General features: G+C 32.6%; 2 protein-coding genes across 2 annotated transcripts; one reads left to right on the top strand and one right to left on the bottom strand.

Moving 5' to 3' along the window:
* Positions 1-5,845: 5,845 nt before the first annotated feature.
* On the top strand, positions 5,846-6,712 carry LOC129957319 (general transcription factor II-I repeat domain-containing protein 2-like). Its single transcript, XM_056069590.1, has one exon. The coding sequence runs from the start codon at positions 5,846-5,848 to the stop codon at positions 6,710-6,712; it is 867 nt and encodes a 288-aa protein (XP_055925565.1).
* Positions 6,713-24,631: 17,919 nt separating this feature from the next.
* Positions 24,632-239,184, bottom strand: LOC129957321 (15-hydroxyprostaglandin dehydrogenase [NAD(+)]-like). The gene is made up of 8 exons (XM_056069592.1): positions 239,122-239,184; positions 39,193-39,336; positions 38,046-38,166; positions 37,146-37,252; positions 35,511-35,607; positions 32,179-32,258; positions 27,613-27,761; positions 24,632-24,728 (listed from the first exon to the last, which is right to left on the bottom strand). The coding sequence occupies exons 2-8, from the start codon at positions 39,283-39,285 to the stop codon at positions 24,632-24,634; spliced, it is 744 nt and encodes a 247-aa protein (XP_055925567.1). The 5' UTR covers positions 39,286-39,336; positions 239,122-239,184.
* Between the last annotated feature and the right edge of the window lie 6,334 nt (positions 239,185-245,518).

Raw genomic sequence — 245,518 nt, forward strand, 5'->3', positions numbered from 1 at the left:
CTCACGCCAAGAAAATCAGTGCTATGTTTACTTCATCTTATATATGTGAACAATTGCTTTCATCTATGAACCGTAGAAAGAATAATTTCAGAAATAGACTGACAACTGAGCATTTAGCTTCGTTCCTTGGAATAAGTACATCTCACTTCGAACCTCAATATAAGGAACTTTTAAAAATGAAATTGAAATTTCATTCATCTCATTAACATATTTAAATTGTAGTACTTGTATATTTTTTTTCTCATTTTCAAAAATTGATCTTGATTAGCCATTTTTTTTTCCTCGATTTTTGACCCGCGACCATAAAAGTTTGCCCATCCCTGTTCTACACCATACACTCGCTAACTTCACGGAAATAGTGGATGAAGTATTAACCTGACTAATTTCACGATGAACTGTTCGTTAGGGTGGAACGAAAATGAGTGCAGTAGTGAGTTGGCAGTAGGTCAAAGCTAAAGCGAGGACACAGTGTAGAAATGAAAGCGTTTGGAGTGACAGTAGAGAGTAGCTACGTAGATTCCCTTCTCCTGCTGAATTCTGTCTGGCCGCTTTGTGTGCTGTGGTTGTTGTTTTCTACCGATTACTACTAGTGGGCTACTGTTTGTTGCAGTGTGTGCTGCTGTGTATTGCGCGTGTATTTCTTTGCTGTGTATTTGTTGTTCTGTATATTCGTCTTTTCGTGTAAATAAAATTCGTTTCTTTATTACTGAGGCCTCTTGATTGTGCTACACCATACACCCGCTACAAGCGAACCCGCTGACTTCACGGAAATAGTGGAAGAAGTACCACAATAGTATTAAACTGACTAATTTCACGATGAACTGTTCATTAGGGTGAAACGCAAATGGCCTTCTAAAATTTTTTTACAGTTGTAAATATAAGCGTATTCTTTACACCACTTTAATTTTCCAGATAGGCAATTTTTATTTCTTGATGCAAATCAGTAACACCGCTTGTATCCGGGCTCTCTAACGAACATCAGGAATGGAGACTTGTTTGTCTCCTTATTTGGCAAATGTAGATTTTTATAACAACATACTTTTTTTTGAAGTTTAACATTCATTACTATTCTCAAAATTCATATAATTAAGTCCTAATTCTGTCTGTAATCTTTTGAATGTATCTAACGTAAAAATTCATTCATGACTCCCAAATGTGAGTAGTTGACAGCTCCTCCCTCTCCAGAAAACGCTTTTAATTATAATTTTCTTTACAACCTGCAATCCTTTTTCATAGTAGAAACCGGATTGAATCCGCCCGTTCTGAATAAAAGGTACGCGACTGGATTGAGCGGAGTTATTACTGAGAGAGTCAAAAGATGCTTTGAATGGATCTGTGTGCCAAATAATGGAGTTCATTATAGAAGCAGCATACATTGCAGATGTGATGTGTATTTGTTCTGTATATTCGTCTCTTCGTGTTAATAAAAGTCGTTTTTTATTACTGGGGCCTCTTGATTGTTCTACACAAGGGATGGGCAAACTACGGCCCGTGGATAGAATTTTAATTGGTATGTGGTCGTTTTAAAACCGTATTGGGAAAAAAAATTTGCCCAAAAAATGTGTAAGAAAAACGACACAGCAAAAAACAGTGCACAGACATAAATGGTTTATTTTTAGCAAATTAAATGACAAATTAAATCTTTTGTTTTTACTTATCCTAAATTCCCAAATAAATTGCGTTAAGTAGTCAAAATGCTGATCCTGATGTATTCCTTGTTTGTTACGCAGAAACCTTTTTGTTAAGGACCAAAAACCCTCGATATTCTGCGTATGAATATTTACATCGTTTGGGCTTACAAAATTTTTGGAATGGTTAATTTGTTGGTGACGAAAAACTTCGTTATTAGAGAGAGCGCTTCTATAACCACGCCACTCATCTGTTATTATTGTATTCCCAGTTCCAAGTAAACCCGTCAACAATTTTTGTTTGTTTCCCGAGAACCAAACGTAGATTACCAACGCATCGCTTGCACCTCATTTCATTTGCTATTAAACTAGCTCGGGCCAGGAAAATAATCTGATTATTTCCATTAAAAAATCATTTATATTTTTTTCATTGATTTTTAATTTATATATATCTTCTTCTGCGTATCTTTCGTCATCTTTTATAATTTGAACTTGAGAAACTTTTAACATTTTTTTTTGGGTAGAAAACTTTTGTAAAAGATTATCAGGCCAACAAAAGTTTTTCAAGAAGGTAAACACTATCCCAGAAGCAACTACACATACAAGTTACGTTCCAGCACACAATATTGCTAAAAATAATAAAGCTCTGAGGGATGGGGAGTTTGCTAAACAAAGAAACCAAGTACGTGTTTTTTTATGTCCAGACAAGAAAAATAATTTTGACACTGTAAGGTTATCTTGAAAAACGGTGACTTCTAGAAACAAAGCCATCGATTGGCCATCAATTGACCACGTTAAATTTTGCTCTATAGCTATGGAAGAAAGCACTGATATAAATGATACTGCTGAATTAGTATGCTTTATAAGAGGTGTTGATGAGAACTTTGAAATTACCGAGGAATGCATGCTTTCTTTAAAGGGAACTAGAACGGGACGTGATATTTTTCGTGAATTTCAGGAAGGGCTTTCAACTATGAAAGTACCTATAATAAATATATGTAATATTTCGATCGATGGAGCACCAAATATGACAGGGAAAAAAATCTGGATTTCTTGGACTCTTTAATGAAAACTATCCCGGGAACAATGTTGTTTTCCTACATTGTGTTATACATCAAGATGCTCTGTGTAAAACTGCATTGAATATGAAACCAGTGCGCGATGCAGTCGTGAAGCTTGTAAACAATATTCGATCTCACAGGCAATTTCGAGATTTTCTTTTGTCCGTGCTATCTGGATACTGTGATGCACTGTATTACACGAAAGTAAGGTGGCTTACTGCAGGACGTGTTTTCGAGCGAGTTTGGCAGCTGAAAGACGAAATTGATCTTCTTTGTCATATGAACAACTCGAATGTCAAGATGCAAGGGAAAAATCAATTTATCGACGATATCTGGGCCCATCTCAAAGCTTTTAAACTAAAACTTAATCTGTTTGTTGGGCGACTAGCTAAGAACGACTTTTCTCATTTCTTGAGGTTAATTTCTATACCCTCAGTAAATAAAGAGAAGCTTAAGAATTATGAAGATGGCTTAAAAAAAACTGTATTTTGAGTTCGAACGTAGATTTCAAGATTTCAGTGCCAGTCAAACAGAATTGGATATTTTCACCATGCCTTTTAACATAAATTGTGAAGCAGTGAGTTCAGCTTTGCAGCTTGAATTAATTGAGTTTGCAATCTAACAATCATCTCAAGCAGTTGTTTCTAAATATGCAAAAGTTAGAGTTTTACAAATCTTTATCGGAACTAAATTTTTCAAATTTAATATCTCACGCCAAGAAAATCAGTGCTATGTTTACTTCATCTTATATATGTGAACAATTGCTTTCATCTATGAACCGTAGAAAGAATAATTTCAGAAATAGACTGATAACTGAGCATTTAGCTTCGTTCCTTGGAATAAGTACATCTCACTTCGAACCTCAATATAAGGAACTTTTAAAAATGAAATTGAAATTTCATTCATCTCATTAACATATTTAAATTGTAGTACTTGTATATTTTTTTTCTCATTTTCAAAAATTGATCTTGATTAGCCATTTTTTTTTCCTCGATTTTTGACCCGCGACCATAAAAGTTTGCCCATCCCTGTTCTACACCATACACTCGCTAACTTCACGGAAATAGTGGATGAAGTATTAACCTGACTAATTTCACGATGAACTGTTCGTTAGGGTGGAACGAAAATGAGTGCAGTAGTGAGTTGGCAGTAGGTCAAAGCTAAAGCGAGGACACAGTGTAGAAATGAAAGCGTTTGGAGTGACAGTAGAGAGTAGCTACGTAGATTCCCTTCTCCTGCTGAATTCTGTCTGGCCGCTTTGTGTGCTGTGGTTGTTGTTTTCTACCGATTACTACTAGTGGGCTACTGTTTGTTGCAGTGTGTGCTGCTGTGTATTGCGCGTGTATTTCTTTGCTGTGTATTTGTTGTTCTGTATATTCGTCTTTTCGTGTAAATAAAATTCGTTTCTTTATTACTGAGGCCTCTTGATTGTGCTACACCATACACCCGCTACAAGCGAACCCGCTGACTTCACGGAAATAGTGGAAGAAGTACCACAATAGTATTAAACTGACTAATTTCACGATGAACTGTTCATTAGGGTGAAACGCAAATGGCCTTCTAAAATTTTTTTACAGTTGTAAATATAAGCGTATTCTTTACACCACTTTAATTGTCCAGATAGGCAATTTTTATTTCTTGATGCAAATCAGTAACACCGCTTGTATCCGGGCTCTCTAACGAACATCAGGAATGGAGACTTGTTTGTCTCCTTATTTGGCAAATGTAGATTTTTATAACAACATACTTTCTTTTGAAGTTTAACATTCATTACTATTCTCAAAATTCATATAATTAAGTCCTAATTCTGTCTGTAATCTTTTGAATGTATCTAACGTAAAAATTCATTCATGACTCCCAAATGTGAGTAGTTGACAGCTCCTCCCTCTCCAGAAAACGCTTTTAATTATAATTTTCTTTACAACCTGCAATCCTTTTTCATAGTAGAAACCGGATTGAATCCGCCCGTTCTGAATAAAAGGTACGCGACTGGATTGAGCGGAGTTATTACTGAGAGAGTCAAAAGATGCTTTGAATGGATCTGTGTGCCAAATAATGGAGTTCATTATAGAAGCAGCATACATTGCAGATGTGATGTGTATTTGTTCTGTATATTCGTCTCTTCGTGTTAATAAAAGTCGTTTTTTATTACTGGGGCCTCTTGATTGTTCTACACAAGGGATGGGCAAACTACGGCCCGTGGATAGAATTTTAATTGGTATGTGGTCGTTTTAAAACCGCATTGGGAAAAAAAATTTGCCCAAAAAATGTGTAAGAAAAACGACACAGCAAAAAACAGTGCACAGACATTAATGATTTATTTTTAGCAAATTAAATGACATATTAAAACTTTTATTTTGCTTATCCTAAATTCCCAAATAAATTGCATCAAGTAGTGAAAATGCTGATCCTGATGTATTCCTTGTTTGTTACGCAGAAACCTTTTTGTTAAGGCTCAAAACCCCTCGATATTCTGCGTATGAATATTTACATCGTTTGGGCTTACAAAAGTTTTGGAATGGTTAATTTGTTGGTGACGAAAAACTTCGTTATTAGAGAGAGCGCTTCTATAACCACGCCACTCATCTGTTATTATTGTAGTCCCAGTTCCAAGTAAACCCATCAACAATTTTTGTTTGTTTCCCGAGAACCAAACGTAGATTACCAACGCATCGCTTGCACCTCATTTCATTTGCTATTAAACTAGCACGGGCCAGAAAAATAATCTGACTATTTGCATTAAAAATCATTTATATAATTTTCATTGATTTTTAATTTATATATATCTTCTTCTGCGTATCTTTCGTCATCTTTTATAATTTGAACTTGTGAAACTTTTACCATCTTTTTTGGGGGGGGGGGGTAGAAAACCTTTGTAAAAGATTATCAGGCCAACAAAATTTTTTCAAGTAGGTAAACACTATCCAAGAAGCAACTACACATACAAGTTACGTTCCAGCACACAATATTGCTAAAAATAATAAAGCTCTGAGGTATGGGGAGTTTGCTAAACAATGAAACCAAGTACGTGTTTTTTTATGTCCAGACAAGAAAAATAATTTTGACACTGTAAGGTTATCTTTAAAAACGGTGACTTCTAGAAACAAAGCCATCGATTGGCCATCAATTGACCACGTTAAATTTTGCTCTATAGCTATGGAAGAAAGCACTGATATAAATGATACTGCTCAATTAGTATGGTTTATAAGAGGTGTTGATGAGAACTTTGAAATTACCGAGGAATGCATGTTTTTATTAAAGGGAAGTAGAACGGGACGTGATATTTTTCGTGAATTTCAGGAAGGGCTTTCAACTATGAAAGTGCCTATAATAAATATATGTAATATTACGATCGATGGAGCACCAAATATGACAGGGAAAAAATCTGGATTTCTTGGACTCTTTAATCAAAACTATCCCGGGAACAATGTTGTTTTCCTACATTGTGTTATACATCAAGATGCTCTGTGTAAATCTGCATTGAATATGAAACCAGTGCGCGATGTAGTCGTGAAGCTTGTAAACAATATTCGATCTCACAGGCAATTTCGCGATTTTCTTCTGTCCGTGCTATCTGGATACTATGGTGCACTGTATTACACGAAAGTAAGGTGGCTTAGTGCAGGACGTGTTTTCGAGGGAGTTTGGCAGCTGAAAGACGAAATTGATCTTCTTTGTCATATGAACAACTCGAATGTCAAGATGCAAGGGAAAAATCAATTTATCGACGATATCTGGGCCCATCTCAAAGCTTTTAAACTAAAACTTAATCTGTTTGTTGGGCAACTAGCTAAGAACGACTTTTCTCATTTCCCGAGGTTAAATTCAACACCCTCAGAAAATAAAGAGAAGCTTAAGAATTATGAAGATGGCTTAAAAAAACTGCATTTTGAGTTCGAACGTAGATTTCAAGATTTCAGTGCCAGTCAAACAGAATTGGATATTTTCACCATGCCTTTTAACGTAAATTGTGAAGCTGTGAGCTCAGCTTTGCAGCTTGAATCAATTGAGTTTGCAATCTAACAATCATCTCAAGCAGTTGTTTCTAAAGATGCAAAAGTTAGAGTTTTATAAATCTTTATCGGAACTAAATTTTCCAAATTTAATATCTCACGCCAAGAAAATCAGTGCTATGTTTGCTTCATCTTATATATGTGAACAAGAGCTTTCATCTATGAACCTTAGAAAGAATAATTTCAGAACTAGGCTGACAGATGAGCATTTAGCCTCGTTCGTTAGAATCAGTACATCTCACTTCGAACCTCAATATAAGGAACTTTTAAAAATGAAATCGCAATTTCATTCATCTCATTAACATATTTAAATTGTAGTACTTGTATATATATATATATTTTTTCTCATTTTCAAAAATTTATCTTGACCCGCCAATTTTTTTTCCTTTTTTTTTCGATTTTTGGCTCGCGACCAAAAAAGTTTGCCCATCCGTATTCTACACCATACACTCGTTGACTTCACGGAAATAGTGGATGAAGTACCATAATAGTATTAGCCTCACTAATTTCACGATGTACTGTTCATTAGGGTGGAACGAAAATGGCCTTAAAAATTTATTTTTACAGTTGTAAATATAAGCATATTCTTTTCACCACTTTAATTGTCCAGATAGGCAATTTTTATTTCTGGATGCAATGCCGTAAACTGCATTTAGGTCCGGACTTTCTAGCGAACATCAGGAATGGTGACTTGTTAGTCTCCTTATTTGATAAACGTAGGACATGTTTGATTCGCAGCATGTTTGTTTTCGGTTTTTCGGCAGAAAATTCATTTTTTTTTTTTCGCGAATTTGTGCATTTACTTCGTGATAGAGTTTCCAGTTACTTTTATGAAGTATGATTTGTGTTTTTCATATTTTGATGCTCTATATGACGCGGAGATATTATTACAGAATGATGTACAGATAGGTTATGAGTCTATTATTAAGTTTAAAATAATACTAAATCTAATGCTGAGAAAATATTGTTACATACCTGTAATTTTGCTTCCCAGCACGCATAGTGCCATCTTAAGAAAGACCGTTTTATCATCAGCCCTGTGACTGCTGATCTGGCGTCGCGTTAGTATTCTCAGAGGTAGGCGGCATATTTGGTGACTTCGGTGACAAAATAGATAATGCTGGAAACTTCGACAATTTTAAGGATGCTTTCATTATCAACCGAGAAACGTTTGGTTGCCTTAAAAAATTCTTGGCCCGCCTCCCGGGAGCTATAAAAGGACTGCAGTCTCAAGCTACAATGAAATGAATTGGAATCAGGAAGCAGAGTCAACCATCAACCAGCATCAAATCCTGGGAGAGGTAGTGAGTTTGCAGCTGGTTTTGCAGGTAAAACGAGGAGACAGTGGAGAAGTTAAGCCGGTCGGAGAGACCTATGTGAGCGTAGACTGAATCTACGAACTGTGTGCCGAATCCTGGAGATCATTACAGAAGCAGCATCCAGTCGTGTGAGGAGTATTCACTCGTACAATAGTGAGTCGGCAGTAGCATACAGCTAAAGCGAGGACACAGTGTAGAAACGAAAGAGTTTGGAGTGACATTAGAGAGTAGCTACGTAGATTCCCTTCTCCTGCTGAATTCTGTCTGGCCGCTTTGTGTGCTGTGGTTGTTGTTTTCTACCGATTACTACTTGTGGGCTACTGTTTGTTGCAGTGTGTTCTACTGTGTATTGCGCGTGTATTTCTCTGCTGTGTATTTGTTGTTCTGTATATTCGTCTCTTCGTGTAAATAAAAGTCGTTTCTTTATTACTGAGGCCTCTTGATTGTGCTACACTATACACCCGCTACAAGCGAGCCCGTTGACTTCACGGAAATAGTGGTTCCATAATAGAATGTGGAATAGAAGTTCCATAATAGAATTAATCTGACTAATTTTATGATGAACTGTTCATTAGGGTGGAACGAAAATGGCCTTATAAATTTTTTTTACAGTTGTAAATATAAGCATATTCTTTTCACCACTTTAATTTTCGAGATAGGCAATTTTTATTTCTGAATGCAAAACCGTGGACTATTCTTCCATTTTTCTGACCAACGAGAATCAGGAGTGGAGACTTGCTAGTCTCCATATTTGGTAAATGTAGATAATGCTTATTCGTATTACATTTGTTTTCAGTTTTTCTGGAGAAAATTCATTCGTTTGCGTATTTGTGCATTTGTTTCGTGATAGATTTTCTAGTTACTTTTATGAAGTATGGTTTGTTGATTCATACCTTTATGCTCTATATGACGCGGAGATATTTTTTCAGAATGATGCATAGATAGAGTTTGATTTTATTAACACTTTTATGGGGAGGTGCGGTTCTGTGAGACCACTAATGATGGACTTTCGGTCATCCCTATTCTATTTTTAGCTCAATTGAATGGATGGACTCTTACAGTATGTATACATGCATTTTTTCAACCGGTTTCTGCGGGTGTTTTTTGAGATGTTTCAGCTATTTCTTTGTACGACGTCTGTCCGTTTAGTGTTACAGCATTGTACAAGGCTTAGCAGATGGCTCTAAAACTTAGTCGTGAAAATATTATCCAATCTGTTGACCCTCTTATGAAGCAGAAATCCAAAGACTTTTAAATGAGACAGAAAGTGGTTTTATTGATGAGGATTATTTTGTTGAAAGTTCACATTCAACCGATTCTAATACGTGTGTTGAAACATAATTAATTTTTCTAATGCTAATGTATTTTGAAAAATGTATAAAATATAATAATATATAAAGATAAATCTCTACAGAATTTATAGGCTGATTTTTATACCAGTACTGAACCTGTATGTTTAAAATGGCCTCAAAATACTTGTTACGAAAGTCACATAAGCCGATAAAAAACGGTCAATTTTTTATTTTTTATATAATTGCTGAATTTTTCGTTATATTATTTTCTATATACCTTTGTATACTAGAAAAATTAATATGATTTAAATCTAAACAGTAATATATTTTTTCAAGAATATTATTTGTTGCAAAATGTAATTTGAGTAGAAAATGTATGTTCCAACGCAATTAATTTTTTCGGCGATGATATATTTTGAAAAATTTCAAAAACATATTTACATATCAAGAAAAATATTTGCAGAATATGGCCGATTTTTAGACTAATACATTAATTAGAAAATTTAATTTCAGTGTAAAGAAAATGCGGTCTCGTAGACCGCACCTCCAAAGTTAAGCCCTAAAATTTCACCTCTCCAATTAAGGGCTAATAAGTTTGAAATAATACTAATTCTAATGCTGATAAAATATTAAGAAGATTTGAACGGTTTATCGTGTATCAGGTTAAAACTTGTTAGTAAAGTTCAGTTATTAATTAGAATAATTTGGATATCGGGAGTCGGACATCATAATATATCCTTTAGAACATATACATATGAATAAAGTTAAGAAAGTAAATTAAAATACCATTCTAAAATACAATTTAACACATTAAAACTGTACTGTTATGTAAACAAAGTAGCTAAACTTCTTTGAGAAGGGCCTTCATAAAGCCCGGTGCTAAGGGCTGTAAGAACATAAACCCGGCTGAGTTCTCAACAAAATTTATTAAAAAGTTTTAAACACATATAATTTACATTTTCTGTGCTCCAATCAATTAATTTTTACTATTCTTTTGATTATAAAAGGAAAATAATCTGAAATAAATTCAGTTTACCGATGAACATCACGAAAGGGTATTTATATTTGAAACGACAAATCCTCTAAGCCTACAAATTATTCACCAGAAAAAAAAAAAAAAAAAAACTCTTTTTCTATTCACTTTTTAAATTTCCTTACCGACATCTTTAATTTGATGTGAAATCTTTTTCCCTCAATTTTTTTCATCTGTTCTTGAGTTACATCAACTCAGAAAAAAATATTTCATTCTTGTAACGAATCATTTGTTCTATTTAATTTCATAATGAGAAGATGACGGCATTTTGAAAATTCTGAAGGTGTCCGTTAATGCACCGTTTTAGAATATTTATATAATAAAAAAACTACTCATGGGAATGTGCTCAAATTTTGCATGCTTTCATAAAATGACCATGATCAAATTTCGGTATGTTGCTATTTCCAATTTTTAAAATTTAACTTTAAAAAATATATATGCGGATTAAAAACGACTTTTTTAATTGTAAAAAAGCGTGCGAAAGGCATAAAGTATTGTAACAAACCTATAATTTCGCTTCTCAGCACGAATAGTGTCATCGTAAGAAAGATCGTTTTACGATCAGAACTGTAGGTGCTGATCGGGTGCCTCGTCAGTAATCTTGGAGCTTGGCGACAAACTTGGCAATCATTTGGCGACTTGGAGATGAACTTTTGACTTTGGCGACAAAATAGATAATGCTAGAAACTTTGAGAATTTTAACGATCCGTCCATTAGAAATCGAGATACGCCTGATTGGTCTAGAAGATTCTAGGCTCGCTTCCCTGCAGCTATAAGAGGCCAGATGTCTCAAGCTATAGGGTAAATTCAGGGTTCGGAGTCGTAGACAAGTAACGAGCCCTTGAGAGGACAGCGAAGCAACGGTGGAATGCCAGCGTTGTGTAGAGCCCAAGCTATTGCTGAACTGGGCCGAGTCCTGTTGTCTTCTTTGGAAATAGTATCGTGTCGTGTGTGGAGTAGCCAGTTGTTAGAAGTAATGAGTGGGCAGCTAAAGGGAGGAGACAGTGAGAGCTGAAGCCGTTCGGTGAAACTGCAGAGCGAAGCTCCAAGGATCCCTTTCTCCTGCTGGATTCTATCTGGCCGCTTTGAGTGTTGTGGTCGATTACTACTTGTGGGTTACTGTCTGCTGTAGTGTACTGCTGTGTGCTGTCCTGTGTTCGTCTCGGTTGTAAATATTTGTCGTCTCTGTGCTCGTATTCTTTGTGTTAGTAAACGTCGTCGTTGTTTTCTACTGAAGTCTGCTGATTGTGTTTTCACACTTTACACCCACTACAAGCGAACCGGTTAAATCCGTAACAGTATATTTCCATAACAAAAAGTATTATGACAATATCTGTACTACTTTCCAAAATATGATTAAAAAGTCCAAAATATTATTTTTACATTAGTTTGTCAAAATTTTGTTGCTTCATAATTTGGAAACCAAATATGTCTAAACTAATAATATTTGGTTACCTAAAATAACCCTTTCAAAAGATTACAGACAGAATTAGGAGTTAAATTTATGAATTTTGAGAATGGGAATAAAAATTAAACATATATTTAAATTTTCGTGAAAATCAACTTCTAAAATTTATTTCATTTCTTTTATTGGTCTTTCAAGTCAAGGTCATGCATAGGAAACTGTTGTAACCTTTCTCTCACTCTCAGATGTCACAAGTTCCCTTCTAGGTGGCAAATAACTTGCATATTCTTTTCACCACTTTAATTTTCGAGATAAGTAATTTTTACAAAACCCCTTAACTGCTCCAACGGGAGTAAACCTTTTAAAAACCAAGAATGGAGATTTTGGTTTCTTTGTTTAGCAAACATAAAACCGTTATTTACGTTATGTTTATTTTCAGTGTTTTACGATGAATAATTTATTCGTTTGCGCTTTTGTGCATTTACTTCGTGTTTGTTTTTCTAATCACTTTTATGAAGTATGACTTTATTTCTTTCATGTCTCGATGCTCTATGTGACGCAGAGATTTTATTTTAGAAAAGCTCATATGTAGTGTTTCCGTTTATTATTCTTTTCCAGTGGTGTATCTTCAGCTTTACCTCTGTTCTGAGAGAACACTGCAAATAAGTCAATTAAAAATTTTTACTATCTTAGTTGTCAATTAAAAAATTTTAAATATTATTAATTCTTTTAATGATAAGATATTAAGATAACTTGAACAGTGCATCGTGTCATTAGGCAGGTTAATTTTTTGTGGCGAAATAGAACGCTTTCAAATTGTCGAGCTGCCATCTATTGGTACGATAAAGACTTAAAAAGCGTTAGGAAATTTATATAGCTATTTAAATACGATTTTTTAATTTTAAAAAAATTGTAAAAAAGTGACATATTCAAGCTGTCAACGCCCTCGAAAGTGTTAATACGGTTAGGAAATTTCCTCACTAAGTCCGTAAAGTCAAAGGGTTCGATAGTAGTGGGTGTATGGTTTAACGCAATCAATAAGCCTCTGAGGAAAACGATGATTTTTATTAGCACGGAGAGACGAATACATAGACAACAAATAGAGAGCCGAGACGAACACAGAACAGCAGCACATTACAGCAAACAGCAGCCCACAAGTAATAATCGTAAGCAGTAACAACCATAGCACACAAAGCGGCCCGAGAGAATTCAGGAGGAAGGAATCTACCTAGCTATTTTGTACGGTCTCTCCAAACGCTTTCATTTCTCCACTGTGTCCTCGCTTTAGCTGTGTCCTACATCCCACTCATTACTGTACGCCCGAATACTCCTCACATGACTGGATGCTGCTTCTGTAATGAACTCCAGGATTCGGCACACAGTTCGTAAATTCAGTCTTCGCTCACATAGGTCTCTCCGACCGGCTTAACTTCACCACTGTCTCCTCGCTTTACCTGCACAACCAGCTGCCGACATCACTACTTCTCACAGGACTCGATGCTGGTTGATGGTTGACTCTGCTTCCCGATTCCAATTCAGTTCATTGCAGCTTGAGACTACCGTCCTTTTATAGCTCTCGGGTGACGGGCCAAGAATTTTTTAGTGCAATCAGGCGTATCTCGACTCCTAATGGAAGGATCGTTAAAATTCTCGAAGTTTTCAGCATTATCTGTTTTGTCGCCAAATTCCTCGCCAAGTATGACGCCAAGCTCTGAGAACAATAATGCGACACTAGATCAGCACTCACAGGGCTGATCGTAACCCGATCTTTCTTACGATTACACTATGCACTCTGGGAAGCAAAATTACATGTTTGTAACAACATTTTTTCAGCATTAGAATTAGTAGTATTTCAAACTTAATAATAAACTCAAATCCTAACATTCTGTAATAATATCTCCGTGTCATATAGAGCATCAAGACATGAAAGACACAAATTATCTTCATAAAAGTAACTAGGAAAACAATCACGAAGCAAATACACAAAAGAAAGACTTTTCTCCCGAAAAACTGAAAACAAATGTAATGCGAATGAGCATTTCCTACATTTACTAAATAAGGAGACTAGCAAGTCTCCATTCCTGATGTTGAATGGAAAGGGAAATGAGAACACACTCTATGATTTTGCATCCAGAAATAAAAATTGCCTATTTCGAAACTTAAAGTGGTGAAAAGAATATTCATATATTAACAAGTCTAAAGAAATTTTATAAGGCCATTTTCGGTCCACCCTAATGAACAGTTCATCGTGAAATTAGTCAGGTTAACACTATTATGGTACTTCTTCCACTCATTTCGTGAAGTCAGCGGGTTCGCTTGTAGCGGGCGTATGCTGTAGCACAATCAAGAGGCCTCAGTAATAAAGAAATGACTTTTATTAACACGAAGAGACGAATATACAGAACAAGTAATACACAGCAGAGAAGTGCATGCACATTACTCAGGAGCACACACTGCAACAAACAGTAGCCCACAAGTAGTAATCGGTAGAAAACAATAACCACAGCACACAAAGTGGCCAGACAGATTTCGGCAGGAGGAGGGAATATACGTAGCTAGTCTCTACTGTCACTCCAGACGTTTTCAATTCTCCACTATCTCCTCGCTTTAGCTTTGACCTACTGCCAACTCAGTACTGTAGGACTAAATACTCCTCACACGACTCGATACTGCTTCTATAAAGAACTCCAGGATTCGGCACACAGTTCAATTCAGCAATCGCTTGAAAGCAACTCAACACCTGCGCTTCACTGGACTGACCCAACTAACCGGTCGTTGACTCACTATGCGACTCTAAACATCTCCGTGACTCCTTCCACGAATGTCTTCGGCATGGATTACCGGCCTTTTATATTTCACGGAACAGGCCAGAGAAGGTTCTGGAACAATCAATCATATCTCAGCTTCTATTGCTCTATCACCAACATTTTGAAGATTCTAGTATTATTTATTTTGTCGCCAAATTCATCGCCAACTCACTAAACGGTCGTCATCCCTTAGAATTACTCAATATTAATTTTTTTTTAACTGGATATCTGGAACCTGGGATCATAATATATCAGTGAAAACATATACATATCAACGAAATTAAGAAAGTAATATATAGTACCTATAATGAATTGAGGGGTTTTAATATCCTAAATACATTTTCAACACTTTAAAAATGTACTGATGTGTAAAACTAAATAGATCATTGATAAGGGTCTTTGTAATGTCAACTGCATGGGGACATCAAATATTTAAATCTGTTTCAGTTATTAGCAAAATTTAAGAAAACTTTATAAACACTTATATTTTACTGCTGCCGTGCTCCGTTTAATTCATTTTACCATCCTTTTTTCATGAAAAGGAAACAAAACAAAATAAATCCAGTTCTTCTATGAGCTTCTCGAACAGGTGTTTATCTCGGGAAAAACATGTCATATTATCTTTCCTCGTACAATACAACTCACTATCAAAGTTTTCAACAACAAAAATAAAAATTAAAGTGCGCTATTTCTAAATGGGTTTAATACATGAAATATTTCCTATAGTTGTCTCTGTTTCAAGTTGTTAAAAACTTTTTGAGATGTCTGGTTTCCTGTATAATATGTGGTTAGTCTACAAATAAAAGATATCTCATACTAATTTTTTTCTGAAATTGTCCACTGTATTTGAAATATTATAAACTATTCCCTTTAATTAAAAGTTCCAGTTTCTATTTTTATATCTATTTTTAATCTTATACTATTTATCGGCGTATGACTCTGCGTTTTAATGTGCAGATTGTAAACGCTCGATACATAAAATAAACATTTCTTATTTTAGGATATTACGACCAACGATTTAAAGTATTTTAAAGAAATTAAAATAAAAACACAAACTACGTCAAATCCAAGCAACGGCGAGCATCTCACTCGTTCTATTTATTTTTACAATATAAATCTCGTTGCCAGATGCAACAGCAGAAAAATAGTTTCATTTAACACAAAAATAATATATAAAATATTTTTGATGCAATTACTTCAAAAACAAACATGAACAATTATAACAATTAAACAAATACAAAACATTAATAATTATTTATAATATTTAGTTACGTGTGAACCACAATAACTTGCGATGATGAGTTGCGTTACTCACAACCTGTTCCTACATCACTCCCTTGCCAGTAACGAAGTTACGTTAATTAGAAAAAAAATTGAAAATGACATTTAAATTTAATATGAATAGAATGCACTAGAACAACATTTTATGCATCGTCTGTAAAACGCACAGGTCGTTTTATTTTCCTTCCACAACGTGTTTGTGTGGTTAAAGCAGGCAGTTTCTCGTCCTTTATTGAATCACTTAATGCATTCTTATGTTGCATCCTTTCAGTTGAGCCACTTCTTTTGGGTTCACAAGATGCAGGACTGTTAACAGTTGATGGCAATGGAGCATCAGACGTGTCAAAATGTGTTAACTTATAGGCTGGTTTAATTCGATCAATAGAAATATTTACATGTTCACCTTTGATTAATAACGTGAAAAATTTTTGCGTTCGTTGTAATACTAAAAATGGTCCTTCATATGGCGGTTCTAAGGGTTTTTTTACGCGATCAATCCTAAGAAATACGTGAGTAGTTGTATTTAAATCTTGTGGAACAAAAATGTGTTGTTTACATTTTTGCTTGGGTATTCTTGGTTTTATTAACTGCATCTGTTTTCGCAGATTATCAACAAAAGAATCTGTAATGGACACAGTTTTCGAATCTTCAAAAAATTCACCAGGTAATTTGATAGATTTACCAAATACCATTTCTGCTATTGTAAAACTACAGTCGTCTCGAAGAGAAGCTCGTAAACCCATGAGAACCGTAGGCAACGACTCAGTCCATCGAATACAGTTGTGGCATCTAATATCTGCTTTTAGCGTGCGATGTAGGCGTTCTATCTTTCCATTACTTTGGGGATGATATGACGTCGTATGCCGTAATTTTACACCACAAATGATTGCTAATTTTCTGAATAATTCTGAAGTAAACTGAGTTCCTCGATCCGTAACCACGAGAGAAGGTACTCCAAATCGTGTTATCCAGCATTCGTAAAAAGCTTGTGCAACAACTTCAGCAGTGATCTGTCGTAAAGGAACCACTTCCATCCAAGATGTGTGTCTATCGATGCATGTCAAACAATAGATGTATCCATCCGATGGAGAATACGGCCCAATCAAATCAATATGAATTACACTAAAACGATCATCTGGCGGTTTAAAAGTTCCAAATTCGGATTTTGTATGCCGCGAAATTTTATTTTTTTGGCAATGGAGACATGCTCGTGTCCAGTTACGAACTTCCTGTTTCAGTGAAGACCAAATGAATCGTGATGACATTTCTTTAACTGTTGTACGAATTCCAGGGTGAGATAAACAATGGATTTGTTGAAACATCCGCATACGGAAAGGCTTTGGAATAAAAGGTCTAACCTTTGATGTAGATGTGTCGCACCATAAAGATTTTCCGGATGGAAGTTGACACTGCTTAAATTTCAAGGATTTACTGTAAAGTCGCAGTTGTTTCAGTTCGTCATCATCAGTTTGGGCTTCAGCAATTTGATCATAGTCTATAGTTGGCAGGTTAACATTAGCAATTCTCGATAATGTATCTGCGACAATATTTTCCTGACCCTTTACATGACATATATTTGTGGTAAATTGAGAAATATACTGTAAATGTCTCAACTGTCTTGGCGACGCTTTGTCGTTCTTTTGCTTAAAAGCAAAAACTAAAGGTTTATGATCAGTGAAGATTTGGAAATCTCTACCTTCCAAATAATGCTTAAAATGTTTTACGGACAAATAAATAGCCAAAAGTTCACGATCGTACGTCGAATAATTGGTTTGTGCCTCATTTAACTTTTTTGAAAAAAATGCGATAGGTTTCAACCCATCAGGTTCGTGTTGTTGCAAAACTGCTCCTATAGCCAAATCCGATGCGTCTGTGTGAAGAGACAGAGGATAATCGGAATTTGGATATGTCAACATTGCAACTTCTGCTATATCCATTTTGCATTTTTCAAATAATTTTACAGTTGCCTCACTCCAAGGCACTTTTCTCTGATCTTTCTTTTTGGCACCTTTTAAAAATTCATGAAGAGGGGCTTGAGTTGCCGCAGCATTTTTTATGTATGGACGATAGAAGTTTAGCATACCTAAAAATGTACGCAATTTTTGAAGGGTGTTTGGCAATGGATACTCTAATATGGCCTTTACTTTTTCAGGCAGAGGCCTTGATCCTTTAGCCGAAATTTTATAGCCCAAAAATTCTAGTGAATCAACTCCGAAAACTGATTTGCTGACATTTATGCGAAGCCCGTAATCATTTAAGCGTTGAAAAACTATTTTGAGATGTGAACGATGTTCTTCTGGACTAGAAGAGGCAATCAATACATCATCTAAATAAGGAAACACAAAGTCTAAATTTCGAAATACTTCGTGAATAAATCTTTGGAATGTTGCCGGAGCATTCCGCAAACCAAAACTCATTCTGTTAAATTCGTAAAGTCCAAACGGAGTAATAATAGCTGTTTTTTTCTTGTCCTCCTCTGCAACAGGAATATGAAAATAGGCCTTAAAAAGATCAATTTTAGAAAATATGACTTTGTTTGGCAAAATGCGCTGAAAATCTTCGAGTCTAGGAATTGGATATCTATCTGGGAGTGTTTGGTCATTCAACCTTCTGTAGTCCCCGCATGGTCGGAAAGATCCATCTTTCTTCGAGACCATATGCAGTGGACTGGCCCACTCTGATTTAGATGGACGAATAATATTATTGTCCAGCATAAACTTAAATTCCTGTTGGGCAGTTTCTAATTTCTTCGGATCTAATCGTCTTGCCTTAGAGTACACTGGTGGTCCCCTAGTTTCTATGTGGTGTTTTATAGTATGCTTTACATCAGAAATAAAAAAATTAGGTTTTGTAATAGATGGGTACAAATACAATAAATCTGAATATTTACAGGCACTGTACATTGTATTTACACTGACGTTTAAGGCAGGTGCAACTTTACCTTCAGAAGAGAGGTTAGTTATTCCATCAATTAATGTTTTATTCTTAACGTCAACTAACAAATGGAAACGATTTAGGAAATCTGCTCCTAAAATTGGCTGTTTGATATTTGCTATGACAAAAGGCCATTGGAATTCACGACGTAATCCCAAATCAAGGGTTAATACTTTCGTTCCATATGTTTCAATTTCAGTTCCATTTGCAGCATATAATTTATAATCACTAGTTGAAATTTGTTTTGCGGTATTGGGAAAAATGCTAACATCAGCTCCACTGTCCACAAGAAAACGCAAACCCGTTGTTTTGTCAAAGACAAATGGACGGTATTTACGGCAATCTTGATTTACTTCCGCAGCAGAACTCGCCGTTAAGTCTGCTGCTGATGCTAGTTTTCCGAATTTGCATTTTTCCACTCGCAAGGTTTCTTGCATTTATCGAGATGACATTTTGCTCCAAATTTATAATGATAAAAACAGTACTTACCAGCAGGATTAAATCGTTTAAGAGACGCGCTGCGCCCCCGATTGTTTTGATTAGCAGCTCTGCTCCTTGAACGACTGCGTTCAAGTTGTAAGCGGTTGATTTTACGCTCTAAAGAAACAATCTGCGAACGTAAACTATTTATTTCACTATCCTGCTGTATATCATCTCTAGATGTAGCATATATTTCCCGATTCGTATGCATTTCTACAATACGGTCAGCCATTTCGGCAAGTTTCCGGATATCTTCATTGCTGACGATTAGGATATTTCGGATGGAATCCGGCATTTTTTGAAGAAATAGAGTTTTCAACACATTATCCGAAATCCCATCTGTCGCCAAACTACGCATTTTTTGAAGTAGTTGAGTTGGCCGTAAATCGCCTAACTCCATTTCTGACACGAGACGCTGAATACGTCTATTTTCGCTTTCTTTAAAGGTATTCAACAATCTCTCCTTCGCAGCGGTATATTTATTTTCATTAGCATCAGTGACTATATCCCATAAATTTTCAACAAATCTTGGTTCCATCTGCGCAATTAAATAATGAAATTTTGTTTCCTCCGATTTAATACCACTAATGGAAAATTGCGCCTCCACTTGGTAAAACCAAATTTCTGGCTTTTCTGTCCAAAATGGAGGTATTTTTATACTAACCTTGGCTACTTCACCATTAGCTGCAGTTTCCGTTGCACTTAGTTTCGGTTCGTGTTTTTCGCTGGTCGCCATTGCAGTTCTGTTTCCGGGTCACCACTTTATCGGCGTATGACTCTGCGTTTTAATGTGCAGATTGTAAACGCTCGATACATAAAATAAACATTTCTTATTTTAGGATATTACGACCAACGATTTAAAGTATTTTAAAGAAATTAAAATAAAAACACAAACTACGTCAAATCCAAGCAACGGCGAGCATCTCACTCGTTCTATTTATTTTTACAATATAAAATCTCGTTGCCAGATGCAACAGCAGAAAAATAGTTTCATTTAACACAAAAATAATATATAAAATATTTTTGATGCAATTACTTCAAAAACAAACATGAACAATTATAACAATTAAACAAATACAAAACATTAATAATTATTTATAATATTTAGTTACGTGTCAACCACAATAACTTGCGATGATGAGTTGCGTTACTCACAACCTGTTCCTACATATTTAATGTACACGACGTGATTATTTTGACTTTCAAAACTCCAAAGTTTGAGCTTTTTTTTTTTTTTATCATATTAGAACATTATCTTGTTTTGGTTTGAGGTTTATGAAGCCAGAAAATGCACGAGCAGAAATTTTCCGATTCTCCGCTTTTGAGGCATCAACTTTCGTTTTTAGGGTTATTTCAATATGATAAAGAAGGTTGCCACATTTGACGAGTTATCACTAACATAATGTTACAACTTGGCTCGAATGTCACCCATGTATCCGATTCTGCTGTCTGACCAATAACGGCAGGATCGTTAGAGATTGTCGCCCGAGGAAGCAAAGAGAAGAGAATGGAAATGCACATGAAACAACGAGGCGAGATATCGAAAGTTAAATAAAATTCTGGCATAGAGAAAAAGTTTTGGAGCTCAAACGATTTTGAGATGAAAAAATTAATCCATCGTTTTCTAAAAATCGACAAATGCGTAATCTAATAGTTATGTGATTGTTTCAAACCGGTTTAATCTGGTTGATGACTTAAATTAATTAAGACAAACAATGACTTAAAAAAATAAGTTGTTCTTACATTATAACGTGAAATGTAAGGTAGTAGATTTCAATTTTTTTATTATTTCTTCTTTACGTGATTTAAGTTTATTCTTGAGGTTAAATGCCCTTTTTTAAAACAAAACTCTGATGAAATGTATGCAAACGATTCTAACGTTTTAAAGAAGGATAAATTTGAGTTAAATAATCCATCTGCAAGAAACCAAAGATGGTCTGATTTCTTATTAGGGGAAAATTTCTTTCAGAAATTGTTAAGAACAAGATACTTACGAAAAAAAAAATATCATAGCATGGCTCTACAGATGGCGTTAGTTGTATACCTTACTCTCTAAGGAATTGTAGCATGTCATCTGTCAAGTAATCTGTCTGTCAATGCTTTAAATAATTCTTAAATAATTATTATTCAGTTTATTTTCAAAATATCTTTTAACTCTCTCATTACTAACTCCGCTCAATCCAGGCGGGTATTTTCTATTCTGAACGAACGGTTTCGATCCAATTTCTACTAGAAATGAGGGATGTAAGTTGAAAAGCAAATCATCACTAAAAGTTCCTTTCGAGAAGAGGGGGGGGGGGCTGTCAAATGAATGAGTTATTTTCTCTTGCTGGATTCTTTAAAAAGATAACAGGAGGAATTAAGAGTTAATTTTATGAATTTTGAAAATGTAAATAAATGTTAGCTTTCAAAATAAGGAAAATTGTTATAAAAAATGCTTTATCTTAAAAACATTTTCTATGAATTAGCTTCTCTATTGTTATGAATGAGAAAAAATATAAATATTAAGAATGCCGCACATTAATTTAAATTTTTGTGAAATTCGATTACTGAAATTTATTTTATTTATACATTTGTTTTAACGGTGTTTGAAGTCAAGGTCATAGATAGGAAAATGTTGCCTTCCATCTTTCTCTCTCTCTCTCTCTCAGAAAAGAAAAGGCCTTATTTCAACTGAATTGGAGTCAAAATAATACCACTGTACCATTGAAGGGAACAATGTTATATAATCACATTCCTTTTACCACTTTAGTTTTGGAATTAAATAATACAGCTTTAAAATTACGTTCAACATATATATTGTTTGTTACTTATCCATCAAATTACCGAATAGATGAAGAAAAGCCATGTCATTGGTTGGTGTAGGTGGTGCTACTGTTTGCTGGTTTTGCTGAATTGAACGTCAAGAGTGGAGGCTTTTGTATCCCTATTTAGCTGATATACTATTTGGCCGAAAGTATCCGTAAACCCAATGGCATGGACTTAGAGCGTATTGAGGCACATATTAATCCTATGTTTGTCCTCTTTGTGCTTCGATCACAACCTGCACATGCCTGGGGAGATTTTCCACCAGTGTTTGATAAGTGGCTATAGGAATTGACTCCCATGCTTCCATCAGAGCTGAAATGTGTGCTTGCAGTGAGGATGGTAGATTAGGCTGGCTAGGTAATCTGCGCTCTAATTCGTCCCAAAGGTGTTCTATGGGATTTATATCGGGGCTCTGAGAAGACCAGTCCAGTATTTGAATACCCATTTCGTCAAACCATGTCTGTGGGAGCCTCGATGGAGCAGTTATTCTACTGGAAGAGAAATGGGCTTTCCGCAAAATATTGCCATATTGGGAGTGAAGCATTGTCCAGAATGTTATTGTAATATTATGCTTTTATCCTGACACAATTTTACGATTTAGTTTAGTGCATTGTAGTCAATATAATGGCTCTGGCCTAAAAAATGTTAAATAAAGACCAGCTGTTTTATAATTAGTCAAGTAATTTGCTCATTTGATTTAAATTAAATTAATACTTGGCCAAAATAGTATTTAATTTTAATTAAATCATTAAATATTATATTTTAGAAAGTTATTCTATCAATCAACTTTTTAACAATTAAATAAGAGTCTATTAGCTGCAAAGCATTCAGTATCTTTTTATTTTTGTTTGGCATCAAAATTTAGTTAAAACTATAACACAATTTTATAAACTGTTGTTTTTTCTTTCTTATTTTTCGAATTATTTCTTGGAGTGGGTGGGAGTGTAGCAATTAATACTTTTAGCATAAACCCAAATAAAATAAGTTCAACAATTAAATTAATACTTATTGACATTAGGAAATTAATACCATTTACTTTTTGAGAGAACAAATCGTAATTTCGTGTTTATAAATATGTATGTAAATATTAAAAGTTACATATATTAACGTGCAATTAGCCTTAAGTTCATTTTTTATAGAATTACATGTTTATCATGTTTTGTTTCATAATCTGCCTGGATTTTGTTTCATTTTTAATGACATAATAAATGCTTTAAAGAAATTTCTTAACCTTACTTCAATGATTCATTGAAATATTAATAATGATTTATAAATCAAAATCCGAAGTCGGTCTTCACAAAATTTTAATGTGACATTATATATCTTCGAATTTTACAAATATAATGGTAGCAATTTAATGCCAGAAGCTGAAATGTAAATAAGAAGATATTTTTCAATAACCAGAATTTAGAAAAATGTTTTAATAAAATATAAGATAGCATTTTTGATTTTAATTTTAAAAATAGAAAGAAATATACGAGATTGAAAGATGCAGAATTCCAGTTAAAAGCATTTTTAAAATCAATCGCTACACATATGCTAAATTGCACGCGACGTATTGCTCCTCGTGCACAAGTCTGACTCTATACTACGTATTTTGGCTTCAATAATACATCACGAGTGTAGATCGCTGTTCTGCACAAATGCGAGAGAGATATTAAAATAAGGATTAATATTAAATTTTCTAAATAACAGAATTCATTAAGAACAGTTAAATAACAATAAGAACAGTTCTTTAATAAACAGAATTTGAAAAAACTAATAAATGAATAAATATTTTTTTTAAGGTGTACGTACACACTTGAAGATTTTTTTTTTAAATTTTAACTATAAAATTCCAGTTTTTTCACAGTAGGTTATTAATATATGTTTAAACTCATTTCAGTGAGAAAAAAAAGCATATTACACTCATTATTAATTAATTAAATAATATTTAATGAGCTAATGAGCCTATTTTTTGAAACATGATATCTTAAATTCTAATTTGTACAGACACACAATTCTAGTTGGAAATGAGGCCTAATATTAGTCTTCATGTTGTCTGCCTCAAACAAGTTATAAAAATGTATAGTTTTTTTTAAACAATTTTTTCATCAACGATGAATAGAAAAAGCGAGATTTTTTCTGTCATTTTAACTTTTAAACAGCTATTAAAAATTTATTTCTATAATATATTTTTGATTGAGGCACAAAACATCCGCTATTTCACACAGATTATTTTGATATATAAATAACTGTACTTGGTTCATTTCTTGTTGAGTTATGATTGTTTAAAAGAAGCAACATAGTGGAAAAATATCATTCTTCATAAAATGAGTTTTAAAACACCGTAACTAGAGTTTTTAATGAAAGCACCTCAAGAAAAATAATTATAACTCGAGAAATATTTGGAATATTGGCAACATCTTGGTATCGTTTGAAAGCTAAAGGATCAGAGAACATTATTAAGCAATAAAAAATGATTCTATATTTTGAACGATTTTCGAAGATTCAATGTACATACACCTTAATAATTCGAAAATTAAAGGAAAGAAGATTTCAAGATTTGACACTTATTTTGTTTTTATTTATTAAACGTATTTCACATTTTCTGTTTCGACTAAGAGCAGGGCTCCATTTTTGTTATCTTCAAGTAGTTGAATCAAAGCCTGAGCCACTTCTTCAATTCTGAAAAAAATGATAAGATTCATATCTTGGCAATCTCCTTCTTATTTCTAAAATATGTTAAACTAGAATTTTGTTTTCGTCTGTTATATAGTTAATACATTGTAACACTGCTGTATATACAAATTGAATATAACAGAAAGTAATGCTGAATGACCCAGCATTGACGTTTTGTCTGTACTTTCGAATGTGCTCTATCATTTACAGAACATCTAAGAGAACTTTTCTTTCAGATTCAATAAAAAGTTTTGTTTGCTTTCATAAGAAACCAAACTAAAAAAAAAAAGAAATTATTTTTAAATATCCTATTGTATTAAAGACAGAAAGCATTGTTTGAAAACGAACTTTAAAATTGAGTCATCATTATTTATTACTAACGTAATTTTTAACTGCAAATAAAATGAATTTCTTTTTAAACAATTCAAAAATTCGAATAAAACAATGCCTTTAAAGGAAACTGATTTAATATTGAAAACAAGAGGAATTTTCAATCTTGCTTATCAACAAACAAAGAAAATCTCAAAAGAAATATATGCTGCAGCGATGACAACGATTTCAGTTTCATTACAAGAATGAACAATATTGTTGTAAAATATATATAAAATATTTTTAAAAAATTTTTTTAATTAGGGAAAAAATGAAAGAATGATTGTATTACTATTAAAGTGTATTCTGGGGAAATTAAAGAATCAATTTGTCTAAATAAAGTAATATTGGAACCTCCAGTTCGAAACTTTGCGACATGACAAAGCTTGAAGTTTGATTAGAAGTCTTTATATTATTTTTAGGAGATTACTCTTCATTATAGCAAGAATAACACATGCAAAAAAGTATATTTAATATTGTTAAAACGTGCGTGTATAATTTCATTACAAAAACAAGGAAAGACTTCTTATAAAATATATTATAAAGATTTGGAATATTTATAAAATATTTTTAAATTCTTGTTATGTAAATTTTACCGCAATATTTTCAAGACATTGCAGAAAAATAAAATTAATATTAATGGAAAGGTAATTTTCTAAATCTTAAAATACTTGAAAGCAACACTAGGGATATCTTGAAACGGATTTCGTAATTTTGGATCCCTGTCAGATGACGAGGAAGGCAATGTTGCTGGCACAACCTCTCGAAATTTTCGCACTACATGAGTGCGAGGCCGTTTGGCTCACAACATCGAAGTTATCGTGCATTAGGCTCGTATATATGACGGACTTTTAACGGAATCAGATATCGAACCTGGAACTCTCCAGCCCCGATGCCGAGAACATCTCATCAGGCCGCAACGGCCTCATCTATGGGTCGGAAAAAGGCATTTAGAATACATGTTCGATTTTCAGATTTTTGCATATTAATTGCATGCTAGGGATAAATAGCCAAAGAACGCGCGCTAAATTCATAAAAAAAAAAAAATTAGATTTACGTCAAAAATCAATATTTCTTTACTACTGTTTATCAATGATCCATAGGATCTGTTTTCTAAGAACCATAGGAGATTTAGATGGGACCATTCCAATTGTGTTTTTTCAAAAGCATGAAAAAACGAATTTAATATATTTACTTGTGAACACGCTATTGTGTTTATCATTAAGAAACAATTTTTAAAAATACTAAAAACCGTGGGGAATAGAAGACCAATTAAATTAGCATTATTGTATAAAAAATAGTTTGAATTTTAAAATGACAAAGATTTTTTTTTTTTCTAATTTCAATAGTTTCAAATACTGCCACTGAAAACCCCCCATATCAGGAAATAACTAATGGAAGAAAATGAGACAAATCATCTGAGAGAAAAAGATAAATTTTGGACAATCGAAATATTTTAATTGCATAAAGCTAAGGCAAGATCCTACTTCACAAATGGCATAATAGAAAAAAAAAATAATGCAAAAAAAAAAAAAAAAAACCTTGTGAAAATTTTATAGATGTCAAAAAACAGATTTTAAAATACTTTTAGATGTCAAGATGTCATAGATATTAAAATATCTTTTCTGGAACATTTGAACAGATCTGTGATATGTAGATTCTTTCTATTTTAATTCTGCCACAAAATATTAAAAACTAGTCGCCTTTGACGATCAATTTATTCATTCAGATTATTAGGTGGTATAATATTAATATGGAATGCTAATTATTTTTTAAAGTCTCTTCTTGCTGTTCGATAAGACCAAAAAACATGGCTTTTAATGAATAAATCCAAACAAATTATAAAGCGTGCAAATTAAAAAATGCATATAGTATGAAATAAAAGCGCATGCGAAAAATATTAATTCGGAAATGAATGCACAAAAAAAGCATATTGTTTAAATCTTAATTTTAGCGTTAGCAAAAGCAGGTAATTGACTGTTTCGATGGATGAGTTTAAATTTTCTCATAACATAAAACTGTGCATTATGTTTACAGAATTTGTTACAAATAAAAAAAAACATTGTACAAAGATGAAACTGATATAATTAAAAAAGTAATTTTTTTAAGCAGTAAGAAAATTCAAGAACGATTTTTTATAAGGTGGTTTAGAAAATATTGTCGTCAATTTCCATAATAAATTATAGCAATTACGCATTTGGAGATGGTTAAGCCTATTTTTGCTCTCTGTTAAACTTTATTTTATGCCTATTAATTTCTTTTGCATGTCGTTTTCGTTTCTCTGAGTGCACTGAGGTTTTGATGAGCCCTATTCAGAATAAAATTTTGCAGTTTCGTTGCTTGGCGAACCGTCGAATTAAGTGCAGCTGTGAAGCAGTCTGAAAAGTTCGTATAGTGATTTGTTTACATTTGATTGTTGCCATTAGACAATGAGTAATAAGAGTGATTTTTGTACTACGTACGTTATATTGTATATATAAAGAAATAGATAAATAAATGTGAGCAATGAAATCCATATTACTTGAGAATCTTCTGTGCATCACTCGAAACAGCTCCTCTGCTGTTTTCATCAACTTCTGGTCTTGGGCCCGACCGAAATAGTTCCGTGCCCGTGTAAGCCGGGCAAATCGCGTTTACCGTGACGCCAGTCTTCTTGAAGTGATATTCGTTCTAATAAAACGCATTATACATCTCAATAATAATAATAATGTGTTACTCAATAATTGTTATTGTATTAACAATAGTCTATAATTTTTTTAAATGTGTTACTCATTGACTATTATTGTGTTAACAATACTCTAAAATTGTTAACAATGAGTTGCTCAATAATTGTTAACAATGCGTTACTCAATAATTGTTAACAATGCGTTACTCAATAATTGTTCACAGTAAGTAACAATTTGAGTAATCTGTTACTCAATGATTGTTACTGTATTAACAATAGTCTGTAATTGTTAACAATTTGTTACTCAATGATTATTATTGTGAATACTCTATAATTGTTAACAATGTGTTACTCAGAATTCAGTAATAATAGAAATACAGATATTTAATTCGGGAATGACATTTTTGGAATATTAGCATTTTGGTACACAAAAATGTGTAAAAATGTGTTGCTCAATGACTATTATTGGGTTAACAATACTATAAAATTGTTAACAATGAGTTACTCCATAATTGTTAACAATCTGTTACTCAATGATTGTTACTGTATTAACAATAGTCTATAATTGTTAACAATTTGTTACTCAATAATTATTATTGTGAATACTCTATAATTGTTAACAATGTGCTACTCAGAACTCAGTAATAATTGAAATACAGATATTTAAATTCAGGAATGACATTTTTGGAATATTAGCATTTTCGTAGACAAAAATGTGTAAAAATGTGTTGCTCAATGACTATTATTTGGTTAACAATACTCTAAAATTGTTAACAATGAGTTACTCCATAATTGTTAACAATCTGTTACTCAATGATTGTTACTGTATTAACAATAGTCTATAATTGTTAACAATTTGTTACTCAATGATTATTATTGTGAATACTCTATAATTGTTAACAATGTGTTACTCAGAACTCAGTAATAATAGAAATACAGATATTTAATTCGGGAATGACATTTTTGGAATATTAGCATTTTGGTAGACAAAAATGTGTAAAAATGTGTTGCTCAATGACTATTATTGGGTTAACAATACTCTAAAATTGTTAACAATGAGTTACTCCATAATTGTTAACAATCTGTTACTCAATGATTGTTACTGTATTAACAATAGTCTATAATTGTTAACAATTTGTTACTCAATGATTATTATTGTGAATACTCTATAATTGTTAACAATGTGTTACTCAGAACTCAGTAATAATAGAAATACAGATATTTAATTCGGGAATGACATTTTTGGAATATTAGCATTTTGGTAGACAAAAATGTGTAAAAATGTGTTGCTCAATGACTATTATTGGGTTAACAATACTCTAAAATTGTTAACAATGAGTTACTCCATAATTGTTAACAATCTGTTACTCAATGATTGTTACTGTATTAACAATAGTCTATAATTGTTAACAATTTGTTACTCAATAATTATTATTGTGAATACTCTATAATTGTTAACAATGTGTTACTCAGAACTCAGTAATAATAGAAATACAGATATTTAATTCGGGAATGACATTTTTGGAATATTAGCATTTTGGTAGACAAAAATGTGTAAAAATGTGTTGCTCAATGACTATTATTGGGTTAACAATACTCTAAAATTGTTAACAATGAGTTACTCCATAATTGTTAACAATCTGTTACTCAATGATTGTTACTGTATTAACAATAGTCTATAATTGTTAACAATTTGTTACTCAATAATTATTATTGTGAATACTCTATAATTGTTAACAATGTGTTACTCAGAACTCAGTAATAATAGAAATACAGATATTTAAATTCAGGAATGACATTTTTGGAATATTAGCATTTTCGTAGACAAAAATGTGTAAAAATGTGTTGCTCAATGACTATTATTGGGTTAACAATACTCTAAAATTGTTAACAATGAGTTACTCCATAATTGTTAACAATCTGTTACTCAATGATTGTTACTGTATTAACAATAGTCTATAATTGTTAACAATTTGTTACTCAATGATTATTATTGTGAATACTCTATAATTGTTAACAATGTGTTACTCAGAACTCAGTAATAATAGAAATACAGATATTTAATTCGGGAATAACATTTTTGGAATATTAGCATTTTGGTAGACAAAAATGTGTAAAAATGTGTTGCTCAATGACTATTATTGGGTTAACAATACTCTAAAATTGTTAACAATGAGTTACTCCATAATTGTTAACAATCTGTTACTCAATGATTGTTACTGTATTAACAATAGTCTATAATTGTTAACAATTTGTTACTCAATGATTATTATTGTGAATACTCTATAATTGTTAACAATGTGTTACTCAGAACTCAGTAATAATAGAAATACAGATATTTAAATTCAGGAATGACATTTTTGGAATATTAGCATTTTGGTAGACAAGAAACGAAAAATCATTTCTTGAATTCTCTTCTACAATTGCCATTTGTACCTAAATGCACTTATTTGGTACGCAAATAATTGCTCGAATGGAAATTGTACTTGCATACACTTACTAGAGTTTCAGTGCCAGTGTGTATAACATGCAACAAAAATATTTTACTTATAGACCATACTTTAACAAAATGCTCTGATTTTAACTCTTTTCGTTTATACATTTTAGATTTGAAGGACTAGGTGAGTAAGAGATCCCGCCCAAATTTGTTCCCTTTCCTTAGAAATACTGGGTTGTATTAAAATCCCGAATTTAAATTTTAACTTGTATTTTTGCTGATTTTTGAGGTATGATTGTCGTCTCAGCTTTCTCACAGCATTTGCTTTTCCTTTTGTTTCTTTCTCATATACGTGGTACAGAGAATGTATTGCAGTTTTTTAAAAAAATGGAGAGTTTGATGAATTTCCGCGGTTTAGACTTCCCTGATTTTGAAAATCCCATTTTTGGAAAATGCCTCTCTGCCAAACTATAACAAAGATAATTCAAAAATGTTTTGGCTGATAGATGAAATTTGGTACATGATCCTTACACAAAGTTTGTAGATTTTTGTCAAATTTTGAACGAATCTATTGAGAGAAAGTCTGTCTGTCCGGATGTTCGAATACAAACTCACACGATAATTATAAAACGAAGAGAGTTAAATTGATAAGATTCGATACACATATTTAACAAACATAGTGTACACAATTTTGAATCAAATCCAATAAGAGGATATGTACATCAAACGTCTGTCGGTATTTACTTTCAGAAGCGCGATAACTGAAAAACGCTGTGATTTAACCCTATGAGCCCTGACCACCCGATATCGTCCCGTTCGATAGGGACATGACTCAGGCGCTTTGGAGAGGTTAAATGAGTTTAAAGAAGCGAAGAAATACCTTTCACCCCTTAAACTCATTTAACCGTCCTGAAATGTCTTGATCTAGACATCAAATAATGAAGTAGAATTTCCAGACAATTCTTTATTTTACAGCCCTATATATACAAAAGAACAACTTGTTCTGATCCTGGTTAAATAAATAGTTATTTACACCTGTAGTAGGAGACACAACAGTCGAAGGTTTATCTTGAAACTCAGTTCTCCATCAATACGGAGAAACAACACCACAGGGAACTAACAGGTTGTTAGTCAACATGACCATTCCAGGGGTCGTTCTCGGACTCCGAACTCGTGGGCGTAGTCAAACAGTCTGCCTGCCATTCGTTTCTTCTCCTCTTCCTAAAAAAACTCTCCGCACTTTATTTCGGCGACAATCTCCGCCCCTTAATTTACATTGGTCATTTGAGCTCTCTTTCAGCCAATCGGGGTTCAGCAATATGCTCCCTCAGCGGCGCCAGTCGGTCGTGGGAAGGTCTAGTGATGCACCTTTCGTAACTGATTATTCTGGAACACGGAGTTATCATAGTCCTTTCACAATGAAAAACATTTAGCATTCAGATGTTTGGAAACCCCTTTTTCTTTGAAGGTACTATCAATATCTCTTGGACGAGAAATTCCCACATGTGATCTTTCACTGTAGTCGTTAATGAACAGATGCGAAACCACCCAGGTGAAAAGATCCACCATCTGGCTATCTCGAGGAGTTTAGTAATTAACAGCGACGACACAGCTGGCTGTAAATGTCTTATCAGTACTGAGAAACGGGGAATGTTACAGTCCCAAAGAGCCTGAGTAAGGCCCCTATCGAACGGGGTGATATCCAGTGGTCAGCGCTCATAGGGTTAAATATGTAAAGTTTGATATGTGATATTGAGATTACAAATGAATTCTGCATCAAATTTTTCTTTCAATCGGTTTGAAAAAATGCGCCTAAAGTACGCATTCACCTTTATTAGAGGGTATGCGAAAAAATTTTCAAAGACCACTCCCGTTGTTTGAATATTCGATCGTGCTGCTGCTGACTATGGAATAAGATCGGTTTAAGTGCAGGTATATGGAACGAATTATATAAAAAAATTAAAATTTTAAGCAAAAGTCCATACCCCATAACTCTTTGTTAATCCTACGATTGCATGCTTCGTTGCGCAGTAGATAGGAGCCCAGACAACGTTAGGGTTTATACCTATGGAAAAAAAAGAAAAGAAAGATTTTCTTCACTGGCAAACAATGAATACCAAATAAATGCCATTATTTTCTGAAAAGAAATATAATGAACACACTCATACCATTGAGCATTAGGTAACTTCTTTATGATAATCCGAACCATCTCGATTATCTTAAAATACTTTCCTTTAACCCTTTCTAGGGCCGTGGGAAGTATGCTTCCCACCAAATTTATCAATCTTTGTATGAAATGATGTAGGTTGGCATCAGTTCTGACACATTTTCTTAGAAAGACAGAAACTTAGATGCTTTAGTTCTTTATCTCACACAAAATAATGTGTCTTGATTTGTTACTTAATTATTAATTAACCAAATGAATTAATTAAGCAAATTAAATTTATCTAATAAGCTAAATGAATCCTTTTTCTTATTCAAATTTCAAGCCTAAAAATATTTTAACATAACTAGAAAAAAAATGGCCCTTTAAATGGTTAAAAGCCGTCTTTGGCGACAAGTTTGTTGCCCCATATTGCTTTTTAAACTGTAAAATGATTAATATTAAATGCATTTTTTTAAAAAGAACATTTTATTGTGTGATTTGATCCTTCTGGAAAATATCGATACAATTGAATAAGTTAACTGCATATTAAAAAGCGTATATAGTACAAAAAAAGTAGGAAATTCTACTATGGAGTTAATGAGAAATGCTATTAAATGTTTTAATGGATGTCTGAATTCCATCATAGCATCTTAAAACATTGTTACAGATAATGTAGCAAATTGTATTAGAAATATTATTAGAATGAAGAAAAAAATTATAGGAATGAAATTGGTAGGATTAAAAATACAATTTTTTTAATCTTAAGATAAAACAAAGACTTCTTTTGAATGGTTTGGGAAGATATGAACGACACTTTCAGTTGCCAAGTCATAACAATTATCCATTTGGCGATGATTAAGTCCATTTTTGTTTTCGATTAAACATTCTGTTTGAAATCTTTTTTTTTTCTTCTTTTTTTTCTATTTCGTTTACATTTGCTCTCCTCTGACTGAATGTACTTTTTGATGGTATAAGGAACCATCTTCGGAACATTTCTAATAAAATTTCACAATTACATTAATTAGCAAAGAGAAGCGTTAAATTCAGTGCAGCTGTGAAAACGCTCAATGAATATGTCTGAAATTCATATGATGGTTTGATTATATTTGACTCTAGCCATTGGATAATAAGAAATTTGATAGATTTCTGTGCCACGTACATTGGGTACATTAGCATTATATGTATATTCTCTAAGTCAAATAGCAGAACTGTTTAATCTGAAGCTACCAAACCTGGCAAATACATGTTGTGGAGACTAAAAATGTGTACTATGGAGCGATTTTTTTTAAAAAAAATTTAATCAGTTTTAACTAACCAAAAATTAACCAAAATTTGATATTTTCGAATATATTCGAAATATTAAATAATATTCAAATATATAACAGCAAAAAAAAAAAAAGAGAAAAAAGAGAGATTTACATCAAAATTTTTAAAAAATCTTTTTCATGAGATCAGTTTTTTTAATAAGAAATTGAGATTCGATTTTCTATCTATTTTAAAAATTGTTTTAATCATATTTTCCAACAATTTATTTCACACAAAATAAAAATGATATTTAACCTGCACAAGCACTTTGTGCGTGCATGAAAAAAATGAGCGTGTTGCCATCAAGTTGATAAAAAGTGAAATAAAAAGATTAAAGTTCTCATTGCAAACTTCACATAGAAAAGCGTCATTTTCAGAACGTATTTGTAAAGAATGAAATAAACATGGAACGTAATATTTTCTAGAAAGATAAGTGAAAGAAAAATATTTCTGTAGACCTTCAAAATGTCTATATTGTTAATTCTTTAGCATTAAAGGCCCTCCCGTATACGCACGCACGCGCGCACACACACACACACACACACACACACGCATTTATACAGAAAATTCTCACTAATCGAGTCTAAATAACTAATTTTCTTTAACATTTAATATTAGGCATATACGTCAAGTAGGAAAAAAGGCCTAAATAAAGTTAAAAAAAAATACTATTTTATGCAATTGGAGTCAATAAATATTGTAATGAATTAAGAATTTCATATTTTTATACAAGCTTTTGGTCCTATGAGTAGCATTTAATAAAATATGAATTTGATATTTACATTTTGAATAAAAAGAAAAACTGAATGAATTATGAAAACTCAAATATAACTAACTTATAGAATCCTGCCATTTTAGACTACTCTAGTGACCGTCTCAGAGAAGGCATGCCAATCAGCGCTCGGAGTTTCCCCAAGGCAGATTAGTCTAAAAGTATGAAATAATTGATTGTCCTAAAATAGTGATATTCAGAACTTCATAACTCGTTCAGATTTGTTAGCAAACGACAAAAATTTTTTAATTGAATTTTTTATTTGTTTAAATTTAAAACATTGAGAATATGCTACTAAATATGATTCTTCAGGATTAAGAAAATGTGTAAAATTTAGACTTCGCAATTTTTTGAAGTATATTTTATTGACCGAAACAAAATAAAATATTATTCTTTACGTCACTTAAAACCTTTTGAAAGTAAAATTAAAGACTGAATTTTATGATGAATCTGGGAAATTTTTGAAGAATAATCCTTTGAGATAATGTATAAAATATAAAAATATATTCTGTAGAGCACATAAGACTTTAATATTGAACATTTTGCTTTCTGCACTCATATTTTTAAAAAACATACTTGGTTTCAGAAAAAAACTATTTTTGTAAATATTAAAGTTCAATCATTTCTACTTTACTTTACAGTTCAAATTTTACTGGAACTGAAAAAGAATTAGTGAGATACATTGTTTAATGTACTTGACGGTTTAAGGCTTATATAATTATTCGAGTTATATGTTTATCGAAATTTAAAGCCTAAAAAGAAACTATTAAGAGACCAAGTTACATAAAATATTTAATAGAAAATTTTAGCCCGCATTAATTCTGGCGAATCAGCTGGTCGCTAAAGGCAGCTATTAATAATTAATCCATGCAGAAAAGAAAACATTAATAAAGTTTGCATTGTAAGCATTCATTAAAATTTGAAACAGATCCTCTTTATTATTTTACACGCAACACGGATAAGCTAAAGATAATTTCATTGAATGCAAAATTTTCATTTTAATTTACTATAACATCTCATGAGAGAGTTTAAAGATATTTTCATCCAAATTAATTTACAACTGAAAGAAGAAAGTTAACTAATATATACTGAACCTGATCGAGATGCTGTGTTTATAATCTGGCCACCGTGTCCACCTTTGTCCTTTCCCATGTATTCAAATCCGAGTTTTATTCCATGGACAACTCCAATCTACGAAAAAGAAATTCAAACAAAGTTGATCATTTTACAAGTGATGTATGCTATTTCTTAGAAGACATGCATTCATTTTACAAGTGATGCAACATTTCTATTCACTCTGTTACACAAACTGCACTAATAATAAACTGAACTTATGATTGATTTTTTTCTCGTTTAGTTCTTTTGTTTTTACAAAATAAAATGAAGTAATGGCGCAAATTGACTCGGATGGTGATATTCAATCAATTTTCACCGAATTTAGGAAATGTTTTAAATCTATATTAATGCTTATTTTAGCATTAATATAGATTCAGCTTATTTCAGGAATTGTCCCACTAAATAATAATTATTTGTAACATTGTAAAATGTTTATTTACTTGGAATAGTAGTTGTATTATTGAGAAAAAGAATGCCTCATTGCAATATGCCATTCCATAAAAGATAATGTTTTTGGTTCTACTGCTGTAAACAGAAATGAATTTGCCAATACACAACCCATTCCTTCCTAAACTGGTTGAATTCAACGTGAAGAAGAAACCAACATTAATATAGCATATATATTAATTTGGCGGATGTGGTCTCCCTAAAACTTTCTCGCATAAAGGAGAATCTTTTTCGTATAAACTTTCTAATAAAGGCGAATTTGTGTTTTGGACGCGTTGTTATCCAATCGATTGGAACTCAAATTTCACACAGGATTACAACTGCAACCACAAAATCACATACTAACTTTGGTATATTTAAATCATTGCCTTTTTGAGTGAGCATATTTACGTGCATCGGAGAGTGTTCAGTCTGGGCTGATTTTCTTACAGAAGCACACCGTTTCCTGAAACTGCTTCATTCACAGTTCGATGTGGCAACGAAGTTATGGTTCTTTATCAGATATTGTGGAAAATCTCTTTGAATGACGATTAACGAAGATGTTTTTGCATATTCCAAAATACACAATGTTTTCTGCTGCATGAATGATGCCATGGCGAAGAATGCTTTCTCCTAGCAGCATTTCTATTGATGGAAAATTTTCTCCAGAAAAAATTCGTATAATTGTAGATTCAGAATAAATTTGTTTCGGCTAAATGAATCAGTCCCAGAATTCATACCATGCTATTTTTTTAAATCCAATTCTATTTGAATCACCCTGTATTGTAATTGTCATAAAATTCGATTTCGAGATGCTGATGACTCCCTTCCTGAATCAGAGAAAGTCATTTTTGTAATTATGTCTCTCTGTCTGTGGACATAATAACTCAGAGAGGTATACAGATGAAATTTGGTATGCAGAGTTTACAATAACATTCCGGATTTCTCTCAAATGTGTGTACACATTAATCAATAGAAAGTCTGTCCATCTATTCATCTGTATATAGAACTCGAAAATACGAAGAGTCGTATATTATATAAAATTAGCTAATCATTCCAATTTTTTTTAATAAGACTTTTTATATTGCAAACCACCATTATAAAAGAATTAAGTTTCAAATTTTAAAAAATACAGCTGTTATTTAATTTAATTGCTACTTATTTAGTTTATCAATTTAATTACTTACGAAGTTTACATCAATAGTTCTTCTCCAGTTTTGCTCATCGGCGATTCCAGCGTTGTTTATTACGATATTAATTTCTCCAAATGTTGAAATCACTTTTTCGAAAGCATCTATTTTAAATATATAAAGATATAAGTATAATTTGGTAGACCATAAAAAAAATCTACAATATATCATACGAAGAACAGAAATTACACTTATTACTTATTATCGAATGGCAACAGGCAAATGTAAACAAATCACTATATGAACATTTCAGACTGCTTCATTGAATATGTTTACAGCAGCATTTTGTTTCATGCTTTATTTATTAATGAAGTTATGAAGTATTACTGGAAATACTGTGGACAGGTCTTATCAAAATGAGAAGCAAAAGAAATTTTTAAAAACAAACCTTAATTAAGTGCAGAACAGGCCTTAACAATTGTCAAAAGGGTAATCACTGCGACTTACTTATAGAAATTGATGGGTATATCTACCAGAACTATTATCCTACAAAAATAGTTTTTCTATTATCTTAAAACTAAAAAAAATTTTTTTTAATGATATCAGTTTCATTACTGTACAACGTTTATTTAATAAATTACATATAATAAATTTTTAATTGTAATACATAGTTTGTCAAAATTAATTTGTGAAATTCAAACTTATCCATAAAACATTCAATCGCGTGCTTTCGCCAATATATATATATATATATATATGATGGACGAGGCCAACTATTGCACGCAATGGAAGGCCAAGCCTATCTCAGGAGAATCACATGACCACAACTGGACAGTGGCAGATGATTGTCTCCTCGGGACAACTATTTGCCATTGTCCCATTACGGTCACATGATCTTCCTGAAGTAGGCGTAACTTAACAGTAGTTGGTCCTGTTTAAACCCTGCTTAAGACTTACTTCGGAATTCCTCCGGTGACGTGACGTCACACTTCTGAAAAATTACATTATTTCTTTCTGGAGAAGAAAGACTGTCCATAAATTCTTTAGCTTTCTCTTCCTTCACGTCACAAATGCACACCTGAAATTGATTAAAATTGGTTCTTTATTTATAAAAATCCACAAGAACTCAAGAATTGCGTTTAAAATGTAATCAGGGGGGGATTAACCAGATTATTATTAATAATAATAAAACGTGATCCAAAGTATATGAGCGCTAGATGTGATATTTAGAAATTCTAAGCAGGACTATTTGTACCTTTAGAATTTATAGAATGAGATATAATAACGTGCTATTGCATCAATAGCTGGAGAGGTCTTCACAAAACTTTCTCGCATACTCTCTAATAAAGGTGTTATCCCAGAATACATTTTGCACGACATTGGCATACAACAACTACGAAATATTTCTCTTGGATGAATTTAACATTTTTAATGAATCTGGAGCGTGATCCTTGATGATTCATACCTGACATGAGGTTAATAACAATACCATGCCTTGACAACATCCGAAAATCGAATATCTGATTTAAACACTTTTTTTCCCAACCGATTTGAACCAAAATGTGGCAAAGAACTGCAACTGTAGTCAGATTGTTGCACATCAAATTTTGATATGTTTAAGTCTTCGCGTTTTTGAGTTATCGCGTTTACATGTTTCTGAAAGTACAGACCGACAGATGGTCATCTTTTGTGGGATTTGGAACAAAATTTGATAAATGTTTACACTATTGATGATAAATCTGTGTACCGAATTTTATCCATCTAGCTCTCTTCGTTTTGTAGTTATCGTATTAAATTATATTTGAAAATGACAACAGACAGATTAATTTTGAATAGAATTGGCTCAAAATTTGATAAAGAATTACAAATTTGGTGTAAAGATTATATGTTAAATTTTAACAGTAAAGCTCAAAGCACTTTTTTAGTATCTTTGTTACAGACAGAGACATTTTCCAAAAATATGTTTTTGGAACTCTGGTTTAAAACGTGGAGATGCGTCAAAATCTCGAGGTGGAATTTTTTTACGATCACAATACTTTCTCTGTACTTAGTAAACTATAAAGTAAAAAAATGAAAGAGTTAAAGAGGAAATCAAATATTTTACCTTCATGCCGATGTTCAGAAGAGCAGAAACGTAACCTCTTCCGATGCCCTGTGATCCACCGGTCACCATGGCAACCTTGTCTTTAAAATTCATTATTGGAGATGGAAAAAAAGTTTGCAGATATCTTAAGCCCCTTCTCCTAATCTAAAGAAAGGGAATATGAAAGTTAACTTTGCTGTAATCTCTTCTTTATTATGATTTATATCTGTAACTGGTGGTAAGTGGTCCCCACGAAACTTTCTGGCATATTCCCTCCCTTCTCCCCTTCCTTACTGAAAATGCAGATTCTGCGCTGTACTTCTAAAGCCCCCTTCCCAGGGCACATTGCCTGAACGGATATGGTCCTAAATCTGCCATCTGACCCATTGTAGTCAGCCATCTAACTCTCCGACCCGCCACGAAGGCACACGGATTTAAACCATAAAAACTGAATGACAGGATAGCCGCAACAGCAACATTGGCGGGAACTGTGGTTGAGTCCTAAGGGCCGTCACCGGCCACGGTACAACCCTCCCCAAAATACGTCCCGTCATCGATGGGAGGAGTCAGATCTCCCACCTATTAGTGTACCCTCCAGGGTGGCGAGATCCAACCCCCATGCCGGCAGCATCACATCCTCAATTCGAGGTGCCCCCCCCGGGGGATTCTGACCCATTGTAGGACCACTATCGCCTGTGGACGTTTGTCCGGAGCTTCCCACAAAAGGTCGGTAAAATGAATAAATATCAAAGAGTCCTGATAGCCACAAATGAGGGGCAAGAGGACAAAATGAGCCAGACAAAGACAGCCACGGGTCATGGAAACGAAATTTAATAAGTATTCGTATTTATAGAGATCCACATATGAGCATTTTGTGTTCCGTAGTATTTGCAAAATCTTCGTAGTGCAAAATCAAATAGGAATTTTTGGCGGCTATTTATCGATCGATTGAAACCAAAATTACATGTGGCACATTTATACAAATATATTGTCAAGCAGACCTATGTCATCACTGGTCTGAGAAGCAAATATATTGTTATATCGGTTGTATATAATTGTATTGGTTCAAAATTTGATACCGGACTATACATTATGGGTTAAAACTGTGTGCAAAATTTTATCTATCTAGCTCTTAGCGTTTTGTAGTTATAGAGTTCACTTGCACTCCGACAGACAAACTTCATACGAATGGTATTTGTTTAAAATTTGATATTTACATATTTTGTGTAAAGATTACCGTCAAATTTCATTCTTCTGCTGTTTTTGAGTTATCTTGTTCAAAAACAGATATAATGGCAAAAGTACGTTTTTAACACGCATGGGGGGGGCTCCGAAACGTAAAGATTCATCAAAATCTCGAGTGCGAATTTTTCGACGATTATAATACTTTCATTATATTTCGTATACGAGAAAGCAAAAAAAAGAAATGATCTCTTTATCGAATGAGCATTGGAACGTGCCTTATTCGAACGTATTTCGGTAAATCGATTATTTTCTTTGGTCTCGAAATCCCTATCAGCAAACAAGGGTCTCTCTACAATCCGAACCTTTCCGTCTCTCTCCATTATCGTGGTTTTAGAAGGATGAGAGGGGAGTGGTTAATAAAAATCACCGCATTTTTTGTTCATTCTCGGAACTTTTCATGCTATTGCGCATGCGTCAGGAGGCAGTCATTTCATCAAAAGAGGAGTGAGAGAAAATTGAAAGAAGGAGATGTTTACATTTAGCAATAGGATGAATGCAGATTATTCACGGAATGATGAGGCATAGTGAACGCTTGTCTTTCTGCGTATCACACCTTAGCGAAACACAATCGTCGAAAAGTGTTAATTTAGGTATCTTAAAATGAACAGTTGCTGCCAGTGATCTTAAAGCAACAAAAGCTGCACCAATATTAAATAATTCAAATATTTATAAAATTATAAAAAAAGTTGCATATTATTTTGTACAATTTGCAATATTTTGTGCAATAAACATTCATGTTGTAATTAAAACGCGCATCATTCTTCACAAATTAGGTGCTTCATTTAATCGATCAAATATCTGGTGAGGTATTGTTTACAATTTGATTTTTTTTATTTCATTCGAAGCCAAAACTGAAAAAAAATAAGAAAACTGTTTTTATTCCTGGACTGCATACGTTGGTCATTCGCAAATATCTCAAGTTTGCAATGATCAAAGTGAATAATTTTTTAAGCTTTTAATACATTCAAGAAAAAGAAAATATTTCTCGATACTAAAAATTAAAAAATATACATATAAAATAATCAAAGTAAAACGAATGACGAGAGTACGGAAAGAACATACGGCCACTGGTTGGCAGGTTGACACTCGGACCAAAAGGCAAAATGCGATCCGTATTTTATTCTGTAACAGTGCAAATCCATGCATGAAAGCCATGTGTATAAGAGAAGGGATAAATCAGCTTATGCCCAGAATCTCTAACCGAACTGAGACTTTTATTTGTACAATTTCTTTATTTTGGAAGTATTTTTAAATATAATATTGAAATTTCTGAAATTTTCGGTCAAAATTTTACTATTTGAAAAGAAAAATAATAATTTTTTCTATACTTAAAATTTAAAAAAAATTAATAATATAAAGAAAAGTGAAAATGAAAATGATTCCCTTAGCGCGGATCGAACCTGCGTCAACTAGTTTGCAGGCCGACACTCGTACCACAAGGCAGCATACGACCTGCTGGAGACCGCGTTTAAAGCCACATGTTTATGTATTTATTTTTATTCTATAATGGTGCAAATCCATGCATGAAAGCCATGTGTATAAGAGAAGGGATAAGTCTGCGCATGCCCAGAACCTCTAACGAAACAGAGACCTTTATTTGCACAATTTCTTTATTTTGAAAGTTTTTTTAAATAATATATTCGAATCTTTGTAAATTCTGGTCAAAATTTTACTACTTGAAAGAAAAAATAATAATTTTCTCTACTCTGAAAATTAAAAATAAAATAATAATATGAAGAAAAGTCAAAATGAAAAGGATTCCGATGTCGCGGATCGAAACTGCGTTAGCTAGTTAGCATGATGACACTCGGACCACAAGGCAGCATTCGACCTGTTGGAGACCGAATTTAAAGCCACATGTTTATTTATTTATTTTTATTCTATAATGGTGCAAATCCATGCATGAAAGCCATGTGTATAAGAGAAGGGATAAGTCTGCGCATGCCCAGAACCTCTAACCAAACTGAGACCTTTATTTGCACAATTTCTTTATTTTGAAAGTTTTTTTAAAAAATATATTGGAATCTATGTAAATTCTGGTCAAAATTTTACTACTTGAAAGGAAAAATAATAATTTTCTCTATACTGAAAATTAAAAAAATAGATAAATAATATGAAGAAAAGTGAAAATAAAAAGTATTTCGATGGTGTGGATCGAACCTGCGTCAACTAGTTTGCAGGCCGACACACAGACCACAAGGCAGCATACGACCTGTCGGAGACCAAATTTAACGCCACACGTTTATTTATTTATTTTTATTCTATAATGGTGCACATCCATGCATGAAAGCCATGTGTATAAGAGAAGGCATAAGTCTGCGCATGCCCAGAATCTCTAACCAAACTGAGACCTTTATTTGCACAATTTCTTTATTTTGAAAGTTTTTTTAAATAATATATGGAAATCTATGTAAATTCTGGTCAAAATTTTACTACTTGAAAGGAATAATAATAATTTTCTCTACTCTGAAAATTAAAAATAAAATAATAATATGAAGAAAAGTCAAAATGAAAAGGATTCCGATGTCGCGGATAGAAACTGCGTCAGCTAGTTTGCAGGCCGACACTCGGACCACAAAGCAGCATACGACCTGTTGGAGACCGAATTTAAAGCCACATGTTTATTTATTTATTTTTATTCTATAATGGTGCAAATCCATGCATGAAAGCCATGTGTATAAGAGAAGGGATAAGTCTGCGCATGCCCAGAACCTCGAACCAAACTGAGACCTTTATTTGCACAATTTCTATATTTTGAAAGTTTTTTTAAATAATATATGGAAATCTATGTAAATTCTGGTCAAAATTTTACTACTTGAAAGGAAAAATAATAATTTTCTCTATACTGAAAATTAAAAAAATAAATAATTAATATGAAGAAAAGTGAAAATAAAAAGTATTCCGATGGTGTGGATCGAACCTGCGTCAACTAGTTTGCAGGCCGACACACGGACCACAAGGCAGCATACGACCTGTCGGAGACCAAATTTAACGCCACATGTTTATTTATTTATTTTCATTCTATAATGGTGCAAATCCATGCATGAAAGCCAAGTGTATAAGAGAAGGCATAAGTCTGCGCATGCCCAGAATCTCTAACCAAACTGAGACCTTTATTTGCACAATTTCTTTATTTTGAAAGTTTTTTTAAATAATATATGGAAATCTATGTAAATTCTGGTCAAAATTTTACTACTTGAAAGGAAAAATAATAATTTTCTCTATACTGAAAATTAAAAAAATAAATAATTAATATGAAGAAAAGTGAAAATAAAAAGTATTCCGATGGTGTGGATCGAACCTGCGTCAACTAGTTTGCAGGCCGACACACGGACCACAAGGCAGCATACGACCTGTCGGAGACCAAATTTAACGCCACATGTTTATTTATTTATTTTTTTCTATAATGGTGCAAATCCATGCATGAAAGCCAAGTGTATAAGAGAAGGCATAAGTCTGCGCATGCCCAGAATCTCTAACCAAACTGAGACCTTTATTTGCACAATTTCTTTATTTTGAAAGTTTTTTTAAATAATATATGGAAATCTATGTAAATTCTGGTCAAAATTTTACTACTTGAAAGGAATAATAATAATTTTCTCTACTCTGAAAATTAAAAATAAAATAATAATATGAAGAAAAGTCAAAATGAAAAGCATTCCGATGTTGCGGATCGAACCTGCGTCAACTAGTTTGCAGGCCGACACTCGGACAACAAGGCAGCAAACGACCTGCTGGAGACCGAATTTAAAGCCACATGTTTATTTATTTATTTTTATTCTATAAAGGAGCAAATCCATGCATGAAAGCCATGTGTATAAGAGAAGTGATAAGTCTGCGCATGCCCAGAACCTCTAACCAAACTGAGACCTTTATTTGCACAATTTCTTTATTTTGAAAGTATTTTTAAATAATATATGGAAATCTATGTAAATTCTGGTCAAAATTTTATTACTTGAAAGGAAAAATAATAATTTTCTCTACTCTGAAAATTAAGAAAAAAATAATAATATGAAGAAAAGTCAAAATGAAAAGGATTCCGATGTCGCGGATAGAAACTGCGTCAGCTAGTTTGCAGGAAGACACTCGGACCACAAGGCAGCATACGACCTGTTGGAGACCGAATTTAAAGCCACATGTTTATTTATGTATTTTTATTCTATAAAGGAGCAAATCCATGCATGAAAGCCAAGTGTATAAGAGAAGGAATAAGTCTGCGCATGCCCAGAATAACTAAGCGCCCCAGAATTTGTTTGCACAATTTCTTTTTTTTGGAATTTCTTCTAAATAATATATTGAAATCTTTGTAAATTCTGGTCAAAATTTTACTATTTGAAAGTAAAAATAATAATTTTTTCTATACTGAAAAATAAAAAAATAAATAAATAATATGAAGAAAAGTGAAAATAAAAAGTATTCCGATGGTGTGGATCGAACCTGCGTCAACTAGTTTGCAGGCCGACACACGGACCACAAGGCAGCATACGACCTGTCGGAGACCGAATTTAAAGCCACATGTTTATTTATTTATTTTTATTCTATAAAGGAGCAAATCCATGCATGAAAGCCAAGTGTATAAGAGAAGGGATAAGTCTGCGCATGCCCAGAATAACTAAGCGCCCCAGAATTTGTTTGCACAATTTCTTTTTTTTGGAATGTTTTTTAAATAATATATTGAAATCTTTGTAAATTCTGGTCAAAATTTTACTACTTGAAAGGAAAAATAATAATTTTCTCTACTCTGAAAATTAAAAAAAAAATAATAATATGAAGAAAAGTCAAAATGAACAGGATTCCGATGTCGCGGATAGAAACTCCGTCAGCTAGTTTGCAGGCCGACACTCGGACCACAAGGCAGCATACGACCTGTTGGAGACCGAATTTAAAGCCACATGTTTATTTATTTATTTTTATTCTATAAAGGAGCAAATCCATGCATGAAAGCCAAGTGTATAAGAGAAGGGATAAGTCTGCGCATGCCCAGAATAACTAAGCGCCCCAGAATTTGTTTGCACAATTTCTTTTTTTTGGAATTTTTTTTAAATAATATATTGAAATCTTTGTAAATTCTGGTCAAAATTTTACTACTTGAAAGGAAAAATAATAATTTTCTCTACTCTGAAAATTAAAAAAAAAATAATAATATGAAGAAAAGTCAAAATGAACAGGATTCCGATGTCGCGGATAGAAACTGCGTCAGCTAGTTTGCAGGCCGACACTCGGACCACAAGGCAGCATACGACCTGTTGGAGACCGAATTTAAAGCCACATGTTTATTTATTTATTTTTATTCTATAAAGGAGCAAATCCATGCATGAAAGCCAAGTGTATAAGAGAAGGAATAAGTCTGCGCATGCCCAGAATAACTAAGCGCCCCAGAATTTGTTTGCACAATTTCTTTTTTTTGGAATTTTTTTTAAATAATATATTGAAATCTTTGTAAATTCTGGTCAAAATTTTACTATTTGAAAGTAAAAATAATAATTTTCTCTATACTGAAAAATAAAAAAATAAATAAATAATATGAAGAAAAGTGAAAATAAAAAGTATTCCGATGGTGTGGATCGAACCTGCGTCAACTAGTTTGCAGGCCGACACACGGACCACAAGGCAGCATACGACCTGTCGGAGACCGAATTTAACGCCACATGTTTATTTATTTATTTTCATTCTATTATGGTGCATATCCATGCATGAAAGCTATGTGTATAACAGAATGGATAAGTCTGCGCATGAACAGAATCTCTAACCAAACTGAGACTTTTATTTGCACAATTTCTTTATTTTGGAAGTTTTTTTAAATAATATATTGAAATCTTTCTAAATTCTGTTCAAAATTTTACTACTTGAAAAGAAAAATAATAATTTTCTCTATACTGAAAATTAAAAAAATAAATAAATAATATGAAGAAAAGGGAAAATAAAAAGTAATCCGTTAGCGCGGATCGAACCTGCGCCAATCAGCTTGCAAGCCGACACTCGGACCACAAGGTAGCATACGACGTGTTGGAAACCGCATTTAAAGCCACATGTTTATTTATTTATGTTTATTCTATAATGGTGCAAATCCATGCATGAAAGCCATGTGTATAATAGAAGGGATAAGTCTGCGCATGCCCAGAAGTTCTAACGAAACTGCGACTTTTATTTGCACAATTTCTTTATTTTTGAAGATTTTATAAATAATATATTGAAATCTTTGAAATTCTGGTCAAAATTTTACTACGTGGAAAGAAAAATAATAATTTTCTCTATACTGAAAATTAAAAAAATAAATAAATAATATGTAGAAAAGTGAAAATAAAAAGGATTCCGATGGCGCGGATCGAACCTGAGTAAATTAGTTTGCAGGCCGACACTCGGACCACAAGGCAGCATACAACCTGTTGGAGACCAAATTTAAAGCCAAATGTTTATTTATTTATTCTTATTCTATAATGGTGCAAATCCATGCATGAAAGCCATGTGTATAAGAGAAGGGATAAGTCTGCGCATGTCCAGAACCTCTAACCAAACTGAGACCTTTATTTGCACAATTTCTTTATTTTGAAAGTTTTTTTAAATAATATATGGAAATCTATGTAAATTCTGGTCAAAATTTTACTACTTGAAAGGAAAAATAATAATTTTCTCTACTCTGAAAATTAAAAAAAAATAATAATAATATGAAGAAAAATCAAAATGAAAAGGATTCCGATGTCGCGGATAGAAACTGCGTCAGCTAGTTTGCAGGCCGACACTCGGACCATAAGGCAGCATACGACCTGCTGGGGACCGAATTTAAAGCCACATGTTTATTTATTTATTTTTATTCTATAAAGGAGCAAACCCATGCATGAAAGCCATGTGTGTAAGAGAAGGAATAAGTCTGCGCATGCCCAGAATCTCTAACCAAACTGAGACCTTTATTTACACAATTTCTTTATTTTGAAAGTTTTTTTAAATAATATATTGAAATCTTTGTAAATTCTGTTCAAAATTTTACTACTTGAAAAGAAAAATAATAATTTTCTCTATTATGAAAATTAAAAAAATAAATAAATAATATGAAGAAAAGTGAAAATAAAAAGTAATCCGTTAGCGCGGATCGAACCTGAGTCAATTAGTTTGCAGGCCGACACTCGGACCACAAGGCAGCATAAGACGTGTTGGAAACCGCATTTAAAGCCACATGTTTATTTATTTATTTTTATTCTATAATGGGGCATATCCTTGCATGAAAGCCATGTGTGTAAGAGAAGGGATTAGTCTGCGATGCCCAGAATCTCTAACCAAACTGAGACTTTTATTTGCACAATTTCTTTATTTTGGAAGTTTTTTTAAATAATATATTCAAATCTTTGTAAATTCTTGTCAAAATTTTACTACTTGAAAAGAAAAATAATAATTTTCTCTTTACTGAAAATTAAAAAAATTAATAAATAAAATGAAGAAAAGTGAAAATAAGAAGGAATCCGATGGCGTGGATCGAACCTGCGTCAACTAGTTTGCAGGCCGACACTCGTACCACAAGGCAGCATACGACTTATTGAAGATCGAATTTAAAGCCACAAGTTTATTTTTTTATTTTTATTCTATAATGGTGCATATCCATGCATGAAAGCCATGTGTATAAGAGAAGGGATTAGTCTGCGCATACCCAGAATCTCTAACCAAACTGAGACTTTTATTTGCACAATTTCTTTATTTTGGAAGTTTTTTTAAATAATATATTGAAATCTTTGTAAATTCTTGTCAAAATTTTACTACTTGAAAAGAAAAATAATAATTTTCTCTTTACTGAAAATTAAAAAAATTAATAAATAAAATGAAGAAAAGTGAAAATAAGAAGGAAACCGATGGCGTGGATCGAACCTGCATCAACTAGTTTGCAGGCCGACATTCGGAGCACAAGGCAGCATACGACGTGTTGGAAACCGCATTTAAAGCCACATGTTTATTTATTTATTTTTATTCTATAATGGTGCAAATCCATGCATGAACGCCATGTGTATAAGAGAAGGGATAAGTCTGCGCATGCAAAGAATCTCTAACCAAACTGAGACTTTTATTTGCACAATTTCTTTATTTTGGAAGTTTTTTTAAATAATATATTGAAATCTTTGTAAATTCTGGACAAAATTTTACTACTTGAAAAGAAAAATAATAATTTTCTCTATACTGAAAAATAAAAAAATAAATAAACAATATGTAGAAAAGTGAAAATAAAAAGTCTTCCGATGGCGTGGATCGAACCTGCGTCGATTAGTTTGCAGGCCGACACTCGGACAACAAGGCAGCATACGACCTGTTGGAGCCCGAATTTAAAGCCAAATGTTTATTTATTTATTCTTATTCTATAATGGTGCAAATCCATGCATGAAAGCCATGTGTATAAGACAAGGGATAAGTCTGCGCATGCCCAGAATCTCTAACCAAACTGCGACTTTTATTTGCACAATTTCTTTATTTTGGAAGATTTTATAAATAATATATTGAAATCTTTGTAAATTCTGGTCAAAATTTTACTACGTGGAAAGAAAAATAAGAATTTTCTCTATACTGAAAATTAAAAAAATAAATAAATAAAATGAAGAAAAGTGAAAATAAAAAGTAATCCGTTAGCGGGGATCGAACCTGCGTCAGTTAGTTTACAGGCCGACACTCGGACCACAAGGCAGCACACGACGTGTTGGAAACCGCATTTAAATCCACATGTTTATTTATTTATTTTTATTCTATAATGGATAATATCCTTGCATGAAATCCATGTGTATAAGAGAAGGGATTAGTCTGCGATGCCCAGAATCTCTAACCAAACTGAGACTTTTATTTGCACAATTTCTTTATTTTGGAAGTTTTTTTAAATAATATATTGAAATCTTTGTAAATTCTGGACAAAATTTTACTACTTGAAAAGAAAAATAATAATTTTCTCTTTACTGAAAATTAAAAAAAATAATAATATGAAGAAAAGTGAAAATAATAAGTCTTCCGATGGCGTGGATCGAACCTGCGTCAACTAGTTTGCAGGCCAACACTCGAACCACAAAGCAGCATGCGACCTGTCGCAGACCGAATTAAAAGCCACATGTTTATTTATTTATTTTTATTCTATAATGGTGCATATCCATGCATGAAAGCCATGTGTATAAGAGAAGGGATAAATATGCGCATGCCCAGAATCTCTTACCAAACTAAGACTTTTATTTGCACACTTTCTTTATTTTGGAAGTTTTTTTAAATAATATATTGAAATCTTTGTAAATTCTGTCCAAAATTTTACTACTTGAAAAGAAAAATAATAATTTTATCTATACTGAAAATTAAAAAAATAAATAAATAATATGAAGAAAAGTGAAAATAAAAAGTAATCCGATGGCGCTGATCGAACCTGCGTCAACTAATTTGCAGGCCGACACTCGAACCACAAGGCAGCATACGACCTGTCGCAGGCCGAATTTAAAGCCACATGTTTATTTATTTATTTTTATTCTATAATGGATAATATCCTTGCATGAAATCCATGTGTATAAGAGAAGGGATAAGTCTGCGCATGCCCAGAATCTCTAACCAAACTGAGACTTTTAGTTGCACAATTTCTTTATTTTGGAAGTTTTTTTAAATAATATATTGAAATCTTTGTAAATTCTGGTCAAAATTTTACTACTTGAAAAGAAAAATAATAATTTTCTCTATACTGAAAATTAAAAAAATAAATAAATAATATGAAGAAAAGTGAAAATAAAAAGCATTCCGATGGCGTGGATCGAACCTGCGTCAACTAGTTTGCAGGCCGACACACGGACCACAAGGCAGCATACGACCTGTCGGAGACCAAATTTAACGCCACATGTTTATTTATTTATTTTTATTCTATAATGGTGCATATCCATGCATGAAAGCAATGTGTATAAGAGAAGGGATAAGTCTGCGCATGCCCAGAATCTCTAACCAAACTGAGACTTTTATTTGCACAATTTCTTTATTTTGGAAGTTTTTTTAAATAATATATTGAAATCTTTGTAAATTCTGCTCAAAATTTTACTACTTGAAAAGAAAAATAATAATTTTCTCTATACTGAAAATTAAAAAAATAAATAAATAATATGAAGAAAAGTGAAAATAAAAAGCATTCCGATGGCGTGGATCGAACCTGCGTCAACTAGTTTGCAGGCCGACACTCGGACCACAAGGCAGCATACGACTTGTTGAAGATCGAATTTGAAGCCACAAGTTTATTTATTTATTTTTATTCTATAATGGTGCATATCCATGCATGAAAGCAATGTGTATAAGAGAAGGGATAAGTCTGCGCATGCCCAGAATCTCTAACCAAACTGAGACTTTTATTTGCACAATTTCTTTATTTTGGAAGTTTTTTTAAATAATATATTGAAATCTTTGTAAATTCTTGTCAAAATTTTACTACTTGAAAAGAAAAATAATAATTTTCTTTTAATGAAAATTAAAAAAAAAAATAATATGAAGAAAAGTGAAAATAAAAAGTCTTCCGATGGCGTGGATCGAACCTGCGTCAACTAATTTGCAGGCCGACACACGGACCACAAGGCAGCATACGACCTGTCGGAGACCAAATTTAACGTCACATGTTTATTTATTTATTTTTATTCTATAATGGTGCATATCCATGCATGAAAGCTATGTGTATAACAGAATGGATAAGTCTGCGCATGAACAGAATCTCTAACCAAACTGAGACTTTTATTTGCACAATTTCTTTATTTTGGAAGTTTTTTTAAATAATATATTGAAATCTTTCTAAATTCTGTTCAAAATTTTACTACTTGAAAAGAAAAATAATAATTTTCTCTATACTGAAAATTAAAAAAATAAATAAATAATATGAAGAAAAGTGAAAATAAAAAGTAATCCGTTAGCGCGGATCGAACCTGCGCCAATCAGTTTGCAAGCCGACACTCGGACCACAAGGTAGCATACGACGTGTTGGAAACCGCATTTAAAGCCACATGTTTATTTATTTATTTTTATTCTATAATGGTGCAAATCCATGCATGAAAGCCATGTGTATAATAGAAGGGATAAGTCTGCGCATGCCCAGAAGTTCTAACGCAACTGCGACTTTTATTTGCACAATTTCTTTATTTTTGAAGATTTTATAAATAATATATTGAAATCTTTGAAATTCTGGTCAAAATTTTACTACTTGAAAAGAAAAATAATAATTTTCTCTATACTGAAAATTAAAAAAATAAATAAATAATATGAAGAAAAGTGAAAATAAAAAGCATTCCGATGGTGTGGATCGAACCTGCGTCAACTAGTTTGCAGGCCGACACACGGACCACAAGGCAGCATACGACCTGTCGGAGACCGAATTTAACGCCACATGTTTATTTATTTATTTTCATTCTATTATGGTGCATATCCATGCATGAAAGCTATGTGTATAACAGAATGGATAAGTCTGCGCATGAACAGAATCTCTAACCAAACTGAGACTTTTATTTGCACAATTTCTTTATTTTGGAAGTTTTTTTAAATAATATATTGAAATCTTTCTAAATTCTGTTCAAAATTTTACTACTTGAAAAGAAAAATAATAATTTTCTCTATACTGAAAATTAAAAAAATAAATAAATAATATGAAGAAAAGTGAAAATAAAAAGTAATCCGTTAGCGCGGATCGAACCTGCGCCAATCAGTTTGCAAGCCGACACTCGGACCACAAGGTAGCATACGACGTGTTGGAAACCGCATTTAAAGCCACATGTTTATTTATTTATTTTTATTCTATAATGGTGCAAATCCATGCATGAAAGCAATGTGTATAAGAAAAGGGATAAGTCTGCGCATGCCCAGAATCTCTAACCAAACTGAGACTTTTAGTTGCACAATTTCTTTATTTTGGAAGTTTTTTTAAATAATATATTGAAATCTTTGTAAATTCTGGTCAAAATTTTACTACTTGAAAAGAAAAATAATAATTTTCTCTATACTGAAAATTAAAAAAATAAATAAATAATATGAAGAAAAGTGAAAATAAAAAGCATTCCGATGGTGTGGATCGAACCTGCGTCAACTAGTTTGCAGGCCGACACACGGACCACAAGGCAGCATACGACCTGTCGGAGACCGAATTTAACGCCACATGTTTATTTATTTATTTTCATTCTATTATGGTGCATATCCATGCATGAAAGCTATGTGTATAACAGAATGGATAAGTCTGCGCATGAACAGAATCTCTAACCAAACTGAGACTTTTATTTGCACAATTTCTTTATTTTGGAAGTTTTTTTAAATAATATATTGAAATCTTTCTAAATTCTGTTCAAAATTTTACTACTTGAAAAGAAAAATAATAATTTTCTCTATACTGAAAATTAAAAAAATAAATAAATAATATGAAGAAAAGTGAAAATAAAAAGTAATCCGTTAGCGCGGATCGAACCTGCGCCAATCAGTTTGCAAGCCGACACTCGGACCACAAGGTAGCATACGACGTGTTGGAAACCGCATTTAAAGCCACATGTTTATTTATTTATTTTTATTCTATAATGGTGCAAATCCATGCATGAAAGCCATGTGTATAATAGAAGGGATAAGTCTGCGCATGCCCAGAAGTTCTAACGCAACTGCGACTTTTATTTGCACAATTTCTTTATTTTTGAAGATTTTATAAATAATATATTGAAATCTTTGAAATTCTGGTCAAAATTTTACTACGTGGAAAGAAAAATAATAATTTTCTCTACTCTGAAAATTAAAAAAAAAAAATAATAATATGAAGAAAAGTCAAAATGAAAAGGATTCCGATGTCGCGGATAGAAACTGCGTCAGCTAGTTTGCAGGCCGACACTCGGACCATAAGGCAGCATACGACCTGCTGGGGACCGAATTTAAAGCCACATGTTTATTTATTTATTTTTATTCTATAAAGGAGCAAACCCATGCATGAAAGCCATGTGTGTAAGAGAAGGAATAAGTCTGCGCATGCCCAGAATCTCTAACCAAACTGAGACCTTTATTTGCACAATTTCTTTATTTTGAAAGTTTTTTTAAATAATATATTGAAATCTTTGTAAATTCTGTTCAAAATTTTACTACTTGAAAAGAAAAATAATAATTTTCTCTATTATGAAAATTAAAAAAATAAATAAATAATATGAAGAAAAGTGAAAATAAAAAGTAATCCGTTAGCGCGGATCGAACCTGAGTCAATTAGTTTGCAGGCCGACACTCGGACCACAAGGCAGCATAAGACGTGTTGGAAACCGCATTTAAAGCCACATGTTTATTTATTTATTTTTATTCTATAATGGGGCATATCCTTGCATGAAAGCCATGTGTGTAAGAGAAGGGATTAGTCTGCGATGCCCAGAATCTCTAACCAAACTGAGACTTTTATTTGCACAATTTCTTTCTTTTGGAAGTTTTTTTAAATAATATATTCAAATCTTTGTAAATTCTTGTCAAAATTTTACTACTTGAAAAGAAAAATAATAATTTTCTCTTTACTGAAAATTAAAAAAATTAATAAATAAAATGAAGAAAAGTGAAAATAAGAAGGAATCCGATGGCGTGGATCGAACCTGCGTCAACTAGTTTGCAGGCCGACACTCGTACCACAAGGCAGCATACGACTTATTGAAGATCGAATTTAAAGCCACAAGTTTATTTTTTTATTTTTATTCTATAATGGTGCATATCCATGCATGAAAGCCATGTGTATAAGAGAAGGGATTAGTCTGCGCATACCCAGAATCTCTAACCAAACTGAGACTTTTATTTGCACAATTTCTTTATTTTGGAAGTTTTTTTAAATAATATATTGAAATCTTTGTAAATTCTTGTCAAAATTTTACTACTTGAAAAGAAAAATAATAATTTTCTCTTTACTGAAAATTAAAAAAATTAATAAATAAAATGAAGAAAAGTGAAAATAAGAAGGAAACCGATGGCGTGGATCGAACCTGCATCAACTAGTTTGCAGGCCGACATTCGGAGCACAAGGCAGCATACGACGTGTTGGAAACCGCATTTAAAGCCACATGTTTATTTATTTATTTTTATTCTATAATGGTGCAAATCCATGCATGAACGCCATGTGTATAAGAGAAGGGATAAGTCTGCGCATGCAAAGAATCTCTAACCAAACTGAGACTTTTATTTGCACAATTTCTTTATTTTGGAAGTTTTTTTAAATAATATATTGAAATCTTTGTAAATTCTGGACAAAATTTTACTACTTGAAAAGAAAAATAATAATTTTCTTTTAATGAAAATTAAAAAAAATAATAATATGAAGAAAAGTGAAAATAAAAAGTCTTCCGATGGCGTGGATCGAACCTGCGTCAACTAGTTTGCAGGCCAACACTCGAACCACAAGGCAGCATACGACCAGTCGCAGGCCGAATTTAAAGCCACATGTTTGTTTATTTATTTTTATTCTATAATGGGGCATATCCTTGCATGAAAGCCATGTGTGTAAGAGAAGGGATTAGTCTGCGATGCCCAGAATCTCTAACCAAACTGAGACTTTTATTTGCACAATTTCTTTATTTTGGAAGTTTTTTTAAATAATATACTGAAATCTTTGTAAATTCTTGTCAAAATTTTACTACTTGAAAAGAAAAATAATAATTTTCTCTTTACTGAAAATTAAAAAAATTAATAAATAAAATGAAGAAAAGTGAAAATAAGAAGGAAACCGATGGCGTGGATCGAACCTGCATCAACTAGTTTGCATGCCGACACTCGGAGCACAAGGCAGCACACGACGTGTTGGAAACCGCATTTAAAGCCACATGTTTATTTATTTATTTTTATTCTATAATGGTGCAAATCCATGCATGAACGCCATGTGTATAAGAGAAGGGATAAGTCTGCGCATGCAAAGAATCTCTAACCAAACTGAGACTTTTATTTGCACAATTTCTTTATTTTGGAAGTTTTTTTAAATAATATATTGAAATCTTTCTAAATTCTGTTCAAAATTTTACTACTTGAAAAGAAAAATAATAATTTTCTCTATACTGAAAATTAAAAAAATAAATAAATAATATGAAGAAAAGTGAAAATAAAAAGTAATCCGTTAGCGCGGATCGAACCTGCGCCAATCAGTTTGCAAGCCGACACTCGGACCACAAGGTAGCATACGACGTGTTGGAAACCGCATTTAAAGCCACATGTTTATTTATTTATTTTTATTCTATAATGGTGCAAATCCATGCATGAAAGCCATGTGTATAATAGAAGGGATAAGTCTGCGCATGCCCAGAAGTTCTAACGCAACTGCGACTTTTATTTGCACAATTTCTTTATTTTTGAAGATTTTATAAATAATATATTGAAATCTTTGAAATTCTGGTCAAAATTTTACTACGTGGAAAGAAAAATAATAATTTTCTCTACTCTGAAAATTAAAAAAAAAAAATAATAATATGAAGAAAAGTCAAAATGAAAAGGATTCCGATGTCGCGGATAGAAACTGCGTCAGCTAGTTTGCAGGCCGACACTCGGACCATAAGGCAGCATACGACCTGCTGGGGACCGAATTTAAAGCCACATGTTTATTTATTTATTTTTATTCTATAAAGGAGCAAACCCATGCATGAAAGCCATGTGTGTAAGAGAAGGAATAAGTCTGCGCATGCCCAGAATCTCTAACCAAACTGAGACCTTTATTTGCACAATTTCTTTATTTTGAAAGTTTTTTTAAATAATATATTGAAATCTTTGTAAATTCTGTTCAAAATTTTACTACTTGAAAAGAAAAATAATAATTTTCTCTATTATGAAAATTAAAAAAATAAATAAATAATATGAAGAAAAGTGAAAATAAAAAGTAATCCGTTAGCGCGGATCGAACCTGAGTCAATTAGTTTGCAGGCCGACACTCGGACCACAAGGCAGCATAAGACGTGTTGGAAACCGCATTTAAAGCCACATGTTTATTTATTTATTTTTATTCTATAATGGGGCATATCCTTGCATGAAAGCCATGTGTGTAAGAGAAGGGATTAGTCTGCGATGCCCAGAATCTCTAACCAAACTGAGACTTTTATTTGCACAATTTCTTTCTTTTGGAAGTTTTTTTAAATAATATATTCAAATCTTTGTAAATTCTTGTCAAAATTTTACTACTTGAAAAGAAAAATAATAATTTTCTCTTTACTGAAAATTAAAAAAATTAATAAATAAAATGAAGAAAAGTGAAAATAAGAAGGAATCCGATGGCGTGGATCGAACCTGCGTCAACTAGTTTGCAGGCCGACACTCGTACCACAAGGCAGCATACGACTTATTGAAGATCGAATTTAAAGCCACAAGTTTATTTTTTTATTTTTATTCTATAATGGTGCATATCCATGCATGAAAGCCATGTGTATAAGAGAAGGGATTAGTCTGCGCATACCCAGAATCTCTAACCAAACTGAGACTTTTATTTGCACAATTTCTTTATTTTGGAAGTTTTTTTAAATAATATATTGAAATCTTTGTAAATTCTTGTCAAAATTTTACTACTTGAAAAGAAAAATAATAATTTTCTCTTTACTGAAAATTAAAAAAATTAATAAATAAAATGAAGAAAAGTGAAAATAAGAAGGAAACCGATGGCGTGGATCGAACCTGCATCAACTAGTTTGCAGGCCGACATTCGGAGCACAAGGCAGCATACGACGTGTTGGAAACCGCATTTAAAGCCACATGTTTATTTATTTATTTTTATTCTATAATGGTGCAAATCCATGCATGAACGCCATGTGTATAAGAGAAGGGATAAGTCTGCGCATGCAAAGAATCTCTAACCAAACTGAGACTTTTATTTGCACAATTTCTTTATTTTGGAAGTTTTTTTAAATAATATATTGAAATCTTTGTAAATTCTGGACAAAATTTTACTACTTGAAAAGAAAAATAATAATTTTCTTTTAATGAAAATTAAAAAAAATAATAATATGAAGAAAAGTGAAAATAAAAAGTCTTCCGATGGCGTGGATCGAACCTGCGTCAACTAGTTTGCAGGCCAACACTCGAACCACAAGGCAGCATACGACCAGTCGCAGGCCGAATTTAAAGCCACATGTTTGTTTATTTATTTTTATTCTATAATGGGGCATATCCTTGCATGAAAGCCATGTGTGTAAGAGAAGGGATTAGTCTGCGATGCCCAGAATCTCTAACCAAACTGAGACTTTTATTTGCACAATTTCTTTATTTTGGAAGTTTTTTTAAATAATATACTGAAATCTTTGTAAATTCTTGTCAAAATTTTACTACTTGAAAAGAAAAATAATAATTTTCTCTTTACTGAAAATTAAAAAAATTAATAAATAAAATGAAGAAAAGTGAAAATAAGAAGGAAACCGATGGCGTGGATCGAACCTGCATCAACTAGTTTGCATGCCGACACTCGGAGCACAAGGCAGCACACGACGTGTTGGAAACCGCATTTAAAGCCACATGTTTATTTATTTATTTTTATTCTATAATGGTGCAAATCCATGCATGAACGCCATGTGTATAAGAGAAGGGATAAGTCTGCGCATGCAAAGAATCTCTAACCAAACTGAGACTTTTATTTGCACAATTTCTTTATTTTGGAAGTTTTTTTAAATAATATATTGAAATCTTTGTAAATTCTGGACAAAATTTTACTACTTGAAAAGAAAAATAATAATTTTCTCTTTACTGAAAATTAAAAAAAATAATAATATGAAGAAAAGTGAAAATAAAAAGTCTTCCGATGGCGTGGATCGAACCTGCGTCAACTAGTTTGCAGGCCAACACTCGAACCACAAGGCAGCATGCGACCTGTCGCAGACCGAATTTAAAGCCGCATGTTTATTTATTTATTTTTATTCTATAATGGTGCATATCCATGCATGAAAGCCATGTGTATAAGAGAAGGGATAAGTCTGCGCATGCCCAGAATCTCTTACCAAACTAAGACTTTTATTTGCACAATTTCTTTATTTTGGAAGTTTTTTTAAATAATATATTGAAATCTTTGTAAATTCTGTCCAAAATTTTACTACTTGAAAAGAAAAATAATAATTTTCTCTATACAGAAAATTAAAAAAATAAATAAATAATATGAAGAAAAGTCAAAATAAAAAGTAAACCGATGGCGCTGATCGAACCTGCGTCAACTAATTTGCAGGCCGACACTCGAACCACAAGGCAGCATACGACCTGTCGCAGGCCGAATTTAAAGCCACATGTTTATTTATTTATTTTTATTCTATCATGGATAATATCCTTGCATGAAATCCATGTGTATAAGAGAAGGGATTAGTCTGCGCATGCCCAGAATCTCTAACCAAACTGAGACTTTTATTTGCACAATTTCTTTATTTTGGAAGTTTTTTTAAATAATATATTGAAATCTTTGTAAATTCTGTTAAAAATTTTACTACTTGAAAAGAAAAATAATAATTTTCTCTATACTGAAAATTAAAAAAATAAATAAATAATATGAAGAAAAGTGAAAATAGAAAGTAATCCGCTAGCGCGGATCGAACCTGCGTCAATTAGTTTGCAAGCCGACACTCGGACCACAAGGCAGCATACGACTTGTTGAGGACCGAATTTAAAGCCACATATTTATTTATTTATTTTTATTCTATAATGGGGCATATCCATGCATGAAAGCCATGTGTATAAGAGAAGGGATTAGTCTGCGCATGCCCAGAATCTCTAACGAAACTGAGACTTTTATTTGCACAATTTCTTTATTTTGGAAGTTTTTTTAAATAATATATTGAAATCTTTGTAAATTCTTGTCAAAATTTTACTACTTGAAAAGAAAAATAATAATTTTCTCTATACTGAAAATTAAAAAAATAAATAAATAATATGAAGAAAAGTGAAAATAAAAAGTAATCCGTTAGCGCGGATCGAACCTGCGTCAATTAGTTTGCAAGCCGACACTCGGACCACACGGCAGCATACGACTTGTTGAGGACCGAATTTAAAGCCACATATTTATTTATTTATTTTTATTCTATAATGGGGCATATCCATGCATGAAAGCCATGTGTATAAGAGAAGGGATTAGTCTGCGCATGCCCAGAATCTCTAACGAAACTGAGACTTTTATTTGCACAATTTCTTTATTTTGGAAGTTTTTTTAAATAATATATTGAAATCTTTGTAAATTCTTGTCAAAATTTTACTACTTGAAAAGAAAAATAATAATTTTCTTTTAATGAAAATTAAAAAAAAAATAATATGAAGAAAAGTGAAAATAAAAAGTCTTCCGTTAGCGCGGATCGAACCTGCGTCAATTAGTTTGCAAGCCGACACTCGGACCACACGGCAGCATACGACTTGTTGAGGACCGAATTTAAAGCCACATATTTATTTATTTATTTTTATTCTATAATGGTGCATATCCATGCATGAAAGCAATGTGTATAAGAGAAGGGATAAGTCTGCACATGCAAAGATCCTCTAACCAAACTGAGACTTTTATTTGCACAATTTCTTTATTTTGGAAGTTTTTTTAAATAATATATTGAAATCTTTGTAAATTCTGGTCAAAATTTTACTACTTGAAAAGAAAAATAATAATTTTCTCTATACTGAAAATTAAAAAAATAAATAAATAATATGAAGAAAAGTGAAAATAAAACGCATTCCGATGGCGTGGATCGAACCTGCGTCAACTAGTTTGCAGGCCGACACTCGGACCACAAGGCAGCATACGACTTGTTGAAGATCGAATTTGAAGCCACAAGTTTATTTATTTATTTTTATTCTATAATGGTGCATATCCATGCATGAAAGCAATGTGTATAAGAGAAGGGATAAGTCTGCGCATGCCCAGAATCTCTAACCAAACTGAGACTTTTAGTTGCACAATTTCTTTATTTTGGAAGTTTTTTTAAATAATATATTGAAATCTTTGTAAATTCTGGTCAAAATTTTACTACTTGAAAAGAAAAATAATAATTTTCTCTATACTGAAAATTAAAAAAATAAATAAATAATATGAAGAAAAGTGAAAATAAAAAGCATTCCGATGGCGTGGATCGAACCTGCGTCAACTAGTTTGCAGGCCGACACACGGACCACAAGGCAGCATACGACCTGTCGGAGACCAAATTTAACGCCACATGTTTATTTATTTATTTTTATTCTATAATGGTGCATATCCATGCATGAAAGCAATGTGTATAAGAGAAGGGATAAGTCTGCGCATGCCCAGAATCTCTAACCAAACTGAGACTTTTATTTGCACAATTTCTTTATTTTGGAAGTTTTTTTAAATAATATATTGAAATCTTTGTAAATTCTGCTCAAAATTTTACTACTTGAAATAAAAATAATAATTTTCTCTATACTGAAAATTAAAAAAATAAATAAATAATATGAAGAAAAGTGAAAATAAAAAGCATTCCGATGGCGTGGATCGAACCTGCGTCAACTAGTTTGCAGGCCGACACTCGGACCACAAGGCAGCATACGACTTGTTGAAGATCGAATTTGAAGCCACAAGTTTATTTATTTATTTTTATTCTATAATGGTGCATATCCATGCATGAAAGCAATGTGTATAAGAGAAGGGATAAGTCTGCGCATGCCCAGAATCTCTAACCAAACTGAGACTTTTATTTGCACAATTTCTTTATTTTGGAAAATTTTTTAAATAATATATTGAAATCTTTGTAAATTCTTGTCAAAATTTTACTACTTGAAAAGAAAAATAATAATTTTCTCTATACTGAAAATTAAAAAAATAAATAAATAATATGAAGAAAAGTGAAAATAAAAAGCATTCCGATGGCGTGGATCGAACCTGCGTCAACTAGTTTGCAGGCCGACACTCGGACCAAAAGGCAGCATACGACTTGTGAAGATCGAATTTGAAGCCACAAGTTTATTTATTTATTTTTATTCTATAATGGTGCATATCCATGCATGAAAGCAATGTGTATAAGAGAAGGGATAAGTCTGCGCATGCCCAGAATCTCTAACCAAACTGAGACTTTTATTTGCACAATTTCTTTATTTGGGAAGTTTTTTTAAATAATATGTTGAAATCTTTGTAAATTCTGTTCAAAATTTTACTACTTGAAAAGAAAAATTATAATTTTCTCTATACTGAAAATTAAAAAAATAAATAAATATTATGAAGAAAAGTGAAAATAAAAAGTATTCCGATGATGTGGATCGAACCTGCGTCAACTAGTTTGCAGGCCGACACACGGACCACAAGGCAGCATACGACTTGTTGAAGATCGAATTTGAAGCCATAAGTTTATTTATTTCTTTTTATTCTAGAATGGTGCATATCCATGCATGAAAGCAATGTGTATAAGAGAAGGGATAAGTCTGCGCATGCAAAGAATCTCTAACCAAACTCAGACTTTTATTTGCACAATTTCTTTATTTTGGAAGTTTTTTTAAATAATATATTGAAATCTTTGTAAATTCTTGTCAAAATTTTACTACTTGAAAAGAAAAATAATAATTTTCTCTTTACTGAAAATTAAAAAAATTAATAAATAAAATGAAGAAAAGTGAAAATAAGAAGGAAACCGATGGCGTGGATCGAACCTGCATCAACTAGTTTACAGGCCGACACTCGGACCACAAGGCAGCACACGACGTGTTGGAAACCGCATTTAAAGCCACATGTTTATTTATTTATTTTTATTCTATAATGGTGCAAATCCATGCATGAACGCCATGTGTATAAGAGAAGGGATAAGTCTGCGCATGCAAAGAATCTCTAACCAAACTGAGACTTTTATTTGCACAATTTCTTTATTTTGGAAGTTTTTTTAAATAATATATTGAAATCTTTGTAAATTCTGGACAAAATTTTACTACTTGAAAAGAAAAATAATAATTTTCTCTTTACTGAAAATTAAAAAAAATAATAATATGAAGAAAAGTGAAAATAAAAAGTCTTCCGATGGCGTGGATCGAACCTGCGTCAACTAGTTTGCAGGCCAACACTCGAACCACAAGGCAGCATACGACCTGTCGCAGGCCGAATTTAAAGCCACATGTTTATTTATTTATTTTTATTCTATAATGGTGCATATCCATGCATGAAAGCCATGTGTATAAGAGAAGGGATAAGTCTGCGCATGGACAGAATCTCTTACCAACTAAGACTTTTATTTGCACAATTTCTTTATTTTGGAAGTTTTTTTAAATAATATATTGAAATCTTTGTAAATTCTGTCCAAAATTTTACTACTTGAAAAGAAAAATAATAATTTTCTCTATACTGAAAATTAAAAAAATAAATAAATAATATGAAGAAAAGTCAAAATAAAAAGTAATCCGATGGCGCTGATCGAACCTGCGTCAACTAATTTGCAGGCCGACACTCGAACCACAAGGCAGCATACGACCTGTCGCAGGCCGAATTTAAAGCCACATGTTTATTTATTTATTTTTATTCTATAATGGATAATATCCTTGCATGAAATCCATGTGTATAAGAGAAGGGATTAGTCTGCGCATGCCCAGAATCTCTAACCAAACTGAGACTTTTATTTGCACAATTTCTTTATTTTGGAAGTTTTTTTAAATAATATATTGAAATCTTTGTAAATTCTGTTAAAAATTTTACTACTTGAAAAGAAAAATAATAATTTTCTCTATACTGAAAATTAAAAAAATAAATAAATAATATGAAGAAAAGTGAAAATAGAAAGTAATCCGCTAGCGCGGATCGAACCTGCGTCAATTAGTTTGCAAGCCGACACTCGGACCACAAGGCAGCATACGACTTGTTGAGGACCGAATTTAAAGCCACATATTTATTTATTTATTTTTATTCTATAATGGGGCATATCCATGCATGAAAGCCATGTGTATAAGAGAAGGGATTAGTCTGCGCATGCCCAGAATCTCTAACGAAACTGAGACTTTTATTTGCACAATTTCTTTATTTTGGAAGTTTTTTTAAATAATATATTGAAATCTTTGTAAATTCTTGTCAAAATTTTACTACTTGAAAAGAAAAATAATAATTTTCTCTATACTGAAAATTAAAAAAATAAATAAATAATATGAAGAAAAGTGAAAATAAAAAGTAATCCGTTAGCGCGGATCGAACCTGCGTCAATTAGTTTGCAAGCCGACACTCGGTCCACACGGCAGCATACGACTTGTTGAGGACCGAATTTAAAGCCACATATTTATTTATTTATTTTTATTCTATAATGGAGCATATCCATGCATGAAAGCCATGTGTATAAGAGAAGGGATTAGTCTGCGCATGCCCAGAATCTCTAACGAAACTGAGACTTTTATTTGCACAATTTCTTTATTTTGGAAGTTTTTTTAAATAATATATTGAAATCTTTCTAAATTCTTGTCAAAATTTTACTACTTGAAAAGAAAAATAATAATTTTCTTTTAATGAAAATTAAAAAAAAAAATAATATGAAGAAAAGTGAAAATAAAAAGTCTTCCGATGGCGTGGATCGAACCTGCGTCAACTAATTTGCAGGCCGACACACGGACCACAAGGCAGCATACGACCTGTCGGAGACCAAATTTAACGTCACATGTTTATTTATTTATTTTTATTCTATAATGGTGCATATCCATGCATGAAAGCAATGTGTATAAGAGAAGGGATAAGTCTGCGCATGCCCAGAATCTCTAACCAAACTGAGACTTTTAGTTGCACAATTTCTTTATTTTGGGAGTTTTTTTAAATAATATATTGAAATCTTTGTAAATTCTGGTCAAAATTTTACTACTTGAAAAGAAAAATAATAATTTTCTCTATACTGAAAATTAAAAAAATAAATAAATAATATGAAGAAAAGTGAAAATAAAAAGCATTCCGATGGCGTGGATCGAACCTGCGTCAACTAGTTTGCAGGCCGACACTCGGACCACAAGGCAGCATACGACTTGTTGAAGATCGAATTTGAAGCCACAAGTTTATTTATTTATTTTTATTCTATAATGGTGCATATCCATGCATGAAAGCAATGTGTATAAGAGAAGGGATAAGTCTGCGCATGCCCAGAATCTCTAACCAAACTGAGACTTTTATTTGCACAATTTCTTTATTTTGGAAAATTTTTTAAATAATATATTGAAATCTTTGTAAATTCTTGTCAAAATTTTACTACTTGAAAAGAAAAATAATAATTTTCTCTATACTGAAAATTAAAAAAATAAATAAATAATATGAAGAAAAGTGAAAATAAAAAGCATTCCGATGGCGTGGATCGAACCTGCGTCAACTAGTTTGCAGGCCGACACTCGGACCAAAAGGCAGCATACGACTTGTGAAGATCGAATTTGAAGCCACAAGTTTATTTATTTATTTTTATTCTATAATGGTGCATATCCATGCATGAAAGCAATGTGTATAAGAGAAGGGATAAGTCTGCGCATGCCCAGAATCTCTAACCAAACTGAGACTTTTATTTGCACAATTTCTTTATTTGGGAAGTTTTTTTAAATAATATGTTGAAATCTTTGTAAATTCTGTTCAAAATTTTACTACTTGAAAAGAAAAATTATAATTTTCTCTATACTGAAAATTAAAAAAATAAATAAATATTATGAAGAAAAGTGAAAATAAAAAGTATTCCGATGATGTGGATCGAACCTGCGTCAACTAGTATGCAGGCCGACACACGGACCACAAGGCAGCATACGACTTGTTGAAGATCGAATTTGAAGCCATAAGTTTATTTATTTCTTTTTATTCTATAATGGTGCATATCCATGCATGAAAGCAATGTGTATAAGAGAAGGGATAAGTCTGCGCATGCAAAGAATCTCTAACCAAACTGAGACTTTTATTTGCACAATTTCTCTATTTTGGAAGTTTTTTTAAATAATATATTGAAATCTTTGTAAATTCTGGTCAAAATTTTACTACTTGAAAAGAAAAATAATAATTTTCTCTATACTGAAAATTAAAAAAATAAATAAATAATATGAAGAAAAGTGAAAATAAAAAGCATTCCGATGGCGTGGATCGAACCTGCGTAACTAGTTTGCAGGCCGACACACGGACCACAAGGCAGCATACGACCTGTCGGAGACCAAATTTAACGCCACATGTTTATTTATTTATTTTTATTCTATAATGGTGCAAATCCATGCATGAAAGCCATGTGTATAAGAGAAGGGATAAGTCTGCGCATGCCCAGAATCTCTAACCAAAATGAGACTTTTATTTGCACAATTTCTTTATTTTGGAAGATTTTATAAATAATATATTGAAATCTTTGTAAATTCTGGTCAAACTTTTACTACGTGGAAAGAAAAATAATAATTTTCTGTATACTGAAAATTAAAAAAATAAATAAATAATATGTAGAAAAGTGAAAATAAAAAGGATTCCGATTGCGCGGATCGAACCTGCGTCAATTAGTTTGCAGGCCGACACTCGGACCACAAGGCAGCATATGACCTATTGGAGATCGAATTTAAAGCCACATGTTTATTTATTTATTTTTATTCTATAATGGTGCAAATCCATGCATGAAAGCCATGTGTATAAGAGAAGGGATAAGTCTGCGCATGCCCAGAATCTCTAACCAAACTGCGACTTTTATTTGCACAATTTCTTTATTTTGGAAGATTTTATAAATAATATATTGAAATCTTTGTAAATTCTGGTCAAACTTTTACTACGTGGAAAGAAAAATAATAATTTTCTGTATACTGAAAATTAAAAAAATAAATAAATAATATGTAGAAAAGTGAAAATAAAAAGGAATCCGATTGCGCGGATCGAACCTGCGTCAATTAGTTTGCAGGCCGACACTCGGACCACAAGGCAGCATACGACCTATTGGAGATCGAATTTAAAGCCACATGTTTATTTATTTATTTTTATTCTATAATGGTGCAAATCCATGCATGAAAGCCATGTGTATAAGAGAAGGGATAAGTCTGCGCATGCCCAGAATCTCTAACCAAAATGAGACTTTTATTTGCACAATTTCTTTATTTTGGAAGATTTTATAAATAATATATTGAAATCTTTGTAAATTCTGGTCAAACTTTTACTACGTGGAAAGAAAAATAATAATTTTCTGTATACTGAAAATTAAAAAAATAAATAAATAATATGTAGAAAAGTGAAAATAAAAAGGATTCCGATTGCGCGGATCGAACCTGCGTCAATTAGTTTGCAGGCCGACACTCGGACCACAAGGCAGCATATGACCTATTGGAGATCGAATTTAAAGCCACATGTTTATTTATTTATTTTTATTCTATAATGGTGCAAATCCATGCATGAAAGCCATGTGTATAAGAGAAGGGATAAGTCTGCGCATGCCCAGAATCTCTAACCAAAATGAGACTTTTATTTGCACAATTTCTTTATTTTGGAAGATTTTATAAATAATATATTGAAATCTTTGTAAATTCTGGTCAAACTTTTACTACGTGGAAAGAAAAATAATAATTTTCTGTATACTGAAAATTAAAAAAATAAATAAATAATATGTAGAAAAGTGAAAATAAAAAGGATTCCGATGGCGCGGATCGAACCTGCGGCAATTAGTTTGCAGGCCGACACTCGGACCACAAGGCAGCATACGACCTATTGGAGATCGAATTTAAAGCCACATGTTTATTTATTTATTTTTATTCTATAATGGTGCAAATCACTGCATGAAAGCCATGTGTATAAGAGAAGGGATAAGTCTGCGCATGCCCAGAATCTCTAACCAAACTGCGACTTTTATTTGCACAATTTCTTTATTTTGGAAGATTTTATAAATAATATATTGAAATCTTTGTAAATTCTGGTCAAACCTTTACTACGTGGAAAGAAAAATAATAATTTTCTGTATACTGAAAATTAAAAAAATAAATAAATAATATGTAGAAAAGTGAAAATAAAAAGGATTCCGATGGCGCGGATCGAACCTGCGTCAACTTGTCTGCCGGCCGGCAAACGGACCACAAGGCAGCATACGGCCTGTCGGGGGCCGAATTTAAAGCCACATGTTTTTTTATTTATTTTTATTCTATAATGGTGCAAATCCATGCATGAAAGCCATGTGTATAAGAGAAACGACAAATCTGCGCATGCCTAGAATCTCTAACCAAAATGAGACTTTTATTTACACAATTTCTTTATATTGGAAGTTTTTTTAAATAATATACTAAAATCTTTGTAAATTCTGGTCAAAATTTTACTACTTGACAAGAGAAATAATAATTCTCTCTATACTAAAAATTAAAAAAAAAAATAATAATATGAAAAAAAGTGAAAATGAAAATTGTGCCGAGAACGCGGATCGAACCTGCGTTAACTAGTTTGCAGGCCGGCACTCGGACCACAAGGCAGCATACGACCTGTCGGAGACTGAATTTAAAGCCACATGTTTATTTATTTATTTTTATTCTATAATGGTGCAAATCCATGCATGAAAGCCATGTGTATAAGAGAAGGGATAAGTCTGCGCATGCCCAGAATCTCTAACCAAAATGAGACTTTTATTTGCACAATTTCTTTATTTTGGAAGTTTTTTTAAATACTATACTAAAATCTTTGTAAATTCTGGTCAAAATTTTACTACTTGATAAGAGAAATAATAATTCTCTCTATACTAAAAATTAAAAAAAAAATAATAATAATATAAAAATAAGTGAAAATGAAAATTTTGCCGAGAACGCGGATCGAACCTGCGTCAACGCGTTTGCAGGCCGACACTCGGACCAAAAGGCAGCATACGACCTGTCGGAGACCGAATTTAAAGCCACATGTTTATTTATTTATTTTTATTCTATAATGGTGCAAATCCATGCATGAAAGCCATGTGTATAAGAGAAGGGATAAGTCTGCGCATGCCCAGAATCTCTAACCAAAATGAGACTTTTATTTGCACAATTTCTTTATTTTGGAAGTTTTTTTAAATAATATACTAAAATCTTTGTAAATTCTGGTCAAAATTTTACTACTTGACAAGAGAAATAATAATTCTCTCTATACTAAAAATTAAAAAAAAAAAATAATAATAATACGAAAAAAAGTGAAAATGAAAATTGTGCCGAGAACGCGGATCGAACCTGCGTCAACGAGTTTGCAGGCCGACACTTGGACCACAAGGCAGCATACGAGCTGTCGGAGACCGAATTTAAAGCCACATGTTTATTTATTTATTTTTATTCTATAATGGTGCAAATCCATGCATGAAAGCCATGTGTATAAGAGAAGGGATAAGTCTGCGCATGCCCAGAATCTCTAACCAAACTGAGACTTTTATTTGCACAATTTCTTTATTTTGGAAGTTATTTTAAATAATATATTGAAATCTTTGTAAATTCTGGTCAAAATGTTACTACTTGAAAAGAAAAATAATAATTTTCTCTATACTGAAAATTAAAAAAATAAATAAATAATATGAAGTAAAGTGAAAATAAAAAGTATTCCGATGGCGTGGATCGAACCTGCGTCAACTAGTTTGCAGGCCGACACACGGACCATAAGGCAGCATACGACCTGTCGGAGACCAAATTTAACGCCACATGTTTATTTATTTATTTTTATTCTATAATGGTGCAAATCCATGCATGAAAGCCATGTGTATAAGAGAAGGGATAAGTCTGCGCATGCCCAGAATCTCTAACCAAAATGAGACTTTTATTTGCACAATTTCTTTATTTTGGAAGATTTTATAAATAATATATTGAAATCTTTGTAAATTCTGGTCAAACTTTTACTACGTGGAAAGAAAAATAATAATTTTCTGTATACTGAAAATTAAAAAAATAAATAAATAATATGTAGAAAAGTGAAAATAAAAAGGATTCCGATTGCGCGGATCGAACCTGCGTCAATTAGTTTGCAGGCCGACACTCGGACCACAAGGCAGCATACGACCTATTGGAGATCGAATTTAAAGCCACATGTTTATTTATTTATTTTTATTCTATAATGGTGCAAATCCATGCATGAAAGCCATGTGTATAAGAGAATCGATAAGTCTGCGCATGCCCAGAATCTCTAACCAAAATGAGACTTTTATTTGCACAATTTCTTTATTTTGGAAGATTTTATAAATAATATATTGAAATCTTTGTAAATTCTGGTCAAACTTTTACTACGTGGAAAGAAAAATAATAATTTTCTGTATACTGAAAATTAAAAAAATAAATAAATAATATGTAGAAAAGTGAAAATAAAAAGGATTCCGATTGCGCGGATCGAACCTGCGTCAATTAGTTTGCAGGCCGACACTCGGACCACAAGGCAGCATATGACCTATTGGAGATCGAATTTAAAGCCACATGTTTATTTATTTATTTTTATTCTATAATGGTGCAAATCCATGCATGAAAGCCATGTGTATAAGAGAAGGGATAAGTCTGCGCATGCCCAGAATCTCTAACCAAAATGAGACTTTTATTTGCACAATTTCTTTATTTTGGAAGATTTTATAAATAATATATTGAAATCTTTGTAAATTCTGGTCAAACTTTTACTACGTGGAAAGAAAAATAATAATTTTCTGTATACTGAAAATTAAAAAAATAAATAAATAATATGTAGAAAAGTGAAAATAAAAAGGATTCCGATTGCGCGGATCGAACCTGCGTCAATTAGTTTGCAGGCCGACACTCGGACCACAAGGCAGCATACGACCTATTGGAGATCGAATTTAAAGCCACATGTTTATTTATTTATTTTTATTCTATAATGGTGCAAATCCATGCATGAAAGCCATGTGTATAAGAGAATCGATAAGTCTGCGCATGCCCAGAATCTCTAACCAAAATGAGACTTTTATTTGCACAATTTCTTTATTTTGGAAGATTTTATAAATAATATATTGAAATCTTTGTAAATTCTGGTCAAACTTTTACTACGTGGAAAGAAAAATAATAATTTTCTGTATACTGAAAATTAAAAAAATAAATAAATAATATGTAGAAAAGTGAAAATAAAAAGGATTCCGATTGCGCGGATCGAACCTGCGTCAATTAGTTTGCAGGCCGACACTCGGACCACAAGGCAGCATATGACCTATTGGAGATCGAATTTAAAGCCACATGTTTATTTATTTATTTTTATTCTATAATGGTGCAAATCCATGCATGAAAGCCATGTGTATAAGAGAAGGGATAAGTCTGCGCATGCCCAGAATCTCTAACCAAAATGAGACTTTTATTTGCACAATTTCTTTATTTTGGAAGATTTTATAAATGATATATTGAAATCTTTGTAAATTCTGGTCAAACTTTTACTACGTGGAAAGAAAAATAATAATTTTCTGTATACTGAAAATTAAAAAAATAAATAAATAATATGTAGAAAAGTGAAAATAAAAAAGATTCCGATGCCGCGGATCGAACTTGCGGCAATTAGTTTGCAGGCCGACACTCGGACCACAAGGCAGCATACGACCTATTGGAGATCGAATTTAAAGCCACATGTTTATTTATTTATTTTTATTCTATAATGGTGCAAATCACTGCATGAAAGCCATGTATATAAGAGAAGGGATAAGTCTGCGCATGCCCAGAATCTCTAACCAAACTGCGACTTTTATTTGCACAATTTCTTTATTTTGGAAGATTTTACAAATAATATATTGAAATCTTTGTAAATTCTGGTCAAACCTTTACTACGTGGAAAGAAAAATAATAATTTTCTGTATACTGAAAATTAAAAAAATAAATAAATAATATGTAGAAAAGTGAAAATAAAAAGGATTCCGATGGCGCGGATCGAACCTGCGTCAACTTGTCTGCCGGCCGGCAAACGGACCACAAGGCAGCATACGGCCTGTCGGAGGCCGAATTTAAAGCCACATGTTTTTTTATTTATTTTTATTCTATAATGGTGCAAATCCATGCATGAAAGCCATGTGTATAAGAGAAACGACAAATCTGCGCATGCCTAGAATCTCTAACCAAAATGAGACTTTTATTTGCACAATTTCTTTATATTGGAAGTTTTTTTAAATAATATACTAAAATCTTTGTAAATTCTGGTCAAAATTTTACTACTTGACAAGAGAAATAATAATTCTCTCTATACTAAAAATTAAAAAAAAAAATAATAATATGAAAAAAAGTGAAAATGAAAATTGTGCCGAGAACGCGGATCGAACCTGCGTTAACTAGTTTGCAGGCCGGCACTCGGACCACAAGGCAGCATACGACCTGTCGGAGACTGAATTTAAAGCCACATGTTTATTTATTTATTTTTATTCTATAATGGTGCAAATCCATGCATGAAAGCCATGTGTATAAGAGAAGGGATAAGTCTGCGCATGCCCAGAATCTCTAACCAAAATGAGACTTTTATTTGCACAATTTCTTTATTTTGGAAGTTTTTTTAAATACTATACTAAAATCTTTGTAAATTCTGGTCAAAATTTTACTACTTGATAAGAGAAATAATAATTCTCTCTATACTAAAAATTAAAAAAAAAATAATAATAATATAAAAAAAAGTGAAAATGAAAATTTTGCCGAGAACGCGGATCGAACCTGCGTCAACGCGTTTGCAGGCCGACACTCGGACCAAAAGGCAGCATACGACCTGTCGGAGACCGAATTTAAAGCCACATGTTTATTTATTTATTTTTATTCTATAATGGTGCAAATCCATGCATGAAAGCCATGTGTATAAGAGAAGGGATAAGTCTGCGCATGCCCAGAATGTCTGCGCATGCCCTCTAACCAAAATGAGACTTTTATTTGCACAATTTCTTTATTTTGGAAGTTTTTTTAAATAATATACTAAAATCTTTGTAAATTCTGGTCAAAATTTTACTACTTGACAAGAGAAATAATAATTCTCTCTATACTAAAAATTAAAAAAAAAAAATAATAATATGAAAAAAAGTGAAAATGAAAATTGTGCCGAGAACGCGGATCGAACCTGCGTCAACGAGTTTGCAGGCCGACACTTGGACCACAAGGCAGCATACGGCCTGTCGGAGGCCGAATTTAAAGCCACATGTTTTTTTATTTATTTTTATTCTATAATGGTGCAAATCCATGCATGAAAGCCATGTGTATAAGAGAAACGACAAATCTGCGCATGCCTAGAATCTCTAACCAAACTAAGACTTTTATTTGCACAATTTCTTTATTTTGGAAGTTATTTTAAATAATATATTGAAATCTTTGTAAATTCTGGTCAAAATGTTACTACTTGAAAAGAAAAATAATAATTTTCTCTATACTGAAAATTAAAAAAATAAATAATATGAAGTAAAGTGAAAATAAAAAGTATTCCCATGGCGTGGATCGAACCTGCGTCAACTAGTTTGCAGGCCGACACACGGACCATAAGGCAGCATACGACCTGTCGGAGACCAAATTTAACGCCACATGTTTATTTATTTATTTTTATTCTATAATGGTGCATATTCATGCATGAAAGCCATGTGTATAAGAGAAGGGATAGGTCTGCGCATGCCCAGAATCTCTAACCAAACTGAGACATTTATTTGCACAATTTCTTTATTTTGGAAGTTTTTTTAAATAATATATTGAAATCTTTGTAAATTCTGTTCAAAATTTTACTACTTGACAAGAGAAATAATAATTCTCTCTATACTAAAAATTAAAAAAAAAAAAAAATAATAATAATATGAAAAAAAGTGAAAATGAAAATTGTGCCGAGAACGCGGATCGAACCTGCGTTAACTAGTTTGCAGGCCGACACTCGGACCACAAGGCAGCATACGACCTGTCGGAGACCGAATTTAAAGCCACATGTTTATTTATTTATTTTTATTCTATAATGGTGCAAATCCATGCATGAAAGCCATGTGTATAAGAGAAGGGATAAGTCTGCGCATGCCCAGAATCTCTAACCAAAATGAGACATTTATTTGCACAATTTCTTTATTTTGGAAGTTTTTTTAAATAATATATTGAAATCTTTGTAAATTCTGTTCAAAATTTTACTACTTGAAAAGAAAAATAATAATTTTCTCTAAACTGAAAATTAAAAAAATAAATAAATAATATGAAGAAAAGTGAAAATAAAAAGTAATCCGTTAGCGCGGATCGAACATGCGTCGACTAGTTTGCAGGCCGGCACTCGGACCACAAGGCAGCAAACGACTTGTTTAAGACGGAATTTAAAGCCACATGTTTATTTATTCATTTTTATTCTATAATGGTGCAAATCCATGCATGAAAGAAATGTGTATAAGAGAAGGGATAAGTCTGCGCATGCCCAGAATCTCTAACCAAAATGAGATTTTTATTTGCACAATTTCTTTATTTTGGAAGATTTTATAAATAATATATTGAAATCTTTGCAAATTCTGGTCAAACTTTTACTACGTGGAAAGAAAAATAATAATTTTCTGTATACTGAAAATTAAAAAAATAAATAAATAATATGTAGAAAAGTGAAAATAAAAAGGATTCCGATTGCGAGGATCGAACCTGCGTCAATTAGCTTGCAGGCCGACACTCGGACCACAAGGCAGCATACGACCTATTGGAGATCGAATTTAAAGCCACATGTTTATTTATTTATTTTTATTCTATAATGGTGCAAATCCATGCATGAAAGCCATGTGTATAAGAGAAGGGATAAGTCTGCGCATGCCCAGAATCTAACCAAAATGAGACTTTTATTTGCACAATTTCTTTATTTTGGAAGATTTTATAAATAATATATTGAAATCTTTGTAAATTCTGGTCAAACTTTTACTACGTGGAAAGAAAAATAATAATTTTCTGTATACTGAAAATTAAAAAAATAAATAAATGATATGTAGAAAAGTGAAAATAAAAAGGATTCCGATGGCGCGGATCGAACCTGCGTCAACTTGTCTGCCGGCCGGCAAACGGACCACAAGGCAGCATACGACCTGTCGGAGGCCGAATTTAAAGCCACATGTTTTTTTATTTATTTTTATTCTATAATGGTGCAAATCCATGCATGAAAGCCATGTGTATAAGAGAAACGACAAATCTGCGCATGCCTAGAATCTCTAACCAAAATGAGACTTTTATTTGCACAATTTCTTTATATTGGAAGTTTTTTTAAATAATATACTAAAATCTTTGTAAATTCTGGTCAAAATTTTACTACTTGACAAGAGAAATAATAATTCCCTCTATACTAAAAATTAAAAAAAATAATAATAATATGAAAAAAAGTGAAAATGAAAATTGTGCCGAGAACGCGGATCGAACCTGCGTTAACTAGTTTGCAGGCCGGCACTCGGACCACAAGGCAGCATACGACCCGTCGGAGACCGAATTTAAAGCCACATGTTTATTTATTTATTTTTATTCTATAATGGGGCAAATCCATGCAGGAAAGCCATAGGTATAAGAGAAGGGATAAGTCTGCGCATGCCCAGAATCTCTAACCAAAATGAGACTTTTATTTGCACAATTTCTTTATTTTGGAAGTTTTTTTAAATAATATACTAAAATCTTTGTAAATTCTGGTCAAAATTTTACTACTTGAGAAGAGAAATAATAATTCTCTCTATACTAAAAATTAAAAAAAAATAATAATATGAAAAAAAGTGAAAATGAAAATTGTGCCGAGAACGCGGATCGAACCTGCGTCAACGAGTTTGCAGGCCGACACTCGGACCACAAGGCAGCATACGACCTGTCGGAGACCGAATTTAAAGCCACATGTTTATTTATTTATTTTTATTCTATAATGGTGCAAATCCATGCATGAAAGCCATGTGTATAAGAGAAGGGATAAGTCTGCGCATGCCCAGAATCTCTAACCAAACTGAGACTTTTATTTGCACAATTTCTTTATTTTGGAAGTTATTTTAAATAATATATTGAAATCTTAGTAAATTCTGGTCAAAATGTTACTACTTGAAAAGAAAAATAATAATTTTCTCTATACTGAAAATTAAAAAAATAAATAAATAATATGAAGTAAAGTGAAAATAAATAGTATTCCGATGGCGTGGATCGAACCTGCGTCAACTAGTATGCAGGCCGACACACGGACCATAAGGCAGCATACGACCTGTCGGAGACCAAATTTAACGCCACATGTTTATTTATTTATTTTTATTCTATAATGGTGCATATTCATGCATGAAAGCCATGTGTATAAGAGAAGGGATAGGTCTGCGCATGCCCAGAATCTCTAACCAATCTGAGACATTTATTTGCACAATTTCTTTATTTTGGAAGTTTTTTTAAATAATATATTGAAATCTTTGTAAATTCTGTTCAAAATTTTACTACTTGAAAAGAAAAATAATAATTTTCTCTAAACTGAAAATTAAAAAAATAAATAAATAATATGAAGAAAAGTGAAAATAAAAAGTAATCCGTTAGCGCGGATCGAACATGCGTCGACTAGTTTGCAGGCCGGCACTCGGACCACAAGGCAGCAAACGACTTGTTTAAGACGGAATTTAAAGCCACATGTTTATTTATTCATTTTTATTCTATAATGGTGCAAATCCATGCATGAAAGAAATGTGTATAAGAGAAGGGATAAGTCTGCGCATGCCCAGAATCTCTAACCAAAATGAGACTTTTATTTGCACAATTTCTTTATTTTGGAAGATTTTATAAATAATATATTGAAATCTTTGTAAATTCTGGTCAAACTTTTACTACGTGGAAAGAAAAATAATAATTTTCTGTATACTGAAAATTAAAAAAATAAATAAATAATATGTAGAAAAGTGAAAATAAAAAGGATTCCGATTGCGAGGATCGAACCTGCGTCAATTAGTTTGCAGGCCGACACTCGGACCACAAGGCAGCATACGACCTATTGGGAGGTCGAATTTAAAGCCACATGTTTATTTATTTATTTTTATTCTATAATGGTGCAAATCCATGCATGAAAGCCATGTGTATAAGAGAAGGGATAAGTCTGCGCATGCCCAGAATCTAACCAAAATGAGACTTTTATTTGCACAATTTCTTTATTTTGGAAGATTTTATAAATAATATATTGAAATCTTTGTAAATTCTGGTCAAACTTTTACTACGTGGAAAGAAAAATAATAATTTTCTGTATACTGAAAATTAAAAAAATAAATAAATGATATGTAGAAAAGTGAAAATAAAAAGGATTCCGATGGCGCGGATCGAACCTGCGTCAACTTGTCTGCCGGCCGGCAAACGGACCACAAGGCAGCATACGACCTGTCGGAGGCCGAATTTAAAGCCACATGTTTTTTTATTTATTTTTATTCTATAATGGTGCAAATCCATGCATGAAAGCCATGTGTATAAGAGAAACGACAAATCTGCGCATGCCTAGAATCTCTAACCAAAATGAGACTTTTATTTGCACAATTTCTTTATATTGGAAGTTTTTTTAAATAATATACTAAAATCTTTGTAAATTCTGGTCAAAATTTTACTACTTGACAAGAGAAATAATAATTCCCTCTATACTAAAAATTAAAAAAAATAATAATAATATGAAAAAAAGTGAAAATGAAAATTGTGCCGAGAACGCGGATCGAACCTGCGTTAACTAGTTTGCAGGCCGGCACTCGGACCACAAGGCAGCATACGACCCGTCGGAGACCGAATTTAAAGCCACATGTTTATTTATTTATTTTTATTCTATAATGGTGCAAATCCATGCATGAAAGCCATGTGTATAAGAGAAGGGATAAGTCTGCGCATGCCCAGAATCTCTAACCAAAATGAGACTTTTATTTGCACAATTTCTTTATTTTGGAAGATTTTATAAATAATATATTGAAATCTTTGTAAATTCTGGTCAAACTTTTACTACGTGGAAAGAAAAATAATAATTTTCTGTATACTGAAAATTAAAAAAATAAATAAATAATATGTAGAAAAGTGAAAATAAAAAGGATTCCGATTGCGCGGATCGAACCTGCGTCAATTAATTTCCAGGCCGACACTCGGACCACAAGGCAGCATACGACCTATTGGAGATCGAATTTAAAGCCACATGTTTATTTATTTATTTTTATTCTATAATGGTGCAAATCCATGCATGAAAGCCATGTGTATAAGAGAAGGGATAAGTCTGCGCATGCCCAGAATCTCTAACCAAACTGCGACTTTTATTTGCACAATTTCTTTATTTTGGAAGATTTTATAAATAATATATTGAAATCTTTGTAAATTCTGGTCAAAATTTTACTACTTGACAAGAGAAATAATAATTCTCTCTATACTAAAAATTAAAAAAAAAAATAATAATAATATGAAAAAAAGTGAAAATGAAAATTGTGCCGAGAACTCGGATCGAACCTGCGTTAACTAGTTTGCAGGCCGGCACTCGGACCACAAGGCAGCATACGACCTGCCGGAGACCGAATTTAAAGCCACATGTTTATTTATTTATTTTTATTCTATAATGGTGCAAATCCATGCATGAAAGCCATGTGTATAAGAGAAGGGATAAGTCTGCGCATGCCCAGAATCTCTAACCAAAATGAGACTTTTATTTGCACAATTTCTTTATTTTGGAAGTTTTTTTAAATAATATACTAAAATCTTTGTAAATTCTGGTCAAAATTTTACTACTTGAGAAGAGAAATAATAATTCTCTCTATACTAAAAATTAAAAAAAAAATAATAATATGAAAAAAAGTGAAAATGAAAATTGTGCCGAGAACGCGGATCGAACCTGCGTCAACGAGTTTGCAGGCCGACACTCGGACCACAAGGCAGCATACGACCTGTCGGAGACCGAATTTAAAGCCACATGTTTATTTATTTATTTTTATTCTATAATGGTGCAAATCCATGCATGAAAGCCATGTGTATAAGAGAAGGGATAAGTCTGCGCATGCCCAGAATCTCTAACCAAACTGAGAGTTTTATTTGCACAATTTCTTTATTTTGGAAGTTATTTTAAATAATATATTGAAATCTTAGTAAATTCTGGTCAAAATGTTACTACTTGAAAAGAAAAATAATAATTTTCTGTATACTGAAAATTAAAAAAATAAATAAATAATATGAAGTAAAGTGAAAATAAATAGTATTCCGATGGCGTGGATCGAACCTGCGTCAAATAGTATGCAGGCCGACACACGGACCATAAGGCAGCATACGACCTGTCGGAGACCAAATTTAACGCCACATGTTTATTTATTTATTTTTATTCTATAATGGTGCATATTCATGCATGAAAGCCATGTGTATAAGAGAAGGGATAGGTCTGCGCATGCCCAGAATCTCTAACCAATCTGAGACATTTATTTGCACAATTTCTTTATTTTGGAAGTTTTTTTAAATAATATATTGAAATCTTTGTAAATTCTGTTCAAAATTTTACTACTTGAAAAGAAAAATAATAATTTTCTCTAAACTGAAAATTAAAAAAATAAATAAATAATATGAAGAAAAGTGAAAATAAAAAGTAATCCGTTAGCGCGGATCGAACATGCGTCGACTAGTTTGCAGGCCGGCACTCGGACCACAAGGCAGCAAACGACTTGTTTAAGACGGAATTTAAAGCCACATGTTTATTTATTCATTTTTATTCTATAATGGTGCAAATCCATGCATGAAAGAAATGTGTATAAGAGAAGGGATAAGTCTGCGCATGCCCAGAATCTCTAACCAAAATGAGACTTTTATTTGCACAATTTCTTTATTTTGGAAGATTTTATAAATAATATATTGAAATCTTTGTAAATTCTGGTCAAACTTTTACTACGTGGAAAGAAAAATAATAATTTTGAGTATACTGAAAATTAAAAAAATAAATAAATAATATGTAGAAAAGTGAAAATAAAAAGGATTCCGATTGCGAGGATCGAACCTGCGTCAATTAGTTTGCAGGCCGACACTCGGACCACAAGGCAGCATACGACCTATTGGAGGTCGAATTTAAAGCCACATGTTTATTTATTTATTTTTATTCTATAATGGTGCAAATCCATGCATGAAAGCCATGTGTATAAGAGAAGGGATAAGTCTGCACTTGCCCAGAATCTAACCAAAATGAGACTTTTATTTGCACAATTTCTTTATTTTGGAAGATTTTATAAATAATATATTGAAATCTTTGTAAATTCTGGTCAAACTTTTACTACGTGGAAAGAAAAATAATAATTTTCTGTATACTGAAAATTAAAAAAATAAATAAATGATATGTAGAAAAGTGAAAATAAAAAGGATTCCGATGGCGCGGATCGAACCTGCGTCAACTTGTCTGCCGGCCGGCAAACGGACCACAAGGCAGCATACGACCTGTCGGAGGCCGAATTTAAAGCCACATGTTTTTTTATTTATTTTTATTCTATAATGGTGCAAATCCATGCATGAAAGCCATGTGTATAAGAGAAACGACAAATCTGCGCATGCCTAGAATCTCTAACCAAAATGAGACTTTTATTTGCACAATTTCTTTATATTGGAAGTTTTTTTAAATAATATACTAAAATCTTTGTAAATTCTGGTAAAAATTTTACTACTTGACAAGAGAAATAATAATTCCCTCTATACTAAAAATTAAAAAAAATAATAATAATATGAAAAAAAGTGAAAATGAAAATTGTGCCGAGAACGCGGATCGAACCTGCGTTAACTAGTTTGCAGGCCGGCACTCGGACCACAAGGCAGCATACGACCCGTCGGAGACCGAATTTAAAGCCACATGTTTATTTATTTATTTTTATTCTATAATGGGGCAAATCCATGCATGAAAGCCATAGGTATAAGAGAAGGGATAAGTCTGCGCATGCCCAGAATCTCTAACCAAAATGAGACTTTTATTTGCACAATTTCTTTATTTTGGAAGTTTTTTTAAATAATATACTAAAATCTTTGTAAATTCTGGTCAAAATTTTACTACTTGATAAGAGAAATAATAATTCTCTCTATACTAAAAATTAAAAAAAAAATAATAATAATATAAAAAAAAGTGAAAATGAAAATTTTGCCGAGAACGCGGATCGAACCTGCGTCAACGCGTTTGCAGGCCGACACTCGGACCACAAGGCAGCATACGACCTGTCGGAGACCGAATTTAAAGCCACATGTTTATTTATTTATTTTTATTCTATAATGGTGCAAATCCATGCATGAAAGCCATGTGTATAAGAGAAGGGATAAGTCTGCGCATGCCCAGAATCTCTAACCAAAATGAGACTTTTATTTGCACAATTTCTTTATTTTGGAAGTTTTTTTAAATAATATACTAAAATCTTTGTAAATTCTGGTCAAAATTTTACTACTTGACAAGAGAAATAATAATTCTCTCTATACTAAAAATTAAAAAAAATAAATAAATAATATGTAGAAAAGTGAAAATAAAAAGGATTCCGATTGCGCGGATCGAACCTGCGTCAATTAGTTTGCAGGCCGACACTCGGACCACAAGGCAGCATACGACCTATTGGAGATCGAATTTAAAGCCACATGTTTATTTATTTATTTTTATTCTATAATGGTGCAAATCCATGCATGAAAGCCATGTGTATAAGAGAAGGGATAAGTCTGCGCATGCCCAGAATCTCTAACCAAAATGAGACTTTTATTTGCACAATTTCTTTATTTTGGAAGTTTTTTTAAATAATATACTAAAATCTTTGTAAATTCTGGTCAAAATTTTACTACTTGACAAGAGAAATAATAATTCTCTCTATACTAAAAATTAAAAAAAAAAATAATAATATGAAAAAAAGTGAAAATGAAAATTGTGCCGAGAACGCGGATCGAACCTGCGTCAACGAGTTTGCAGGCCGACACTCGGACCACAAGGCAGCATACGACCTGTCGGAGACCGAATTTAAAGCCACATGTTTATTTATTTATTTTTATTCTATAATGGTGCAAATCCATGCATGAAAGCCATGTGTATAAGAGAAGGGATAAGTCTGCGCATGCCCAGAATCTCTAACCAAACTAAGACTTTTATTTGCACAATTTCTTTATTTTGGAAGTTATTTTAAATAATATATTGAAATCTTTGTAAATTCTGGTCAAAATGTTACTACTTGAAAAGAAAAATAATAATTTTCTCTATACTGAAAATTAAAAAAATAAATAATATGAAGTAAAGTGAAAATAAAAAGTATTCCGATGGCGTGGATCGAACCTGCGTCAACTAGTTTGCAGGCCGGCACTCGGACCACAAGGCAGCAAACGACTTGTTTAAGACGGAATTTAAAGCCACATGTTTATTTATTCATTTTTATTCTATAATGGTGCAAATCCATGCATGAAAGAAATGTGTATAAGAGAAGGGATAAGTCTGCGCATGCCCAGAATCTCTAACCAAAATGAGACTTTTATTTGCACAATTTCTTTATTTTGGAAGATTTTATAAATAATATATTGAAATCTTTGTAAATTCTGGTCAAACTTTTACTACGTGGAAAGAAAAATAATAATTTTCTGTATACTGAAAATTAAAAAAATAAATAAATAATATGTAGAAAAGTGAAAATAAAAAGGATTCCGATTGCGAGGATCGAACCTGCGTCAATTAGTTTGCAGGCCGACACTCGGACCACAAGGCAGCATACGACCTATTGGAGGTCGAATTTAAAGCCACATGTTTATTTATTTATTTTTATTCTATAATGGTGCAAATCCATGCATGAAAGCCATGTGTATAAGAGAAGGGATAAGTCTGCGCATGCCCAGAATCTAACCAAAATGAGACTTTTATTTGCACAATTTCTTTATTTTGGAAGATTTTATAAATAATATATTGAAATCTTTGTAAATTCTGGTCAAACTTTTACTACGTGGAAAGAAAAATAATAATTTTCTGTATACTGAAAATTAAAAAAATAAATAAATGATATGTAGAAAAGTGAAAATAAAAAGGATTCCGATGGCGCGGATCGAACCTGCGTCAACTTGTCTGCCGGCCGGCAAACGGACCACAAGGCAGCATACGACCTGTCGGAGGCCGAATTTAAAGCCACATGTTTTTTTATTTATTTTTATTCTATAATGGTGCAAATCCATGCATGAAAGCCATGTGTATAAGAGAAACGACAAATCTGCGCATGCCTAGAATCTCTAACCAAAATGAGACTTTTATTTGCACAATTTCTTTATATTGGAAGTTTTTTTAAATAATATACTAAAATCTTTGTAAATTCTGGTAAAAATTTTACTACTTGACAAGAGAAATAATAATTCCCTCTATACTAAAAATTAAAAAAAATAATAATAATATGAAAAAAAGTGAAAATGAAAATTGTGCCGAGAACGCGGATCGAACCTGCGTTAACTAGTTTGCAGGCCGGCACTCGGACCACAAGGCAGCATACGACCCGTCGGAGACCGAATTTAAAGCCACATGTTTATTTATTTATTTTTATTCTATAATGGGGCAAATCCATGCATGAAAGCCATAGGTATAAGAGAAGGGATAAGTCTGCGCATGCCCAGAATCTCTAACCAAAATGAGACTTTTATTTGCACAATTTCTTTATTTTGGAAGTTTTTTTAAATAATATACTAAAATCTTTGTAAATTCTGGTCAAAATTTTACTACTTGATAAGAGAAATAATAATTCTCTCTATACTAAAAATTAAAAAAAAAATAATAATAATATAAAAAAAAGTGAAAATGAAAATTTTGCCGAGAACGCGGATCGAACCTGCGTCAACGCGTTTGCAGGCCGACACTCGGACCACAAGGCAGCATACGACCTGTCGGAGACCGAATTTAAAGCCACATGTTTATTTATTTATTTTTATTCTATAATGGTGCAAATCCATGCATGAAAGCCATGTGTATAAGAGAAGGGATAAGTCTGCGCATGCCCAGAATCTCTAACCAAAATGAGACTTTTATTTGCACAATTTCTTTATTTTGGAAGTTTTTTTAAATAATATACTAAAATCTTTGTAAATTCTGGTCAAAATTTTACTACTTGACAAGAGAAATAATAATTCTCTCTATACTAAAAATTAAAAAAAATAAATAAATAATATGTAGAAAAGTGAAAATAAAAAGGATTCCGATTGCGCGGATCGAACCTGCGTCAATTAGTTTGCAGGCCGACACTCGGACCACAAGGCAGCATACGACCTATTGGAGATCGAATTTAAAGCCACATGTTTATTTATTTATTTTTATTCTATAATGGTGCAAATCCATGCATGAAAGCCATGTGTATAAGAGAAGGGATAAGTCTGCGCATGCCCAGAATCTCTAACCAAAATGAGACTTTTATTTGCACAATTTCTTTATTTTGGAAGTTTTTTTAAATAATATACTAAAATCTTTGTAAATTCTGGTCAAAATTTTACTACTTGACAAGAGAAATAATAATTCTCTCTATACTAAAAATTAAAAAAAAAAATAATAATATGAAAAAAAGTGAAAATGAAAATTGTGCCGAGAACGCGGATCGAACCTGCGTCAACGAGTTTGCAGGCCGACACTCGGACCACAAGGCAGCATACGACCTGTCGGAGACCGAATTTAAAGCCACATGTTTATTTATTTATTTTTATTCTATAATGGTGCAAATCCATGCATGAAAGCCATGTGTATAAGAGAAGGGATAAGTCTGCGCATGCCCAGAATCTCTAACCAAACTAAGACTTTTATTTGCACAATTTCTTTATTTTGGAAGTTATTTTAAATAATATATTGAAATCTTTGTAAATTCTGGTCAAAATGTTACTACTTGAAAAGAAAAATAATAATTTTCTCTATACTGAAAATTAAAAAAATAAATAATATGAAGTAAAGTGAAAATAAAAAGTATTCCGATGGCGTGGATCGAACCTGCGTCAACTAGTTTGCAGGCCGACACACGGACCATAAGGCAGCATACGACCTGTCGGAGACCAAATTTAACGCCACATGTTTATTTATTTATTTTTATTCTATAATGGTGTATATTCATGCATGAAAGCCATGTGTATAAGAGAAGGGATAGGTCTGCGCATGCCCAGAATCTCTAACCAAACTGAGACATTTATTTGCACAATTTCTTTATTTTGGAAGTTTTTTTAAATAATATATTGAAATCTTTGTAAATTCTGTTCAAAATTTTACTACTTGAAAAGAAAAATAATAATTTTCTCTAAACTGAAAATTAAAAAAATAAATAAATAATATGAAGAAAATTGAAAATAAAAAGTAATCCGTTAGCGCGGATCGAACATGCGTCGACTAGTTTGCAGGCCGGCACTCGGACCACAAGGCAGCAAACGACTTGTTAAAGACGGAATTTAAAGCCACATGTTTATTTATTCATTTTTATTCTATAATGGTGCAAATCCATGCATGAAAGCCATGTGTATAAGAGAAGGGATAAGTCTGCGCATGCCCAGAATCTCTAACCAAAATGAGACTTTTATTTGCACAATTTCTTTATTTTGGAAGATTTTATAAATAATATATTGAAATCTTTGTAAATTCTGGTCAAACTTTTACTACGTGGAAAGAAAAATAATAATTTTCTGTATACTGAAAATCAATAAATAAATAAATAATATGTAGAAAAGTGAAAATAAAAAGGATTCCGATTGCGCGGATCGAACCTGCGTCAATTAATTTGCAGGCCGACACTCGGACCACAAGGCAGCATACGACCTATTGGAGATCGAATTTAAAGCCACATGTTTATTTATTTATTTTTATTCTATAATGGTGCAAATCCATGCATGAAAGCCATGTGTATAAGAGAAGGGATAAGTCTGCGCATGCCCAGAATCTCTAACCAAACTGCGACTTTTATTTGCACAATTTCTTTATTTTGGAAGATTTTATAAATAATGTATTGAAATCTTTGTAAATTCTGGTCAAACTTTTACTACGTGGAAAGAAAAATAATAATTTTCTGTATACTGAAAATTAAAAAAATAAATAAATAATATGTAGAAAAGTGAAAATAAAAAGGATTCCGATGGCGCGGATCGAACCTGCGTCAACTTGTCTGCCGGCCGGCAAACGGACCACAAGGCAGCATACGGCCTGTCGGAGGCCGAATTTAAAGCCACATGTTTTTTTATTTATTTTTATTCTATAATGGTGCAAATCCATGCATGAAAGCCATGTGTATAAGAGAAACGACAAATCTGCGCATGCCTAGAATCTCTAACCAAAATGAGACTTTTATTTGCACAATTTCTTTATATTGGAAGTTTTTTTAAATAATATACTAAAATCTTTGTAAATTCTGGTCAAAATTTTACTACTTGACAAGAGAAATAATAATTCTCTCTATACTAAAAATTAAAAATAATAATAATAATATGAAAAAAAGTGAAAATGAAAATTGTGCCGAGAACGCGGATCGAACCTGCGTTAACTAGTTTGCACGCCGGCACTCGGACCACAAGGCAGCATACGACCTGTCGGAGACCGAATTTAAAGCCACATGTTTATTTATTTATTTTTATTCTATAATGGTGCAAATCCATGCATGAAAGCCATGTGTATAAGAGAAACGACAAATCTGCGCATGAATAGAATCTCTAACCAAACTGAGACTTTTATTTGCACAATTTCTTTATATTGGAAGTTTTTTTAAATAATATACTAAAGTCTTTGCAAATTCTGGTCAAAATTTTACTACTTGACAAGAGAAATAATAATTCTCTCTATACTAAAAATTAAAAAAAAAAATAATAATATGAAAAAAAGTGAAAATGAAAATTGTGCCGAGAACGCGGATCGAACCTGCGTTAACTAGTTTGCAGGCCGGCACTCGGACCACAAGGCAGCATACGACCTGTCGGAGACCGAATTTAAAGCCACATGTTTATTTATTTATTTTTATTCTATAATGGTGCAAATCCATGCATGAAAGCCATGTGTATAAGAGAAGGGATAAGTCTGCGCATGCCCAGAATCTCTAACCAAAATGAGACTTTTATTTGCACAATTTCTTTATTTTGGAAGTTTTTTTAAATAATATACTAAAGTCTTTGTAAATTCTGGTCAAAATTTTACTACTTGATAAGAGAAATAATAATTCTCTCTATACTAAAAATTAAAAAAAAAATAATAATAATATAAAAAAAAGTGAAAATGAAAATTTTGCCGAGAACGCGGATCGAACCTGCGTCAACGCGTTTGCAGGCCGACACTCGGACCACAAGGCAGCATACGACCTGTCGGAGACCGAATTTAAAGCCACATGTTTATTTATTTATTTTTATTCTATAATGGTGCAAATCCATGCATGAAAGCCATGTGTATAAGAGAAGGGATAAGTCTGCGCATGCCCAGAATCTCTAACCAAAATGAGACTTTTATTTGCACAATTTCTTTATTTTGGAAGTTTTTTTAAATAATATACTAAAATCTTTGTAAATTCTGGTCAAAATTTTACTACTTGACAAGAGAAATAATAATTCTCTCTATACTAAAAATTAAAAAAAAAATAATAATATGAAAAAAAGTGAAAATGAAAATTGTGCCGAGAACGCGGATCGAACCTGCGTCAACGAGTTTGCAGGCCGACACTCGGACCACAAGGCAGCATACGACCTGTCGGAGACCGAATTTAAAGCCACATGTTTATTTATTTATTTTTATTCTATAATGGTGCAAATCCATGCATGAAAGCCATGTGTATAAGAGAAGGGATAAGTCTGCGCATGCCCAGAATCTCTAACCAAACTAAGACTTTTATTTGCACAATTTCTTTATTTTGGAAGTTATTTTAAATAATATATTGAAATCTTTGTAAATTCTGGTCAAAATGTTACTACTTGAAAAGAAAAATAATAATTTTCTCTATACTGAAAATTAAAAAAATAAATAATATGAAGTAAAGTGAAAATAAAAAGTATTCCGATGGCGTGGATCGAACCTGCGTCAACTAGTTTGCAGGCCGGCACTCGGACCACAAGGCAGCAAACGACTTGTTTAAGACGGAATTTAAAGCCACATGTTTATTTATTCATTTTTATTCTATAATGGTGCAAATCCATGCATGAAAGAAATGTGTATAAGAGAAGGGATAAGTCTGCGCATGCCCAGAATCTCTAACCAAAATGAGACTTTTATTTGCACAATTTCTTTATTTTGGAAGATTTTATAAATAATATATTGAAATCTTTGTAAATTCTGGTCAAACTTTTACTACGTGGAAAGAAAAATAATAATTTTCTGTATACTGAAAATTAAAAAAATAAATAAATAATATGTAGAAAAGTGAAAATAAAAAGGATTCCGATTGCGAGGATCGAACCTGCGTCAATTAGTTTGCAGGCCGACACTCGGACCACAAGGCAGCATACGACCTATTGGAGGTCGAATTTAAAGCCACATGTTTATTTATTTATTTTTATTCTATAATGGTGCAAATCCATGCATGAAAGCCATGTGTATAAGAGAAGGGATAAGTCTGCGCATGCCCAGAATCTAACCAAAATGAGACTTTTATTTGCACAATTTCTTTATTTTGGAAGATTTTATAAATAATATATTGAAATCTTTGTAAATTCTGGTCAAACTTTTACTACGTGGAAAGAAAAATAATAATTTTCTGTATACTGAAAATTAAAAAAATAAATAAATGATATGTAGAAAAGTGAAAATAAAAAGGATTCCGATGGCGCGGATCGAACCTGCGTCAACTTGTCTGCCGGCCGGCAAACGGACCACAAGGCAGCATACGACCTGTCGGAGGCCGAATTTAAAGCCACATGTTTTTTTATTTATTTTTATTCTATAATGGTGCAAATCCATGCATGAAAGCCATGTGTATAAGAGAAACGACAAATCTGCGCATGCCTAGAATCTCTAACCAAAATGAGACTTTTATTTGCACAATTTCTTTATATTGGAAGTTTTTTTAAATAATATACTAAAATCTTTGTAAATTCTGGTAAAAATTTTACTACTTGACAAGAGAAATAATAATTCCCTCTATACTAAAAATTAAAAAAAATAATAATAATATGAAAAAAAGTGAAAATGAAAATTGTGCCGAGAACGCGGATCGAACCTGCGTTAACTAGTTTGCAGGCCGGCACTCGGACCACAAGGCAGCATACGACCCGTCGGAGACCGAATTTAAAGCCACATGTTTATTTATTTATTTTTATTCTATAATGGGGCAAATCCATGCATGAAAGCCATAGGTATAAGAGAAGGGATAAGTCTGCGCATGCCCAGAATCTCTAACCAAAATGAGACTTTTATTTGCACAATTTCTTTATTTTGGAAGTTTTTTTAAATAATATACTAAAATCTTTGTAAATTCTGGTCAAAATTTTACTACTTGATAAGAGAAATAATAATTCTCTCTATACTAAAAATTAAAAAAAAAATAATAATAATATAAAAAAAAGTGAAAATGAAAATTTTGCCGAGAACGCGGATCGAACCTGCGTCAACGCGTTTGCAGGCCGACACTCGGACCACAAGGCAGCATACGACCTGTCGGAGACCGAATTTAAAGCCACATGTTTATTTATTTATTTTTATTCTATAATGGTGCAAATCCATGCATGAAAGCCATGTGTATAAGAGAAGGGATAAGTCTGCGCATGCCCAGAATCTCTAACCAAAATGAGACTTTTATTTGCACAATTTCTTTATTTTGGAAGTTTTTTTAAATAATATACTAAAATCTTTGTAAATTCTGGTCAAAATTTTACTACTTGACAAGAGAAATAATAATTCTCTCTATACTAAAAATTAAAAAAAATAAATAAATAATATGTAGAAAAGTGAAAATAAAAAGGATTCCGATTGCGCGGATCGAACCTGCGTCAATTAGTTTGCAGGCCGACACTCGGACCACAAGGCAGCATACGACCTATTGGAGATCGAATTTAAAGCCACATGTTTATTTATTTATTTTTATTCTATAATGGTGCAAATCCATGCATGAAAGCCATGTGTATAAGAGAAGGGATAAGTCTGCGCATGCCCAGAATCTCTAACCAAAATGAGACTTTTATTTGCACAATTTCTTTATTTTGGAAGTTTTTTTAAATAATATACTAAAATCTTTGTAAATTCTGGTCAAAATTTTACTACTTGACAAGAGAAATAATAATTCTCTCTATACTAAAAATTAAAAAAAAAAATAATAATATGAAAAAAAGTGAAAATGAAAATTGTGCCGAGAACGCGGATCGAACCTGCGTCAACGAGTTTGCAGGCCGACACTCGGACCACAAGGCAGCATACGACCTGTCGGAGACCGAATTTAAAGCCACATGTTTATTTATTTATTTTTATTCTATAATGGTGCAAATCCATGCATGAAAGCCATGTGTATAAGAGAAGGGATAAGTCTGCGCATGCCCAGAATCTCTAACCAAACTAAGACTTTTATTTGCACAATTTCTTTATTTTGGAAGTTATTTTAAATAATATATTGAAATCTTTGTAAATTCTGGTCAAAATGTTACTACTTGAAAAGAAAAATAATAATTTTCTCTATACTGAAAATTAAAAAAATAAATAATATGAAGTAAAGTGAAAATAAAAAGTATTCCGATGGCGTGGATCGAACCTGCGTCAACTAGTTTGCAGGCCGACACACGGACCATAAGGCAGCATACGACCTGTCGGAGACCAAATTTAACGCCACATGTTTATTTATTTATTTTTATTCTATAATGGTGTATATTCATGCATGAAAGCCATGTGTATAAGAGAAGGGATAGGTCTGCGCATGCCCAGAATCTCTAACCAAACTGAGACATTTATTTGCACAATTTCTTTATTTTGGAAGTTTTTTTAAATAATATATTGAAATCTTTGTAAATTCTGTTCAAAATTTTACTACTTGAAAAGAAAAATAATAATTTTCTCTAAACTGAAAATTAAAAAAATAAATAAATAATATGAAGAAAATTGAAAATAAAAAGTAATCCGTTAGCGCGGATCGAACATGCGTCGACTAGTTTGCAGGCCGGCACTCGGACCACAAGGCAGCAAACGACTTGTTAAAGACGGAATTTAAAGCCACATGTTTATTTATTCATTTTTATTCTATAATGGTGCAAATCCATGCATGAAAGCCATGTGTATAAGAGAAGGGATAAGTCTGCGCATGCCCAGAATCTCTAACCAAAATGAGACTTTTATTTGCACAATTTCTTTATTTTGGAAGATTTTATAAATAATATATTGAAATCTTTGTAAATTCTGGTCAAACTTTTACTACGTGGAAAGAAAAATAATAATTTTCTGTATACTGAAAATCAATAAATAAATAAATAATATGTAGAAAAGTGAAAATAAAAAGGATTCCGATTGCGCGGATCGAACCTGCGTCAATTAATTTGCAGGCCGACACTCGGACCACAAGGCAGCATACGACCTATTGGAGATCGAATTTAAAGCCACATGTTTATTTATTTATTTTTATTCTATAATGGTGCAAATCCATGCATGAAAGCCATGTGTATAAGAGAAGGGATAAGTCTGCGCATGCCCAGAATCTCTAACCAAACTGCGACTTTTATTTGCACAATTTCTTTATTTTGGAAGATTTTATAAATAATGTATTGAAATCTTTGTAAATTCTGGTCAAACTTTTACTACGTGGAAAGAAAAATAATAATTTTCTGTATACTGAAAATTAAAAAAATAAATAAATAATATGTAGAAAAGTGAAAATAAAAAGGATTCCGATGGCGCGGATCGAACCTGCGTCAACTTGTCTGCCGGCCGGCAAACGGACCACAAGGCAGCATACGGCCTGTCGGAGGCCGAATTTAAAGCCACATGTTTTTTTATTTATTTTTATTCTATAATGGTGCAAATCCATGCATGAAAGCCATGTGTATAAGAGAAACGACAAATCTGCGCATGCCTAGAATCTCTAACCAAAATGAGACTTTTATTTGCACAATTTCTTTATATTGGAAGTTTTTTTAAATAATATACTAAAATCTTTGTAAATTCTGGTCAAAATTTTACTACTTGACAAGAGAAATAATAATTCTCTCTATACTAAAAATTAAAAATAATAATAATAATATGAAAAAAAGTGAAAATGAAAATTGTGCCGAGAACGCGGATCGAACCTGCGTTAACTAGTTTGCACGCCGGCACTCGGACCACAAGGCAGCATACGACCTGTCGGAGACCGAATTTAAAGCCACATGTTTATTTATTTATTTTTATTCTATAATGGTGCAAATCCATGCATGAAAGCCATGTGTATAAGAGAAACGACAAATCTGCGCATGAATAGAATCTCTAACCAAACTGAGACTTTTATTTGCACAATTTCTTTATATTGGAAGTTTTTTTAAATAATATACTAAAATCTTTGCAAATTCTGGTCAAAATTTTACTACTTGACAAGAGAAATAATAATTCTCTCTATACTAAAAATTAAAAAAAAAAAAATAATAATATGAAAAAAAGTGAAAATGAAAATTGTGCCGAGAACGCGGATCGAACCTGCGTTAACTAGTTTGCAGGCCGGCACTCGGACCACAAGAGAGCATACGACCTGTCGGAGACCGAATTTAAAGCCACATGTTTATTTATTTATTTTTATTCTATAATGGTGCAAATCCATGCATGAAAGCCATGTGTATAAGAGAAGGGATAAGTCTGCGCATGCCCAGAATCTCTAACCAAAATGAGACTTTTATTTGCACAATTTCTTTATTTTGGAAGTTTTTTTAAATAATATACTAAAGTCTTTGTAAATTCTGGTCAAAATTTTACTACTTGATAGGAGAAATAATAATTCTCTCTATACTAAAAATTAAAAAAAAAATAATAATAATATAAAAAAAAGTGAAAATGAAAATTTTGCCGAGAACGCGGATCGAACCTGCGTCAACGCGTTTGCAGGCCGACACTCGGACCACAAGGCAGCATACGACCTGTCGGAGACCGAATTTAAAGCCACATGTTTATTTATTTATTTTTATTCTATAATGGTGCAAATCCATGCATGAAAGCCATGTGTATAAGAGAAGGGATAAGTCTGCGCATGCCCAGAATCTCTAACCAAAATGAGACTTTTATTTGCACAATTTCTTTATTTTGGAAGTTTTTTTAAATAATATACTAAAATCTTTGTAAATTCTGGTCAAAATTTTACTACTTGACAAGAGAAATAATAATTCTCTCTATACTAAAAATTAAAAAAAAAATAATAATAGGAAAAAAAGTGAAAATGAAAATTGTGCCGAGAACGCGGATCGAACCTGCGTCAACGAGTTTGCAGGCCGACACTCGGACCACAAGGCAGCATACGACCTGTCGGAGACCGAATTTAAAGCCACATGTTTATTTATTTATTTTTATTCTATAATGGTGCAAATCCATGCATGAAAGCCATGTGTATAAGAGAAGGGATAAGTCTGCGCATGCCCAGAATCTCGAACCAAACTGAGACTTTTATTTGCACAATTTCTTTATTTTGGAAGTTATTTTAAATAATATATTGAAATCTTAGTAAATTCTGGTCAAAATGTTACTACTTGAAAAGAAAAATAATAATTTTCTCTATACTGAAAATTAAAAAAATAAATAAATAATATGAAGTAAAGTGAAAATAAAAAGTATTCCGATGGCGTGGATCGAACCTGCGTCAACTAGTTTGCAGGCCGACACACGGACCATAAGGCAGCATACGACCTGTCGGAGACCAAATTTAACGCCACATGTTTATTTATTTATTTTTATTCTATAATGGTGCATATTCATGCATGAAAGCCATGTGTATAAGAGAAGGGATAGGTCTGCGCATGCCCAGAATCTCTAACCAATCTGAGACATTTATTTGCACAATTTCTTTATTTTGGAAGTTTTTTTAAATAATATATTGAAATCTTTGTAAATTCTGTTCAAAATTTTACTACTTGAAAAGAAAAATAATAATTTTCTCTAAACTGAAAATTAAAAAAATAAATAAATAATATGAAGAAAAGTGAAAATAAAAAGTAATCCGTTAGCGCGGATCGAACATGCGTCGACTAGTTTGCAGGCCGGCACTCGGACCACAAGGCAGCAAACGACTTGTTTAAGACGGAATTTAAAGCCACATGTTTATTTATTCATTTTTATTCTATAATGGTGCAAATCCATGCATGAAAGAAATGTGTATAAGAGAAGGGATAAGTCTGCGCATGCCCAGAATCTCTAACCAAAATGAGACTTTTATTTGCACAATTTCTTTATTTTGGAAGATTTTATAAATAATATATTGAAATCTTTGTAAATTCTGGTCAAACTTTTACTACGTGGAAAGAAAAATAATAATTTTCTGTATACTGAAAATTAAAAAAATAAATAAATGATATGTAGAAAAGTGAAAATAAAAAGGATTCCGATGGCGCGGATCGAACCTGCGTCAACTTGTCTGCCGGCCGGCAAACGGACCACAAGGCAGCATACGACCTGTCGGAGGCCGAATTTAAAGCCACATGTTTTTTTATTTATTTTTATTCTATAATGGTGCAAATCCATGCATGAAAGCCATGTGTATAAGAGAAACGACAAATCTGCGCATGACTAGAATCTCTAACCAAAATGAGACTTTTATTTGCACAATTTCTTTATATTGGAAGTTTTTTTAAATAATATACTAAAATCTTTGTAAATTCTGGTCAAAATTTTACTACTTGACAAGAGAAATAATAATTCTCTCTATACTAAAAATTAAAAAAAATAATAATAATATGAAAAAAAGTGAAAATGAAAATTGTGCCGAGAACGCGTATCGAACCTGCGTTAACTAGTTTGCAGGCCGGCACTCGGACCACAAGGCAGCATACGACCCGTCGGAGACCGAATTTAAAGCCACATGTTTATTTATTTATTTTTATTCTATAATGGGGCAAATCCATGCATGAAAGCCATAGGTATAAGAGAAGGTATAAGTCTGCGCATGCCCAGAATCTCTAACCAAAATGAGACTTTTATTTGCACAATTTCTTTATTTTGGAAGATTCTATAAATAGTATATTGAAATCTTTGTAAATTCTGGTCAAACTTTTACTACGTGGAAAGAAAAATAATAATTTTCTGTATACTGAAAATTAAAAAAATAAATAAATAATATGTAGAAAAGTGAAAATAAAAAGGATTCCGATGGCGCGGATCGAACCTGCGTCAACTTGTCTGCCGGCCGGCAAACGGACCACAAGGTAGCATACGACCTGTCGGAGACCGAATTTAAAGCCACATGTTTATTTATTTATTTTTATTCTATAATGGTGCAAATCCATGCATGAAAGCCATGTGTATAAGAGAAGGGATAAGTCTGCGCATGCCCAGAATCTCTAACCAAAATAAGACTTTTATTTGCACAATTTCTTTACTTTGGAAGTTTTTTTAAATAATATACTAAAATCTTTGTAAATTCTGGTCAAAATTTTACTACTTGACAAGAGAAATAATAATTCTCTCTATACTAAAAATTAAAAAAAAAATAATAATAATATGAAAAAAAGTGAAAATGAAAATTTTGCCGAGAACGCGGATCGAACCTGCGTTAACTCGTTTGCAGGCCGGCACTCGAACCACAAGGCAGCATACGACCTGTCGGAGACCGAATTTAAAGCCACATGTTTATTTATTTATTTTTATTCTATAATGGTGCAAATCCATGCATGAAAGCCATGTGTATAAGAGAAGGGATAAGTCTGCGCATGCCCAGAATCTCGAACCAAACTGAGACTTTTATTTGCACAATTTCTTTACTTTGGAAGTTTTTTTAAATAATATACTAAAATCTTTGTAAATTCTGGTCAAAATTTTACTACTTGACAAGAGAAATAATAATTCTCTCTATACTAAAAATTTAAAAAAAAATAATAATAATATGAAAAAAAGTGAAAATGAAAATATTGCCGAGAACGCGGATCGAACCTGCGTTAACTCGTTTGCAGGCCGGCACTCGAACCACAAGGCAGCATACGACCTATTGGAGATCGAATTTAAAGCCACATGTTTATTTATTTATTTTTATTCTATAATGGGGCAAATCCATGCATGAAAGCCATGTGTATACGAGAAGGGATAAGTCTGCGCATGCCCAGAATCTCGAACCAAACTGAGACTTTTATTTGCACAATTTCTTTATTTTGGAAGATTTTATAAATAATATATTGAAATCTTTGTAAATTCTGGTCAAACTTTTACTACGTGGAAAGAAAAATTATAATTCTCTCTATACTAAAAATTAAAAAAAAAAATAATAATATGAAAAAAAGTGAAAATAAAAAGGATTCCGATTGCGCGGTTCGAACCTGCGTCAATTAGTTTGCAGGCCGACACTCGGACCACAAGGCAGCATACGACCTGTCGGAGACCGAATTTAAAGCCACATGTTTATTTATTTATTTTTATTCTATAATGGTGCAAATCCATGCATGAAAGCCATGTGTATACGAGAAGGGATAAATCTGCGCATGCCCAGAATCTCGAACCAAAATGAGACTTTTATTTGCACAATTTCTTTATTTTGGAAGTTTTTTTAAATAATATACTAAAATCTTTGTAAATTCTGGTCAAAATTTTACTACTTGACAAGAGAAATAATAATTCTCTCTATACTAAAAATTTAAAAAAAAATAATAATAATATGAAAAAAAGTGAAAATGAAAATATTGCCGAGAACGCGGATCGAACCTGCGTTAACTCGTTTGCAGGCCGGCACTCGAACCACAAGGCAGCATACGACCTATTGGAGATCGAATTTAAAGCCACATGTTTATTTATTTATTTTTATTCTATAATGGGGCAAATCCATGCATGAAAGCCATGTGTATAAGAGAAGGGATAAGTCTGCGCATGCCCAGAATCTCTAACCAAAATGAGACTTTTATTTGCACAATTTCTTTATTTTGGAAGTTTTTTTAAATAATATACTAAAATCTTTGTAAATTCTGGTCAACATTTTACTACTTGACAAGAGAAATAATAATTCTCTCTATACTAAAAATTAAAAAAAAAAATAATAATATGAAAAAAAGTGAAAATAAAAAGGATTCCGATTGCGCGGTTCGAACCTGCGTCAATTAGTTTGCAGGCCGACACTCGGACCACAAGGCAGCATACGACCTGTCGGAGACCGAATTTAAAGCCACATGTTTATTTATTTATTTTTATTCTATAATGGTGCAAATCCATGCATGAAAGCCATGTGTATACGAGAAGGGATAAATCTGCGCATGCCCAGAATCTCGAACCAAAATGAGACTTTTATTTGCACAATTTCTTTATTTTGGAAGTTTTTTTAAATAATATACTAAAATCTTTGTAAATTCTGGTCAAAATTTTACTACTTGACAAGAGAAATAATAATTCTCTCTATACTAAAAATTAAAAAAAAAATAATAATATGAAAAAAAGTGAAAATGAAAATTGTGCCGAGAACGCGGATCGAACCTGCGTCAACGAGTTTGCAGGCCGGCACTCGAACCACAAGGCAGCATACGACCTGTCGGAGACCGAATTTAAAGCCACATGTTTATTTATTTATTTTTATTCTATAATGGTGCAAATCCATGCATGAAAGCCATGTGTATAAGAGAAGGGATAAGTCTGCGCATGCCCAGAATCTCGAACCAAACTGAGACTTTTATTTGCACAATTTCTTTATTTTGGAAGATTTTATAAATAATATATTGAAATCTTTGTAAATTCTGGTCAAACTTTTACTACGTGGAAAGAAAAATAATAATTTTCTGTATACTGAAAATTAAAAAAATAAATAAATAATATGTAGAAAAGTGAAAATAAAAAGGATTCCGATTGCGCGGATCGAACCTGCGTCAATTAGTTTGCAGGCCGACACTCGGACCACAAGGCAGCATACGACCTATTGGAGATCGAATTTAAAGCCAGATGTTTATTTATTTATTTTTATTCTATAATGGTGCAAATCCATGCATGAAAGCCATGTGTATAAGAGAAGGGATAAGTCTGCGCATGCCCAGAATCTCTAACCAAACTGCGACTTTTATTTGCACAATTTCTTTATTTTGGAAGATTTTATAAATAATATATTGAAATCTTTGTAAATTCTGGTCAAACTTTTACTACGTGGAAAGAAAAATAATAATTTTCTGTATACTGAAAATTAAAAAAATAAATAAATAATATGTAGAAAAGTGAAAATAAAAAGGATTCCGATGGCGCGGATCGAACCTGCGTCAATTAGTTTGCAGGCCGACACTCGGACCACAATGCAGCATACGACCTGTCGGAGGCCGAATTTAAAGCCAAATGTTTATTTATTTATTCTTATTCTATAATGGAGCAAATCCATGCATGAAAGCCATGTGTATAAGAGAAGGGATAAGTCTGCGCATGCCCAGAATCTCTAACCAAACTGCGACTTTTATTTGCACAATTTCTTCATTTTGGAAGATTTTATAAATAATATATTGAAATCTTTTTAAATTCTGGTCAAACTTTTACTGAGTGGAAAGAAAAATAATAATTTTCTGTATACTGAAAATTAAAAAAATAAATAAATAATATGTAGAAAAGTGAAAATAAAAAGGATTCCGATTGCGCGGATCGAACCTGCGTCAATTAGTTTGCAGGCCGACACTCGGACCACAAGGCAGCATACGACCTATTGGAGATCGAATTTAAAGCCACATGTTTATTTATTTATTTTTATTCTATAATGGGGCAAATCCATGCATGAAAGCTATGTGTATAAGAGAAGGGATAAGTCTGCGCATGCCCAGAATCTCTAACCAAACTGCGACTTTTATTTGCACAATTTCTTTATTTTGGACGTTTTTTTAAATAATATATTGAAATCTTTGTAAATTCTGGTCAAACTTTTACTACTAGAAAAGAAAAATAATAATTTTCTCTATACTGAAAATTAAAAAAATAAATAAATAATATGTAGAAAAGTGAAAATAAAATGAATTCCGATGGCGCGGATCGAACCTGCGTCAATTAGTTTGCCGGCGGACACTCGGACCACAAGGCAGCATACGACCTGTCGGAGATCGAATTTAAAGCCACATGTTTATTTATTTATTTTTATTCTATAATGGTGCAAATCCATGCATGAAAGCGATGTGTATAAGAGAAGGGATAAGTCTGCGCATGCCCAGAATCTCTAACCAAAATGAGACTTTTATTTGCACAATTTCTTTATTTTGGAAGTTTTTTTAAATAATATACTAAAATCTTTGTAAATTCTGGTCAAAATTTTACTACGTGACAAGAGAAATAATAATTCTCTCTATACTAAAAATTAAAAAAAAATAATAATAATATGAAAAAAAGTGAAAATGAAAATTGTGCCGAGAACGCGGGTCGAACCTGCGTCAACGAGTTTGCAGGCCGACACTCGGACCACAAGGCAGCATACGACCTGTCGGAGACCGAATTTAAAGCCACATGTTTATTTATTTATTTTTATTCTATAATGGTGCAAATCCATGCATGAAAGCCATGTGTATACGAGAAGGGATAAGTCTGCGCATGCCCAGAATCTCTAACCAAAATGAGACTTTTATTTGCACAATTTCTTTATTTTGGAAGTTTTTTTTAAATAATATACTAAAATCTTTGTAAATTCTGGTCAAAATTTTACTACTTGACAAGAGAAATAATAATTCTCTCTATACTAAAAATTAAAAAAAAAATAATAATAATATGAAAAAAAGTGAAAATGAAAATTGTGCCGAGAACGCGGATCGAACCTGCGTCAACCAGTTTGCAGGCCGACATTCAGACCACAAGGCAGCATACGACCTTTCGGAAACCGAATTTAAAGCCACATGTTTATTTATTTATTTTTATTCTATAATGGTGCAAATCCATGCATGAAAGCCATGTGTATAAGAGAAGTCATAAGTCTGCGCATGCCCAGAATCTCTAACCAAACTGCGACTTTTATTTGCACAATTTCTTTATTTTGGAAGTTTTTTTAAATAATATATTGAAATCTTTGTAATTTCTGGTCAAACTTTTACTACTAGAAAAGAAAAATAATAATTTTCTCTATACTAAAAATTAAAAAAAATAAATAAATAATATGTAGAAAAGTGAAAATAAAATGAATTCCGATGGCGCGGATCGAACCTGCGTCAATTAGTTTGCCGGCGGACACACGGACCACAAGGCAGCATACGACCTGTCGGAGACCGAATTTAAAGCCACATGTTTATTTATTTATTTTTATTCTATAATGGTGCAAATCCATGCATGAAGGCCATGTGTATAAGAGAAGGGATAAGTCTGCGCATGCCCAGAATCTCTAACCAAACTGCGACTTTTATTTGCACAATTTCTTTATTTTGGAAGTTTTTTTAAATAATATATTGAAATCTTTGTAATTTCTGGTCAAACTTTTACTACTAGAAAAGAAAAATAATAATTTTCTCTATACTGAAAATTAAAATAAATAAATAAATAATATGTAGAAAAGTGAAAATAAAATGAATTCCGATGGCGCGGATCGAACCTGCGTCAATTAGTTTGCCGGCGGACACACGGACCACAAGGCAGCATACGACCTGTCGGAGACCGAATTTAAAGCCACATGTTTATTTATTTATTTTTATTCTATAATGGTGCAAATCCATGCATGAAAGCCATGTGTATAAGAGAAGGGATAAGTCTGCGCATGCCCAGAATCTCGAACCAAAATGAGACTTTTATTTGCACAATTTCTTTATTTTGGAAGTTTTTTTAAATAATATACTAAAATCTTTGTAAATTCTGGTCAAAATTTTACTACGTGGCAAGAGAAATAATAATTCTCTCTATACTAAAAATTAAAATAATAATAATAATAATATGAAAAAAAGTGAAAATGAAAATTGTGCCGAGAACGCGGATCGAACCTGCGTCAACGAGTTTGCAGGCCGACACTCGGACCACAAGGCAGCATACGACCTGTCGGAGACCGAATTTAAAGCCACATGTTTATTTATTTATTTTTATTCTATAATGGTGCAAATCCATGCATGAAAGCCATGTGTATACGAGAAGGGATAAGTCTGCGCATGCCCAGAATCTCGAACCAAAATGAGACTTTTATTTGCACAATTTCTTTATTTTGGAAGTTTTTTTAAATAATATACTAAAATCTTTGTAAATTCTGGTCAAAATTTTACTACTTGACAAGAGAAATAATAATTCTCTCTATACTAAAAATTAAAAAAAAAATAATAATATGAAAAAAAGTGAAAATGAAAATTGTGCCGAGAACGCGCCTCGAACCTGCGTCAACGAGTTTGTAGGCCGACACTCGGACCACAAGGCAGCATACAACCTGTCGGAGACCGAATTTAAAGCCACATGTTTATTTATTTATTTTTATTCTATAATGGTGCAAATCCATGCATGAAAGCCATGTGTATAAGAGAAGGGATAAGTCTGCGCATGCCCAGAATCTCTAAACAAACTGCGACTTTTATTTGCACAATTTCTTTATTTTGGAAGATTTTATAAATAATATACTAAAATCTTTGTAAATTCTGGTCAAACTTTTACTGAGTGGAAAGAAAAATAATAATTTTCTGTATACTGAAAATTAAAAAAATAAATAAATAATATGTAGAAAAGTGAAAATAAAAAGGATTCCGATGGCGCGGATCGAACCTGCGTCAATTAGTTTGCAGGCCGACACTCGGACCACAAGGCAGCATACGACCTATTGGAGATCGAATTTAAAGCCAAATGTTTATTTATTTATTCTTATTCTATAATGGGGCAAATCCATGCATGAACGCCATGTGTATAAGAGAAGGGATAAGTCTGCGCATGCCCAGAATCTCTAACCAAACTGCGACTTTTATTTGCACAATATCTGTATTTTGGAAGATTTTATAAATAATATATTGAAATCTTTGTAAATTCTGGTCAAACTTTTACTGAGTGGAAAGAAAAATAATAATTTTCTGTATACTGAAAATTAAAAAAATAAATAAATAATATGTAGAAAAGTGAAAAAAGAAAGGATTCCGATTGCGCGGATCGAACCTGCGTCAATTAGTTTGCAGGCCGACACTCGGACCACAAGGCAGCATACGACCTTTTGGAGATCGAATTTAAAGCCACATGTTTATTTATTTATTTTTATTCTATAATGGTGCAAATCCATGCATGAAAGCCATGTGTATAAGAGAAGTCATAAGTCTGCGCATGCCCAGAATCTCTAACCAAACTGCGACTTTTATTTGCACAATTTCTTTATTTTGGAAGTTTTTTTAAATAATATATTGAAATCTTTGTAATTTCTGGTCAAACTTTTACTACTAGAAAAGAAAAATAATAATTTTCTCTATACTAAAAATTAAAAAAAATAAATAAATAATATGTAGAAAAGTGAAAATAAAATGAATTCCGATGGCGCGGATCGAACCTGCGTCAATTAGTTTGCCGGCGGACACACGGACCACAAGGCAGCATACGACCTGTCGGAGACCGAATTTAAAGCCACATGTTTATTTATTTATTTTTATTCTATAATGGTGCAAATCCATGCATGAAGGCCATGTGTATAAGAGAAGGGATAAGTCTGCGCATGCCCAGAATCTCTAACCAAACTGCGACTTTTATTTGCACAATTTCTTTATTTTGGAAGTTTTTTTAAATAATATATTGAAATCTTTGTAATTTCTGGTCAAACTTTTACTACTAGAAAAGAAAAATAATAATTTTCTCTATACTGAAAATTAAAATAAATAAATAAATAATATGTAGAAAAGTGAAAATAAAATGAATTCCGATGGCGCGGATCGAACCTGCGTCAATTAGTTTGCCGGCGGACACACGGACCACAAGGCAGCATACGACCTGTCGGAGACCGAATTTAAAGCCACATGTTTATTTATTTATTTTTATTCTATAATGGTGCAAATCCATGCATGAAAGCCATGTGTATAAGAGAAGGGATAAGTCTGCGCATGCCCAGAATCTCGAACCAAAATGAGACTTTTATTTGCACAATTTCTTTATTTTGGAAGTTTTTTTAAATAATATACTAAAATCTTTGTAAATTCTGGTCAAAATTTTACTACGTGGCAAGAGAAATAATAATTCTCTCTATACTAAAAATTAAAATAATAATAATAATAATATGAAAAAAAGTGAAAATGAAAATTGTGCCGAGAACGCGGATCGAACCTGCGTCAACCAGTTTGCAGGCCGACATTCAGACCACAAGGCAGCATACGACCTTTCGGAAACCGAATTTAAAGCCACATGTTTATTTATTTATTTTTATTCTATAATGGTGCAAATCCATGCATGAAAGCCATGTGTATAAGAGAAGTCATAAGTCTGCGCATGCCCAGAATCTCTAACCAAACTGCGACTTTTATTTGCACAATTTCTTTATTTTGGAAGTTTTTTTAAATAATATATTGAAATCTTTGTAATTTCTGGTCAAACTTTTACTACTAGAAAAGAAAAATAATAATTTTCTCTATACTAAAAATTAAAAAAAATAAATAAATAATATGTAGAAAAGTGAAAATAAAATGAATTCCGATGGCGCGGATCGAACCTGCGTCAATTAGTTTGCCGGCGGACACACGGACCACAAGGCAGCATACGACCTGTCGGAGACCGAATTTAAAGCCACATGTTTATTTATTTATTTTTATTCTATAATGGTGCAAATCCATGCATGAAGGCCATGTGTATAAGAGAAGGGATAAGTCTGCGCATGCCCAGAATCTCTAACCAAACTGCGACTTTTATTTGCACAATTTCTTTATTTTGGAAGTTTTTTTAAATAATATATTGAAATCTTTGTAATTTCTGGTCAAACTTTTACTACTAGAAAAGAAAAATAATAATTTTCTCTATACTGAAAATTAAAATAAATAAATAAATAATATGTAGAAAAGTGAAAATAAAATGAATTCCGATGGCGCGGATCGAACCTGCGTCAATTAGTTTGCCGGCGGACACACGGACCACAAGGCAGCATACGACCTGTCGGAGACCGAATTTAAAGCCACATGTTTATTTATTTATTTTTATTCTATAATGGTGCAAATCCATGCATGAAAGCCATGTGTATAAGAGAAGGGATAAGTCTGCGCATGCCCAGAATCTCGAACCAAAATGAGACTTTTATTTGCACAATTTCTTTATTTTGGAAGTTTTTTTAAATAATATACTAAAATCTTTGTAAATTCTGGTCAAAATTTTACTACGTGGCAAGAGAAATAATAATTCTCTCTATACTAAAAATTAAAATAATAATAATAATAATATGAAAAAAAGTGAAAATGAAAATTGTGCCGAGAACGCGGATCGAACCTGCGTCAACGAGTTTGCAGGCCGACACTCGGACCACAAGGCAGCATACGACCTGTCGGAGACCGAATTTAAAGCCACATGTTTATTTATTTATTTTTATTCTATAATGGTGCAAATCCATGCATGAAAGCCATGTGTATACGAGAAGGGATAAGTCTGCGCATGCCCAGAATCTCGAACCAAAATGAGACTTTTATTTGCACAATTTCTTTATTTTGGAAGTTTTTTTAAATAATATACTAAAATCTTTGTAAATTCTGGTCAAAATTTTACTACTTGACAAGAGAAATAATAATTCTCTCTATACTAAAAATTAAAAAAAAAATAATAATATGAAAAAAAGTGAAAATGAAAATTGTGCCGAGAACGCGCCTCGAACCTGCGTCAACGAGTTTGTAGGCCGACACTCGGACCACAAGGCAGCATACAACCTGTCGGAGACCGAATTTAAAGCCACATGTTTATTTATTTATTTTTATTCTATAATGGTGCAAATCCATGCATGAAAGCCATGTGTATAAGAGAAGGGATAAGTCTGCGCATGCCCAGAATCTCTAAACAAACTGCGACTTTTATTTGCACAATTTCTTTATTTTGGAAGATTTTATAAATAATATACTAAAATCTTTGTAAATTCTGGTCAAACTTTTACTGAGTGGAAAGAAAAATAATAATTTTCTGTATACTGAAAATTAAAAAAATAAATAAATAATATGTAGAAAAGTGAAAATAAAAAGGATTCCGATGGCGCGGATCGAACCTGCGTCAATTAGTTTGCAGGCCGACACTCGGACCACAAGGCAGCATACGACCTATTGGAGATCGAATTTAAAGCCAAATGTTTATTTATTTATTCTTATTCTATAATGGGGCAAATCCATGCATGAACGCCATGTGTATAAGAGAAGGGATAAGTCTGCGCATGCCCAGAATCTCTAACCAAACTGCGACTTTTATTTGCACAATATCTGTATTTTGGAAGATTTTATAAATAATATATTGAAATCTTTGTAAATTCTGGTCAAACTTTTACTGAGTGGAAAGAAAAATAATAATTTTCTGTATACTGAAAATTAAAAAAATAAATAAATAATATGTAGAAAAGTGAAAAAAGAAAGGATTCCGATTGCGCGGATCGAACCTGCGTCAATTAGTTTGCAGGCCGACACTCGGACCACAAGGCAGCATACGACCTTTTGGAGATCGAATTTAAAGCCACATGTTTATTTATTTATTTTTATTCTATAATGGGGCAAATCCATGCATGAAAGCCATGTGTATAAGAGAAGGGATAAGTCTGCGCATGCCCAGAATCTCTAACCAAAATGAGACTTTTATTTGCACAATTTCTTTATTTTGGAAGTTTTTTTAAATAATATACTAAAATCTTTGTAAATTCTGGTCAAAATTTTACTACTTGACAAGAGAAATAATAATTCTCTCTATACTAAAAATTAAAAAAAAAAATAATAATATGAAAAAAAGTGAAAATGAAAATTGTGCCGAGAACGCGCCTCGAACCTGCGTCAACGAGTTTGTAGGCCGACACTCGGACCACAAGGCAGCATACAACCTGTCGGAGACCGAATTTAAAGCCAAATGTTTATTTATTTATTCTTATTCTATAATGGGGCAAATCCATGCATGAAAGCCATGTGTATAAGAGAAGGGATAAGTCTGCGCATGCCCAGAATCTCTAACCAAACTGAGACTTTTATTTGCACAATTTCTTTATTTTGGACGTTTTTTTAAATAATATATTGAAATCTTTGTAAATTCTGGTCAAACTTTTACTACGTGGAAAGAAAAAGAATAATTTTCTGTATACTGAAAATTAAAAAAATAAATAAATAATATGTAGAAAAGTGAAAATAAAAAGGATTCCGATGGCGCGGATCGAACCCGCGTCCACTAGTTTGCAGGCCGACACTCGGACCACATGGCAGCATAAGACCTTTTGGAGACCGAATTTAAAGCCACATGTTTATTTATTTATTTTTATTCTATAATGGTGCAAATCCATGCATGAAAGCCATGTGTATAAGAGAAGGGATAAGTCTGCGCATGCCCAGAATCTCTAACCAAACTGCGACTTTTATTTGCACAATTTCTTTATTTTGGAAGATTTTATAAATAATAAATTGAAATCTTTGTAAATTCTGGTCAAACTTTTACTGAGTGGAAAGAAAAATAATAATTTTCTGTATACTGAAAATTAAAAAAATAAATAAATAATATGTAGAAAAGTGAAAATAAAAAGGATTCCGATGGCGCGGATCGAACCTGCGTCAATTAGTTTGCAGGCCGACACTCGGACCACAAGGCAGCATACGACCTATTGGAGATCGAATTTAAAGCCAAATGTTTATTTATTTATTCTTATTCTATAATGGTGCAAATCCATGCATGAAAGCCATGTGTATAAGAGAAGGGATAAGTCTGCGCATGCCCAGAATCTCTAACCAAACTGCGACTTTTATTTGCACAATTTCTTTATTTTGGAAGATTTTATAAATAATATATTGAAATCTTTGTAAATTCTGGTCAAACTTTTACTACGTGGAAAGAAAAATAATAATTTTCTGTATACTGAAAATTAAAAAAATAAATAAATAATATGTAGAAAAGTGAAAATAAAAAGGATTCCGATGGCGCGGATCGAACCTGCGTCAATTAGTTTGCAGGCCGACACTCGGACCACAAGGCAGCATACGACCTATTGGAGATCGAATTTAAAGCCACATGTTTATTTATTTATTTTTATTCTATAATGGGACAAATCCATGCATGAAAGCCATGTGTATAAGAGAAGGGATAAGTCTGCGCATGCCCAGAATCTCTAACCAAACTGCGACTTTTATTTGCACAATTTCTTTATTTTGGACGTTTTTTTAAATAATATATTGAAATCTTTGTAAATTCTGGTCAAACTTTTACTACGTGGAAAGAAAAATAATAATTTTCTGTATACTGAAAATTAAAAAAATAAATAAATAATATGTAGAAAAGTGAAAATAAAAAGGATTCCGATGGCGCGGATCGAACCCGCGTCGACTAGTTTGCAGGCCGACACTCGGACCACATGGCAGCATAAGACCTTTTGCAGACCGAATTTAAAGCCACATGTTTATTTATTTATTTTTATTCTATAATGGTGCAAATCCATGCATGAAAGCCATGTGTATAAGAGAAGGGATAAGTCTGCGCATGCCCAGAATCTCTAACGAAGCTGCGACTTTTATTTGCACAATTTCTTTATTTTGGAAGATTTTATAAATAATATATTGAAATCTTTGTAAATTCTGGTCAAACTTTTACTACAAGAAAAGAAAAATAATAATTTTCTCTATACTGAAAATTAAAAAAATAAATAAATAATATGTAGAAAAGAGAAAATAAAATGAATTCCGATGGCGCGGATCGAACCTGCGTCAATTAGTTTGCCGGCGGACACTCGGACCACAAGGCAGCATACGACCTGTCGGAGACCGAATTTAAAGCCACATGTTTATTTATTTATTTTTATTCTATAATGGTGCAAATCCATGCATGAAAGCCATGTGTATAAGAGAAGGGATAAGTCTGCGCATGCCCAGAATCTCTAACCAAAATGAGACTTTTATTTGCACAATTTCTTTATTTTGGAAGTTTTTTTAAATAATATACTAAAATCTTTGTAAATTCTGGTCAAAATTTTACTACGTGACAAGAGAAATAATAATTCTCTCTATACTAAAAATTAAAAAAAAAAAAAATAATAATATGAAAAAAAGTGAAAATGAAATTGTGCCGAGAACGCGGATCGAACCTGCGTCAACCAGTTTGCAGGCCGACATTCAGACCACAAGGCAGCATACGACCTTTCGGAAACCGAATTTAAAGCCACATGTTTATTTATTTATTTTTATTCTATAATGGTGCAAATCCATGCATGAAAGCCATGTGTATAAGAGAAGGGATAAGTCTGCGCATGCCCAGAATCTCTAACCAAACTGCGACTTTTATTTGCACAATTTCTTTATTTTGGAAGTTTTTTTAAATAATATATTGAAATCTTTGTAATTTCTGGTCAAACTTTTACTACTAGAAAAGAAAAATAATAATTTTCTCTATACTGAAAATTAAAAAAAATAAATAAATAATATGTAGAAAAGTGAAAATAAAATGAATTCCGATGGCGCGGATCGAACCTGCGTCAATTAGTTTGCCGGCGGTCACTCGGACCACAAGGCAGCATACGACCTGTCGGAGACCGAATTTAAAGCCACATGTTTATTTATTTATTTTTATTCTATAATGGTGCAAATCCATGCATGAAAGCCATGTGTATACGAGAAGGGATAAGTCTGCGCTTGCCCAGAATCTCGAACCAAAATGAGACTTTTATTTGCGCAATTTCTTTATTTTGGAAGTTTTTTTAAATAATATACTAAAATCTTTGTAAATTCTGGTCAAAAATTTACTACTTGACAAGAGAAATAATAATTCTCTCTATACTAAAAATTAAAAAAATAATAATAATATTATGAAAAAAAGTGAAAATGAAAATTGTGCCGAGAACGCGGATCGAACCTGCGTCAACCAGTTTGCAGGCCGACATTCAGACCACAAGGCAGCATACGACCTGTCGGAGACCGAATTTAAAGCCACATGTTTATTTATTTATTTTTATTCTATAATGGTGCAAATCCATGCATGAAAGCCATGTGTATAAGAGAAGGGATAAGTCTGCGCATGCCCAGAATCTCTAACCAAAATGAGACTTTTATTTGCACAATTTCTTTATTTTGGAAGTTTTTTTAAATAATATATTAAAATCTTTGTAAATTTTGGTCAAAATTTTACTACTTGACAAGAAAAATAAATATTTTCTCTATACTAAAAATTAAAATAATAATAATAATAATATGAAAAAAAGTGAAAATGAAAATTGTGCTGAGAACGCGGATCGAACCTGCGTCAACTTGTCTGCCGGCCGGCAAACGGACCACAAGGATGCATACGACCTGTCGGAGACCGAATTTAAAGCCACATGTTTATTTATTTATTTTTATTCTATAATGGTGCAAATCCATGCATGAAAGCCAGGTGTATAAGAGAAGGGATAAGTCTGCGCATGCCCAGAATCTCTAACCAAACTGAGAATTTTATTTGCATAATTTCTTTATTTTGGAAGTTTTTTTAAATAATATACTAAAATCTTTGTAAATTCTGTTCAAAATTTTACTACTTGACAAGAGAAATAATAATTCTCTCTATACTAAAAATTAAAAAAAAAAATAATAATACTATGAAAAAAAGTGAAAATGAAAATTGTGCCGAGAACGCGGATCGAACCTGCGATAACTAGTTTGCAGGCCGGCCCTCGAACCACAAGGCAGCATACGACCTGTCGGACACCGAATTTAAAGCCACACGTTTATTTATTTATTTTTATTCTATAATGGTGCAAATCCATGCATGAAAGCCATGTGTATAAGAGAAGGGATAAGTCTGCGCATGCCCAGAATCCCTAACCAAAATGAGACTTTTATTTGCACAATTTCTTTATTTTGGAAGTTTTTTTAAATAATATATTAAAATTTTTGTAAATTTTGGTCAAAATTTTACTACTTGACAAGAAAAATAAATATTTTCTCTATACTAAAAATTAAAAAAAAAATAATAATAATATGAAAAAAAGTGAAAATGAAAATTGTGCCGAGAACGCGGATCGAACCTGCGTCAACTTGTCTGCCGGCCGGCAAACGGACCACAAGGCAGCATACGACCTGTCCGAGACCGAATTTAAAGCCACATGTTTATTTATTTATTTTTATTCTATAATGGTGCAAATCCATGCATGAAAGCCAGGTGTATAAGAGAAGGGATAAGTCTGCGCATGCCCAGAATCTCTAACCAAACTGAGAATTTTATTTGCACAATTTCTTTATTTTGGAAGTTTTTTTAAATAATATACTAAAATCTTTGTAAATTCTGTTCAAAATTTTACTACTTGACAAGAGAAATAATAATTCTCTCTATACTAAAAATTAAAAAAAAAATAATAATACTATGAAAAAAAGTGAAAATGAAAATTGTGCCGAGAACGCGGATCGAACCTGCGATAACTAGTTTGCAGGCCGGCCCTCGAACCACAAGGCAGCATACGACCTGTCGGAGACTGAATTTAAAGCCACACGTTTATTTATTTATTTTTATTCTATAATGGTGCAAATCCATGCATGAAAGCCAGGTGTATAAGACAAGGGATAAGTCTGCGCATGCCCAGAATCTCTAACCAAACTGAGACTTTTATTTGCACAATTTCTTTATTTTGGAAGTTTTTTTAAATAATATACTAAAATCTTTGTAAATTCTGGTCAAAATTTTACTACTTGACAAGAGAAATAATAATTCTCTCTATACTAAAAATTAAAAAAAAAATAATAATAATATGAAAAAAAGTGAAAATGAAAATTGTGCCGTGAACGCGGATCGAACATGCGTTAACTAGTTTGCAGGCCGGCACTCGGACCACAAGGCAGCATACGACTTGTTGAAGATCGAATTTAAAGCCACATGTTTATTTATTTATTTTTATTCTATAATGTTGCAAATCCATGCATGAAAGCCAGGTGTATAAGAGAAGGGATAAGTCTGCGCATGCCCAGAATCTCTAACGAAAATGAGACTTTTATTTGCACAATTTCTTTATTTTAGAAGTTTTTTTAAATAATAAATTAAAATCTTTGTAAATTCTGTTCAAAATTTTACTACTTGAAAAGAAAAATAATAATTTTCTCTATACTAAAAATTAAAAAAAAAATAATAATAATATGAAAAAAAGTGAAAATGAAAATTGTGCCGAGAACGCGGATCGAAACTGCGTCAACTCGTCTGCCGGCCGGCACTCGGACCACAAGGCAGCATACGACCTGCTGGAGACCGAATTTAAAGCCACATGTTTATTTATTTATTTTTATTCTATAATGGTGCAAATCCATGCATGAAAGCCAGGTGTATAAGAGAAGGGATAAGTCTGCGCATGCCCAGAATCTCTAACCAAAATGAGACTTTTATTTGCACAATTTCTTTATTTTGGAAGTTTTTTTAAATAATAAATTAAAATCTTTGTAAATTCTGTTCAAAATTTTACTACTTGAAAAGAAAAATAATAATTTTCTCTATACTAAAAATTAAAAAAAAAAAAAAATAATAATATGAAAAAAAGTGAAAATGAAAATTGTGCCGAGAACGCGGATCGAAACTGCGTCAACTCGTCTGCCGGCCGGCACTCGGACCACAAGGCAGCATACGACCTGCTGGAGACCGAATTTAAAGCCACACGTTTATTTATTTATTTTTATTCTATAATGGTGCAAATCCATGCATGAAAGCCAGGTGTATAAGAGAAGGGATAAGTCTGCGCATGCCCAGAATCTCTAACCAAAATGAGACTTTTATTTACACAATTTCTTTATTTTGGAAGTTTTTTTAAATAATAAATTAAAATCTTTGTAAATTCTGTTCAAAATTTTACTACTTGAAAAGAAAAATAATAATTTTCTCTATACTAAAAATTAAAAAAAAAAAATAATAATATGAAAAAAAGTGAAAATGAAAATTGTGCCGAGAACGCGGATCGAACCTGCGTCAACTCGTCTGCCGGCCGGCACTCGGACCACAAGGCAGCATACGACCTGCTGGAGACCGAATTTAAAGCCACACGTTTATTTATTTATTTTTATTCTATAATGGTGCAAATCCATGCATGAAAGCCAGGTGTATAAGAGAAGGGATAAGTCTGCGCATGCCCAGAATCTCTAACGAAAATGAGACTTTTATTTGCACAATTTCTTTATTTTAGAAGTTTTTTTAAATAATAAATTAAAATCTTTGTAAATTCTGTTCAAAATTTTACTACTTGAAAAGAAAAATAATAATTTTCTCTATACTAAAAATTAAAAAAAAAATAATAATAATATGAAAAAAAGTGAAAATGAAAATTGTGCCGAGAACGCGGATCGAAACTGCGTCAACTCGTCTGCCGGCCGGCACTCGGACCACAAGGCAGCATACGACCTGCTGGAGACCGAATTTAAAGCCACATGTTTATTTATTTATTTTTATTCTATAATGGTGCAAATCCATGCATGAAAGCCAGGTGTATAAGAGAAGGGATAAGTCTGCGCATGCCCAGAATCTCTAACCAAAATGAGACTTTTATTTGCACAATTTCTTTATTTTGGAAGTTTTTTTAAATAATAAATTAAAATCTTTGTAAATTCTGTTCAAAATTTTACTACTTGAAAAGAAAAATAATAATTTTCTTTATACTAAAAATTAAAAAAAAAAAAATAATAATAATATGAAAAAAAGTGAAAATGAAAATTGTGCCGAGAACGCGGATCGAAACTGCGTCAACTCGTCTGCCGGCCGGCACTCGGACCACAAGGCAGCATACGACCTGCTGGAGACCGAATTTAAAGCCACACGTTTATTTATTTATTTTTATTCTATAATGGTGCAAATCCATGCATGAAAGCCAGGTGTATAAGAGAAGGGATAAGTCTGCGCATGCCCAGAATCTCTAACCAAAATGAGACTTTTATTTACACAATTTCTTTATTTTGGAAGTTTTTTTAAATAATAAATTAAAATCTTTGTAAATTCTGTTCAAAATTTTACTACTTGAAAAGAAAAATAATAATTTTCTCTATACTAAAAATTAAAAAAAAAAAATAATAATATGAAAAAAAGTGAAAATGAAAATTGTGCCGAGAACGCGGATCGAACCTGCGTCAACTCGTCTGCCGGCCGGCACTCGGACCACAAGGCAGCATACGACCTGCTGGAGACCGAATTTAAAGCCACACGTTTATTTATTTATTTTTATTCTATAATGGTGCAAATCCATGCATGAAAGCCAGGTGTATAAGAGAAGGGATAAGTCTGCGCATGCCCAGAATCTCTAACCAAAATGAGACTTTTATTTGCACAATTTCTTTATTTTGGAAGTTTTTTTAAATAATAAATTAAAATCTTTGTAAATTCTGTTCAAAATTTTACTACTTGGAAAGAAAAATAATAATTTTCTCTATACTAAAAATTTAAAAAAAAAAATAATAATATGAAAAAAAGTGAAAATGAAAATTGTGCCGAGAACGCGGATTGAACCTGCGTCAACTCGTCTGCCGGCCGGCACTCGGACCACAAGGCAGCATACGACCTGCTGGAGACCGAATTTAAAGCCACATGTTTATTTATTTATTTTTATTCTATAATGGTGCAAATCCATGCATGAAAGCCAGGTGTATAAGAGAAGGGATAAGTCTGCGCATGCCCAGAATCTCTAACCAAAATGAGACTTTTATTTGCACAATTTCTTTATTTTGGAAGTTTTTTTAAATAATAAATTAAAATCTTTGTAAATTCTGTTCAAAATTTTACTACTTGAAAAGAAAAATAATAATTTTCTCTATACTAAAAATTAAAAAAAAAAAAAAATAATAATATGAAAAAAAGTGAAAATGAAAATGGTGCCGAGAACGCGGATCGAACATGCGTTAACTAGTTTGCAGGCCGGCACTCGGACCACAAGGCAGCATACGACTTGTTGAAGATCGAATTTAAAGCCACATGTTTATTTATTTATTTTTATTCTATAATGGTGCAAATCCATGCATGAAAGCCAGGTGTATAAGAGAAGGGATAAGTCTGCGCATGCCCAGAATCTCTAACCAAAATGAGACTTTTATTTGCACAATTTCTTTATTTTGGAAGTTTTTTTAAATAATAAATTAAAATCTTTGTAAATTCTGTTCAAAATTTTAATACTTGAAAAGAAAAATAATAATTTTCTCTATACTAAAAATTAAAAAAAAAATAATAATACTATGAAAAAAAGTGAAAATGAAAATTGTGCCGAGAACGCGGATCGAACCTGCGTCAACTTGTCTGCCGGCCGGCAAACGGACCACAAGGCAGCATACGACCTGTCCGAGACCGAATTTAAAGCCACATGTTTATTTATTTATTTTTATTCTATAATGGTGCAAATCCATGCATGAAAGCCAGGTGTATAAGAGAAGGGATAAGTCTGCGCATGCCCAGAATCTCTAACCAAACTGAGAATTTTATTTGCACAATTTCTTTATTTTGGAAGTTTTTTTAAATAATATACTAAAATCTTTGTAAATTCTGTTCAAAATTTTACTACTTGACAAGAGAAATAATAATTCTCTCTATACTAAAAATTAAAAAAAAAATAATAATACTATGAAAAAAAGTGAAAATGAAAATTGTGCCGAGAACGCGGATTGAACCTGCGTCAACTCGTCTGCCGGCCGGCACTCGGACCACAAGGCAGCATACGACCTGCTGGAGACCGAATTTAAAGCCACATGTTTATTTATTTATTTTTATTCTATAATGGTGCAAATCCATGCATGAAAGCCAGGTGTATAAGAGAAGGGATAAGTCTGCGCATGCCCAGAATCTCTAACCAAAATGAGACTTTTATTTGCACAATTTCTTTATTTTGGAAGTTTTTTTAAATAATAAATTAAAATCTTTGTAAATTCTGTTCAAAATTTTACTACTTGAAAAGAAAAATAATAATTTTCTCTATACTAAAAATTAAAAAAAAAAAAATAATAATATGAAAAAAAGTGAAAATGAAAATGGTGCCGAGAACGCGGATCGAACATGCGTTAACTAGTTTGCAGGCCGGCACTCGGACCACAAGGCAGCATACGACTTGTTGAAGATCGAATTTAAAGCCACATGTTTATTTATTTATTTTTATTCTATAATGGTGCAAATCCATGCATGAAAGCCAGGTGTATAAGAGAAGGGATAAGTCTGCGCATGCCCAGAATCTCTAACCAAAATGAGACTTTTATTTGCACAATTTCTTTATTTTGGAAGTTTTTTTAAATAATAAATTAAAATCTTTGTAAATTCTGTTCAAAATTTTACTACTTGAAAAGAAAAATAATAATTTTCTCTATACTAAAAATTAAAAAAAAAATAATAATACTATGAAAAAAAGTGAAAATGAAAATTGTGCCGAGAACGCGGATCGAACCTGCGTCAACTTGTCTGCCGGCCGGCAAACGGACCACAAGGCAGCATACGACCTGTCCGAGACCGAATTTAAAGCCACATGTTTATTTATTTATTTTTATTCTATAATGGTGCAAATCCATGCATGAAAGCCAGGTGTATAAGAGAAGGGATAAGTCTGCGCATGCCCAGAATCTCTAACCAAACTGAGAATTTTATTTGCACAATTTCTTTATTTTGGAAGTTTTTTTAAATAATATACTAAAATCTTTGTAAATTCTGTTCAAAATTTTACTACTTGACAAGAGAAATAATAATTCTCTCTATACTAAAAATTAAAAAAAAAATAATAATACTATGAAAAAAAGTGAAAATGAAAATTGTGCCGAGAACGCGGATCGAACCTGCGATAACTAGTTTGCAGGCCGGCCCTCGAACCACAAGGCAGCATACGACCTGCTGGAGACCGAATTTAAAGCCACATGTTTATTTATTTATTTTTATTCTATAATGGTGCAAATCCATGCATGAAAGCCAGGTGTATAAGAGAAGGGATAAGTCTGCGCATGCCCAGAATCTCTAACCAAAATGAGACTTTTATTTGCACAATTTCTTTATTTTGGAAGTTTTTTTAAATAATAAATTAAAATCTTTGTAAATTCTGTTCAAAATTTTACTACTTGAAAAGAAAAATAATAATTTTCTCTATACTAAAAATTAAAAAAAAATAATAATAATAATATGAAAAAAAGTGAAAATGAAAATTGTGCCGAGAACGCGGATCGAACATGCGTCAACTCGTCTGCCGGCCGGCACTCGGACCACAAGGCAGCATACGACCTGCTGGAGACCGAATTTAAAGCCACACGTTTATTTATTTATTTTTATTCTATAATGGTGCAAATCCATGCATGAAAGCCAGGTGTATAAGAGAAGGGATAAGTCTGCGCATGCCCAGAATCTCTAACCAAAATGAGACTTTTATTTACACAATTTCTTTATTTTGGAAGTTTTTTTAAATAATAAATTAAAATCTTTGTAAATTCTGTTCAAAATTTTACTACTTGAAAAGAAAAATAATAATTTTCTCTATACTAAAAATTAAAAAAAAAAAATAATAATATGAAAAAAAGTGAAAATGAAAATTGTGCCGAGAACGCGGATCGAACCTGCGTCAACTCGTCTGCCGGCCGGCACTCGGACCACAAGGCAGCATACGACCTGCTGGAGACCGAATTTAAAGCCACATGTTTATTTATTTATTTTTATTCTATAATGGTGCAAATCCATGCATGAAAGCCAGGTGTATAAGAGAAGGGATAAGTCTGCGCATGCCCAGAATCTCTAACCAAAATGAGACTTTTATTTGCACAATTTCTTTATTTTGGAAGTTTTTTTAAATAATAAATTAAAATCTTTGTAAATTCTGTTCAAAATTTTACTACTTGGAAAGAAAAATAATAATTTTCTCTATACTAAAAATTTAAAAAAAAAAATAATAATATGAAAAAAAGTGAAAATGAAAATTGTGCCGAGAACGCGGATTGAACCTGCGTCAACTCGTCTGCCGGCCGGCACTCGGACCACAAGGCAGCATACGACCTGCTGGAGACCGAATTTAAAGCCACATGTTTATTTATTTATTTTTATTCTATAATGGTGCAAATCCATGCATGAAAGCCAGGTGTATAAGAGAAGGGATAAGTCTGCGCATGCCCAGAATCTCTAACCAAAATGAGACTTTTATTTGCACAATTTCTTTATTTTGGAAGTTTTTTTAAATAATAAATTAAAATCTTTGTAAATTCTGTTCAAAATTTTACTACTTGAAAAGAAAAATAATAATTTTCTCTATACTAAAAATTAAAAAAAAAAATAATAATAATAATATGAAAAAAAGTGAAAATGAAAATTGTGCCGAGAACGCGGATCGAACCTGCGTCAACTCGTCTGCCGGCCGGCACTCGGACCACAAGGCAGCATACGACTTGTTGAAGATCGAATTTAAAGCCACATGTTTATTTATTTATTTTTATTCTATAATGGTGCAAATCCATGCATGAAAGCCAGGTGTATAAGAGAAGGGATAAGTCTGCGCATGCCCAGAATCTCTAACCAAAATAAGACTTTTATTTGCACAATTTCTTTATTTTGGAAGTTTTTTAAATAATAAATTAAAATCTTTGTAAATTCTGTTCAAAATTTTACTACTTGAAAAGAAAAATAATAATTTTCTCTACACTAAAAATTAAAAAAAAAATAATAATAATATGAAAAAAAGTGAAAATGAAAATTGTGCCGAGAACGCGGATCGAACCTGCGTCAACTCGTCTGCCGGCCGGCACTCGGACCACAAGGCAGCATACGACCTGCTGGAGACCGAATTTAAAGCCACACGTTTATTTATTTATTTTTATTCTATAATGGTGCAAATCCATGCATGAAAGCCAGGTGTATAAGAGAAGGGATAAGTCTGCGCATGCCCAGAATCTCTAACCAAAATGAGACTTTTATTTGCACAATTTCTTTATTTTGGAAGTTTTTTTAAATAATAAATTAAAATCTTTGTAAATTCTGTTCAAAATTTTACTACTTGAAAAGAAAAATAATAATTTTCTCTATACTAAAAATTAAAAAAAAAATAATAATAATATGAAAAAAAGTGAAAATGAAAATTGTGCCGAGAACGCGGATCGAACCTGCGTCAACTGGTCTGCCGGCCGGAACTCGGACCACAAGGCAGCATACGACCTGCTGGAGACCGAATTTAAAGCCACATGTTTATTTATTTATTTTTATTCTATAATGGTGCAAATCCATGCATGAAAGCCAGGTGTATAAGAGAAGGGATAAGTCTGCGCATGCCCAGAATCTCTAACCAAAATGAGACTTTTATTTGCACAATTTCTTTATTTTGGAAGTTTTTTTAAATAATAAATTAAAATCTTTGTAAATTCTGTTCAAAATTTTACTACTTGAAAAGAAAAATAATAATTTTCTCTATACTAAAAATTAAAAAAAAAATAATAATAATATGAAAAAAAGTGAAAATGAAAATTGTGCCGAGAACGCGGATCGAACCTGCGTCAACTCGTCTGCCGGCCGGCACTCGGACCACAAGGCAGCATACGACCTGCTGGAGACCGAATTTAAAGCCACATGTTTATTTATTTATTTTTATTCTATAATGGTGCAAATCCATGCATGAAAGCCAGGTGTATAAGAGAAGGGATAAGTCTGCGCATGCCCAGAATCTCTAACCAAAATGAGACTTTTATTTGCACAATTTCTTTATTTTGGAAGTTTTTTTAAATAATAAATTAAAATCTTTGTAAATTCTGTTCAAAATTTTACTACTTGAAAAGAAAAATAATAATTTTCTCTACACTAAAAATTAAAAAAAAAATAATAATAATATGAAAAAAAGTGAAAATGAAAATTGTGCCGAGAACGCGGATCGAACCTGCGTCAACTCGTCTGCCGGCCGGCACTCGGACCACAAGGCAGCATACGACCTGCTGGAGACCGAATTTAAAGCCACACGTTTATTTATTTATTTTTATTCTATAATGGTGCAAATCCATGCATGAAAGCCAGGTGTATAAGAGAAGGGATAAGTCTGCGCATGCCCAGAATCTCTAACCAAAATGAGACTTTTATTTGCACAATTTCTTTATTTTGGAAGTTTTTTTAAATAATAAATTAAAATCTTTGTAAATTCTGTTCAAAATTTTACTACTTGAAAAGAAAAATAATAATTTTCTCTATACTAAAAATTTAAAAAAAAATAATAATAATATGAAAAAAAGTGAAAATGAAAATTGTGCCGAGAACGCGGATCGAACCTGCGTCAACTCGTCTGCCGGCCGGCACTCGGACCACAAGGCAGCATACGACCTGCTGGAGACCGAATTTAAAGCCACATGTTTATTTATTTATTTTTATTCTATAATGGTGCAAATCCATGCATGAAAGCCAGGTGTATAAGAGAAGGGATAAGTCTGCGCATGCCCAGAATCTCTAACCAAAATGAGACTTTTATTTGCACAATTTCTTTATTTTGGAAGTTTTTTTAAATAATAAATTAAAATCTTTGTAAATTCTGTTCAAAATTTTACTACTTGAAAAGAAAAATAATAATTTTCTCTATACTAAAAAAAAAAAAAAAAAATAATAATAATAATATGAAAAAAAGTGAAAATGAAAATTGTGCCGAGAACGCGGATCGAACCTGCGTCAACTCGTCTGCCGGCCGGCACTCGGACCACAAGGCAGCATACGACCTGCTGGAGACCGAATTTAAAGCCACACGTTTATTTATTTATTTTTATTCTATAATGGTGCAAATCCATGCATGAAAGCCAGGTGTATAAGAGAAGGGATAAGTCTGCGCATGCCCAGAATCTCTAACCAAAATGAGACTTTTATTTGCACAATTTCTTTATTTTGGAAGTTTTTTTAAATAATAAATTAAAATCTTTGTAAATTCTGTTCAAAATTTTACTACTTGAAAAGAAAAATAATAATTTTCTCTATACTAAAAATTTAAAAAAAAATAATAATAATATGAAAAAAAGTGAAAATGAAAATTGTGCCGAGAACGCGGATCGAACCTGCGTCAACTCGTCTGCCGGCCGGCACTCGGACCACAAGGCAGCATACGACCTGCTGGAGACCGAATTTAAAGCCACATGTTTATTTATTTATTTTTATTCTATAATGGTGCAAATCCATGCATGAAAGCCAGGTGTATAAGAGAAGGGATAAGTCTGCGCATGCCCAGAATCTCTAACCAAAATGAGACTTTTATTTGCACAATTTCTTTATTTTGGAAGTTTTTTTAAATAATAAATTAAAATCTTTGTAAATTCTGTTCAAAATTTTACTACTTGAAAAGAAAAATAATAATTTTCTCTATACTAAAAATTAAAAAAAAAATAATAATAATATGAAAAAAAGTGAAAATGAAAATTGTGCCGAGAACGCGGATCGAACCTGCGTCAACTCGTCTGCCGGCCGGCACTCGGACCACAAGGCAGCATACGACCTGCTGGAGACCGAATTTAAAGCCACATGTTTATTTATTTATTTTTATTCTATAATGGTGCAAATCCATGCATGAAAGCCAGGTGTATAAGAGAAGGGATAAGTCTGCGCATGCCCAGAATCTCTAACCAAAATAAGACTTTTATTTGCACAATTTCTTTATTTTGGAAGTTTTTTAAATAATAAATTAAAATCTTTGTAAATTCTGTTCAAAATTTTACTACTTGAAAAGAAAAATAATAATTTTCTCTACACTAAAAATTAAAAAAAAAATAATAATAATATGAAAAAAAGTGAAAATGAAAATTGTGCCGAGAACGCGGATCGAACATGCGTCAACTCGTCTGCCGGCCGGCACTCGGACCACAAGGCAGCATACGACCTGCTGGAGACCGAATTTAAAGCCACACGTTTATTTATTTATTTTTATTCTATAATGGTGCAAATCCATGCATGAAAGCCAGGTGTATAAGAGAAGGGATAAGTCTGCGCATGCCCAGAATCTCTAACCAAAATGAGACTTTTATTTGCACAATTTCTTTATTTTGGAAGTTTTTTTAAATAATAAATTAAAATCTTTGTAAATTCTGTTCAAAATTTTACTACTTGAAAAGAAAAATAATAATTTTCTCTATACTAAAAATTAAAAAAAAAATAATAATAATATGAAAAAAAGTGAAAATGAAAATTGTGCCGAGAACGCGGTTCGAACCTGCGTCAACTCGTCTGCCGGCCGGCACTCGGACCACAAGGCAGCATACGACCTGCTGGAGACTGAATTTAAAGCCACATGTTTATTTATTTATTTTTATTCTATAATGGTGCAAATCCATGCATGAAAGCCAGGTGTATAAGAGAAGGGATAAGTCTGCGCATGCCCAGAATCTCTAACCAAAATGAGACTTTTATTTGCACAATTTCTTTATTTTGGAAGTTTTTTTAAATAATAAATTAAAATCTTTGTAAATTCTGTTCAAAATTTTACTACTTGAAAAGAAAAATAATAATTTTCTCTATACTAAAAATTAAAAAAAAAAATAATAATACTATGAAAAAAAGTGAAAATGAAAATTGTGCCGAGAACGCGGATCGAACCTGCGTCAACTGGTCTGCCGGCCGGCAAACGGACCACAAGGCAGCATACGACCTGTCCGAGACCGAATTTAAAGCCACATGTTTATTTATTTATTTTTATTCTATAATGGTGCAAATCCATGCATGAAAGCCAGGTGTATAAGAGAAGGGATAAGTCTGCGCATGCCCAGAATCTCTAACCAAAATGAGACTTTTATTTGCACAATTTCTTTATTTTGGAAGTTTTTTTAAATAATAAATTAAAATCTTTGTAAATTCTGTTCAAAATTTTACTACTTGAAAAGAAAAATAATAATTTTCTCTATACTAAAAATTAAAAAAAAAATAATAATAATATGAAAAAAAGTGAAAATGAAAATTGTGCCGAGAACGCGGATCGAACCTGCGTCAACTCGTCTGCCGGCCGGCACTCGGACCACAAGGCAGCATACGACCTGCTGGAGACCGAATTTAAAGCCACATGTTTATTTATTTATTTTTATTCTATAATGGTGCAAATCCATGCATGAAAGCCAGGTGTATAAGAGAAGGGATAAGTCTGCGCATGCCCAGAATCTCTAACCAAAATGAGACTTTTATTTGCACAATTTCTTTATTTTGGAAGTTTTTTTAAATAATAAATTAAAATCTTTGTAAATTCTGTTCAAAATTTTACTACTTGAAAAGAAAAATAATAATTTTCTCTATACTAAAAATTAAAAAAAAAATAATAATAATATGAAAAAAAGTGAAAATGAAAATTGTGCCGAGAACGCGGATCGAACCTGCGTCAACTGGTCTGCCGGCCGGAACTCGGACCACAAGGCAGCATACGACCTGCTGGAGACCGAATTTAAAGCCACATGTTTATTTATTTATTTTTATTCTATAATGGTGCAAATCCATGCATGAAAGCCAGGTGTATAAGAGAAGGGATAAGTCTGCGCATGCCCAGAATCTCTAACCAAAATGAGACTTTTATTTGCACAATTTCTTTATTTTGGAAGTTTTTTTAAATAATAAATTAAAATCTTTGTAAATTCTGTTCAAAATTTTACTACTTGAAAAGAAAAATAATAATTTTCTCTATACTAAAAATTAAAAAAAAAAATAATAATAATATGAAAAAAAGTGAAAATGAAAATTGTGCCGAGAACGCGGATCGAACCTGCGTCAACTCGTCTGCCGGCCGGCACTCGGACCACAAGGCAGCATACGACCTGCTGGAGACCGAATTTAAAGCCACATGTTTATTTATTTATTTTTATTCTATAATGGTGCAAATCCATGCATGAAAGCCAGGTGTATAAGAGAAGGGATAAGTCTGCGCATGCCCAGAATCTCTAACCAAAATGAGACTTTTATTTGCACAATTTCTTTATTTTGGAAGTTTTTTTAAATAATAAATTAAAATCTTTGTAAATTCTGTTCAAAATTTTACTACTTGAAAAGAAAAATAATAATTTTCTCTACACTAAAAATTAAAAAAAAAATAATAATAATATGAAAAAAAGTGAAAATGAAAATTGTGCCGAGAACGCGGATCGAACCTGCGTCAACTCGTCTGCCGGCCGGCACTCGGACCACAAGGCAGCATACGACCTGCTGGAGACCGAATTTAAAGCCACACGTTTATTTATTTATTTTTATTCTATAATGGTGCAAATCCATGCATGAAAGCCAGGTGTATAAGAGAAGGGATAAGTCTGCGCATGCCCAGAATCTCTAACCAAAATGAGACTTTTATTTGCACAATTTCTTTATTTTGGAAGTTTTTTTAAATAATAAATTAAAATCTTTGTAAATTCTGTTCAAAATTTTACTACTTGAAAAGAAAAATAATAATTTTCTCTATACTAAAAATTTAAAAAAAAATAATAATAATATGAAAAAAAGTGAAAATGAAAATTGTGCCGAGAACGCGGATCGAACCTGCGTCAACTCGTCTGCCGGCCGGCACTCGGACCACAAGGCAGCATACGACCTGCTGGAGACCGAATTTAAAGCCACATGTTTATTTATTTATTTTTATTCTATAATGGTGCAAATCCATGCATGAAAGCCAGGTGTATAAGAGAAGGGATAAGTCTGCGCATGCCCAGAATCTCTAACCAAAATGAGACTTTTATTTGCACAATTTCTTTATTTTGGAAGTTTTTTTAAATAATAAATTAAAATCTTTGTAAATTCTGTTCAAAATTTTACTACTTGAAAAGAAAAATAATAATTTTCTCTATACTAAAAATTAAAAAAAAAAAATAATAATAATATGAAAAAAAGTGAAAATGAAAATTGTGCCGAGAACGCGGATCGAACCTGCGTCAACTCGTCTGCCGGCCGGCACTCGGACCACAAGGCAGCATACGACCTGCTGGAGACCGAATTTAAAGCCACACGTTTATTTACTTATTTTTATTCTATAATGGTGCAAATCCATGCATGAAAGCCAGGTGTATAAGAGAAGGGATAAGTCTGCGCATGCCCAGAATCTCTAACCAAAATGAGACTTTTATTTGCACAATTTCTTTATTTTGGAAGTTTTTTTAAATAATAAATTAAAATCTTTGTAAATTCTGTTCAAAATTTTACTACTTGAAAAGAAAAATAATAATTTTCTCTATACTAAAAATTTAAAAAAAAATAATAATAATATGAAAAAAAGTGAAAATGAAAATTGTGCCGAGAACGCGGATCGAACCTGCGTCAACTCGTCTGCCGGCCGGCACTCGGACCACAAGGCAGCATACGACCTGCTGGAGACCGAATTTAAAGCCACATGTTTATTTATTTATTTTTATTCTATAATGGTGCAAATCCATGCATGAAAGCCAGGTGTATAAGAGAAGGGATCAGTCTGCGCATGCCCAGAATCTCTAACCAAAATGAGACTTTTATTTGCACAATTTCTTTATTTTGGAAGTTTTTTTAAATAATAAATTAAAATCTTTGTAAATTCTGTTCAAAATTTTACTACTTGAAAAGAAAAATAATAATTTTCTCTATACTAAAAATTAAAAAAAAAATAATAATACTATGAAAAAAAGTGAAAATGAAAATTGTGCCGAGAACGCGGATCGAACCTGCGTCAACTGGTCTGCCGGCCGGCAAACGGACCACAAGGCAGCATACGACCTGTCCGAGACCGAATTTAAAGCCACATGTTTATTTATTTATTTTTATTCTATAATGGTGCAAATCCATGCATGAAAGCCAGGTGTATAAGAGAAGGGATAAGTCTGCGCATGCCCAGAATCTCTAACCAAAATGAGACTTTTATTTGCACAATTTCTTTATTTTGGAAGTTTTTTTAAATAATAAATTAAAATCTTTGTAAATTCTGTTCAAAATTTTACTACTTGAAAAGAAAAATAATAATTTTCTCTATACTAAAAATTAAAAAAAAAATAATAATAATATGAAAAAAAGTGAAAATGAAAATTGTGCCGAGAACGCGGATCGAACCTGCGTCAACTCGTCTGCCGGCCGGCACTCGGACCACAAGGCAGCATACGACCTGCTGGAGACCGAATTTAAAGCCACATGTTTATTTATTTATTTTTATTCTATAATGGTGCAAATCCATGCATGAAAGCCAGGTGTATAAGAGAAGGGATAAGTCTGCGCATGCCCAGAATCTCTAACCAAAATGAGACTTTTATTTGCACAATTTCTTAATTTTGGAAGTTTTTTTAAATAATAAATTAAAATCTTTGTAAATTCTGTTCAAAATTTTACTACTTGAAAAAAAAAATAATAATTTTCTCTATACTAAAAATTAAAAAAAAAATAATAATAATATGAAAAAAAGTGAAAATGAAAATTGTGCCGAGAACGCGGATCGAACCTGCGTCAACTCGTCTGCCGGCCGGCACTCGGACCACAAGGCAGCATACGACCTGCTGGAGACCGAATTTAAAGCCACATGTTTATTTATTTATTTTTATTCTATAATGGTGCAAATCCATGCATGAAAGCCAGGTGTATAAGAGAAGGGATAAGTCTGCGCATGCCCAGAATCTCTAACCAAAATGAGACTTTTATTTGCACAATTTCTTTATTTTGGAAGTTTTTTTAAATAATAAATTAAAATCTTTGTAAATTCTGTTCAAAATTTTACTACTTGAAAAGAAAAATAATAATTTTCTCTATACTAAAAATTAAAAAAAATAATAATAATAATATGAAAAAAAGTGAAAATGAAAATGGTGCCGAGAACGCAGATCGAACATGCGTTAACTAGTTTGCAGGCCGGCCCTCGAACCACCAGGCAGCATACGACCTGTCGGAGACCGAATTTAAAGCCACACGTTTATTTATTTATTTTTATTCTATAATGGTGCAAATCCATGCATGAAAGCCATGTGTATAAGAGAAGGGATAAGTCTGCGCATGCCCAGAATCTCTAACCAAAATGAGACTTTTATTTGCACAATTTCTTTATTTTGGAAGTTTTTTTAAATAATAAATTAAAATCTTTGTAAATTCTGTTCAAAATTTTACTACTTGAAAAGAAAAATAATAATTTTCTCTATACTAAAAATTAAAAAAAAAAAAATAATAATAATATGAAAAAAAGTGAAAATGAAAATTGTGCCGAGAACGCGGATCGAACCTGCGTCAACTCGTCTGCCGGCCGGCACTCGGACCACAAGGCAGCATACGACCTGCTGGAGACCGAATTTAAAGCCACACGTTTATTTATTTATTTTTATTCTATAATGGTGCAAATCCATGCATGAAAGCCAGGTGTATAAGAGAAGGGATAAGTCTGCGCATGCCCAGAATCTCTAACCAAAATGAGACTTTTATTTGCACAATTTCTTTATTTTGGAAGTTTTTTTAAATAATAAATTAAAATCTTTGTAAATTCTGTTCAAAATTTTACTACTTGAAAAGAAAAATAATAATTTTCTCTATACTAAAAATTAAAAAAAAAATAATAATACTATGAAAAAAAGTGAAAATGAAAATTGTGCCGAGAACGCGGATCGAACCTGCGTCAACTGGTCTGCCGGCCGGCAAACGGACCACAAGGCAGCATACGACGTGTCCGAGACCGAATTTAAAGCCACATGTTTATTTATTTATTTTTATTCTATAATGGTGCAAATCCTTGCATGAAAGCCAGGTGTATAAGAGAAGGGATAAGTCTGCGCATGCCCAGAATCTCTAACCAAAATGAGACTTTTATTTGCACAATTTCTTTATTTTGGAAGTTTTTTTAAATAATAAATTAAAATCTTTGTAAATTCTGTTCAAAATTTTACTACTTGAAAAGAAAAATAATAATTTTCTCTATACTAAAAATTAAAAAAAAAATAATAATAATATGAAAAAAAGTGAAAATGAAAATTGTGCCGAGAACGCGGATCGAACCTGCGTCAACTCGTCTGCCGGCCGGCACTCGGACCACAAGGCAGCATACGACCTGCTGGAGACCGAATTTAAAGCCACATGTTTATTTATTTATTTTTATTCTATAATGGTGCAAATCCATGCATGAAAGCCAGGTGTATAAGAGAAGGGATAAGTCTGCGCATGCCCAGAATCTCTAACCAAAATGAGACTTTTATTTGCACAATTTCTTAATTTTGGAAGTTTTTTTAAATAATAAATTAAAATCTTTGTAAATTCTGTTCAAAATTTTACTACTTGAAAAAAAAAATAATAATTTTCTCTATACTAAAAATTAAAAAAAAAATAATAATAATATGAAAAAAAGTGAAAATGAAAATTGTGCCGAGAACGCGGATCGAACCTGCGTCAACTCGTCTGCCGGCCGGCACTCGGACCACAAGGCAGCATACGACCTGCTGGAGACCGAATTTAAAGCCACATGTTTATTTATTTATTTTTATTCTATAATGGTGCAAATCCATGCATGAAAGCCAGGTGTATAAGAGAAGGGATAAGTCTGCGCATGCCCAGAATCTCTAACCAAAATGAGACTTTTATTTGCACAATTTCTTTATTTTGGAAGTTTTTTTAAATAATAAATTAAAATCTTTGTAAATTCTGTTCAAAATTTTACTACTTGAAAAGAAAAATAATAATTTTCTCTATACTAAAAATTTAAAAAAAAATAATAATAATATGAAAAAAAGTGAAAATGAAAATTGTGCCGAGAACGCGGATCGAACCTGCGTCAACTCGTCTGCCGGCCGGCACTCGGACCACAAGGCAGCATACGACCTGCTGGAGACCGAATTTAAAGCCACATGTTTATTTATTTATTTTTATTCTATAATGGTGCAAATCCATGCATGAAAGCCAGGTGTATAAGAGAAGGGATAAGTCTGCGCATGCCCAGAATCTCTAACCAAAATGAGACTTTTATTTGCACAATTTCTTTATTTTGGAAGTTTTTTTAAATAATAAATTAAAATCTTTGTAAATTCTGTTCAAAATTTTACTACTTGAAAAGAAAAATAATAATTTTCTCTATACTAAAAATTAAAAAAAAAATAATAATACTATGAAAAAAAGTGAAAATGAAAATTGTGCCGAGAACGCGGATCGAACCTGCGTCAACTGGTCTGCCGGCCGGCAAACGGACCACAAGGCAGCATACGACCTGTCCGAGACCGAATTTAAAGCCACATGTTTATTTATTTATTTTTATTCTATAATGGTGCAAATCCTTGCATGAAAGCCAGGTGTATAAGAGAAGGGATAAGTCTGCGCATGCCCAGAATCTCTAACCAAAATGAGACTTTTATTTGCACAATTTCTTTATTTTGGAAGTTTTTTTAAATAATAAATTAAAATCTTTGTAAATTCTGTTCAAAATTTTACTACTTGAAAAGAAAAATAATAATTTTCTCTATACTAAAAATTAAAAAAAAAATAATAATAATATGAAAAAAAGTGAAAATGAAAATTGTGCCGAGAACGCGGATCGAACCTGCGTCAACTCGTCTGCCGGCCGGCACTCGGACCACAAGGCAGCATACGACCTGCTGGAGACCGAATTTAAAGCCACATGTTTATTTATTTATTTTTATTCTATAATGGTGCAAATCCATGCATGAAAGCCAGGTGTATAAGAGAAGGGATAAGTCTGCGCATGCCCAGAATCTCTAACCAAAATGAGACTTTTATTTGCACAATTTCTTAATTTTGGAAGTTTTTTTAAATAATAAATTAAAATCTTTGTAAATTCTGTTCAAAATTTTACTACTTGAAAAAAAAAATAATAATTTTCTCTATACTAAAAATTAAAAAAAAAATAATAATAATATGAAAAAAAGTGAAAATGAAAATTGTGCCGAGAACGCGGATCGAACCTGCGTCAACTCGTCTGCCGGCCGGCACTCGGACCACAAGGCAGCATACGACCTGCTGGAGACCGAATTTAAAGCCACATGTTTATTTATTTATTTTTATTCTATAATGGTGCAAATCCATGCATGAAAGCCAGGTGTATAAGAGAAGGGATAAGTCTGCGCATGCCCAGAATCTCTAACCAAAATGAGACTTTTATTTGCACAATTTCTTTATTTTGGAAGTTTTTTTAAATAATAAATTAAAATCTTTGTAAATTCTGTTCAAAATTTTACTACTTGAAAAGAAAAATAATAATTTTCTCTATACTAAAAATTAAAAAAAATAATAATAATAATATGAAAAAAAGTGAAAATGAAAATGGTGCCGAGAACGCAGATCGAACATGCGTTAACTAGTTTGCAGGCCGGCACTCGGACCACAAGGCAGCATACGACTTGTTGAAGATCGAATTTAAAGCCACATGTTTATTTATTTATTTTTATTCTATAATGGTGCAAATCCATGCATGAAAGCCAGGTGTATAAGAGAAGGGATAAGTCTGCGCATGCCCAGAATCTCTAACCAAAATGAGACTTTTATTTGCACAATTTCTTTATTTTGGAAGTTTTTTTAAATAATAAATTAAAATCTTTGTAAATTCTGTTCAAAATTTTACTACTTGAAAAGAAAAATAATAATTTTCTCTATACTAAAAATTAAAAAAAAAATAATAATACTATGAAAAAAAGTGAAAATGAAAATTGTGCCGAGAACGCGGATCGAACCTGCGATAACTAGTTTGCAGGCCGGCCCTCGAACCACCAGGCAGCATACGACCTGTCGGAGACCGAATTTAAAGCCACACGTTTATTTATTTATTTTTATTCTATAATGGTGCAAATCCATGCATGAAAGCCATGTGTATAAGAGAAGGGATAAGTCTGCGCATGCCCAGAATCTCTAACCAAAATGAGACTTTTATTTGCACAATTTCTTTATTTTGGAAGTTTTTTTAAATAATATATTAAAATCTTTGTAAATTTTGGTCAAAATTTTACTACTTGACAAGAAAAATAAATATTTTCTCTATACTAAAAATTAAAAAAAAAATAATAATAATATGAAAAAAAGTGAAAATGAAAATTGTGCCGATAACGCGGATCGAACCTGCGTCAACTCGTCTGCCGGCCGGCACTCGGACCACAAGGCAGCATACGACCTGCTGGAGACCGAATTTAAAGCCACATGTTTATTTATTTATTTTTATTCTATAATGGTGCAAATCCATGCATGAAAGCCAGGTGTATAAGAGAAGGGATAAGTCTGCGCATGCCCAGAATCTCTAACCAAAATGAGACTTTTATTTGCACAATTTCTTTATTTTGGAAGTTTTTTTAAATAATAAATTAAAATCTTTGTAAATTCTGTTCAAAATTTTACTACTTGAAAAGAAAAATAATAATTTTCTCTATACTAAAATTTAAAAAAAAAATAATAATAATATGAAAAAAAGTGAAAATGAAAATTGTGCCGAGAACGCGGATCGAACCTGCGTCAACTCGTCTGCCGGCCGGCACTCGGACCACAAGGCAGCATACGACCTGCTGGAGACCGAATTTAAAGCCACATGTTTATTTATTTATTTTTATTCTATAATGGTGCAAATCCATGCATGAAAGCCAGGTGTATAAGAGAAGGGATAAGTCTGCGCATGCCCAGAATCTCTAACCAAAATGAGACTTTTATTTGCACAATTTCTTTATTTTGGAAGTTTTTTTAAATAATAAATTAAAATCTTTGTAAATTCTGTTCAAAATTTTACTACTTGAAAAGAAAAATAATAATTTTCTCTATACTAAAAATTAAAAAAAATAATAATAATAATATGAAAAAAAGTGAAAATTAAAATGGTGCCGAGAACGCAGATCGAACATGCGTTAACTAGTTTGCAGGCCGGCACTCGGACCACAAGGCAGCATACGACTTGTTGAAGATCGAATTTAAAGCCACATGTTTATTTATTTATTTTTATTCTATAATGGTGCAAATCCATGCATGAAAGCCAGGTGTATAAGAGAAGGGATAAGTCTGCGCATGCCCAGAATCTCTAACCAAAATGAGACTTTTATTTGCACAATTTCTTTATTTTGGAAGTTTTTTTAAATAATAAATTAAAATCTTTGTAAATTCTGTTCAAAATTTTACTACTTGAAAAGAAAAATAATAATTTTCTCTATACTAAAAATTAAAAAAAAAATAATAATACTATGAAAAAAAGTGAAAATGAAAATTGTGCCGAGAACGCGGATCGAACCTGCGATAACTAGCTTGCAGGCCGGCCCTCGAACCACCAGGCAGCATACGACCTGTCGGAGACCGAATTTAAAGCCACACGTTTATTTATTTATTTTTATTCTATAATGGTGCAAATCCATGCATGAAAGCCATGTGTATAAGAGAAGGGATAAGTCTGCGCATGCCCAGAATCTCTAACCAAAATGAGACTTTTATTTGCACAATTTCTTTATTTTGGAAGTTTTTTTAAATAATAAATTAAAATCTTTGTAAATTCTGTTCAAAATTTTACTACTTGAAAAGAAAAATAATAATTTTCTCTATACTAAAAATTAAAAAAAAAAAATAATAATACTATGAAAAAAAGTGAAAATGAAAATTGTGCCGAGAACGCGGATCGAACCTGCGTCAACTGGTCTGCCGGCCGGCAAACGGACCACAAGGCAGCATACGACCTGCTGGAGACCGAATTTAAAGCCACATGTTTATTTATTTATTTTTATTCTATAATGGTGCAAATCCATGCATGAAAGCCAGGTGTATAAGAGAAGGGATAAGTCTGCGCATGCCCAGAATCTCTAACCAAAATGAGACTTTTATTTGCACAATTTCTTTATTTTGGAAGTTTTTTTAAATAATAAATTAAAATCTTTGTAAATTCTGTTCAAAATTTTACTACTTGAAAAGAAAAATAATAATTTTCTCTATACTAAAAATTAAAAAAATATTAATAATAATATGAAAAAAAGTGAAAATGAAAATTGTGCCGAGAACGCGGATCGAACCTGCGTCAACTCGTCTGCCGGCCGACACTCGGACCACAAGGCAGCATACGACCTGCTGGAGACCGAATTTAAAGCCACATGTTTATTTATTTATTTTTATTCTATAATGGTGCAAATCCATGCATGAAAGCCAGGTGTATAAGAGAAGGGATAAGTCTGCGTATGCCCAGAATCTCTAACCAAAATGAGACTTTTATTTGCACAATTTCTTTATTTTGGAAGTTTTTTTAAATAATAAATTAAAATCTTTGTAAATTCTGTTCAAAATTTTACTACTTGAAAAGAAAAATAATAATTTTCTCTATACTAAAAATTAAAAAAAAAAATAATAATAATATGAAAAAAAGTGAAAATGAAAATTGTGCCGAGAACGCGGATCGAACCTGCGTCAACTCGTCTGCCGGCCGGCACTCGGACCACAAGGTAGCATACGACCTGCCGGAGACCGAATTTAAAGCCACACGTTTATTTATTTATTTTTATTCTATAATGGTGCAAATCCATGCATGAAAGCCAGGTGTATAAGAGAAGGGATAAGTTTGCGCATGCCCAGAATCTCTAACCAAAATGAGACTTTTATTTGCACAATTTCTTTATTTTGGAAGTTTTTTTAAATAATAAATTAAAATCTTTGTAAATTCTGTTCAAAATTTTACTACTTGAAAAGAAAAATAATAATTTTCTCTATACTAAAAATTAAAAAAAAAAATAATAATACTATGAAAAAAAGTGAAAATGAAAATTGTGCCGAGAACGCGGATCGAACCTGCGTCAACTGGTCTGCCGGCCGGCAAACGGACCACAAGGCAGCATACGACCTGTCCGAGACCGAATTTAAAGCCACATGTTTATTTATTTATTTTTATTCTATAATGGTGCAAATCCATGCATGAAAGCCAGGTGTATAAGAGAAGGGATAAGTCTGCGCATGCCCAGAATCTCTAACCAAAATGAGACTTTTATTTGCACAATTTCTTTATTTTGGAAGTTTTTTTAAATAATAAATTAAAATCTTTGTAAATTCTGTTCAAAATTTTACTACTTGAAAAGAAAAATAATAATTTTCTCTATACTAAAAATTAAAAAAATATTAATAATAATATGAAAAAAAGTGAAAATGAAAATTGTGCCGAGAACGCGGATCGAACCTGCGTCAACTCGTCTGCCGGCCGACACTCGGACCACAAGGCAGCATACGACCTGCTGGAGACCGAATTTAAAGCCACATGTTTATTTATTTATTTTTATTCTATAATGGTGCAAATCCATGCATGAAAGCCAGGTGTATAAGAGAAGGGATAAGTCTGCGTATGCCCAGAATCTCTAACCAAAATGAGACTTTTATTTGCACAATTTCTTTATTTTGGAAGTTTTTTTAAATAATAAATTAAAATCTTTGTAAATTCTGTTCAAAATTTTACTACTTGAAAAGAAAAATAATAATTTTCTCTATACTAAAAATTAAAAAAAAAAATAATAATAATATGAAAAAAAGTGAAAATGAAAATTGTGCCGAGAACGCGGATCGAACCTGCGTCAACTCGTCTGCCGGCCGGCACTCGGACCACAAGGTAGCATACGACCTGCCGGAGACCGAATTTAAAGCCACACGTTTATTTATTTATTTTTATTCTATAATGGTGCAAATCCATGCATGAAAGCCAGGTGTATAAGAGAAGGGATAAGTTTGCGCATGCCCAGAATCTCTAACCAAAATGAGACTTTTATTTGCACAATTTCTTTATTTTGGAAGTTTTTTTAAATAATAAATTAAAATCTTTGTAAATTCTGTTCAAAATTTTACTACTTGAAAAGAAAAATAATAATTTTCTCTATACTAAAAATTAAAAAAAAAATAATAATAATATGAAAAAAAGTGAAAATGAAAATGGTGCCGAGAACGCAGATCGAACATGCGTTAACTAGTTTGCAGGCCGGCACTCGGACTACAAGGCAGCATACGACTTGTTGAAGATCGAATTTAAAGCCACATGTTTATTTATTTATTTTTATTCTATAATGGTGCAAATCCATGCATGAAAGCCAGGTGTATAAGAGAAGGGATAAGTCTGCGCATGCCCAGAATCTCTAACCAAAATGAGACTTTTATTTGCACAATTTCTTTATTTTGGAAGTTTTTTTAAATAATAAATTAAAATCTTTGTAAATTCTGTTCAAAATTTTACTACTTGAAAAGAAAAATAATAATTTTCTCTATACTAAAAATTAAAAAAAAAATAATAATAATATGAAAAAAAGTGAAAATGAAAATTGTGCCGAGAACGCGGATCGAACCTGCGTCAACTCGTCTGCCGGCCGGCACTCGGACCACAAGGCAGCATACGACCTGCTGGAGACCGAATTTAAAGCCACATGTTTATTTATTTATTTTTATTCTATAATGGTGCAAATCCATGCATGAAAGCCAGGTGTATAAGAGAAGGGATAAGTCTGCGCATGCCCAGAATCTCTAACCAAAATGAGACTTTTATTTGCACAATTTCTTTATTTTGGAAGTTTTTTAAATAATAAATTAAAATCTTTGTAAATTCTGTTCAAAATTTTACTACTTGAAAAGAAAAATAATAATTTTCTCTATACTAAAAATTAAAAAAAAAATAATAATACTATGAAAAAAAGTGAAAATGAAAATTGTGCCGAGAACGCGGATCGAACCTGCGATAACTAGTTTGCTGGCCGGCCCTCGAACCACCAGGCAGCATACGACCTGTCGGAGACCGAATTTAAAGCCACACGTTTATTTATTTATTTTTATTCTATAATGGTGCAAATCCATGCATGAAAGCCATGTGTATAAGAGAAGGGATAAGTCTGCGCATGCCCAGAATCTCTAACCAAAATGAGACTTTTATTTGCACAATTTCTTTATTTTGGAAGTTTTTTTAAATAATATATTAAAATCTTTGTAAATTTTGGTCAAAATTTTACTACTTGACAAGAAAAATAAATATTTTCTCTATACTAAAAATTAAAAAAAAAATAATAATAATATGAAAAAAAGTGAAAATGAAAATTGTGCCGAGAACGCGGATCGAACCTGCGTCAACTTGTCTGCCGGCCGGCAAACGGACCACAAGGCAGCATACGACCTGTCCGAGACCGAATTTAAAGCCACATGTTTATTTATTTATTTTTATTCTATAATGGTGCAAATCCATGCATGAAAGCCAGGTGTATAAGAGAAGGGACAAGTCTGCGCATGCCCAGAATCTCGAACCAAACTGAGAATTTTATTTGCACAATTTCTTTATTTTGGAAGTTTTTTTAAATAATATACTAAAATCTTTGTAAATTCTGTTCAAAATTTTACTACTTGACAAGAGAAATAATAATTCTCTCTATACTAAAAATTAAAAAAAAATAATAATACTATGAAAAAAAGTGAAAATGAAAATTGTGCCGAGAACGCGGATCGAACCTGCGATAACTAGTTTGCAGGCCGGCCCTCGAACCACAAGGCAGCATACGACCTGTCGGAGACCGAATTTAAAGCCACACGTTTATTTATTTATTTTTATTCTATAATGGTGCAAATCCATGCATGAAAGCCAGGTGTATAAGACAAGGGATAAGTCTGCGCATGCCCAGAATCTCTAACCAAACTGAGACTTTTATTTGCACAATTTCTTTATTTTGGAAGTTTTTTTAAATAATATACTAAAATCTTTGTAAATTCTGGTCAAAATTTTACTACTTGACAAGAGAAATAATAATTCTCTCTATACTAAAAATTAAAAAAAAATAATAATAATATGAAAAAAAGTGAAAATGAAAATTGTGCCGAAAACGCGGATCGAACCTGCGTCAACTCGTCTGCCGGCCGGCACTCGGACCACAAGGCAGCATACGACCTGCTGGAGACCGAATTTAAAGCCACATGTTTATTTATTTATTTTTATTCTATAATGGTGCAAATCTATGCATGAAAGCCAGGTGTATAAGAGAAGGGATAAGTCTGCGCATGCCCAGAATCTCTAACCAAAATGAGACTTTTATTTGCACAATTTCTTTATTTTGGAAGTTTTTTTAAATAATAAATTAAAATCTTTGTAAATTCTGTTCAAAATTTTACTACTTGAAAAGAAAAATAATAATTTTCTCTATACTAAAAATTAAAAAAAAATAATAATAATATGAAAAAAAGTGAAAATGAAAATTGTGCCGAGAACGCGGATCGAACCTGCGTCAACTCGTCTGCCGGCCGGCACTCGGACCACAAGGCAGCATACGACCTGCTGGAGACCGAATTTAAAGCCACATGTTTATTTATTTATTTTTATTCTATAATGGTGCAAATCCATGCATGAAAGCCAGGTGTATAAGAGAAGGGATAAGTCTGCGCATGCCCAGAATCTCTAACCAAAATGAGACTTTTATTTGCACAATTTCTTTATTTTGGAAGTTTTTTTAAATAATAAATTAAAATCTTTGTAAATTCTGTTCAAAATTTTACTACTTGAAAAGAAAAATAATAATTTTCTCTATACTAAAAATTAAAAAAAAAAATAATAATAATATGAAAAAAAGTGAAAATGAAAATTGTGCCGAGAACGCGGATCGAACCTGCGTCAACTCCTCTGCCGGCCGGCACTCGGACCACAAGGCAGCATACGACCTGCTGGAGACCGAATTTAAAGCCACATGTTTATTTCTTTATTTTTATTCTATAATGGTGCAAATCCATGCATGAAAGCCAGGTGTATAAGAGAAGGGATAAGTCTGCGCATGCCCAGAATCTCTAACCAAAATGAGACTTTTATTTGCACAATTTCTTTATTTTGGAAGTTTTTTTAAATAATAAATTAAAATCTTTGTAAATTCTGTTCAAAATTTTACTACTTGAAAAGAAAAATAATAATTTTCTCTATACTAAAAATTAAAAAAAATAATAATAATAATATGAAAAAAAGTGAAAATGAAAATTGTGCCGAGAACGCGGATCGAACCTGCGTCAACTCGTCTGCCGGCCGGCACTCGGACCACAAGGCAGCATACGACCTGCTGGAGACCGAATTTAAAGCCACATGTTTATTTATTTATTTTTATTCTATAATGGTGCAAATCCATGCATGAAAGCCAGGTGTATAAGAGAAGGGATAAGTCTGCGCATGCCCAGAATCTCTAACCAAAATGAGACTTTTATTTGCACAATTTCTTTATTTTGGAAGTTTTTTTATATAATAAATTAAAATCTTTGTAAATTCTGTTCAAAATTTTACTACTTGAAAAGAAAAATAATAATTTTCTCTATACTAAAAATTAAAAAAAAAATAATAATAATATGAAAAAAAGTGAAAATGAAAATTGTGCCGTGAACGCGGATCGAACCTGCGTCAACTCGTCTTCCGGCCGGCACTCGGACCACAAGGCAGCATACGACCTGCTGGAGACCGAATTTAAAGCCACACGTTTATTTATTTATTTTTATTCGATAATGGTGCAAATCCATGCATGAAAGCCAGGTGTATAAGAGAAGGGATAAGTCTGCGCATGCCCAGAATCTCTAACCAAAATGAGACTTTTATTTGCACAATTTCTTTATTTTGGAAGTTTTTTTAAATAATAAATTAAAATCTTTGTAAATTCTGTTCAAAATTTTACTACTTGAAAAGAAAAATAATAATTTTCTCTATACTAAAAATTAAAAAAAAAATAATAATAATATGAAAAAAAGTATAAATGAAAATTGTGCCGTGAACGCGGATCGAACCTGCGTCAACTCGTCTGCCGGCCGGCACTCGGACCACAAGGCAGCATACGACCTGCTGGAGACCGAATTTAAAGCCACACGTTTATTTATTTATTTTTATTCTATAATGGTGCAAATCCATGCATGAAAGCCAGGTGTATAAGAGAAGGGATAAGTCTGCGCATGCCCAGAATCTCTAACCAAAATGAGACTTTTATTTGCACAATTTCTTTATTTTGGAAGTTTTTTTAAATAATAAATTAAAATCTTTGTAAATTCTGTTCAAAATTTTACTACTTGAAAAGAAAAATAATAATTTTCTCTATACTAAAAATTAAAAAAAAAATAATAATAATATGAAAAAAAGTGAAAATGAAAATTGTGCCGAGAACGCGGATCGAACATGCGTTAACTAGTTTGCAGGCCGGCACTCGGACCACAAGGCAGCATACGACTTGTTGAAGATCGAATTTAAAGCCACATGTTTATTTATTTATTTTTATTCTATAATGGTGCAAATCCATGCATGAAAGCCAGGTGTATAAGAGAAGGGATAAGTCTGCGCATGCCCAGAATCTCTAACCAAAATGAGACTTTTATTTGCACAATTTCTTTATTTTGGAAGTTTTTTTAAATAATATACTAAAATCTTTGTAAATTCTGTTCAAAATTTTACTACTTGAAAAGAAAAATAATAATTTTCTCTATACTAAAAATTAAAAAAAAAATAATAATAATATGAAAAAAAGTGAAAATGAAAATTGTGCCGAGAACGCGGATCGAACCTGCGTCAACTCGTCTGCCGGCCGGCACTCGGACCACAAGGCAGCATACGACCTGCTGGAGACCGAATTTAAAACCACATGTTTATTTATTTATTTTTATTCTATAATGGTGCAAATCCATGCATGAAAGCCAGGTGTATAAGAGAAGGGATAAGTCTGCGCATGCCCAGAATCTCTAACCAAAATGAGACTTTTATTTGCACAATTTCTTTATTTTGGAAGTTTTTTTAAATAATAAATTAAAATCTTTGTAAATTCTGTTCAAAATTTTACTACTTGAAAAGAAAAATAATAATTTTCTCTATACTAAAAATTAAAAAAAATAATAATAATAATATGAAAAAAAGTGAAAATGAAAATTGTGCCGAGAACGCGGATCGAACCTGCGTCAACTCGTCTGCCGGCCGGCACTCGGACCACAAGGCAGCATACGACCTGTCGGAGACCGAATTTAAAGCCACATGTTTATTTATTTATTTTTATTCTATAATGGTGCAAATCCATGCATGAAAGCCAGGTGTATAAGAGAAGGGATAAGTCTTCGCATGCCCAGAATCTCTACCCAAAATGAGACTTTTATTTGCACAATTTCTTTATTTTGGAAGTTTTTTTAAATAATAAATTAAAATCTTTGTAAATTCTGTTCAAAATTTTACTACTTGAAAAGAAAAATAATAATTTTCTCTATACTAAAAATTAAAAAAAAATAATAATAATATGAAAAAAAGTGAAAATGAAAATTGTGCCGAGAACGCGGATCGAACCTGCGTCAACTCGTCTGCCGGCCGGCACTCGAACCACAAGGCAGCATACGACCTGCTGGAGACCGAATTTAAAGCCACACGTTTATTTATTTATTTTTATTCTATAATGGTGCAAATCCATGCATGAAAGCCAGGTGTATAAGAGAAGGGATAAGTCTGCGCATGCCCAGAATCTCTAACCAAAATGAGACTTTTATTTGCACAATTTCTTTATTTTGGAAGTTTTTTTAAATAATATACTAAAATCTTTGTAAATTCTGTTCAAAATTTTACTACTTGACAAGAGAAATAATAATTCTCTCTATACTAAAAATTAAAAAAAATAATAATAATAATATGAAAAAAAGTGAAAATGAAAATTGTGCCGAGAACGCGGATCGAACATGCGTTAACTAGTTTGCAGGCCGGCACTCGAACCACAAGGCAGCATACGACCTGTCGGAGACCGAATTTAAAGCCACATGTTTATTTATTTATTTTTATTCTATAATGGTGCAAATCCATGCATGAAAGCCAGGTGTATAAGAGAAGGGATAAGTCTGCGCATGCCCAGAATCTCTAACCAAAATGAGACTTTTATTTGCACAATTTCTTTATTTTGGAAGTTTTTTTAAATAATAAATTAAAATCTTTGTAAATTCTGTTCAAAATTTTACTACTTGAAAAGAAAAATAATAATTTTCTCTATACTAAAAATTAAAAAAAAAAATAATAATAATATGAAAAAAAGTGAAAATGAAAATTGTGCCGAGAACGCGGATCGAACCTCCGTCAACTCGTCTGCCGGCCGGCACTCGGACCACAAGGCAGCATACGACCTGTCGGAGACCGAATTTAAAGCCACACGTTTATTTATTTATTTTTATTCTATAATGGTGCAAATCCATGCATGAAAGCCAGGTGTATAAGAGAAGGGATAAGTCTGCGCATGCCCAGAATCTCTAACCAAAATGAGACTTTTATTTGCACAATTTCTTTATTTTGGAAGTTTTTTTAAATAATAAATTAAAATCTTTGTAAATTCTGTTCAAAATTTTACTACTTGAAAAGAAAAATAATAATTTTCTCTATACTAAAAATTAAAAAAAAATAATAATAATAATATGAAAAAAAGTGAAAATAAAAAGTGTGCCGAGAACGCGGATCGAACCTGCGTCAACTCGTCTGCCGGCCGGCACTCGGACCACAAGGCAGCATACGACCTGCTGGAGACCGAATTTAAAGCCACACGTTTATTTATTTATTTTTATTCTATAATGGTGCAAATCCATGCATGAAAGCCAGGTGTATAAGAGAAGGGATAAGTCTGCGCATGCCCAGAATCTCTAACCAAAATGAGACTTTTATTTGCACAATTTCTTTATTTTGGAAGTTTTTTTAAATAATAAATTAAAATCTTTGTAAATTCTGTTCAAAATTTTACTACTTGAAAAGAAAAATAATAATTTTCTCTATACTAAAAATTAAAAAAAATAATAATAATAATATGAAAAAAAGTGAAAATAAAAATTGTGCCGAGAACGCGGATCGAACCTGCGTCAACTCGTCTGCCGGCCGGCACTCGGACCACAAGGCAGCATACGACCTGCTGGAGACCGAATTTAAAGCCACACGTTTATTTATTTATTTTTATTCTATAATGGTGCAAATCCATGCATGAAAGCCAGGTGTATAAGAGAAGGGATAAGTCTGCGCATGCCCAGAATCTCTAACCAAAATGAGACTTTTATTTGCACAATTTCTTTATTTTGGAAGTTTTTTTAAATAATAAATTAAAATCTTTGTAAATTCTGTTCAAAATTTTACTACTTGAAAAGAAAAATAATAATTTTCTCTATACTAAAAATTAAAAAAAAAAAAAATAATAATATGAAAAAAAGTGAAAATGAAAATTGTGCCGAGAACGCGGATCGAACCTGCGTCAACTCGTCTGCCGGCCGGCACTCGGACCACAAGGCAGCATACGACCTGTCGGAGACCGAATTTAAAGCCACATGTTTATTTATTTATTTTTATTCTATAATGGTGCAAATCCATGCATGAAAGCCAGGTGTATAAGAGAAGGGATAAGTCTTCGCATGCCCAGAATCTCTACCCAAAATGAGACTTTTATTTGCACAATTTCTTTATTTTGGAAGTTTTTTTAAATAATAAATTAAAATCTTTGTAAATTCTGTTCAAAATTTTACTACTTGAAAAGAAAAATAATAATTTTCTCTATACTAAAAATTAAAAAAAAATAATAATAATATGAAAAAAAGTGAAAATGAAAATTGTGCCGAGAACGCGGATCGAACATGCGTTAACTAGTTTGCAGGCCGGCACTCGAACCACAAGGCAGCATACGACCTGTCGGAGACCGAATTTAAAGCCACATGTTTATTTATTTATTTTTATTCTATAATGGTGCAAATCCATGCATGAAAGCCAGGTGTATAAGAGAAGGGATAAGTCTGCGCATGCCCAGAATCTCTAACCAAAATGAGACTTTTATTTGCACAATTTCTTTATTTTGGAAGTTTTTTTAAATAATAAATTAAAATCTTTGTAAATTCTGTTCAAAATTTTACTACTTGAAAAGAAAAATAATAATTTTCTCTATACTAAAAATTAAAAAAAATAATAATAATAATATGAAAAAAAGTGAAAATAAAAAGCGTGCCGAGAACGCGGATCGAACCTGCGTCAACTCGTCTGCCGGCCGGCACTCGGACCACAAGGCAGCATACGACCTGCTGGAGACCGAATTTAAAGCCACACGTTTATTTATTTATTTTTATTCTATAATGGTGCAAATCCATGCATGAAAGCCAGGTGTATAAGAGAAGGGATAAGTCTGCGCATGCCCAGAATCTCTAACCAAAATGAGACTTTTATTTGCACAATTTCTTTATTTTGGAAGTTTTTTTAAATAATAAATTAAAATCTTTGTAAATTCTGTTCAAAATTTTACTACTTGAAAAGAAAAATAATAATTTTCTCTATACTAAAAATTAAAAAAAATAATAATAATAATATGAAAAAAAAGTGAAAATAAAAATTGTGCCGAGAACGCGGATCGAACCTGCGTCAACTCGTCTGCCGGCCGGCACTCGGACCACAAGGCAGCATACGACCTGCTGGAGACCGAATTTAAAGCCACACGTTTATTTATTTATTTTTATTCTATAATGGTGCAAATCCATGCATGAAAGCCAGGTGTATAAGAGAAGGGATAAGTCTGCGCATGCCCAGAATCTCTAACCAAAATGAGACTTTTATTTGCACAATTTCTTTATTTTGGAAGTTTTTTTAAATAATAAATTAAAATCTTTGTAAATTTTGTTCAAAATTTTACTACTTGAAAAGAAAAATAATAATTTTCTCTATACTAAAAATTAAAAAAAAAATAATAATAATATGAAAAAAAGTGAAAATGAAAATTATGCCGAGAACGCGGATCGAACCTGCGTCAACTCGTCTGCCGGCCGGCACTCGAACCACAAGGCAGCATACGACCTGCTGGAGACCGAATTTAAAGCCACACGTTTATTTATTTATTTTTATTCTATAATGGTGCAAATCCATGCATGAAAGCCAGGTGTATAAGAGAAGGGATAAGTCTGCGCATGCCCAGAATCTCTAACCAAAATGAGACTTTTATTTGCACAATTTCTTTATTTTGGAAGTTTTTTTAAAAAATAAATTAAAATCTTTGTAAATTCTGTTCAAAATTTTACTACTTGAAAAGAAAAATAATAATTTTCTCTATACTAAAAATTAAAAAAAAAAATAATAATAATATGAAAAAAAGTGAAAATGAAAATTGTGCCGAGAACGCGGATCGAACCTGCGTCAACTCGTCTGCCGGCCGGCACTCGAACCACAAGGCAGCATACGACCTGTCGGAGACCGAATTTAAAGCCACACGTTTATTTATTTATTTTTATTCTATAATGGTGCAAATCCATGCATGAAAGCCAGGTGTATAAGAGAAGGGATAAGTCTGCGCATGCCCAGAATCTCTAACCAAAATGAGACTTTTATTTGCACAATTTCTTTATTTTGGAAGTTTTTTTAAATAATATACTAAAATCTTTGTAAATTCTGTTCAAAATTTTACTACTTGACAAGAGAAATAATAATTCTCTCTATACTAAAAATTAAAAAAAAAAAATAATAATATGAAAAAAAGTGAAAATGAAAATTGTGCCGAGAACGCGGATCGAACATGCGTTAACTAGTTTGCAGGCCGGCACTCGAACCACAAGGCAGCATACGACCTGTCTGAGACCGAATTTAAAGCCACATGTTTATTTATTTATTTTTATTCTATAATGGTGCAAATCCATGCATGAAAGCCAGGTGTATAAGAGAAGGGATAAGTCTGCGCATGCCCAGAATCTCTAACCAAAATGAGACTTTTATTTGCACAATTTCTTTATTTTGGAAGTTTTTTTAAATAATAAATTTAAATCTTTGTAAATTCTGTTCAAAATTTTACTACTTGAAAAGAAAAATAATAATTTTCTCTATACTAAAAATTAAAAAAAATAATAATAATAATATGAAAAAAAGTGAAAATAAAAATTGTGCCGAGAACGCGGATCGAACCTGCGTCAACTCGTCTGCCGGCCGGCACTCGGACCACAAGGCAGCATACGACCTGCTGGAGACCGAATTTAAAGCCACACGTTTATTTATTTATTTTTATTCTATAATGGTGCAAATCCATGCATGAAAGCCAGGTGTATAAGAGAAGGGATAAGTCTGCGCATGCCCAGAATCTCTAACCAAAATGAGACTTTTATTTGCACAATTTCTTTATTTTGGAAGTTTTTTTAAATAATAAATTAAAATCTTTGTAAATTTTGTTCAAAATTTTACTACTTGAAAAGAAAAATAATAATTTTCTCTATACTAAAAATTAAAAAAAAAATAATAATAATATGAAAAAAAGTGAAAATGAAAATTATGCCGAGAACGCGGATCGAACCTGCGTCAACTCGTCTGCCGGCCGGCACTCGAACCACAAGGCAGCATACGACCTGCTGGAGACCGAATTTAAAGCCACACGTTTATTTATTTATTTTTATTCTATAATGGTGCAAATCCATGCATGAAAGCCAGGTGTATAAGAGAAGGGATAAGTCTGCGCATGCCCAGAATCTCTAACCAAAATGAGACTTTTATTTGCACAATTTCTTTATTTTGGAAGTTTTTTTAAATAATAAATTAAAATCTTTGTAAATTCTGTTCAAAATTTTACTACTTGAAAAGAAAAATAATAATTTTCTCTATACTAAAAATTAAAAAAAAAATAATAATAATATGAAAAAAAGTGAAAATGAAAATTGTGCCGAGAACGCGGATCGAACCTGCGTCAACTCGTCTGCCGGCCGGCACTCGAACCACAAGGCAGCATACGACCTGTCGGAGACCGAATTTAAAGCCACACGTTTATTTATTTATTTTTATTCTATAATGGTGCAAATCCATGCATGAAAGCCAGGTGTATAAGAGAAGGGATAAGTCTGCGCATGCCCAGAATCTCTAACCAAAATGAGACTTTTATTTGCACAATTTCTTTATTTTGGAAGTTTTTTTAAATAATATACTAAAATCTTTGTAAATTCTGTTCAAAATTTTACTACTTGACAAGAGAAATAATAATTCTCTCTATACTAAAAATTAAAACAAAAATAATAATAATATGAAAAAAAGTGAAAATGAAAATTGTGCCGAGAACGCGGATCGAACATGCGTTAACTAGTTTGCAGGCCGGCACTCGAACCACAAGGCAGCATACGACCTGTCTGAGACCGAATTTAAAGCCACATGTTTATTTATTTATTTTTATTCTATAATGGTGCAAATCCATGCATGAAAGCCAGGTGTATAAGAGAAGGGATAAGTCTGCGCATGCCCAGAATCTCTAACCAAAATGAGACTTTTATTTGCACAATTTCTTTATTTTGGAAGTTTTTTTAAATAATAAATTTAAATCTTTGTAAATTCTGTTCAAAATTTTACTACTTGAAAAGAAAAATAATAATTTTCTCTATACTAAAAATTAAAAATAATAATAATAATAATATGAAAAAAAGTGAAAATAAAAATTGTGCCGAGAACGCGGATCGAACCTGCGTCAACTCGTCTGCCGGCCGGCACTCGAAACACAAGGCAGCATACGACCTGCTGGAGACCGAATTTAAAGCCACACGTTTATTTATTTATTTTTATTCTATAATGGTGCAAATCCATGCATGAAAGCCAGGTGTATAAGAGAAGGGATAAGTCTGCGCATGCCCAGAATCTATAACCAAACTGCGACTTTTATTTGCACAATTTCTTTATTTTGGAAGTTTTTTAAAATAATATATTGAAATCTTTGTAAATTCTGGTCAAACTTTTACTTCTAGAAAAGAAAAATAATAATTTTCTCTATACTGAAAATTAAAAAAATAAATAAATAATATGTAGATAACTTAAAATAAAAAGGATTCCGATGGCGCGGATCGAACCTGCGTCAATTGGTTTGCAGGCCGACACTCCGACCACAAGGCAGCATACGACCTGTTGGAGACCGAATTTAAAGCAAAATGTTTATTTATTTATTCTTATTCTATAATGGTGCAAGTCCATGCATGAAAGCCATGTGTATAAGAGAAGGGATAAGTCTGCGCATGCCCAGAAGCTCTAACCAAACTGCGACTTTTATTTGCACAATTTCTTTATTTTGGAAGATTTTATAAATAATATATTGAAATCTTTGTAAATTCTGGTCAAAATTTTACTACGTGGAAAGAAAAATAATAATTTTCTCTATACTGAAAAATAAAAAAATAAATAAATAATATGTAGGTAAGTTAAAATAAAAAGGATTCCGATGTCGCGGATCGAACCTGCGTCAATTAGTTTGCCGGCCGACACTCGGACCACAAGGCAGCATACGACCTGTTGGAGACCGAATTTAAAGCAAAATGTTTATTTATTTATTCTTATTCTATAATGGTGCAAGTCCATGCATGAAAGCCATGTGTATAAGAGAAGGGATAAGTCTGCGCATGCCCAGAAGCTCTAACCAAACTGCGACTTTTATTTGCACAATTTCTTTATTTTGGAAGATTTTATAAATAATATATTGAAATCTTTGTAAATTCTGGTCAAAATTTTACTACGTGGAAAGAAAAAAAATAATTTTCTCTATACTGAAAATTAAAAAAATAAATAAATAATATGTAGAAAAGTGAAAATAAAACGGATTCCGATGGCGCGGATCGAAATTGCGTCAATTGGTTTGCAGGCCGACACTCGGGCCTCAAGGCAGCATACGACCTGTTGGAGACCGAATTTAAAGCCAAATGTTTATTTATTTATTCTTATTCTATTATGGTGCAAATCCATGCATGAAAGCCATGTGTATAAGAGAAGGGATAAGTCTGCGCATGCCCAGAATCTCTAACCAAACTGCGACTTTTATTTGCACAATTTCTTTATTTTGGAAGATTTTATAAATAATATATTGAAATCTTGGTAAATTCTGGTCAAAATTTTACTACGTGGAATGAAAAATAATAATTTTCTCTATACTGAAAATTAAAAAAATAAATAAATAATATGTAGATAAGTTAAAATAAAAAGGATTCCGATGTCGCGGATCGAACCTGCGTCAATTGGTTTTGCAGGCCGACACTCCGACCACAAGGCAGCATACGACCGGTTGGAGACCGAATTTAAAGCCACATGTTTATTTATTTATTTTTATTCTAGAATGGTGCAAATCCATGCATGAAAGCCATGTGTATAAGAGAAGGGATAAGTCTGCGCATGCCCAGAATCCCGAACCAAACTGAGACTTTTATTTGCACAATTTCTTTATTTTGGAAGATTTTATAAATAATATATTGAAATCTTTGTAAATTCTGGTCAAAATTTTACTACGTGGAAAGAAAAATAATAATTTTCTCTATACTGAAAAATAAAAAAATAAATAAATAATATGTAGTTAGTTAAAATAAAAAGGATTCCGATGTCGCGGATCGAACCTGCGTCAATTGGTTTGCAGGCCGACACTCGGACCACAAGGCAGCATACGACCTGTTGGAGACCGAATTTAAAGCCGCATGTTTATTTATTTATTTTTATTCTAGAATGGTGCAAATCCATGCATGAAAGCCATGTGTATAAGAGAAGGGATAAGTCTGCGCATGCCCAGAATCCCGAACCAAACTGAGACTTTTATTTGCACAATTTCTTTATTTTGGAAGATTTTATAAATAATATATTGAAATCTTTGTAAATTCTGGTCAAAATTTTACTACGTGGAAAGAAAAATAATAATTTTCTCTATACTGAAAAATAAAAAAATAAATAAATAATATGTAGATAAGTTAAAATAAAAAGGATTCCGATGGCGCGGATCGAACCTGCGTCAATTGGTTTGCAGGCCGACACTCCGACCACAAGGTAGCATACGACCTGTTGGAGACCGAATTTAAAGCCACATGTTTATTTATTTATTTTTATTCTAGAATGGTGCAAATCCATGCATGAAAGCCATGTGTATAAGAGAAGGGATAAGTCTGCGCATGCCCAGAATCCCGAACCAAACTGAGACTTTTATTTGCACAATTTCTTTATTTTGGAAGATTTTATAAATAATATATTGAAATCTTTGTAAATTCTGGTCAAAATTTTACTACGTGGAAAGAAAAATAATAATTTTCTCTATACTGAAAAATAAAAAAATAAATAAATAATATGTAGATAAGTTAAAATAAAAAGGATTCCGATGGCGCGGATCGAACCTGCGTCAATTGGTTTGCAGGCCGACACTCCGACCACAAGGCAGCATACGACCTGTTGGAGACCGAATTTAAAGCCACATGTTTATTTATTTATTTTTATTCTAGAATGGTGCAAATCCATGCATGAAAGCCATGTGTATAAGAGAAGGGATAAGTCTGCGCATGCCCAGAATCCCGAACCAAACTGAGACTTTTATTTGCACAATTTCTTTATTTTGGAAGATTTTATAAATAATATATTGAAATCTTTGTAAATTCTGGTCAAAATTTTACTACGTGGAAAGAAAAATAATAATTTTCTCTATACTGAAAAATAAAAAAATAAATAAATAATATGTAGATAAGTTAAAATAAAAAGGATTCCGATGGCGCGGATCGGACCTGCGTCAATTGGTTTGCAGGCCGACACTCCGACCACAAGGCAGCATACGACCTGTTGGAGACCGAATTTAAAGCCACATGTTTATTTATTTATTTTTATTCTAGAATGGTGCAAATCCATGCATGAAAGCCATGTGTATAAGAGAAGGGATAAGTCTGCGCATGCCCAGAATCCCGAACCAAACTGAGACTTTTATTTGCACAATTTCTTTATTTTGGAAGATTTTATAAATAATATATTGAAATCTTTGTAAATTCTGGTCAAAATTTTACTACGTGGAAAGAAAAATAATAATTTTCTCTATACTGAAAAATAAAAAAATAAATAAATAATATGTAGATAAGTTAAAATAAAAAGGATTCCGATGTCGCGGATCGAACCTGCGTCAATTGGTTTGCAGGCCGACACTCCGACCACAAGGCAGCATACGACCTGTTGGAGACCGAATTTAAAGCCACATGTTTTTTTATTTATTTTTATTCTAGAATGGTGCAAATCCATGCATGAAAGCCATGTGTATAAGAGAAGGGATAAGTCTGCGCATGCCCAGAATCCCGAACCAAACTGAGACTTTTATTTGCACAATTTCTTTATTTTGGAAGATTTTATAAATAATATATTGAAATCTTTGTAAATTCTGGTCAAAATTTTACTACGTGGAAAGAAAAATAATAATTTTCTCTATACTGAAAAATAAAAAAATAAATAAATAATATGTAGATAAGTTAAAATAAAAAGGATTCCGATGGCGCGGATCGAACCTGCGTCAATTGGTTTGCAGGCCGACACTCCGACCACAAGGCAGCATACGACCTGTTGGAGACCGAATTTAAAGCCAAATGTTTATTTATTTATTCTTATTCTATAATGGTGCAAATCCATGCATGAAAGCCATGTGTATAAGAGAAGGGATAAGTCTGCGCAAGCAAAGAATCCCGAACCAAACTGAGACTTTTATTTGCACAATTTCTTTATTTTGGAAGATTTTATAAATAATATATTGAAATCTTTGTAAATTCTGGTCAAAATTTTACTACGTGGAAAGAAAAATAATAATTTTCTCTATACTGAAAATTAAAAAAATAAATAAATAATATGTAGATAAGTTAAAATAAAAAGGATTCCGATGGCGCGGATCGAACCTGCGTCAATTGGTTTGCAGGCCGACACTCCGACCACAAGGTAGCATACGACCTGTTGGAGACCGAATTTAAAGCCACATGTTTATTTATTTATTTTTATTCTAGAATGGTGCAAATCCATGCATGAAAGCCATGTGTATAAGAGAAGGGATAAGTCTGCGCATGCCCAGAATCCCGAACCAAACTGAGACTTTTATTTGCACAATTTCTTTATTTTGGAAGATTTTATAAATAATATATTGAAATCTTTGTAAATTCTGGTCAAAATTTTACTACGTGGAAAGAAAAATAATAATTTTCTCTATACTGAAAAATAAAAAAATAAATAAATAATATGTAGATAAGTTAAAATAAAAAGGATTCCGATGTCGCGGATCGAACCTGCGTCAATTGGTTTGCAGGCCGACACTCCGACCACAAGGCAGCATACGACCTGTTGGAGACCGAATTTAAAGCCACATGTTTTTTTATTTATTTTTATTCTAGAATGGTGCAAATCCATGCATGAAAGCCATGTGTATAAGAGAAGGGATAAGTCTGCGCATGCCCAGAATCCCGAACCAAACTGAGACTTTTATTTGCACAATTTCTTTATTTTGGAAGATTTTATAAATAATATATTGAAATCTTTGTAAATTCTGGTCAAAATTTTACTACGTGGAAAGAAAAATAATAATTTTCTCTATACTGAAAAATAAAAAAATAAATAAATAATATGTAGATAAGTTAAAATAAAAAGGATTCCGATGGCGCGGATCGAACCTGCGTCAATTGGTTTGCAGGCCGACACTCCGACCACAAGGCAGCATACGACCTGTTGGAGACCGAATTTAAAGCCAAATGTTTATTTATTTATTCTTATTCTATAATGGTGCAAATCCATGCATGAAAGCCATGTGTATAAGAGAAGGGATAAGTCTGCGCAAGCAAAGAATCCCGAACCAAACTGAGACTTTTATTTGCACAATTTCTTTATTTTGGAAGATTTTATAAATAATATATTGAAATCTTTGTAAATTCTGGTCAAAATTTTACTACGTGGAAAGAAAAATAATAATTTTCTCTATACTGAAAATTAAAAAAATAAATAAATAATATGTAGATAAGTTAAAATAAAAAGTATTCCGATGGCGCGGATCGAACCTGCGTCAATTGGTTTGCAGGCCGCAACTCGGACCACAAGGCAGCATACGACCTGTTGGAGACCGAATTTAAAGCCACATGTTTATTTATTTATTCTTATTCTATAATGGTGCAAATCCATGCATGAAAGCCATGTGTATAAGAGAAGGGATAAGTCTGCGCATGCCCAGAATCCCGAACCAAACTGAGACTTTTATTTGCACAATTTCTTTATTTTGGAAGATTTTATAAATAATATATTGAAATCTTTGTAAATTCTGGTCAAAATTTTACTACGTGGAAAGAAAAATAATAATTTTCTCTATACTGAAAATTAAAAAAATAAATAAATAATATGTAGATAAGTTAAAATAAAAAGGATTCCGATGGCGCGGATCGAACCTGCGTCAATTGGTTTGCAGGCCGACACTCCGACCACAAGGCAGCATACGACCTGTTGGAGACCGAATTTAAAGCCACATGTTTATTTATTTATTTTTATTCTAGAATGGTGCAAATCCATGCATGAAAGCCATGTGTATAAGAGAAGGGATAAGTCTGCGCATGCCCAGAATCCCGAACCAAACTGAGACTTTTATTTGCACAATTTCTTTATTTTGGAAGATTTTATAAATAATATATTGAAATCTTTGTAAATTCTGGTCAAAATTTTACTACGTGGAAAGAAAAATAATAATTTTCTCTATACTGAAAAATAAAAAAATAAATAAATAATATGTAGATAAGTTAAAATAAAAAGGATTCCGATGTCGCGGATCGAACCTGCGTCAATTGGTTTGCAGGCCGACACTCCGACCACAAGGCAGCATACGACCTGTTGGAAACCGAATTTAAAGCCACATGTTTATTTATTTATTTTTATTCTAGAATGGTGCAAATCCATGCATGAAAGCCATGTGTATAAGAGAAGGGATAAGTCTGCGCATGCCCAGAATCCCGAACCAAACTGAGACTTTTATTTGCACAATTTCTTTATTTTGGAAGATTTTATAAATAATATATTGAAATCTTTGTAAATTCTGGTCAAAATTTTACTACGTGGAAAGAAAAATAATAATTTTCTCTATACTGAAAAATAAAAAAATAAATAAATAATATGTAGATAAGTTAAAATAAAAAGGATTCCGATGGCGCGGATCGAACCTGCGTCAATTGGTTTGCAGGCCGACACTCCGACCACAAGGCAGCATACGACCTGTTGGAGACCGAATTTAAAGCCACATGTTTATTTATTTATTTTTATTCTAGAATGGTGCAAATCCATGCATGAAAGCCATGTGTATAAGAGAAGGGATAAGTCTGCGCATGCCCAGAATCCCGAACCAAACTGAGACTTTTATTTGCACAATTTCTTTATTTTGGAAGATTTTATAAATAATATATTGAAATCTTTGTAAATTCTGGTCAAAATTTTACTACGTGGAAAGAAAAATAATAATTTTTTCTATACTGAAAAATAAAAAAATAAATAAATAATATGTAGATAAGTTAAAATAAAAAGGATTCCGATGTCGCGGATCGAACCTGCGTCAATTGGTTTGCAGGCCGACACTCCGACCACAAGGCAGCATACGACCTGTTGGAGACCGAATTTAAAGCCACATGTTTATTTATTTATTTTTATTCTAGAATGGTGCAAATCCATGCATGAAAGCTATGTGTATAAGAGAAGGGATAAGTCTGCGCATGCCCAGAATCCCGAACCAAACTGAGACTTTTATTTGCACAATTTCTTTATTTTGGAAGATTTTATAAATAATATATTGAAATCTTTGTAAATTCTGGTCAAAATTTTACTACGTGGAAAGAAAAATAATAATTTTCTCTATACTGAAAAATAAAAAAATAAATAAATAATATGTAGATAAGTTAAAATAAAAAGTATTCCGATGGCGCGGATTGAACCTGCGTCAATTGGTTTGCAGGCCGACACTCGGACCACAAGGTAGCATACGACCTGTTGGAGACCGAATTTAAAGCCACATGTTTATTTATTTATTCTTATTCTATAATGGTGCAAATCCATGCATGAAAGCCATGTGTATAAGAGAAGGGATAAGTCTGCGCATGCCCAGAATCCCGAACCAAACTGAGACTTTTATTTGCACAATTTCTTTATTTTGGAAGATTTTATAAATAATATATTGAAATCTTTGTAAATTCTGGTCAAAATTTTACTACGTGGAAAGAAAAATAATAATTTTCTCTATACTTAAAATTAAACAAATAAATAAATAATATGTAGAAAAGTGAAAATAAAAAGGATTCCGATGGCGCGGATCGAACCTGCGTCAATTAGTTTGCAGGCCGACACTCGGACCACAAGGCAGCATACGACCTGTTGGAGACCGAATTTAAAGCCACATGTTTATTTATTTATTCTTATTCTATAATGGTGCAAATCCATGCATGAAAGCCATGTGTATAAGAGAAGGGATAAGTCTGCGCATGCCCAGAATCCCGAACCAAACTGAGACTTTTATTTGCACAATTTCTTTATTTTGGAAGATTTTATAAATAATATATTGAAATCTTTGTAAATTCTGGTCAAAATTTTACTACGTGGAAAGAAAAATAATAATTTTCTCTATACTTAAAATTAAAAAAATAAATAAATAATATGTAGAAAAGTGAAAATAAAAAGGATTCCGATGGCGCGGATCGAATCTGCGTCAATTGGTTTGCAGGCCGACACTCCGACCACAAGGCAGCATACGACCTGTTGGAGACCGAATTTAAAGCCACATGTTTATTTATTTATTTTTATTCTAGAATGGTGCAAATCCATGCATGAAAGCCATGTGTATAAGAGAAGGGATAAGTCTGCGCATGCCCAGAATCCCGAACCAAACTGAGACTTTTATTTGCACAATTTCTTTATTTTGGAAGATTTTATAAATAATATATTGAAATCTTTGTAAATTCTGGTCAAAATTTTACTACGTGGAAAGAAAAATAATAATTTTCTCTATACTGAAAAATAAAAAAATAAATAAATAATATGTAGATAAGTTAAAATAAAAAGGATTCCGATGGCGCGGATCGAACCTGCGTCAATTGGTTTGCAGGCCGACACTCCGACCACAAGGCAGCATACGACCTGTTGGAGACCGAATTTAAAGCCACATGTTTATTTATTTATTTTTATTCTAGAATGGTGCAAATCCATGCATGAAAGCCATGTGTATAAGAGAAGGGATAAGTCTGCGCATGCCCAGAATCCCGAACCAAACTGAGACTTTTATTTGCACAATTTCTTTATTTTGGAAGATTTTATAAATAATATATTGAAATCTTTGTAAATTCTGGTCAAAATTTTACTACGTGGAAAGAAAAATAATAATTTTCTCTATACTGAAAAATAAAAAAATAAATAAATAATATGTAGATAAGTTAAAATAAAAAGGATCCCGATGTCGCGGATCGAACCTGCGTCAATTGGTTTGCAGGCCGACACTCCGACCACAAGGCAGCATACGACCTGTTGGAGACCGAATTTAAAGCCACATGTTTATTTATTTATTTTTATTCTAGAATGGTGCAAATCCATGCATGAAAGCCATGTGTATAAGAGAAGGGATAAGTCTGCGCATGCCCAGAATCCCGAACCAAACTGAGACTTTTATTTGCACAATTTCTTTATTTTGGAAGATTTTATAAATATTATATTGGAATCTTTGTAAATTCTGGTCAAAATTTTACTACGTGGAAAGAAAAATAATAATTTTCTCTATACTGAAAATTAAAAAAATAAATAAATTATGTGTAGAAAAGTGAAAATAAAAAGGATTCCGATGGCGCGGATCGAACCTGCGTCAATTAGTTTGCAGGCCGACACGCGGACCACTAGGCAGCATAAGACCTCTTGGAGACCGAATTTAAAGCCAAATGTTTATTTATTTATTCTTATTCTATAATGGTGCAAATCCATGCATGAAAGCCATGTGTATAACAGAAGGGATAAGTCTGCGCATGCCCAGAATCTCGAACCAAACTGCGACTTTTATTTGCACAATTTCTTTATTTTGGAAGATTTTATAAATAATATATTGGAATCTTTGTAAATTCTGGTCAAAATTTTACTACGTGGAAAGAAAAATAATAATTTTCTCTATACTGAAAATTAAAAAAATAAATAAATTATGTGTAGAAAAGTGAAAATAAAAAGGATTCCGATGGCGCGGATCGAACCTGCGTCAATTAGTTTGCAGGCCGACACTCGGACCACTAGGCAGCATAAGACCTCTTGGAGACCGAATTTAAAGCCAAATGTTTATTTATTTATTCTTATTCTATAATGGTGCAAATCCATGCATGAAAGCCATGTGTATAAGAGAAGGGATAAGTCTGCGCATGCCCAGAATCTCTAACCAAAATGAGACTTTTATTTGCACAATTTCTTTATTTTGGAAGATTTTATAAATAATATATTGGAATCTTTGTAAATTCTGGTCAAAATGTTACTACGTGGAAAGAAAAATAATAATTTTCTCTATACTGAAAATTTAAAAAAATAAATAAATAATATGTAGAAAAGTGAAAATAAAAAGGATTCCGATGGCGCGGATCGAACCTGCGTCAATTAGTTTGCAGGCCGACACGCGGACCACTAGGCAGCATAAGACCTCTTGGAGACCGAATTTAAAGCCAAATGTTTATTTATTTATTCTTATTCTATAATGGTGCAAATCCATGCATGAAAGCCATGTGTATAAGAGAAGGGATAAGTCTGCGCATGCCCAGAATCTCTAACCAAAATGAGACTTTTATTTGCACAATTTCTTTATTTTGGAAGATTTTATAAATAATATATTGGAATCTTTGTAAATTCTGGACAAAATGTTACTACGTGGAAAGAAAAATAATAATTTTCTCTATACTGAAAATTTAAAAAAATAAATAAATAATATGTAGAAAAGTGAAAATAAAAAGGATTCCGATGGCGCGGATCGAACCTGCGTCGATTACTTTGCTGGCCGACCCGCGGACCACTTTGCAGCATACGACCTCTTGGAGACCGAATTTAAAGCCAAATGTTTATTTATTTATTCTTATTCTATAATGGTGCAAATCCATGCATGAAAGCCATGTGTATAAGAGAAGGGATAAGTCTGCGCATGCCCAAAATCTCTAACCAAACTGCGACTTTTATTTGCACAATTTCTTTATTTTGGAAGATTTTATAAATAATATATTGGAATCTTTGTAAATTCTGGTCAAAATGTTACTACGTGGAAAGAAAAATAATAATTTTCTCTATACTGAAAATTTAAATAAATAAATAAATAATATGTAGAAAAGTGAAAATAAAAAGGATTCCGATGGCGCGGATCGAACCTGCGTCGATTACTTTGCTGGCCGACCCGCGGACCACTAGGCAGCATACGACCTCTTGGAGACCGAATTTAAAGCCAAATGTTTATTTATTTATTCTTATTCTATAATGGTGCAAATCCATGCATGAAAGCCATGTGTATAAGAGAAGGGATAAGTCTGCGCATGCCCAGAATCTCTAACCAAACTGCGACTTTTATTTGCACAATTTCTTTATTTTGGAAGATTTTATAAATAATATATTGGAATCTTTGTAAATTCTGGTCAAAATGTTACTACGTGGAAAGAAAAATAATAATTTTCTCTATACTGAAAATTTAAAAAAATAAATAAATAATATGTAGAAAAGAGAAAATAAAAAGGATTCCGATGGCGCGGATCGAACCTGCGTCGATTACTTTGCTGGCCGACCCGCGGACCACTAGGCAGCATACGACCTCTTGGAGACCGAATTTAAAGCCAAATGTTTATTTATTTATTCTTATTCTATAATGGTGCAAATCCATGCATGAAAGCCATGTGTATAAGAGAAGGGATAAGTCTGCGCATGCCCAGAATCTCTAACCAAAATGAGACTTTTATTTGCACAATTTCTTTATTTTGGAAGATTTTATAAATAATATATTGGAATCTTTGTAAATTCTGGTCAAAATGTTACTGCGTGGAAAGAAAAATAATAATTTTCTCTATACTGAAAATTTAAAAAAATAAATAAATAATATGTAGAAAAGTGAAAATAAAAAGGATTCCGATGGCGCGGATCGAACCTGCGTCGATTACTTTGCTGGCCGACCCGCGGACCACTAGGCAGCATACGACCTCTTGGAGACCGAATTTAAAGCCAAATGTTTATTTATTTATTCTTATTCTATAATGGTGCAAATCCATGCATGAAAGCCATGTGTATAAGAGAAGGGATAAGTCTGCGCATGCCCAGAATCTCTAACCAAAATGAGACTTTTATTTGCACAATTTCTTTATTTTGGAAGATTTTATAAATAATATATTGGAATCTTTGTAAATTCTGGACAAAATGTTACTACGTGGAAAGAAAAATAATAATTTTCTCTATACTGAAAATTTAAAAAAATAAATAAATAATATGTAGAAAAGTGAAAATAAAAAGGATTCCGATGGCGCGGATCGAACCTGCGTCGATTACTTTGCTGGCCGACCCGCGGACCACTTTGCAGCATACGACCTCTTGGAGACCGAATTTAAAGCCAAATGTTTATTTATTTATTCTTATTCTATAATGGTGCAAATCCATGCATGAAAGCCATGTGTATAAGAGAAGGGATAAGTCTGCGCATGCCCAAAATCTCTAACCAAACTGCGACTTTTATTTGCACAATTTCTTTATTTTGGAAGATTTTATAAATAATATATTGGAATCTTTGTAAATTCTGGTCAAAATGTTACTACGTGGAAAGAAAAATAATAATTTTCTCTATACTGAAAATTTAAATAAATAAATAAATAATATGTAGAAAAGTGAAAATAAAAAGGATTCCGATGGCGCGGATCGAACCTGCGTCGATTACTTTGCTGGCCGACCCGCGGACCACTAGGCAGCATACGACCTCTTGGAGACCGAATTTAAAGCCAAATGTTTATTTATTTATTCTTATTCTATAATGGTGCAAATCCATGCATGAAAGCCATGTGTATAAGAGAAGGGATAAGTCTGCGCATGCCCAGAATCTCTAACCAAACTGCGACTTTTATTTGCACAATTTCTTTATTTTGGAAGATTTTATAAATAATATATTGGAATCTTTGTAAATTCTGGTCAAAATGTTACTACGTGGAAAGAAAAATAATAATTTTCTCTATACTGAAAATTTAAAAAAATAAATAAATAATATGTAGAAAAGAGAAAATAAAAAGGATTCCGATGGCGCGGATCGAACCTGCGTCGATTACTTTGCTGGCCGACCCGCGGACCACTAGGCAGCATACGACCTCTTGGAGACCGAATTTAAAGCCAAATGTTTATTTATTTATTCTTATTCTATAATGGTGCAAATCCATGCATGAAAGCCATGTGTATAAGAGAAGGGATAAGTCTGCGCATGCCCAGAATCTCTAACCAAAATGAGACTTTTATTTGCACAATTTCTTTATTTTGGAAGATTTTATAAATAATATATTGGAATCTTTGTAAATTCTGGTCAAAATGTTACTGCGTGGAAAGAAAAATAATAATTTTCTCTATACTGAAAATTTAAAAAAATAAATAAATAATATGTAGAAAAGTGAAAATAAAAAGGATTCCGATGGCGCGGATCGAACCTGCGTCGATTACTTTGCTGGCCGACCCGCGGACCACTAGGCAGCATACGACCTCTTGGAGACCGAATTTAAAGCCAAATGTTTATTTATTTATTCTTATTCTATAATGGTGCAAATCCATGCATGAAAGCCATGTGTATAAGAGAAGGGATAAGTCTGCGCATGCCCAAAATCTCTAACCAAACTGCGACTTTTATTTGCACAATTTCTTTATTTTGGAAGATTTTATAAATAATATATTGGAATCTTTGTAAATTCTGGTCAAAATGTTACTACGTGGAAAGAAAAATAATAATTTTCTCTATACTGAAAATTAAAAAAAATAAATAAATAATATGTAGAAAAGTGAAAATAAAAAGGATTCCGATGGCGCGGATCGAACCTGCGTCGATTACTTTGCTGGGCGACCCGCGGACCACTAGGCAGCATACGACCTCTTGGAGACCGAATTTAAAGCCAAATGTTTATTTATTTATTCTTATTCTATAATGGTGCAAATCCATGCATGAAAGCCACGTGTATAAGAGAAGGGATAAGTCTGCGCATGCCCAGAATCTCGAACCAAAATGAGACTTTTATTTGCACAATTTCTTTATTTTGGAAGATTTTATAAATAATATATTGGAATCTTTGTAAATTCTGGTCAAAATGTTACTACGTGGAAAGAAAAATAATAATTTTCTCTATACTGAAAATTTAAAAAAATAAATAAATAATATGTAGAAAAGTGAAAATAAAAAGGATTCCGATGGCGCGGATCGAACCTGCGTCGATTACTTTGCTGGCCGACCCGCGGACCACTAGGCAGCATACGACCTCTTGGAGACCGAATTTAAAGCCAAATGTTTATTTATTTATTCTTATTCTATAATGGTGCAAATCCATGCATGAAAGCCATGTGTATAAGAGAAGGGATAAGTCTGCGCATGCCCAGAATCTCTAACCAAACTGCGACTTTTATTTGCACAATTTCTTTATTTTGGAAGATTTTATAAATAATATATTGGAATCTTTGTAAATTCTGGTCAAAATGTTACTACGTGGAAAGAAAAATAATAATTTTCTCTATACTGAAAATTTAAAAAAATAAATAAATAATATGTAGAAAAGTGAAAATAAAAAGGATTCCGATGGCGCGGATCGAACCTGCGTCGATTACTTTGCTGGCCGACCCGCGGACCACTAGGCAGCATACGACCTCTTGGAGACCGAATTTAAAGCCAAATGTTTATTTATTTATTCTTATTCTATAATGGTGCAAATCCATGCATGAAAGCCATGTGTATAAGAGAAGGGATAAGTCTGCGCATGCCCAGAATCTCTAACCAAAATGAGACTTTTATTTGCACAATTTCTTTATTTTGGAAGATTTTATAAATAATATATTGGAATCTTTGTAAATTCTGGTCAAAATGTTACTACGTGGAAAGAAAAATAATAATTTTCTCTATACTGAAAATTTAAAAAAATAAATAAATAATATGTAGAAAAGTGAAAATAAAAAGGATTCCGATGGCGCGGATCGAACCTGCGTCGATTACTTTGCTGGCCGACCCGCGTACCACTAGGCAGCATACGACCTCTTGGAGACCGAATTTAAAGCCAAATGTTTATTTATTTATTCTTATTCTATAATGGTGCAAATCCATGCATGAAAGCCATGTGTATAAGAGAAGGGATAAGTCTGCGCATGCCCAGAATCTCGAACCAAAATGAGACTTTTATTTGCACAATTTCTTTATTTTGGAAGATTTTATAAATAATATATTGGAATCTTTGTAAATTCTGGTCAAAATGTTACTACGTGGAAAGAAAAATAATAATTTTCTCTATACTGAAAATTTAAAAAAATAAATAAATAATATGTAGAAAAGTGAAAATAAAAAGGATTCCGATGGCGCGGATTGAACCTGCGTCGATTACTTTGCTGGCCGACCCGCGGACCACTAGGCAGCATACGACCTCTTGGAGACCGAATTTAAAGCCAAATGTTTATTTATTTATTCTTATTCTATAATGGTGCAAATCCATGCATGAAAGCCATGTGTATAAGAGAAGAGATAAGTCTGCGCATGCCCAGAATCTCTAACCAAACTGCGACTTTTATTTGCACAATTTCTTTATTTTGGAAGATTTTATAAATAATATATTGGAATCTTTGTAAATTCTGGTCAAAATGTTACTACGTGGAAAGAAAAATAATAATTTTCTCTATACTGAAAATTTAAAAAAATAAATAAATAATATGTAGAAAAGTGAAAATAAAAAGGATTCCGATGGCGCGGATCGAACCTGCGTCGATTACTTTGCTGGCCGACCCGCGGACCACTAGGCAGCATACGACCTCTTGGAGACCGAATTTAAAGCCAAATGTTTATTTATTTATTCTTATTCTATAATGGTGCAAATCCATGCATGAAAGCCATGTGTATAAGAGAAGGGATAAGTCTGCGCATGCCCAGAATCTCGAACCAAAATGAGACTTTTATTTGCACAATTTCTTTATTTTGGAAGATTTTATAAATAATATATTGGAATCTTTGTAAATTCTGGTCAAAATGTTACTACGTGGAAAGAAAAATAATAATTTTCTCTATACTGAAAATTTAAAAAAATAAATAAATAATATGTAGAAAAGTGAAAATAAAAAGGATTCCGATGGCGCGGATCGAACCTGCGTCGATTACTTTGCTGGCCGACCCGCGGACCACTAGGCAGCATACGACCTCTTGGAGACCGAATTTAAAGCCAAATGTTTATTTATTTATTCTTATTCTATAATGGTGCAAATCCATGCATGAAAGCCATGTGTATAAGAGAAGGGATAAGTCTGCGCATGCCCAGAATCTCTAACCAAAATGAGACTTTTATTTGCACAATTTCTTTATTTTGGAAGATTTTATAAATAATATATTGGAATCTTTGTAAATTCTGGTCAAAATGTTACTACGTGGAAAGAAAAATAATAATTTTCTCTATACTGAAAATTTAAAAAAATAAATAAATAATATGTAGAAAAGTGAAAATAAAAAGGATTCCGATGGCGCGGATCGAACCTGCGTCGATTACTTTGCTGGCCGACCCGCGGACCACTAGGCAGCATACGACCTCTTGGAGACCGAATTTAAAGCCAAATGTTTATTTATTTATTCTTATTCTATAATGGTGCAAATCCATGCATGAAAGCCATGTGTATAAGAGAAGGGATAAGTCTGCGCATGCCCAGAATCTCTAACCAAACTGCGACTTTTATTTGCACAATTTCTTTATTTTGGAAGATTTTATAAATAATATATTGGAATCTTTGTAAATTCTGGTCAAAATGTTACTACGTGGAAAGAAAAATAATAATTTTCTCTATACTGAAAATTTAAAAAAATAAATAAATAATATGTAGAAAAGTGAAAATAAAAAGGATTCCGATGGCGCGGATCGAACCTGCGTCAATTAGTTTGCAGGCCGACACTCGGACCACTAGGCAGCATAAGACCTCTCGGAGACCGAATTTAAAGCCAAATGTTTATTTATTTATTCTTATTCTATAATGGTGCAAATCCATGCATGAAAGCCATGTGTATAAGAGAAGGGATAAGTCTGCGCATGCCCAGAATCTCTAACCAAACTGCGACTTTTATTTGCACAATTTCTTTATTTTGGAAGATTTTATAAATAATATATTGGAATCTTTGTAAATTCTGGTCAAAATGTTACTACGTGGAAAGAAAAATAATAATTTTCTCTATACTGAAAATTAAAAAAAATAAATAAATAATATGTAGAAAAGTGAAAATAAAAAGGATTCCGATGGCGCGGATCGAACCTGCGTCGATTACTTTGCTGGCCGACCCGCGGACCACTAGGCAGCATACGACCTCTTGGAGACCGAATTTAAAGCCAAATGTTTATTTATTTATTCTTATTCTATAATGGTGCAAATCCATGCATGACAGCCATGTGTATAAGAGAAGGGATAAGTCTGCGCATGCCCAGAATCTCTAACCAAACTGCGACTTTTATTTGCACAATTTCTTTATTTTGGAAGATTTTATAAATATTATATTGGAATCTTTGTAAATTCTGGTCAAAATTTTACTACGTGGAAAGAAAAATAATAATTTTCTCTATACTGAAAATTAAAAAAATAAATAAATAATATGTAGAAAAGTGAAAATAAAAATGATTCCAATGGCGCGGATCGAACCTGCGTCAATTAGTTTGCAGGCTGACCAGCGGACCACTAGGCAGCATACGACCTCTTGGAAACCGAATTTAAAGCCAAATGTTTATTTATTTATTCTTATTCTATAATGGTGCAAATCCATGCATGATAGTCATGTGTATAAGAGAAGAGATAAGTCTGCGCATGCCCAGAATCTCGAACCAAACTGCGACTTTTATTTGCACAATTTCTTTATTTTGGAAGATTTTATAAATAATATATTGGAATCTTTGTAAATTCTGGTCAAAATTTTACTACGTGGAAAGAAAAATAATAATTTTCTCTATACTGAAAATTTAAAAAAATAAATAAATAATATGTAGAAAAGTGAAAATAAAAAGGATTCCGATGGCGCGGATCGAACCTGCGTCAATTAGTTTGCAGGCCGACACTCGGACCACTAGGCAGCATAAGACCTCTTGGAGACCGAATTTAAAGCCAAATGTTTATTTATTTATTCTTATTCTATAATGGTGCAAATCCATGCATGAAAGCCATGTGTATAAGAGAAGAGATAAGTCTGCGCATGCCCAGAATCTCTAACCAAACTGCGACTTTTATTTGCACAATTTCTTTATTTTGGAAGATTTTATAAATAATATATTGGAATCTTTGTAAATTCTGGTCAAAATGTTACTACGTGGAAAGAAAAATAATAATTTTCTCTATACTGAAAATTTAAAAAAATAAATAAATAATATGTAGAAAAGTGAAAATAAAAAGGATTCCGATGGCGCGGATCGAACCTGCGTCGATTACTTTGCTGGCCGACCCGCGGACCACTAGGCAGCATACGACCTCTTGGAGACCGAATTTAAAGCCAAATGTTTATTTATTTATTCTTATTCTATAATGGTGCAAATCCATGCATGAAAGCCATGTGTATAAGAGAAGGGATAAGTCTGCGCATGCCCAGAATCTCGAACCAAAATGAGACTTTTATTTGCACAATTTCTTTATTTTGGAAGATTTTATAAATAATATATTGGAATCTTTGTAAATTCTGGTCAAAATGTTACTACGTGGAAAGAAAAATAATAATTTTCTCTATACTGAAAATTTAAAAAAATAAATAAATAATATGTAGAAAAGTGAAAATAAAAAGGATTCCGATGGCGCGGATCGAACCTGCGTCGATTACTTTGCTGGCCGACCCGCGGACCACTAGGCAGCATACGACCTCTTGGAGACCGAATTTAAAGCCAAATGTTTATTTATTTATTCTTATTCTATAATGGTGCAAATCCATGCATGAAAGCCATGTGTATAAGAGAAGGGATAAGTCTGCGCATGCCCAGAATCTCTAACCAAAATGAGACTTTTATTTGCACAATTTCTTTATTTTGGAAGATTTTATAAATAATATATTGGAATCTTTGTAAATTCTGGTCAAAATGTTACTACGTGGAAAGAAAAATAATAATTTTCTCTATACTGAAAATTTAAAAAAATAAATAAATAATATGTAGAAAAGTGAAAATAAAAAGGATTCCGATGGCGCGGATCGAACCTGCGTCGATTACTTTGCTGGCCGACCCGCGGACCACTAGGCAGCATACGACCTCTTGGAGACCGAATTTAAAGCCAAATGTTTATTTATTTATTCTTATTCTATAATGGTGCAAATCCATGCATGAAAGCCATGTGTATAAGAGAAGGGATAAGTCTGCGCATGCCCAGAATCTCTAACCAAACTGCGACTTTTATTTGCACAATTTCTTTATTTTGGAAGATTTTATAAATAATATATTGGAATCTTTGTAAATTTTGGTCAAAATGTTACTACGTGGAAAGAAAAATAATAATTTTCTCTATACTGAAAATTTAAAAAAATAAATAAATAATATGTAGAAAAGTGAAAATAAAAAGGATTCCGATGGCGCGGATCGAACCTGCGTCAATTAGTTTGCAGGCCGACACTCGGACCACTAGGCAGCATAAGACCTCTCGGAGACCGAATTTAAAGCCAAATGTTTATTTATTTATTCTTATTCTATAATGGTGCAAATCCATGCATGAAAGCCATGTGTATAAGAGAAGGGATAAGTCTGCGCATGCCCAGAATCTCTAACCAAACTGCGACTTTTATTTGCACAATTTCTTTATTTTGGAAGATTTTATAAATAATATATTGGAATCTTTGTAAATTCTGGTCAAAATGTTACTACGTGGAAAGAAAAATAATAATTTTCTCTATACTGAAAATTAAAAAAAATAAATAAATAATATGTAGAAAAGTGAAAATAAAAAGGATTCCGATGGCGCGGATCGAACCTGCGTCGATTACTTTGCTGGCCGACCCGCGGACCACTAGGCAGCATACGACCTCTTGGAGACCGAATTTAAAGCCAAATGTTTATTTATTTATTCTTATTCTATAATGGTGCAAATCCATGCATGACAGCCATGTGTATAAGAGAAGGGATAAGTCTGCGCATGCCCAGAATCTCTAACCAAACTGCGACTTTTATTTGCACAATTTCTTTATTTTGGAAGATTTTATAAATATTATATTGGAATCTTTGTAAATTCTGGTCAAAATTTTACTACGTGGAAAGAAAAATAATAATTTTCTCTATACTGAAAATTAAAAAAATAAATAAATAATATGTAGAAAAGTGAAAATAAAAATGATTCCAATGGCGCGGATCGAACCTGCGTCAATTAGTTTGCAGGCTGACCAGCGGACCACTAGGCAGCATACGACCTCTTGGAAACCGAATTTAAAGCCAAATGTTTATTTATTTATTCTTATTCTATAATGGTGCAAATCCATGCATGATAGTCATGTGTATAAGAGAAGAGATAAGTCTGCGCATGCCCAGAATCTCGAACCAAACTGCGACTTTTATTTGCACAATTTCTTTATTTTGGAAGATTTTATAAATAATATATTGGAATCTTTGTAAATTCTGGTCAAAATTTTACTACGTGGAAAGAAAAATAATAATTTTCTCTATACTGAAAATTAAAAAAATAAATAAATTATGTGTAGAAAAGTGAAAATAAAAAGGATTCCGATGGCGCGGATCGAACCTGCGTCAATTAGTTTGCAGGCCGACACTCGGACCACTAGGCAGCATAAGACCTCTCGGAGACCGAATTTAAAGCCAAATGTTTATTTATTTATTCTTATTCTATAATGGTGCAAATCCATGCATGAAAGCCATGTGTATAAGAGAAGGGATAAGTCTGCGCATGCCCAGAATCTCTAACCAAACTGCGACTTTTATTTGCACAATTTCTTTATTTTGGAAGATTTTATAAATAATATATTGGAATCTTTGTAAATTCTGGTCAAAATGTTACTACGTGGAAAGAAAAATAATAATTTTCTCTATACTGAAAATTAAAAAAAATAAATAAATAATATGTAGAAAAGTGAAAATAAAAAGGATTCCGATGGCGCGGATCGAACCTGCGTCGATTACTTTGCTGGCCGACCCGCGGACCACTAGGCAGCATACGACCTCTTGGAGACCGAATTTAAAGCCAAATGTTTATTTATTTATTCTTATTCTATAATGGTGCAAATCCATGCATGACAGCCATGTGTATAAGAGAAGGGATAAGTCTGCGCATGCCCAGAATCTCTAACCAAACTGCGACTTTTATTTGCACAATTTCTTTATTTTGGAAGATTTTATAAATATTATATTGGAATCTTTGTAAATTCTGGTCAAAATTTTACTACGTGGAAAGAAAAATAATAATTTTCTCTATACTGAAAATTAAAAAAATAAATAAATAATATGTAGAAAAGTGAAAATAAAAATGATTCCAATGGCGCGGATCGAACCTGCGTCAATTAGTTTGCAGGCTGACCAGCGGACCACTAGGCAGCATACGACCTCTTGGAAACCGAATTTAAAGCCAAATGTTTATTTATTTATTCTTATTCTATAATGGTGCAAATCCATGCATGATAGTCATGTGTATAAGAGAAGGGATAAGTCTGCGCATGCCCAGAATCTCTAACCAAACTGCGACTTTTATTTGCACAATTTCTTTATTTTGGAAGATTATATAAATAATATATTGGAATCTTTGTAAATTCTGGTCAAAATTTTACTACGTGGAAAGAAAAATAATAATTTTCTCTATACTGAAAATTAAAAAAATAAATAAATTATATGTAAAAAAGTGAAAATAAGAAGGATTCCGATGGCTCGGATCGAACCTGCGTCAATTAGTTTGCAGGCCTACACGCGGACCACTAGGCAGCATACGACCTCTTGGAGACCGAATTTAAAGCCAAATGTTTATTTATTTATTCTTATTCTATAATGGTGCAAATACATGCATGAAAGCCATGTGTAAAAGAGAAGGGATAAGTCTGCGCATGCCCAGAATCTCGAACCAAACTGCGACTTTTATTTGCACAATATCTTTATTTTGGAAGATTTATAAATAATATATTGGAATCTTTGTAAATTCTGGTCAAAATTTTACTACGTGGGAAGAAAAATAATAATTTTCTCTATACTGAAAATTAAAAAAATAAATAAATAATATGTAGAAAAGTGAAAATAAAAAGGATTCCGATGGCTCGGATCGAACCTGCGTCAATTAGTTTGCAGGCCGACACGCGGACCACTAGGCAGCATACGACCTCTTGGAGACCGAATTTAAAGCCAAATGTTTATTTATTTATTCTTATTCTATAATGGTGCAAATCCATGCATGAAAGCCATGTGTATAAGAGAAGGGATAAGTCTGCGCATGCCCAGAATCTCGAACCAAACTGCGACTTTTATTTGCACAATTTCTTTATTTTGGAAGATTTATAAATAATATATTGGAATCTTTGTAAATTCTGGTCAAAATTTTACTACGTGGGAAGAAAAATAATAATTTTCTCTATACTGAAAATTAAAAAAATAAATAAATAATATGTAGAAAAGTGAAAATAAAAAGGATTCCGATGGCGCGGATCGAACCTGCGTCAATTAGTTTGCATGCCGACCCGCGGACCACAAGGCAGCAACGACCTCTGGGAGACCGAATTTAAAGCCAAATGTTTATTTATTTATTCTTATTCTATAATTGTGCAAATCCATTCATGAAAGCCATGTGTATAAGAGAAGGGATAAGTCTGCGCATGCCCAGAATCTCTAACCAAACTGCGACTTTTATTTGCACAATTTCTTTATTTTGGAAGATTTTATAAATAATATATTGAAATCTTTGTAAATTCTGGTCAAAATTTTACTACGTGGAAAGAAAAATAATAATTTTCTCTATACTGAAATTTAAAAAAATAAATAAATAATATGTAGAAAAGTGAAAATAAAAAGGATTCCGATGGCTCGGATCGAACCTGCGTCAATTAGTTTGCAGGCTGACCCGCGGACCACTAGGCAGCATACGACCTCTTGGAGACCGAATTTAAAGCCAAATGTTTATTTATTTATTCTTATTCTATAATGGTGCAAATCCATGCATGAAAGCCATGTGTATAAGAGAAGTGATAAGTCTGCGCATGCCCAGAATCTCTAACCAAACTGAGACTTTTATTTGCACAATTTCTTTATTTTGGAAGATTTTATAAATAATATATTGAAATCTTTGTAAATTCTGGTCAAACTTTTACTACGTGGAAAGAAAAATAATAATTTTCTATATATTCAAAAAAATAAATAAATAATATGTAGAAAAGTGAAAATAAAAAGGATTCCGATGGCGCGGATCGAACCCGCGTCAGTTAGTTTGCAGGCCGACACTCGGACCACTAGGCAGCATACGACCTCTTGGAAACCGAATTTAAAGCCAAATGTTTATTTATTTATTCTTATTCTATAATGGTGCAAATCCATGCATGATAGCCATGTGTATAAGGGAAGGGATAAGTCTGCGCATGCCCAGAATCTCTAACCAAACTGCGACTTTTATTTGCACAATTTCTTTATTTTGGAAGATTTTATAAATAATATATTGGAATCTTTGTAAATTCTGGTCAAAATTTTACTATGTGGAAAGAAAAATAATAATTTTCTCTATACTGAAAATTAAAAAAATAAATAAATTGTATGTAAAAAAGTGAAAATAAGAAGGATTCCGATGGCTCGGATCGAAACTGCGTCAATTAGTTTGCAGGCCGACACGCGGACCACTAGGCAGCATACGACCTCTTGGAGACCGAATTTAAAGCCAAATTTTTATTTATTTATTCTTATTCTATAATGGTGCAAATCCATGCATGAAAGCCATGTGTATAAGAGAAGGGATAAGTCTGCGCATGCCCAGAATCTCGAACCAAACTGCGACTTTTATTTGCACAATATCTTTATTTTGGAAGATTTATAAATAATATATTGGAATCTTTGTAAATTCTGGTCAAAATTTTACTACGTGGGAAGAAAAATAATAATTTTCTCTATACTGAAAATTAAAAAAATAAATAAATAATATGTAGAAAAGTGAAAATAAAAAGGATTCCGATGGCGCGGATCGAACCCGCGTCAGTTAGTTTGCAGGACGACACTCGGACAACAAGGACGCATACGACGTGTTGGAGACCGAATTTAAAGCCAAATGTTTATTTATTTATTCTTATTCTATAATGGTGCAAATCCATGCATGATAGCCATTTGTATAAGAGAAGGGATAAGTCTGCGCATGCCCAGAATCTCTAACCAAACTGCGACTTTTATTTGCACAATTTCTTTATTTTGGAAGATTTTATAAATAATATATTGGAATCTTTGTAAATTCTGGTCAAAATTTTACTACGTGGAAAGAAAAATAATGATTTTCGCTATACTGAAAATTAAAAAAATAAATAAATTGTATGTAAAAAAGTGAAAATAAGAAGGATTCCGATGGCTCGGATCGAACCTGCGTCAATTAGTTTGCAGGCCGACACGCGGACCACTAGGCAGCATACGACCTCTTGGAGACCGAATTTAAAGCCAAATGTTTATTTATTTATTCTTATTCTATAATGGTGCAAATCCATGCATGAAAGCCATGTGTATAAGAGAAGGGATAAGTCTGCGCATGCCCAGAATCTCGAACCAAACTGCGACTTTTATTTGCACAATATCTTTATTTTGGAAGATTTATAAATAATATATTGGAATCTTCTTAAATTCTGGTCAAAATTTTACTACGTGGGAAGAAAAATAATAATTTTCTCTATACTGAAAATTAAAAAAATAAATAAATAATATGTAGAAAAGTGAAAATAAAAAGGATTCCGATGGCTCGAATCGAACCTGCGTCAATTAGTTTGCAGGCCGACACGCGGACCACTAGGCAGCATACGACCTCTTGGAGACCGAATTTAAAGCCAAATGTTTATTTATTTATTCTTATTCTATAATGGTGCAAATCCATGCATGAAAGCCATGTGTATAAGAGAAAGGATAAGTCTGCGCATGCCCAGAATCTCGAACCAAACTGCGACTTTTATTTGCACAATTTCTTTATTTTGGAAGATTTATAAATAATATATTGGAATCTTTGTAAATTCTGGTCAACATTTTACTACGTGGGAAGAAAAATAATAATTTTCTCTATACTGAAAATTAAAAAAATAAATAAATAATATGTAGAAAAGTGAAAATAAAAAGGATTCCGATGGCGCGGATCGAACCTGCGTCAATTAGTTTGCAGGCCGACCCGCGGACCACAAGGCAGCAACGACCTCTGGGAGACCGAATTTAAAGCCAAATGTTTATTTATTTATTCTTATTCTATAATTGTGCAAATCCATTCATGAAAGCCATGTGTATAAGAGAAGGGATAAGTCTGCGCATGCCCAGAATCTCTAACCAAACTGCGACTTTTATTTGCACAATTTCTTTACTTTGGAAGATTTTATAAATAATATATTGAAATCTTTGTAAATTCTGGTCGAAATTTTACTACGTGGAAAGAAAAAAAATAATTTTCTCAATACTGAAATTTAAAAAAATAAATAAATAATATGTAGAAAAGTGAAAATAAAAAGGATTCCGATGGCGCGGATCGAACCTGCGTCAATTAGTTTGCAGGCTGACCCGCGGACCACTAGGCAGCATACGACCTCTTGAAGACCGAATTTAAAGCCAAATGTTTATTTATTTATTCTTATTCTATAATGGTGCAAATCCATGCATGAAAGCCATGTGTATAAGAGAAGGGATAAGTCTGCGCATGCCCAGAATCTCTAACCAAACTGAGACTTTTATTTGCACAATTTCTTTATTTTGGAAGATTTTATAAATAATATATTGAAATCTTTGTAAATTCTGGTCAAACTTTTACTCCGTGGAAAGAAAAATAATAATTTTCTATATATTCAAAAAAATAAATAAATAATATGTAGAAAAGTGAAAATAAAAAGGATTCCAATGGCGCGGATCGAACCTGCGTCAATTAGTTTGCAGGCCGACACGCGGACCACTAGGCAGCATACGACCTCTTGGAGATCGAATTTAAAGTCAAATGTTTATTTATTTATTCTTATTCTATAATGGTGCAAATCCATGCATGAAAGCCATGTGTATAAGAGAAGGGATAAGTCTGCGCATGCCCAGAATCTCGAACGAAACTGCGACTTTTATTTGCACAATTTCTTTATTTTGGAAGATTTATAAATAATATATTGGAATCTTTGTAAATTCTGGTCAAAATTTTACTACGCGGGAAGAAAAATAATAATTTTCTCTATACTGAAAATTAAAAAAATAAATAAATAATATGTAGAAAAGTGAAAATAAAAAGGATTCCGATGGCGCGGATCGAACCTGCGTCAATTAGTTTGCAGGCCGACCCGCGGACCACAAGGCAGCATACGACCTCTGGGAGACCGAATTTAAAGCCAAATGTTTATTTATTTATTCTTATTCTATAATTGTGCAAATCCATGCATGAAAGCCATGTGTATAAGAGAAGGGATAAGTCTGCGCATGCCCAGAATCTCTAACCAAACTGCGACTTTTATTTGCACAATTTCTTTATTTTGGAAGATTTTATAAATAATAAATTGAAATCTTAGTAAATTCTGGTCAAAATTTTACTACGTGGAAAGAAAAATAATAATTTTCTCTATACTGAAATTTAAAAAAATAAATAAATAATATGTAGAAAAGTGAAAATAAAAAGGATTCCGATGGCGCGGATCGAACCCGCGTCAATTAGTTTGCAGGCCGACACGCGGACCACTAGGCAGCATACGACCTCTTGGAGACCGAATTTAAAGCCAAATGTTTATTTATTTATTCTTATTCTATAATGGTGCAAATCCATGCATGAAAGCCATGTGTATAAGAGAAGGGATAAGTCTGCGCATGCCCAGAATCTCGAACCAAACTGCGACTTTTATTTGCACAATATCTTTATTTTGGAAGATTTATAAATAATATATTGGAATCTTTGTAAATTCTGGTCAAAATTTTACTACGTGGGAAGAAAAATAATAATTTTCTCTATACTGAAAATTAAAAAAATAAATAAATAATATGTAGAAAAGTGAAAACAAAAAGGATTCCGATGGCTCGAATCGAACCTGCGTCAATTAGTTTGCAGGCCGACACGCGGACCACTAGGCAGCATACGACCTCTTGGAGACCGAATTTAAAGCCAAATGTTTATTTATTTATTCTTATTCTATAATGGTGCAAATCCATGCATGAAAGCCATGTGTATAAGAGAAAGGATAAGTCTGCGCATGCCCAGAATCTCGAACCAAACTGCGACTTTTATTTGCACAATTTCTTTATTTTGGAAGATTTATAAATAATATATTGGAATCTTTGTAAATTCTGGTCAACATTTTACTACGTGGGAAGAAAAATAATAATTTTCTCTATACTGAAAATTAAAAAAATAAATAAATAATATGTAGAAAAGTGAAAATAAAAAGGATTCCGATGGCGCGGATCGAACCTGCGTCAATTAGTTTGCAGGCCGACCCGCGGACCACAAGGCAGCAACGACCTCTGGGAGACCGAATTTAAAGCCAAATGTTTATTTATTTATTCTTATTCTATAATTGTGCAAATCCATTCATGAAAGCCATGTGTATAAGAGAAGGGATAAGTCTGCGCATGCCCAGAATCTCTAACCAAACTGCGACTTTTATTTGCACAATTTCTTTACTTTGGAAGATTTTATAAATAATATATTGAAATCTTTGTAAATTCTGGTCGAAATTTTACTACGTGGAAAGAAAAAAAATAATTTTCTCAATACTGAAATTTAAAAAAATAAATAAATAATATGTAGAAAAGTGAAAATAAAAAGGATTCCGATGGCGCGGATCGAACCTGCGTCAATTAGTTTGCAGGCTGACCCGCGGACCACTAGGCAGCATACGACCTCTTGAAGACCGAATTTAAAGCCAAATGTTTATTTATTTATTCTTATTCTATAATGGTGCAAATCCATGCATGAAAGCCATGTGTATAAGAGAAGGGATAAGTCTGCGCATGCCCAGAATCTCTAACCAAACTGAGACTTTTATTTGCACAATTTCTTTATTTTGGAAGATTTTATAAATAATATATTGAAATCTTTGTAAATTCTGGTCAAACTTTTACTCCGTGGAAAGAAAAATAATAATTTTCTATATATTCAAAAAAATAAATAAATAATATGTAGAAAAGTGAAAATAAAAAGGATTCCAATGGCGCGGATCGAACCTGCGTCAATTAGTTTGCAGGCCGACACGCGGACCACTAGGCAGCATACGACCTCTTGGAGATCGAATTTAAAGTCAAATGTTTATTTATTTATTCTTATTCTATAATGGTGCAAATCCATGCATGAAAGCCATGTGTATAAGAGAAGGGATAAGTCTGCGCATGCCCAGAATCTCGAACGAAACTGCGACTTTTATTTGCACAATTTCTTTATTTTGGAAGATTTATAAATAATATATTGGAATCTTTGTAAATTCTGGTCAAAATTTTACTACGCGGGAAGAAAAATAATAATTTTCTCTATACTGAAAATTAAAAAAATAAATAAATAATATGTAGAAAAGTGAAAATAAAAAGGATTCCGATGGCGCGGATCGAACCTGCGTCAATTAGTTTGCAGGCCGACCCGCGGACCACAAGGCAGCATACGACCTCTGGGAGACCGAATTTAAAGCCAAATGTTTATTTATTTATTCTTATTCTATAATTGTGCAAATCCATGCATGAAAGCCATGTGTATAAGAGAAGGGATAAGTCTGCGCATGCCAAGAATCTCTAACCAAACTGCGACTTTTATTTGCACAATTTCTTTATTTTGGAAGATTTTATAAATAATATATTGAAATCTTAGTAAATTCTGGTCAAAATTTTACTACGTGGAAAGAAAAATAATAATTTTCTCTATACTGAAATTTAAAAAAATAAATAAATAATATGTAGAAAAGTGAAAATAAAAAGGATTCCGATGGCGCGGATCGAACCCGCGTCAATTAGTTTGCAGGCCGACACGCGGACCACTAGGCAGCATACGACCTCTTGGAGACCGAATTTAAAGCCAAATGTTTATTTATTTATTCTTATTCTATAATGGTGCAAATCCATGCATGAAAGCCATGTGTATAAGAGAAGGGATAAGTCTGCGCATGCCCAGAATCTCGAACCAAACTGCGACTTTTATTTGCACAATTTCTTAATTTTGGAAGATTTTATAAATAATATATTGAAATCTTTGTAAATTCTGGTCAAAATTTTACTACGTGGAAAGAAAAATAATAATTTTCTCTATACTGAAAATTAAAAAAATAAATAAATAATATGTAGAAAAGTGAAAATAAAAAGGATTCCTATGGCGCGGATCGAACCTGCGTCAATTAGTTTGCAGGCCGTACCCGCGGACCACTAGGCAGCATAAGACCTCTAGGAGACCGAATTTAAAGCCTAATGTTTATTTATTTATTCTTATTCTATAATGGTGCAAATCATTGCATGAAAGCCATGTGTATAAGAGAAGGGATAAGTCTGCGCATGCCCAGAATCTCTAACCAAACTGCGACTTTTATTTGCACAATTTCTTTATTTTGGAAGATTTTATAAATAATATATTGAAATCTTTGTAAATTCTGGTAAAAGTTTTTCTATGTGGAAAGAAAAATAATAATTTTCTCTATACTGAAAATTCAAAAAAAAAAAAATAAATAAATAAATAAATAATATGTAGAAAAGTGAAAATAAAAAGGATTCCGATGGCGCGGATCGAACCCACGTCGATTAGTTTGCAGGCCGACACTCGGACAACAAGGCAGCATACGAGCTGTTGGAGTCCGAATTTAAAGCCAAATGTTTATTTATTTATTCTTATTCTATAATGGTGCAAATCCATGCATGAAAGCCATGTGTATAAGAGAAGGGATAAGTCTGCGCATGCCCAGAATCTCTAACCAAACTGCGACTTTTATTTGCACAATTTCTATATTTTGGAAGATTTTATAAATAATATATTGAAATCTTTGTAAATTCTGGTCAAAGTTTTTGTATGTGGAAAGAAAAATAATAATTTTCTCTATACTGAAAATTCAAAAAAAAAAAAAAAATAATAATAATAATAATAATATGTAGAAAAGTGAAAATAAAAAGGATTCCGATGGCGCGGATCGAACCCACGTCGATTAGTTTGCAGGCCGACACTCGGACAACAAGTCAGCATACGAGCTGTTGGAGACCGAATTTAAAGCCAAATGTTTATTTATTTATTCTTATTCTATAATGGTGCAAATCCATGCATGAAAGCCATGTGTATAAGAGAAGGGATAAGTCTGCGCATGCCCAGAATCTCGAACCAAACTGCGACTTTTATTTGCACAATTTCATAATTTTGGAAGATTTTATAAATAATATATTGAAATCTTTGTAAATTCTGGTCAAAATTTTACTACGTGGAAAGGAAAATAATAATTTTCTCTATACTGAAAATTAAAAAAATAAATAAATAATATGTAGAAAAGTGAAAATAAAAAGGATTCCTATGGCGCGGATCGAACCTGCGTCAATTAGTTTGCAGGCCGACCCGCGGACCACTAGGCAGCATAAGACCTCTAGGAGACCGAATTTAAAGCCAAATGTTTATTTATTTATTCTTATTCTATAATGGTGCAAATCCATGCATGAAAGCCATGTATATAAGAGAAGGGATAAGTCTGCGCATGCCCAGAATCTCTAACCAAACTGCGACTTTTATTTGCACAATTTTTTTATTTTGGAAGATTTTATGAATAATATATTGGAATCTTTGTAAATTCTGGTCAAAATGTTACTACGTGGAAAGAAAAATAATAATTTTCTCTATACTGAAAATTCAAAAAAAATAAATAAATAAATAATATGTAGAAAAGTGAAAATAAAAAGGATTCCGATGGCGCGATTCGAACCCGCGTCAAATAGTTTGCATGCCGACACGCGGACCACTACGCAGCATACGACCTGTTGGAGACCGAATTTAAAGCCTAATGTTTATTTATTTATTCTTATTCTATAATGGTGCAAATCAGTGCATGAAAGCCATGTGTATAAGAGAAGGGATAAGTCTGCGCATGCCCAGAATCTCTAACCAAACTGCGACTTTTATTTGCACAATTTCTTTATTTTGGAAGATTTTATAAATAATATATTGAAATCTTTGTAAATTCTGGTAAAAGTTTTTCTATGTGGAAAGAAAAATAATAATTTTCTCTATACTGAAAATTCAAAAAAAAAAAAAAATAAATAAATAAATAATATGTAGAAAAGTGAAAATAAAAAGGATTCCGATGGCGCGGATCGAACCCACGTCGATTAGTTTGCAGGCCGACACTCGGACAACAAGGCAGCATACGAGCTGTTGAAGACCGAATTTAAAGCCAAATGTTTATTTATTTATTCTTATTCTATAATGGTGCAAATCCATGCATGAAAGCCATGTGTATAAGAGAAGGGATAAGTCTGCGCATGCCCAGAATCTCTAACCAAACTGCGACTTTTATTTGCACAATTTCTTTATTTTGGAAGATTTTATAAATAATATATTGAAATCTTTGTAAATTCTGGTCAAAGTTTTACTACGTGGAAAGAAAAATAATAATTTTCTCTATACTGAAAAAAAAAAAATAAATAAACAATATGTAGAAAAGTGAAAATAAAAGGATTCCGATTGCGCGGATCGAACCCGCGTCAATTAGTTTGCAGGCCGACACTCGGACAACAAGGCAGCATACGACCTGTTGGAGACTGAATTTAAAGCCAAATGTTTATTTATTTATTCTTATTCTATAATGGTGCAAATCAGTGCATGAAAGCCATGTGTATAAGAGAAGGGATAAGTCTGCGCATGCCCAGAATCTCTAACCAAACTGCGACTTTTATTTGCACAATTTCTTTATTTTGGAAGATTTTATAAATAATATATTGAAATCTTTGTAAATTCTGGTCAAAGTTTTTGTATGTGGAAAGAAAAATAATAATTTTCTCTATACTGAAAATTCAAAAAAAAAAAATAATAATAATAATAATATGTAGAAAAGTGAAAATAAAAAGGATTCCGATGGCGCGGATCGAACCCACGTCGATTAGTTTGCAGGCCGACACTCGGACAACAAGGCAGCATACGAGCTGTTGGAGACCGAATTTAAAGCCAAAGTTTTATTTATTTATTCTTATTCTATAATGGTGCAAATCCATGCATGAAAGCCATGTGTATAAGAGAAGGGATAAGTCTGCGCATGCCCAGAATCTCTAACCAAACTGCGACTTTTATTTGCACAATTTCTTTATTTTGGAAGATTTTATAAATAATATATTGAAATCTTTGTAAATTCTGGTCAAAGTTTTACTACGTGGAAAGAAAAATAATAATTTTCTCTATACTGAAAAATAAAAAAATAAATAAACAATATGTAGAAAAGTGAAAATAAAAAGGATTCCGATGGCGCGGATCGAACCCGCGTCGATTAGTTTGCAGGCCGACACTCGGACAACAAGGCAGCATACGACATGTTGGAGACCGAATTTAAAGCCAAATGTTTATTTATTTATTCTTATTCTATAATGGTGCAAATCCATGCATGAAAGCCATGTGTATAAGAGAAGGGATAAGTCTGCGCATGCCCAGAATCTCTAACCAAACTGCGACTATTATTTGCACAATTTCTTTATTTTGGAAGATTTTATAAATAATATATTGAAATCTTTGTAAATTCTGGTCAAAGTTTTACTACGTGGAAAGAAAAATAATAATTTTCTCTATACTGAAAATTCAAAAAAAATAAATAAATAAATAAATAAATAATATGTAGAAAAGTGAAAATAAAATGGATTCCGATGGCGCGGATCGAACCCGCGTCGATTAGTTTGCAGGCCGACACTCGGACAACAAGGCAGCATACGAGCTGTTGGAGACCGAATTTAAAGCCAAATGTTTATTTATTTATTCTTATTCTATAATGGTGCAAATCCATGCATGAAAGCCATGTGTATAAGAGAAGGGATAAGTCTGCGCATGCCTAGAATCTCTAACCAAACTGCGACTTTTATTTGCACAATTTCTTTATTTTGGAAGATTTTATAAATAATATATTGAAATCTTTGTAAATTCTGGTCAAAGTTTTACTACGTGGAAAGAAAAATAATAATTTTCTCTATACTGAAAAATAAAAAAATAAATAAACAATATGTAGAAAAGTGAAAATAAAAGGATTCCGATTGCGCGGATCGAACCCGCGTCAATTAGTTTGCAGGCCGACACTCGGACAACAAGGCAGCATACGACCTGTTGGAGACTGAATTTAAAGCCAAATGTTTATTTATTTATTCTTATTCTATAATGGTGCAAATCAGTGCATGAAAGCCATGTGTATAAGAGAAGGGATAAGTCTGCGCATGCCCAGAATCTCTAACCAAACTGCGACTTTTATTTGCACAATTTCTTTATTTTGGAAGATTTTATAAATAATATATTGAAATCTTTGTAAATTCTGGTCAAAGTTTTTCTATGTGGAAAGAAAAATAATAATTTTCTCTATACTGAAAATTCAAAAAAAAAAAAAAATAATAATAATAATATGTAGAAAAGTGAAAATAAAAAGGATTCCGATGGCGCGGATCGAACCCACGTCGATTAGTTTGCAGGCCGACACTCGGACAACAAGGCAGCATACGAGCTGTTGGAGACCGAATTTAAAGCCAAATGTTTATTTATTTATTCTTATTCTATAATGGTGCAAATCCATGCATGAAAGCCATGTGTATAAGAGAAGGGATAAGTCTGCGCATGCCCAGAATCTCTAACCAAACTGCGACTTTTATTTGCACAATTTCTTTATTTTGGAAGATTTTATAAATAATATATTGAAATCTTTGTAAATTCTGGTCAAAGTTTTACTACGTGGAAAGAAAAATAATAATTTTCTCTATACTGAAAAATAAAAAAATAAATAAACAATATGTAGAAAAGTGAAAATAAAAAGGATTCCGATGGCGCGGATCGAACCCGCGTCGATTAGTTTGCAGGCCGACACTCGGACAACAAGGCAGCATACGACATGTTGGAGACCGAATTTAAAGCCAAATGTTTATTTATTTATTCTTATTCTATAATGGTGCAAATCCATGCATGAAAGCCATGTGTATAAGAGAAGGGATAAGTCTGCGCATGCCCAGAATCTCTAACCAAACTGCGACTTTTATTTGCACAATTTCTTTATTTTGGAAGATTTTATAAATAATATATTGAAATCTTTGTAAATTCTGGTCAAAGTTTTACTACGTGGAAAGAAAAATAATAATTTTCTCTATACTGAAAATTCAAAAAAAAAAAAATAAATAAATAAATAAATAAATAATATGTAGAAAAGTGAAAATAAAATGGATTCCGATGGCGCGGATCGAACCCGCGTCGATTAGTTTGCAGGCCGACACTCGGACAACAAGGCAGCATACGAGCTGTTGGAGACCGAATTTAAAGCCAAATGTTTATTTATTTATTCTTATTCTATAATGGTGCAAATCCATGCATGAAAGCCATGTGTATAAGAGAAGGGATAAGTCTGCGCATGCCCAGAATCTCTAACCAAACTGCGACTTTTATTTGCACAATTTCTTTATTTTGGAAGATTTTATAAATAATATATTGAAATCTTTGTAAATTCTGGTCAAAGTTTTACTACGTGGAAAGAAAAATAATAATTTTCTCTATACTGAAAAATAAAAAAATAAATAAACAATATGTAGAAAAGTGAAAATAAAAAGGATTCCGATTACGCGGATCGAACCCGCGTCGATTAGTTTGCAGGCCGACACTCGGACAACAAGGCAGCATACGACCTGTTGGAGACCGAATTTAAAGCCAAATGTTTATTTATTTATTCTTATTCTATAATGGTGCAAATCCATGCATGAAAGCCATGTGTATAAGAGAAGGGATAAGTCTGCGCATGCCCAGAATCTCTAACCAAACTGCGACTTTTATTTGCACAATTTCTTTATTTTGGAAGATTTTATAAATAATATATTGAAATCTTTGTAAATTCTGGTCAAAGTTTTACTACGTGGAAAGAAAAATAATAATTTTCTCTATACTGAAAATTCAAAAAAAAAATAAATAAATAAATAAATAAATAATATGTAGAAAAGTGAAAATAAAATGGATTCCGATGGCGCGGATCGAACCCGCGTCGATTAGTTTGCAGGCCGACACTCGGACAACAAGGCAGCATACGAGCTGTTGGAGACCGAATTTAAAGCCAAATGTTTATTTATTTATTCTTATTCTATAATGGTGCAAATCCATGCATGAAAGCCATGTGTATAAGAGAAGGGATAAGTCTGCGCATGCCCAGAATCTCTAACCAAACTGCGACTTTTATTTGCACAATTTCTTTATTTTGGAAGATTTTATAAATAATATATTGAAATCTTTGTAAATTCTGGTCAAAGTTTTACTACGTGGAAAGAAAAATAATAATTTTCTCTATACTGAAAAATAAAAAAATAAATAAACAATATGTAGAAAAGTGAAAATAAAAAGGATTCCGATGGCGCGGATCGAACCCGCGTCGATTAGTTTGCAAGCCGACACTCGGACAACAAGGCAGCATACGACCTGTTGGAGACCGAATTTAAAGCCAAATGTTTATTTATTTATTCTTATTCTATAATGGTGCAAATCCATGCATGAAAGCCATGTGTATAAGAGAAGGGATAAGTCTGCGCATGCCCAGAATCTCTAACCAAACTGCGACTTTTATTTGCACAATTTCTTTATTTTGGAAGATTTTATAAATAATATATTGAAATCTTTGTAAATTCTGGTCAAAATTTTACTACGTGGAAAGAAAAATAATAATTTTCTCTATACTGAAAATTAAAAAAAAAAAAAATAATAATATGTAGAAAAGTGAAAATAAAAATGATTCCGATGGCGCGGATCGAACCCGCGTCGATTAGTTTGCAGGCCGACACTCGGACAACAAGGCAGCATACGACCTGTTGGAGACCGAATTTAAAGCCAAATGTTTATTTATTTATTCTTATTCTATAATGGTGCAAATCCATGCATGAAAGCCATGTGTATAAGAGAAGGGATAAGTCTGCGCATGCCCAGAATCTCTAACCAAACTGCGACTTTTATTTGCACAATTTCTTTATTTTGGAAGATTTTATAAACAATATATTGAAATCTTTGTAAATTCTGGTCAAAATTTTACTACGTGGAAAGAAAAATAATAATTTTCTCTATACTGAAAAATAAAAAAATAAATAAACAATATGTAGAAAAGTGAAAATAAAAAGGATTCCGATGGCGCGGATCGAACCCGCGTCGATTAGTTTGCAAGCCGACACTCGGACAACAAGGCAGCATACGACCTGTTGGAGACCGAATTTAAAGCCAAATGTTTATTTATTTATTCTTATTCTATAATGGTGCAAATCCATGCATGAAAGCCATGTGTATAAGAGAAGGGATAAGTCTGCGCATGCCCAGAATCTCTAACCAAACTGCGACTTTTATTTGCACAATTTCTTTATTTTGGAAGATTTTATAAATAATATATTGAAATCTTTGTAAATTCTGGTCAAAATTTTACTACGTGGAAAGAAAAATAATAATTTTCTCTATACTGAAAAATAAAAAAATAAATAAATAGTATGTAGAAAAGTGAAAATAAAAAGGATTCCGATGGCGCGGATCGAACCCACGTCGATTAGTTTGCAGGCCGACACTCGGACAACAAGGCAGCATACGAGCTGTTGGAGACCGAATTTAAAGCCAAATGTTTATTTATTTATTCTTATTCTATAATGGTGCAAATCCATGCATGAAAGCCATGTGTATAAGAGAAGGGATAAGTCTGCGCATGCCCAGAATCTCTAACCAAACTGCGACTTTTATTTGCACAATTTCTTTATTTTGGAAGATTTTATAAATAATATATTGAAATCTTTGTAAATTCTGGTCAAAGTTTTTCTATGTGGAAAGAAAAATAATAATTTTCTCTATACTGAAAATTCAAAAAAAAAAAAAATAATAATAATAATATGTAGAAAAGTGAAAATAAAAAGGATTCCGATGGCGCGGATCGAACCCGCGTCGATTAGTTTGCAGGCCGACACTCAGACAACAAGGCAGCATACGACCTGTTGGAGACCGAATTTAAAGCCAAATGTTTATTTATTTATTCTTATTCTATAATGGTGCAAATCCATGCATGAAAGCCATGTGTATAAGAGAAGGGATAAGTCTGCGCATGCCCAGAATCTCTAACCAAACTGCGACTTTTATTTGCACAATTTCTTTATTTTGGAAGATTTTATAAATAATATTTTGAAATCTTTGTAAATTCTGGTCAAAGTTTTACGACGTGGAAAGAAAAATAATAATTTTCTCTATACTGAAAAATAAAAAAATAAATAAACAATATGTAGAAAAGTGAAAATAAAAAGGATTCCGATGGCGCGGATTGAACCCGCGTCAATTAGTTTGCAGGCCGACACTCGGACAACAAGGCAGCATACGACCTGTTGGAGACCGAATTTAAAGCCAAATGTTTATTTATTTATTCTTATTCTATAATGGTGCAAATCCATGCATGAAAGCCATGTGTATAAGAGAAGGGATAAGTCTGCGCATGCCCAGAATCTCTAACCAAACTGCGACTTTTATTTGCACAATTTCTTTATTTTGGAAGATTTTATAAATAATATATTGAAATCTTTGTAAATTCTGGTCAAAATTTTACTACGTGGAAAGAAAAATAATAATTTTCTCTATACTGAAATTTAAAAAAATAAATAAATAATATGTAGAAAAGTGAAAATAAAAAGGATTCCGATGGCGCGGATCGAACCCGCGTCAATTAGTTTGCAGGCCGACACTCGGACAACAAGGCAGCATACGACGTGTTGGAGACCGAATTTAAAGCCAAATGTTTATTTATTTATTCTTATTCTATAATGGTGCAAATCCATGCATGAAAGCCATGTGTATAAGAGAAGGGATAAGTCTGCGCATGCCCAGAATCTCTAACCAAACTGCGACTTTTATTTGCACAATTTCTTTATTTTGGAAGATTTTATAAATAATATATTGAAATCTTTGTAAATTCTGGTCAAAATTTTACTACGTGGAAAGAAAAATAATAATTTTCTCTATACTGAAATTTTCAAAAATAAATAAATAATATGTAGAAAAGTGAAAATAAAAAGGATTCCGATGGCGCGGATCGAACCTGCGTCAATTAGTTTGCAGGCCGACCCGCGGACCACTAGGCAGCATACGACCCCTTGGAGACCGAATTTAAAGTCAAATGTTTATTTATTTATTCTTATTCTATAATGGTGCAAATCCATGCATGAAAGCCATGTTTATAAGAGAAGGGATAAGTCTGCGCATGCCCAGAATCTCTAACCAAACTGCGACTTTTATTTGCCCAATTTCTTCATTTTGGAAGATTTTATAAATAATATATTGGAATCTTTGTAAATTCTGGTCAAAATTTTACTACGTGGAAAGAAAAATAATAATTTTCTCTATACTGAAAATTAAAAAAATAAATAAATTATATGTAAAAAAGTGAAAATAAAAAGGATTCCGATGGCACGGATCGAACCTGCGTCAAATAGTTTGCAGGCCGACACGCGGACCACTAGGCAGCATACGACCTCTTGGAGACCGAATTTAAAGCCAAATGTTTATTTATTTATTCTTATTCTATAATGGTGCAAATCCATGCATGAAAGCCATGTGTATAAGAGAAGGGATAAGTCTGCGCATGCCCAGAATCTCGAACCAAACTGCGACTTTTATTTGCAAAATTTCTTTATTTTGGAAGATTTATAAATAATATATTGGAATCTTTGTAAATTCTGGTCAAAATATTACTACGTGGGAAGAAAAATAATAATTTTCTCTATACTGAAAATTAAAAAAATAAATAAATAATATGTAGAAAAGTGAAAATAAAAAGGATTCCGATGGCGCGGATCGAACCTGCGTCAATTAGTTTGCAGGCCGACCCGCGGACCACAAGGCAGCATACGACCTCTGGGAGACCGAATTTAAAGCCAAATGTTTATTTATTTATTCTTATTCTATATTTGTGCAAATCCATGCATGAAAGCCATGTGTATAAGAGAAGGGATAAGTTTGCGCATGCCCAGAATCTCTAACCAAACTGCGACTTTTATTTGCACAATTTTTTTATTTTGGAAGATTTTATGAATAATATATTGGAATCTTTGTAAATTCTGGTCAAAATGTTACTACGTGGAAAGAAAAATAATAATTTTCTCTATACTGAAAATTAAAATAAATAAATAAATAATATGTAGAAAAGTGAAAATAAAAAGGATTCCGATAGCGCGGATCGAACCTGCGTCAATTAGTTTGCAGGCCGACACGCGGACCACTAGGCAGCATACTTCCTCTTGGAGACGGAATTTAAAGCCAAATGTTTATTTATTTATTCTTATTCTATAATGGTGCAAATCCATGCATGAAAGCCATGTGTATAAGAGAAGGGATAAGTCTGCGCATGCCCAGAATCTCTAACCAAACTGAGACTTTTATTTGCACAATTTCTTTATTTTGGAATATTTTATAAATAATATATTGAAATCTTTGTAAATTCTGGTCAAAGTTTTTCTATGTGGAAAGAAAAATAATAATTTTCTCTATACTGAAAATTCAAAAAAAAAAAAAATAAATAAATAAATAATATGTAGAAAAGTGAAAATAAAAAGGATTCCGATGGCGCGGATCGAACCCACGTCGATTAGTTTGCAGGCCGACACTCGGACAACAAGGCAGCATACGAGCTGTTGGAGACCGAATTTAAAGCCAAATGTTTATTTATTTATTCTTATTCTATAATGGTGCAAATCCATGCATGAAAGCCATGTGTATAAGAGAAGGGATAAGTCTGCGCATGCCCAGAATCTCTAACCAAACTGCGACTTTTATTTGCACAATTTCTTTATTTTGGAAGATTTTATAAATAATATATTGAAATCTTTGTAAATTCTGGTCAAAGTTTTACTACGTGGAAAGAAAAATAATAATTTTCTCTATACTGAAAATTCAAAAAAAAAAAAATAATAATAATAATAATAATATGTAGAAAAGTGAAAATAAAAAGGATTCCGATGGCGCGAATCGAACCCGCATCGATTAGTTTGCAGGCCGACACTCGGACAACAAGGCAGCATACGAGCTGTTGGAGACCGAATTTAAAGCCAAATGTTTATTTATTTATTCTTATTCTATAATGGTGCAAATCCATGCATGAAAGCCATGTGTATAAGAGAAGGGATAAGTCTGCGCATGCCCAGAATCTCTAACCAAACTGCGACTTTTATTTGCACAATTTCTTTATTTTGGAAGATTTTATAAATAATATATTGAAATCTTTGTAAATTCTGGTCAAAGTTTTACTACGTGGAAAGAAAAATAATAATTTTCTCTATACTGAAAAATAAAAAAATAAATAAACAATATGTAGAAAAGTGAAAATAAAAAGGATTCCGATTGCGCGGATCGAACCCGCGTCAATTAGTTTGCAGGCCGACACTCGGACAACAAGGCAGCATACGACCTGCTGGAGACTGAATTTAGAGCCAAATGTTTATTTATTTATTCTTATTCTATAATGGTGCAAATCAGTGCATGAAAGCCATGTGTATAAGAGAAGGGATAAGTCTGCGCATGCCCAGAATCTCTAACCAAACTGCGACTTTTATTTGCACAATTTCTTTATTTTGGAAGATTTTATAAATAATATATTGAAATCTTTGTAAATTCTGGTCAAAGTTTTTCTATGTGGAAAGAAAAATAATAATTTTCTCTATACTGAAAATTCAAAAAAAAAAAATAATAATAATAATAATAATAATATGTAGAAAAGTGAAAATAAAAAGGATTCCGATGGCGCGGATCGAACTCACGTCGATTAGTTTGCAGGCCGACACTCGGACAACAAGGCAGCATACGACCTGTTGGAGATCGAATTTAAAGCCAAATGTTTATTTATTTATTCTTATTCTATAATGGTGCAAATCCATGCATGAAAGCCATGTGTATAAGAGAAGGGATAATTCTGCGCATGCCCAGAATCTCTAACCAAACTGCGACTTTTATTTGCACAATTTCTTTATTTTGGAAGATTTTATAAATAATATATTGAAATCTTTGTAAATTCTGGTCAAAGTTTTACTACGTGGAAAGAAAAATAATAATTTCCTCTATACTGAAAAATAAAAAAATAAATAAACAATATGTAGAAAAGTGAAAATAAAAAGGATTCCGATGGCGCGGATCGAACCCGCGTCGATTAGTTTGCAGGCCGACACTCGGACAACAAGGCAGCATACGACCTGTTGGAGACCGAATTTAAAGCCAAATGTTTATTTATTTATTCTTATTCTATAATGGTGCAAATCCATGCATGAAAGCCATGTGTATAAGAGAAGGGATAAGTCTGCGCATGCCCAGAATCTCTAACCAAACTGCGACTTTTATTTGCACAATTTCTTTATTTTGGAAGATTTTTTAAATAATATATTGAAATCTTTGTAAATTCTGGTCAAAATTTTACTACGTGGAAAGAAAAATAATAATTTTCTCTATACTGAAAAATAAAAAAATAAATAAATAGTATGTAGAAAAGTGAAAATAAAAAGGATTCCGATGGCGCGGATCAAACCCGCGTCGATTAGTTTGCAGGCCGACACTCGGACAACAAGGCAGCATACGACCTGTTGGAGACCGAATTTAAAGCCAAATGTTTATTTATTTATTCTTATTCTATAATGGTGCAAATCCATGCATGAAAGCCATGTGTATAAGAGAAGGGATAAGTCTGCGCATGCCCAGAATCTCTAACCAAACTGCGACTTTTATTTGCACAATTTCTTTATTTTGGAAGATTTTATAAATAATATATTGAAATCTTTGTAAATTCTGGTCAAAGTTTTACTACGTGGAAAGAAAAATAATAATTTTCTCTATACTGAAAAATAAAAAAATAAATAAACAATATGTAAAAAAGTGAAAATAAAAAGGATTCCGATGGCGGTGATCGAACCCGCGTCAATTAGTTTGCAGGCCGACACTCGGACAACAAGGCAGCATACGACCTGTTGGAGACCGAATTTAAAGCCAAATGTTTATTTATTTATTCTTATTCTATAATGGTGCAAATCCATGCATGAAAGCCATGTGTATAAGAGAAGGGATAAGTCTGCGCATGCCCAGAATCTCTAACCAAACTGCGACTTTTATTTGCACAATTTCTTTATTTTGGAAGATTTTATAAATAATATATTGAAATCTTTGTAAATTCTGGTCAAAATTTTACTACGTGGAAACAAAAATAATAATTTTCTCTATACTGAAAAATAAAAAAATAAATAAACAATATGTAGAAAAGTGAAAATAAAAAGGATTCCGATGGCGCGGATCGAACCCGCGTCGATTAGTTTGCAAGCCGACACTCGGACAACAAGGCAGCATACGACCTGTTGGAGATCGAATTTAAAGCCAAATGTTTATTTATTTATTCTTATTCTATAATGGTGCAAATCCATGCATGAAAGCCATGTGTATAAGAGAAGGGATAAGTCTGCGTATGCCCAGAATCTCTAACCAAACTGCGACTTTTATTTGCACAATTTCTTTATTTTGGAAGATTTTATAAATAATATATTGAAATCTTTGTAAATTCTGGTCAAAATTTTACTACGTGGAAAGAAAAATAATAATTTTCTCTATACTGAAAAATAAAAAAATAAATAAATAGTATGTAGAAAAGTGAAAATAAAAAGGATTCCGATGGCGCGGATCGAACCCGCGTCGATTAGTTTGCAGGCCGACACTCAGACAACAAGGCAGCATACGACCTGTTGGAGACCGAATTTAAAGCCAAATGTTTATTTATTTATTCTTATTCTATAATGGTGCAAATCCATGCATGAAAGCCATGTGTATAAGAGAAGGGATAAGTCTGCGCATGCCCAGAATCTCTAACCAAACTGCGACTTTTATTTGCACAATTTCTTTATTTTGGAAGATTTTATAAATAATATATTGAAATCTTTGTAAATTCTGGTCAAAATTTTACTACGTGGAAAGAAAAATAATAATTTTCTCTATACTGAAAAATAAAAAAATAAATAAACAATATGTAGAAAAGTGAAAATAAAAAGTATTCCGATGGCGCGGATCGAACCCGCGTCGACTAGTTTGCAGGCCGACACTCTTACAACAAGGCAGCATACGACCTGTTGGAGACCGAATTTAAAGCCAAATGTTTATTTATTTATTCTTATTCTATAATGGTGCAAAACCATGCATGAAAGCCATGTGTATAAGAGAAGGCATAAGTCTGCGCATGCCCAGAATCTCTAACCAAACTGCGACTTTTATTTGCACAATTTCTTTATTTTGGAAGATTTTATAAATAATATATTGAAATCTTTGTAAATTCTGGTCAAAATTTTACTACGTGGAAAGAAAAATAATAATTTTCTCTATACTGAAAAATAAAAAAATAAATAAATAGTATGTAGAAAAGTGAAAATAAAAAGGATTCCGATGGCGCGGATCGAACCCGCGTCGATTAGTTTGCAGGCCGACACTCGGACAACAAGGCAGCATACGACCTGTTGGAGGCCGAATTTAAAGCCAAATGTTTATTTATTTATTCTTATTCTATAATGGTGCAAATCCATGCATGAAAGCCATGTGTATAAGAGAAGGGATAAGTCTGCGCATGCCCAGAATCTCTAACCAAACTGCGACTTTTATTTGCACAATTTCTTTATTTTGGAAGATTTTATAAATAATATATTGAAATCTTTGTAAATTCTGGTCAAAATTTTACTACGTGGAAAGAAAAATAATAATTTTCTCTATACTGAAAAATAAAAAAATAAATAAACAATATGTAGAAAAATGAAAATAAAAAGGATTCCGATGGCGCTTATCGAACCCGCGTCCATTAGTTTGCAGGCCGACACTCGGACAACAAGGCAGCATACGACCTGTTGGAGACCGAATTTAAAGCCAAATGTTTATTTATTTATTCTTATTCTATAATGGTGCAAATCCATGCATGAAAGCCATGTGTATAAGAGAAGGGATAAGTCTGCGCATGCCCAGAATCTCTAACCAAACTGCGACTTTTATTTGCACAATTTCTTTATTTTGGAAGATTTTATAAATTATATATTGAAATCTTTGTAAATTCTGGTCAAAGTTTTACGACGTGGAAAGAAAAATAATAATTTTCTCTATACTGAAAAATAAAAAAATAAATAAACAATATGTAGAAAAGTGAAAATAAAAAGGATTCCGATGGCGCGGATCGAACCCGCGTCAATTAGTTTGCAGGCCGACACTCGGACAACAAGGCAGCATACGACCTGTTGGAGACCGAATTTAAAGCCAAATGTTTATTTATTTATTCTTATTCTATAATGGTGCAAATCCATGCATGAAAGCCATGTGTATAAGAGAAGGGATAAGTCTGCGCATGCCCAGAATCTCTAACCAAACTGCGACTTTTATTTGCACAATTTCTTTATTTTGGAAGATTTTATAAATAATATATTGAAATCTTTGTAAATTCTGGTCAAAATTTTACTACGTGGAAAGAAAAATAATAATTTTCTCTATACTGAAAAATAAAAAAATAAATAAATAGTATGTAGAAAAGTGAAAATAAAAAGGATTCCGATGGCGCGGATCGAACCCGCGTCGATTAGTTTGCAGGCCGACACTCGGACAACAAGGCAGCATACGACCTGTTGGAGACCGAATTTAAAGCCAAATGTTTATTTATTTATTCTTATTCTATAATGGTGCAAATCCATGCATGAAAGCCATGTGTATAAGAGAAGGGATAAGTCTGCGCATGCCCAGAATCTCTAACCAAACTGCGACTTTTATTTGCACAATTTCTTTATTTTGGAAGATTTTATAAATAATATATTGAAATCTTTGTAAATTCTGGTCAAAATTTTACTACGTGGAAAGAAAAATAATAATTTTCTCTATACTGAAAAATAAAAAAATAAATAAATAGTATGTAGAAAAGTGAAAATAAAAAGGATTCCGATGGCGCGGATCGAACCCGCGTCGATTAGTTTGCAGGCCGACACTCGGACAACAAGGCAGCATACGACCTGTTGGAGACCGAATTTAAAGCCAAATGTTTATTTATTTATTCTTATTCTATAATGGTGCAAATCCATGCATGAAAGCCATGTGTATAAGAGAAGGGATAAGTCTGCGCATGGCCAGAATCTCTAACCAAACTGCGACTTTTATTTGCACAATTTCTTTAATTTGGAAGATTTTATAAATAATATATTGAAATCTTTGTAAATTCTGGTCAAAGTTTTACGACGTGGAAAGAAAAATAATAATTTTCTCTATACTGAAAAATAAAAAAATAAATAAATAGTATGTAGAAAAGTGAAAATAAAAAGGATTCCGATGGCGCGGATCGAACCCGCGTCGATTAGTTTGCAGGCCGACACTCGGACAACAAGGCAGCATACGACCTGTTGGAGACCGAATTTAAAGCCAAATGTTTATTTATTTATTCTTATTCTATAATGGTGCAAATCCATGCATGAAAGCCATGTGTATAAGAGAAGGGATAAGTCTGCGCATGGCCAGAATCTCTAACCAAACTGCGACATTTATTTGCACAATTTCTTTATTTTGGAAGATTTTATAAATAATATATTGAAATCTTTGTAAATTCTGGTCAAAATTTTACTACGTGGAAAGAAAAATAATAATTTTCTCTATACTGAAAAATAAAAAAATAAATAAATAGTATGTAGAAAAGTGAAAATAAAAAGGATTCCGATGGCGCGGATCGAACCCGCGTCGATTAGTTTGCAGGCCGACACTCGGACAACAAGGCAGCATACGACCTGTTGGAGACCGATTTTAAAGCCAAATGTTTATTTATTTATTCTTATTCTATAATGGTGCAAATCCATGCATGAAAGCCATGTGTATAAGAGAAGGGATAAGTCTGCGCATGCCCAGAATCTCTAACCAAACTGCGACTTTTATTTGCACAATTTCTTTATTTTGGAAGATTTTATAAATAATATATTGAAATCTTTGTAAATTCTGGTCAAAATTTTACTACGTGGAAAGAAAAATAATAATTTTCTCTATACTGAAAAATAAAAAAATAAATAAATAGTATGTAGAAAAGTGAAAATAAAAAGGATTCCGATGGCGCGGATCGAACCCGCGTCGATTAGTTTGCAGGCCGACACTCGGACAACAAGGCAGCATACGACCTGTTGGAGACCGAATTTAAAGCCAAATGTTTATTTATTTATTCTTATTCTATAATGGTGCAAATCCATGCATGAAAGCCATGTGTATAAGAGAAGGGATAAGTCTGCGCATGCCCAGAATCTCTAACCAAACTGCGACTTTTATTTGCACAATTTCTTTATTTTGGAAGATTTTATAAATAATATATTGAAATCTTTGTAAATTCTGGTCAAAATTTTACTACGTGGAAAGAAAAATAATAATTTTCTCTATACTGAAAAATAAAAAAATAAATAAATAGTATGTAGAAAATTGAAAATAAAAAGGATTCCGATGGCGCGGATCGAACCCGCGTCGATTAGTTTGCAGGCCGACACTCGGACAACAAGGCAGCATACGACCTGTTGGAGACCGAATTTAAAGCCAAATGTTTATTTATTTATTCTTATTCTATAATGGTGCAAATCCATGCATGAAAGCCATGTGTATAAGAGAAGGGATAAGTCTGCGCATGCCCAGAATCTCTAACCAAACTGCGACTTTTATTTGCACAATTTCTTTATTTTGGAAGATTTTATAAATAATATATTGAAATCTTTGGAAATTCTGGTCAAAATTTTACTACGTGGAAAGAAAAATAATAATTTTCTCTATACTGAAAAATAAAAAAATAAATAAATAGTATGTAGAAAAGTTAAAATAAAAAGGATTCCGATGGCGCGGATCGAACCCGCGTCGATTAGTTTGCAGGCCGACACTCGGACAACAAGGCAGCATACGACCTGTTGGAGACCGAATTTAAAGCCAAATGGTTATTTATTTATTCTTATTCTATAATGGTGCAAATCCATGCATGAAAGCCATGTGTATAAGAGAAGGGATAAGTCTGCGCATGCCCAGAATCTCTAACCAAACTGCGACTTTTATTTGCACAATTTCTTTATTTTGGAAGATTTTATAAATAATATATTGAAATGTTTGTAAATTCTGGTCAAAATTTTACTACGTGGAAAGAAAAATAATAATTTTCTCTATACTGAAAAATAAAAAAATAAATAAATAGTATGTAGAAAAGTGAAAATAAAAAGGATTCCGATGGCGCGGAACGAAACCGCGTCGATTAGTTTGCAGGCCGACACTCGGACAACAAGGCAGCATACGACCTGTTGGAGACCGAATTTAAAGCCAAATGTTTATTTATTTATTCTTATTCTATAATGGTGCAAATCCATGCATGAAAGCCATGTGTATAAGAGAAGGGATAAGTCTGCGCATGCCCAGAATCTCTAACCAAACTGCGACTTTTATTTGCACAATTTCTTTATTTTGGAAGATTTTATAAATAATATATTGAAATCTTTGTAAATTCTGGTCAAAATTTTACTACGTGGAAAGAAAAATAATAATTTTCTCTATACTGAAAAATAAAAAAATAAATAAATAGTATGTAGAAAAGTGAAAATAAAAAGGATTCCGATGGCGCGGATCGAACCCGCGTCGATTAGTTTGCAGGCCGACACTCGGACAACAAGGCAGCATACGACCTGTTGGAGACCGAATTTAATACCAAATGTTTATTTATTTATTCTTATTCTATACTGGTGCAAATCCATGCATGAAAGCCATGTGTATAAGAGAAGGGAAAAGTCTGCGCATGCCCAGAATCTCTAACCAAACTGCGACTTTTATTTGCACAATTTCTTTATTTTGGAAGATTTTATAAATAATATATTGAAATCTTTGTAAATTCTGGTCAAAATTTTACTACGTGGAAAGAAAAATAATAATTTTCTCTATACTGAAAAATAAAAAAATAAATAAATAGTATGTAGAAAAGTGAAAATAAAAAGGATTCCGATGGCGCGGATCGAACCCGCGTCGATTAGTTTGCAGGCCGACACTCGGACAACAAGGCAGCATACGACCTGTTGGAGACCGAATTTAAAGCCAAATGTTTATTTATTTATTCTTATTCTATACTGGTGCAAATCCATGCATGAAAGCCATGTGTATAAAAGAAGGGAAAAGTCTGCGCATGCCCAGAATCTCTAACCAAACTGCGACTTTTATTTGCACAATTTCTTTATTTTGGAAGATTTTATAAATAATATATTGAAATCTTTGTAAATTCTGGTCAAAATTTTACTACGTGGAAAGAAAAATAATAATTTTCTCTATACTGAAAAATAAAAAAATAAATAAATAGTATGTAGAAAAGTTAAAATAAAAAGGATTCCGATGGCGCGGATCGAACCCGCGTCGATTAGTTTGCAGGCCGACACTCGGACAACAAGGCAGCATACGACCTGTTGGAGACCGAATTTAATACCAAATGTTTATTTATTTATTCTTATTCTATACTGGTGCAAATCCATGCATGAAAGCCATGTGTATAAGAGAAGGGATAAGTCTGCGCATGCCCAGAATCTCTAACCAAACTGCGACTTTTATTTGCACAATTTCTTTATTTTGGAAGATTTTATAAATAATATATTGAAATCTTTGTAAATTCTGGTCAAAATTTTACTACGTGGAAAGAAAAATAATAATTTTCTCTATACTGAAAAATAAAATAATAAATAAATAGTATGTAGAAAAGTGAAAATAAAAAGGATTCCGATGGCGCGGATCGAACCCGCGTCGATTAGTTTGCAGGCCGACACTCGGACAACAAGGCAGCATACGACCTGTTGGAGACCGAATTTAAAGCCAAATGTTTATTTATTTATTCTTATTCTATACTGGTGCAAATCCATGCATGAAAGCCATGTGTATAAGAGAAGGGAAAAGTCTGCGCATGCCCAGAATCTCTAACCAAACTGCGACTTTTATTTGCACAATTTCTTTATTTTGGAAGATTTTATAAATAATATATTGAAATCTTTGTAAATTCTGGTCAAAATTTTACTACGTGGAAAGAAAAATAATAATTTTCTCTATACTGAAAAATAAAAAAATAAATAAATAGTATGTAGAAAAGTTAAAATAAAAAGGATTCCGATGGCGCGGATCGAACCCGCGTCGATTAGTTTGCAGGCCGACACTCGGACAACAAGGCAGCATACGACCTGTTGGAGACCGAATTTAAAGCCAAATGTTTATTTATTTATTCTTATTCTATAATGGTGCAAATCCATGCATGAAAGCCATGTGTATAAGAGAAGGGATAAGTCTGCGCATGCCCAGAATCTCTAACCAAACTGCGACTTTTATTTGCACAATTTCTTTATTTTGGAAGATTTTATAAATAATATATTGAAATCTTTGTAAATTCTGGTCAAAATTTTACTACGTGGAAAGAAAAATAATAATTTTCTCTATACTGAAAAATAAAAAAATAAATAAATAGTATGTAGAAAAGTGAAAATAAAAAGGATTCCGATGGCGCGGATCGAACCCGCGTCGATTAGTTTGCAGGCCGACACTCGGACAACAAGGCAGCATACGACCTGTTGGAGACCGAATTTAAAGCCAAATGTTTATTTATTTATTCTTATTCTATTATGGTGCAAATCCATGCATGAAAGCCATGTGTATAAGAGAAGGGATAAGTCTGCGCATGCCCAGAATCTCTAACCAAACTGCGACTTTTATTTGCACAATTTCTTTATTTTGGAAGATTTTATAAATAATATATTGAAATCTTTGTAAATTCTGGTCAAAATTTTACTACGTGGAAAGAAAAATAATAATTTTCTCTATACTGAAAAATAAAAAAATAAATAAATAGTATGTAGAAAAGTTAAAATAAAAAGGATTCCGATGGCGCGGATCGAACCCGCGTCGATTAGTTTGCAGGCCGACACTCGGACAACAAGGCAGCATACGACCTGTTGGAGACCGAATTTAAAGCCAAATGTTTATTTATTTATTCTTATTCTATACTGGTGCAAATCCATGCATGAAAGCCATGTGTATAAGAGAAGGGATAAGTCTGCGCATGCCCAGAATCTCTAACCAAACTGCGACTTTTATTTGCACAATTTCTTTATTTTGGAAGATTTTATAAATAATATATTGAAATCTTTGTAAATTCTGGTCAAAATTTTACTACGTGGAAAGAAAAATAATAATTTTCTCTATACTGAAAAATAAAAAAATAAATAAATAGTATGTAGAAAAGTGAAAATAAAAAGGATTCCGATGGCGCGGATCGAACCCGCGTCGATTAGTTTGCAGGCCGACACTCGGACAACAAGGCAGCATACGACCTGTTGGAGACCGAATTTAAAGCCAAATGTTTATTTATTTATTCTTATTCTATAATGGTGCAAATCCATGCATGAAAGCCATGTGTATAAGAGAAGGGATAAGTCTGCGCATGCCCAGAATCTCTAACCAAACTGCGACTTTTATTTGCACAATTTCTTTATTTTGGAAGATTTTATAAATAATATATTGAAATCTTTGTAAATTCTGGTCAAAATTTTACTACGTGGAAAGAAAAATAATAATTTTCTCTATACTGAAAAATAAAAAAATAAATAAATAGTATGTAGAAAAGTTAAAATAAAAAGGATTCCGATGGCGCGGATCGAACCCGCGTCGATTAGTTTGCAGGCCGACACTCGGACAACAAGGCAGCATACGACCTGTTGGAGACCGAATTTAAAGCCAAATGTTTATTTATTTATTCTTATTCTATAATGGTGCAAATCCATGCATGAAAGCCACGTGTATAAGAGAAGGGATAAGTCTGCGCATGCCCAGAATCTCTAACCAAACTGCGACTTTTATTTGCACAATTTCTTTATTTTGGAAGATTTTATAAATAATATATTGAAATCTTTGTAAATTCTGGTCAAAATTTTACTACGTGGAAAGAAAAATAATAATTTTCTCTATACTGAAAAATAAAAAAATAAATAAATAGTATGTAGAAAAGTGAAAATAAAAAGGATTCCGATGGCGCGGATCGAACCCGCGTCGATTAGTTTGCAGGCCGACACTCGGACAACAAGGCAGCATACGACCTGTTGGAGACCGAATTTAAAGCCAAATGTTTATTTATTTATTCTTATTTTATAATGGTGCAAATCCATGCATGAAAGCCATGTGTATAAGAGAACGGATAAGTCTGCGCATGCCCAGAATCTCTAACCAAACTGCGACTTTTATTTGCACAATTTCTTTATTTTGGAAGATTTTATAAATAATATATTGAAATCTTTGTAAATTCTGGTCAAAATTTTACTACGTGGAAAGAAAAATAATAATTTTCTCTATACTGAAAAATAAAAAAATAATAAATAGTATGTAGAAAAGTGAAAATAAAAAGGATTCCGATGGCGCGGAACGAACCCGCGTCGATTAGTTTGCAGGCCGACACTCGGACAACAAGGCAGCATACGACCTGTTGGAGACCGAATTTAAAGCCAAATGTTTATTTATTTATTCTTATTCTATAATGGTGCAAATCCATGCATGAAAGCCATGTGTATAAGAGAAGGGATAAGTCTGCGCATGCCCAGAATCTCTAACCAAACTGCGACTTTTATTTGCACAATTTCTTTATTTTGGAAGATTTTATAAATAATATATTGAAATCTTTGTAAATTCTGGTCAAAATTTTACTACGTGGAAAGAAAAATAATAATTTTCTCTATACTGAAAAATAAAAAAATAAATAAATAGTATGTAGAAAAGTGAAAATAAAAAGGATTCCGATGGCGCGGATCGAACCCGCGTCGATTAGTTTGCAGGCCGACACTCGGACAACAAGGCAGCATACGACCTGTTGGAGACCGAATTTAAAGCCAAATGTTTATTTATTTATTCTTATTTTATAATGGTGCAAATCCATGCATGAAAGCCATGTGTATAAGAGAACGGATAAGTCTGCGCATGCCCAGAATCTCGAACCAAACTGCGACTTTTATTTGCACAATTTCTTTATTTTGGAAGATTTTATAAATAATATATTGAAATCTTTGTAAATTCTGGTCAAAATTTTACTACGTGGAAAGAAAAATAATAATTTTCTCTATACTGAAAAATAAAAAAATAAATAAATAGTATGTAGAAAAGTGAAAATAAAAAGGATTCCGATGGCGCGGATCGAACCCGCGTCGATTAGTTTGCAGGCCGACACTCGGACAACAAGGCAGCATACGACCTGTTGGAGACCGAATTTAAAGCCAAATGTTTATTTATTTATTCTTATTCTATAATGGTGCAAATCCATGCATGAAAGCCATGTGTATAAGAGAAGGGATAAGTCTGCGCATGCCCAGAATCTCGAACCAAACTGCGACTTTTATTTGCACAATTTCTTTATTTTGGAAGATTTTATAAATAATATATTGAAATCTTTGTAAATTCTGGTCAAAATTTTACTACGTGGAAAGAAAAATAATAATTTTCTCTATACTGAAAAATAAAAAAATAAATAAATAGTATGTAGAAAAGTTAAAATAAAAAGGATTCCGATGGCGCGGATCGAACCCGCGTCGATTAGTTTGCAGGCCGACACTCGGACAACAAGGCAGCATACGACCTGTTGGAGACCGAATTTAAAGCCAAATGTTTATTTATTTATTCTTATTCTATACTGGTGCAAATCCATGCATGAAAGCCATGTGTATAAGAGAAGGGATAAGTCTGCGCATGCCCAGAATCTCTAACCAAACTGCGACTTTTATTTGCACAATTTCTTTATTTTGGAAGATTTTATAAATAATATATTGAAATCTTTGTAAATTCTGGTCAAAATTTTACTACGTGGAAAGAAAAATAATAATTTTCTCTATACTGAAAAATAAAAAAATAAATAAATAGTATGTAGAAAAGTGAAAATAAAAAGGATTCCGATGGCGCGGATCGAACCCGCGTCGATTAGTTTGCAGGCCGACACTCGGACAACAAGGCAGCATACGACCTGTTGGAGACCGAATTTAAAGCCAAATGTTTATTTATTTATTCTTATTCTATAATGGTGCAAATCCATGCATGAAAGCCATGTGTATAAGAGAAGGGATAAGTCTGCGCATGCCCAGAATCTCTAACCAAACTGCGACTTTTATTTGCACAATTTCTTTATTTTGGAAGATTTTATAAATAATATATTGAAATCTTTGTAAATTCTGGTCAAAATTTTACTACGTGGAAAGAAAAATAATAATTTTCTCTATACTGAAAAATAAAAAAATAAATAAATAGTATGTAGAAAAGTGAAAATAAAAAGGATTCCGATGGCGCGGATCGAACCCGCGTCGATTAGTTTGCAGGCCGACACTCGGACAACAAGGCAGCATACGACCTGTTGGAGACCGAATTTAAAGCCAAATGTTTATTTATTTATTCTTATTCTATAATGGTGCAAATCCATGCATGAAAGCCATGTGTATAAGAGAAGGGATAAGTCTGCGCATGCCCAGAATCTCTAACCAAACTGCGACTTTTATTTGCACAATTTCTTTATTTTGGAAGATTTTATAAATAATATATTGAAATCTTTGTAAATTCTGGTCAAAATTTTACTACGTGGAAAGAAAAATAATAATTTTCTCTATACTGAAAAATAAAAAAATAAATAAATAGTATGTAGAAAAGTGAAAATAAAAAGGATTCCGATGGCGCGGATCGAACCCGCGTCGATTAGTTTGCAGGCCGACACTCGGACAACAAGGCAGCATACGACCTGTTGTAGACCGAATTTAAAGCCAAATGGTTATTTATTTATTCTTATTCTATAATGGTGCAAATCCATGCATGAAAGCCATGTGTATATAAGAAGGGATAAGTCTGCGCATGCCCAGAATCTCTAACCAAACTGCGACTTTTATTTGCACAATTTCTTTATTTTGGAAGATTTTATAAATAATATATTGAAATCTTTGTAAATTCTGGTCAAAATTTTACTACGTGGAAAGAAAAATAATAATTTTCTCTATACTGAAAAATAAAAAAATAAATAAATAGTATGTAGAAAAGTGAAAATAAAAAGGATTCCGATGGCGCGGATCGAACCCGCGTCGATTAGTTTGCAGGCCGACACTCGGACAACAAGGCAGCATACGACCTGTTGGAGACCGAATTTAAAGCCAAATGTTTATTTATTTATTCTTATTCTATAATGGTGCAAATCCATGCATGAAAGCCATGTGTATAAGAGAAGGGATAAGTCTGCGCATGCCCAGAATCTCTAACCAAACTGCGTCTTTTATTTGCACAATTTCTTTATTTTGGAAGATTTTATAAATAATATATTGAAATCTTTGTAAATTCTGGTCAAAATTTTACTACGTGGAAAGAAAAATAATAATTTTCTCTATACTGAAAAATAAAAAAATAAATAAATAGTATGTAGAAAAGTGAAAATAAAAAGGATTCCGATGGCGCGGAACGAACCCGCGTCGATTAGTTTGCAGGCCGACACTCGGACAACAAGGCAGCATACGACCTGTTGGAGACCGAATTTAAAGCCAAATGTTTATTTATTTATTCTTATTCTATAATGGTGCAAATCCATGCATGAAAGCCATGTGTATAAGAGAAGGGATAAGTCTGCGCATGCCCAGAATCTCTAACCAAACTGCGACTTTTATTTGCACAATTTCTTTATTTTGGAAGATTTTATAAATAATATATTGAAATCTTTGTAAATTCTGGTCAAAATTTTACTACGTGGAAAGAAAAATAATAATTTTCTCTATACTGAAAAATAAAAAAATAAATAAATAGTATGTAGAAAAGTGAAAATAAAAAGGATTCCGATGGCGCGGATCGAACCCGCGTCGATTAGTTTGCAGGCCGACACTCGGACAACAAGGCAGCATACGACCTGTTGGAGACCGAATTTAAAGCCAAATGTTTATTTATTTATTCTTATTCTATAATGGTGCAAATCCATGCATGAAAGCCATGTGTATAAGAGAACGGATAAGTCTGCGCATGCCCAGAATCTCTAACCAAACTGCGACTTTTATTTGCACAATTTCTTTATTTTGGAAGATTTTATAAATAATATATTGAAATCTTTGTAAATTCTGGTCAAAATTTTACTACGTGGAAAGAAAAATAATAATTTTCTCTATACTGAAAAATAAAAAAATAAATAAATAGTATGTAGAAAAGTGAAAATAAAAAGGATTCCGATGGCGCGGATCGAACCCGCGTCGATTAGTTTGCAGGCCGACACTCGGACAACAAAGCAGCATACGACCTGTTGGAGACCGAATTTAAAGCCAAATGTTTATTTATTTATTCTTATTCTATAATGGTGCAAATCCATGCATGAAAGCCATGTGTATAAGAGAAGGGATAAGTCTGCGCATGCCCAGAATCTCTAACCAAACTGCGACTTTTATTTGCACAATTTCTTTATTTTGGAAGATTTTATAAATAATAAATTGAAATCTTTGTAAATTCTGGTCAAAATTTTACTACGTGGAAAGAAAAATAATAATTTTCTCTATACTGAAAAATAAAAAAATAAATAAATAGTATGTAGAAAAGTGAAAATAAAAAGGATTCCGATGGCGCGGAACGAACCCGCGTCGATTAGTTTGCAGGCCGACACTCGGACAACAAGGCAGCATACGACCTGTTGGAGACCGAATTTAAAGCCAAATGTTTATTTATTTATTCTTATTCTATAATGGTGCAAATCCATGCATGAAAGCCATGTGTATAAAAGAAGGGATAAGTCTGCGCATGCCCAGAATCTCTAACCAAACTGCGACTTTTATTTGCACAATTTCTTTATTTTGGAAGATTTTATAAATAATATATTGAAATCTTTGTAAATTCTGGTCAAAATTTTACTACGTGGAAAGAAAAATAATAATTTTCTCTATACTGAAAAATAAAAAAATAAATAAATAGTATGTAGAAAAGTGAAAATAAAAAGGATTCCGATGGCGCGGATCGAACCCGCGTCGATTAGTTTGCAGGCCGACACTCGGACAACAAGGCAGCATACGACCTGTTGGAGACCGAATTTAAAGCCAAATGTTTATTTATTTATTCTTATTCTATAATGGTGCAAATCCATGCATGAAAGCCATGTGTATAAGAGAAGGGATAAGTCTGCGCATGCCCAGAATCTCTAACCAAACTGCGACTTTTATTTGCACAATTTCTTTATTTTGGAAGATTTTATAAATAATATATTGAAATCTTTGTAAATTCTGGTCAAAATTTTACTACGTGGAAAGAAAAATAATAATTTTCTCTATACTGAAAAATAAAAAAATAAATAAATGGTATGTAGAAAAGTTAAAATAAAAAGGATTCCGATGGCGCGGATCGAACCCGCGTCGATTAGTTTGCAGGCCGACACTCGGACAACAAGGCAGCATACGACCTGTTGGAGACCGAATTTAAAGCCAAATGTTTATTTATTTATTCTTATTCTATAATGGTGCAAATCCATGCATGAAAGCCATGTGTATAAGAGAAGGGATAAGTCTGCGCATGCCCAGAATCTCTAACCAAACTGCGACTTTTATTTGCACAATTTCTTTATTTTGGAAGATTTTATAAATAATATATTGAAATCTTTGTAAATTCTGGTCAAAATTTTACTACGTGGAAAGAAAAATAATAATTTTCTCTATACTGAAAAATAAAAAAATAAATAAATGGTATGTAGAAAAGTTAAAATAAAAAGGATTCCGATGGCGCGGATCGAACCCGCGTCGATTAGTTTGCAGGCCGACACTCGGACAACAAGGCAGCATACGACCTGTTGGAGACCGAATTTAAAGCCAAATGTTTATTTATTTATTCTTATTCTATAATGGTGCAAATCCATGCATGAAAGCCATGTGTATAAGAGAAGGGATAAGTCTGCGCATGCCCAGAATCTCTAACCAAACTGCGACTTTTATTTGCACAATTTCTTTATTTTGGAAGATTTTATAAATAATATATTGAAATCTTTGTAAATTCTGGTCAAAATTTTACTACGTGGAAAGAAAAATAATAATTTTCTCTATACTGAAAAATAAAAAAATAAATAAACAATATGTAGAAAAGTGAATATAAAAAGGATTCCGATGGCGCGGATCGAACCCGCGTCGATTAGTTTGCAGGCCGACACTCGGACAACAAGGCAGCATACGACCTGTTGGAGCCCGAATTTAAAGCCAAATGTTTATTTATTTATTCTTATTCTATAATGGTGCAAATCCATGCATGAAAGCCATGTGTATAAGAGAAGGGATAAGTCTGCGCATGCCCAGAATCTCTAACCAAACTGCGACTTTTATTTGCACAATTTCTTTATTTTGGAAGATTTTATAAATAATATATTGAAATCTTTGTAAATTCTGGTCAAAATTTTACTACGTGGAAAGAAAAATAATAATTTTCTCTATACTGAAAAATAAAAAAATAAATAAATAGTATGTAGAAAAGTGAAAATAAAAAGGATTCCGATGGCGCGGATCGAACCCGCGTCAATTAGTTTGCAGGCCGACACTCGGACAACAAGGCAGCATACGACCTGTTGGAGACCGAATTTAAAGCCAAATGTTTATTTATTTATTCTTATTCTATAATGGTGCAAATCCATGCATGAAAGCCATGTGTATAAGAGAAGGGATAAGTCTGCGCATGCCCAGAATCTCTAACCAAACTGCGACTTTTATTTGCACAATTTCTTTATTTTGGAAGATTTTATAAATAATATATTGAAATCTTTGTAAATTCTGGTCAAAATTTTACTACGTGGAAAGAAAAATAATAATTTTCTCTATACTGAAAAATAAAAAAATAAATAAATAGTATGTAGAAAAGTGAAAATAAAAAGGATTCCGATGGCGCGGATCGAACCCGCGTCAATTAGTTTGCAGGCCGACACTCGGACAACAAGGCAGCATACGACCTGTTGGAGACCGAATTTAAAGCCAAATGTTTATTTATTTATTCTTATTCTATAATGGTGCAAATCCATGCATGAAAGCCATGTGTATAAGAGAAGGGATAAGTCTGCGCATGCCCAGAATCTCTAACCAAACTGCGACTTTTATTTGCACAATTTCTTTATTTTGGAAGATTTTATAAATAATATATTGAAATCTTTGTAAATTCTGGTCAAAATTTTACTACGTGGAAAGAAAAATAATAATTTTCTCTATACTGAAAAATAAAAAAATAAATAAATAGTATGTAGAAAAGTGAAAATAAAAAGGATTCCGATGGCGCGGATCGAACCCGCGTCGATTAGTTTGCAGGCCGACACTCGGACAACAAGGCAGCATACGACCTGTTGGAGCCCTAATTTAAAGCCAAATGTTTATTTATTTATTCTTATTCTATAATGGTGCAAATCCATGCCTGAAAGCCATGTGTATAAGAGAAGGGATAAGTCTGCGCATGCCCAGAATCTGTAACCAAACTGCGACTTTTATTTGCACAATTTCTTTATTTTGGAAGATTTTATAAATAATATATTGAAATCTTTGTAATTTCTGGTCAAAATTTTACTACGTGGAAAGAAAAATAATAATTTTCTCTATACTGAAAAATAAAAAAATAAATAAATAGTATGTAGAAAAGTGAAAATAAAAAGGATTCCGATGGCGCGGATCGAACCCGCGTCAATTAGTTTGCAGGCCGACACTCGGACAACAAGGCAGCATACGACCTGTTGGAGCCCGAATTTAAAGCCAAATGTTTATTTATTTATTCTTATTCTATAATGGTGCAAATCCATGCATGAAAGCCATGTGTATAAGAGAAGGGATAAGTCTGCGCATGCCCAGAATCTCTAACCAAACTGCGACTTTTATTTGCACAATTTCTTTATTTTGGAAGATTTTATAAATAATATATTGAAATCTTTGTAAATTCTGGTCAAAATTTTACTACGTGGAAATAAAAATAATAATTTTCTCTATACTGAAAAATAAAAAAATAAATAAACAATATGTAGAAAAGTGAAAATAAAAAGGATTCCGATGGCGCGGATCGAACCCGCGTCGATTAGTTTGCAGGCCGACACTCGGACAACAAGGCAGCATACGACCTGTTGGAGACCGAATTTAAAGCCAAATGTTTATTTATTTATTCTTATTCTATAATGGTGCAAATCCATGCCTGAAAGCCATGTGTATAAGAGAAGGGATAAGTCTGCGCATGCCCAGAATCTGTAACCAAACTGCGACTTTTATTTGCACAATTTCTTTATTTTGGAAGATTTTATAAATAATATACTGAAAACTTTGTAAATTCTGGTCAAAATTTTACTACGTGGAAAGAAAAATAATAATTTTCTCTATACTGAAAAATAAAAAAATAAATAAACAATATGTAGAAAAGTGAAAATAAAAAGGATTCCGATTTCGCGGATCGAACCCGCGTCGATTAGTTTGCAGGCCGACACTCGGACAACAAGGCACATACGACCTGTTTGAGACCGAATTTAAAGCCAAATGTTTATTTATTTATTCTTATTCTATAATGGTGCAAATCCATGCCTGAAAGCCATGTGTATAAGAGAAGGGATAAGTCTGCGCATGCCCAGAATCTGTAACCAAACTGCGACTTTTATTTGCACAATTTCTTTATTTTGGAAGATTTTATAAATAATATACTGAAATCTTTGTAAATTCTGGTCAAAATTTTACTACGTGGAAAGAAAAATAATAATTTTCTCTATACTGAAAAATAAAAAAATAAATAAACAATATGTAGAAAAGTGAAAATAAAAAGGATTCCGATGGCGCGGATCGAACCCGCGTGGATTAGTTTGCAGGCCGACACTCGGACAACAAGGCACATACGACCTGTTTGAGACCGAATTTAAAGCCAAATGTTTATTTATTTATTCTTATTCTATAATGGTGCAAATCCATGCCTGAAAGCCATGTGTATAAGAGAAGGGATAAGTCTGCGCATGCCCAGAATCTCTAACCAAACTGCGACTTTTATTTGCACAATTTCTTTATTTTGGAAGATTTTATAAATAATATATTGAAATCTTTGTAATTTCTGGTCAAAATTTTACTACGTGGAAAGAAAAATAATAATTTTCTCTATACTGAAAAATAAAAAAATAAATAAACAATATGTAGAAAAGTGAAAATAAAAAGGATTCCGATGGCGCGGATCGAACCCGCGTCAATTAGTTTGCAGGCCGACACTCGGAAAACAAGGCAGCATACGACCTGTTGGAGACCGAATTTAAAGCCAAATGTTTATTTATTTATTCTTATTCTATAATGGTGCAAATCCATGCATGAAAGCCATGTGTATAAGAGAAGGGATAAGTCTGCGCATGCCCAGAATCCCGAACCAAACTGAGACTTTTATTTGCACAATTTCTTTATTTTGGAAGATTTTATAAATAATATATTGAAATCTTTGTAAATTCTGGTCAAAATTTTACTACGTGGAAAGAAAAATAATAATTTTCTCTATACTGAAAAATAAAAAAATAAATAAACAATATGTAGAAAAGTGAAAATAAAAAGGATTCCGATGGCGCGGATCGAACCCGCGTCAATTAGTTTGCAGGCCGACACTCGGAAAACAAGGCAGCATACGACCTGTTGGAGACCGAATTTAAAGCCAAATGTTTATTTATTTATTCTTATTCTATAATGGTGCAAATCCATGCATGAAAGCCATGTGTATAAGAGAAGGGATAAGTCTGCGCATGCCCAGAATCTCTAACCAAACTGCGACTTTTATTTGCACAATTTCTTTATTTTGGAAGATTTTATAAATAATATATTGAAATCTTTGTAAATTCTGGTCAAAATTTTACTACGTGGAAAGAAAAATAATAATTTTCTCTATACTGAAAAATAAAAAAATAAATAAATAGTATGCAGAAAAGTGAAAATAAAAAGGATTCCGATGGCGCGGATCGAACCCGCGTCGATTAGTTTGCAGGCCGACACTCGGACAACAAGGCAGCATACGACCTGTTGGAGACCGAATTTAAAGCCAAATGTTTATTTATTTATTCTTATTCTATAATGGTGCAAATCCATGCCTGAAAGCCATGTGTATAAGAGAAGGGATAAGTCTGCGCATGCCCAGAATCTCTAACCAAACTGCGACATTTATTTGCACAATTTCTTTATTTTGGAAGATTTTATAAATAATATATTGAAATCTTTGTAAATTCTGGTCAAAATTTTACTACGTGGAAAGAAAAATAATAATTTTCTCTATACTGAAAAATAAAAAAATAAATAAACAATATGTAGAAAAGTGAAAATAAAAAGGATTCCGACGGCGCGGATCGAACCCGCGTCGATTATTTTGCAGGCCGACACTCGGACATCAAGGCAGCATACGACCTGTTGGAGACCGAATTTAAAGCCAAATGTTTATTTATTTATTCTTATTCTATAATGGTGCAAATCCATGCCGGAAAGCCATGTGTATAAGAGAAGGGATAAGTCTGCGCATGCCCAGAATCTCTAACCAAACTGCGACTTTTATTTGCACAATTTCTTTATTTTGGAAGATTTTATAAATAATATATTGAAATCTTTGTAAATTCTGGTCAAAATTTTACTACGTGGAAAGAAAAATAATAATTTTCTCTATACTGAAAATTAAAAAAAAAAAAATAATATGTAGAAAAGTGAAAATAAAAAGGATTCCGATGGCGCGGATCGAACCCGCGTCGATTAGTTTGCAGGCCGACACTCGGACCACAAGGCAGCATACGACCTGTTGGAGCCCGAATTTAAAGCCAAATGTTTATTTATTTATTCTTATTCTATAATGGTGCAAATCCATGCATGAAAGCCATGTGTATAAGAGAAGGGATAAGTCTGCGCATGCCCAGAATCTCTAACCAAACTGCGACTTTTATTTGCACAATTTCTTTATTTTGGAAGATTTTATAAATAATATATTGAAATCTTTGTAAATTCTGGTCAAAATTTTACTACGTGGAAAGAAAAATAATAATTTTCTCTATACTGAAAAATAAAAAAATAAATAAATAGTATGTAGAAAAGTGAAAATAAAAAGGATTCCGATGGCGCGGATCGAACCCGCGTCGATTAGTTTGCAGGCCGACACTCGGACAACAAGGCAGCATACGACCTGTTGGAGACCGAATTTAAAGCCAAATGTTTATTTATTTATTCTTATTCTATAATGGTGCAAATCCATGCCTGAAAGCCATGTGTATAAGAGAAGGGATAAGTCTGCGCATGCCCAGAATCTCTAACCAAACTGCGACATTTATTTGCACAATTTCTTTATTTTGGAAGATTTTATAAATAATATATTGAAATCTTTGTAAATTCTGGTCAAAATTTTACTACGTGGAAAGAAAAATAATAATTTTCTCTATACTGAAAAATAAAAAAATAAATAAACAATATGTAGAAAAGTGAAAATAAAAAGGATTCCGACGGCGCGGATCGAACCCGCGTCGATTATTTTGCAGGCCGACACTCGGACATCAAGGCAGCATACGACCTGTTGGAGACCGAATTTAAAGCCAAATGTTTATTTATTTATTCTTATTCTATAATGGTGCAAATCCATGCCTGAAAGCCATGTGTATAAGAGAAGGGATAAGTCTGCGCATGCCCAGAATCTCTAACCAAACTGCGACTTTTATTTGCACAATTTCTTTATTTTGGAAGATTTTATAAATAATATATTGAAATCTTTGTAAATTCTGGTCAAAATTTTACTACGTGGAAAGAAAAATAATAATTTTCTCTATACTGAAAATTAAAAAAAAAAATAATATGTAGAAAAGTGAAAATAAAAAGGATTCCGATGGCGCGGATCGAACCCGCGTCGATTAGTTTGCAGGCCGACACTCGGACCACAAGGCAGCATACGACCTGTTGGAGACCGAATTTAAAGCCAAATGTTTATTTATTTATTCTTATTCTATAATGGTGCAAATCGATGCCTGAAAGCCATGTGTATAAGAGAAGGGATAAGTCTGCGCATGCCCAGAATCTCTAACCAAACTGCGACTTTTATTTGCACAATTTCTTTATTTTGGAAGATTTTATAAATAATATATTGAAATCTTTGTAATTTCTGGTCAAAATTTTACTACGTGGAAAGAAAAATAATAATTTTCTCTATACTGAAAAATAAAAAAATAAATAAATAGTATGTAGAAAAGTGAAAATAAAAAGGATTCCGATGGCGCGGATCGAACCCGCGTCAATTAGTTTGCAGGCCGACACTCGGACAACAAGGCAGCATACGACCTGTTGGAGACCAAATTTAAAGCCAAATGTTTATTTAGTTATTCTTATTCTATAATGGTGCAAATCCATGCCTGAAAGCCATGTGTATAAGAGAAGGAATAAGTCTGCGCATGCCCAGAATCTCTAACCAAACTGCGACTTTTATTTGCACAATTTCTTTATTTTGGAAGATTTTATAAATAATATATTGAAATCTTTGTAATTTCTGGTCAAAATTTTACTACGTGGAAAGAAAAATAATAATTTTCTCTATACTGAAAAATAAAAAAATAAATAAACAATATGTAGAAAAGTGAAAATAAAAAGGATTCCGATTGCGCGGATCGAACCCGCGTCAATTAGTTTGCAGGCCGACACTCGGACAAGGCAGCATACGACCTGTTGGAGACCGAATTTAAAGCCAAATGTTTATTTATTTATTCTTATTCTATAATGGTGCAAATCCATGCCTGAAAGCCATGTGTATAAGAGAAGGGATAAGTCTGCGCATGCCCAGAATCTCTAACCAAACTGCGACATTTATTTGCACAATTTCTTTATTTTGGAAGATTTTATAAATAATATATTGAAATCTTTGTAAATTCTGGTCAAAATTTTACTACGTGGAAAGAAAAATAATAATTTTCTCTATACTGAAAAATAAAACAATAAATAAACAATATGTAGAAAAGTGAAAATAAAAAGGATTCCGACGGCGCGGATCGAACCCGCGTCGATTATTTTGCAGGCCGACACTCGGACATAGAGGCAGCATACGACCTGTTGGAGACCGAATTTAAAGCCAAATGTTTATTTATTTATTCTTATTCTATAATGGTGCAAATCCATGCCTGAAAGCCATGTGTATAAGAGAAGGGATAAGTCTGCGCATGCCCAGAATCTCTAACCAAACTGCGACTTTTATTTGCACAATTTCTTTATTTTGGAAGATTTTATAAATAATATATTGAAATCTTTGTAAATTCTGGTCAAAATTTTACTACGTGGAAAGAAAAATAATAATTTTCTCTATACTGAAAATTAAAAAAAAAAATAATATGTAGAAAAGTGAAAATAAAAAGGATTCCGATGGCGCGGATCGAACCCGCGTCGATTAGTTTGCAGGCCGACACTCGGACCACAAGGCAGCATACGACCTGTTGGAGACCGAATTTAAAGCCAAATGTTTATTTATTTATTCTTATTCTATAATGGTGCAAATCGATGCCTGAAAGCCATGTGTATAAGAGAAGGGATAAGTCTGCGCATGCCCAGAATCTCTAACCAAACTGCGACTTTTATTTGCACAATTTCTTTATTTTGGAAGATTTTATAAATAATATATTGAAATCTTTGTAATTTCTGGTCAAAATTTTACTACGTGGAAAGAAAAATAATAATTTTCTCTATACTGAAAAATAAAAAAATAAATAAATAGTATGAAGAAAAGTGAAAATAAAAAGGATTCCGATGGCGCGGATCGAACCCGCGTCAATTAGTTTGCAGGCCGACACTCGGACAACAAGGCAGCATACGACCTGTTGGAGACCGAATTTAAAGCCAAATGTTTATTTGTTTATTCTTATTCTATAATGGTGCAAATCCATGCCTGAAAGCCATGTGTATAAGAGAAGGAATAAGTCTGCGCATGCCCAGAATCTCTAACCAAACTGCGACTTTTATTTGCACAATTTCTTTATTTTGGAAGATTTTATAAATAATATATTGAAATCTTTGTAAATTCTGGTCAAAATTTTACTACGTGGAAAGAAAAATAATAATTTTCTCTATACTGAAAATTAAAAAAAAAAATAATATGTAGAAAAGTGAAAATAAAAAGGATTCCGATGGCGCGGATCGAACCCGCGTCGATTAGTTTGCAGGCCGACACTCGGACCACAAGGCAGCATACGACCTGTTGGAGACCGAATTTAAAGCCAAATGTTTATTTATTTATTCTTATTCTATAATGGTGCAAATCGATGCCTGAAAGCCATGTGTATAAGAGAAGGGATAAGTCTGCGCATGCCCAGAATCTCTAACCAAACTGCGACTTTTATTTGCACAATTTCTTTATTTTGGAAGATTTTATAAATAATATATTGAAATCTTTGTAATTTCTGGTCAAAATTTTACTACGTGGAAAGAAAAATAATAATTTTCTCTATACTGAAAAATAAAAAAATAAATAAATAGTATGAAGAAAAGTGAAAATAAAAAGGATTCCGATGGCGCGGATCGAACCCGCGTCAATTAGTTTGCAGGCCGACACTCGGACAACAAGGCAGCATACGACCTGTTGGAGACCGAATTTAAAGCCAAATGTTTATTTGTTTATTCTTATTCTATAATGGTGCAAATCCATGCCTGAAAGCCATGTGTATAAGAGAAGGAATAAGTCTGCGCATGCCCAGAATCTCTAACCAAACTGCGACTTTTATTTGCACAATTTCTTTATTTTGGAAGATTTTATAAATAATATATTGAAATCTTTGTAATTTCTGGTCAAAATTTTATTACGTGGAAAGAAAAATAATAATTTTCTCTATACTGAAAAATAAAAAAATAAATAAACAATATGTAGAAAAGTGAAAATAAAAAGGATTCCGATTGCGCGGATCGAACCCGCGTCAATTAGTTTGCAGGCCGACACTCGGACAACAAGGCAGCATACGACCTGTTGGAGACCGAATTTAAAGCCAAATGTTTATTTATTTATTCTTATTCTATAATGGTGCAAATCCATGCCTGAAAGCCATGTGTATAAGAGAAGGGATAAGTCTGCGCATGCCCAGAATCTCTAACCAAACTGCGACTTTTATTTGCACAATTTCTTTATTTTGGAAGATTTTATAAATAATATATTGAAATCTTTGTAAATTCTGGTCAAAATTTTACTACGTGGAAAGAAAAATAATAATTTTCTCTATACTGAAAAATAAAAAAATAAATAAACAATATGTAGAAAAGTGAAAATAAAAAGGATTCCGATGGCGCGGATCGAACCCGCGTCGATTAGTTTGCAGGCCGACACTCGGACAACAAGGCAGCATACGACCTGTTGGAGACCGAATTTAAAGCCAAATGTTTATTTATTTATTCTTATTCTATAATGGTGCAAATCCATGCCTGAAAGCCATGTGTATAAGAGAAGGGATAAGTCTGCGCATGCCCAGAATCTGTAACCAAACTGCGACTTTTATTTGCACAATTTCTTTATTTTGGAAGATTTTATAAATAATATACTGAAATCTTTGTAAATTCTGGTCAAAATTTTACTACGTGGAAAGAAAAATAATAATTTTCTCTATACTGAAAAATAAAAAAATAAATAAACAATATGTAGAAAAGTGAAAATAAAAAGGATTCCGATGGCGCGGATCGAACCCGCGTCAATTAGTTTGCAGGCCGACACTCGGAAAACAAGGCAGCATACGACCTGTTGGAGACCGAATTTAAAGCCAAATGTTTATTTATTTATTCTTATTCTATAATGGTGCAAATCCATGCATGAAAGCCATGTGTATAAGAGAAGGGATAAGTCTGCGCATGCCCAGAATCTCTAACCAAACTGCGACTTTTATTTGCACAATTTCTTTATTTTGGAAGATTTTATAAATAATATATTGAAATCTTTGTAAATTCTGGTCAAAATTTTACTACGTGGAAAGAAAAATAATAATTTTCTCTATACTGAAAAATAAAAAAATAAATAAACAATATGTAGAAAAGTGAAAATAAAAAGGATTCCGATTGCGCGGATCGAACCCGCGTCAATTAGTTTGCAGGCCGACACTCGGACAACAAGGCAGCATACGACCTGTTGGAGACCGAATTTAAAGCCAAATGTTTATTTATTTATTCTTATTCTATAATGGTGCAAATCCATGCATGAAAGCCATGTGTATAAGAGAAGGGATAAGTCTGCGCATGCCCAGAATCTCTAACCAAACTGCGACTTTTATTTGCACAATTTCTTTATTTTGGAAGATTTTATAAATAATATATTGAAATCTTTGTAAATTCTGGTCAAAATTTTACTACGTGGAAAGAAAAATAATAATTTTCTCTATACTGAAAAATAAAAAAATAAATAAACAATATGTAGAAAAGTGAAAATAAAAAGGATTCCGATTGCGCGGATCGAACCCGCGTCAATTAGTTTGCAGGCCGACACTCGGACAACAAGGCAGCATACGACCTGTTGGAGACCGAATTTAAAGCCAAATGTTTATTTATTTATTCTTATTCTATAATGGTGCAAATCCATGCATGAAAGCCATGTGTATAAGAGAAGGGATAAGTCTGCGCATGCCCAGAATCTCTAACCAAACTGCGACTTTTATTTGCACAATTTCTTTATTTTGAAAGATTTTTTAAATAATATATAGAAATCTTTGTAATTTCTGGTCAAAATTTTACTACGTGGAAAGAAAAATAATAATTTTCTCTATACTGAAAATTAAAAAAAAAATAATAATATGTAGAAAAGTGAAAATAAAAAGGATTCCGATGGCGCGGATCGAACCCGCGTCGATTAGTTTGCAGGCCGACACTCGGACCACAAGGCAGCATACGACCTGTTGGAGACCGAATTTAAAGCCAAATGTTTATTTATTTATTCTTATTCTATAATGGTGCAAATCCATGCCTGAAAGCCATGTGTATAAGAGAAGGGATAAGTCTGCGCATGCCCAGAATCTCTAACCAAACTGCGACTTTTATTTGCACAATTTCTTTATTTTGGAAGATTTTTTAAATAATATATTGAAATCTTTGTAATTTCTGGTCAAACTTTTACTACTAGAAAAGAAAAATAATAATTTTCTATATACTGAAAATTAAAAAAATAAATAAATAATATGTAGAAAAGTGAAAATAAAAATGATTCCGATGGCGCGGATCGAACCTGCGTCAATTAGTTAGCAGGCCGACACTCGGACCACTAGGCAGCATACGACCTCTTAGAGACCGAATTTAAAGCCACATGTTTATTTATTTATTTTTATTCTGTAATTGTGCAAATCCATGCATGAAAGCCATGTGTATAAGAGAAGGGATAAGTCTGCGCATGCCCAGAATCTCGAACCAAACTGCGAATTTTATTTGCACAATTTCTTTATTTTGGAAGTTTTTTTAAATAATATATTGAAATCTTTGTAATTTCTGGTCAAAATTTTACTACGTGGAAAGAAAAATAATAATTTTCTCTATACTGAAAATTAAAAAAATAAATAAATAATATGTAGATAAGTTAAAATAAAAAGGATTCGGATGGCGCGGATCGAACATGCGTCAATTAGTTTGCCGGAAGACACTCGGACCACAAGGCAGCATACGACCTGTTGGAGACCGAATTTAAAGCCACATGTTTATTTATTTATTTTCATTCTATAATGGGGCAAATCCATGCATGAAAGCCATGTGTATAAGAGAAGGGATAAGTCTGCGCATGCCCAGAATCTCTAACCAAACTGCGACTTTTATTTGCACAATTTCTTTATTTTGGAAGATTTTATAAATAATATATTGAAATCTTTGTAAATTCTGGTCAAAATTTTACTACGTGGAAAGAAAAATAATAATTTTCTCTATACTGAAAAATAAAAAAATAAATAAATAGTATGTAGAAAAGTGAAAATAAAAATGATTCCGATGGCGCGGATCGAACCCGCGTCAATTAGTTTGCATGCCGACACTCGGACAACAAGGCAGCATACGACCTGTTGGAGCCCGAATTTAAAGCCAAATGTTTATTTATTTATTCTTATTCTATAATGGTGCAAATCCATGCATGAAAGCCATGTGTATAAGAGAAGGGATAAGTCTGCGCATGCCCAGAATCTCGAACCAAACTGCGACTTTTATTTGCACAATTTCTTTATTTTGGAAGATTTTATAAATAATATATTGAAATCTTTGTAAATTCTGGTCAAAATTTTACTACGTGGAAAGAAAAATAATAATTTTCTCTATACTGAAAAATAAAAAAATAAATAAACAATATGTAGAAAAGTGAAAATAAAAAGGATTCCGATGGCGCGGATCGAACCCGCGTCGATTAGTTTGCAGGCCGACACTCGGACAACAAGGCAGCATACGACCTGTTGGAGCCCGAATTTAAAGCCAAATGTTTATTTATTTATTCTTATTCTATAATGGTGCAAATCCATGCATGAAAGCCATGTGTATAAGACAAGGGATAAGTCTGCGCATGCCCAGAATCTCTAACCAAACTGCGACTTTTATTTGCACAATTTCTTTATTTTGGAAGATTTTATAAATAATATATTGAAATCTTTGTAAATTCTGGTCAAAATTTTACTACGTGGAAAGAAAAATAATAATTTTCTCTATACTGAAAAATAAAAAAATAAATAAATAGTATGTAGAAAAGTGAAAATAAAAAGGATTCCGATGGCGCGGATCGAACCCGCGTCGATTAGTTTGCAGGCCGACACTCGGACAACAAGGCAGCATACGACCTGTTGGAGACCGAATTTAAAGCCAAATGTTTATTTATTTATTCTTATTCTATAATGGTGCAAATCCATGCCTGAAAGCCATGTGTTTAAGAGAAGGGATAAGTCTGCGCATGCCCAGAATCTCTAACCAAACTGCGACATTTATTTGCACAATTTCTTTATTTTGGAAGATTTTATAAATAATATATTGAAATCTTTGTAAATTCTGGTCAAAATTTTACTACGTGGAAAGAAAAATAATAATTTTCTCTATACTGAAAAATAAAAAAATAAATAAACAATATGTAGAAAAGTGAAAATAAAAAGGATTCCGACGGCGCGGATCGAACCCGCGTCGATTATTTTGCAGGCCGACACTCGGACATCAAGGCAGCATACGACCTGTTGGAGACCGAATTTAAAGCCAAATGTTTATTTATTTATTCTTATTCTATAATGGTGCAAATCCATGCCTGAAAGCCATGTGTATAAGAGAAGGGATAAGTCTGCGCATGCCCAGAATCTCTAACCAAACTGCGACTTTTATTTGCACAATTTCTTTATTTTGGAAGATTTTATAAATAATATATTGAAATCTTTGTAAATTCTGGTCAAAATTTTACTACGTGGAAAGAAAAATTATAATTTTCTCTATACTGAAAAATAAAAAAATAAATAAACAATATGTAGAAAAGTGAAAATAAAAAGGATTCCGATGGCGCGGATCGAACCCGCGTCAATTAGTTTGCAGGCCGACACTCGGACAACAAGGCAGCATACGACCTGTTGGAGACCGAATTTAAAGCCAAATGTTTATTTATTTATTCTTATTCTATAATGGTGCAAATCCATGCCTGAAAGCCATGTGTATAAGAGAAGGGATAAGTCTGCGCATGCCCAGAATCTCTAACCAAACTGCGACTTTTATTTGCACAATTTCTTTATTTTGGAAGATTTTATAAATAATATATTGAAATCTTTGTAATTTCTGGTCAAAATTTTACTACGTGGAAAGAAAAATAATAATTTTCTCTATACTGAAAAATAAAAAAATAAATAAATAGTATGTAGAAAAGTGAAAATAAAAAGGATTCCGATGGCGCGGATCGAACCAGCGTCGATTAGTTTGCAGGCCGACACTCGGACAACAAGGCAGCATACGACCTGTTGGAGCCCGAATTTAAAGCCAAATGTTTATTTATTTATTCTTATTCTATAATGGTGCAAATCCATGCATGAAAGCCATGTGTATAAGAGAAGGGATAAGTCTGCGCATGCCCAGAATCTCTAACCAAACTGCGACTTTTATTTGCACAATTTCTTTATTTTGGAAGATTTTATAAATAATATATTGAAATCTTTGTAAATTCTGGTCAACATTTTACTACGTGGAAAGAAAAATAATAATTTTCTCTATACTGAAAAATAAAAAAATAAATAAACAATATGTAGAAAAGTGAAAATAAAAAGGATTCCGATGGCGCGGATCGAACCCGCGTCGATTAGTTTGCAGGCCGACACTCGGACAACAAGGCAGCATACGACCTGTTGGAGCCCGAATTTAAAGCCAAATGTTTATTTATTTATTCTTATTCTATAATGGTGCAAATCCATGCATGAAAGCCATGTGTATAAGAGAAGGGATAAGTCTGCGCATGCCCAGAATCTCTAACCAAACTGCGACTTTTATTTGCACAATTTCTTTATTTTGGAAGATTTTATAAATAATATATTGAAATCTTTGTAAATTCTGGTCAAAATTTTACTACGTGGAAAGAAAAATAATAATTTTCTCTATACTGAAAAATAAAAAAATAAATAAATAGTATGTAGAAAAGTGAAAATAAAAAGGATTCTGATGGCGCGGATCGAACCCGCGTCGATTATTTTACAGGCCGACACTCGGACATCAAGGCAGCATACGACCTGTTGGAGACCGAATTTAAATCCACATGTTTATTTATTTATTCTTATTCTATAATGGTGCAAATCGATGCCTGAAAGCCATGTGTATAAGAGAAGGGATAAGTCTGCGCATGCCCAGAATCTCTAACCAAACTGCGACTTTTATTTGCACAATTTCTTTATTTTGGAAGATTTTATAAATAATATATTGAAATCTTTGTAATTTCTGGTCAAAATTTTACTACGTGGAAAGAAAAATAATAATTTTCTCTATACTGAAAAATAAAAAAATAAATAAATAGTATGTAGAAAAGTGAAAATAAAAAGGATTCCGATGGCGCGGATCGAACCCGCGTCAATTAGTTTGCAGGCCGACACTCGGACAACAAGGCAGCATACGACCTGTTGGAGACCGAATTTAAAGCCAAATGTTTATTTATTTATTCTTATTCTATAATGGTGCAAATCCATGCCTGAAAGCCATGTGTATAAGAGAAGGAATAAGTCTGCGCATGCCCAGAATCTCTAACCAAACTGCGACTTTTATTTGCACAATTTCTTTATTTTGGAAGATTTTATAAATAATATATTGAAATCTTTGTAATTTCTGGTCAAAATTTTACTACGTGGAAAGAAAAATAATAATTTTCTCTATACTGAAAAATAAAAAAATAAATAAACAATATGTAGAAAAGTGAAAATAAAAAGGATTCCGATTGCGCGGATCGAACCCGCGTCAATTAGTTTGCAGGCCGACACTCGGACAACAAGGCAGCATACGACCTGTTGGAGACCGAATTTAAAGCCAAATGTTTATTTATTTATTCTTATTCTATAATGGTGCAAATCCATGCCTGAAAGCCATGTGTATAAGAGAAGGGATAAGTCTGCGCATGCCCAGAATCTCTAACCAAACTGCGACTTTTATTTGCACAATTTCTTTATTTTGGAAGATTTTATAAATAATATATTGAAATCTTTGTAAATTCTGGTCAAAATTTTACTACGTGGAAAGAAAAATAATAATTTTCTCTATACTGAAAAATAAAAAAATAAATAAACAATATGTAGAAAAGTGAAAATAAAAAGGACTCCGATGGCGCGGATCGAACCCGCGTCGATTAGTTTGCAGGCCGACACTCGGACAACAAGGCAGCATACGACCTGTTGGAGACCGAATTTAAAGCCAAATGTTTATTTATTTATTCTTATTCTATAATGGTGCAAATCCATGCCTGAAAGCCATGTGTATAAGAGAAGGGATAAGTCTGCGCATGCCCAGAATCTGTAACCAAACTGCGACTTTTATTTGCACAATTTCTTTATTTTGGAAGATTTTATAAATAATATACTGAAATCTTTGTAAATTCTGGTCAAAATTTTACTACGTGGAAAGAAAAATAATAATTTTCTCTATACTGAAAAATAAAAAAATAAATAAACAATATGTAGAAAAGTGAAAATAAAAAGGATTCCGATGGCGCGGATCGAACCCGCGTCGATTAGTTTGCAGGCCGACACTCGGACAACAAGGCACATACGACCTGTTTGAGACCGAATTTAAAGCCAAATGTTTATTTATTTATTCTTATTCTATAATGGTGCAAATCCATGCCTGAAAGCCATGTGTATAAGAGAAGGGATAAGTCTGCGCATGCCCAGAATCTCTAACCAAACTGCGACTTTTATTTGCACAATTTCTTTATTTTGGAAGATTTTATAAATAATATATTGAAATCTTTGTAATTTCTGGTCAAAATTTTACTACGTGGAAAGAAAAATAATAATTTTCTCTATACTGAAAAATAAAAAAATAAATAAACAATATGTAGAAAAGTGAAAATAAAAAGGATTCCGATGGCGCGGATCGAACCCGCGTCAATTAGTTTGCAGGCCGACACTCGGAAAACAAGGCAGCATACGACCTGTTGGAGACCGAATTTAAAGCCAAATGTTTATTTATTTATTCTTATTCTATAATGGTGCAAATCCATGCATGAAAGCCATGTGTATAAGAGAAGGGATAAGTCTGCGCATGCCCAGAATCTCTAACCAAACTGCGACTTTTATTTGCACAATTTCTTTATTTTGGAAGATTTTATAAATAATATATTGAAATCTTTGTAAATTCTGGTCAAAATTTTACTACGTGGAAAGAAAAATAATAATTTTCTCTATACTGAAAAATAAAAAAATAAATAAACAATATGTAGAAAAGTGAAAATAAAAAGGATTCCGATTGCGCGGATGGAACCCGCGTTGATTAGTTTGCAGGCCGACACTCGGACAACAAGGCAGCATACGACCTGTTGGAGACCGAATTTAAAGCCAAATGTTTATTTATTTATTCTTATTCTATAATGGTGCAAATCCATGCCTGAAAGCCATGTGTATAAGAGAAGGGATAAGTCTGCGCATGCCCAGAATCTCTAACCAAACTGCGACTTTTATTTGCACAATTTCTTTATTTTGGAAGATTTTTTAAATAATATATTGAAATCTTTGTAATTTCTGGTCAAACTTTTACTACTAGAAAAGAAAAATAATAATTTTCTATATACTGAAAATTAAAAAAATAAATAAATAATATGTAGAAAAGTGAAAATAAAAATGATTCCGATGGCGCGGATCGAACCTGCGTCAATTAGTTAGCAGGCCGACACTCGGACCTCTAGGCAGCAGACGACCTCTTAGAGACCGAATTTAAAGCCACATGTTTATTTATTTATTTTTATTCTGTAATGGTGCAAATCCATGCATGAAAGCCATGTGTATAAGAGAAGGGATAAGTCTGCGCATGCCCAGAATCTCTAACCAAACTGCGAATTTTATTTGCACAATTTCTTTATTTTGGAAGTTTTTTTAAATAATATATTGAAATCTTTGTAATTTCTGGTCAAAATTTTACTACTAGAAAAGAAAAATAATAATTTTCTATATACTGAAAATTAAAAAAATAAATAAATAATATGTAGAAAAGTGAAAATAAAAATGATTCCGATGGCGCGGATCGAACCTGCGTCAATTAGTTAGCAGGCCGACACTCGGACCTCTAGGCAGCAGACGACCTCTTAGAGACCGAATTTAAAGCCACATGTTTATTTATTTATTTTTATTCTGTAATGGTGCAAATCCATGCATGAAAGCCATGTGTATAAGAGAAGGGATAAGTCTGCGCATGCCCAGAATCTCTAACCAAACTGCGAATTTTATTTGCACAATTTCTTTATTTTGGAAGTTTTTTTAAATAATATATTGAAATCTTTGTAATTTCTGGTCAAAATTTTACTACGTGGAAAGAAAAATAATAATTTTCTCTATACTGAAAATTAAAAAAATAAATAAATAATATGTAGATAAGTTAAAATAAAAAGGATTCGGATGGCGCGGATCGAACATGCGTCAATTAGTTTGCCGGAAGACACTCGGACCACAAGGCAGCATACGACCTGTTGGAGACCGAATTTAAAGCCACATGTTTATTTATTTATTTTCATTCTATAATGGGGCAAATCCATGCATGAAAGCCATGTGTATAAGAGAAGGGATAAGTCTGCGCATGCCCAGAATCTCTAACCAAACTGCGACTTTTATTTGCACAATTTCTTTATTTTGGAAGATTTTATAAATAATATATTGAAATCTTTGTAAATTCTGGTCAAAATTTTACTACGTGGAAAGAAAAATAATAATTTTCTCTATACTGAAAAATAAAAAAATAAATAAACAATATGTAGAAAAGTGAAAATAAAAAGGATTCCGATGGCGCGGATCGAACCTGCGTCGATTAGTTTGCAGGCCGACACTCGGACAACAAGGCAGCATACGACCTGTTGGAGACCGAATTTAAAGCCAAATGTTTATTTATTTATTCTTATTCTATAATGGTGCAAATCCATGCCTGAAAGCCATGTGTATAAGAGAAGGGATAAGTCTGCGCATGCCCAGAATCTCTAACCAAACTGCGACTTTTATTTGCACAATTTCTTTATTTTGGAAGATTTTATAAATAATATACTGAAATCTTTGTAAATTCTGGTCAAAATTTTACTACGTGGAAAGAAAAATAATAATTTTCTCTATACTGAAAAATAAAAAAATAAATAAACAATATGTAGAAAAGTGAAAATAAAAAGGATTCCGATGGCGCGGATCGAACCCGCGTCAATTAGTTTGCAGGCCGACACTCGGAAAACAAGGCAGCATACGACCTGTTGGAGACCGAATTTAAAGCCAAATGTTTATTTATTTATTCTTATTCTATAATGGTGCAAATCCATGCATGAAAGCCATGTGTATAAGAGAAGGGATAAGTCTGCGCATGCCCAGAATCTCTAACCAAACTGCGACTTTTATTTGCACAATTTCTTTATTTTGGAAGATTTTATAAATAATATATTGAAATCTTTGTAAATTCTGGTCAAAATTTTACTACGTGGAAAGAAAAATAATAATTTTCTCTATACTGAAAAATAAAAAAATAAATAAACAATATGTAGAAAAGTGAAAATAAAAAGGATTCCGATTGCGCGGATCGAACCCGCGTCAATTAGTTTGCAGGCCGACACTCGGACAACAAGGCAGCATACGACCTGTTGGAGACCGAATTTAAAGCCAAATGTTTATTTATTTATTCTTATTCTATAATGGTGCAAATCCATGCATGAAAGCCATGTGTATAAGAGAAGGGATAAGTCTGCGCATGCCCAGAATCTCTAACCAAACTGCGACTTTTATTTGCACAATTTCTTTATTTTGGAAGATTTTATAAATAATATATTGAAATCTTTGTAAATTCTGGTCAAAGTTTTACTACGTGGAAAGAAAAATAATAATTTTCTCTATACTGAAAAATAAAAAAATAAATAAACAATATGTAGAAAAGTGAAAATAAAAAGGATTCCGATGGCGCGGATCGAACCCGCGTCGATTAGTTTGCAGGCCGACACTCGGACAACAAGGCAGCATACGACCTGTTGGAGACCGAATTTAAAGCCAAATGTTTATTTATTTATTCTTATTCTATAATGGTGCAAATCCATGCATGAAAGCCATGTGTATAAGAGAAGGGATAAGTCTGCGCATGCCCAGAATCTCTAACCAAACTGCGACTTTTATTTGCACAATTTCTTTATTTTGGAAGATTTTATAAATAATATATTGAAATCTTTGTAAATTCTGGTCAAAGTTTTACTACGTGGAAAGAAAAATAATAATTTTCTCTATACTGAAAAATAAAAAAATAAATAAACAATATGTAGAAAAGTGAAAATAAAAAGGATTCCGATGGCGCGGATCGAACCCGCGTCGATTAGTTTGCAGGCCGACACTCGGACAACAAGGCAGCATACGACCTGTTGGAGACCGAATTTAAAGCCAAATGTTTATTTATTTATTCTTATTCTATAATGGTGCAAATCCATGCATGAAAGCCATGTGTATAAGAGAAGGGATAAGTCTGCGCATGCCCAGAATCTCTAACCAAACTGCGACTTTTATTTGAACAATTTCTTTATTTTGGAAGATTTTATAAATAATATATTGAAATCTTTGTAAATTCTGGTCAAAATTTTACTACGTGGAAAGAAAAATAATAATTTTCTCTATACTGAAAAATAAAAAAATAAATAAACAATATGTAGAAAAGTGAAAATAAAAAAGATTCCGATTGCGCGGATCGAACCCGCGTCAATTAGTTTGCAGGCCGACACTCGGACAACAAGGCAGCATACGACCTGTTGGAGACCGAATTTAAAGCCAAATGTTTATTTATTTATTCTTATTCTATAATGGTGCAAATCCATGCATGAAAGCCATGTGTATAAAAGAAGGGATAAGTCTGCGCATGCCCAGAATCTCTAACCAAACTGCGACTTTTATTTGCACAATTTCTTTATTTTGGAAGATTTTATAAATAATATATTGAAATCTTTGTAAATTCTGGTCAAAATTTTACTACGTGGAAAGAAAAATAATAATTTTCTCTATACTGAAAAATAAAAAAATAAATAAACAATATGTAGAAAAGTGAAAATAAAAAGGATTCCGATTGCGCGGATCGAACCCGCGTCAATTAGTTTGCAGGCCGACACTCGGACAACAAGGCAGCATACGAGCTGTTGGAGACCGAATTTAAAGCTAAATGTTTATTTATTTATTCTTATTCTATAATGGTGCAAATCCATGCATGAAAGCCATGTGTATAAGAGAAGGGATAAGTCTGCGCATGCCCAGAATCTCTAACCAAACTGCGACTTTTATTTGCACAATTTCTTTATTTTGGAAGATTTTTTAAATAATATATTGAAATCTTTGTAATTTCTGGTCAAACTTTTACTACTAGAAAAGAAAAATAATAATTTTCTCTATACTGAAAATTAAAAAAATAAATAAATAATATGTAGAAAAGTGAAAATAAAAATGATTCCGATGGCGCGGATCGAACCCGCGTCGATTAGTTTGCAGGCCGACACTCGGACAACAAGGCAGCATACGACCTGTTGGAGACCGAATTTAAAGCCAAATGTTTATTTATTTATTCTTATTCTATAATGGTGCAAATCCATGCATGAAAGCCATGTGTATAAGAGAAGGGATAAGTCTGCGCATGCCCAGAATCTCTAACCAAACTGCGACTTTTATTTGCACAATTTCTTTATTTTGGAAGATTTTATAAATAATATATTGAAATCTTTCTAAATTCTGGTCAAAATTTTACTACGTGGAAAGAAAAATAATAATTTTCACTATACTGAAAAATAAAAAAATAAATAAACAATATGTAGAAAAGTGAAAATAAAAAGGATTCCGATGGCGCGGATCGAACCCGCGTCGATTAGTTTGCAGGCCGACACTCGGACAACAAGGCAGCATACGACCTGTTGGAGACCGAATTTAAAGCCAAATGTTTATTTATTTATTCTTATTCTATAATGGTGCAAATCCATGCATGAAAGCCATGTGTATAAGAGAAGGGATAAGTCTGCGCATGCCCAGAATCTCTAACCAAACTGCGACTTTTATTTGCACAATTTCTTTATTTTGGAAGATTTTATAAATAATATATTGAAATCTTTGTAAATTCTGGTCAAAATTTTACTACGTGGAAAGAAAAATAATAATTTTCTCTATACTGAAAAATAAAAAAAATAAATAAACAATATGTAGAAAAGTGAAAATAAAAATTATTCCGATGGCGCGGATCGAACCCGCGTCGATTAGTTTGCAGGCCGACACTCGGACAACAAGGCAGCATACGACCTGTTGGAGACCGAATTTAAAGCCAAATGTTTATTTATTTATTTTTATTCTGTAATGGTGCAAATCCATGCATGAAAGTCATGTGTATATGAGAAGGGATAAGTCTGTGCATGCCCAGAATCTCTAACCATCTGCGACTTTTATTTGCACAATTTCTTTATTTTGGAAGTTTTTTTAAATAATATATTGAAATCTTTGTAATTTCTGGTCAAACTTTTACTACTAGAAAAGAAAAATAATAATTTTCTATATACTGAAAATTAAAAAAATAAATAAATAATATGTAGAAAAGTGAAAATAAAAATGATTCCGATGGCGCGGATCGAACCTGCGTCAATTGGTTAGCAGGCCGACACTCGGACCACTAGGCAGCATACGACCTCTTAGAGTCCGAATTTAAAGCCACATGTTTATTTATTTATTTTTATTCTGTAATGGTGCAAATCCATGCATGAAAGCCATGTGTATAAGAGAAGGGATAAGTCTGCGCATGTCCAGAATCTCTAACCAAACTGCGAATTTTATTTGCACAATTTCTTTATTTTGGAAGTTTTTTTAAATAGTATATTGAAATCTTTGTAATTTCTGGTCAAAATTTTACTACGTGGAAAGAAAAATAATAATTTTCTCTATACTGAAAATTAAAAAAATAAATAAATAATATGTAGATAAGTTAAAATAAAAAGGATTCGGATGTCGCGGATCGAACATGCGTCAATTAGTTTGCCGGAAGACACTCGGACCACAAGGCAGCATACGACCTGTTGGAGACCGAATTTAAAGCCACATGTTTATTTATTTATTTTCATTCTATAATGGGGCAAATCCATGCATGAAAGCCATGTGTATAAGAGAAGGGATAAGTCTGCGCATACCCAGAATCTCTAACCAAACTGCGACTTTTATTTGCACAATTTCTTTATTTTGGAAGATTTTATAAATAATATATTGAAATCTTTGTAAATTCTGGTCAAAATTTTACTACGTGGAAAGAAAAATAATAATTTTCTCTATACTGAAAAATAAAAAAATAAATAAACAATATGTAGAAAAGTGAAAATAAAAAGGATTCCGATTGCGCGGATCGAACCCGCGTCAATTAGTTTGCAGGCCGACACTCGGACAACAAGGCAGCATACGAGCTGTTGGAGACCGAATTTAAAGCTAAATGTTTATTTATTTATTCTTATTCTATAATGGTGCAAATCCATGCATGAAAGCCATGTGTATAAGAGAAGGGATAAGTCTGCGCATGCCCAGAATCTCTAACCAAACTGCGACTTTTATTTGCACAATTTCTTTATTTTGGAAGATTTTTTAAATAATATATTGAAATCTTTGTAATTTCTGGTCAAACTTTTACTACTAGAAAAGAAAAATAATAATTTTCTCTATACTGAAAATTAAAAAAATAAATAAATAATATGTAGAAAAGTGAAAATAAAAATGATTCCGATGGCGCGGATCGAACCCGCGTCGATTAGTTTGCAGGCCGACACTCGGACAACAAGGCAGCATACGACCTGTTGGAGACCGAATTTAAAGCCAAATGTTTATTTATTTATTCTTATTCTATAATGGTGCAAATCCATGCATGAAAGCCATGTGTATAAGAGAAGGGATAAGTCTGCGCATGCCCAGAATCTCTAACCAAACTGCGACTTTTATTTGCACAATTTCTTTATTTTGGAAGATTTTATAAATAATATATTGAAATCTTTCTAAATTCTGGTCAAAATTTTACTACGTGGAAAGAAAAATAATAATTTTCACTATACTGAAAAATAAAAAAATAAATAAACAATATGTAGAAAAGTGAAAATAAAAAGGATTCCGATGGCGCGGATCGAACCCGCGTCGATTAGTTTGCAGGCCGACACTCGGACAACAAGGCAGCATACGACCTGTTGGAGACCGAATTTAAAGCCAAATGTTTATTTATTTATTCTTATTCTATAATGGTGCAAATCCATGCATGAAAGCCATGTGTATAAGAGAAGGGATAAGTCTGCGCATGCCCAGAATCTCTAACCAAACTGCGACTTTTATTTGCACAATTTCTTTATTTTGGAAGATTTTATAAATAATATATTGAAATCTTTGTAAATTCTGGTCAAAATTTTACTACGTGGAAAGAAAAATAATAATTTTCTCTATACTGAAAAATAAAAAAAATAAATAAACAATATGTAGAAAAGTGAAAATAAAAATTATTCCGATGGCGCGGATCGAACCCGCGTCGATTAGTTTGCAGGCCGACACTCGGACAACAAGGCAGCATACGACCTGTTGGAGACCGAATTTAAAGCCAAATGTTTATTTATTTATTTTTATTCTGTAATGGTGCAAATCCATGCATGAAAGTCATGTGTATATGAGAAGGGATAAGTCTGTGCATGCCCAGAATCTCTAACCATCTGCGACTTTTATTTGCACAATTTCTTTATTTTGGAAGTTTTTTTAAATAATATATTGAAATCTTTGTAATTTCTGGTCAAACTTTTACTACTAGAAAAGAAAAATAATAATTTTCTATATACTGAAAATTAAAAAAATAAATAAATAATATGTAGAAAAGTGAAAATAAAAATGATTCCGATGGCGCGGATCGAACCTGCGTCAATTGGTTAGCAGGCCGACACTCGGACCACTAGGCAGCATACGACCTCTTAGAGACCGAATTTAAAGCCACATGTTTATTTATTTATTTTTATTCTGTAATGGTGCAAATCCATGCATGAAAGCCATGTGTATAAGAGAAGGGATAAGTCTGCGCATGTCCAGAATCTCTAACCAAACTGCGAATTTTATTTGCACAATTTCTTTATTTTGGAAGTTTTTTTAAATAGTATATTGAAATCTTTGTAATTTCTGGTCAAAATTTTACTACGTGGAAAGAAAAATAATAATTTTCTCTATACTGAAAATTAAAAAAATAAATAAATAATATGTAGATAAGTTAAAATAAAAAGGATTCGGATGTCGCGGATCGAACATGCGTCAATTAGTTTGCCGGAAGACACTCGGACCACAAGGCAGCATACGACCTGTTGGAGACCGAATTTAAAGCCACATGTTTATTTATTTATTTTCATTCTATAATGGGGCAAATCCATGCATGAAAGCCATGTGTATAAGAGAAGGGATAAGTCTGCGCATACCCAGAATCTCTAACCAAACTGCGACTTTTATTTGCACAATTTCTTTATTTTGGAAGATTTTATAAATAATATATTGAAATCTTTGTAAATTCTGGTCAAAATTTTACTACGTGGAAAGAAAAATAATAATTTTCTCTATACTGAAAAATAAAAAAATAAATAAACAATATGTAGAAAAGTGAAAATAAAAAGGAGTCCGATTTCGCGGATCGAACCTGCGTCAATTAGTTTGCCGGCCGACACTCGGACCACAAGGCAGCATACGACCTGGCGAAGACCGAAGTTAAAGCCACATGTTTATTTATTTATTCTTATTCTATAATGGTGCAAATCCATGCATGAAAGCCATGTGTATAAGAGAAGGGATGAGTCTGCGCATGCCCAGAATCTCTAACCAAAGTGCGACTTTTATTTGCAGAATTTCTTTATTTTGGAAGATTTTTTAAATAATATATTGAAATCTTTGTAAATTCTGGTCAAAATTTTACTACGTGGAAAGAAAAATAATAATTTTCTCTCTACTGAAAATTAAAAAAATAAATAAATAATATGTAGAAAAGTGAAAATAAAAAGGATTCCGATGGCGCGGATCGAACCTGCGTCAATTAGTTTGCCGGCCGACACTCGGACCACAAGGCAGCATACGACCTGTTGGAGACCGAATTTAAAGCCACATGTTTATTTATTTATTCTTATTCTATAATGGTGCAAATCCATGCATGAAAGCCATGTGTATAAGAGAAGGGATAAGTCTGCGCATGCCCAGAATCTCTAACCAAACTGAGACTTTTATTTGCACAATTTCTTTATTTTGGAAGATTTTATAAATAATATATTGAAATCTTTGTAAATTCTGGTCAAAATTTTACTACGTGGAAAGAAAAATAATAATTTTCTCTATACTGAAAATTAAAAAAATAAATAAATAATATGAAGAAAAGTGAAAATAAAAAGGATTCCGATGGCGCGGATCGAACCTGCGTCAATTATTTTGCCGGCCGACACTCGGACCACAATGCAGCATACGACCTGTTGGAGACCGAATTTAAAGCCACATGTTTATTTATTTATTCTTATTCTATAATGGTGCAAATCCATGCATGAAAGCCATGTGTATAAGAGAAGGGATGAGTCTGCGCATGCCCAGAATCTCTAACCAAATTGCGACTTTTATTTGCAGAATTTCTTTATTTTGGAAGATTTTTTAAATAATATATTGAAATCTTTGTAAATTCTGGTCAAAATTTTGCTACGTGGAAAGAAAAATAATAATTTTCTCTATACTGAAAAATAAAAAAATAAATAAATAATATGTAGAAAAGTGAAAATAAAAAGGATTCCGATTTCGCGGATCGAACCTGCGTCAATTATTTTGCAGGCCGACACTCGGACCACAAGGCAGCATACGACCTGATGGAGACCGAATTTAAAGCCAAATGTTTATTTATTTATTCTTATTCTATAATGGTGCAAATCCATGCACGAAAGCCATGTGTATAAGAGAAGGGATAAGTCTGCGCATGCCCAGAATCTCTAACCAAACTGAGACTTTTATTTGCACACTTTCTTTATTTTGGAAGTTTTTTTAAATAATATATTGAAATCTTTGTAATTTCTGGTCAAACTTTTACTAATAGAAAAGAAAAATAATAATTTTCTATATACTGAAAATTAAAAAAATAAATAAATAATATGTAGAAAAGTGAAAAAAAAAGGATTCCGATGGCGCGGATCAAACCCGCGTCGATTAGTTTGCAGGCCGACACTCGGACCACAAGGCAGCATACGACCTGTTGGAGACCGAATTTAAAGCCAAATGTTTATTTATTTATTCTTATTCTATAATGGTGCAAATCCATGCACGAAAGCCATGTGTATAAGAGAAGGGATAAGTCTGCGCATGCCCAGAATCTCTAACCAAACTGAGACTTTTATTTGCACACTTTCTTTATTTTGGAAGTTTTTTTAAATAATATATTGAAATCTTTGTAATTTCTGGTCAAACTTTTACTAATAGAAAAGAAAAATAATAATTTTCTATATACTGAAAATTAAAAAAAATAAATAAATAATATGTAGAAAAGTGAAAATAAAAAGGATTCCGATGGCGCGGATCGAACCCGCGTCGATTAGTTTGCAGGCCGACACTCGGACCACAAGGCAGCATACGACCTGTTGGAGACCGAATTTAAAGCCAAATGTTTATTTATTTATTCTTATTCTATAATGGTGCAAATCCATGCACGAAAGCCATGTGTATAAGAGAAGGGATAAGTCTGCGCATGCCCAGAATCTCTAACCAAACTGAGACTTATATTTGCACAATTTCTTTATTTTGGAAGATTTTATAAATAATATATTGAAATCTTTGTAAATTCTGGTCAAAATTTTACTACGTGGAAAGAAAAATAATAATTTTCTCTATACTGAAAATTAAAAAAATAAATAAATAATATGTAGAAAAGTGAAAATAAAAAGGATTCCGATGGCGCGGATCGAAACTGCGTCAATTAGTTTGCAGGCCGACACTCGGACCACAAGGCAGCATACGACCTGTTGGAGACCGAATTTAAAGCCAAATGTTTATTTATTTATTCTTATTCTATAATGGTGCAAATCCATGCACGAAAGCCATGTGTATAAGAGAAGGGATAAGTCTGCGCATGCCCAGAATCTCTAACCAAACTGAGACTTTTATTTGCACAATTTCTTTATTTTGGAAGATTTTATAAATAATATATTGAAATCTTTGTAAATTCAGGTCAAAATTTTACTACGTGGAAAGAAAAATAATAATTTTATCTATACTGAAAATTAAAAAAATAAATAAATAATATGTAGAAAAGTGAAAATAAAAATGTTTCCGATGGCGCGGATCGAACCAGCGTCGATTAGTTTGCAGGCCGACACGCGGAACACTAGGCAGAATACGACCTCTTGGAGACCGAATTTAAAGCCAAATGTTTATTTATTTATTCTTATTCTATAATGGTGCAAATCCATGCATGAAAGCCATGTGTATAAGAGAAGGGATGAGTCTGCGCATGCCCAGAATCTCTAACCAAAGTGCGACTTTTATTTGCACAATTTCTTTATTTTGGAAGATTTTTTAAATAATATATTGAAATCTTTGTAAATTCTGGTCAAAATTTTGCTACGTGGAAAGAAAAATAATAATTTTCTCTATACTGAAAAATAAAAAAATAAATAAATAATATGTAGAAAAGTGAAAATAAAAAGGATTCCGATGGCGCGGATCGAACCCGCGTCGATTAGTTTGCAGGCCGACACTCGGACCACAAGGCAGCATACGACCTGTTGGAGACCGAATTTAAAGCCAAATGTTTATTTATTTATTCTTATTCTATAATGGTGCAAATCCATGCACGAAAGCCATGTGTATAAGAGAAGGGATAAGTCTGCGCATGCCCAGAATCTCTAACCAAACTGAGACTTTTATTTGCACAATTTCTTTATTTTGGAAGATTTTATAAATAATATATTGAAATCTTTGTAAATTCTGGTCAAAATTTTACTACGGGGAAAGAAAAATAATAATTTTCTCTATACTGAAAATTAAAAAAATAAATAAATAATATGTAGAAAAGTGAAAATAAAAAGGATTCCGATGGCGCGGATCGAAACTGCGTCAATTAGTTTGCAGGCCGACACTAGGACCACAAGGCAGCATACGACCTGTTGGAGACCGAATTTAAAGCCAAATGTTTATTTATTTATTCTTATTCTATAATGGTGCAAATCCATGCACGAAAGCCATGTGTATAAGAGAAGGGATAAGTCTGCGCATGCCCAGAATCTCTAACCAAACTGAGACTTTTATTTGCACAATTTCTTTATTTTGGAAGATTTTATAAATAATATATTGAAATCTTTGTAAATTCTGGTCAAAATTTTACTACGTGGAAAGAAAAATAATAATTTTCTCTATACTGAAAATTAAAAAAATAAATAAATAATATGTAGAAAAGTGAAAATAAAAAGGATTCCGATGGCGCGGATCGAACCTGCGTCAATTAGTTTGCCGGCCGACACTCGGACCACAAGGCAGCATACGACCTGTTGGAGACCGAATTTAAAGCCAAATGTTTATTTATTTATTCTTATTCTATAATGGTGCAAATCCATGCACGAAAGCCATGTGTATAAGAGAAGGGATAAGTCTGCGCATGCCCAGAATCTCTAACCAAACTGAGACTTTTATTTGCACAATTTCTTTATTTTGGAAGATTTTATAAATAATATATTGAAATCTTTGTAAATTCTGGTCAAAATTTTACTACGTGGAAAGAAAAATAATAATTTTCTCTATACTGAAAATTAAAAAAATAAATAAATAATATGTAGAAAAGTGAAAATAAAAAGGATTCCGATGGCGCGGATCGAACCTGCGTCAATTAGTTTGCCGGCCGACACGCGGAACACTAGGCAGAATACGACCTCTTGGAGACCGAATTTAAAGCCAAATGTTTATTTATTTATTCTTATTCTATAATGGTGCAAATCCATGCATGAAAGCCATGTGTATAAGAGAAGGGATAAGTCTGCGCATGCCCAGAATCTCTAACCAAACTGAGACTTTTATTTGCACAATTTCTTTATTTTGGAAGATTTTATAAATAATATATTGAAATCTTTGTAAATTCTGGTCAAAATTTTACTACGTGGAAAGAAAAATAATAATTTTCTCTATACTGAAAATTAAAAAAATAAATAAATAATATGTAGAAAAGTGAAAATAAAAAGGATTCCGATGGCGCGGATCGAACCTGCGTCAATTATTTTGCCGGAAGACACTCGGACCACAAGGCAGCATACGACCTGTTGGAGACCGAATTTAAAGCCACATGTTTATTTATTTATTCTTATTCTATAATGGTGCAAATCCATGCATGAAAGCCATGTGTATAAGAGAAGGGATGAGTCTGCGCATGCCCAGAATCTCTAACCAAAGTGCGACTTTTATTTGCACAATTTCTTTATTTTGGAAGATTTTTTAAATAATATATTGAAATCTTTGTAAATTCTGGTCAAAATTTTGCTACGTGGAAAGAAAAATAATAATTTTCTCTATACTGAAAAATAAAAAAATAAATAAATAATATGTAGAAAAGTGAAAATAAAAAGGATTCCGATGGCGCGGATCGAACCCGCGTCGATTAGTTTGCAGGCCGACACTCGGACCACAAGGCAGCATACGACCTGTTGGAGACCGAATTTAAAGCCAAATGTTTATTTATTTATTCTTATTCTATAATGGTGCAAATCCATGCACGAAAGCCATGTGTATAAGAGAAGGGATAAGTCTGCGCATGCCCAGAATCTCTAACCAAACTGAGACTTTTATTTGCACAATTTCTTTATTTTGGAAGATTTTATAAATAATATATTGAAATCTTTGTAAATTCTGGTCAAAATTTTACTACGGGGAAAGAAAAATAATAATTTTCTCTATACTGAAAATTAAAAAAATAAATAAATAATATGTAGAAAAGTGAAAATAAAAAGGATTCCGATGGCGCGGATCGAAACTGCGTCAATTAGTTTGCAGGCCGACACTAGGACCACAAGGCAGCATACGACCTGTTGGAGACCGAATTTAAAGCCAAATGTTTATTTATTTATTCTTATTCTATAATGGTGCAAATCCATGCACGAAAGCCATGTGTATAAGAGAAGGGATAAGTCTGCGCATGCCCAGAATCTCTAACCAAACTGAGACTTTTATTTGCACAATTTCTTTATTTTGGAAGATTTTATAAATAATATATTGAAATCTTTGTAAATTCTGGTCAAAATTTTACTACGTGGAAAGAAAAATAATAATTTTCTCTATACTGAAAATTAAAAAAATAAATAAATAATATGTAGAAAAGTGAAAATAAAAAGGATTCCGATGGCGCGGATCGAACCTGCGTCAATTAGTTTGCCGGCCGACACTCGGACCACAAGGCAGCATACGACCTGTTGGAGACCGAATTTAAAGCCACATGTTTATTTATTTATTCTTATTCTATAATGGTGCAAATCCATGCATGAAAGCCATGTGTATAAGAGAAGGTATGAGTCTGCGCATGCCAAGAATCCCGAACCAAAGTGCGACTTTTATTTGCACAATTTCTTTATTTTGGAAGATTTTTTAAATAATATATTGAAATCTTTGTAAATTCTGGTCAAAATTTTGCTACGTGGAAAGAAAAATAATAATTTTCTCTATACTGAAAATTAAAAAAATAAATAAATAATATGTAGAAAAGTGAAAATAAAAAGGATTCCGATGGCGCGGATCGAACCCGCGTCGATTAGTTTGCAGGCCGACACTCGGACAACAAGGCAGCATACGTCCTGTTGGAGACCGAATTGAAAGCCACATGTTTATTTATTTATTCTTATTCTATAATGGTGCAAATCCATGCATGAAAGCCATGTGTATAAGAGAAGGGATAAGTCTGCGCATGCCCAGAATCTCTAACCAAACTGAGACTTTTATTTGCACAATTTCTTTATTTTGGAAGATTTTATAAATAATATATTGAAATCTTTGTAAATTCTGGTCAAAATTTTACTACGTGGAAAGAAAAATAATAATTTTCTCCCTACTGAAAATTAAAAAAATAAATAAATAATATGTAGAAAAGTGAAAATAAAAAGGATTCCGATTTCGCGGATCGAACCTGCGTCAATTAGTTTGCCGGCCGACACTCGGACCACAAGGCAGCATACGACCTGGCGAAGACCGAAGTTAAAGCCACATGTTTATTTATTTATTCTTATTCTATAATGGTGCAAATCCATGCATGAAAGCCATGTGTATAAGAGAAGGGATGAGTCTGCGCATGCCCAGAATCTCTAACCAAAGTGCGACTTTTATTTGCACAATTTCTTTATTTTGGAAGATTTTTTAAATAATATATTGAAATCTTTGTAAATTCTGGTCAAAATTTTGCTACGTGGAAAGAAAAATAATAATTTTCTCTATACTGAAAAATAAAAAAATAAATAAATAATATGTAGAAAAGTGAAAATAAAAAGGATTCCGATGGCGCGTATCGAAACTGCGTCAATTAGTTTGCAGGCCGACACGCGGAACACTAGGCAGAATACGACCTCTTGGAGACCGAATTTAAAGCCAAATGTTTATTTATTTATTCTTATTCTATAATGGTGCAAATCCATGCATGAAAGCCATGTGTATAAGAGAAGGGATAAGTCTGCGCATGCCCAGAATGTCTGACCAAACTGAGACTTTTATTTGCACAATTTCTTTATTTTGGAAGATTTTATAAATAATATATTGAAATCTTTGTAAATTCTTTTCAAAATTTTCCTTGGTGGAGAGAAAAATAATAATTTTCTCTATACTGAAAATTAAAAAAATAAATAAATAATATGTAGAAAAGTGAAAATAAAAATGATCCCGATGGCGCGGATCGAACCTGCGTCAATTAGTTTGCAGGCCGACACTCGGACCACAAGGCAGCATACGACCTGTTGGAGACCGAATTTAAAGCCAAATGTTTATTTATTTATTCTTATTCTATAATGGTGCAAATCCATGCACGAAAGCCATGTGTATAAGAGAAGGGATAAGTCTGCGCATGCCCAGAATCTCTAACCAAACTGAGACTTTTATTTGCACAATTTCTTTATTTTGGAAGATTTTATAAATAATATATTGAAATCTTTGTAAATTCTGGTCAAAATTTTACTACGTGGAAAGAAAAATAATAATTTTCTCTATACTGAAAATTAAAAAAATAAATAAATAATATGTAGAAAAGTGAAAATAAAAAGGATTCCGATGGCGCTTATCGAACCTGCGTCAATTAGTTTGCCGGCCGACACTCGGACCACAATTCAGCATACGACCTGTTGGAGACCGAATTTAAAGCCACGTGTTTATTTATTTATTCTTATTCTATAATGGTGCAAATCCATGCACGAAAGCCATGTGTATAAGAGAAGGGATGAGTCTGCGCATGCCCAGAATCTCTAACCAAAGTGCGACTTTTATTTGCACAATTTCTTTATTTTGGAAGATTTTTTAAATAATATATTGAAATCTTTGTAAATTCTGGTCAAAATTTTGCTACGTGGAAAGAAAAATAATAATTTTCTCTATACTGAAAAATAAAAAAATAAATAAATAATATGTAGAAAAGTGAAAATAAAAAGGATTCCGATGGCGCGGATCGAACCCGCGTCGATTAGTTTGCAGGCCGACACGCGGAACACTAGGCAGAATACGACCTCTTGGAGACCGAATTTAAAGCCAAATGTTTATTTATTTATTCTTATTCTATAATGGTGCAAATCCATGCATGAAAGCCATGTGTATAAGAGAAGGGATAAGTCTGCGCATGCCCAGAATCTCTAACCAAACTGAGACTTTTATTTGCACAATTTCTTTATTTTGGAAGATTTTATAAATAATATATTGAAATCTTTGTAAATTCTGGTCAAAATTTTACTACGTGGAAAGAAAAATAATAATTTTCTCTATACTGAAAATTAAAAAAATAAATAAATAATATGTAGAAAAGTGAAAATAAAAAGGATTCCGATGGCGCGGATCGAACCCGCGTCGATTAGTTTGCAGGCCGACACTCGGACCACAAGGCAGCATACGACCTGTTGGAGACCGAATTTAAAGCCAAATGTTTATTTATTTATTCTTATTCTATAATGGTGCAAATCCATGCACGAAAGCCATGTGTATAAGAGAAGGGATAAGTCTGCGCATGCCCAGAATCTCTAACCAAACTGAGACTTTTATTTGCACAATTTCTTTATTTTGGAAGATTTTATAAATAATATATTGAAATCTTTGTAAATTCTGGTCAAAATTTTACTACGTGGAAAGAAAAATAATAATTTTCTCTATACTGAAAATTAAAAAAATAAATAAATAATATGTAGAAAAGTGAAAATAAAAAGGATTCCGATGGCGCTTATCGAACCTGCGTCAATTAGTTTGCCGGCCGACACTCGGACCACAATTCAGCATACGACCTGTTGGAGACCGAATTTAAAGCCACATGTTTATTTATTTATTCTTATTCTATAATGGTGCAAATCCATGCACGAAAGCCATGTGTATAAGAGAAGGGATGAGTCTGCGCATGCCCAGAATCTCTAACCAAAGTGCGACTTTTATTTGCACAATTTCTTTATTTTGGAAGATTTTTTAAATAATATATTGAAATCTTTGTAAATTCTGGTCAAAATTTTGCTACGTGGAAAGAAAAATAATAATTTTCTCTATACTGAAAAATAAAAAAATAAATAAATAATATGTAGAAAAGTGAAAATAAAAAGGATTCCGATGGCGCGGATCGAACCCGCGTCGATTAGTTTGCAGGCCGACACGCGGAACACTAGGCAGAATACGACCTCTTGGAGACCGAATTTAAAGCCAAATGTTTATTTATTTATTCTTATTCTATAATGGTGCAAATCCATGCATGAAAGCCATGTGTATAAGAGAAGGGATAAGTCTGCGCATGCCCAGAATCTCTAACCAAACTGAGACTTTTATTTGCACAATTTCTTTATTTTGGAAGATTTTATAAATAATATATTGAAATCTTTGTAAATTCTGGTCAAAATTTTACTACGTGGAAAGAAAAATAATAATTTTCTCTATACTGAAAATTAAAAAAATAAATAAATAATATGTAGAAAAGTGAAAATAAAAAGGATTCCGATGGCGCGGATCGAACCCGCGTCGATTAGTTTGCAGGCCGACACTCGGACCACAAGGCAGCATACGACCTGTTGGAGACCGAATTTAAAGCCAAATGTTTATTTATTTATTCTTATTCTATAATGGTGCAAATCCATGCACGAAAGCCATGTGTATAAGAGAAGGGATAAGTCTGCGCATGCCCAGAATCTCTAACCAAACTGCGACTTTTATTTGCACAATTTCTTTATTTTGGAAGATTTTATAAATAATATATTGAAATCTTTGTAAATTCAGGTCAAAATTTTACTACGTGGAAAGAAAAATAATAATTTTATCTATACTGAAAATTAAAAAAATAAATAAATAATATGTAGAAAAGTGAAAATAAAAATGTTTCCGATGGCGCGGATCGAACCAGCGTCGATTAGTTTGCAGGCCGACACGCGGAACACTAGGCAGAATACGACCTCTTGGAGACCGAATTTAAAGCCAAATGTTTATTTATTTATTCTTATTCTATAATGGTGCAAATCCATGCAAGAAAGCCATGTGTATAAGAGAAGGGATAAGTCTGCGCATGCCCAGAATCTCTAACCAAACTGCGACTTTTATTTGCGCAATTTCTTTATTTTGGAAGATTTTATAAATAATATATTGAAATCTTTGTAAATTCTGGTGAAAATTTTACTACGTGGAAAGAAAAATAATAATTTTCTCTATACTGAAAAATAAAAAAATAAATAAATAATATGTAGAAAAGTGAAAATAAAAAGGATTCCGATTGCGCGGATGGAACCTGCGTTAATTAGTTTGCAGGCCGGCACTCGGACATCAAGGCAGCATACGACCTATTGGAGACCGAATTTAAAGCCAAATGTTTATTTATTTATTCTTATTCTATAACGGTGCAAATCCATGCATGAAAGCCATGTGTATAAGAGAAGGGATAAGTCTGCGCATGCCAAGAATCTCTAACCAAACTGCGACTTTTATTTGCACAATTTCTTTATTTTGGAAGATTTTATAAGTAATATATTGAAATCTTTGTAAATTCTGGTCAAAATTTTACTACGTGGAAAGAAAAATAATAATTTTCTCTATACTGAAAATTAAAAAAATAAATAAATAATATGTAGAAAAGTGAAAATAAAAAGTATTCCGATGGCGCGGATCGAACCTGCGTCAATTGGTTTGCAGGCCGACACTCGGACCACAAGGCAGCATACGACCTGTTTGAGCCCGAATTTAAAGCCAAATGTTTATTTATTTATTCTTATTCTATAATGGTGCAAATCCATGCATGAAAGCCATGTGTATAAGAGAAGGGATAAGTCTGCGCATGCCCAGAATCTCTGACCAAACTGAGACTTTTATTTGCACAATTTCTTAATTTTGGAAGTATTTTTAAATAAAATATTGAAATATTTGTAAATTCTGGTCAAAATTTTAATGCTACATTATTGTTCACGATTCAGGCATTCAAAATGACAGTTTTTAAAACTTTGATGTGAGATATTGTATCTATTTTTTTTATTTTGAGGTTTTATTTTGTAATTCTGTTAATGAAAATGATATGTTCTGTTTGGTCATTGAAGTTGTTTTCCTTTTTATTGAAATTATTGTTCAAGCTTTTAAATGTATAATCATTACTTTTCATATTTAACATTATTTACTTTTTAATTAATTATTTACTATTTAATAGTATTTATTAAAATTGTTAAATTTTAAAAATGAATCTTTGTCCCCCCCCTTTTTTTTTCTTTTAAAATAGTCCTTTTTGTTTCGCTGTAATCATTTTTGGATTTAACTTTTCTTAATCGAAATTTTTCGATAAGTCAAATTTTATTTCTGGTCCCTGAATCTACAAATAATCGAAACGATAAATCGAATTTCCCTTGTGATAGTAACGTTTTAAATGTGGGCATGCTTCAAAATATTATTGGAAAGACAAACTCTAATAATTCTAGTTGTAATTGTGCGTAACAGATTATCCACTTATAACGAGTACATAAAATATAAGTTCTTTGTTCCAATATTCTATTAAAGTTTCCGTTGTATTTAAAATTCATAAGGAACTCTGTCTTTTTACTTCCTCATCTACAAAGTATAGAGAAACATTATCTGTAATCATCATTGACTGTAATCGTCAAAATATTCGAACTCCAGATTTTTAATGAAATTCCACATTTCAGAACTCCCTGAGCTCCAAAACATATTTTTGGTATATGTATGTATCTGTGACGAAGATAATTCAAAATCTCTTTGAGCTGGAGAAATGAGATTTGGTATATATTCTTAATGCCAAATTTACAGATTTCTATCAAATGTTGAGTAAATTCCTTTCTGAGGAAGTCTATCGAATATAAGTTAATCCGATTACTACAAAACGAAAGAGATCTCGATCGATAAAATTAGGCATACATATTTAACATCTATAGTGAATAGACCTATCACATTTGGAGCCAAATCCGGGGTTGAACGTCTGTCTGTCTATACCTCCATAAGTATGTAAAGATGATAACTCGAAAACGCAGTGTCTTAAATATGTGAAATTTGGTATGCAATTTTGTGATTACAATTGTAATTCTTTGTCAATTTTAGTTTCATTCGTTTGGGTAAAAAACGCGTCTAATACACAAATTCGATTTTCGTTTACTATTAAACACTTACCAGGTATTTATCGCCAAAGAACTCGTTAAGGATCACGCAATAAATTTAGCAAAAATCCTAAATCACGTCTAAAGTTATTATTTCGTAACTATTGTATGCCAATTCCATCTAATACACTCTCTAATTCGTAATTATTGTGTACCCGAAGTCCACAATTTTTTACGGTAGGGGGGGGGGTAATTATTACACTTATTATAGAGTATGGTAGAAAATTTCGGGAGCACCATTCGCGTTAGTTATGACTTTCACAACACATTTTATAAAAATTATTAAAATTAAAAAGCACAAAACAATATTATCTAATTTTAAAATCTTTCACTGATGTTGCATAGATCGATTTAAACAATACTAAGGATTGCAGGAAAAAAAAAACAATTGAAATTAATTTGAATTAGTCTTTCAAAGTTAAATAACTAAAAAATTCAATTATTTAATTGAAAATTTCGTCACTTCATATCAAAAAACACAATTATTAAATAATTTTATTAATGAATAATAACGTTATTTAAAATTATTTGCAAAAAGGAAAAATCGTAGAATTTAATTACAAACCTGGCAACAAACTTCTGCGTTTGGAAGCGAATCGTTTGCAAAAATGAACTGTCATCTAGCTAGGGAAATGCTGTACTAAAATGTAGGAAAATATTTTGAGTCTTGGTTGGATAAAAAATAAATAAATAAAATGGGAAACTAATAAATTTGAAAACTGTTTTCTTGAAAAAGGAAAGAGACATGACTTTCGCAAATGAATTCAACAGCGAATACATTAGTAAATTTTTTCCTTTGCGACGTATGTGATATCTGCTTTTCATTTGAATAATACAAGCAAGCGTATTTCGTGTCAGAATTCTGATTTTCTTTTTGTCTTTTTTATAAATTTTTACGCATTTGCTGAATCGCAATTGAATGAATGGTGTAGCCATACATCTTGCGGTTCTACCACTGTATGGATATTCATCATGGAACAACTACGCATGGCAAATGAAATAATTTTTACGACATTGTGTGTGTGTTTTACCGTCTTTTTGTTCAACAGAAGTTTAATTCTATTCGCTTTTTTTTTCCAGAAAGACACCTACATATATAGAGGAACTTGAAAAAGCGAAAATAGTAAATATAAACACATAAAAAAAATAAATTTTTTTAAAAAAAGCGCGACTCAAACCGAGGACCCGCAATATAAGCATCATTCATATCCTGATCACTACAAGGCACTGCACACTTTTCGAAGCGGAAATTGAATTTACTTATTCTAAGTTAGTTATAAAAAAATTTGTTTGTGTAAAATTAAGTGGGTTTTTTTTAAGTAAGACACCTATATACATAAAAAGCAAAGCTATATACATATAAAATTTTATCCAAATCGTTTCTGAGATACACGAAATAAGTAAATTTATATATATACAAGAATTGCTCATTTAAAGTCATAAGATACCAAGTTTCAACAAAATATATTAAATATAACAGCTTCTACATAAAGTTGAATAGATTTTCTTTTAATTATAGCCACCCTGTAATTCCAGTTCAAATAATAATTTAAATAATATAAATAATTATATTTAGTATTTTAGGGATTAATCAATACAATTGTATAAAATTAAGAAATTTAAATTTGTAGCAATTGTATTACTCTATCTTCTCTTTTGGATAATAGATGGCGATACCTGATTAAGTATGCATAACATAGTGCATTGCGATTGTAAATATAAGAAGATGAGATGCTGTTCTATTGAGGTGCGCGCATTAATGACTTGTCTTGTCTTTCGTGTTTGCGTTTGTTTTCTGTGAAATGTGATCATTAAAGAAATGTTACCGAAAACCTCCTGCTTCCACTGCACGGATCATAATAATCTTCATTCCAACACAAATTGCATTTAATTTAGTTATTCAGTAAAAAATAAAAAAAAACATTGGTATATTAATACATAAAATAAAAAAGGTTACTGATGAAAACTGGTAAAAAAAGTGCTTTTAAATTAAATAGGGGTCCATATACAAGTCTATTTCAGAAAAAAAAAATCTTTTAAAAAAGAAAATTATTTGGGCCAATTTAAAAGTACCATTCTATTTTTTTAAACAGATATTCGATTTGTATAAATATAATAGGAAAAAATACAGCTTGCTTCGTGAAAAACATGATGAAAATACTAAATAATTCCATTAGAAACATCTATATACTTAAAATAATAAAGAAAACTAATGAATTAATTTCTTAGTTCCAACAAAAGTTTGATTTTCACCATTTTTTTTTTTTTTTTTTTTTTTTTGTATAAAAGTTTATGGCTTTAAGATATATTATCAAAGATCGCCTGCACTCCTCCACTTTCCATTTTTGTGAGAAATTGGGGGGTTCTCTAAGGAGAAATCTTGCGACAGAGTTTGCTAGCCAAAATCACTGAATAATTTCCGATAATTTGGGCTTCATATTGTAACGAAACTTGACCTAACTTGAAGCGAACTGAATAGCTAAGTGGTAGAATGCTATGAATCGAAAGCTACAGTTAGCACCTTATTGTAGGCAAGTTGCTTAAAATATGTTCTGTTATTGCTCTACCTTCTGTTATTTCTCGCTTGTTCTAGAATGTTCTTATAATTTCTGTATCTTTCTAAATCTGGACGATTGGAGTCATTTCGTCTTATGGTTAAAAATCGATGTAAGGTTTAGTTCCTTGAATAAAGTCTCATCTTTGACTTTAGTTAGCACACCGTTCATCTATACGGCAATATGAAGGGACCTAACCTCTAAATATATATGGTATCAAGAATTATCAGCTGTCCATTTTTAAAAGATTAAAAAAAACATAACTTCATTATGGATTTCTCTATTGAAAAACCTTGCAAAAGATTTTACCAGTCTCAACCATTCAAAGATTTTCAAAAAAAAAAAAATTATTTCATAAGAAAGCATATGACCCCTAGATATTCCATAAAGATTCGTTTGCTTCTTACCAGCCTTCATTTTCAAAAGAAATCGAGAAGACAAAACTTTACTGTACATTGTCAATTGGGAAATCCCCAGAAGGAATTCGTCAGCCCCTATCACTGGACCGATTTAAAAAAAATTTATGTAAACTCATGGCTGCTAGATCTATCATCAAAGGTTGCCTCCTCCCACTTTTTTTTTTTTTTTTTTTTTTAATAATGAAATCGAAAACACTCTACTTCACTGCAAATTCTCTATTTATAAAAACCTTGACATACTACCCAGCTGTTACCATTCCACCAGTTTCGAACATTTTTGTTCCACCAGACTCTTCGATACGTCTTCAATAGTTATTTAGCCAATTCCTTGCTACTTTGAGATATAATTTAAAATAAAACTTTGACATTACCTTAAGCAATTGGGAAGATTTCACCAATTTGAAGCATAGACATTGCCCATCGTTATCAAAATACTTTTATTTATACTAGTTGCCCTTGGCTATCAATTGTTTGCCCAAATTGTTGACTTTTCAGCCTGTAAAACGGTTAATGTAGAATACGTTTGTGGTGAACAGCATATAAGCCAGTTAACAACTATGCTACACTAGCATATGCTTTTGTATCCTGTTTATGTTAATGGACTGCGAATCACAAGGGCCCAAGTTCTATCCTCGCAATTCACCAAATTGGTGACCTCGAACGATGAACCTTCAACCTTCGCACAGCTGTTGTGGCGCCATCTACCCGCAACCAAAGTCGTCAGACTCACTTGACGCAGCAACCACTCACACGCTCGCCATAACGCTTGGCGCTACTCAACTGGGTACAGGCTCATTAGACAACAGCTAAATACATCATTGCTCAACAAGTCATATCGTTCGTCTCAGCTCCGACTCACTGGAGGGAGAGTCTGTGGTGAATAGCATATAAGCCAGTTAACAACTACGCTACACGAGCATCTGCTTTTGTATCCTGGTTGTGTTACTGGACTGCAAACCACAAGATCCCAGGTTCTATCCTCGCGCATCACAATCATTACACGTTTTTTAAAATTTCAGTTTATTTGATACAATTTTAAAATATTAATTAATCTGCAACAAATTATAATGGATCCAAATTAAAAATGTATATGTTATGAATTTCTGCATATTCTTGTGACCATTGTTGGTCATAATTTTATATGAAATAAAAATTGGCAAAATCGGTACAATGTTTTATCGGTGGGGGAACGGTTCTTTGATTTCATCAATTATTTCAGATATATAGAAAAGCAGCGAACAGCTGGTTGCCGAAGATAGTTAGTATTATTTAAAATACGATTATAATGAATAATTATGTAAAACTGAGATAAACTTGTCACTTTTTATTTTAAATATCTTAAAATTTATTCTAAACGATTTCCTTCGGCTGAAAGATAAAGCAAATTCTTCTTGTGTTTTACATAAACCACCTGTAACATAATTTGGTCCTATAACTAAACTACATTTGGAAGGACATTTTATAAAGAATAAATAAATATTTATGAATATTAATCGGTTATTATTTTTACTAGGCAAATAGACTCTCGCACGATTGTGTGTGTGTGCAGAATTTATCCAGTATTTATTGAAGATCTGATGATAACCAAGTCTGTCCTCCTCATTTAATTTGATAAGTGGTTTCAACAGGAGAATAGGATACATATCACCAATTTTTAACCAAATGCTTCAAAGGGTCGGCCCTCTGTCGTTCTAAATACTTTGACATAATGTGTCTGCAAATACAACTTGAAAATTGAGAGCAAGGTGGATGAAGTTTGGCAAGTATAGTTTATACCAAACTTAAATCTTTCTTTTACACCTTAGGGATGACCTTAGGAAAAGGAAATCTGTGTATCTGTTTATCCATGTAAATGTGAGCATGAATATTTAGGACTGAAAATAAGCAAGATGGATGAAACTTGGTATGCAATTTTATCAAGAGAATAGTATACCTAATATTTTAAAAACTATTTTTTTAACTAATCCTCAAAGCTATTTATTGTCTTTCCGACGGAATACTCTCAATCTGTCCGTCTCATTAAATCCAAAAATATTTTGTGGAGTTTCCATATTATTTATTTTAGAAAAAAATAGAATCGAATGTATTTGAGCACCTTAATTTGAATTAAAAAACTAACGGTAATGATTGTTAAAATTTCGAATAAAGTCAGTAATTCTTTGATTTCCAACATAGTGGATTTCACAGATTTCAAAATTCCATATTCATGTCATTATTTCTTTTCAGAGTAAATTGCTTGAAACTGAAATCTACAAAAATAAAATTGTCCTTCTTGAAATCTACGAAAAAGAAATTACGCATGTAGTCTTTGCAATTCAGCTACATTACCAGTTACAGGTAGTCAGAACAACTGCATTTTGCCCTAATTCTGCCATCCAACCACTGTCTGGCCCTTGTCAATATTGCACGGGAAAGGATTATGACATAAGCGCCATCTGTAAATAAGGCTATGTAGGTTACTTTCCTAAACATCCAGAACCTTTTTGCGCACCGAACAATACTGTAAATGCGTGTAAGAAAAATACTGAAAATTCGTTCTGTTGAAGTAACATAATTAAATAATCTATTTAATTTAGTCATAGTTTAATTAGTTTCTTAAATTTATCATTAGATATTAATAAAAAAAAATGAAGAATTCTTTATTTTTAAAGAACTTATCATGATTCTTGAAAAAGAGAAGCAGCAAGATGCTTTGAAGTAATTATTATTATTTTTTAAAAATATTACTATCTTTATTAAAGGAGTAAAAAAGAAACACACTAAAATTTTTAAAGCCTTAAAGAAAAAATTCATTTTAATAAAAATGTAAAAAGAAAATTAATCTTTTGTATAATCTAAATTAGTCTTTTAGAGATCAGCATTAGGCAAAAATGATCCATAAAAATTTTTTATATAGATGTAATTAATTGTTTTATTTAATGTAAAAAAATTTAAATAAATAAATTAGTGATCAATGGCGAGTCATTATTTGAGTTATTAATGCATGATCAACAACAAAAGGAAGTTTTAAAAACACATATGAAAATAATATATATCGTAATTAAATGAATGAATAAAAACAACACTGTCAATCGTGAAACAAAAAAACTAGGATACTGGTACTGTTTTAACTTTGTATTTCATTGTAAGAATATATGTAAAAAAATTGTAGCAAAAAATATTAAATCTAAGTAAAAAAGGGGGGGGGAAAGGCTTCCCAATGTTTTAATATTTTATTCATAATCGCTATTTTCACATCTGTTGGAAAGTCTGTCTGCTCGCTTGAAAAGATAGAATTTTTACTTATTGGCTCATAGAATGTCACAGCATCGCTGAAAAACGGGAATTATTTCCTACTAAATATTTTATAAGACTATCCATTTTAATTTTACAAATATTCTAACCAAGTTACTTACGTTATGTGAAAAGGAGGAGCCACATTCTTATTAGAGAATAGGGCATATTTTACTCACTGGAACTTTTTTTGTACGGGGTCCGTGTAAAAATTTAAATTTTATATTTTTTTTAATTTAATCCCCTGAGAATTTTAATCGATTTCATAACATTTTGCACCTTTTTTTAAGCAACTTTGTACTGTGATGAATCATTAGCTTTTCTTTAAAAAATGCTACAACAACCAAAATTAACAATACGTAAGGTAAATGAATAGAAGAGTTCCGAGTTTATCCACGTAAGACACATACTCTGTATATGTATTTACCTATAATTAAATCTTTGACAATCACACACAAAAAAAAAAAAAAAAAAAAAGCTCACTTGCATAGAATATTAAGTTGCAGCAAAAGTGATGCATTACATTTATTTGTAAATGAAATGCATCACTTTTTGATATGTTTGTAAAATAAAGTAGCATGCATTTCATGTCTATTTATTAGCAAGCACTGCTAAGAGGGATAGTATGCACACAGAGATAAAGAAATGCAGAAATAAAATATTAAAAAAAATTAAAAATCATTTAATTTTTTTCTTTTCTCTATTAGTAAAATTT

This window comes from Argiope bruennichi, chromosome 11 (assembly GCF_947563725.1).
Source record: "Argiope bruennichi chromosome 11, qqArgBrue1.1, whole genome shotgun sequence".
Classification (NCBI taxonomy): Eukaryota; Metazoa; Arthropoda; class Arachnida; order Araneae; family Araneidae; genus Argiope; species Argiope bruennichi.

Bases quoted from the DNA above. Each gene is read 5' to 3' on its own strand.
- LOC129957321 (XM_056069592.1), bottom strand. From the start codon at position 39,285: ATGAATTTTAAAGACAAGGTTGCCATGGTGACCGGTGGATCACAGGGC. The intron at 32,259-35,510 runs GTTCAGTATATA...TTTTTTCCATAG, and splicing joins AAACACAGCATCTCGATCAG to GTATAAACCCTAACGTTGTC. The intron at 24,729-27,612 runs GTAATATGGATT...CATTTTTTTCAG, and splicing joins GATGCACAGAAGATTCTCAA to AATTGAAGAAGTGGCTCAGG.
- LOC129957319 (XM_056069590.1), top strand. From the start codon at position 5,846: ATGGAAGAAAGCACTGATATAAATGATACTGCTCAATTAGTATGGTTT.